The 235,331-nt window shown below is 42.8% G+C and overlaps 2 protein-coding genes across 11 annotated transcripts; one reads left to right on the top strand and one right to left on the bottom strand.

Moving 5' to 3' along the window:
• Positions 1-10,833: 10,833 nt before the first annotated feature.
• LOC141107693 (cytochrome P450 2C8-like) lies at positions 10,834-116,135 on the bottom strand. 6 transcript variants are annotated; one of them, XM_073598598.1, is made up of 13 exons: positions 114,928-116,135; positions 99,683-99,810; positions 99,484-99,600; positions 98,911-99,039; positions 72,776-72,982; positions 70,189-70,351; positions 64,583-64,732; positions 64,175-64,335; positions 33,893-34,069; positions 30,857-30,998; positions 21,151-21,338; positions 15,709-15,850; positions 10,834-15,630 (listed from the first exon to the last, which is right to left on the bottom strand). In XM_073598598.1, exons 5-13 carry the CDS (start codon positions 72,944-72,946, stop codon positions 15,449-15,451), a joined length of 1,476 nt encoding a protein of 491 aa, XP_073454699.1. In that variant the 5' UTR covers positions 72,947-72,982; positions 98,911-99,039; positions 99,484-99,600; positions 99,683-99,810; positions 114,928-116,135; the 3' UTR covers positions 10,834-15,448. The 6 variants fall into 6 exon arrangements, with proteins under 6 accessions (XP_073454699.1, XP_073454698.1, XP_073454700.1 ...); XM_073598597.1 differs by lacking the exon at positions 98,911-99,039; XM_073598599.1 differs by lacking the exon at positions 98,911-99,039 and having other exon boundaries at positions 114,933-116,135.
• Positions 90,891-228,576, top strand: LOC141107694 (cytochrome P450 2C18-like). 5 transcript variants are annotated; one of them, XM_073598604.1, is made up of 10 exons: positions 90,891-91,132; positions 146,007-146,204; positions 155,946-156,108; positions 193,539-193,688; positions 193,959-194,119; positions 201,673-201,849; positions 203,819-203,960; positions 219,855-220,042; positions 226,444-226,585; positions 226,677-228,572. In XM_073598604.1, the coding sequence occupies exons 2-10, from the start codon at positions 146,034-146,036 to the stop codon at positions 226,856-226,858; spliced, it is 1,476 nt and encodes a 491-aa protein (XP_073454705.1). In that variant the 5' UTR covers positions 90,891-91,132; positions 146,007-146,033; the 3' UTR covers positions 226,859-228,572. The 5 variants fall into 5 exon arrangements, with proteins under 5 accessions (XP_073454705.1, XP_073454706.1, XP_073454707.1 ...); XM_073598605.1 differs by lacking the exon at positions 90,891-91,132 and adding an exon at positions 116,132-116,290 and having other exon boundaries at positions 226,677-228,573; XM_073598606.1 differs by lacking the exon at positions 90,891-91,132 and adding an exon at positions 120,054-120,126 and having other exon boundaries at positions 201,673-201,853; positions 203,871-203,960; positions 226,677-228,573.
• The last annotated feature ends 6,755 nt before the right edge of the window (positions 228,577-235,331 follow it).

Below are 235,331 nucleotides of genomic sequence, written 5' to 3'. Positions count from 1 at the left end.
CTACGCCGAAAAACCAGCGTGGGGGTCCCCCCAAATCCATACCAGACCCTTATCCGAGCACGCAGCTCGGCCGGTCAGGAAAGGGGGCAGGGACGAGCGAGTGCCCCCTTCCTGAACCGTACCAGGCCGCATGCCCTCAACATGGGGGTTGGGTGCTTTGGGGGAGGGGGGCCCCCAGATCCCGACCCCCACCCTATGTGAATGAGTATGGGGTACATCCTACCCCTACCCATTCACCTAGGGAAAAAAGTGTCAATAAAAAAACACAGTACACAGGTTTTTAAAGTAATTTATTAGGCAGCTCCAGGGGTCTTCTTCCGACCCTGGGGGTCTTCTTCTGACTTCGGGGGTCTCTCCGGCGTCTTCTCCCGGTGTCCGGTTCTTCTGCTGGGCTCCTCCGCTATCTTTTGCTCTTTTGCCGCTCTTTTGCTAGTGGTGGCCCGGACTTCTGGATCGTCTTCTCCCCTCTTCTCTTCCAGAGATGTTGACCCCATGCTCTCTCCAGCTGGAATGTTCTCTGAGTGCTCCACTATGACTTATATAGACGGTGACCCAGCCCCCTATGACATCACAGTCCCGGGGCATGCTGGGACTGTGAGGTCACAAAGGTGGCGTGGTCATGTCATCCTATGACCACTCCCCACTCATAGCGGAGCAATCAGACAGCATTACAGCCAGAGAGAGCCTCGTGTCAACAAAGACATCTCTGAAGACTGGGCTCCTCCGCTAGCAAAAGAGCGGCAAAAGAGCAGAAGATAGCGGAGGAGCACGGCAGAAGGAAGAAGGCACTGGAGAAGAACCAGAGAGCGCAGAGACAACACTGGAGAGAGGGAGAAGAGGCCTGAGAGACCCCTGAAGTCGGCAGGAATCGGAATTCGGGAGCATCCAGATCCCGGCCCCCCACCCAATGTAAATGAGTATGGGATACATGGTACACCTACCCATTCACCTAGGGAAAAAAGTGTCAATAAACAAAAACACACTACACAGGTTTTAAAAGTAATTTATTAGGCAGCTCCAGGGGTCTTCTTCTGACTTCGGGGGTCTCACAGGCGTCTTCTCCTCTCTCCGATGTCATCTCCGTGCTCTCTGGTTCTTCTCCGGAGCCTTCTTCCTTCTGCCGGGCTCTTCCGCTATCTTCTGCTCTTTTGCTAGCGGAGGAGCCCGGTCTTTTCAGACATCTTCATCCCTCTTCTCTTCCAGAGATGTTGACATGACGCTCTCTCTGGCTGTAATGCCGTCTGTGCACTCTGCTATGACTTATATAGGTGGTGACCCCGCCCCCCTATGACATCACAGTCCCGGGGCATGGTGGGACTGTGAGGTCATAAGGGGCGTGGTCATGTCATCCTATAAGTTGGAAGAAGACCCCCGAAGTCGGCAGAAGACCCCTGGAGCTGTCTAATAAATTACTTTTAAAACCTGTGTAGTGTTTTTTTTATTGACACTTTTTTTCCCTAGGTGAATGGGTAGGGGTACGATGTACCCCATACTCATTCACATAGGGTGGGGGTCGGGATCTGGGGGCCCCATTATTAAAGGGGGCTCCCGGATTCCGATAAGCCCCCCGCCCGCAGACCCCGACATCCAACGGCCAGGGGTTGTCGGGAAGAGGCCCTTGTCCTCATCAACATGGGGACAAGGTGCTTTGGGATGGGGAGGCCGCAGGGCGCCCCTCCCCCAAAGCACCCACCCCCCATGTTGAGGGCATGTGGCCTTGTACGGCTCAGGAGGGGGGGCGCTCAATCGTCCCCACCCCCTTTCCTGACCAGCCGGGCTGCGTGCTCGGATAAGGGTCTGGTATGGATCTGAGGGGGACCCCCACGCCGTTTTTTCAGTGTAGGGGTTCCCCTTAAAATCCATACCAGACCTAAGGGCCTGGTATGCCCCCAGAGGGGAATTCCCTCTCGCGCTGGCCGCAATAGGAAAATGTGTTTTTCCTATTGCAGCCAGCACGAGATGTACAGTACCCAGTCACCGAGAATAAGCACAATGGGTTCGCGCTGGAAACATTCTCGTGGCCGCGTACTGTAGTTTGTACAAAATTCCGATGCTTTTGTGTACACACGATCGGACTTTGCTCCATCGGACTTGTGTTGCCTGAAAGTTTGTGCGTTTGCACAGCCAACAAAAGTCCGCTTGAAACAGAAAAAGTTTGTCCGATGGAGCGTACACACAGTCGGATGTTGCTCCACAACAGCTAATTTGCATGTTTGTTGTCAAAAAGTCCAATCATGTGTACAGGTCTTAAGAGTTCGTTTTTTTAAAATAACAAACATATCATACTTACCTCGACTGTGGAGCTCGTTTTGCACAGAGTGGCCCCGAACCTCATCTTCCGGGGTCCCCCGGCAGCTCTCGCGGCTCCTCCCCGCATCAGATAACCCCCTAGGAGAAGCACTCTCCCGGGGGGTTACCTTGTGGGCGCGCTCCTGAGTTCATCATTTGGCGTCCGTAGCCGTCGAATGTATGACTCGGCACCCGCATCATTGGATTTGATTGACAGCAGCGGGAGCCAAGGGCTGCACTGCTATCAATCTATCCAATCAAGAGCCGAGAACCCCGGGCAGAGGGACAGCGCATCCCTTACTTACAGGGCTCAGGTAAGTAAAACGGGGGGGCTAGGGGGCTGGTCACTGCCAGATGTTTTTTCACCTTTATGTATAGGATGCATAAAGGTTAAAAAACATGAGGGTTTAAAACCCTTTTAAAGCAGAAGTCTGGGCACAAATGAGCTCCTAGCTGGGCAACTCTACTTAAAGGGGAATAAACCTGAAATGTAAAGAAATTAAATGTGAGCAGTCAGCTCTTTATTGCCGAAGAAACTTCTATACCTTTCCTGCAATAAGAAACATTTACCTGCCTGTGTCTTCTTTTGAATGGACACTGAGCTGCACATGCGCTGGATCACGTCACCTCCCCAACCAGCCAATCAACAGATTGTAAACCTGTACCATAAAGTAGCCCAGGGAGGAGATGACGGTAAATGAAAGAAAAAAAAGGAAATGGTGGCACACCACGGGCAAAGTCAAGGTTTTGGAAGTCCTTTTTTGTCACCAAGCCAGACATAAACACAAGAAAGGTTGACACATTTCACACGAATCACTCGTGCTTACTCACAACAAGAAGATGATAGCAGCCAGATGTAAACGTCACTTTAATGAATGTGGAGGTGAGTATTTTGCAGAGTTTAGTTGTATAAATGGAAAATGGTAGGATGAATGAAAGGTCCACCTTCTCCAGACATGGAGTCATTGCGGGAAGCAATAGTACAGCTTATTGAATGGAGCAGGTGGAGGAAAGGGCAGGCATAGTCTACACTTTGGATGAGTGCTTGTGACTCTAGTGGCCTATTTGTGTTTCCTAAAAATCCTAAATAGGACCTGTCTCTTCCTACCTGGGTGGTATGTGCCCCACAATTGTGCCCCACATTTGGGTTTGATACATCAAGTCTTATTACCTCTACTGTCCTTTTCTTTGGTGATGTTGCCCCTCATGACTCTTGCCATCCACTTGTGACACAACTGTTAGTCTCTGCTCAGTCTCTCTTTGTACATTGTCATTTATTTCTAATGGTTCACACAGCTTTGACCTCTGGTCATTTCTGACTGCCTCCTCTGACATTAGACCCTAATGAACACTTTTAAACTTTGTTTTGTATTTTCCTTGGATACAAACTTGGGAATATCCTGCAAGGTCCTGATGGTCCTGTGGGTTCACCAATGAAAAGCCAAAGAAGAAGGGTGTCCGCCTAATGACCTTGATATCCCTCCCTTTCACTACATCCAATGATGCATGAACCCAACAACAAGAGTGCCAACTTACTATAGGAAGTCTTATTAGCTCTACTAAATATGAGCTTATAAATAGCATGTAAACAGCAAGTGGGGCCGTTTGCCCCTTCTCATACCATTTGCTGTATCTCCATACCTCCTATGTTGAAAAAAGCCTGAAAACAAAGCTCAGTATCTTAAGTTGGAATTTGCATACTAATGAATGAGTCAGAACTTATCAGATACTTTCAATCAGACAGAGCCAGCTTAACAGAGTTTCTGTTGTGCACCCTTTTTAAACCAACCTCTGTGAATCCTTTGTCATGTATTTGTTTTATTTTCTATTTGTTAACCACTTGACGACCGCCTCACGCCGATGTACGTCGGCAAGGTGGCACGGACAGGCAAAATCACATACATGTACGTGATTTGCCTTCCGCGGGTGGGGGGTCCGATCGGACCCCCCCCCGGTGCCCGAGGCGGTCGTCTTTTGTTCCCCGGCGATCGGAGGTGAGGGGGAGGCAATCCGTTCGTGGCCCCCCCCTCGCGATCGCCGCCGGCCAATGGGAACATTCCTTTGCTGCTGTATGCTAAACAGCAGCAAAGGAAATGATGTCATCTCTCCTCGGCTCGGTAGTTTCCGTTCCAGCGCCGAGGAGAGAAGACATCACTGTGAGTGAAAACACACTACACAACACAGTAGAACATGCCAGGCACACAAAACACCCCCCAGCAGTTTAGGGTTCCCAAAAACACAGTGTTAGCGGGATCAGCCCAGATACCTGCTAGCACCTGCGTTTTGCCCCTCCGCCCAGCCCACCCAAATGCAGTATCGATCGATCACTGTCACTTACAAAACACTAAACGCATAACTGCAGCGTTCGCAGAGTCAGGCCTGATCCCTGCGATCGCTAACAGTTTTTTTGGTAGCATTTTGGTGAACTGGCAAGCAAGCACCAGCCCCAGGCAGCGTCAGGTTAGCGCCAGTAGTGCTAACACCCACGCACGCACCGTACACCTCCCTTAGTGGTATAGTATCTGATCGGATCAATATCTGATCCGATCAGATCTATACTAGCGTCCCTAGCAGTTTAGGGTTCCCAAAAACGCAGTGTTAGCGGGATCAGCCCAGGTACCTGCTAGCACCTGCGTTTTGCCCCTCCGCCCGGCCCAGCCCAGCCCACCCAAGTGCAGTATCGATCGATCACTGACACTTACAAAACACTAACACATAACTGCAGCGTTCGCAGAGTCAGGCCTGATCCCTGCGATCGCTAACAGTTTTTTTGGTAGCTTTTTATTGAACTGGCAAGTGCCAGCGGCCTAGTACACCCCGGTCATAGTCAACACAGTAACACTTGGTGACGTGGCGAGTCCCATAAGTGCAGTTCAAGCTGGTGAGGTGGCAAGCACAATTAGTATCCCGCTGCCACCAAAAAGACAAACACAGGCCCGTCGTGCCCATAATGCCCTTCCTGCTGCATTCGCCAATCCTAATTGGGAACCCACCACTTCTGCAGCGCCCGTACTTCCCCCATTCACATCCCCAACCAAATGCAGTCAGCTGCATGAGAGGCATTTTCTTTATGTCCTCCCGAGTACCCCTACCCAACGAACCCCCCCAAAAAAGATGTTGTGTCTGCAGCAAGCGCGGATATAGGCGTGACACCCGCTATTATTGTCCCTCCTGTCCTGACAATCCTGGTCTTTGCATTGGTGAATGTTTTGAACGCTACCATGCACTAGTTGAGTATTAGCGTAGGGTACAGCATTGCACAGACTAGGACACACTTTCACAGGGTCTCCCAAGATACCATCGCATTTTGAGAGACCGGAACCTGGAACCGGTTACCGTTATAAAAGTTAGTTACAAAAAAAGTGTAAAAAAAAAAAAAATATATAAAATAAAAAAAATAGTCGTCGTTTCATTGTTCTCTCTCTCTCTCTATTGTTCTGCTCTTTTTTACTGTATTCTATTCTGCAATGTTTTATTGTTATTATGTTTTATCATGTTTGCTTTTCAGGTATGCAATTTTTTATACTTTACCGTTTACTGTGCTTTATTGTTAACCATTTTTTTGTCTTCAGGTACGGCATTCACGACTTTGAATGGTTATACCAGAATGATGCCTGCAGGTTTAGGTATCATCTTGGTATCACTCTTTTCAGCCAGCGGTCGGCTTTCATGTAAAAGCAATCCTAGCGGCTAATTAGCCTCTTGACTGCTTTTACAAGCCATGGGAGGGAATGCTCCCCCCCCCCCCCCACCGTCTTCCATGTTTTTCTCTGGCTCTCCTGTCTCAACAGGGAACCTGAGAATGCAGCCGGTGATTCAGCCAGCTGACCACAGAGCTGATCAGAGACCAGAGTGGCTCCAAACATCTCTATGGCCTAAGAAACGGGAAGCTACGAGCATTTTATGACTTAGATTTCGCCGGATGTAAATAGCACCATTGGGAAATTGGGGAAGCATTTTATCACACTGATCTTGGTGTCGTCAGATGCTTTGAGGGCAGAGGAGAGATCTAGGGTCTAATAGACCCCAATTTTTTCAAAAAAGGAGTACCTGTCACTACCTATTGCTATCATAGGGGATATTTACATTCCCCAAGATAACAATAAAAATGATAAAAAAAAAAATGAAAGAAACAGTTTAAAAATAAGATAAAAAAGCAAAAAAATAAGAAAAAAAAAAAAAAAGCTTCCTTGTCGCCCCCTGCTCTCGCGCTAAGGCGAACGCAAGCGGCGGTCTGTCGTCAAACGTAAACAGCAATTGCACCATGCATGTGAGGTATCACCGCGAAGGTCAGATCGAGGGCAGTAATTTTTGCAGTAGACCTCCTTTGTAAATCTAAAGTGGTAACCTGTAAAGGCTTTTAAAGGCTTTTAAAAATGTATTTATTTTGTTGCCACTGCACGTTTGTGCGCAATTTTAAAGCATGTCATGTTTGGTATCCATGTACTTGGCCTAAGATCATCTTTTTTATTTCATCAAACATTTGGGCAATATAGTGTGTTTTAGTGCATTAAAATTTAAAAAAGTGTGTTTTTTCCCCAAAAAATGCGTTTGAAAAATCACTGCGCAAATACTGTGTGAAAAAAAAAAAAAATGAAACACCCACCATTTTAATCTGTAGGGCATTTGCTTTAAAAAATATATATAATGTTTGGGGGTTCAAAGTAATTTTTTTGCAAAAAAAATAACTTTTTCATGTAAACAATAAGTGTCAGAAAGTCTTCAAGTGGTTAGAAGAGTGGGTGATGTGTGACATAAGCTTCTAAATGTTGTGCATAAAATGCCAGGACAGTTCAAAACCCCCCCAAATGACCCCATTTTGGAAAGTAGACACCCCAAGCTATTTGCTGAGAGGCATGTCGAGTCCATGGAATATTTTATCTTGCGACACAAGTTTTTTTTTTGCACAAAGTTGTCACTAAATGATATATTGCTCAAACATGCCATGGGAATATGTGAAATTACACCCCAAAATACATTCTGCTGCTTCTCCTGAGTACGGGGTTACCACATGTGTGAGACTTTTTGGGAGCCTAGCCGCGTACGGGACCCCGAAAACCAAGCACCGCCTTCAGGCTTTCTAAGGGCGTGAATTTTTGATTTCACTCTTCACTGCCTATCACAGTTTCGGAGGCCATGGAAAGCCCAGGTGGCACAAACCCCCCCCAAATGACCCCATTTTGGAAAGTAGACACCCCAAGCTATTTGCTGAGAGGTATAGTGAGTATTTTGCAGACCTCAGTTTTTGTCACAAAGTTTTGAAAATTGAAAAAAGAAAAAAAAACATTTTTTTTTCTTGTCTTTCCTCATTTTCAAAAACAAATGAGAGCTGCAAAATAGGCAGTGAAGAGTGAAATCAAAAAAATTTACACCCTTAGAAATCCTGAAGGCGGTGCTTGGTTTTCGGGGCCCCGTACGCGGCTAGGCTCCCGAAAAGTCCCACACATGTGGTATCCCCATACTCAGGAGAAGCAGCTGAATGTATTTTGGGGTGCAATTCCACATAGGCCCATGGCCTGTGTGAGCAATATATCATTTAGTGACAACTTTTTGTAAATATTTTTTTTTTTTTGTCATTATTCAATCACTTGGGACAAAAAAAATAAATATTCAATGGGTTCAACATGCCTCTCAGCAATTTCCTTGGGGTATCTACTTTCCAAAATGGGGTCATTTGGGGGGGTTTTGTACTGCCCTGCCATTTTAGCACCTCAAGAATTGACATAGGCAGTCATAAACTAAAAGCTGTGTAAATTACAGAAAATGTACCCTAGTTTGTAGACGCTATAACTTTTGCGCAAACCAATAAATATACGCTTATTGACATTTTTTTTACCAAAGACATGTGGCCGAATACATTTTGGCCTAAATGTATGACTAAAATTTAGTTTATTGGATTTTTTTTTATAACAAAAATTAGAAAATATCATTTTTTTTCAAAATTTTCGGTCTTTTTCCGTTTATAGCGCAAAAAATAAAAACCGCAGAGGTGATCAAATACCATCAAAAGAAAGCTCTATTTGTGGGAAGAAAAGGACGCAAATTTCGTTTGGGTACAGCATTGCATGACCGCACAATTAGCAGTTAAAGCGACGCAGTGCCAAATTGGAAAAAGACCTCTGGTCCTTAGGCAGCATAATGGTCCGGGGCTCAAGTGGTTAAACAAAGTATGTGTATGTGATTAGATAGATAGATAGATAGATAGATAGATAGATAGATAGATAGATAGATAGATAGATAGATAGATGGAACAAACCCCAATTTCAAAAAAGTTGGGACACATTGTAAAATCGTCATAAAAACAGAATGCAATGATTTGCAAAATGCCATAAAACCTTTTCATTTTATTACAAATAGAAAACATATCAAATATTTAAACTGAGCAAATGTACAATTTTAAGTAAAAAAAAAATAAGGTCATTTTAAAATTGATGGCAGCAACACGTCTCAGGACAGGACCGGACAACAAAAGTCTGGCAAAATAAATGGTAATAACAAGGAAGAGCTGGAAGAATATTTTGCAACTAATTGGCAACAGGTCAGTAACATGATTGCGTAAAAAAAAGCAAAAAAAAAAAGCATTGAAGACAGTCAGAGTGTCTCAGAACTAAAGATGGGCAGAGATTCACAATCTGCTAAAAATTGTCAAACAATTTTAAAACAATGTTTCTCAGTATAAAATTGCAGAGACTTTAAATATGTCATCATCATCTACAGTAGATATTATGAAAAGATTCTGAGAATCTGGAGAAATCTCTGTGTGCAAGGGACAAGGCCAATACATAATATTGGATGCCCCCCCGATCTTCAGGCACTCAGATGGCACTGCATTAAAAACAGGCATGATTCTGTGATGGACATTGCTGCATGGGCTCAGGAATACTTCCGAACATCACTGTCTGAACACAGTTTGCAGTGCCATCCAAAAAAACAAGGTAAAGCTCTATTATGCAAAGAAAAAGCCATATCTGAACATTATCTAGAAATACCACCATCTTCTTTCTGCCAAAGCTCATTCAAAATGATCTGGTGCGAAGTGGAAAACGGTTCTGTGGTAATAAGAATCAAAATTTGACATCTTTTTGGCAATTATGGGTGTTGCCTCCTCTGAGCTAAAGAGGAGAGGGACCTTCTGGCTTCTTATCAGTGCTCAGTTCAAAAGCCTGCATCTCTGATGGTGGGGGGGCATTAGTTCGTAAGGAATGAGTGGCTTGCACATTTGGAAAGGCACCATCAATGCTGAAAGATATATCCAGGTTTTAGAACAGCATATGCTTCCATCCAGACGACGTCTTTTTAAGTGAAGGCCTTGCATATTTCCACACATCTATGACAACAGCATGGCTTTGTAGTAAAAGACCTTTCACCAGTTGAAAATATTTGGTGCATCTTGAAACGAACAATATGACAAAGAAGACTCTGAACTGTTGAGCAGTTAGATCCTATATCAGGAAAGAATGGGGCAACATTCCTCTCCTAAAACTCCAGCAACTGGTCTCTTCAGTTCCCAGACACTTGCAGAGTGTTGTTAAAAGAAGAGAGGATGCTACAGTACATCGTAGTAAACATGGTCCTGTTTCAACTTATTTGATACGAGTTGCTGTCATCATTTCCAAAAAATGTTTACCCTTAAAATGGTACATTTTCTCAGTTTAAACATTTGATATATTTTCTATTGTGAATAGAAATCACAAATCATTGCAATCTGGTTTTATGCAGATTTTACACAACATCCTAACTTTTTTGGAATTGGGGTTGTGGATAAATAAAATGCCAATACTAGTGTAAATTTGTTTAGGGACTAAAAAAGGGTCATTACCCGAAACTGATGCTACACAATTATTCTGTATGCAATGAATTTAAATAAAAGTGCTGCAACCCTTCAGACATTCTTCTTATTTGTGTCGATCTTTGAATAAATGCTCACAGATGTGTACTGAAGGACCTAAGCTTTTATTCTGTCCACTTCTATTAATGTCGTATATGTTTTCACCTAAGATTCACTCATTTTGTAATGGCAAAAAAAGGAAAGTTGTATGAATCTTGAGTGAAAAACATTGATAAAACACCCCATAGACAGGTAAAAAAAACATTAATTTAGAAACCTATAATTCTAAAAAATCATATTATAAAAATGGCCCAAACCACCCACAAAGACTGAAGGGTGGTATTTAAGAGGTGACCTCCACCTTGACTTTATTCTATTGCCCACAAGAACAATAAGGACGTCAAGCAGTAGGAGAAATACAACAGACCTGACAGGCTTCTTACAAAACAATGGATGTGTTTTTGATGCAAAATTGCTAATAACATATGTTATGTTAACAAATGTACAGTAACAATATTTAGGGCATACTGTGAAGCCATAATTGTATGTGTGATAGAATTTGTCTTATGGAAAATGTAATACCTTGCTTATAGCTTTGTATGGGTTTTAGAATGTTGTGTTTTAGAGATCAAAATATTAACTTTTTTTAAGATGAATAAAAATTGACGAAAGATGTTATTATACAGTATCTCACAAAAGTGAGTACAAACCTCACATTTTTGTAAATATTTTTATTATAGGGTTGAGCCGAACACCAGAACATGCAAACAGACAAAAAATTTGTGCGAACACCGTTAAAGTCATGAAAAACCCCGCCCCCTCTGACATCACATGACCCCGCCCTTGCCTATATAACAGCTGTCACAGCCAAGAGACAGCAGTCGTCGGCATGCCTCCCATCGAGGTGGAGCTTATTCTTAATACATATTTTTCGGGTTTGTCGGGCGCCGTGATTGAAGATGGATGGACAATTTATTTTTTTTTAAATAAAGGAATTGTCAAAAACTGTCTCCTGTCGTTTTTACTTTTTTTTACACTTTTTTGGTTAATGGGTAGGGGTCCAATGTACCCCATACCCATTCACATAGGGGGGGCATGTTAAAGTGGGCTTCCAGATTCCAATAAGCCCCCCTTGCCCACAGACCCCCACAACCACCGGGCATGGGTTGTGGGAATGAGGCTGTTGTCCTTATCAACATGGGGACAAGGTGCTTTGGGGGAACCCCAAAGCACCCTTCTCATGTTGAGGGCAAGTGGCCTGGTATGGTTCAGGAGGGGGGTGGTCGCTCACCCCCCCCCCTTTCTGGCTTGCCATGGCTGCTTGCTCGGATAAGGGTCTGGTATGGATTTTGGGGGAGCCCAAGCCATTTTTTTTATTTTGGCACGGAGTTCCCTTAAAATCCATACCAGACCTGAAGGGCCTGGTATGGATTTTTGGGGGGACCCCCACAGCATTTCTTTTAATTTTGGCACGGGTTACCCTTAACCACTTCAATACACTGTGCCTAATCTAGCTCAATCTACCTCCGTCCACTGTCACACACTATACACGGCCACAATCTAAACAGCCTTATAAAGTGTGGGGCATGGACTTAGTCCCCCTGAGCCATGATTGGCCAAAGGCACACTGCCTTTGGCCAATTATGGCTCTTGCAGCAGTGCGCACTGTGATTGACCAAAGCATGCAGGTCAGGTGCATGCTTTGGCCAATCATCAGACATCAATGCACTGCAATCTCGCAGTGCATTATGGGGTGTTCTGCGGCGCTCAAATTTGCTGCGAACACCCCATAATATTCGCTGTTTGGCGAACATCAAGCTCATCCCTATTTTATTATATTTTTTCATGTGACAACACTGAAGAAATTACACTTTGCTACAATGTAAAGTAGTGAGTGTACAGCTTGTATAACAGTGTAAATTTGCTGTCCCCTCAAAATAACTCAACACACAGCCATTAATGTCTAAACCGCTGGCAACAAAAGTGAGTACACCCCTAAGTGAAAATTTCCAAATTGGGCCCAATTAGCCATTTCCCCTCCCTGGTGTCATGTGACTCGTTAGTGTTACAAGGTCTCAGGTGTGATTGGGGAGCAGGTGTGTTAAATGTGGTAGTATCTCACTCTCTCATACTGGTCACTGGAAGTTCAACATGGCGCCTCATGGCAAAGAACTCTCTGAAGATCTGAAAAAAATAATTTTTGCTCTACATAAAGATGGCCTAGGCTATAAGAAGATTGCCAATACCCTGAAACTGAGATGCAGCATGGTGGCCTAGACCATACAGCGGTTTAACAGGACAGATTTCACTCAGAACAGAAGTTGGGTGCACGTGCTCAGCGTCATATCCAGAGGTTGTCTTTGGGAAATAGACTTATAATTGCTGCAGAGGTTGAAGGGGTGGGGGGGGGTCAACCTTTCAGTGCTCAGACCATACGCCGCACATTGCATCAAATTGGTCTGCATGGCTGTCATCCCAGAAGGAAGGCTCTTCTAAAGATGATACACAAGAAAGTCTGCAAACAGTTTGCTGAAGACAAGCAGACTAAGGACATGGATTACTGGAACCAAGTCCTGTGGTCTGATGAGACCAAGATAAACTTATTTGGTTTAGATGGTGTCAAGCGTGTGTGGTGGCAGCCAGGTGAGGAGTACAAAGACAAGTGTGTCTTTACTACAGTCAAGCATGGTGGTGGAAGTGTCATGGTCTGGGGCTGCATTAGTGCTGCCGCCACTGGGGAGCTACAGTTCACTGAGGGAACCATGAATGCCAACATGTACTGTGACATATTGAATCAGAGCACGATTCCCTTCCCTCAAAGACTGGGCTGCAGGGCAGTATTCCAATACGATGACGACCCCAAACACACCTCCAAGATGACCACTGCCTTGCTAAAGAAGCTGAGGGTAAAAGTGATGAGTTGGCCAAGCATATCTCTAGACCTAAACCCTTTTGAGCATCCTCAAATGGAAGGTGGAGGAGCGCAAGGTCTCTAACATCCACCAGCTCTTTGATTTCATGGAGAAGTGGAAGAGGACTCCAGTGGCAACCTTTCTAGGTCTGGTGAACTCCATGCTCAAGAGGGTTAAGGCAGTGCTGGAAAATAATGGTGGCCACACAAAATATTGACACTTTTGGACCAATTTGGATATCATCACTCAGGGGTGTACTCACATTTGTTGCCAGCGGTTTAGACATTAATGGCTGTTTGTTGAGTTATTTTGAGGGGACAGCAAATTTACATGGTTTTACAAGCTGTACACTCACTACATTGTAGCAAAGTGTCATTTCTTCAGTGTTGTCACATGAAAAGATATAGTAAAATATTTACAAAAATGTGAGGGGTGTACTCACTTTTGTGAGATGCTGTATATTCTTTTGGTGTCATAAATGTATATGATCACACCAAAGTTTCATCAGCATTTTTGCACTATTTTCAGATGTTTTTATTGAATTATGCATGAGTGTTGATTGGCTCTGCTTAAAAATTCTAGTGTAGCGGAAGCTATGCATCTTTATTACATTGCCAAGCTGGCCAGGATTCTTAATGAACAGAGACATAGCTTGTCAACTTTGCATGAAGGACATCCCCACTCCCTTTTTCTTCACACAGACTTGTTCACAGGCAAGACAGCCCACTCTGCCTTTTCACCTAGTTCTCCAAAGGCAGAGTCGAGTGGGCCAATCAAGGGTGGACTGGAGGAGATGCAAAGAACATGGGAGATGGAGTTCCCAGCACAGACTGTTTGATTGAAATAAACCTGCAGAGAACTACACATCCCAAGAAACACTGCTATATGGGAGAAGTTTTACTGCAAAGGCTTTCTGGTAGAAGGGAAGCACTACCACGAGGCAGGGAAGTGTCTGGACGTGTGGACAGGAGACTGAGTTTAGACCTGGGGGATTGCGTCTGCCACAGCCAGAGAGTCAACATCTGGGAACAAAAAGAGGACTCTGAGGGCATCCCCAGACATCCCGATCAGTGTGCAATGTCCCTGTAAAGAGGTGTCAATCGGCCACTTGCAAGGACCGATACCACAGGATTTTCACCTGCAGCCCTCAGACACAGGAGTTGGTGAGTGGGCCTTCGCCCAATCCTTCATAAGCCAGAACTCTGATTTATATTTGTTGCCCTGCCTCCCTTAGTTACATAGAACCGTGATGCTGTTACACTCTGCCTTGCAGTGAAAACACTTGTCTACTACCCCATAGGATTACAAAAACGGTTTGCTTGTCAAGCCCTTTGGATGTACTGTGTTCACCTCATTACAGGAGATCAACAAGTGCACCACCGCAAAGTAACTCAAGATCTTAAGGGCCCTATCTGAGTTCAGGACACTAGTCAATTTTAGGTGGATCCACATTGGGGGTTGATTCAGTGCACTGGATCAGGTATTGAAGTTAAGTAGGCCTGCTGGGACTGTGATGCTGGGGTGAGGAAGGCAAAGGAAGGCTGAGGACTGACAGACAAAACTAAGGTCATTCTTTTACCCTCCTTCTGCCTGGACTCATATAGCCCAATTTGTTTGGGGTTGTCAGATGTTCTTTTGAAGTTAACAGTACATTTCTTAACCTGCTATTTTTATGTGTTTACCTCTGCTCTTGGGGCCATTTCACTTAAAGGAGTCCTATAAGAGCAGACGAAGTTGACCTTGTTGATTTTTTTCCTTTAACTTTTGTCTTGTTATACCTCATTATACCTGCTTACTGCTTTATATTACTGTGACTGTTTGTTTTGTTCTCTTGAAAGCAAGCACACAGTAAAAGTTACATTCTAATTTCATCATAACCTGTGGTATTTACACTACACTACTGCCAGGTGTGCCAGTGGGGTTGAGTCTGTTCTTGGGGTTGGAGGCGGCAGAGTAAAGAACCAACAATATTCAAGAGGCTCCTGCAGTGGTAGCTCTACATAAAACTATTAAGTGTTGTGTTTCGTAGGTTATAAAAATGACAATGGTTCTTAATCCTTCCCTAGATTATTCAATGCAAAATAAAACTTTTAAACTTGGTGTTATATTATAAAAAAAAAAATGTAGAAACATTTTAAATGATCTACTTTAAATTTCAAGCTGGTGACATTTATAATTCCAGGCTGCTAAAATTTAGATTGAATGATAGGTTTCCATGTAGTAAGAACAGAGGGTCCTTCCTTCCACAGTCCATGTGTAACTGGAAACAGAATATTCACCCAGTGCACTTAGCCAACTAGTCCGGGCTCTGAATGTTTAAGTTGCAGTTAGAAGTTTGACTGACATTGTTGTGGAATAAAAGTCTCACGAATAATGAACTTCTCAGTCTTGGACATCGCCAATCAGACAGAGGACAAGATTATCTGGGGACCAAACAAATATCAAAAGGCCGATGAATGGTACTGTTGCTTTTGGGCAGAGGAGAGATGTCAATAGCTGAAGGATCCTCATCAGATTTCAGATTAAAGTTTTGCAGGACAGCAGTAATAAATAGGAAGAGCTCCATTCTTGCCATTCCTTCTCCAAGGCAGATCCTCTTCCCTGTTGGCAACAGAAACACAAGGCAATGACAATGCTGACTGTAAGCCTCATTCAAGAAAGATTTACTCTTCCATTTACCTGTAGAAAATGGTATGAATGCTTCATTCTTCCGGAATCCGCCTTTTTCATCTAGAAAATTATTTGGGTTGAATTTGTGCGGGTTCTGAAAGTGTTTTGGATCCTTCAGGACAGAGGTCAGAAGTGGAAAAATGGTGGTGCCCTTCAAGGAGATAAAAAATTATTAAAGCAATATATATAAAAGATTGTTCAACAGACTTAAGTAGAACTGTGGCCCCTCATTAAAAACAAAAAAAGAAACAAAAGCTCCCCGGGATTACAAAATAAATACACCTTTGCAGCCCCTCTCTACACACTCATTGCAAGAAATAATTGCTTGTTAAAGCCCAAGTCTAGAAAAATATGACTCCCTTCTTCCTGCCAATTCCAAACCCGCCAAGCTTTTTACTGAGCTTACTTGATGAAGCAAGATATACTTACCTAAAACCCCCTCCAGCCGAAGCACGGAAGGGAGAAGGACCGGTTGCAAAGTGCAAGCAATGCCTACTGACGTGAGGAATAAGGTAAGTAGTGTAGTTTTCAGCAGTTAACTTTTTGCAGTGTAGGGAGTGTTCACCTTTAACTATAAGTGCATGTACACTTACCGTTTTCTCTGTAAACAAATCCCACAAATACCCGCCAAGCCTGCCAGTGAAGACCAACTAATGCAGCTTCCTGGGTTGGGGTGGCAATGCTACTGCACTGCTCTTGATTTGAGAGTAGCATTGCCACTTCCGTGTAGTCCTGCTTGCACTACAGTGGGATGAAAAATGTTTGAGGGGGTATGGAGTGGCTATCAGCATTGCAACTGCTGATTCACCAGCATGTAGCTTATCAATCACACCAGTCACACCTGGTCCTGTCCACTGCTCCTGTCTGTATAACATCTAGGTCCCACCATACACACTACAATTTGATCATGTAATCTCTGTACAATCACATTTAGATTTACCAATACTATGTGGGGCAAACCTTATCTAACCAACTAATTGTATCCAATCGGGCAGGACCTTGTATTACATCTCTAATGTAGAAAATGATGCATTTAAAAGGGGTTGTAAACCCTCATGGTTTTTCACCTTAATGCATTTTATGCATTAAGGTGAAAAAAAAACACCTGTGATGCTGCAGCCCCCATTTTACTTACCTGACCCCGATCCTTCGCTGGCCAGGAACAAGCAGACCAGCTCTAGCTGGTGTCTCCTGTTCTGATTGGATAGATTGATAGCAGCGCAGCCATTGGCTCCCACTGCCGTCAATCAAATCCAATAACGCAATGCCAGGGGTGGGGCCGAATCCTGCATTTTGTGAATGGACACAGATGCAGGACTTGGCAATGCGCCCAGCATGGGTGTCCACCGTAGGAGAGAGCTTCTCCAATGTGGACACTCAATGCGGGGAGGAGCCAGGAGCGCCGCTGAGGGACCCCAGAAGAGGAGGAGGACCGGGGCCACTCTGTGCAAAATGAACTGCACAGTGGAGGTAAGTATGGCATGTTTGTTATTAAAAAAAAAAAAAAAAAAAAAACAAAGCTTTAAAATCCCTTTAAGTACAGGAAATGTGCATTTGTATCATGTAAAAAATGTCAGTTATCTTGAAATACAAAAAGTATAGACAAATATAAAATGTTTTTTTGCCAGACAGAAAACAACCACAACATGCCACATGTTAAGGACATTTATTTTTACAAATTATCTCTCTATAAATTTATCTGAGCTGATCAAACATTCAACTCAACCTGGCCTGTTTGTTCAGTTTTCTTGGTATGTCTGTGAGTAATGGAATAACTACTTAAAGTTGAGCTCCAGACGGATATTAAAGATACATATTAATGTACTTGAATCAGAAAAGGGCTGGCGACTCGGAAGCTCTTGAATAAAAGTCCTTTATTGGGTTACATGGGTACACGGGTACAGGCTACGCTGACGCGTTTTGGCTAAGAAGCCTTCATCAAAGCATACATATTAGCTCTGTATTCATTAACCCATTTTTAAATATATTTTTTTAACGTAAGAAATGTAACAACCTCTTGCAGTCAACTGTACAGCGGTATATTAAATATAATCCTAGAATTGTCCCCCTATGGGTAAGGAATATACAATTAAAGCTACCCTTTAAAAAAGTGAACAAGTCAACGGGGGTTATTTACTAAAGGAAAATCCACTTTGCACTGCAAGTGCACTTGGAAGTAAAGTGGCTGTAGATCTGAGGGGGACATGCAGGGAAAATAAAAAACTGCATTTTAGCTTGCACATGATTGGATGATAAAATCAGCAGAGCTTCCACTCATTTCAGATCTACCCTTTAGATTTAGAGCGACTGCACTTCCAAGTGCACTTTCAGTGCAAAGTGGATTTGCCTTTTGTAAAATAACCCCCAAAGTGTTATAAAAAATAAAAAGTAGGCGCTCGGTATATAAAAGTGAATATACAGTATATGTCATGAACATAAATGCATAGAAACATAAAACACTACAAGAAAAAAAAATGGAATATTGAACATATAGCAAGCTAAAAGTCTGTTTGTGATAGTGTACCCAACACCAAAATGCTTTTAAATGAAGCTTCTAGTTCTTCCACCAAAATGGCAACTCACCACTGGAGTTTGACCACTTTTTAGGGTAGCTCAAATTGCTCATTTGGAATACCAAGTTGATTCCTACTGCCAACACCAGTCCGCTTCAATGGCCCTTCGGGATGAAGCTAGGACATTAAAAATGACCCCACAAGAGACGAGAGTAGAAGTCTCATAGTGTAGTATTTTTAATAGGATTTAAAAGCCAATGACAAAAAAAGTGGTGAATTGCACTCACATGTTAAAGTGCCTGTCACTGGGTGTAAACAGCGTGTGCGGATCTGGCTATTCCTATGGCGATGGTGTGCATTTTGCCTCTCGCTCATGGGGGTAAAGCCTGGTGTGGGGTGACAAACAGGACCCGGAAGTGACGGATCCTCCACGTCGACGTACGTTTCGCCGTGATTGGCGTCTTCAGGAAGTGACGTCATGCCGCTTCCAGCTTGCTTATATATGTATGGGATGGTTGCTATTGGTGGGACTCCTCAAAAATGGAGGAGGAGAGAACAAATCTATGGCACAAATTTTTCCTCTAGGTATGCCAATCCACACACTCTGTCGACACCATTGTATATTAGACAACCATTTGAAATTTACACAAGTACTGTATATAAAAAAAAAAAAAAACACACATAAATTCCATAATTAATAAAACCCGTCACATAAAAAATGTGAATTAACTTATTTGACATGCCACAGAGGGAAATTTCTCTGATCAGCACCATCTTGTGGAGGCTAATCATATGGCAATGAAAAAGTCCTAATGTGAATGAAAAATAATTTATTATAAAAAATATTTATATTAAAAAAAAAATAGATATTTATAGAAAACCAATACAAGTGGTGAAAATACCACCGTAGCTGAATAGATAAAAGGGAAAAAACGAATAGTAAAAATGAGATATTCCCCATATGTAGTGAAGCCAATCACACAGAAGAAAATCTATAAAAATCAATAATCAGTTATGAAACATTTCAAATCAATATCTATGTTGAGTCCCATTGGTTGAAGTGATTGGAGTCTGTATATTGTTTTAATTGTAGTCATATTTTAGTCATCTGAATTGTTTTAGTTGTATTTTAGCTGACTAAAATCTCCAGTACATTTTAGTCAACTAAAATATAATGGGTTTAGTTAAATTGTAATGCATTATTCAAGGATTTCTCTAGAATTTCCAAACTCATATACTTCTGGAGTAAAAATTGAATAATATGTTATTTATGGTATTAAGGTTTGAACATGCACTACAGACCCAGATTTAGCCATTGTGATATATAACCAGTGCTAATTTTAATTTCAAATTTTGATTTAGTTTTAGTCATAGTCTTTTACTAAAATGCTATTTACTAATTAGTTTTAGGCATATTTTAGTCATCTGAATTTTTTAAGTTTTTGTCGTATTTTAGTCCAGTGGTTCTCACCCTCAGTCTTCAAGTACCCCCAACGGGCCATGTTTTCAGGTTTTACTTTACTTTGCACAGCTGCTGTAAATCAATATCAATGACATGGTATTGATGAGAGCTATTTTAGCTAAGGGAAGTTCCCAAAACATGGCCCATTGGGGGTACTTGAGCACTGAGGTTGAGTACCGCTGCTTTAGCTGACTAAAATCTCCAGTATGTTTTAATCAACTAAAATAATTTTAATTGTTAAATTAAATGGGTCCAGTTAAATTGTAATGCGTTATTAAAGCATTACTCTAGAATTTACAAACTCATTCTATACTCCTGGAGTTAAAAATCTAATAATATCTATGAATGTTATTATTTATGGTATTAGATTTGAACATGCACTACAGACACAGATTTAGCCACTGCGATATATAACCAGTGCTGATTTTGCCATCAAATTTCGAGTTAGTTTTAGTCATAGTCTTTTACTAAAATGCCATTTTATTTTTAGTCATTTTATAGTCATCTGTATTGCTATAGTTGTAGTTGTATTTTAGTCGACTAAAATAGTGTTCATTTTATAGACGAAAATATTTTAGTTGACAAAATTAACACTACAGTCTACATTTACTGTCCAGTCACAAGATAGGGGTGGAGTGGGGGCCTGTAAGTGTTATTAAGCTGCAGCAGAGAAAACAATGGACTCCTCCTCTGCCCCACAGGGCTGTGCCACGTGGCAGTACTGTGTAATGCTGTGTACACCCAATCAGGATTTTGGTTGGATAAAGATATGATGGCTTTTCCGACGGGATTCCGCTCAAGCTTGCCTTGCATACACACGGTCACACAAAAGTTCTCTGAACTTTCGACCGCCAAGAACGCGGTGACGTACAACACTATGACGAGCCGAGAAAATGAAGTTCAATGCTTCCGAGCATGCCTCGAATTGTTTCCGAGCATGCGTAGTAATTTTGCGCGTCGGAATTGCTACAGACTATCGCATTTTCGGATAGGAACTTTTTCCGACCGAAAAAATTGAGAACATGCTCTCAATCTTTTGCTGGCTGGAATTCGGACAGCAAAAGTCCGATGGAGCATACACACGGTCGCATTTTCCGACCAAAAGCTCTCTTCGGTCTTTTGCTGGCCGAATTTCCGATCGTGTGTACGTGGCATTATTCTCAGAACTGGCAGGACAGAAATAAAAATCCTTTGACGGGTAAAACAATTCCCTTATATGTATTTCACCTGTGTATTTAGTGGTTTGCCTGGAGTTCAGCTTTACGTGTTTACAAGCCATCACAATACAGATACCAGATCTTTGGTTATCACAAAACCCACATCCTACATCAGGGGTCTTCAAACTATGGCCCTCCAGTTGTTAAGGAACTACAATTCCCATGAACAGCTGGAGGGCCATAGTTTGAAGATCCCTGTCCTACATGGTTACACACAGTGCGGCTTGAAGCATAAAGATATAAAAGAAAAAAAAGTAACCTTGGGGATGGTGTAGCCTCGGAACACGATAGTCTCAGCAGTTGCATGTGGTACACTCATGGGCAAGACATCTGTAATCCTTTGTGTTTCATGGATCACGGCATCTGTATATGGCATCTTGCTTCGATCCTCCACGTAGGGACAGCGGTTCTGACCAATCACATGGTCAATTTCTTCCTGCACTTTAGCTGAGCAGAGAAGGTTCACCGTTTATTCAAAGCTTTTTTTTTAAAGAAACTTGCTGGCTAAGTTCCTAGCCAATAACACGCAGCAATGGGCTGGTTTTAAATGTTTTTCTGGTGAATTAAAGATACATGTATTCTACATAATAGGCAAATACCTCTCAACTGTTTTGAAGAGAAAGTATAACTTCTTAATAGTTCACTAAGGGACACAGAATCAGAAGGAAATCAGAGACACTGGGTTACACTGCCACCTTCAGGATAATTGGACACTGGGCACAAAAAAAAAAAAAAAAAAAAATAGCTGAGCCAACAGTATAACCCCTCTTACTCCCACCATGCTTCAGTTTTATGACAGTACCCTAGGAGGTGGGATGTCTTTTTGTCTCAGAGATAAGCAGCTACCATTGCTCTCTTGGCAGCTTTTCGGATTAGCTGCACCTTGGCTTTGCCTCCCCCCAGCATGTTTTTTAAAGGAATTGGACATTTTTATTCTTTTACTTTGTCAGGGCTGGGCTCAGCCCTTCCTTCTCAGAGCTGCCCACTCAGCTGTCGGCTAATTGCCAGCTCCTATCTCTCCACAGTTACTCAGCTGTTGATGATATCCTGCTCGTCAGTCCTGCCTACTTAAGCTGTCCAGTCCAGAGGTTCTCTGCCTTCGCCTTGGTCAAACATCACAGAAACTATCTCCTGCGATCCTGTTCAAGACTTGCTTTGCTGACATCCCTTCTGGCTCCAGATCCTGCTTGCTGATCCCTGACTTATGACTTGGCTGACTATCCGTTCCGGTTACTGAACTTTGGCTATGTTTTGACTAAGTTTGTTTTTTTTACTTGTATTATTAAACAAGTGTGATTTAACTGTACTTCTGTCTCAGCCTGATTTCATGGTTTCTGACACACTTTAAGCAAATAAAAATATCCCTGCTCCTGGATTATTAATTTTTTTTCGTATTGTTATGTGTTCCCCATGCAAATTTTTGACCCTACCTTGGTAATTTTAACAGTAAATTGACAGATGTGGCTGTAAGCTTGCAGGAGCAGGGCTGCTCTAACCCTCTTGTTATGAATTGTACTGTTGGTGTAGTGTCTCCCTACATTGTAAAGTACTGCGCAAACTGTTGGCGCTATATAAATCCTGTATAATAATAATGTGGCTTTCATTGATTTCAGTGGGGTTCGGCATCCAATCTTCCTTGAATCTTGGCAGAACCTATTCAAACCAAATCCAGGGCCTGTTTGGCTCATCTCCAATAAGGATAACTAATTTGCTGTGGAAATTATTGTAGTGTTACTAATAGGAGCCTTGCTATAACTTGTAGTAAAGAGCTGTTATTTTGCTTACTTGCAAGGGTCTAGAGTAGATGTTATTAAAGCTCTTGTTTATTAACCACTTGCCTACTAAGCACTTTTAGCCCCTTCCTGCCCAGGCCAATTTTTAGATTTCAGCATTGTCACACTTTGGACGACAATTGCGCGTTCATGCAACACTATAACCAAATTACATTTTTATCATTTTTTCACACAAATAGAGCTTTCTTTTGGTGGTATTTAATCACCACTGGGTTTTTTTATTCTTTGCTAAACAAACAAAAAAAGACAGAACATTTTGAAGAAAAAAAACAGTTTTCATAATTTGTTATAAAATTTTGCAAACAGGTAATTTTTCTCCTTCACCAATGTGCGCTGATGAGGCTGCACTGATGGGCACTCATGAGGTGGCACTGATGGGAACTGATAAGGAGGCACTGATGAGGCTGCACTGATAGGTACTGATAGGTGGCACTGATGAGCACTGATAGGCAGCACTAGTAGGCAGCACTGATAGGTGGCACTAATGAGGTGGCACTAATTGGCAGCACTGGTGGGCACTGATTGGCAGCACTGGTGGTCAGCTGTCATTGGACACAGCTGGTCAGCTGTCATTGGACACAGCTGATCATGTGGTAAAGAGCCACTGTGATTGACCCCTTACCCCGATATGTGATCAGCTGAGTATGAAGGACTCAGTGATCACAGAGCACGCTGCCCGCACGCCGCGGGGGGCACACGGGCAGCGCAATCACGGGAGGACGTCTATGTATGCCCTCCTGGAAAAGTAAGCCCGCGCTATAGCCGGAGGACGGAAATCAGCTAAAGCCAGTTTACCCAGAGGCTTCTGGGTAAACGCCGATGTCACTTCCTGCCCCAGCCCGCACCAAATCAAGGCTTGAACTGCGCACCGATCTCGGGACACGGAAACGATGCTAGCTTGCCCCAAAACTAACTGCTGGAAAGACTCAGTGCTTGTCTAAAGGCACTTTACTTGTGAGTGTAAGTTTATATACCTATTTTTATTGTCTTAAATACATTTTAAACATGTTGCGCAATGATGGTTGTCTGCTTTCCATGGGATATCGAGATTAATGTGGAAGTATAAGGAGTAACCATTGGTAACCAATTTGGGAATCTTCAAAAATAGAGTGGAGTGGTTAACCCAGCATAAACCAAAGGCACATTTTTTATTTGTTTCTGGTGAGTGCCCATTTCAGAAGGTGGTGGTGTCTCACGAATTTGGTGAAAAGTTTATTCCAGTCACGGATGTGAATTTCTGCACCTTGGATTTGGATGTTCCATTTATACAGAGGATCAAGAGGACTTTATCTATTGAATACACGATTATTATTATTATCATCACTTTTTACTTTTTTTTTTTTGCTATCACTACGCAGGATTGTGAAAATGTAGTTTTATGCAGCAATTTTTGATGTATCATATATAATATTTGTTCATGTGCTTTGTGGTAAGATACATATTTAATAGGTTTGTGATCAGCGCAGTCACACTTTTCACTGTAAACATTTTATACCCCACAATTTTGATGGGGGATTTATAACTGCAGCAGATCTGATTTTGGATTTAAAGACACAGTCACAATATATATATATATCTATATATTTATTTTTTTTTGCGCCGGTGACACATTTTTCAGGTAAAACGTTTTATCTATAGTTATAGTGAAATTTGATATAAACTGTGAATCAAAAATATCTTTGGATTCTTTATTGTTTTAGCTAACTTTCTGCAGTTGTTCCATGCACTTGCCTTTCCCACAGTAATTCCGTGCTTTGGAGAATATGCTACATTGGATTAGAGGCCCTGTGTAGGGTAGCTGCATTACAGACGCAGCTGAGGAACACTGGGCTCCATTCACTAAAGCAAATTACATGTGTTATTTATCTGACACATTTTTCCTAAATAACGCATACAATGCTGAAAATGTAAATTCACTATCCCTTTATGCAGTATTTACCTCAAAATGCAAAAATGCTCGATAAATACTACATAAAACAGCATTAAAGTCAATTCACTAAAGAAAATAAATAAATACATACAGGTGGTAAATAGGAAATGGTCCAGGCATGCAATAGTTAAAGAATGTATTTTATTTCAGATGGTTGTCAAGTAAATGGCACTCATTGGCATTCTTAACAACCAGTAAATACCGTATTTATCGGCATATAACACGCACTTTTTTCCCCTTAAAATCAGGGGAAAATCGTGGGTGCATATTATAGGCCGATCCCCGCCAATTTTGGTTGATCGGAGCGATCGCCGCCGACATACACAGCTGTGTGTAAATTCAAATATGGCGCCGAGACTGCAGGGACTCGTCGGAGCCGAGATACACATACACGAGTGTCCTAGGCTTTTCTCGGCGCTGCTCACAGTCACGCCCAGTCCCGCCATTGGACCTGTGTTATGTCCATCATAGGGCGGGACTGGGCGTGACTGAGCGGCGCCGAGAAAAGCCGAGGACACTCGTGTATGTGTATCTCGGCTCCGACGAGTCCCTGCAGTCTCTGCGCCATATTTGAATTTACACATGGCTGTGTATGTCAGCGGTGATCACGGCGATCACACAAGGCTGCACTGGGGGCAAAGCTGCACTGACAAGGCTGCACTGGGGCAAGGCTGCACTGACAAGGCTGCACTGACAAGGCTACACTGGAGCTAAGCTGCACTGACAAGGCTGCACTGGAGCTAAGCTGCACTGACAAGGCTGCACTGGAGCTAAGCTGCACTGACAAGGCTGCACTGGAGCTAAGCTGCACTGACAAGGCTGCACTGGAGCTAAGCTGCACTGACAAGGCTGCACTGGAGCTAAGCTGCACTGACAAGGCTGCACTGGAGCTAAGCTGCACTGATAAGGCTGCACTGGAGCTAAGCTGCACTGATAAGGCTGCACTGGAGCTAAGCTGCACTGACAAGGCTGCACTGGGGCAAAGCTGCACTGACAAGGCTGCACTGGGGCAAAGCTGCACTGACAAGGCTGCACTGGGGCAAAGCTGCACTGACAAGGCTGCACTGGGGCAAAGCTGCACTGACAAGGCTGCAATGGACACTGGGGCAAGGCTGCACTGACACTGACAAGGCTGCAGATGGACACGATAAGGCTGCATTGATGGGCATTTTAATGTAAGTTTTTCTTCCTTAAACTTTACTCCTAAAAGTTTTTTTCCTTAAAATTCCCTCCTAAACTTGGGGTGCGTGTTATACGACAGCGCATGTTATACGCCGATAAATACGGTAGTTGATATTTACTGCTTGTTAAGGATACCCGGTGGCCTCCCGCTCTTATCAACCATGTTCTTTACTAGTCATTAAGGATGCCGGCTACCGGCGGCATTAAAATATCGCTAGCTTTCACTAATAAAATACCACATGACTTCATAAAAAAGCTCATGCATTATTTTAGTAGCGTTTTTTAGTGAATTGCAAAAAAAATTGTAAAAACTACTAAGAGGTATTTAACCGCAGTTCTTAAAGTGGTAGATACTGCTTTGTGAATTGAGCCCATTGTTACAGCACTCTTAGGGCTCATGTCAATGGGAATTGTTTTCTTGCACTTGTAATCTACACCAAATGCAGGTCATCAAAATCGTATTTAATATAATTAGCAGTATACAGTACATGGCAGTTTAGAGGCTGCAAATAACCTGCTTTGTGTTGCACTGTGTTTCTTTGGTGCAACATGTCCTATGAAGGTGTATTTGAACTGCAGGTAAAACAGGTCTAAGAGTTGAACTGCAGGTCTGTTTTACATTTATCAGCATGCATTTGTTTTTGAGTTGAAAGATTGACCATCAACATCAACCCTTATTGATGCAAATGCAAAGGGAGATAGTTTCTAGATTTTTTTAAACTGAAGTACATCCGTCTTAATCATGCGTAGCACCCTCCAAGTGTAGGATGGTAGGTAAAATTAGTTTTTGGCTCCTTCTGTAATAAAGGGAGCAGTGGATGTTTGGCCTAGTCTGTTCAGGGTTTCATAGGCTGGGAGTTTGACTCCCAGCCTGCCTCTAGAAGAAGCTTCCAGAGCTTAGGGAGGGAGATTCAAAACAACCAGCCTGAATATTTATCAGGTTCCAGCCAATCCTTGGAGAGGAATGTCCAGAAGGGGGCTGGAATGGTGACAAATAATCTGAAGCACTGAAGAGTTAGACCCCTTTCACACTGGGGCGGTTTGCAGGCGTTATTGCGCTAAAAATAGCGCCTGCAAACCGCCCCTAAACAGCCTCCGCTGTTTGTTCATTGTGAAAGCCTGAGGGCTTTCACGCTGAAGCGGTGCGCTGGCAGGAGAAGAAAAAATCTCCTGTCAGCTGCTTCTTTGGAGCGGTGAAGGAGGGGTGTATTCACCGCTCCTGCCCATTGAAATCAATAGGACAGCGTGGCTATACCGCGGTAATACCGCGGCTACAGCCGCGCTATACGAGGGGTTTTAACCCTTTTTCGGCCGCCAGCGGGGGGTTAAAACCGCACCGCTAGCGGACGAATACTGCGGTAAAACAGCGCTAAATATATCGCTGTTTTACCGCCGACGCCCCCTACCGCCCCAGTGTGAAAGGGGCCTTAGGTTCCTTCTTCCCAGGAAGGTTACATAGTCTGGGGGCTGCGGCCCTTAGGCAGCTCATGGACTGTGTAGCTGTTCTAGAGGCATTAGTAGTGTCAGGGCTGAGGACTTGGATGGACATTGCTAGAAGCTGATTGCAGAACCTCACCACAAGGGATCTGGTCTGGAGAGGGACTGTCTCACTCACTGGACCATGTCTGGAGGAAGCTGGAAAGTGTCAGCTGTCCTTTAGAGTTGTCAGTAATGACCCTAAACTGATCCCTGTGATTGTGCAGTGTTCTGGAGATTGCACTGGGTACTGGCAGTTGTTCATCGGCACAAAATAACTAGGTGCCAAAGAAACGTATTTAATGGTTTTTAGCTGTGAGGCCTTAAGCCTGGTAAATACTATGAGTTTTTTTCATTCAACCCAGCGGGTTAAAAGGAAAAGAAAATGTCAACTCCGGTCGGAGCCACTGTACTAACAATGCAAAGTTAGTATAGCAATCTCCCCTTCTGAGCTGTTGTGTTCTGACAGGGGGACTGCCCCCCGCCAGAACACTTTGATCGGGAGTTGGGTGACTGCTGGTTTTCCAGCATGCTCGTCTAACAGAAGTCGGCATACACACAGGCCGAATGTTGGACGTTTTTGTTTTTGAACCGGCCTATGTCTCCGGACCTTTGGCCAGTGTGTATCAGGCTTTAGACTGCACAGAGCTTTGCTTCATGGTCCTGAGCTGTGAGCCATTAGATCATCCAACACTCATAAATACTGTCCTCTAATCACTAAGTGCTAAGGGGTTTTGGGGTATCCCATGCCCTAACCCCTCTCCTAGTAAAGGTATTCAAGCAATCATTTTCAAAAAAAGTCATCCCCTAGACTGTTTAATTGAAGCTGGAGTGTATGGATTGGGTGACTTGCAGGCTCTCTACTATTAGGCAACTGTTACCATTGGCCCCTACAGGGGTAGTGCTACACATGTAAGTGTTGAACCCAAGTTATAGTGGATGTAAACCCGATTCATGAAATTTGACCTGGGTACATATACAGTGGGGACAGAAAATATTCAGACCCCCTTAAATTTTTCACTCTTTGTTATATTGCAGCCATTTGCTAAAATCATTTAAGTTCATTTTTTCCCTCATTAATGTACACACAGCACCCCATATTGACAGAAAAACACAGAATTGTTGACATTTTTGCAGATTTATTAAAAGAGAAAAACTGAAATATCACATAGGCCTAAGTATTCAAACCCTTTGCTCAGTATTTAGTAGAAGCACCCTTTTGATCTAATACAGTCATGAGTCTTTTTGGGAAAGATGCAACAAGTTTTTCACACCTGGATTTGGGGATCCTCTGCCATTCCTCATTGCAGATCCTCTCCAGCTCTGTCAGGTTGGATGGTAAACATTGGTGGACAGCCATTTTTAGGTCTCTCCAGAGACGCTTAATTGGGTTTTAGCCAGGGCTCTGGCTGGGCCATTCAAGAACAGTCACAGAGTTGTTGTGAAGCCACTCCTTCATTATTTTAGCTGTGTGCTTAGGGTCATTGTCTTCTTGGAAGGTAAACCTTCGGCCCAGTCTGAGGTCCTGAGCACTCTGGAGAAGGTTTTCGTCCAGGATATCTATGTACTTGGCCGCATTCATCTTTCCCTTGATTGCAACCAGTTGTCCTGTCCCTGCAGCTGAAAAACACCCCCACAGCATGATGCTGCCACCATGCTTCACTGTTGGGACTGTATTGGACAGGTGATGAGCAGTGCCTGGTTTTCTCCACACATGCCGCTTAGAATTAAGGCCAAAAATTTCTATCTTGGTCTCATCAGACCAGAGAACCTTATTTCTCACCATCTAGGAGTCCTTCAGGTGTTTATTTAGCAAACTCCATGTGGGCTTTCATGTGTCTTGCACTGAAGAGAGGCTTCCGTCGAGCCACTCTGCCATAAAGCCCCGACTGGTGGAGGGCTGCAGTGATGGTTGACTTTCTACAACCTTCTTCCATGTCCGGACTGCATCTCTGGAGCTCAGCCACAGTGATCTTTGGGTTCTTCTTTACCTCTCTCACCAAGGCTCTTCTCCCCCGAAAGCTCAATTTGGCCGGACAGCCAGCTCTAGGAAGGGTTCTGGTCGTCCCAAACGTCTTCCATTTATGGATTATGGAGACTACTGTGCTCTTAGGAACCTTAAGTGCAGCAGAATTTTTTTTGTAACCTTGGCCAGATCTGTGCCTTGCCTCAATTCTGTCTCTGAGCTCTTCGGGCAGTTACTTGACCTCATGATTCTCATTTGCGCTGACATGCACTGTGAGCTGTAAGGTCTTATATAGACAGGTGTGTGGCTTTCCTAATCAAGTCCAATCAGTATAATCAAACACAGCTGGACTCAAATGAAGTTGTAGAACCATCTCAAGGATGATCAGAAGAAACGGACAGCACCTGCGTTAAATATATGAGTGTCACAGCAACGGGTCTGAATACTTAGGACCATGTGATATTTCAGTTTTTCTTTTTTAATAAATCTGCAAAAATGTCAACAATTCTGTGTTTTTCTGTCAATATGGGGTGCTGTGTGTACATTAATGAGGAAAAAAATGAACTTAAATGATTTTAGCAAATGGCTGCAATTTAACAAAGAGTGAAACAATTAAGGGGTCTGAATACTTTCTGTCCCCACTGTATCTATAGTGTTTTTTGTTATATCTCTCCAAAGCACTGAGTCCCATGGCTTTCTCCTGCTCCATAGCTCTGTTATCAGCCTGATAACTTCTGACAAGTTCTCTGACACAAAAATAAAATCAGTCTGAAATTTGTGTCCTGGGAGGTTTCTATAAATAGATTAGCACGGAGCTGCTCGATTCACAGAACAGCTCTGAGAGTCTCTGCCTATGTGGAGTTGAGGGTTCACAGGGAGATCCTTGTCTAAATAGCAGGATGATCGGCAGTATTCCCCCAAAAAAAGGAATTAAAGAATCTAAGAGCGATCCATTTAAGGAATGAGGTTCCGGGTACACTCTTAGATTCTTTACTTCCTTTTTTGGGGGGGAATACTGCCGATCATCCTGCTATTTAGACACTGATCTCCCTGTGAATGACGGATCGTCCCGGGTATCGGATGATTGTCTCCAGCAGATGACAGCTAGCCGAGCAGTGTGCCATTGGTTCATTTACGCTCCATTTGACCCCCTGTAATTAAGGGGTCCACCTGGTCTGGTAAGCGCATCCTCATTTACTTACTACATCTGTTGACAAGTGATTGACCTGTGTGCACCCAGAAGAATTTTATTACAGTTTTGATCTTATGGACTTTTGAGTATACATAAATATCAGCCTTGATTATATGGACTTTTATTATTTATTTATGAGTTTTTATTTTTGCGCTGCACTTATTTGTTTTATGATTATTATTGAGGCTGGTGTTATCCTTTAGTGTTCAGCTTGCATATGTTAATAGGTACAGTTTGCGCTGATTGTCTTTTATTTTTTATTGTCTAAATCCACAATATTGCCCATTTTGTCAAATGCACCAAAACCTTAAAAAACATCTCATAATTTCCATTACAGCAATTAGACAAGATCTATTCTTTCACGACTAAAAATAAAAAAAATAAAGGATATTTTAAAGAAAAAAAAAAGTCTTTGGGCACACTTACCTAAAACGTCTGGGTACTTTAGCAAAATCCTTAAGCTCATTCTTATTGTCGTACTTGTTGTTTCTGTCCCGGCTAAGAAAAGATTTATCACGGTGACAAACAAGTTTTGAAAGTGGAACTCAGTGTTAGGGTTATCCTTCTCCTAAGAGCACAAAACAAATTGTGTAAAGTGTGTGAACTAACTTTCTTTGCAATGGCAACAAATCTACATGTCTACCTTGGATTAGTTGGACATTAGCAAATTTGGGAAACACCAGGTCTTAGTCACAATGACTGAGCTGTCAAAGACAGCTCTCAGTCTCTACTAATGATTGGGAACTGACAGGACCATCTCTTGATCATGTGACCACTGAGACAGCCAATCACAGTGGTGACGTGATCGGCCAGTTCTTCCTGCCCCCACCCCCCCACCCCCAGCACAAAGACCTTGTTAAAAGGAATCCAGGGGCTGCGCGGTAAGGGGTTAATAAGCAGCAAAATTTCTTCATATTTACAAAACAGATCCAAAAGACAGCAATAAAAACCTGAGCGAAGTTCCAACTTTCTCCCATCCTATCAAAAAAAAATAAAAAATCACTACGTCTTTCACTGCAAAAAAAGAGATACAGAAGTTCCTTTTTAAAGTGAAACTGCTGCCCCTTTTGGCTACTATGGGGAAACTGACATAGACCTACTTCTTGTTGTTGAAAATCTTATTTACAATACTCTGGATTCAAACATTGATGTACACCTCAAAAGATTACTGCCGATTAGTAACTAAACAGATTAGCAGAATTAACTTAAAATTGTTCATGTTGGTAATGTGTATGATACCCTAACAATCAACTTCTTTATCTGCTACCTCTTAGTCTGTTATAGATGCCATTGAACATGTTTTGTCATCTTTTTGAAAAGTGCAAAAAAAACTCCCAAAAAAAACAAAACCTGTTATTAATGTCAGAAATTCAGAGCTGTCCTTTGCACACTTACTCTGTTATGTCAAGTAGCCTAATTAGCCCTCCCAGTTCTTATCTTGAACTACAGAATAATAAGTGTTGTAGTTTAGGCAAAAGCAATTTAGCAAAAGACAACTGGTTGGGCTGACACCACTCTGTTCACAGTTAGGCTCCATGCACACTGGACATTAAAATAACATTATAAAAACGCCAGTAGCTTTGCAGTGAGTCTTTCAAAGTTTTTTAACATTTTTGCAAAAGCGTTTATTAGTAGACACGTGCATTCGTTTTCGTCCGAATGCATTTTCGTCGAATTTCAGGTTTTACGTTAATGTTTTAACAAACGATAACGAAAGTGCAGATTACGAAAACCGAAGATCCGACATAAACAAACAAATGCTTTATTTTCGTTTTTGTTGTGACAACAGTTCGATATAAATAGGAGATTCGACATGACGCTGACAATAACAATCTGTGTCCATCAAACCTGTGGTCGAATGTGCCTGAACTTAACTCTATTAGTCCAAGATTATTCTACATAGAGAGAAAAGATCACTGCTGGAATTGGGTGGGGGAAGTAAAATAAAAATAATGATGATGATGAATGTTATTGGCCGATTGTAATCATACAGGAGGGGCAGTAAAATAGCTAGAACTAAGTACACACGTACAGCCATCTTACTTTCACTTACAATTTGCTAGCAGAGAGAGACACACCCACTGAATCATTTCAGAAGACAGTCAATCTTAGCTGGTCCGTTTGTCAGAGAACCTGAATTATTTAGCAATTAAGCATATACACAGCAACAGAACAATAGTGAAGCAAGCTACAGTTCAACTTAACTTTTTCATAATAATCTGCTGCTATTGTGTTAGTGTTGTGTGGGGGGGGGGGATTTATTATTATAGATTGTATATTATAATGCCATATCAATATCTGACTCAACGTCAGATGCCGCGCCCGCCATTGCACTTAGAGATTGAGAAAAGAATGTGAAAGTTGGCTGACTGTTGGGGTAGAGTAGACCATTCAACATGAACGACGAAGATTCGACAAAGCAACAAAAACATACAAACATCGAATCTTTGGCTTATGGTGTCTGTCGAAAGTTCTAAGAAGCTTCAACAGAGCAGCTAAACTGTACGACGCTGCAATTGTACATTTCCGCCCAGTGGCTATAGAAAAATTCTAATGTTGGTTGACTAGTAAAATAATTCATAAATATAATTATTACTAGTCATACAACATTAGAATTCTACGACAGCTCGCTTGTAGGCGGAAAATTCGATCGGAAATGTACACGCACAGTTTAGCTGCTCCGTCGAATCTTCTTTGAACATTCGACAGACACCATAAGCCTTCAATGACAGTTTCGACCTTAATTCATTTGGATCTTCGGACTAATGCAATTTAACGAAAAACGAAATACATAAAAATGAATTTCGGAAGTAACTAAATAAATTTATTTTTCGGACGAAAACGAAATTCTGAAACGAAATATTTCAGTGTGCACATGTCTATTTATTAGCGTTTTTCCACGTTAGCGGTTTTTAGCATTTATTTTTTATTTTTTTTTCAATGGATCAAAAACTTAAAAAAAAAAAAAAAAAATGGTGAGTCACGTTTTTGAGAGTTTATTGACTTTCATCAGCGTTTAACGTTTTTAAGCGGTTTTTGTGGTCAGAAAAACAGCTCCTCAGTGCGATTTTAGGGCGTTCAGACAACAGCCCATAGACTCCACTGCTGATAAACATCCAAAAACGTCCATGTATGCATGGACACATAGGATAACAGAGGGGAGTTTATGGGCTGTTAAAAAGAACATCCAAACTCCCAAAAATGTCCGTTTATGAGCTTCAGTGTGCATGGAGCCTTATGCTGTGTGTTGTCAGCCCACAACAAGCTGAGCGCATTTCAACAGATATTTTTCTGCTTTTGTATACTCTTTAAAGGGAAACAATATAGAGGGATATACATGTATTGCAGAAATGTACTGCCTTTTTGTGTTTTTGCTCCGACATATGCTTTATGGCCTAAATGTACTCTATGAAGTGGCAAGCCCTCTACAAACCCAAAAATTGTGACTAAACTCTTACTTGCCTCTTCCATTTTTATAAGGAAGCAATCTATGAAGTCCCGAGGACAGTTTTGGTCTAGTGTGTTCAAATGCTCTTTCACTTTTTCCATCACAAACTCATTCAGAGTGAAGAAATTCCGAATCACTTGATGATGTGGTCCCGGCACACGAAGCATAATTTTTGGAAAAGAATTGAGCAGCTATTTTTGGAAATAAAAATAAAAAGTATATCATACGAATGCAACAACTGTAATATTTGTATTGAAGAAACAGTAGCTGATTCATCCTTGTAACGCCCCTGCCCTAGGCTGGCTAAATTTTGTTTTTGGCTCTGTTGTACTCAGCTGAGCAGCAATAAACTTTTCAGGTCTGGTCAGGACCAAGCCTACAGTAAGCCTGGTGTTTGATTGCTCCTCAATGCCTCTGGAAGAATCTTCCAGAAAAAAAGTAGGAGGGTTAGCCATGAATATTTATCTGACTTCAGCCAATCCCTGGGAGGGAGGCCCAGAAGGTGTGGCTGGGGAGAAGATAGATATTTGGAAGGGTCTTATCAGAGCTCTCTCTCCTGGGGCCTCTCCCCTTGGGGGGCAGCTTGTGTTGCAGAAGAGCTGTTGCTGTTAGACCTCAGCATGTGCTTGGCTGAGGGCCTGGAGGAACCAAGACTTAAAGAAATTTGTGAATTTGAGAAATTGAGAAAACTACCAGTGTAAATTTTGACGTCAAATTTTGATTTAGTTCAGTCAGACTTTTGCCTAAAATTGCATTTTAGTTTTAGCAATATTTTAGTTATCTGAATTGTTTCAGTTTTAGTCGTATTTTAGTCGACTAAAATCACTAGTACATTTTAGTCAACTAAAATCGAATGGGTTTAGTTAAATCGTAATGCGTAATTGAAGCATTTCTCTAGAACTGCCAAACTGGAGTAAAAGTCTGATAAAATATTATTTATGTTATTAAGGTTTGAACATGCACTACAGACACAAATTTATCCATTGTGATATACAATGTCTTAATAAGAAAAAAAAAAAGTTTAACAAACAAACAAAAATATTTTGACAAACAAAAGTATGACTTTAAAATATCAACAAATTATAAACTCTGTTGGCTGTAATGCCATTGCACATATTACCTGAATATATTACTAACATTAACTATTAAGAAAAAAACATAAAAGCCTTTTTCTTAATTGTTTCTTTCAGCAGCATGGCCAATGCCCCCTACTTATTCTTATATGGTAGTGCAATGTTAATTGTGATGTCAAATTTCAATTTAGTTTTTGTCATAGTCTTTTGACTAAAATGCCTTGTTAGTTTAGTCATCTGAATTGTTTTAGTTTTGTTCATATTTTAGTTATTTTAGACTAAAATAGTGTTAATTTCATAGGCAAAAATATTTTTCATAGACAAAATTAACACTGAATACAACCTTAGAAAGCTGGTCTGGAAAAGGCCCCTTTTCACTGAAGAGTGTTGCAGGGGAACTGGTTGGTGAGCTATTTCTGGACATTGTGAGTAGGACCTTTTGCCTAGAGCTCCAGGTGTGCTTGCGCTTTGAGGTTTAGATGCCAGAGGTTGCTACAAGGACTGTGACTGGTTTTACAGAGTCTCAGACTAGCTGGCTGTCCCTTCTACCTCCAGCATTATTTAATGTTGCTACTGAAGGATTTTTCTTGAACATCTGTCCTGTGTGTTTTGGAGTATCTTGCACCCTTATCCCTCTACCAACCTGTGTTCAAGTACTGCAATAAATCTTCAAAAAGACACCCCTAGATTGAGCCTGAATGTTGTTTCTATGCTTTGGAATTGGTACCTGGGCCTGGCATGCTCTGCTGAGTTAAGAAATACCTGGGTTATTTCCAGCGCCCCCTCCAGGGGTTAGCTCACCATCCTTAGAATTCTAATTGCTTACTAATAGCTGCTAAAATTTAATATATATGTGATCTTTAAATAGATTTTTTTAATGTTAAGATAATGTGAAGATAAACATAAACATAAATCAGAGCAATCTGGTTTCTGTTTATCTTCCCTGAGTCGTAAGATATCACTGATCCCCCTGATGAAGATTGTGATTGTTCTATATCGAAATGCTGCAGTAAGGCCATACCAGTGCTTTAAAAATGGGTTCCCCAAGTGTAAATAGGACAGAATTTAGTGCATTTTTTTTTTCTAATTATTTAAATTTTCATATTGTAAATATACAAACAACCCCTCTTTTGATGGGGTAAAACAATCCCCCAAATATACACATTGTACACAAGCATATAAATCCCAGAGTGAACCCCACTCCAACCCGCCTATTCCCCCCCCCCCCCCCTCCTGCAGACTGGTCTCATTCCATGACACCAATGGAAAAAGGGAATATTTCTTCATATATTAGTTCAAAATGGCTTCCGCAAAGCTCTCTGATCTTTTAAAGGCTTCCCATCTAGCCCATCTGCCCCCTCTATCTTCTTGATCCCCCTCTTCGGAACCCCAAGCCTTGAGATTTTCCATAGTGTATATTTCATTGATTCTTGAAATCCAATCCCTGATCCCAGGCCCTTCCACTTCCTGCCATTTTTTTGTAATTACACTATTTGCGGAGTTTAGAAGCACTGGGATCAGCGAGTTTTTGTACCTTCTAAGGCGTCCCTCCGCCCCATGGAACAAACAGACCCATGGGTCCAACTGGATGGCCCTACCCATTATCACTTCAGTCAACTTGATCACCTCCTGCCAGAAGATACTGATTTTTGGGCAGTCCCACCACAAATGCGCCATTGCTCCCGGGGCCTCGCAACCTCTCCAGCATTTCGGCGATCTATCAGTATTAAATTTGCTTATTTTAGTGGGAGTCATATACCACCTGGTCAGGCATTTATAGTTGGTCTCAATCGTTTTCATATCTATTGCTGTGCTATATGTTGCCCCCCAAAATGCTCCCCACCCATCTTTTCTCACATCTAACCCCTAAATCTTCTTCCCATTTTTTAATAAAGGGTGGTACTATTTTCCCCCCATTATTAGTATTTTATATACTGCTGAGATATTCCTCTTCACTGTATCCCTACAGAATAGTTTCTCAAATGGTCTATAGTCTACTTCTTCCCTTAAAGAACCTGGTACTTTTGAGAAAGTGTTCGAGCTGACCATACCGCCACCCATTTACCTTCAATAAATTCCTCTTTGTTACTAAATCATGATATGTGCAAATTTTCCCCCTATTAATAATGTCTTTTAAATTGTGCTTCACTATTCAATATCCTCCCACTTCCTCCATCCCCGGGGGAAAATGTGTTCTCCTTTAAATAAATTAAGGGGGAATTATACTCCCACTTCCTAGTGCGGTGAATATGGTCCCATGTTTTCAACGTGAAATGTGTTAGAACGTGTGTATCTACTCCTAAATTCCTGTGTTGCGGAGGGTTCCAGATTATGTGATTTAATCTTACATTACTTAAACTCATTTCTAAGTTAACCCATCTTTTATTAACGCTTCCCTTTGCCCAATCTAGTGCCCGTGCTAATACAATAGCTTTGTGGTAAATTCTAAAATCCGGAAAGCCCAACCCTCCCAGTGCTTTTTCCCTACTCAACACCGTGTTCGCTATCCTAGATTTTTTATTCTTCCAGACATATCTACTTATTAAACCTATTAATGTTCTGAAAAAGTATTGGGGTAGTGGGATCGGGAGCATTTGTATTTTTTTTAGAGCACTTTAGGGGCTAGCACCATTTTGACTATGTTGACTCGTCCTATCCAAGAGACCGGGCGATTTGAAATTCTTTTTATTTCTGCTCGGATTTCATCTAGGAAGGGTATGAAGTACGTGAGGTATGAACTGAAAAATCTTCCCAATGGACCCCGCCAGACTAACTCCAAGATACTAGATTTTATCCCTCCAAGGGAAACGGAAGACCTCTCTGAGTCTAACCACTTCCTGCTTGTTGATGTTAATTTTTAGAGCTTCAGATTTCTCAATGTTAATTTTGTAATTTGACATCTCGCTGAATTTCTTCATTGTGGCTAATAGATTGGGGATCGTGGTTCTAGGTTTGGTGATGTAAAAAAGAACATCATCGGCAAAGGCAGCCAATTTATGTTCCTCCTTTCCTATTAAACATCCACTAATATCCAGATTTTTTTGGATAGTAGCCAATAAAGGCTCCAAGGTTAGGACAAATAGGAGTGGAGACAGCGGGCATCCTTGTCTGGTCCCGTTTTTCATAGTGAATGGCGCAGAGGGTACGTTGTTAACTTTCACAAATGCCGTTGGTTGATTATATAATATTTTAATCCATTTTAGCATTGTGGGCCTATACCCAATACTGCCAGCGTTTTGAACATGAATCCCCAGTCTACTCTGTCGAATGCCTTCTCAGCATCTATCGACAGAAGTAGACCTGGGGATCCCTTTGATCTTATGGCCTCTATAATGAGAAGAGACCGCACCCCGTTATCTCGGCCCTCTCTCCCTGGGATAAATCCCACCTGGTTCGGATGGACCAGGTTGGACATTAATCCCTTGAGCCTGAGCGCCAATACCTTCGCATATAATTTAGTATCAGCATTTAAAAGCGCGATTGGCCTAAAGCTTGAGCACAGGGTGCAGTCTTTCCCCTCTTTAGGAATCAGCGTCACTGAAGCTGTTAACGCCTCTCTACACATTTCACCCTGTTTCCCAAGGCCGTTCCAGACCTTACAGAGCCTCGGAAGCAGTGAATCTTTACATTTTTTGTAAAAGCTGGAATTGAAACTGTCCGGTCCCGGGCTCTTGCCCGGAGGGGACGATCTCAGAGCCAAGTCTACTTCTTCTACCGTTATCAGTCTTTCTAGCTCCTTTGTGTCATCTACTGACAATTTGGGAAGGCCTGCCTCCTCTAAAAAGTTTCTTGCCTTCTCCTCCATCTCTTGCCCATACTGTTCCCTCTGGCCTACCGAATAGAGGGTTCTGAAGTATTGTCTGAATTCTTCGTCTATCTCCTTAGAAGTGTACCTCAAATCTCCATTTTTATCTTTTCAATAAAGTTTTCTTCTTTTTTTTTTCCTCACAATTGCTGCCAAGTGTTTCCCAACCTTATTTCCCCTCTGGTATCTTTCTTTTAGGAACTTATTCCTGACCTTATATGCTTCCTTTTCCAATAAATCCCTTAACTCCTCTCTTTTAATTATTAGTTGATGTAATAGGGGCCTATTATTACCTGAAGAGGCTTTATGAGATTGTTCAAGTTGGTGAATAATTGCAATCAAGCTTTCTTTTTGGTTCTCCCTCGCTTTTCCCACACTCCTATAGATAGGAGTACTACCCTTATATAGGCTTTAAAGGCCTCCCATATTACCACTCCCGGGGTCTCTTCGTTATCGTTATTTAGAAAAAACGCGTCTATTTCCTGATGGATTTTCTCCACTATCCTATCCTCCTCAAGAAGTTTTTCATTTAACCACCAAGAATACGGCACCCGCTGGAGCCCCTTTAACATTACCTTCATCAAGACGGGTGCATGATCTGACAGAGTCATAATCTCTATCTTCGACTCTTTAATAGAGCCCAATAAGCTATGGTCAACCAACATGTAGTCCAGCCTTGAATAGGTCCAATGCGCTGCCGAGAAAAAAAGAATAATCCATCTCCTTTGGGTGATGCACCCTCCAAACGTCCATCAGTTGACAATCATGCAACTTTTTCCCGAGGCTCAGCAAGGACTTTTTACTTGCCTCTCTAGTTCTAGACGACCTATCCAAGGCTGGATCAAGACAGATTAAAATCACCTGCCAGAATCACTTCCCCCTCCCTGAATTCCATCAGCCTACTCAGGGTCTGGGAGAGATAATTTATCAGATCTCTATTCGGGCAGTATACGTTGGTCAATGTATATGTCTTTACCCCCAATTTTACCTTTAAAAATAAAAACCGCCCCTCCGGGTCCACCCTCCTTTCTAGTAATGTAAATTTCATCAGATTTCAGAATCCGATACTCACTCCCTTCGCCCGCTTGATGGGTGAATCGCTATAAAGCCAACTTGGGTTGAGTTTAATGCCCTCCTCTAACACCAAATGCGTCTCATGCAAGAAGACTATATCTGCCCCAAAAGACTGCAACTCCTTTAACACTTTCCGCCTTTTCCCAGGGGAGTTTAGCCCTTTAACATTGTAAGACAGCAGGTTAATTTCCGTCATCCCTTCCTTTTAATCTTACTCTTATGTCCAGCCTCTTCGCCTCCCCTTCACCCATTATTTGAAAGAGAGAGGAACAGGAACATAATACAAAATCTGCGGGAAGACCCATCCACCCCCCCTCCTCCCCCTGTCCCCCCTCTCCCACCCCCCATCCACCCCCTCTCCCTCCCATGTCAATACCTGACTACGGGGACGCCGCATCCCTAATTTCACCATCTCCGCCTACGCCCCCACGTGCCATGGGGTGAGACTCTCACAGCGGGCCATGGTGTTCCAACTCCCACCCCCGAATTGGGGGCGGGAGGAGGAGGGTTGAACAGAAAACTATCATATCCCATCTCCCCCCTCTTCTCCCCACCCCCCCTCCGCCACCCCCCCCACGACCCCCCCTCTTTTGCCCCTACATAATTTTCCATTAAGAAAGCACTCTGCCTGGCAAAATAGGTACTGCAATATTTAGATCTCTACAGAAGTCTTGTAAGTCATCAATCTGGCTCAGTCTGACATTTCTCCCCTCTTGTCACTTTCAATGCAAATGGGTACCCCCAGCTATACTTTAAGTTGGCCCCCCTCAACACATCCAACAGGGGTCTCAGTTGGCATCTCCTTGAAAGCATTTTGGGTGATAGATCCAGATATATTTGGATTTCTCCGTTGTTGTACTTTACAGGTTGTGCCCCTCATAATTTACTCAAAATCTTTGCCTTGTCCTCATATTGATGGAACCTTACAATGACATCTCTGGGTGTTTCCTCCCAAACACATGGGGGTTTTCTTATCCTGTGGACTTGATCCAATTTAAGTTCATCCTCCACATTTCTCCCCAATAGAGGGTTAAAAAGTTCTCTCATCATAAGGGACAAGTCCTCCCCTCTCTGTTCTGGGATAGCCCTTATGTCAGGTCACCTGTATCCAGGTGACAGATGCACCCCGTTGGGATCAGGAGTGCACCGCAAAGTAGTGGACCCTACAGCCAACTGCTGTGGATTGAACCCTGGGAGGTTCAGGAAGCAGGTCTACTGGATCACTGACACAGATCCCACTGGGAGCTAAAGCATAGATTCCCCAGGGCGCGGAGTCTAAGAGCCAGCAGGTGTTCACCAGAGCCTTTAATGGTAAGGATGGACTGAGCTGCAGTCTGGCTCCAGGTCGCGGCCCCCAGGGTCTCACAGCTCACGCTAGACTACAGAAGAAGAGGAAGGAGGCAGCAGGCTGGAACAACAAGGAAAGTAAGGGACAAGCCAAGGTCGGGGCCACAAGCAGACAAGGACAACAGAGTACACGCTAAGGTTCAGGGTCACAGGCAAACAGGGATGGTCGGGAACACGCCAAAGGTCAGGGTCACGAGCAGACAGGAATAGTTAAGAACAGGCCAAAGTCGGTAACAGGAATCAGACGTAGGAAACACAGCAAGTACACACAGAGGCTAACACACAATGGTTGATCAGCACTGCTGGCTTGCAGTGCAAAGGTTAATATAGGGTTCCCTGATAGGGCCTGGGGTGGGGCCATGCTTAGAGGAGAGGTTACAAAAGCAGTCAGGTGAGGGTCAGCTGGTCTCTAGAGATGAACACATGGAGACAGGTATGCTGATCGACAAACTCTATTTCATAACCATGACACCTTATCCTCAGGTTATGCCTTCTATTTTGATTTTCCTGTTCCTCTAATTTATAGAGCATCTCCCGCTGGTCTGACTAATTCTTTAGGTTGATTTTTTAAAGCTATAATCTCTGCCGCGTGTTGTTCAGATAACTCTTCCGCTACTTCCACTCGTCTCAAGATATGTCCCATATCTGTCCTTACATTGTGGATCTCTTCCTTTATAACGGTCTCTAGTTTAGTAAACATATCTTGCATCTCGTTTTTTGTTAGGGGTGCATCCGCGTCTACATCTAAGCTTTGATCACAGTCTGCGCCTAGGGTCATCTCTCCTCTGGGGGTTCCCCCTAGGGCTCCTTTGTGTTTAGAGAGATCTTTCATGTTTTGCTGCCTATCTTCCACAACTGGGCTTTTAAGTTGTGCTTCTTTTAAAAATTTTTGGATGGAGCTTGAATTAAGGCTGTCTCTAGGCTTTTTCGGTTCGTTTGTTTTATATGACCAACCTTTCATGATCTTCGCCCCTCCCCCACAAGAACCGTTGTCTTGCTTGCTTGTACAGTCCCCTGTAAATTTATACGTTCTTCTATGCACTTCTCCAGGCTATAAAGAACCTCCTTATCGCCCAGGGTGAAATAATTAACCAGTCCTGCTATGCCAACAAGTGTTCAATGAAACTACATTTAAGCATCCAATCGCAGAGTGTGGGATTGTATTTCAACAGCAGCAGGTCTTACCTCGATCCTCCAGACTCCAGATACACCCCGATCCTCTCCTCCTCGGCGGGGGGGCGGTGTAAGCCTTATCAATAGACAGCAATTTCAGGGGAGTTTGACAGTCTCTCTCCTTTCCCTTTTATACTGGCTCCATCAGGAAGCCTGGGGCTGCCTTGTCTCCTCTCTTCGATGACCATAGAGGGCAGGGGGGGGGGGGGGGCGGCAGCAGACAGGGTCAGGGAGCCGGGAATAGATGCCGATATAGAGGCGGGCTGAGCGCACCTTCCGAACAGACCGGGAACCAGGAGCTAACGCTGTGCTTCACTTCTATGGTCTCCGTGACACCGTCACCCAGTTCGGCTTCCTGGCTTTCCGCGTGGCTCCTTGCCGCTACTCCCGCTGTGTCTCAGCGGCGCTTTCAAAAGGACCGGCGTGCGCTCTCACCTCTCGCCGTCCCTGCCGCCCTCGTCTTCCGCTCCTCCACGCTCCTCCACCACCACCCCACCATCAGGCCCCTCCCCCAGGACCGGCACGTCACATCTCCTCACACCTCCCTTGCATGGAGTCTCAACATCTCAGAAATTAGTGCATTTAGTAAAAAGTATGAATCAAATCACACTTACTCTTCTTGTATCCAACTACAGATAAAACAAAAGAGGCAGAAAAAAAAAGTATGTGTTTTTTTTTTATTGTAGAAGGAATATTGATAGGTTACTTGGTTTCCTCCCAGTATTAGCCAGAGCACATGTACAGAATTTAACCTTAGCCCAGTGAAACTATGTTCATTAAACTGATCCAATCACGACCAGTGAAAATGCTGAGCTTCCCTGTTGGCCAGTGAGGCATAATAATGCACTATGTGGACCAATAGGAAAGCTTGTGGCAATTTGTGAAGCCAAGCTTAATTTTCAAGAAAACTAATAAATGCATACAGTATACCTTATCAGTTGTCTGTATCTCTGAATCTAATGTTTTTGTTTTCAAAAGATTTTATTAAAGAAACAAAAAAAATTCGCATACATTGAATGAGGATATTCAATACTTTCAGGGTACAATATATGTCATGAGAAAATAGGGTACAAAGTGGTCTATCACGTTAAGAACTATTTAGTAAACTCAATATTCTCTTGGACTATAGAAATTAACACAAAGAAGAAGTTATACCCTAAGAGTTGGGTGTGTAATACTTATAAAACTAAGAAGAAAGAAGGAGAAGAAAAAAAAAAAAAAAAAAAAAGGGGGGGGGGGGAAATCATACCAGAAACAATAATTTGGTCAGGAGTGCTCAATCCTGAAGCCTTAATAAGAACCATGGATTCCATTTGGCATTGTATGCAGGGGTAGAATCATGTAGTGTGTGAAATATTTGCTCGGATATCATCATACAATCAATACGTGCCATAATTTGCGCGAATGGAACAGTAGCGGACTTCCAGTGAAGAGCTGTGCACCAGATCGTAGCCATACATATTGAGTGAATTAACCTAAGGAGAGGTTTTGGAATTTCAGGAATATCTTGGAAAAAGATGCAGTGGAGGTGAGTGAGACTAATGGGGTGACCCACCAGTCTATCCACCAGCTTAAAGACCTCTCTCCAAGTAGGTTGAAGTTTTTCACAATCCCAGAAAATGTGCATATATGAACCCAAAAGTGCACATCCCCGGAAACATCTAGGGGATGTTTGTGGGTATATTCTGTGAATGCGGGATGGGGTATAATACCATCTCGTCGTTAGCTTTATAGCCGTCTCCCTAACGGCTAGGGATTTGGTACATTTGCGTATATTTAACCAACCTCTCTCCCAGTCCAAAGCGTCCCGGTCAAGGTTTAGTTCTTGGTCCCATTGAGACCTATATTTCAGGGACGGGACATCTACGGCTGCCACTAAGAGTTTATAGATCAGTGAGATGAGACCCCGCTGACGGGGGGTCTCACGGCATAGATCCTCATACAAAGACGTGGCAGCCCCCAAGGGGGTAGGGTAGTGTTGTTGAAAAAAGTGACGTATTTGAAGGAAGCGAAAAAATTCCCTGTCTGGAATATTAAATCTGGTTTTTAATGACGAGAATGTGGTGAATTTGGAGTTAACCTGGAAATCGCCCAGAGTAATTAAGTTGTGTTGTGTCCATTCTTGGAATGATTCAGGGTGATAGTAAGCTGAAGGGAATCTAGGGTCACCGAGAAAGGAGGCACCCTGAGGGGACTGGGTAGAAAGACTGAACCTATGTTTGTAAGAGTTCCAAAGTTTTAGCCCCAGAGACACTACCAAATTCTTGGAGGAAATATCTGGCAGGGAGGGGAAAGAGGTCCACATTATCCCAGGGAGAAATAGGGGAAAAATAGAGTCTTGTTCAAATTTGACCCACGGGACCTTAGAGTTGCGAATATTCCATTGGGCTTGCTGAGCATATCTGCTGGCCAGGTAATAAAGCCAAATTCGAGGGACCCCCAATCCCCCGCTTCTAGCAGAACAATAGAGGGTGTCTCTAGCAAATCTGGAGGGTTTGTCCTGCCAAATAAATTTATTAAGTTGTGCCTGAAGGTTCAGCAGATATGATTTGGAAACTCTAATTGGGAGGGATCTAAAGAGATAGAGTAACCTGGGGAGGATCACCATCCTGAGGGCTGTAATTCTACCCATAAAGGAGATGTGAAGTTGGGACCACATTTTCAGAGTCTTTTTCAGTTTGGAAATCATAGGTGGATAGTTAAATTCAAAAAGTTTGCTGAACTCTCCTGTCAAACAAATGCCCAGATAGGATAGGTGGGTATCTGCCCACGTAAAATGAAAGGTGTCTTTAAGGTGATGGAGTTCCGTTGGAGAAAATCCCACCGGAAGAGCTACCGATTTTGTGACATTGATCTTAAGACCAGAGACTCCAGCAAAATCTGATAGGGTCTGAAGGAGATTAGGGAGGGAGATAAGGGGGTTGGTCAGGAACATGAGGACATCATCTGCGTACATACAGAATTTGTATGTAGAGGCACCTTTTGAATACCCTGAAATATTTTGATTGGTGAGTATGGCAATGGCTAGGGGTTCCAGGGCAAGGGCAAAAACCAGGGGGGAAAGTGGACACCCCTGCCTAGTGCCCCGGCCAACTGAAAAAAATTCAGAGTAACAGCCCGGAATCTTAATACGAGTTTTGGGATTGATATAAAGGGCATGAAACCCGTGCAAAAATTCATTGCAGAAGCCCATACGCTGCAGAAGGATGGAAAGGTAGTTCCAGGAGACGCTATCAAACGCCTTATGTATGTCAAGGCTGAGCATGAAGAGTCTCCTGGAGGTCTGGTTTGCATCTTGAATTATGTTGGAAGCTAGTCTGATGTTATCAGTTATAAATCTATGGGGTATAAATCCTGATTGAAAGGGGGAGATAAGGGAGGAAATGATAGAAGCCAACCTATCCGCTAGAATTCTGCTAAAAATCTTTAAGTCATTATTCATGACCGAAATTGGTCTATAGTTTTGGGGAAGTAAATGATTTTTGTTAGGTTTGGGGATCAAGGACATGTTTGCCAATAACATCTCATCTGGGAAACTACCCCCTTGTAGGACCCAGTTAAATAACTGTACTAAGCTGGGGGTTAGAAGTGTGGCGAATTTTTTATAATATATGGCCGAAAAGCCATCGGGGCCGGGAGCAGAGCCCACCTTAAGGGATTTAATTACTCTAAGCACTTCTGAAGTAGTAATGGGGGCGTTAAGTTTCTCTGTTTGTGAAGGGGAAAGGGAAGGTATGGGGACATTTTGAAACCAAGTTTCTTCGGTATTAGTGGGAGGGGTTTGAACTGGTGCTAAGAGGGAGGAATAGAAGCGTTCAAAAATGTGAAGTACTTCCTTAGGATGAGAGGTGGAATGACCCGCTATAGAGGTTAATTTGTATACATGTGTGGGGCGGGAGGCTTGGTTAAGTTTCCTAGCGAAAAGAGTTGTAGTGGAATTGTTATGCAGCAGAAATTTGGCTTTGGACCATCTAAAGTCTTTCTCAGTCTTGGAGGATAGGAGAGAGTTTAATTCTAGACTCTTTTGATCTATAGTTTTCCTGGTGGATTCCAAGCCTAACAAAGCGGTGTTTTTATATAAACGATCCAATTCTGTCGTGAGGTCAAGGATTTTTTGTCTATGCATCTTATTATGGGAAGAGGCAATGCTGATAAGTTTTCCCCTTATAACTGCCTTATGGGCAGACCATACTATAGCAGGTGGGGTTTCTGGGAGATCATTGATGGAAAAGTACTCCTCAATGGACTTGGCTGTCTCGGATTCAGCCACTAAATCCGAGAGCAAAGCTTCATTCAATCTCCAAGTGTGTGGGGTGGGAGCGAGGCCTATAAATTGTGTAGTGAAAGAGGTGACATGATGATCTGACCAGACACAAGGATGGATTGTGGCAGACGATGAGTTGGCTAAAATGATAGGGGTAGTATAAATATAGTCCAACCTAGCATAACTATTATGTGGATGCGAGTAGAAGGTGTATTCTTTTAGTCCCATGTTATGCGTTCTCCAGGTATCTATCAACTGGTGGTCAGCTAGACCTTGTGAAAGAGACCTCGGGAAGGCTTTAGATGAGATCGTGGAGGAGGATCTATCCAGTGTTGGGTTAGCAACTAAGTTGAAGTCACCTCCTATTATCATATGAGGCGAGTTTAAAGAAATCAACTTGTCAAAGAAGGATTTGAAAAAGGATGCAGGGGCGTCATTAGGGGCGTAAACACTTGCTATAGTTATTTCCTTGTTGTGGATCAACCCTTTAATAATAACGAACCTGCTATCCTTGTCTTTATGACATTGCTTTACCTCCATAGGTAAGGAGGCATGTAATAATATGGCGGCACCCCTGCTTTTGGTTGAGTGAAGTGAATAAAATGCTTGGGGAAAATTCCTGTGAAGGAATTTTGGGTGTGAGGTATGTGAGAAATGAGTCTCCTGAATTAGGAGAATCTTAGCGCCAAGATGATTGTATTGATCAAAAGCTTTGCGTCTCTTGATCGGGGAGTTGAATCCCTTCACATTATGGGAAATACATGTGATAACCATGATTTATCATAGTCGAACTATCACAGCTGAGAGAGTTTATTGTAAAGTTTACACAGAGGGTAAGCTGAGCTTGTAAGTTACGGAATAGGAAGACAAGCAGGGGTACCACCATTACAATATTAAATAAAATGCAACCATAGCATATACAGATGTGAATCTTAAATACATAAGGATCTTCAGCAATATTTACAGAGAGTCTGAGCATTAGGTATTGATTTGACTGACCAAAAAAACGAAAAAGGAAAAATTCTAGAAAAAAATAGAAAATCAGAAAGGAAAAAAGGCCTAGATTCAGGCAACTAGAAAAGGACATAAAGTCAAACATTCAAAACTGGATCAGTGAAGGTTCTGTAAAAAAAAAACCTTTTTCACCTGATCAAAAAAAAAAAAAAAAAAACAAATAATTCACAAGCGAGACAACTAGGTCTCGAACCCAGCAAGGCTGCAGCTCACCTAAGTGGGGTTGCAGAGTGTGTAGTCAACGGGGCTTACAGTGCCCAAGGTACAAGGATGTATATATAAAAAAAAAAAAAAAAAAAAAAAAAGGGGGAAAAAAAAAAAAAAAAAAAAAGGGGGTTACTTTGCTGGGTGGGGAGAACATATCGCGGCACCGAGGGACGGCCACCATCCTAAGGAAAGGAGTAATTGTGGTGCTGAGCATCTCACGGGAACCACTAGCGTAGTTGTTCTGCGAGGCCCTCTCCGGCTTCATAACGAATCCTCCTTCTGTCTCTCCTAGGCGGAGGGGTTTGCCAGATGGGAGCCGGACGGGGTGTTGAAGGAAGGCGGCGTAACACAGCAGCATCCAGGAGGCCGAGCTTCACCAGGATTTCTTGGCCCTCACGGAGAGAGGAAGCGGCGAACGTGGTACCATTATGGGGGACCAGTAGTTTGAACGGGAATCCCCATCTGTAACGAATGCGTGCAGACTGTAGTGCTGTAGTGATCTCCTTCAGGCCTCTGCGTCTGTCTAGAGTTGCCGGGGAAATATCTGGGTAAATCTGAATAACGTGGTTATCCAGAGTGATGCGTTGATTGTTACGAGCAGCTCTCAGGATTTCTTCTTTGATGAGGAAGTCCTTCATACACAGGACTACATCCCTGGGAGGCTTGTCATCAGGTGGTTTAGGACGGAGAGCCCTATGGATACGATCGCATTTGAAGGCTGCAGATTCGTGGTCAGGGAGAAGTGACTTGAATAAACGGATCACCGTAGGGATTAGTTCTGTCTCAGATTCGGGGATGCCTCTGAGCCTCAAATTATTACGTCTATTTCTATTGTCGAGATCTTCGACTTGGGCTTGTATGGTATTGAGGGCCAGAGATAGAGATTCATGGTCGCGACTGAGGTCATTATAAGCCAGGGCTAGCTCGTCATGTTTGGTCTCGAGTAGCTCAGTGCGTGAGCCCAGGGCCGCTATCTCTTGGGACAGAGTATGGGAGGTTTTATGCAGCTCCGTTTGGAATTTGGATGCCAATCTTGTGTACATGGCTTCCAGACTACTGTCCAAGTCCGCCTTAGAAAGGGTGGAGTGGTACTCACTTGAACTGTGTTTGTGAGGAGAGAGGTCCGGCTGCGGTGGAGTGGATGGAGCCGGAGAGTTCCCTCTTCCCGCGGCGCCATCTTGGGCCATGCTGTAGCGGTCCCGCGTGCGGAGGAGATAGTGGGTTAAAGTATTCTGAGAGGAGCCCCGAGATTTCCCTCGCTTCGACGGCATGCACCAGGCATATGTGGCTTGAGGGGTGCAGAAAATAATGAAATTTGTGCTGTCTATGGCCCTCAGGAAGCCTATAGAGTCCCGGGTGTAGCGGAGCTACTGTATCAGGCGTCCATCTTCCTCTGCGCCGCGCATGCGCCCCCAATCTAATGTTTTTGAACAGCTTTACTTGTGTGTTATACTCTGGTTGAAATGTCAAAGCTTGAGACAGGTTTCATTTAGAAATGTAATAGGCTCTAAAGAAGGGGAAGGATATATTACAAACTAACAATGGCAATATCCCTACATATATTCAATACCCACATTCCCTGTATATTATGTATATAATGCAACATGTAGAGATCTATATGTTATCAATATTCCTAAATGAGCCTTATATGAAAATGCATGAATCTTGATTGAAAGTTGTGTGAATCTCCAGTAAAAATAAGATCTTAAACACTGCAAATGGAATACCATTCCATTGCATTAGATAGAAAGCAACAAGTAGAGTTCAGAAGTAGAACATCATAATTTTTTATTCACACCCATTCAATATTTATTCACAGTAAGGGCTCATAGAATAGGTTTATATACTCCCAAGTGAATGTTGCAACACACAGTCCCCAAAATATATTGCAGCATAAGTGCTGCTGACCATGTTGATCCACTGACAAGCAAAATATGAGATAGAAGTACAGTAAAACTTTGGATTGCGAGCGTAATTCTTTCCGGAAGCATGCTTGTAATCTAAAGCAGCACTTGTATATCCCTTTCATGCCCAAGCCTATTTCTGACATTTGTTGCTTACAAGTTAAAATCAGTATTTTTTCTAGAAAAATTACTTGGAACCCCCAAGCAATAAATATATATATATATATATATATATATATATATATATATATATATATATATATATATATATATATATATATATATATATATATATATATATATATATATATATATATATATATATATATATTTAGCAGAGAATCTACAGAATAAAATGGCGATCACTGCAATATTTTATGTCACACTGTATTTGTGATGTGGTCTTTCAAACGTAATTTTTGGGAAAAAAAAGACACTTTCATGACTTGAAAAAAAAAATAAACAGTAACGTTAGCCCAATTTTGTTATATAATGTGAAAGATGATGTTATGCCAAGTAAATAGATACCTAACATGTTATGCTTTGAAATTGCACACACTCGTAGAATGGCAACAAACTACGGTACCTAAAAATCTCCATAGGCGGTATTTTAAAAAAAAATTAACGGTTACCAGGTTAGAGTTACAGAGTAGGTCTAGTGATAGAATTATTTCCATAACTCACAATCGCGGTGATACCTCACATGTGTGATTTGAACACCGTTTACTTATGCGAGGGAGACTTACGCCTGCGTTTTCTCTGCGAGCAGGGGCGGGGCTCTTTAAACATTTTTTTTCTTATTTATTTTATTCATTTTTATTTTTTTACATTGTCACTTTAAAAAAAAAATGATCTATGTGGACAGCTTTACCCCGGATGTCTGCATACTTAGATGTGCCTGTTTTAATCATCAACCATGTGAGTTGCTAAATGTTGTACCTTAATTAAATGTAACCATATTGCTACACTTAGGAGGTGCCCCTCTTCTCTTTTTTACTCAGTTGTAATATGACGCTACTTGTATATCAAGACATCGCTTGTATATCAAGTCAAAATGTATTTAAAAATTTAGCTTGTCTTGCAAAACGCTCTCAAACCAAGATTTTACTGTATTATAATACTATCATTGTATTCAACACATTAAAGTATATGTTCCCAGATAAGTGTTGCAATACAAGACATCAAATGTATGTGAATATCCAAAATATATTATTTTATAATAAATTGGTTTGGAAACAAATACTGATCATGTTGTTCAAAAAATAATCTCTAAAGAGGGGACAAGAAAGGGGACACTCACAGGAGTACAGACAAATAGGCTGCACACCCCACAAGATGCATAAGAAAACACGAAAAAAAAAACCCTAACGGGGCTTTAATGCAGCCAATGATATCAAAATGAATGGGTAATCAAAAATAGCTTTATTGATACAAAAATTGTATAAAACGAATAAGTACTGACAATACATATGTTGTACTCCAGTTCATGTCCTGACTTTTAATGTCAGTACTTATTCGTTTTATACAATTTTTGTATCAATAAAGCTATTTTTGATTACCCATTCATTTTGATATCATTGGCTGCATTAAAGCCCCGTTAGGGTTTTTTTTCATGTTTTCTTAATCTCTAAAGGGGGGGGGGGGCGTGGTTACTGTCCAGCAAGATGGACGCCAGAGTCAGGAGATTTGCATGCCTACCTCCATATAACGGAGTCACCTGCTCACCCTGATCGAGACAGCCCATCTTCTCTGCCTCCTGACACCCCGCAGCATGCCTTGATGCAGATGGGAGTCTCCTCAGCTACAGAAACTGTTGGGTTGCTTCCCAACAGTGATCATAAGGCTACTCCAAGATGGCAGCAGTTCCAATCCAGCTCAGGCCGCTCCTGGACCTCTTTTGGTGGCTTCACAGCTCTCTCACACTGTAGCGGTGCCAGCAGCTGAGGAATCAGCTTCACTTCTCCCACCTTTCAATGCCCAGCAAAATCCAGACCCAGTAGAGAATCTGATGAGGAGGGAAGACAATGACACGCAAGCGGAGGAAAGCGGGGGAAAAAGTGGATCTCCAGCCCCATTTCATCTAGGCCCTAGTGTATCATTCCCCACTAGGTGGTCAACCAGTATCCGACACAATGTTAAAGGATATGCTCCTCTCCCTGAGGGCTTCCCTGCTGGCAGATGTACTAGCAAGCATTCACCAATCCAAAAGAAAACTGCAGGACCTAGATTAAGTAGCTCATGTGGAACAATCGATAAACGTTTTCACGGTTAATTATAAACACGCAGGTTGAGGCCCAAACTGCCCAAGCTGATTAAAATCGTATGGATGAAAGCGAAGTTGACTGACCTGGAAGATAGGGAGGGAGAAACCCTGAAAATTCACGGAATACCAGAATCAGTCCAACCCTCTCAATTGCCTCACTTTGTACACAATCTATTTTTAGCGGTCATACCGCCAAACACCTTCTCTCCTCTTATCCATGTGTAGCACCCTCTAGCTAGTGTGCTAGTGTAAATAGAATAGTTGTTAGCGTAGGCAAATTGGCTTGGCTGAGAGCCAGGCCTAGGTTGTGAATCTGGGTCAGGGATCAGTGACTCAGAGACTGGATGACTCATCCCGATCACTCCTATGGTGCCTCCCCCTGTTCTCTGGAACATTGGAGAGTGTTCTAGACATAGTGAGTGGAGGCTAGGGGGGGCTGTTATGCATATTATGAGGTCCTCGACCAATCCCCAGCAAAAAGTGTCTGGAAGGGGGTAGGCAACTCATAAATAGGCACGAGTCATGCCAGCAGGTGGAATATGGGGTTGGAGTGCTGAGGAGGCTGTCTGTGGCCCTTGAGGGTTCCCTCTAGTCTGGGGGGGGCAACTTTGGGCCTGGGGCTAGGGTGCTGGAGGGACCCTCTACAACACATGGAGAAATCCTTTCCAGGAGGCACGGGAGCAAGTGAGAGGACAACAGGAGCAAGTCAGTACGTCCAGGAGATCTCCTGAGAGTCAGCCAGGTGGGCTGGTGAGTGTCAGTCTGGAGGACTGTGGGAGAAGTTAGCCTGGAGGGCTAGTAAAATGGGTTGCTGCAGCCAGGAGGGCTGGCAGGGGCTGAAGAGGTGGTGCTGGGAGCAGTGGCCACAGAGAGGAAGTGCTGGGAAAGTGTGAGATGTGTTACCCAATCTGTTCTCCAAGTATAGGGGCTGCGAGTCCCTGCCTGTAATGGGCCTTTGCTACAAAAATACTACAGGATGGCCTAACTGGGTTCTGCAAGCAAGTGTGTGCTGAAGGAAGAAGAGCAGCTGTTAATAGACTGTATAGCAATAAGTATGAAACAATGTCGCGCTACTAATGATAAAACTTAAAAGTAGGTAAAAAATAGTAAAGCAGCTAGCATAAACAGTATAGTAAACTGCACAAACAAGTGAAAAGATAAAAAAATGCAGCGCTAGTGTGTAACAAAGTGCGAAAGTGAAGTATCGCCTCATGTGCAAATATAAAGCCGATAGTATCTTGTAGGTCAGATATCAACGTGAACAATATACAACAACAAAAGGACAAACAAATCAGGAAAGTTTGTCACAGGTAGGTGAAAATGTCCATGTAAGACAGCAAAAAAAAAAAAAAAAAAAAAAAAAAAAAAACTGCAACTAAAACTGTCTGTGATAAACCAAAAAAATAGGAGATTCTTCAGTAAAATGAAATAAAGTCCCATGTGTAGATGATGCCTGTAGATGATAGTAAATCAACCACTATATGTGACAGGAATAACCTCTTCATAAGATATTTCGTCTGACACGTTTCGGACGAAACAGTTGAAGGACTTTCGTCCGAAACATGTCGGGTTGCTGAGCCTTTGTGCTTTCTGACACCACGCGATACTGTTTTTTATCCTTTACTTTTTATGTGATCACTCCTTGTACCCACCCAACTAGGTGGATTGTACTGTTAAGCTTTTGCTGTTTTAATAAATTTTTATTTTTGGATTTACACACTATGTGGAGGCCCTTCTCTTCTTTCCTTTTTTATGGTTTGATGTGACACCATTTGGAGTTCGTACATCTTATCAAGTGTGACCATCGGATAGGAGTCCAAGTTCTTTAGCCAGGCTGTCCTAGCTACACCATTTGCTTACCACGGATTTTGACGGAAGTATTGAGGCGCATCTCCACACCAGCTCCTTCCATCAAATATCTGCCGGATTGTTGAATCCAAACACCTGATTGACCCACCGCCGTATGGTGAGTGTGTCCACTTCTCATGGTAAGCGTACCCATTCCTTCAATATTTCCATCTTGATGCGGCAAATATCTTATGAAGAGGTTATTCCTGTCACATATAGTGGTTGATTTACTATCATCTACAGGCATCATCTACACATGGGACTTTATTTCATTTTACTGAAGAATCTCCTATTTTTTTGGTTTATCACAGACAGTTTTAGTTGCAGTTTTTTTTTTTTTTTTTTTGCTGTCTTACATGGACATTTTCACCTACCTGTGACAAACTTTCCTGATTTGTTAGTCCTTTTGTTGTTGTATATTGTTCACGTTGATATCTGACCTACAAGTTACTATCAGCTTTATATTAGCACGTGAGGTGATACTTCACTTTCGCACTGTGTTACACACTAGCGCTGCATTTTTAATCTTTTCAATAGACTGTATAGGAAGAGTTGTCCCTGAAGTTTGTTGGTGAAGTCATATGGACATCAGATAAACTCCAATCCCTATCCAAGTTATATCCCTCAATAAAACAAAAAAACAAAGTCACAGACTGTTCTGACTCTGAGTGCCTGTGGAAGTTCTGTATGCCTGGCTGTGCAGGCTGGGGGATCCTAATCTACTTGCGGCTCCTTATGGGGTGCGCTACACATAGATGTGGAGAAGGCTTTAGACCAAGTCCATTGAGAGTATATTTATATGGAAATATACTACCCGCCATCCTGACTTTATTATTCTACTCCATCTGCCGGAGTCTACTCCTCCAGCCTTTTCTCCAAATCTTTTTTGATTTCTAATGGAACAAGGGAAGGCTGCCCCTTGTCTCCATCCATTTTTAATCTAATGATCAAACCACTGGCCGAGTTAATCAGATCACACCCCGATATCTCGGAATTTCAATTCTATAACCACTCCCACATCATCAATATCTTTTTACTGACAATGTCATCTTGACCCTTACCAACCCGATCGAATCCCTGATGATTGCACACGAAGTACTGAAGTCCTTTAGCAAAGTTTCGTACTACAAAGTTAACCATTCTACATCACACATACTAGACTTAGGTATCCCAAAATCTACTTGGGAATATCTCACTAAGCATTTACTATACTCCTGGGAAGACAATGGTATCCCATATTTAGGTATTATCCTAACTTCCTCCTCTTCAAACTTAGCATAGCCAACTAAAATCCCCTCACAAAACTATCTAGCGAACTCCAGAAATTTTCTTTTTGCAAACTCACTTGGATGGGCAGATTAGCCACATTCAATATGATGATTCTACCTCAAATTTTATATATATTTTAGGACTTTTCCAATACCTATTAAAACCTGAACATCTCGACTCCTCAACAAAAACTTAATTTGGCAAAACAAACGTGCAAGGTGCCCCTATAACCACCCAATTAAACACAGAAAGGCTGGAGGTAAAGGCTTCATGGATATTAAGGAATACTTTCACTCATCTGTTCTTACTCAACTAAAACACTGATTTCATCCCACCTCGGAAGTCCTTTGCCTGGATATAGACTCTACACTTGTACAACCAAATATTTCAAAATCACTTCTCATAGCTGATCTATGGTCTCTCCTGCCTCTTTCACATTTTCCTCCCACCATTACAGCAGCTTTACTGGCTTGGCGAGCATATACCCAAAGCTCAGTGTTTAATAAACATAATGACGACAATTTTAACCCCAATTTCCATGCTAGACATTCTCATTCCAAATTTAAAAATTAAGACCTGGCGTGAGGCAGGATTATGCTGGGAGGAGAGGCTTCTCAGTGATAGCAAGCCTAAATCATTCTCAGATTTGACACAGTCCTACACCATATCCAACTCTGGCTACTTCCAATATTTGTGTATCTCACACTTTTGAAAACAACAACTAAACCTTCATTATTCGTCCATCCTAAAGCTTGGCGGCTTTACACTGACCCTAAAGCCAAAGGCATTTTCTTATTTTACTCACTCTTTCAACATAAAGAGACCTTCCTTAAAACTCTACCTATGTAATGTTGGGAGGCAGATCTACAATCCACCCTCTCTGACACTCAATGGTTGAAGGCCATACAATACACACATATGTAACATCTCTCACTGCATTACCCACTCAGAGTTAAACCAAAAAAAAATCTCTATGTGATACAGATTAGCAAAATTATTCCTCAGTCAATCTTCATTGTGTCAGAAAGTAGGAATGGGTGAATGGTTCGGGCTGAACTTTTGCTGTTCGGATGCCCCCCGAACCGACCACAGCGCTGAACAGTGCATTGCAAGCCCTGATTGGCTGAAGCAGTGAAAGCTTCAGCCAATCAGGGCACAGAGCACTGTCATCATGACTTTATCCAATCATGGCTCATTCCCGCCCCATAGTATAAAAGTATTCTTTCAGTGGCAGCCATTTTCAGTGCGATTTTGGCATGGAAAGATAGAACAGGGCTCTGTTCAGTGCTATTAGTTAGTTAGTGTGCTATACTGTGCTATTTTGCTTCAATTGTCAGTGTAGAATATTAGTTCAGTGTCAGTCTAGGGATAGTGTGAGTGTAGTGAGGAGGACCATCATTCAGCTTTGTATAGTGTGCAGCTAGAGTAGGGACAGCTCAGATAGTTTCACTGTAATGTAGTGAAACCGTGTCATTCATACATACATTAGTGTAGAGTAGGGACAGCTCAGTGGTGAGGACGCATCTCTCCTGAGCTCCGACACCGACCCGATAATTAAGGCACTTATTCCACCACTAAATACTGCTATAAAGCCGGAGAGGATGCGCAAGAGGACTGATAAGTCCCTACTGAAGAAAAGCACCTCTGCGGGCTCCATTAAACGGTTCCTGGCGGCGGAACCAGATGAACTGATGGACATGGATGGCCTAGGCCGCTCGCCATGAGGCATGAGTTCCGGTGCGGGCTCCGCCTCTTGTCACAGGCCTGAGCCCAGACACCGCTCACCTGCCTCATCAGCCGACTCAGAGGGCAAGGGAAATACCTCCAGACACTCCGAGGTCACAGCTCTTGTGAGCGGACTCCCTACCAAAACAGTGCTGGCCTCCATGCTCCTGGGACTTGAACATGCGATTAGGAGGTATCTGCAGTGTGCGCAGATCTTTCTCAGGTACTAGACCGAGTGGAAAAGTCTGAACGCCTAGACAGACATGCTGCCGCCATTAGGAACTTGCAGGCATCCACTCGCTCTCTCACTATTGCACACAGGATAGCCTTCTATAAGATCGAAGATCAGGAAAATAGAAATCGGCGGAACAATATCCGCATCCGTGGCCTTCCAGAGGCGACCGGGGATGAAGATCTGCGCCCATCAGTACGTGGTATTTTTAACGGCCTGTTAGGCCAGGCAGCGGACTTTCCTCTAAAAATAGACAGAGTACACAGAGCCCTCCGACCCCGTAACCTATCATCAGATACCCCACAGGATGTGATCTGCAGGGTCCACTATTACGATGAAAAGGAGCCAATTATGAGGAAGTCCAGGGATGTCGCATCCCTAGATTTTGACGGTGCATCCTTATCTTTCTTTTCGGACTTGGCATGAGAGACACTGGAGCATCGCAGGGCTCTGCGACCCCTGACTGAGAAGCTGCGAGCTGCTTCCATCAACTACCGATGGGGCTTTCCAGCGGCCTTAATTGCACACAAGGATGGGAAAACAGCGGTTCTCCGGTTCCCAGAAGACTTGGAAAAATTCTGTATGGATGTTAACATCTTCCCACCGGAACTCCCTGGCTGACAAGACGCCATTCCGCCTCTTCCCAACACCTTCGAACCAAGATGGCAGAAGGTGGACCGCAAAAACCGCTCCCTAGCTTCCGACACATCCCTCCAGTTGTCGCTGCTGAAGGCCCATACCTTTCACTGTCTTCTACACCTCTGGTTTGGATTGCCTGACTCCTACTGACCGCAAGTATATGCCTTCCCTTACAATGGTTCCCAGCTTCGCTGCCAGTTTGGGTGCTAAGCAAGTTTTACTTTGAATGCCTCCCTGGGAGACTCTAATTGCTATCGGATGAACAGACTTGTCCTGAGTCTTCTGTTTTGAGTTTTGGACACCAGGTTTTTGGTTGTAAGTTTCTTAAAGTACACTGTTTAAGCTAAGTGCAATTCTATGTACCCACGTTCACATCGGGTTGGTGCCGGGTGGTCGTGATCTGATGCCCGTGACTCCTCGAGCCCCTTTTTAGGGGGCATCGGGTAGCCTGCGCCCTCATACCCCTGCCCTTCTGTGGGCAGGGGGTGTGTGGGTGTTGGTCTGCACGATTCTCCCCTATATGCACCGCAGACACATGCGTGCGCATGCTGACCATATGTCTATGCCCCTTAAGACCACAAATTGGAAACTTGGAAAATTGGAGACAATTTGGCCACCTACTTCAAAGAAAATATGCACCCGGACATCTCACCAGGTATACTATGGGAAGCGCATAAGGCTCACATTCTTGGTAAACTTATTGAGCTAGGGACTAGGAAAAAGAGAGAACGCAAACACCAACAAACTGAGCTGATTCGAGTCATAAGTGCTCTTGAGCAGCAGCACAAAGCTAGTCTGTCCCAGGCAGTACTTCACACTCTAACATTGAAGAGAGAGGAATTGAAAGCCCTCTTTCACGTAGAACAGAAGCGACACTTCCACATAGTAGCACAGCGATTCCACGAATGGGTAACAAACTGGGAAGACTTTTGGCACACGAAAACACCGGATATAGCTAAAGCATTTAGAGCGTTTTACCAACGTTTATACCGTGTCCAAAACAATAGGGTAGATCAAGACACCAGGACAACCCTTATTCGTGACTATTTAGCACAGGCCGACCTCCCCAGACTGCCACCTGATACCTTAGCTGCTCTGGAGCGAGAATTCACCATCTCAGAGTTTCGCATTGCATTAAAGGCTATGGCTAATGGCAAGGCACCTGGGCCAGATGGTCTTACAGTTGCATACTATAGATCTTTTGCAGATATCCTATTGCTTATCTTGCTTCCTATGCAAATGCGATCTCTTTGGGGGGGGAGCCTACGTCCAGAAACCCTCCATGCACACATTACTGTGATCCCCAAATCGCGAAAAGACCCTAGTATCTGTGGTAGTTATCACCCCATTTCTCGATTGAATATAGATGCCAAGTTGTACGCTAAGGTCATTGCGAATAGACTTCCCCCCTAATCCCACGTTGGGTTTCTAGGGACCAGACAGGATTTATCCCAGGAAGGGAAGCATGAGATAACTCTCTTCACACTTTATCTCTGATGGCCTATGTAGGAGGTTCCTCCCAGCCCACCCTTCTATTATCAACAGACGCAGAAAAAGCGTTTGATAGGGTAGACTGGGAGTACCTTATGGCAACACTATCCCATCTAGGAATTGGCCCCTCCCTTCTGTCCCACATATCAGTCTTATATAACCTCCCCACGGCCCAAATACGTATCAATAGTACCTTAAGTGACCCCTTTACACTCTTTAATGGTACCCGTCAAGGCTTCCCCCTCTCTCCCATTTTATTTGCCTTAGCATTGGAACCTTTCCTATCGACGGTTAGACATAATCCATGCATTCACGGGGTTACCATAGGGAACGTAGAACACAAATATGCCACATATGTGGATGACATTTTGTTTTATATACAGCAACCTGGGATCTTTTTACCTAACCTCATGTCAGCATTCTCAAAATTTAGCGCCATCTCCAACTTTAAGATTAATATGACCAAATCCGAAATTCTAAATATCTCAGTGTCAGACGAGACCGCAACTCAATTGAAACAATCTTTTCCTTTTAGTTGACAAAGAAATAAGATGAAATACCTAGGTATATACCTCACCCCCAATCCGGCTTTTCTATTTCGTACTAACTTTGTGCCTCTCCTCAATACAATTAGGACAGACCTGCAAAAATGGTCCCAAATGTCACACTCTTGGTTGGGGAGGATTAGCGTTGTGAAGATGAACATACTACCCAGGCTGCTGTTCTTGCTCCAAATGATACCGTATGGAATACCTGCTGGTTTCTTTACGTCGATCACATCACTGATAGGCAAATATGTATAGAACAGAAGGTGACCCAGACTGGCTAGGTCTCTTCTTGGCAGACCTAAAAGGCAAGGGGGCTTGGCCCTACCTAACATTAAGCAATATTTTTGGGCAATAGTATTGAATAGGATTTCGGATGGAAGTATCATAAAGACTCAAAATGATGGGTTAACCTGGAAATAGCACTCAGTGGCTCAGACCTTTTTACCCAAATATGGATCCCTAAGAAATATAGGACTCTATCCTTGACTTCTTCACCGCTCACGCACTCGACTTTGATGGTGTGGGACTCACTGTGTAAGACACAAAAATGGTCATACAACCCCCCTCTTATGCCACTGACCGACCATAACTATTTTCCCCCTGGAAACATGGATCCTAGAACTCATGCCTGGAATCTGGGAAATCCACCTCTACTTCACCAAGTTACCACTCAAACAGGCATTGTACCTATAGTCACATTACTTTCTAGCTCTACAGCTACACCCTTGGAACACTGGAGATAACGCCAATTGGCAGCGTTTGTTCACTCTCTCCCGAAACCTATCCATAATACTTCAGATTTAACATCTATAGAATCTGCCTTTTCGGAGGACCAACCAGTTGAGAGACCCATCTCCTATTTTTACCATGCTTTACAGGTGTTAACCACCACAAGTAACCCTACTTTCCTAGCCAATTGGGAGAAAGACCTTAATAAAGAGATATCAGAAGTCCAGAAGTCCACTATTCTTCTAATGGCTCACACCTCCTCCACGGCTTCCAAAACAGCGGAATTGAATTATAAAATTACTGACGAGATGGCACTACACCCCAGAGGTACTACACAAAATGTTCTCTGAAACATCACCTCTATGTTGGAGAGGGTGTGGCGAAGGAGCTACACATGCACATATTTGGTGGTATTGCCCACTAATTCGCCCATACTGGTTGACTATCTTGCATTGGGCGAAAGATTCAAGGAACTGAAATCCCCAATGACCCATGGGTTAAATTACTCCATTGCACAGGCTCACCAGTAGGAGCATATAAAAAAATCTATAACGCCTCACTTGCTTAACGCAGCAAAGGCACTTATTCCCCGCTATTGGAAGCAACCAACCATACCCTCCTTACGCCAATGGCTAACGGAAGTAGATCATACGTACTACATGGAAGATCTTACTTATTCCCTTAGGAATAAGTCTGACTTGGTGCAGAAAATATGGTCCTGCTGGTTTGCCTTCAAATATACATCCGTATATGTGGATATTATGTCACAAAATAAGTCATTGATATGATACATCTTGACTATACTAGACTACAGAGGCGGGTATCCCCCCCTTCCCCTCCTTTTCCCTTCCACACTTACCCTTGCTTCTTCCCCCCCTCTCTCTTTTATACTTTCTCTTCTTGTTTATCATTTTGTGGATTTTGCAAGTGTTTCATGTTTACGTGAGGACCCTTACTATGGTAATTTTGCCACCTGCCAGCCGACAACTCCAGTAGTCTGACAACCGGATTAACTGAAGATGAAACTGCACACTGCAACCGACCATGTGTAAAGTTTATTACACCATAGCTGGATAGTGGACATGTATAATAGTTACCTCTCCTCAAATGTCGGCTACTGTATGTTGTATTATGTTATTTTAAGGCCCAATTGCAGATATGCATGATCCCTCTTGTATGCTCTATATACTATAATTCTTTTAATAAACACTAAACAAAAAAAAAAAATAAGCACTGCTCGCTCCCTCCCAATAATGTCCGGGAGAACAACAAGGAAAGGCAGACGTTCCCTTGGCACTGTAAGGGGGCCAACAACAAATGTGTCCACAGGCAAAGGTGGACTTGGTCAGTCCTCAGGCAGGGCATCATTTCCTCTGTTTAGTGAGTTTGCCCGTGCTATCCAGCCACAGCATGCAGAGGAGGTGGTGGACTGGCTTACAAAACCTTCCTCATCCTCCTCATCCTCTGTCAGCCAAGCAGAGACAAATGTGCAGTCCTCTGCAGTTGCCAGAGTGGATAAACGTGCCTCCTTGTCCACCTCTATTCCTGCCATAGCCCTAACATCAGCCATTGAGGAGTCAGCTGAATTATTTTACCACAGCGTCAGCCACTTGCGCCTTGATGATGCCCAGCCATTACTGGATTCAGATGTTCTGAGGTTGAGGATGACAGGAACATGAGCCTAGAGAGAGGGAGGAACACTGGTAGACAAATTGGCATTCATGTTCCCCAAGCTGTAGCATATTGCCAAGTTGTCTCCAGTGGTAATGATGAAGATGGAGGAGATGGAGAGGATAATGATGATGATCATGATGATGTCACTGATGCGACTTGGGTGCCAGATGGAGCAGAGGAAGAAACTGAAGGTGAGGCGGCACAATCCCAAGGCGGCTGACATCAAGAAGGAGTAGAGAGCAGCCACCCTATTCCATCACATTCTGCAGCTGTTATCTCCCGGCCCACTCCCCAAAGCTTAGCTGTCTGGGCCTTTTTCAGCACATCTGCAGCAGATCGCACTGTTGCTATCTGCAAACTGTGTCTCGGGCAAATAAAATGTGGCAAAAAACAGCAACAATATGCATATCATTGCAATTTTCTTTGCCTTCATCAAGAGTACCTCTATAGGGTTACGGTGGGAAGGCGCCACTGACACCCAAAGATCAATTTTAACACACCCGTTACCTCTATACAAAGTCAAAGTGACACCAGAATGTATCCAAAAAAATCTCAAATCTTGTTCCCAGTGCACTAAATTGTGGCCTCATCATACACACTGGCTCCCCAGTTGTTGAGCAAAATAAAGGCAGCTTGCAGGGAAAATTATTTTTTTTTGGCTTTATAAATGCAATTATTACTGCAGCAGATTCTAGACATGGTACAGATCTGCCACATTACAGGTAGACTAAGGGGACCCCCAGGCACTATATTGGAAGGATTTTTTCATTTTTTAGGCTTTCATTTTAAAAATCAAAAAATCACTGCTTATTTAAAAATTATGTTTTTCACAAAATTTTGTTTTATTGATACATGTCCCCCACGGCAGGACCTGGACCCCTATAACCATTGTATGCCCAATTACTTGCATATAAGCCTTCAAAATGGGCACTTTTGATTTTTGAAGTTCATGTCCTATTGACTTTAATGGGGTTCGTTATTCGGGTCAGAACTTTTGCAGTGTTCGAAAGTTCTCCCCTATTGGAGAGGTTGCGGGCAAGTAGGCAACCTTCTTCATATTTTATGGCAATGCAAGACCCTTACTAGCTTTTGGCTACAAACGTTCCATTTATTCTATAACTTAGCAGGCATGCTAACTCCACCTGACCCTACCCTAGCACTGTTTAACTTAAGCATTGAATGCTCCCCCACCACCCAACGTGACAGAACTCATTGCCCTGATTAATCTTCACTATACTTATGAACGCTCGCTGGCCATAAGAGCTAATTATTTTCCCAAATTTGAAAGAGCATGGAAAATGTGGGTTGATTGGATAACAATCCAACCTTCACTGATAGCTGAACACGAATGTTGTCATTGGTTTATTGTAACTCTTCACTTACTCTTTTGTTTACTTATGTCAGACTTTTGTGTACTTAAAGCTTTATTTCCTGTAGCTTTTGCTGATATCACCTTGTACTACGAAACCTATTTGTCTCGACCTCTTTGACTATGTGACATATCATAGTCCATGGTCCGATTTTGTAATGTTCTTATCTGTTAAGGCTAAAAAAAATTAATTGTTGGGAAAAAAAAAAAAAAAAAAAAAAAAAAAAAAAAAAAAAAAAAAAAAAACCAAAACACACATACCCACATAGCAAAAAAAAAAAAAAAAGCTCTAAAGAAGGATATAGTCCCCAGAAATGTCCTGCAATGTGGGTAGATTATGTAATTTCTCAGTTAAGGAAGAAGGAAAAAGATGAAAGGAAAGAGGTGGAAGGCAAAAACTGGCCACAGGAAGATCTGAAGCTAAAACAGAAAAAATCTTCAATAACTGGTTAAAGACTCTACAGACATACAGTGGTGCTAAAGTCTAAAGGTTTTTTTACCTTAATGCAGAAAAATGTAGGTTGTCATTGCTAGCCTCATTTAAAAATGCTTGCTTTTCTGGCTATCCTTATTACAGCTATCCTTTAGGCAGACAAGAATCTAGTTAGTGAGTAGAATAGTTGTTATATCACAGAATAGTTGTTTTACCTGTCCAGCAATTGAGTTTCTTATTCTGAATGCATCTTTTAACATTGCAAGAAGACCAAGAAATTTCTTGTCCTCATAATCAAAACGTTGACCAAAGACAATGGAACAGATCACATTTGACACTGCCAAAGTCACCAGGTATGTAGGGTCAAAAGGTGAACCTAGAGGAAAATGAAGTAAAATTCCTTCCTTAAATCAAGTGAACCATTAATGAGGATGATTTGTTAAAAACTAGAGAAAAGAAATGAAGTTGTTGTACATAGTGACCAATAAGAGGAACAAGTTAAACCTGATTGGCCATATTTTAACAACCAGCTTGTCAATATTGCATGCTTGGCTCAAATCAGATCTTTCAGATAATCACTCTAAAGTCTGAAGCTAAACAGGTTTTATACATTTCAAACCTACCTGCTTTTCTTCTAAACTCCTCTATAAGACAACGAGACTCCTCCTGGATCCGTTCTTCAACACTTCTCTTCCCCATCCCAAAGTTCCTCATTGTAGCGAGGGAGAAGCGCCGGAGCTGTTTCCAGCGCTCCCCATTACTAAGCATCACCCCTGTTGACAAAAACTAGCATTTTTAAATAATTATTAAATTGAAGTATACCTGTACAATACTGTATGCAAAGCCAAAACTTTTTTTTTCCATTTTAGATAAAGTAGGTAATAGTTAAAACCTCTCATTACAGGGGTCATAGTACCTGTGTAGTGTGAGTACCTGAGTGTTGTCTGAGTAGTGTGTGGATCGTTAGTGTATTGTGTACTGTGTATTGCGAGTGCACGTAGGTCTGTGAGTGCACGTAGGTCTGCGAGTACTTGTGTATTGTCTTGTTGAGTACCTGTGTATTGTCTTGTTGAGTATTAGTGTCAGGAAGCTAGTTTTTAGGTAATTTGGACAGGGTATAATCCCCAATCCTCATTAAATTTAATAGGTACGATGCCCGACAGGTGTGGAGAGGCAACTCGTTGTACATCTTGCGGCATGTATGCGTTCCTTGATCATCCGATCGAAGGTGAATACTGCTGTGCAAAATGTAAGCGCATTGTTTCCCTGAAAGCCTAGTTTCTGAATCTGGGGAAGCAACTGTCAGCACTAAGAAGTCCCTCCATACTAAAGGAGAGCCAGGAACGTACATGGCAGGTGCCGGCAGGGGCCAGCACAAAGGCAGGTGGAGACAAAGAGGTGCAGGCACTAGCAAAGAGTAGATGGGTGACAGTCAGGAAGGGTAGAGGGGGAAGTGCCAGGGAGGCCGATCCAGGGCTGGAGCATCCCAATAAGTACACTCCATTGAGTGACATTGGGGAAACCAGTCAGGGACCAGCACTGCTGGAGCTGAGGGACTCCCCTAGCTGCTGGGGGAAGACCTCCTCCAGTGAGAGTGGGGGGGGGGGGCGAAGGGAAAGGAAAGACAGATTCTGGTGGTAGGGGACTCAATTCTTAGAAACACAGAGAGGGCAATCTGTCACAAAGACCTAAAGCACCAAACAGTATGTTGTCTACCGGGCGCTCGGGTTCAGCACATCACTGATCTGGTGGACAGATTACTGGGAGAGGCTGGGGGAGACCCAGCTGTCATGGTGCACATTGGCACCAATGACAATGTCAGAGGCAGATGGAGTGTCCTAAAGAACGATTTTAGGGACTTAGGAGCTAAATTGAGGAAAAGGACCTCCAAGGTAGTATTCTCAGGAATACTACCGGTACATCGAGCCACACCAGAAAGGCAGAGGGAGATTAGGGAAGTAAACAAGTGGCTGAAGAGCTGGTATAGTAAGGATGGGTTTGGGTTCCTGGAGGACTGGGCCGACTTCACAGCTGATAACTGGTACTATAGAAGGGACAGACTGCACCTAAATGAGGAGGGTGCAGATCAGCTGGGAATGAAGATGGCCAAAAAGTTAGAGGGGTTTTAAAAATAGGCGATGGGGGGGGGGGGGGGGGGGTCCAGAGGTAGAGATAGTCAAGTCGGAACATATTCCAGAGGGTAGTATTGGGGGCATTAGTGGTAGGTTGACCAAAACACATAAACTCAAGGTAAGTATAGTAGCAAGTCCTAGTTGCAATCTCGGATAATATGCGACCAGTCTAAACTACGTGGCATGTTCACCAATGCCAGGAGCCTGGCGGACATGATGGGAGAACTAGAGATAGATACTGTTGTACGAGGAGGATTTGGATTTTGTGGGAATCTCAGAGACCTGGTTCAACAGCTCTCATGATTGGAATTCAGGGAGTATACCCTTTATCGCAAGGATAGAGAGGGTAAAAAAGGGGGAGGGATATGTCTGTATATCAAGAATAATGTACAAGTGAATGTGAGAGATGACATCACTAAGGGAGCTAGGGAGGAGGTAGAATCCCTATGGCTAGAGCTCCAAAGAGATGAAGCTAAGGGGAAAATAATACTGGGAGCATGCTATAGGCCCCCTAACCTGAGGGAGGAAGGGGAGACAGATCTCCTATCACAATTTGGATTAGCAGCAAGGATGGGAAGTGTTATCATAATGGGGGATTTTAACTATCCAGACATAGACTGGGCAGAGGGAACCTCACATTCATCTAAGGCTCGCCAGTTCCTAAATGTCTTGCAGGACAATTTTATGGGTCAGATGGTAGACCCACCAACTAGAAATAAAGAGTTACTGGATCTACTGATTACCAACAATACAGACCTGATCACGGATGTGGAAATATGGGGCAATTTAGGTAACAGCAATCCAGGTCAATTGGCTTCAGTATAGATCACACAAATAGGAAACATAAGGGGAATACAAAGACACTGAATTTCAAAAGAGCCAACTTCCCTAAACTACGAACCTTGCTAGAAGGCATAAATTGGGATAAAATCTTAGGAACAAAGAACACGGAGGAGAGATGGGTTTGCTTTAGGAACATATTAAATAAGGGAATTAGCTAATGCATCCCATTGGGTAATAAATTTAAAAGAGCACACAAAAGTCCTGGATGGCTTAACTGCAATGTAAACATGCATATAAAAGCAAAGGAGAAGGCCTTCAAAAAATACAAGGTTGAGGGATCTTCATCAGCATTCAGATTTTATAAAGAATGCAACAAGAAATGTAAAAAAAGGGAGGACAGACCATATTGGCCCCATAAAGAATGGGGAAGGACATCTGGTTACAAAGGATGGGGAGATGGCGAAGGTATTGAATTTATTCTTCTCCTCAGTCTTCACGAGGGAATAGGGGGGCTTCAGTAACCAAAACTCCAGTGTTTATCCTCATGACACATCACAGGAAGCACCTTCATGGTTAACAGAGGACAGAATTAAAATTAGACTTGGGAAACTTAACATTAATAAATCACTGGGACCAGATGGCTTGCAGCCCAGGCTACTTAGGGAACTCAGTCAAGTAATTGCCAGACCATTGTTCCTAATTTTTACACAGTCTACTGACTGGAATGGTACCAGCTTATTGGAGAAAAGCCAATGTAGCACCAATATTTAAAAAGGGCCCAAAATACATCCCTGGAAATTACAGACCAGTTAGCCTAACATCAATAGTATGTAAACTCTTGGAGGGGATGATAGGAGACTATATACAAGATTTTAGTATTGAGAACGGTATCATTAGTAGTAACCAGCATGGATTTATGAAGAATCATTCTTGCCAAACCAATCTACTAACCTTCTATGAGGAGGTGAGTTGCCAGCTAGATAAAGGAAGGCCCGTAGACATGGTGTATCTGGATTTTGCAAAAGCATTTGACACAGTTCCCCATAAACCTTCACTGTACAAAATAAGGTCCGTTGGCATGAACCATAGGGTGAGTACATGGATTGAAAACTGGCTACAAGGGAGAGTTCAGAGGGTGGTGATAAATGGGGAGTACTTGGAATCGTCAGGGGTGGGTAGTGGGGTCCCCCAGGGTTCTGTGCTGGGACCAATCTTATTTAATTTGTTCATAAACGACCTAGAGGATGGGTTAAACAGTTCAATCTCTGTATTTGCGGATGATACTAAACTAAGCAGGGCAATAACTTCTCCGCAGAATGTGGAAACCTTGCAAAAAGATCTGAACAAATTAATGGGGTGGGCAACTACATGGCAAATGAGGTTTAATGTAGAAAAATGTAAAATAATGCATTTGGGTGGCAAAAATATGAATGCAATCTATACACTGGGGGGAGAACCTCTGGGGAATCTAGGATGGAAAAGGACCTGGGGGTCCTAGTAGATTATAGTCTCAGCAATGGCATACAATGCCAAGCTGTTGCTAACAAAGCAAACAGAATATTGGCATGCATTAAAAGGGGGATCAACTCCAGAGATAAAACAATTATTCCTCGCTCTACAAGACTCTGGTCCGGCTGCTTCTAGAGTAAGCTGTCCAGTTTTGGGCACCAGTCCTCAGGAAGGATGTACTGGAAATGGAGCGAGTACAAAGAAGGGCAACAAAGCTAATAAAGGGTCTGGAGGATATTAGTTATGAGGAAAGGTTGCGAGTACTGACATTATTCTCTCTGGAGAAGAGACGCTTGAGAGGGGATATGATTTCAATATACAAATACCATACTGGTGACCCCACAATAGGGATAAAACTTTTTTGGAGAAGGAAGCGCAAAAAGAGCGGCAAGGATGTGGAATTCCCTTCCACAGGTGGTGGTCTCAGCGGGGAGCATTGATAGTTTCAAGAAACTATTACATAAGCACCTGAACGACCGCAACATACAGGGATATACAATGTAATACTGACATATAATCACACACATAGATTGGACTTGATGGACTTTTTTCAACCTCACCTACTATGTAACTATCAATTTTGCTGCATTTGGCTGAATCTAGGCTGACAGTATATCGCTAAACACTGCAGAATTTATGGACAGCCTTCCCAGAAGAGTTGAAGCTGTTATAGCTGCAAAGGGTGGGCCAACTCAATATCGAACCCTACGAACGAAGACTGGGATGCCTTTAAAGTTTATGTGCATATAAAGGCAGGAGTCCCAATACTTTTGACAATATAGTGTATATTTTTTTCCAAAACTCTCTGCCTGTCCTCCAGCAGCAGCGGGGTATGGTCCTTACTGCTGCACTGAACAGTGCTGATGTAATAATGTTAGTGCAGTGGTGGGTCCATGACAATCTAAGCTCAGAGAAAGTGGGTTAAATGACTGGGGACATCTAGTAGTTAGCCCTCATGCACACAGGCTGTTAAAAAAACGTTATGAAAACGCCAGTATCTTTGCAGTGATTTTTTTTAACTTTTTTCAGCTTTTTTCAGCGTTTTTGCAATAGCGTTTTAGCGTTTTTCCGCGTTAGCGTTTTTGAGCGTTTTTTTTTTTTTTTTCAAATTTTTTTTTTTTTTTTCCCCCAATGGATCAAAAACGCTAAAAAACGTTGGTGAATGACGTTTTTGAGCGTTTGAGCGTTTTTCAGCGTTAGAGCGTTTTTACAGCTGAAAAACGTCTCTCAGAATCCACTGGTCCTGGGTTTTTTTTTTACAGCTTAAAAACGCCTATGCCACTTGCAGCTCAAAAACGCCTAGGTGGGCATGAAGCCATAGAATAACATAGACAGGCCTTTTTAAGCTGCAAAAAAAGCTCAAAAAAGCAGCTGTAAAAACGTCCGTGTGCATGAGGACTTAAAAGAAATGATTGCAGAAAACTTTTCTGGGTTAAAGCAAAGCTTTTTTTTTGTTTGTTTTTTTTTTTTTTTTAATTGTACTGTTACTAGTCCAACAAATTCATTTTTACTTGAAGTTCAGCTTTATGTTATTTCTGAAGGCATCCATGCATATCATGAGATATCAGAACTTTTTTGTGAGAAACAGAGACTGCCACTGCTTTCAGTGAATGGTAGTTGCCAGGCTATTATACTGATACTCTTGCTTCAATGCTTTCAGTTGCTCAATACCTGTTTCATGTCAGTGAATTACAAATTATTGAAGGGGGATCAGCATAACTGGCATTTTCAGAAGGGGGTTAGCTTTTAGTGGCTCCCATTGTTTTCTTAGGAAAGGTTTAAATATGATTAGAGATGTCACATACCATAGTCTTTAAACACAAGTTGTGCTCCCGGAACTTTTGCTCTGTCACCAAAAACATCTGCATTGTCCACTAGAGCCTCCTTCACAGCATCATATCCATGTAGGACCACTATTGTCCTGCTCCCCAAGTGGACAGTAAACACATCTCCATGGATCTTCGCAAGCTGTGGCCAAAACAAGAAAACACTCCTTCAGTGTAGAGTGGGTTACAAGGCATGGTGGGTGTATTGCAAGATGAACAGGTGGGTGCCAGACACTTTTTGAATGCAAAAGAGATTTGTCTCTTAAACAGAACTGGGGGAGAGACGGTTAGGGCCAGGACACCCTTAGATAGATGCAATGTTAATTAGCAGACTCCAAGACTTCTGTAGGCAAACAGCTATACAGATGAAGGCCTCCAGCCGGACACAACTTCTGTATAGGTAGGAATTGCTGTCTCCTATGGCAACAATCTTGTAGTTGTTAATAACGGTAATGGTATGCAACTATTTGCAACACGAACAGTTCTCCTTACCCCACACTCACTCACTGAGTCTTCACTTAATGAGCTCCCAGTCTCTCTCAGTAGACTTCAGATCCAACAGCCACTGGATCCCCTGAGCTCTTCCACTTTAGCACTCAGTATCTTCCTCAAGCATCACCCCAGCTTCCTTGCTGGGTCCCTTGCTTGGCACTCACAGATACTCCTCAAGTTTCACCCCCGCGGACACGTTAGGTTCCTAGCTTGGAACTCACTGATGCTCCACAAGTGTCACCTCTGCTGTCCCGCTGAGTCCCTGACTTGGCATTTGCTGAAGTCTTCCCACTACTTCACTGTCCCCGGCTGGCAAGAAATCTGCTCTGGTACTAGCATCAGCTTACTCACAGTTGTCTCCGGTAACAAGGCGGATAGCTCCTTAGTGGTGACCACTTCCCCTTTACCTCTGACCGCAACTGGTTCCTCGGCTGGCAGAACCGTTACTTCTGTTTGGACTACAAGCCCGCAGTCCTAACCCTACGCTGCTATCCTGCTTCTGGATAGGCCCTCAGACAGCCTAGCCAGATGTCCCCGGGATAGGCCTAAGGCTTATGGCCTAGCAGCCCGGGGCGACATGACACACGTCCACCCAGACAGCCGTCCAGGTGGCACAGAACCCCGATCACCTGACTCCACCCAAATAAATAGGCTCTCCCAGCAGGCTAAGGGACCCAAGAAAATCCCTACCCATTGGCTCAGACACCCCATTCATGATATGTCCTTGCTATGTCCTTGTCTTATCCAATGTCACCAGATACCAGGCCACCTTGTGACAGAAGAGAGAAGTGCAGCAATTCCAGAATTATTAGCACGTTACTGCTACACCATATTGTGAAAGGACTCTTAAATCATTGCAATGTTTTCATCAAAGTGTTACATTTTAGAAAACAAAGTTGTAAAATGTTTTCTTCCACAAAGATAGTTATTTAGCAGCAAATAACCCCAAAAACACACACTGACCAGCCATACCATTATGATGACCCACTTACTAATGAGAAGGTCCCCCTTTTGGTGCCAAAACAGCCTCTTTTGTTACCAAAACAACTCTGAATCATTGTGGCATGGCCACCACTAGACCTCTGAAGGTATGTTGTGGTATCTGGCATCAAGCCGTCAGTAGCAGATCCTTTAAGTCCTATAAGTTGTGAGATGGAACCTCTATCAAAGATCACTGGACACAGTTCCCTACTTTTAAGGACCATTCACATGTGGCTGTAGCAGAAACGCAGGCAGAAAACAGCTTTATTGCAAACGTGTGATGCGCTTGCGGTGCTATTATTTCCTAATGGCACCACAAATGTGGGTAGCAGCTGTGCGTTTTTCCATGTATGACAAAATGTGCTTGACTTATGTCCAAACTTTGGTTTATGAGCTTCTGTTAGCGCATTTTTTGGAGCAGAGGGAAGCCCATTCAAATGAATGATGCAACTAGAAAAAACACGCTAAAAAATAGTAACACTAGCATTGTTCAAGTGTGAACGGGGCCTTAAGGGAGCTAACCTAGCAAGGCCATACATAGTGCAGAGTTCACAGGTCAGCGGTACATAAGTCAGCAGTATGCAATGCAGAATTCAGACAGTGGTTGCTAACATATATAACTCATTGTAGATCCTGACATCTTCCCTGTGCCCAGCTGCCAATACCCCCTTTCATCTTCTCCTGCAGTAGAATGCGATTTTTTAAATTATCGTTTTGCCCTTCCCTTTAAGTAGCTCTTGTAGTAACTTACCTTCCAGATCTGGTGCTCTGCTTTCTCTGTAATCTGCCCATCACATCTACCCTGAAAGTCTGTATGGGACTTAGAAAATGGGTGGGATGGATGTGAGGGGAGGATCGCAGGGGCCGGGGTACATGTGTAGCCATGCAGCGTGGCTCTGCTGTAGGGAGAAATTCTGACAGCCTCTAATAGAGCAGCTGGCAGTTTTTTAAACAAAAGGCTTAACAAACACTTTAACTCATTGCACTTTTCAGAATTGCCTCCAATGTGAACACATGGAACAGCTGCATTTGGTCCCTCTTATCTCAGTGGTCATGTACCTTCTGCCCCCCATGGTTGCTCCCGCACACTCACCTTTTTGAAGGACTTGATCAGATCTTTCATGTTCAGCTGCAGTACATTTCCCAAAAAAGGAAGAGGGGTGGGCCCTGGAGGCAGGTGCCAATCATTTTTATTTCTATTCCTCATAAAGAATAAAATAAGACAGGTGACACAGAAAGCCAGGATCAGCGTGCTAGAATCCATGAAATGCAGTGATCTTGGAATTTGCTGCCAGTAACCCTGCAATGTAAAAAAACATAACAAACTATATTAACAATGGACCTTCAGCAGTCTGACTCAATCAGATGCAAGGTTCAGAGGGCAGAGATTAAACTGTTTATGTCTGGAAATCCACATTCTTCATGCAATGTTTTACAGAGCATGGTGATCTGGGACAAGAACAATTTGTACATGGTGACTGCAGGCCTGCTGAACTTATTATTTTCATAATTGTATTGAGGACTTTGGTTCAGTTAGCTTTTCAACAGAGCAAATCAGGGAGGGTTCTCAATGTTCTGCAACTATGCTGCTACTAGGATCCTTTCACACGGGGTTTCTGACTAGGTCCACCCATTGATTTTCAGGTGGAACTGATCAAAGCTCTATGCAGGTCTACAGGCAGGTAGATCCGCCTAAGCCCCCGTTCACATTGGCACGATTTGACAGGTCAAATTACATGTCAAATTGGAGCCTATTGCCGGCAATAGGAATGTCCCAATCGGTACGATGCCAACTTGGGGGACAATTTCAATAGACATCTGTGCAGGAAACCCGCACAGATGTCTTTCAAGTTGCCTCCGAATTTGGACTGAAATGCAGCTTTGAAATCGTGCAAGTTCAGATGAATTCACATGATTTCAAAGCCGTGTTCAGTGTGAACAAGGGCTACAGCTGAATCTGTCCAGGTCCGAAAATAAAAAGAGAAAAGGATTGCATCCATTTTTATTGTTCTGGTCCTAACCGTGACGGAATGGAGGTAGCCTGATGTAAACGGACAGCCCATAGATCTAACATGGGTCCTCCACAGTCCACTGTCAAAATGCAGACAAAAACTGAACAGGCATGGATGTCACGATGGTGACTTCCATCCCATTCTGCTCTGAGCTAGGTATCGCTGAGTAGGGAGCAAGCCCATGTGAAGGAAACCCCAAGGCCTGGTTAACACCTATGCATTTTTTAGTGCATTTTCAGTTTTGCAGAAACACAATATAGTCCATTTAACATGGTTTCCTATGGATGTAGTTCACATCTGTACATTTTTCTGGTTTTTGGTTCCATAGACTTCAATGGTTTAAAGATGTGTATTGAAAAAAGTAAAATGCACCTGCAATATGCAAACTGGAACCTGCACAAGTGTGAATAAGGCCTCAGACAGCATTGATCCTGATAACCATAGACCGCCTTTCTCAACCTTCTTACTCTGGAGGAACCAGTGAAATAATTTTCAGATCTTGGAGATCCCCCTACTAAAAATGATTAGGCTCCATGCACACTAGAGCTCATAAATGGCCGATTTTTGGAGTTTGGGCGTTTTTTTTTTTAACAGCCCATAAACTCCCCTCTATGTTATCCTATGTGTCCATGCACACATGGACGTTTTTGAACTTTTATCAGCAGTGGAGTTTATGGGCTGTTTTCTGAACGCCATGAAATCGCGTTCAGGAGTCGTTTTTCTGACCTCAAAAAAATGCCAAATGGTCAAGCGCTGATAAACTTCGATAAACGCTCAAAAACGTGGCTCACCAGCATTTTTTAACGTTTTTGATCCATTGAAAAAAAAATTAAAAAATAAATATTAATAAAAACGCTAAAAAACGCTAACGCTGAAAAACGCGAATGAACACTATTGCAAAAACATTAAAAAATGTTGAAAGACTCACTGCAAAGCTACTGGCGTTTTTATAACGTTATTTTAATGTCCAGTGTGTATGGAGCCTTATATCTACAGTGTAACTATATTACCCATTTCAGCTCCAGAAAATTTACCCCCCTTCATGACCAGACCATTGTTTTTTCCCCACAAATAGAGCTTTCTTTTGGTGGTAATTGGTCATCTCTGCGTTTTTTTTTTTTTTTTGCGCTATAAACCAAAAAAGACTGACAGTTTTGAAAAAAAAAACACAATATTTTTTACTTTCTGCTATAAAACATATCCAATAAAAAACATGTAAAAAAATCAAATATCTTCATCAGTTTAAGCCAATATGTATTCTGCTATATATTTTTGGTAAAAGAAAATCTCAGTAAGCGTATATTGATTGGTTTGCGCAAAAGTTATAGCGTCTACAAACTATGGGATATATTTATGGAATTTTTATTTATTTTACATTTTTTTTTACTAGTAATGGTGGTGATCAGCGACTTATAGCGGGACTGTGATATTGCGGCGGACAAATCAAACACTAACTGACACTTTTGACACTTTTTGGGACCAGTGACACAAATACATGACAGGGGTTAACATCAGGGGCGATCAAAAGGTTAACTGTGTTCCTATCCTGTGTTTATGTACAGTGGGGGAGGTGCTTTTACTAGGAGAAGGCATGGATCCATGTCACTGATTTGCAGGAACACAGGATCCATGCCTTCCTTACTGACAGAGCGACAATCTGACTTGTTTACATAGGCAGCCGTCCTCTGTAACAAATGATCAATGGGTGCCAGCAGACATTGGGCATTTGTGCCTGCTACCCGGAAGTACGGGATCACGTGTATATATACGTGATCCTGCGAACAGTGGCCACCCCGTAGCAGTAAAACTGCTATAGGGTGGTTGTAAAGTGGTTAATATATGGCAGGGATATGCAATTAGCGGACCTCCAGCTGTTGCAAAACTACAAGTCCCATCATGCCTCTGGGTGTCATGCTTGTTGCTGTCAGAGCCTTAATATGCCTCATGGGACTTGTAGTTCTGCAACAGCTGGAGGTCTGCTAATTGCATATCCCTGATATATTGACTCATGCATAGATGAGCTAAAAAATGCTGCTTTTACAAGCGTTTGAGCTTTTTTTTTTCTCTGCCTCTAAACTCCTCCATGGGAGTCTAGTGTCAATGCACACTATAGGCATTTACAGGAGTTTAGAGGCAGAAAAAGCCCCACCAAAGTAGCATTCAGAAGTGGAGCTTTTGAACATAAAAATGCTCAAAAGTGGCTAAATGTGCGTTAACCCTGAGCGCCTTTATATGCATTCACCTGTTAATACATTCTGGCCGGAATAAATTAACATTGTGGCCAATAGAATGCATTAATGCCAGGCATGTGAACGTGTGTTAACATGCTTGAACATGCATGCAAGAACACATTTTGCTGCTGCTGAACTCCTATGGCCCAGTTCACACTGGTGTGACATACGCTCTGGCTTTGGGAGCACATGTCGCATAACCTGTATAAATCAATGGTTCTCTATGAGAGCCATCTTAACTGGTCCGACCTTGAAAAAGTTTCCTGTACTACTTTGGTCCGACTTGGGCAAAATTTCAGCCCATTGATTTGAATGTAAGTCGCATCCAAATCGGATCATCATCTTAACTGATCCGACTTGGCATGCGACTTCTGTTCTGAGGATCTTGAAGGGGAACCCCACGCCACAATAAAAAAAAGACGTTGTGGGGTCCCCCGCAGGATCATACCAGACCCTTTGGTCTGGTATGGATTTTAAGGGGAACCCCCACACCAAACTTGAAAAAAAAAAAACGCGTGGGGTTCCCCCCAAAATCCATATCAGACCCTTATCCAAGCACGCGGCCCAACAGGTCAGGAAAGGATCTGATATGGCCTTGGGGGAGCCCCACGCCATTTTTTTTTTATTTTGGCATGGGGTTGCCCCCTCAAGATTCATACCAGACTCAAAGGGCGTGGTATAGTCAGATCAAAGTCAGATCCCGTTCATTGAAGTTGCATGCAAGCCAGATATGAAGTCGTAGGGCAAAGTCGGATCAGAAGTCGTCCAACTTCCATGTCAGGAGACATGTAAGAGAAAAGGTGTCATAAAGAATACAGTGTACATTCATTGAGTACCGTATATACTCGAGTATAAGTCGTTCCGAGTATAAGTTGTTCCGAGTATAAGTCGAGGCCTTAATTTACCACAAAAAAATGGGAAAAACTTATTGACCCGAGTATAAGACGAGGGTGAGAAATGCACAGCTACTGTAAGTGGAAAAGAGGGTCAACAATGCCCATTTGCAGCCTCACTGTGCCCATTTGCATGCCTCACTGTGCCCATTTGCAGCCATAGGTCCCCCGAACTTCAAACTCGGTAGTTAAGGGTTCCTAGGTGCCCCCTAGCTGCAGCCAAAATTTGGGGTCTCTGAACCCAAAGGGTCCCGAAATGACATTGCTGCAGATGGACACAGTTGACCGACTTTGGGGCCCCGTATCTCAGGGCCACTTAGTGCTAGGAACCCCAAATTTGGTGTGCAAACCCAGTGGAACTAGCACCATAAAATATCCAAAGCTGGGGTTCCTAGCACCAAGTGGTCCCGAGATACAGGGCACCAAAAATCGGTTCAGAAAATGTCAAGCACTTTTCTGCAGCAGAGAATGACATTTTCCGAACCGATTTTGGAGCCCCGTATCTCGGGGCCACTTGGTGCTAGGAACTACAGCTTTGGATATGTTGTGGACCCAGTTCCAGTTTGGGGTTCCTAGCACCAAGTGGCCCTGAGATACGGGGCCCCAAAGTCGGTTCAGAAAATGAAATCTTTAGCTGCAGAAAAGTGCTTGACTCGAGTATAATGCTGGCCATACACTATACGAAAAATCGTTCGTATAGACACTTCGTTCGTTTTTCGGCAAGTTAATGGGCACAAATCGATAATCGTTTGTGATGTTTTTGTGGGAAAAAAACGAACGGGAAGTTTGGAAAATTTCTGCCGAACGTACGATAAATTGCAAGGTTAATGTGTTTCCCGTCCGAACTGTCTGCACTAGGTATATGTAAAAAAACGAACAAAAAATTATTTATTCATGTCCACTGAACAATTTATCGGTCATTACATGATGGCACGATCGTTTGCGGTCACGGTCGAACGTTCGTTTTTCGAAAATGTGTTCGGCCGATTTTCTGTATAGTGTATGGCCAGCATTAGTCGAGGGGGGAACTTTCAGCACAAAAAAATGTGCTGAAAAACTCGACTTATACTCGAGTATATACGGTAATCAATGAATTGTAGAAAGTTTTAAATAAAAGAATAAATGTGGTACACCACCAGATGCTTTTTAACACCCCCTGCTCTAGACAACAAAAATATTTTAAGTAATACTCTTGAAATTAGATGAACAATGATTACAGAGACAGAGCAAAAATTGTGGTGTCCGCTAACATTAGTGGTTAGAAATGAGTAGATAGATACTTTATTGTCTTTGAAGTGCAAATTACAATGAAATATATATATTGGTGGTCAGTGGAAAATTCCCACCCTGCATTGGTGGTCATTATAGGTAAGAGTTCATAATGCTATTGCTCAAGGAAAACCTTGGGAGGAACCCTGGTTGAGAAAGTCTATCTAGTATATGCAAATGGTCAGCCACCACAGCTGTTTTTTTGCCAGAAAGAACATTGGGGTTGATTTACTAAAGGCAAATCCACTTTGCACTACAAGTGCACTTGGAAGTGCAGTCGTTGTAGATCTGAGGGGGACATGCAAGGGAAAAAAAAAAAAAAAAAACAGCATTTTTGCTTGCACATGATTGGATGATAAAATCAGCAGAGCTTCCCCTCATTTCAGATGTTCCCCTCAGATGTAAAGTGACTGCACTTGCAGTGCAAAGTGGATTTGCCTTTAGTAAATCAACCCCATTGTGTGCTATGGGTACATGATGTGGACAATGACCTGTCAGACTGTAGGCACTTGCACAGTGCAGCACCTAACAGTAAGGCTATTTTCACACTGGCGCCTCTCAAGCCACCGGCTTTCACACTGGGGCGATGCGCTTGCAGGACAAGAAAAAAAGTCCTGCAAGCAGCATCTTTGGGACGTTGCGGGAGAGGTGAATTCACCGCTCCTGCCATTGAAATCAATGGCCGGCGTTGCCAAAGCACCTGCAAAGCGCTTTGGCAGTGGCGCTTTGCAGGTGCTTTTAACCCTTTGAGAAGCGCCGCTAAAACTAGCAGCGCTTTACTGCCGACGCCCCGCCCCAGTGTGAAAGTGCCCTAACTGAGCAAGAGCTATAGCAAATGTTCCAAAGGATGACCATATTGAGACTTCCAACCTGTGTACAACAACCCTGTGCTGGGAGTGTTCTCATTAACACCCCTCTGAAATCAATGTGCTGTTAATCACATGATGGACATCAGGTGGAGTGAAGAGACTTTAAGATCAGTGTAGGCCTAGGCTTATTCACATAGTGGTGATGGAATCTAGTTCCCTGAAATGGGTTTCCTATTTGTGGTCTCCTACATTTGCTTTTGTTGGGTGGGGGGGAAGAAAGGTGCAGGAATCAGCATTATGTAATGTACACAATAGTGTAATGATTGTAGGGGTCAGGACTATGTCATGTACACAGTGAACACAGGTCAGCATTATGCAATGTGCAACATAACTTATCAAGTGCAGGGGTCAGAACAATGTAAAGTGTAAAATTGTCTATATGTTGCATGGTTTAAAGTTATGTAGTGGTTTCAGTAAACTGCCTCCTGGAGAGGTAACCTTCCTCACAGGGTTCTGCAAAGGCATTTTTCATGTGCTGCCACACATATTCCTTATGAAGTCAGCAAGCAAAAAATCTATGGAACTATACATGTTCCATCACACACTTCTCCAGCCAACCTGGCAGCTTTTGCAGACAGCAGGCTGTGGGCAGCACAGTGGCTAAGGGGTGAGCACTTCTGCCTAGCAGCATTGGAGTCATTGGTTCAGATCCCAACCACAGCACTACCTGCATGGAGTTTACATGGTTTCCCTGTGCCTGCATGGGTTTCCTCCCACACTCCAAAGACATGCTGGTTGGTCAATTGGCTCCTGTCTAACCCTAGGTTTACACCTCTGCGTGTTTGCGGGTTGCATTTGCGCGGGCACGGCAGCCTATTAATTCCAATGGGCTGCTGTGCCTGCGTTTCCGCAAAAAAAAGTGCATGCACCTTTTAAAAAATGCGGCCGCAGGGAAATGGTCAAAAAGGCCATGCAATTCCCCTGCGGTTCCTGCACCCACACACGCACTGCTATTGTACATGCGGGGGGTGCCAATGAGAATGAATGTCAGTCTCATGTGTTCCCGCAGAGCAGTGTGTTTTCTATATTACCAAAAGCATTGGGACCTTGCTTTGTGCACTGGTCCAAATCATTTGGTGGAGGGGGGATTATGGTGTGGGGTTGTTTTTCAGGGGTTGGGCTTGGCCTCTTAGTTCCAGTGAAGGGAACTCTTAAGGCGTCAGCATACCAAGACATTTTGGACAATTTCATGCTCCCAACTTTGTGGGAACAGTTTGGGGATGGTCCCTTCCTGTTCCAACATGACTGCGCACCAGTGCACAAAGCAAGGTCCATATAGACATGGATGAGCGAGTTTGGGGTGGAGGAACTTGATTGTCCTGCACAGTCCTGACCTTAACCCAATAGAACACCTTTGGGATGAATTAGAGTGGAGACTGTGAGCCAGGCCTTCTCATCCAACATCAGTGCCTGACCTCACAAATGCGCTTTTGGAAGGATGGTCAAACATTCCCATAGACACATTCCTAAACCATGTTGACCGCCTTCCCAGAAGAGTTGAAGCTGTTACAGCTGCAAAGGGTGGGCCAACTCAATATTGAACCCTATGGACGTAAGCAGGGTACACACAATCAGATTAGTGGACAAATTTTCGTCTGTTTTTTGTATGCTGCTAGTCTCATATCGAAAGTGAAGAGGTTACTCACCATACGAAAATTCTCGTACAACAGAATTCAACGTCAGAAGTGACGTAATGTGTTGAATTATTTTGTATGTATTCTTCCTTTTCTGAGCATGCATAGTCTTGCTCTTACGATTTTTTTTTTTTCGGCCGAAAACTGTACTAATTAAATGAAAATCGGACGTTTACATCCGACAAAAATTTTAGAGCCTGTACAACCAGTTTTTGTCATCCAAAAATTTGTAATTGGCTGTCGAAAGCACCATGCTAATGATCAGAAAATCGGCAGATTGTTCATTGGACAAAATTTTACTTCCGATTTTCTGATCGTGTGTACAGGCCTTAAGACTGGGATGCCACCAAAGTTCATGTACGTGTAAAGGAAGGCGTCCCAATACATTTGGTAATATAGTGTATATGTGTGTGTGTGTAAAGCGCTGTGAAAATTGACGGCGCTATATAAGTAGCTGTAATAAATACAAATATGTGTGTGTGTTTACCAATGAATCCCTTGGTAAATACCATTTATGTAAACAAAGGAACCAAGAATTTTGCCTTTGGGCCGCAACCGTTTTTTTTTTTTTTTTTATAACCCGCTCCTTATTTTATGCCCATAATAAATTGCATTTAGTAGATACAAGAATGGGCATAAGGGGTTATTTACGAAAGGAAAATCCACTTTGCACTACAAGTGCAAACTACAAGTGCACTTGGAAGTGCAGTCGCTGTAGATCCGAGGGGTACATGCAAGGAAAATAAAAAACAGCATTTTAGCTTGCACATGATTGGATGATAAAATCAGCAGAGCTTCCCCTCATTTCAGATCTTCCCCTCAGATCTACAGCGACTGCACTTCCAAGTGCATTTTCAGTGCAATTTCAAGTGCACTTTGCCTTTCGTAAATAACCCCCATTGTGTCCTCCAAGGCACGTGCCATAGTGCACATTCTATCTCTCTAATGACCAAATGTATAATGTACTCCTACCCTTTGGCTTGCAGCGCATTAGTGGCCAGGAACACTGTAAACTTGATGTCACTAGGGTATTGCAGAAAATGCTAGCATTTGCCTCAGAGGAAGTTTTTAGAGCCATTTAAAGTAGTTCTAAAGGCATTCTCCGCATTAGGTTAAAAAAAAACCTTTGCCAAGCAGCTCCCCCAGCCCATTTTAAGGGTCTAAACACCTGAGTGATCTGTGGTGACAGCTGCAGCCACTCGTTTTTTTTTTAGCTTTTTTTTTTTACCATTCATTTGAATGGGTCTCTCTCTGCTCCAAAAACCCTCTAAAAGAAGTTCATCTACCAAATCTTGGCAAAGAGCCAGGAGCATTTGCCTTTGCGATTTTTGCCACGATTGTTCCTTGTCCTCCCTAATTGTCACATTTAGTGGGTGGTACCACTCATTGCTCTTTTTTTTATTATTAAAATAAGAAGCATGCCATACTTACCTGCTTTGGTGGTATTTGATCACCTTTGCGGTTTTTATTTTTTACTCTATAAACAAAAAGAGTGACAATTTTGAAAAAAAAAACTAAATATTTTTTACTTTCTGCTATAAAACACACCCAATAAAAAAAAAATGTAAAAAATCTAATTTCTTCATCAATTTAGGGCCAATATGTATTCTGTTGCATATTTTTGGTAAAAAAAAATCCCAATTAGCGTATATTGATTGGTTTGTGCAAAAGTTATAGCGTCTGCAAACTATGGGATATTTTTATGGCATTTTTTATTAATTTTTTTTACTAGTAATGGCGCCAATCAGCGATTTTTTTTTTTTTTTTTTTTTTACAGGACTGCGACATTGCGGTGGACAAATCAGTGACCTGACATTTTTGACACTTTTCTGGGAACCAGTGATACTAATACAGTGACCAGTACTAAAAATATGCACTGTCACTGTACTAATGACACTGGCAGGGAAGGGGTTTCCATCAGGGGTGATCAAAGGGTTAAATGTGTCCCTAGGGGATGCTTTCTAACTGTGTGGGGGATGGACTGATTGGAAGAACACAGAGATCCATGTTACTGCTTAGCAGGAACAAAAGATCACTGTGTTCTTCCATGTCAGAACAGCGATCTGCCTTGTTTACATAGGCAGATCTCCATTCTGCCTCTCTGGGGAACGATCGGCGGGTGTTGATTGGCTCCCCCTCTGGCCAATCAGCGTGTGTGCCCCCACTATCTACTGCATGAACTGAAGTACGTCATTTCGCGCAATAGAGCCGCCCTGCCGCAGTATATCTGCGGTGGGTGGTCTTTAAGTAGATAAATGTCAGAAATGTTTATTTGTAAATTCTAAGTTGTTTGTTTATTATTCTTGTGGGTTTCGCATTTGAGTATAGTTGTGTATGCTGTCATGCTTTGCATCAGGAAAGAAAAATTACCATCAGGTAAGTATACAATTTTCTGTTTTCCTGACACGAGCATGACAGCATACACGAATGGGATGTAACACGCCAACAGAACCTATAAGGGAGGGCCATATGAATCAACATATCACTCGATTTGTTTGGAACTGAAGTCAACTCCTGTTTCCAATGTTGCTTGATTGACTTTGCAATAGGCAAAAAATGGTTTGTAGTATATGAACCTGGTTGGTATCCTGTAAAATTCTGCACCTCTGAATTTTGCCCATGAGCACACCACCCATCTAATAAAGTGAGCTCTGCACTAGATTGATGAATTTATCTTCGTCCTATAAGCCCCTTAGGCTGCTCTGACCCGAGATAATGCCATTGTCCCACTGGACAGTGAAAAGTCTTTTTCTGATACTGCCAGGCCTGAAGAGGCCACTGTCTGACCTTCTAGAGAAGGGCCACTTCCATGTATTTCTTCCACATAGAGTCAATTACTCCAGCTTGTGGTGACGCAGATATTTCAGTTTGGACATGGCGGAAGGGTGATGTCTTGACCGAGAAGCAAGGATGCAGATCCTCGTCTGGTGCTGGAGAGGAAGAAACCAGAGCTATTTTGTTTGATTATGGTAGCAATGAGGTAGTTTACCGTTTGATGCTTGGATCTCTGAAATAATTCTCCCAGATGTGATATCATTTAGAAATACTGCTTTAGTGTCACTGAACCTATTGAGGTAGTCTTGTTCAGAATAATGGAGGAGTGAGACAACCTTCCCAACACTAGTTGCACTGCAAGTTCTAAGGGGAAAGAATAATCTGTACCGGCCTTTCGGTATTGGTTCCCCCAGATGTGCGGCGGTCACTGTATTTCAGGAATTGAGGACCTGACCAAGATTTGACTACTGTTCAATCCCTTATCTTATATTACTTGCAGACATCTTAATCTTTGCAGCCAGGAACAAAGAATTCTATCCTTAAATTCTGTGAGATTTCCCATGTTCTAGTATACCTGGAGTTTGCCGCAGGTTCCCCTGGTTTCCACAAGGTTTCAAATAATAGTTGTGAGACCCATCAATGATCCTTCCTAACTAGGTCTCCCAGTTGCTAGATCCAACGTAGCTGAATTTGGATACACTTGGCTCTACTGTGTAAGGTCTGAGATCTCAGGAAGAATAGAATAGGAGGATCTTGGGCCAAAGAGTGTACTTTGAGGACACCACTGCCTGTAAGGCCACCAGATCATTATAACCCTTATCCCAGCTGTATGACTAGGGATCCTGGTTAAACTAAATGGACTTGTGTCTTTTCTCAACCTGCCTAACTATGTAGTATGATCCTGATGAGGAGCTTGGAGACCAACGAGTCTGGTGGCTATATAGGCTAACCTACCGATCCAGCTGGATGTTAGTATTTCCACTGCTTTCACTTCTGGAAAGCTCCAGAACTGCCCTTCCTGACCATTGAGTTTACTGTCAAGTTGAGATTCATTGAACCGTATGTTGGTCTAAAGACTCACCCTTGACATCCAAGGCTTTGTATTTTACTGTATCTGACAGGAAGTTCTAGGAAGCCAGAACACAGAGCAGTGAGATGAGACAGGTTTTACTGTTGGCAAACCTGAATGGGAGATACCTCTTGCCATGATGATAGGAGATTACCTATTGCCGTCTGTTTGGAGCATAACTGAGGCCTCCTAGGCTGTGTTGCCCAAACGACTTCCCCACTTGGGAATCACTGTACCCCTGATGTTAGACGCTAAGCTAGGAGGTCGCTGAGGTGAATACTAAGAAAGTGAATAGACTTTGATGATTGGTATGCATGGAAGTTGATAGGATTAACTATCCTTCACCACTATTGTCGGGACTAGTTCCATATGTGCGGTAATCTTCCCTGGAATAGGAAGAAAATCTTTCATTACCTTAGAAGGCCAGTTTATGATGTTCTCAATCTTCAGTGTGTCCAACCGACTGCATGGATTATTGCAGACTACTTCTCGCACATTTGAGACCATGGGATACAAACAGATGGGATAGAGCTAGGACTTGCCTCTACATAAGACCCAATACTGTCACCCTCCGTGAGGGCAACTCTACAGTATTCTACTGAACGTCTAAAATGCCATTATTATAATGAGATTAGTTGGCCTTCCCTCTGAATCAGGGTTTGCCAGGACCTGGAGGATGTTGAGCCTCCCGCAGCTGTTGTTCGCATAAGGAACCTGCAGCCCTTGCTTCTGCAAGATGGCCACTCCTGGAAGCAACGTTCTGGAAAAATGTCTTGAGCATGTGGAAAGGTCAAAAAGTTGTTGAACGAACCCAAAGTGAAACTCTCAGAAGCCTGGGCGTACCGAAGTACAAAGTGCGTATGTACACATCATCTAGATCTAGAGAAACTGTAGCTGCTTTATCTGATGGTTTGAATGATTGTTCTCAATGACTCCCTATGACTTTTTTTTTTTTTTTTTTTTTGGATCTTGATCCTTCGTTCCATATCTTGCCTAAATCTGCTTTCCGACTAACAATGGACCAATGGTTCCTGTTGGACAAGATTTGGTAACATTTGCTTAAAGCCCTGATATCTCTAAGGAACCATAGTGGTAATTAGAGGAGTTGGAAGAGTGGAAAGAAATCTCTATTGATTTTCTTACTGCACAAAGTACAACTCGCCAGCACACCAGGAATCTTCCATTGTTGTCCCAAGGTTTTGTTGCAGACAGATCACATCACAAAGACAAGTACTGCACAGGCCCCACTGATCCTGACCTTCCTGCCCAAATTTGCATTAATTTCTGCAATATAACACCTACTGATCACATTTGAGTGTAAAGGAACTTTGCTGCTCCTCGAGAGGAGCACACTTGGGCTTAGGCTATTATGGATCTTCCAATCACTTCTCTAGCTCTTCTCAGGCCCTGTCACCACTTTTTGTTCTGGGCCTAGGTAACTAGCCTAAGAGATTAGTCCCTGATCATCACTGATTCAATCTTAAATCACATTCCATTTGACTTAGAAGAGGTATACGCAATCAGTGGGTTAAGCCATAGGGCTTGACTATCCTCACAGAATAGGAGGAGGAACAGCCTGCTGCCTCCATAGTGGTTGTACTGCCTTGCTGGTCACTCCAATTTCACTCATGGATCAAGCACCACAGAAGCGTATAACTGGCCAAGTTTGCCTTCAACTAGTCATCTGAGAGCTAAATAGCCTTGGCTACTGAAGTGAACCTCAACGCAGGCCACACCATATTCCCTAATGGTAGTATAAACCTTAATTTCCACATCCATATTGCTATTCCCATGCCTCTGTGAAGGCTATTGCATCATCCGCTGGCACTTCTGGTCTGATGAAGATTGCTTGGCCAACTGCCACTGCAGTAAAAGTTGGGCTTTACAGAGGGGATCTTGCATCCTCTATTAGCATGAAGACACATCTGGCCAATCTGATGAATGCTCATTGGCCTGCTGATTTTGAGGCAGGAGGTACCCTTTAAACAAACTCAGCTGTTTGATTAGCTTAGTACCTGAGCGTTAGCGACTAGAGATCCACCCAGTCAGTTTGCACTTAAGTGAACACATCTGCCTTTGTGTTTACTGCCACCTAATATGCAACTTGGCATAGTATATTGGCGGGCACGTCAGTCTTCACTGCCTATCACAGTTTCGGAGGCCATGGAATGCCCAGGTGGCACAAAACCCCCCCCAAATGACCCCATTTTGGAAAGTAGACACCCCAAGCTATTTGCTGAGAGGCATGGTGAGTATTTTGCAGCTCTCATTTGTTTTTGAAAATGAAGAAAGACAAGAAAAAACTTTTTTTTTTTCTTTTTTCAATTTTCAAAACTTTGTGACAAAAAGTGAGGTCTGAAAAATACTCACTATACCTCTCAGCAAATAGCTTTGGGTGTCTACTTTCCAAAATGGGGTCATTTGGGGGGGTTTTGTGCCACCTGGGCTTTCCATGGCCTCCGAAACTGTGATAGGCAGTGAAGAGTGAAATCAAAAATTCACGCCCTTAGAAAGCCTGAAGGCGGTGCTTGGTTTTCGGGGTTCCGTACGCGGCTAGGCTCCCAAAAAGTCTCACACATGTGGTATCCCCGTACTCAGGAGAAGCAGCAGAATGTATTTTGGGGTGTAATTTCACATATTCCCATGGCATGTTTGAGCAATATATCATTTAGTGACAACTTTGTGCAAAAAAAAAAAAAAAAAAATTGTCTCTTTCCCGCAACTTGTGTCACAATATAAAATATTCCATGGACTCGACATGACTCTCAGCAAATAGCTTGGGGTGTCTACTTTCCAAAATGGGGTCATTTGGGGGGGTTTTGAACTGTCCTGGCATTTTATGCACAACAAAACGACAACTATTTTTTTTTATTTTATATATTTTTTTTTTTTTTTACACTTTTTTTGTAACTAACTTTTATAACTGTAACCGGTTCCAGGTTCGGGTCTCTCAAAATGCGATGGCATCTTGGGAGACCCTGTGAAAGTGTGTCCTAGTCTGTGCAATGCTGTACCCTACGCTAATACTCAACTAGTGTATGGTAGCGTTCAAAACATTCACCAATGCAAAGACCAGGATTGTCAGGACAGGAGGGACAATAATAGCGGGTGTCATGCCTATATCCGCGCTTGCTGCAGACACGACATCTTTTTTGGGGGGGTTCGTTGGGTAGGGGTACTCGGGAGGACATAAAGAAAATGCCTCTCATGCAGCTGACTGCATTTGGTTGGGGATGTGAATGGGGGAAGTACGGGCGCTGCAGAAGTGGTGGGTTCCCAATTAGGATTGGCGAATGCAGCAGGAAGGGCATTATGGGCACAACGGCCTGTGTTTGTCTTCTTGGTGGCAGCGGGACACTACTTGTGCTTGCCACCTCACCAGCTTGAACTGCACTTATGGGACTCGCCATGTCACCAAGTGTTACTGCAGTGCTGGTTTGACTATGACCGGGGTGTACTAGGCCGCTGGTGCTTGCCAGTTCACCAAAACGCTACCAAAAAATCTGTTAGTGATCGCAGGGATCAGGCCTGACTCTGCGAAAGCTGCAGTTATGCGTTTAGTGTTTTCTAAGTGATAGTGATCGATCGATACTGCACTTGGGTGGGCTGGGCTGGGCCGGGCGGAGGGGCAAAACGCAGGTGATAGCAGGTATCTGGGCTGATCCCACTAACACTGCGTTTTTGGGAACCCTAAACTGCTGGGGACACTAGTATAGATCTGATCGGATCAGATATTGATCAGATCAGATACTATACCACTAAGGGAGGTGTACCGTGCATGGGTGTTAGCGGTACTGGCGCTAACCTTACGCTGCTTGGGGCTAGTGCTTGCCAGTTCACCAAAATGCTACCAAAAAAACTGTTAGCGATCGCAGGGATCAGGCCTGACTCTGCGAACGCTGCAGTTATGTGTTTAGTGTTTTGTAAGTGACAGTGATCGATCGATACTGCACTTGGGTGGGCTAGGCTTGGCCGGGCGGAGGGGCAAAACGCAGGTGCTAGCAGGTATCTGGGCTGATCCCGCTAACACTGCGTTTTTGGGAACCCTAAACTGCTGGGGACGCTAGTATAGATCTGATCGGATCAGATATTGATCCGTTCAGATACTATACCACTAAGGGAGGCGTATGCTGTGTGCGTGGGTGTTAGCGGTAGTGGCGCTAATCTGATGCTGCCTGGGGCGACGCATATCACCGCCGGGCGATCAGGGGGCTAAACCTTTATTCGGTAATAAACGGCGGGTGCCCTGACACTATAAAAAATAAACGAACTAACCAGCGTCTGTTATACGGTGATCGGTGGTGAAAGGGTTAACTAGGGGGCAATCAAGGGGTTAAAACATTTATTAGGTAGTATATGGGGGTCCCTGTCGCTATAAAACGCTGACGGCGAACCTAAATATTTACCTCCCTAACTAGCGTCACCAGTGACACTAATACAGCGATCAGAAAAATGATCGCTTAGTGACACTGGCGACAGGGGGTGATCAAGGGGTTAAAACTTTATTAGGGGGGGTTAGGGGGGTATCCTAGACCAAAAGGGGGCTAACCCTAACTGCCCTACCACAGTAACTGTCACAAACTGACACCATGCAGTAATCAGAAAAAAAAAAAAAAACTGCTTGGTGTCAGTTTGTGACGGGGGGGGGGGTGATTGGGGGATGATTGGGGGTGCACACACTGTGTGTGTAGTGTGTTTTTATTCACAGTGCAGTCTTCTCTCCTCGGCGCCGGAACGGAAAATACCGAGCCGAGGAGAGATTACATCATTTCCTTTGCTGCTGTTTAGCATACAGCAGCAAAGGAATGTTGTGATTGGCCGGCAGCGATCGCGAGGGGGGGGGGCCACGAACAGATGGCCTCCCCCTCACCTCCGATCGCCGGGGGACAAAAGAGGACCGCCTCGGGCACCGGGGGGGGGGGGTTCGATCGGACCCCCCACCCGCGGGAGGCAGATCACGTATATCTACGTGATTTTGCCTGCCCGTGCCATTCTGCCGACGTATATCGCATAGCAGCAACATAAATTCATAGCAGTGGCATCCGCACTGAAGCATCATAAGCAGCGCAATGATGGGTTAATAAACCTGGCAGAATCACCTACACTAGGCGACTGCCTTGTAAAGGTTAAAAACAGCAAATCCAAGCATTAGAGCATTGACACAGTGATCCCAAATCTGTAAAGCCAGGCATTTCTGAGTTAATAGGGAAGACTCAACTTTGCAGAAAACACCTGTATAACTAATGTTCATGCATTAGTAGTCCTACAGACAGACAAACAAAACCTGTGAAGCAAATGAAACAGACAGAACTATACTCAGCAGTTTAACCTTAACCTAATTTGGCAGCTTGTATATTAACAGCCTAATGATTCATACACACCAAGACAGCCCATTGAAAGCTTACCTGCTCTGTGCAGTACCCCTCCCTGACTGACTCTAAGGGGGGATGGGAGAGGCTCAATTCCTGAATGGGTGGCCATCAATCCACACCCAGGCAGCCGCCTGGGGATCCCGGCTGCTACTACAGCAGGCCAGCAGTTACCCCAACATCATCTTGCTGCTCCCTGCCAACTGAAAGCCCAGTCCAGCCACAGGAAGTCAATAAGGAGCCATCTTGGAAAGGGGGCAGCTCAGACAACAACATTCCAACATCTTTGCAAGGGTTACCAACATACCCAAAGCCAGACTAACAAAGAATGTGTGTGTGGGGCCACAACTCACCAGGGTGGAGAGACTGGATCAGTCTCAACCAACCACAAGGCAGAACGGTTTTACCTGCATCCATAGACCAGTATCCCAGCCCCCCAGTATCTGGACCTGGGGGGGGGGTCTCCCTTGTATGGAAGTTTTACAACCAAACAGAGGGGCTTCATCACAGGAAAGAGGCTGAACCTGTGTACGGCTGGCCAGATGAATCCAGCAAGGTGAGGGCAAAAATAAAAATCTTTTTTGATTCATAGCTATAACCACTTGATTTGTTGACCATAGGTGCTGCTTATATAGATTCATGAATATCCATGCTTTTCTGTGATGTTATTTCTTATGACCCGTACACACGATCTGAAAATCGGACAAAAAATACTGCTTTCCACACAATTGTACGATAATCGGATCGTTAGTACAGAGCTTTCGAGAGACGATCACGACAGTTCATCCGATATTATCCGATCAGACAAACACGAAAATCTTTCTTGTATGATACCAGATCGTACGATTTTAGTTTAATCAGAACAGTTGTCGTCCGAAAATACACTACACACGTGACATCACTTCCGATTTATTTTATTCTGTCATACGAGAATTTTTGATACTTTAGTAAACTCTTCAGGTTCGATATATACGACTAGCATGCAATAAAAAAAAAACAGTCATCCGATTTTCGGATCGTGTGTACGGGGCATTAGACAAAAGAAATCATAAGCCCCTTACCAGAAGGGATGGATTTCTTTATTGAAAAAGTCTCCTGAGCTGCATTCTGTGACGTCACCATGCAACAGCCAGCAGGACGAGGTCCGCGGCTGTGTTTGTTTGAGTATCTTCTATTGTTTTAATCTTAAAGTATAAGATAAACATTTCCATAACCAGGCAAAGTGAAAACTGGGAGCCTTCTTGCTGAAGCTGGAGGAGTGGAACATCGCAGTTGGTTTCAATTACAACGGCAGGTTTGACCACTATCATCTGGAATCCATCCCTTCAGGTAAGAGGCTTATGATTCCTTTTGTCTAAGAGATAACATCACAGAAAAGCATGGATATTCATGAATCTATATAAGGAGCACCTATGGACAACAAATGTATTTGTTTTCATGCTAATACGAATTTGGACACTTCACTTTTAAGCAAATTATTTAATATTGTTAGGATTGCGCACTTATTTGTTGTACATGTTTAAAAAAAAGTATTTGGAGGAGGATGAGAGCAATAGAAGGGACTTTTCTGAGTTAAGAATACATACAATTAATGTAGTTAAGAAGACAGCTTGAGTATGTAACTTTAAGCAGCATTGTAAACAGTGTACCAAGCCAAGCTTTTAGAAGTATCGTGGGCTGGTAACAGCAAAAACTTTTAAAGCAGAACAAATGCCTATTTTCCTGTGCAGCTTCTCTACAGGATCATGCAACGGTCAGCCATTGCTTTCACAACCTGATACTATTACTTTGTGAAAAATTAAAACTAAATACTACCCCAACATTGTTTCCTTAAAGTGATATTAAAGGTTCAGCTTTAAAAAAATAAAATAAAAAAATAACAAACATGTCTATACTTAGTTCAATAGCCCCTATACAGCCAACAATAACCAATAGTGGGTGTCAGCCTCAATTCGTGTACAACATAGTCCACAAAGGAAAGGAGAAATGGTGAGGAGCACCGGGGCTTTTTGACACCCAGATATTTTAAATAGTCATACACAGTAATGAAAGTATATATAGCGGTACCCCCCGTAGGGGTTGCTAAGTGATGTGGCCCACCTGTCACCCTGCCCAGCCCGGCATTCACCTCTCCAAGGCAATGAATAGTCCATAAGCTTTGTTTTTTGTATTTTATTGAGGGGATTGAACTTGAATGGGGTATAGAAAGTATATGGGATGCCCAGTGAAATAATCAGGACAACTTATATACACTTCGGTATATACACGCTTCTCTTCCTCCAGCACAACTCTTGCTGCAGACTATTACTCCTCAGCTCCTCCAGCACTTCACTTACTTGAGCTTCCAGGCACAGCTAGAACCGCATGGTTAGGCCTGACACTGGCTCTACGAAGCCTTACCAACTGCCTTTTGCAGGCACGGACCACGGGCCCCTTTAGTGTAGCAATAGAAAGTTCCTGGTGCTAGCTGCCCTAACTTCGGTTACTAAGCCCATTAACCCATCTTCAGGCCCTGCCAGGCCTCCTGGCTGCAGCTGCCCTTCTCCACTGCCCATGACACCATAGTCCACTTTGATGGCTCTGCACCCATCCCAGACTGCATGCTCCAAGTCCTCTGAGGCGTGCCTCCCCAGTCCTCCTGACTGTGCAGGTCACCCACCAGCCCTCCTGGCTGCGACTAGTTGTTCCTTTCCCTGGAGACTTACCTGGTAATGCTCTCTCCTGCTGTCCTCTCTTGCTCCTCCTGTGATTCCTGTCCAGGACACCTCCACGATTTCTTGAAAGGCCCTGTCTCCTTCCCAGATGGGCTGACCCTGGGTATTTAAGGAGGCCTGCCCCCTGCCAATCCAGGTTGGGGATTGGTCAGGGCTCCCTAAAACACCCCAGGCAGCTTCACCCCTCCGCCTCTCTTCCCAGAACCTTCTAGAAAGAAGGAGGTCTCAGTGATGCTGCATGTGAGTCACCAGCTGCTACCTGAGCCACTGCCAGCCCAGATCAGATCAAAACAAACAGGCCTGGCTGCCAGCCAGGCCAGCCTAAATTTGCCTACCCTGCAAAAAAAAAAATCCTACACTAGCACCTACCTAGAGGGTGCTACACTAAAACAAACATTTATTGAAAAAGCTAAAATGTCACCTCTATCGGAGTAGAGGGCATCACTGAGCATAAAAAATACAAATAACATTGATCATGTACAAAGTTATATAATACAGTAAATCCAAGTAGATATTGTATTATGTGTTTTGCCAAGTGGACTGAGCAGTGTGGTCTTCTTCAGGGTTTTGCCCTTGGATAGCAACAAGGGAGGATTCTATAGCTGAAAACTTGTACACTGCAAATTGATTGGTGATGCCGGAGATCATAAAGAGTGGAAATGGAGCATAGGAAGATCGCAAGATGGAAGAGAAATGCAAGATAAAGGAAAAACACTAGCATCCCATGTTTCCCAGACACAAGGGATAACAGCCAGAAAGTAAAAGCAGTATAGCTTTATGGGAACGTGGGGTGGTAATGTGACTCAGCACATGGTAGTAGAGGGTCACAAAAAATTATTTTATTTTGAAAATGTAAAAGACATCTGTGGGCCGCCCCCCTACTCCATGCACCCGGCCCTAATCTACATGCAGGACGCCAGACGCATGAATTACAATTTTTTTTCTTAGAAGCACATGTTTAGAGCCTGAAGTTCTAGTTGGCTTCAAAAAAGGGTGGGCTCTGGGCACATAGTTTGCCGCCCCCCCCAAAAAAAATATACCACCAGCTGCCACTGGTTCACACTATTGCGAATTGGATGCGGCTTTCTCCGCATTCAATTTGCGTGACAGGAGACTGACCAGCTCTCTATGGAGCTGGTTCACACATGTCCAGGGTGGCTGCCGAGCGCACTGGAAAAGGGTCCTGTGCATCTTTGGCTCTGTTCCAGGTCCGAATTCAGCCAAAAATTCTGATCCGAAACGGTGAGCGGGAATGCACCGGACCCCCTGCTGTGTCCTGCGGCCACACATTGTGTGAAGCCAGCCTTAACTGCATCCAATTAGCATAACATGTGAATGTGACCGGCTTTTAATGGAGCCGCCTCACACATGTGTGGGCCGGTTTTGAAAAGGGTCCTGTGCGTTTTTTTTTTGGGTCCGATTTAGGTGCAATTGCTCTGGAGAAACATGTTAAAGCAAGATGGGATATTTGTTTTGACTCTGGTCATGAAAGGGGTTAAGGAACAAAGGCTTCTATCTGAGGCATGCAGGAATTTTGCTTTATGACCATCAGCTTCTATATGGCGTATAGTGTTAAATTTGTAGCCCATCTACAACTTATCTGAGCTGCACCTAGGAAAACGATTCACAGGACAGAACTGACATCTGTACCGTATCTCTCATAAAAGGTAAGGACAGGCAGACATTCACCAAAATCAGATTTTTCTTTTCCACTGCACATACCTGGTATTTTCCTCTCAAATCTGCTCTTCCCGTCTGCTGGCTTTGACTGAAATAACTTGTTTTTCAGGATACCTCTCTGTGCGACTGGACCTCCCCCTTTGTATAAAGGTCTTCAGCCAGACAAGCAGCATACTTGTAATCTGCTCACTTTCCCTCCCCTAAGGCTTAATGTACACGGGACGTTTTTACAACCTCTCCTGAATGATTTAACTTGACAGATAAAAACCCACGTTTAAAACATGCGTTTTGGTGCAATACTGACATTGTATGCCTGCCGCTCAAGTCACCGGCATTAACATGGTTAATTATACAGTAAATGTAGTAGAGGTGCATGTGGTCACTGTGCAGAGCTGTTAAGTGGAGTTGAGTTGTTAGGAGGCAGACAAACAGAAGATTGCTGCACAGTTGGTGGTAGACACAATTGAAGAAGAATAAATCCCTTAGTATTTTTTGGTTTAACACATTGAGAACAATAAAATACACATATCCCAGTACACTACACTACTGTGCAAAAGATTTAGGCAGGTGAGAAAAAATGCTATACATTAAGAATGCTTTCAGAAAAAAAAAGTGTTACCGTAATAGTTTATAGTTGAACAAAATGGAAAGTAAATCAATGGAAGAGAAATTCAAATTAAATCAATATTTGGTGTGACCGCCCTTTGCCTTCAAAACAGCATCAATTCTTCTAGGTACACTTGCACACAGTTTTTGAAGGAACTTGGCAGGTAGGTTGTTCCAAACGCTTTGGAGAACTAATCACAGCTCTTCTGTGGATGTAGGTTGCCTTAAATCCTTCTGTCTTTACATGTAATGCCAGACAGACTCGATGATGTTGAGATCAGGGCTCAGGTGGGAGCCAAGATATCACTTCCAGGACTTCTTGTTCTTCTTTACACTGTATATAGTTCCTAATGACATTGGCTCTATGTTCGAGGTCGTTGTCCTGCTGTAGAATACATTTGGGGCCAATCACACGCCTCCCTGATGGTATGACATGATGGATAAGTATCTGCCTGTATTTCTCAGCATTGAGGGCACCATTGATCCTGACCAAATGTCCAACCCCATTTGCAGAAATGCAACCCCGAACTTGCAAGAAACCTCCGCCATGCTTCAATGTTACCTGCAGACACTCATTATTGTACTGCTCTCCAGCCCTTCGGAGAACAAACTGCCTCCTGCTACCACCAAATATTTCACATTTTGACTCATCAGTCCAGAGCACCAGCTGCCATTTTTCTGCGCACCAGTTCCTATGTTTTCATGCATTTCCTGCTTGTTTCCATGTCGAAGGTATGGCCTTTTGGCCGCAATACTTCCACGAAGGCCACTTCCAGCCAGACTGGCCCCACTGGTTTCCACCAGTTCTGTGCTGATGGCACTGCTGGACATCTTCCAATGTCAAAGGGGAATAAGTCTTTCATCTGCTGCATTGAGTTTCCTTGGATGAACCCTGCATCTACAGTCCTCAACATTGCCTGTTTCTTTGTACTTCTTCAAAAGAACTTGAACAGTACATCTTGAAACCCTAGTGTGCTTTAAAGTCATTGGCTGGGAGCATAGGTGTGTGCAGGGGGTGTGCCAGGTGTGCTTGGGCATGCCCTTACCACTCTGTGCAGTGTCCGACTCCCCCTAATCCCTGGGTGTCCCCCCCCCCTGCAGTGCTGCTGGCTTCCCTCCTCTTCTCTCCTCTCCCCTCAGCTGCTGCGCGGGATGTTTCAGGATGGAGAGCGGGGGAAAGAGTGTTTACTATGCTTCAGTTTGTGAATGAACAGGAAACCGCTCAGCACAGTTCACTTCCCATTCATTCCCTGTCCTGTGCAGCTGAGGCTGCAGAGAAAGGCGTATGTGTTTGAGCTTTGGGGTGCACACACTAATGCAATAGGCTGCGCACACCTATGCCTGGGAGAGACCTTGCTGATGCGAGTCCTTGTGTCTTGTTGCTGTGCTCAGTTTTGCCATGGTGTATGACCTGTGAGATGACACTGTCTCCACAAACTCACCTTAGTAGCAGAGTTTGACCTTTCCTCTCCTGGTTTTAAGTCTCCTACACAGATAATTCTGTTTACGTTAATGACTGTGTTTTAACATACATATGCAATTGATGATCATTAGCAACCTGCTTGGTATAATTGGTTAATCACACACCTGACTCTAATCCTACAAAATGCGATCGGATTGTTAGCCAACAAAACCGTGGAATTTTGTCTGAAGGGTGTTGGCTCAAACTTGTCTTGCATACACACGGCCACACAATTGTTGGCAACAATTACAAACGTAGTGACGTACTAGACGTATTATGTGGATTTTCAGCTCTTTAGCGCCACCTTTGGGCTCCTTCTGCTAATTTTGTGTTAGTAGAAGTTTGGTGAGTGTTGATTCGCGCTTTTCTTTTCGCGTTTTTCATTTAGCACTTTTCAGTTCGCACTTTTCATTTCGTGCTTTTAAGTTTGTTTCTGAACGGCCGTTCGTCAACCAGACATGTTGCGGAATCGGAGGAAATAAAGTGTTATTTATTATTGGCCTTGGAGTTATTGCTTTGACATTATTTTTTTGGCTGAATAATGATTTGATTTGGTATATTTTCTATATTTTTGGAAGCATAGAATGCACTTTTTGGTTAAGTTCTATTGGCAGATAGCGTGTCTAATTTTATTTGTTTTCTTTTTTTAATGCACAATAAAAAAAATTGTGTAGAATAATACTTCCATGTATTTTACTTCAAATGACAGTTTGGGAGTAGGCAGTTACATTTAAAAAAAAAAAAATCTAAAATTGACCAGGGACAATCAATTTCAAGATCTTTGATCTTAAAAACTACAAGATAATAGTGTTGTGGTAACTTGCCCAAATAAAAAAAAAAAACATAAAAATATTATTCTTGATATCACTAGAAAAAAAAAGCCTTTGAAACTTCGTTTGCAATAACTCCATCAGTATCACCAGCAAAGCAGCTTCATTATTATCCCATTTAAGAAAAAGAGAATGTGCGCTGCATTTGGAGATTTCATAATTTTCCACGTCACGAATGTTAATCTCTATTATGAGCACTAGTTTACAAGACTGACCACTTCTGCTTCCGAGCATGTGTGTTTGTACTTTGGACTTTTGTCCGACGGACTTGTGTACACACGCTCGGAAAATCCAACAACAGACATTTGTCCATGGAAAATTTGAGAACCTGCTAGCCAACATTTGTTGGCGGAAAGTCCGACAACAATTGTCCAATGGAGCGTACACACGGTCAGATTTTCCACCAACAGCCTGACATCCAACATCTCCCGTCGGAAAGTCTGATCGTGTGTATGGGGCTTAAGAATTAATGTGGGTTTGAAGAAGCCAAGTCGCAACAAACATTGATTTGATTTCAATTTTTTTTTACGCTCACTTTGCATTCTGTAAATTGATAAAAATAAACAATTAAAATATACATTTTTTTTAAGCATTCTTACTTTACAACATTTCCTTATATCTGCCTAAAACTTTTCACAATACTGTACATGTTAAAATTCCTACAACTTGCTGCTGGCTCTTCTCTGAACTTCCAGTCTTCAAAGGAAAGTGTTAACAGTGGACAGTGCAGTCTCCAATCAGTCTGTTCTCCAATTAGCCTCTAGAAGGAAGGAAGGAGGAGGGAGGAGCAGGTGCCTTGCCATCCTAAGCTAAGGTGACCAGATTTTTAAATTGAAATTTGGGGACATATATTTTTTTTTTTTTTTTATTGGGAAATGGTAAACTATTTTATAAGCATATTTTCCTCAAATTATATATGCAGTGTATATGGTATGTGTTTATGGAATGATTGTATGATATATATGTTATTTCTCACATTTCGTCCATGAGATAAAAAAAAAAAAAAAAAGATACTTCTCAGATTTTTTGGGGATATGACTACCAAATGTTAAGAAGATAAGATAGAGAAAAAACTTTTCAATGCATATTATGTTTCTCGAAAGGTTTAACCCCCAAAGTCTGTGTTCCGGCATTGATTTGCCAGCAGACCCCTCAGTAGTAGAATCCCTCCCTTCTCCCAGTGCAGACCCCTCAGTAGTAGAATCCCTCCTTTTTCCCAGTGCAGACCCCTCAGTAATAGAATAATTGTAGAAATCCACTCAAGTAGACTCAAGGGTTGCCAATATCCTGATATTAGAATCATATAAGGAAAGTATCCCCCAAAAATATACTATGGGACAGTAGACAGTAACACAATATAGGAAAAATAGAAATATATTTATTAGTATAAAAAGTGTGATGCATACATCACCATGACTAAAGTACATAAAAACAAAAGGCAGAACAGAATATGTATATACAGTTCCTTATGTACTTAGTCAGACGCATTTCAGGACCAGGAAAGAGTCCTTTCTTTAGGGGCATTCCATGTAGGGTATTTCTGCTATACAATAATCTACAATGAAACACAGTTGCAGATCAAAATCAGGATCAGGGATACAGGAATATAAAGGAGCATCATTGAAGCAAAGTCTGGAAGAGACAACATACCAGTCTAAGATGGAGTCTGCAATTCTAGGTACCACCTAATGTAGAGCCCAATGTGTATAGGTCTCAAAGGTTTCAGGAGGGTGTGGGATAATGTGAGACCCGGCAAGGTCATCGTGGGTTAAAAGTTAGGAGCAACAGGTAAGTTAGAATAAGTAGACCACTCACCCAAATCGTACACTTAGAAGGTATTGGTGATTTTGTTAGTAACGTTGGCGAAAACCAAGCTTTTCGTGAAAGGAAAGTGAAAGGAGCCACCCTGAAACAGGAAATCTGGGGCAGCGATCATGGCAGCATCTAAAAATGATTGTAAAGGATCACATTTTATTTTTAAATATAACAAACGCTCTTGAATCTTCAGGTGCAGTGATACTGCGGGATATGGTTGATTTTTGACCGATCCCATGTCATTTCGCATGCTTTGACAGTGCTCCACACACGTATCAATAATTTTTTCTTATTATACTGCTTGTGTTTGGGGCTTTAGTGTACTAAGTATATATTGAGTGGCATAAATTGGTGCTGAAGTCATATCAGAACTTCATCCCTGTATGTCCTCTCATCCCTGTATGTCCTTTTACAAAAAATGTTTGTTTATGTTTTATAATATTGTTTTCTGTTTGGTGATTAATGTTCGTGCATTTTTATGGTGATTGATTGTTTATTATTTGTAATATATGTAACCAAGGTCAAGGTCAGCTGTAAGCAGAATTCCAGTTTGGATTGTTTTTTTATACTTACCTTTACCAACTCCACTTTTCTCCCTGTGTATTACAGCTCCATTCTTTACATGTGGGGCTCCTTTGTGTACTCTCCTCTGGCAATAGCTTTGTCGGGACATCTGGCTGTGTGAAATTTCTATGGGAAACAGAAATTTCATCATCTCCATTTCTGTATAAAAAGCCTAGTGGCATGTGATTTGTAACTGAGCAAATCTTACCTCTTTCATCTTTATTAGAAGATCAGTCAATAAAATCTCTGGGACAGTTCTGGTCCAGGGTTTCTTCATGCTCCTTGACCTTCTCCATTACAAAAGAGAAGAGATCCTTTGATGCTTTTTGATGAGGTCTAGGCAGATGGCGGAAAAGTTATGGAAAAAACATTTAGTAGCTGCAATAAGAATAACCAGTTTTAAACTATCTGTATGTTATAGGACAAATTACAATATATTATTATTCATCCTGTTCGTAATTGAGATTTTCTTTGAATTGGGTTCTTTTTGGTAGTCTTTTAAATGCGCTTTATGTTCTTTTGGACAACTCAGAACCATTGGATTACAGCACAGTTAAAGCCTAACGGTTAAAGGTTTCCATTCATCTTGCATATACAGTAGTTATTTTGGGCTTGTTCATTCTCATTATTGTGTAAGACTCTACTCTCGGAGAGTGGGTGACTTTAAAGTTGGAGATGGAGGGCCATATATGAAGGAAGGGTGGACACATTACACACTTGCTGTGTCTTCTGAGACTAAACGATCTCTCACACTACCAGAAGCAGTGGCATCTAATGATCTGCAGACAATCTTATGCCCATTGGTACCACTGGTCATCCCAAGATAGCTTGTACTTCATGCTCCAAGAGTCCACTTAATTCTGACTCCTCAGTTTTATGTTTTAATGTAGACACTTTTGTATGGCTGCTGCATACCTTACTTATGATTAACCTCCATCCTGCAACCATCTCTCACTTTGCTTTGCACAGTACCGATTAGCTAGAACCACTGGAGATAAGGAGTGTCAGAGAAATAGCAAGAGCCGGACATGCCTGTATCGGCACTTTCCTGTGCGCCTGCGCGGTAGAATAGCGCTCCGATACAGCAGTACTGCGCACACGGCATCTTGGCCTTGGTGAGTACCCTGACAAGGAGCACACACCTCACCTAACGTAAATCTATAGCCAAAACTTTTTTCTTAGTTTTGGACAAATTGGGGATGATAGAACCCCAGGTTATCCTTAGTCAGAGCCTCTGTTGGAGAGCTTCCTTCACATCCTGTCATTAAAAAAGGATATCCCCAGAACAGAAAGTGAGGAGAAATCTCTCTAACAGCAACACAGACAGAAGTAATGATTTTATTATTATTTTTTTAAGTTAACGGGTAATGCTAGAACTCTTTCATTTTGTCATTTCTGTCTGTTTCCCCAGTGCAGATTTTCCCTCACTTCCTGGCTGGTAAAATGTTTTCCCTGAACAGAAAGTGAAGGGAACTCTCTAACAGAGCTCTGGATAGCAGGAAAACCAAACAGAGGTTCTAATGTTTTCCTATTCCATCCAAAACTACAAAAATTGTTTTGGGTGTAGATAAACCTTATTGCTAATTTTTTGCAGAAAACTTCTCAAATGGTTATTTATTTTTTACCACCAATAGTATTAATATTATTATTATTATTATTCACGATTTATATAGCGCCAACAGTTTACACAGCGCTTTACAATGTAGAGGGGGGACAGCACAATTACAATACAGTTCAATACAGAAGGGCCAGGGGGGCCCTGCTCATAGAGTTTACATTCTAAAGGGAGGGGGTGGTGGTACAAACTGCGGGGAATGATTTGATGGGGTTGTTAGGTGGGTGTGGCATAGGCTTCCCTGAATAAGTGAGTTTTCAGGGATCTCCTAAAGGTTGACAGGTTAGGGGCTGATCGGATATACCGGGGCAGGGAATTCCAGAGGATGGGAGAGGCTCTGGAGAAGTCCTGAAGACGAGCATGAGAGGAGGTAACAAGGGAGCTAGAGAGCAGGAGGTCCTGGGAGGAGCGGAGGGGACGATTTGGGCGATATCTGCAGATGAGGTTGGTGATGTAGCTGGGGGTGATGTTGTGGATGGCCTTTTATGTTGTGGTTAGCATTTTGAATTTTATACGGTGGGGTAGGGGAAGTCAGAGAGGGGCAGCAGTCATGGATCGGTTAGTGAGGTGTGTTAGTCTAGCAGCAGCATTCATAACAGACTGAAGGGGGGATAGCCTGCGTAAGGGTAGGCCATCAAGGAGAGAGTTGCAGTAGTCAAGGTGGGAAATAATCAAGGAGTGAATAAGTTGCTCTGTGGTGTCATTAGTCAGAAAGGGTCGAATTCTGGAGATGTTGCGGAGGTTAAGGCGGCAGGATTTAGCCAGTGATTGGATGTTGGGGGCTGAAGGAGAGGTCAGAGTCAAGGATTACACCCAGCACCCTGGCATGTGTGGAGGGACCAATGGTTGTGCTGTTGATTGTCGTGAATAATATCGTGAATAATAAGTAATAATAAGTTGTGCCTTTTTAAGGACAGGTTTCCCGCACAATAATTATCATTGAGTAATTTTTAACGAGGATATTTTTAAGATACAAAATCAATCTATATGACACAGTCTATGCATGTGAAACTTATTCACGGAGACGTGTGAGCATACGAAATAGCCATTTATTGGTTGACAAAAACAAATAATCATATGAAATTAAGATACCGATTGCGTTACATGAACGTCTTGAAAATCAATAAAACACTTGCAAAAATGGGCGTACCGTACCTTTGACATAATACTACCATGATAACTTCTCGGTAGAATCAATAACATTGTGAGCTTGACAATTAAACAGAACGTTTGTATTTCACACGTACAACCGTTACTATACTGCAGGTAAGTAAGTGGTTAAAATGGGAAATAAATTAGACATTTGTTTTGTCAATAAATGTGGCAACTATGCAAAAAGAAAACTATAATGAAAAATTTTAATCTTTAAAGAAAAATCTACAAGGCGGTTATTGATTCGGGAGAATGATTATCAATAGTATAATATTCAATACATCAATATTTGAGAGAACATATCAATATTTGAGAGAACAAACAAGATAAAATCAACATGACATAATTACCCATTCCAGGATGGCTACTGTTCCTATTGGCTGGTTACCAGAGTTAAGATGGCGGCCGTAGTTTCAAAATGGATACTCTTAAAGAGGATTTACTTCTTGTGACCTCCGAGTTCTAAGTATTAGGTGTTGAGGAATCTTCATGAATGTAAAGATATATATTCATGCATGGTGCATGAGTGTCAGTCTGGGAGTGTGTGTATCTCCCAGTATCCCCCTTCAGGATGGATCCCTGAGCTTCCTTCTGAGCTCTCCCCCTGAGCTCACTTCCTCTCCATCTTTCTCTCTTCCTCCTCCCCTCCTTTCTTGGCATCTTACTTGCCTCTCAATACCATTTCAGATAATAAGACCATAAAAATTATAATGGCTCTGCCCAAAAGGACGTGGCTTCTTTCTATTGGTTATAAACTTAATCATTTACCTTTCTCGTAAATTTAGTGAGTTCAAATAATACCACCTTCAACCACCAGGTGTTTCTCATGTGTTTTGAGTCTATCCTTTTAAGTTAATACGTTCTATTTTCATAATGTGTATAATGGTAAGGATAATATATACCTTTAAATATTCTGGTAATCGGTCTAATGTAAAATACACTAAGTATAAGTTTGATTAGTCACCATTACATAACTTGGTTATATATATGTATCTCTATAAATGTATGTCTAAAAAAACTGGTCTATCTATGAAATACACACGTTGTTGTATATATTAATCAGTACTGCCTAAAAATGATTATCTATATGGATACCTGCATAATTCTGGTATCTCCATTGAATATTCGTTTATCTAAGCATAGGCTACAGTTTTATATAGTTATAATCATAATTATATGTTTTTCCTAATACTAATTTGTTTCTTAAAACACTTCTACTTATAAAATCACACTTTCATATATATTTTCTTCATACCAAAGTTGTTGGGTCCGCAGATGCCAAAATTATAATATGTCTCTGTGACCTACAATGTCATAGATAGTTTGAAATGACTTATAATAACCTTATAGATACTTTTAAAATATTTTTGACTTGCACCAACTTCAAATCTTTCCCACTGGATGTTTAGAGATGACTTGTTTGTCTAAACAGTTTCTAAAAATTCACTCAATGGGTTTTGTTAGCCAAGGTGTTAGCTATTTAAACCTCACTTGAACACAATAGGTTTAGGCCAGGTTAGCAGTTAGTAGGTCATTAGGTCATGAACAAGGCGTTCGATGAGCTTGGAGGCAAATGAAAGCAGGGATATGGGTCTTAATTATTCAAACAGGTGGGGTCTAGTAAGGGTTTTTTAAGTATGGGGGTAAACAGTGTATGTTTTAGCAGGGAAGGAAAGGTGCCAGAGGAAAGGGAGAGTTTGAAGATGTGGGTTAGGGAGTTTAGGATAGAGTGAAGGTGGTTGCAGTAATTGTGAGGGGACAGGTGGTAAGGTGGGCCATGGAGAGGAGTTTATCAACTTCATCGGTGGTAACTGGGCAGAAGGAGGAGAGAATTGAGTGTGGTGCTGGACCTGATGTGTTGTAATTCATAAATAGTAATTTGTATCTAATAAAAGACAATTTGTGGTAATTATTTACCACCAATTGATGCTCTCCTGAAGAAGTGAATGTTGTTCATGAACCGCCTAGAAAGTTGCTTTGTAGGAAAGAGTTATTTACAATGTTAAACGTGCCATCAACATGTATAATATCATACATGGTGAAACCTATGCAATAAACCTCAGTGTGACAAATATTCCCAGGGGTATGATTTTTTTTATTGATGGTAAAAAATAAAATATTGAATTGAATTTTATTGGATTAAAAGCTGTGTACTGTTAAAGTTCCATGTGTTTATAACTAGATGTTGAGACTAGTAGGAATGTTGGTACAATGAGGGCAATAGCCAAAGTAATGAATGATACATAGACACCATTTATTTAATGGAGTAAACTTCTCAAACACAGAAAATCTCTTGCTCAGCATGCCAAGCACTCACTTTAATGCCAGTGGTGCTCCTTAACTTTTAGGCATCTTGTGCCATCCAGCAGATCTCTTTACAAGATTCTCTTTAAGAATTTTGAGATACATGAAACCCCATGGAAGGGAACATGGCCCCCACCCTGGGTTCACCGAGGACAGGGATAATCTGCCAAGTAGTTACATGGCTTGGCTGCAGTGGTGTATTTTGGTTTTGTGCTGCCCTAGGCAAGACTAAAATTGCCCCTCCCCATCTAAATGTGTCCCACACCTTTCTGTTTAAAATCCACCCCTTCCTCTTTAGGCTCCACCTCTTCCTGTTCGAGTTCTACCTCAGAAGTTGATCAGAGACTGCGGACATCATCAAAATCATCATCAATTAAATCAAGTGGCAAAAATAAGAATGCAATCTACTCACTGGGGGGGGGGGAGAACCTCTGGGGAATCAAGGATGGAAAAGGACCTGGGGGTCCTAGTAGATGACAGGCTCAGAAATGGCATGCAATGCCAAGCTGCTGCAAACAAAGCAAACAGAATATTGGCATTAAGAAGGGGATTAACTCCAGAGATAAAGCGATAATTCTCCCACTCTACAAGACTCTGGTCCGGCCTCACCTGGAATATGCTGTCCAGTTCTGGGGACAAGTCCTCAGGAAGGATGTACTGGAAATGGAGCAAGTACAAAGAAGGGCAACAAAGCTAATAAAAGGTCTGGAGGATATTAGTTATGAAGAAAGGTTACGAGCACTGAACTTATACCCTCTGGAGAAGAGACACTTGAGAGGGGATTTGATTTTAATTTACAAATACCATACTGGTGACCCCACAATAGGGATAAAACGTTTCCGTGAAAGGGAGTTTAATAAGACACGTGGCCACTCATTAAGATTAGAAGAAAAGAAGTTTAACCTTAGGAATTCTTTTCCACAGGCGGTGGTTTCAGCGGGGGGCATCGATAGTTTCAAAAGACTATTAGATAAGCACCCGAACGACCACAACATACAGGGATATACAATGTAATACTAACATATAATCATACACATAGGTCGGACTTGTGTCTTTTTTCAACCTCACCTACTATGTAACTATGAAATGTGTTCCAGGATGTGAGCAGATTGCATGCGGCCTATGCAGAAGTGGCCATCTCTGTTCTCGCAAGACAGAGTGAAGGAACAGGAAAAGGAAGTACATCATAATGTGGGAGGGGACACAGATAATAAACAGAAAAGGATGATGCTATAAGCAAAATAACCACAAGATGGCAGTATAATATCCAATTATATAAACATTAACATAATTATGCATAGCGTTACATTTTACACAACTAGTGTAACAGCACAATAGTACCAGAGGGTCTGTTTTCTGATCAGAGGACAACTTCCTCCAATCAAGAGAAAAAGTGCCAGATATTTGAAGGAGTATGCCATTTTAGGAAGGCAAATGGTGTAACCCTGTTCTCTGTATGCTCTGCATTTAGATGAAAAATTTCTAACTGTGACTTCTTTAACCATTTCAGCCCCGAAAGGATTTACCCACTTCCTGACCAGGCCATTTTTTGCGATACAGCACTGCGTCACTTTAACTGACAATTGCGGTCGAGGAACGCTGTACCCAAACAAAATTAATGCCTTTTTTTTCCTCAAAAATAGATCTTTCTTTTGGTGGTATTTAAGCACCTCTGCAGTTTTTATTTTTTGCGTTATAAACAAAAAAAGAGTGACAATTTTGCTAGAAAACATTTCCAAAAAAAAAAATGTATTAATCAGTTTAGGTCGATATGTATTCTGCTACATATTTTTGGTAAAAAAAAAAAAAAAATCGCAATAAGCGTATATTGATTGGTTTGCACAAAAGTTATCACGTCTACAAAATAGGGGATAGATTTATGGTATTTTTATCATTTTTTTTTTTTACAAGTAATGGCGGCGATCAGTGATTTTTAGCGGGACTGCGACATTGCGGCAGACAGATGGGACACCTAACTGACATTTTTGACACTTTTTTGGGAACCAGTGACATTATTACAGTAATCGGTGCTAAAAATATGCACTGTTATTATACTAATGACACTGGCAGGGAAGGGGTTTACATCAGGGGCGATCAGGGGGTTAAATGTGTTCCCTGCAGGTGTTTTCTAACTGTATGGGGGATGGGCTGCTTGGGGAAACACACAAATCTGTCTTCCTGCATAGCAGAAAGACAGGATCTGTGTGATCCCCCTGTCAGAACAGAGATTTGCCTTTTTTTACACAGGCATATTCCTGTTCTGTAACTGCGGGGAACGATCGCGGGTGGCTGGCGGACATCGAGTCTGCCGGACCCACTGATTGTCTCCCCTGCCCCCAAAAAAGCGAGATCCTGCGCCGAAGTACACCTACGGCGATTCGCGGGATCGAGCCATCTCGCCGCAGTATAATGATGGCAATCGTTTAATACTTTACCAACAAACAGTACAGTATGTGTACTGCGGTCGGTCGGCAAATGGTAAAAAAAAAAACGGGCTATTCAGTCTAAAATGCCCGGGCCTATTTTTTGTCCCAGTCCAGGCCTGGATATCAGTGTTTGAACTCTCTGCTACTCATAGACATGGATCATAAATAATCTACATATTTGGGAAAATCTTTTCTCATCTTTTTCAAATAACCAGATAAAAAAGGTAAGAAAGATCATTTCTAAAAATATAAAAGCAGTTATGGTACCTGCATAGTTAAAACGGTAATAAAAAGTGTCTGTAACTTTGTATGCTCACAACTATGCTATGCCCTATAGGAGCAGTATTGGTTCACTTAAAGTAAACTATATAAAAAATGATAAAAAAAAGTGCAAACTTCACATTTTTCAAATTCTTGAATAAATCCTGGTAGCGAAGCTTATTATTTCTCTAAACTCCCAAAAAATAGAAGCACACTCTGGAAGCCCCCTTTAACAACGGGGCCCCTAGATCCCGGTACCCCTACCCATTCACCTAAAAAATTGTCAAAAAGTAAAAGCCACAAAAGACAGTTTTTTTTAATTCCTTTATTAAAAAAAAGAAAAAGAAGTGTCCTGCGATGTCCATCCATCTTCAATCATGCAGCCAGACAGACACGAAAAATATATATATATATATATATATATATAAGATGGGAGGCGTCCCGCCAACTGCTGTCTCTTGGCTGTGACAGCTGTTATACAGGCAAGGGTGGGGCCACCCGGTGACGTAACCGAGTGACCCGGCCCCTTCTGACGTCATGTGCCATCAGAGGGGGGCAGGGTCATCCAGTTACGTCAGTGGGTGGCCCCACCCTTGCCTATATAACAGCTATCAATGCGAAAAGACAGCAGTCGGCAGGAGGCCTCCCATGGAGACGGAGCTTTTTTTAATTTTTCTATTTTTCCTGCCCATTTTAGTTTTTATTTTATTTTACGGGTCTGTCGGGTGGCGTGATTGAAGATAGATGGACATTGCAGGGAAATTTTTTTCTCTTTTTTAATAAAGTAATTATCAAAAACTGTCTTTTGTGGTTTGCACTTTTTGACACTTTTTTTTGGTGAATGGGTAGGGGTATGTACAATGTACCCCATACCCATTCACATGGGGGGGCGGGATCTGGGGCCCCCCTTGTTAAAGGGGACTTCCACATTACGATAAGCCCCCTGCCCGCAGACCCCCACAACCACCAGGCCAGGGTTGTGGGGAGGAGGCCCTTGTCCTCATCACCATGATATGGTTTTCAAAATATGCTGCTTGTGAGTAGTATTTTTGACAGAGACTGAGTAATAAAGGTGTTTTAGCAATATTACACTATTGGAGCTTTCTCTTTCCTTTTCCCACTAAGCCTGTCCATCAGAAGGAGGAGGAGGAGTGGATGACTTGGCTGAAGGACAATTTGTCGATCGTGAAAATGGGATGCACACTGGGTGTTATTATTTGTATTAATTTTGTAACCAGAGTGTGTTATAGCGCTATGTTACCTAATTTTTTATTTAAAACATAGTTACATAGTAGGTGAGGTTGAAAAAAGACACACGTCCATCAAGTCCAACCTATGTGTGTGATTATGTGTCAGTATTACATTACATATCCCTGTATGTTGCGGTCATTCAGGTGATTATCTAATAGTTTCTTGAAGCTATCAATGCTCCCCGCTGAGACCACCGCCTGTGGAAGGGAATTCCACATCCTTGCCGCTCTTACAGTAAAGAACCCTCTATGTAGTTTAAGGTTAAACCTCTTTTCTTCTAATTGTAATGAGTGGCCACGAGTCTTATTAAACTCTCTTCTGCGAAAAAGTTTTATCCCTATTGTGGGGTCACCAGTACAGTATTTGTAAATTGAAATCATATCCTCTCTCAAGTGTCTTTTCTCCAGAGAGAATAAGTTCAGCGCTCGCAACCTTTCCTCATAACTAAGATCCTCCAGACCCTTTATTAGCTTTGTTGCCCTTCTTTGTACTCGCTCCATTTCCAGTACATCCTTCCTGAGGACTGGTGCCCAGAACTGGACAGCATACTCCAGGTGCGGCCGGACCAGAGTCTTGTAGAGCGGGAGAATTATCTAACATTTTTAGTTTTTTTTTTTTTTTTTTTTACTATTTGTAATTTGACCTTAGGCAAAATATTTGCTGTCCTAGGCCCTACAATGAGAAGGATTCCCAACAAAAGGTTACTTTTCGATGCAAAGCCTTCTCATTGCATGCTCATTCATCAAAGGCCCTATTATGTACCATAGCAGTGGGTGGTATTTTGCACTGCAAACACCTGCCACATTGTGGTGGGCTGATCACCTGCCCAATGATCCCTGCCTAGTTCTGAAACCAGCATCTTCAGATCAATCAACATGGAACACCAGTACTGGGCCATTTTTCCAACTGACACAAATGTTGGGGGCCCTAGATAGTCTTCCTAATGACATCAACAATGGGGAATTCTTCCTCTCACTTATCACAGATGCTGGGGCATTTTTTACTCTCACTGACTAGAAGTAATTAGATATTTCTCTTCACACTTTTGACCAACACTAGAGTATTTTTTGCTCATCATACTGACCACCAACACTGTGGAATTCTAACTTCCTTTGACCACCACCACTGGTGCATTGCTTTCTCTCACTTAGCACCAATACCGAGGCATTTTTTCCTTCCAATAAAATCTAATGCTGGGGCAATAGTTCTTTGACTAAACATGGAGGTTGGGGTATTTTTTTTCTTCCAGTTGATCACTGGTGCTTTTTTTCTAACCCACTAACCAACAATTTTGGGGCATTCTTTCCTCCCACTAATCGCTGATGCTGGGGCATTATATCATCCTACTGATCACCGACCCTATGGCATTTGTTTCTCCAGGGACCAGCAATGTAAGTGGTAGTATGTAATTTACTCCTCTACTGCATTCTGGTCACTATGTTGTACAGTATGTTACTTATTCTGACCCCTGCACTGTATGTGCAAGGCTGTAAAATATATACTCCTGACCACAGACCTCTATAAATTAAGTTGTATATTACATACAAAACATACATTTTTGAAAACACCCAAATACACTTTTAGGGTAATGATAAATGCACCTGCCAAAGGTGAGCTCAGCCTATTGCATTAGGGCAGGGGTCGGAAACCTATGGCCCGCGAGCCAGATGTGACTCTTTTGATAGCTGCCTCTGGCTCTCGCCTCTCAATCCGTGGATCACGTGGTGTGCCGATCCGCGGATTGAGCCCCAGAGGAAAGGCCGCGGCTTTGGCCTAGCTCTGGAGCGGCGGCCATCTTGGTACACCCGGCGGCGGCCTAGGTGAGCGGCGTGCTGATGTCATCATCACCTGCCTCAACTGCTCGTGGATCTGCCTGCTTGTGTAGTGGTAACCAAGCAGACAATCATAGGGGAGATGTGGATATTACAGTGGGGGAGATGTGGATATTACAGTGGGGGAGATGTGGATATTACAGTGGGGGAGATGTGGATATTACAGTGGGAGAGATGTGGATATTACAGTGGGAGAGATGGTGGATATTACAGTGGGAGAGATGGTGGATATTACAGTGGGGGGGAGATGTGGATATTGCAGTGGGGGAGATGTGGATATTGCAGTGGGGGAGATGTGGATATTACAGTGGGGGGAGATGTGGATATTACAGTGGGGAGATGTCCTCACCACGTATCAACCAGACTACAAAGCCATCAGCAAAACCATGCAGCACCAGAAGTCGCATTAATGGTAAGAAGTACTTTATTCATCATTGGTTAGCAACAGCATAACAACGTTATTAAAAAGAATTCAGAGACTTATTATACTTTAAAAGTGTTGGTCTTACATAAAATGCACACATTTGCTTGTATTTAGTTTTAAACATATTGTATGGCTCTCACAGAATTACATTTTAAAATATGTGGCGTTCATGGCTCTCTCAGCCAAATAGGTTCCTGACCCCTGCATTAGGGTGTGCACCACAAAGCTCAAACACACATGATTTTCTCTGCAGACTCAGCTGTACTGGACAGTGAATGAATGGGGAGTGCTCTGTGCTGAGATGCTTCTTATTCACAAACTGAAGCATAAGAAACACAGTTTACTACGCTTGCAAATTAAAGCAACACAATTTACCATGCTTCAGTTATGAATGAATACGATGAGTGTGTTCACTGTGTTCATTTAGAAAAGTAATCTACATAAAAGAGAAGGGGGAACTAATGCGCAAAACCAGATAAACTAGAATAACAGTAATTAAAGGGTAAGAGAAGCCGCCAACATATAAAAGTGATCCCACACAGAAAAAAGTAAATAAATAAGAAGTATGTGGCACTAACTAAATTGACATAAAAATGAATAAATAAATACTAACACAATAACTTCCAGCTGCTATTAGATATATGCTGCAGCCGGTATGTGGGTGCATAAACATGACAACTCTTCACTACAACATAGAATATTCAAAATGGTGTAGGTAATTAAAGTGCAAATAGTTAAACTAATGTAAACAAAGATACAAAAAATTCTTATAAACATCAAATCTTCTCATAAAGTGCATATGGTGAAATAAAGTGCAAAGTCCAAAAAAATGCAATTAAACTCCAGTGCGGAGGGAGTAAACCTCCATATAATAGTTCATGCAAATAAAGCAACAAAGTGCAGGTGAAAAATAATAATTGATCGGTGTCAGCTTCCTCCAATCCTTAACACAATCCGTGGTGCGCCACACGTTTCCCCCAGCCTCTCACCTCTATTCGAGACCCCTACGAGTCAAATCAAGCCTTCAAAATGGGATAAACAGATCACAGCAATCGATCGACTTCCATTGACCGTCACAAAGCTGGCCGGTTTTTGGAAGGTGACTTCGGGCTTTAGCCCATGCGGTGGGGACATGCAATACAAAGGGAGGGCTTCATCGTGTAGTAATTTCAAAAAAGTTTATTTAAAACAAACAGCAGTAACTTACAGTTTAAAAATCGTGTTTCTAGATAACAACAGAGTACTTCCGGTCTCGGCCGCGACCGGAAGTGACGACACCTGGCTCCTCCCTGACGCGTTGCGTCACTGCTCACGTGACTTCATCAAAGGGTGATAGCAGCTTGAAGTTATTGTGTTACTATTTATTTATTAATTTTTATGTCACTGTACTTAGCGCCACATACTACTTATTTATTTACAGGTAATCTGCATATTTATTAGCCCCTTCCCCCCGTTCTCCATTCTGAAACATCCCCCACAGCAGCCAGGGGGAGAGGGGAAGAGGAAAGCCAGCAACACTGCTGGGGGAAAAGGTGCAACATGGAATGAATTCACACGTAGTGATTAGGGTGTGCCCAGGCACACCCCCTGTGCACACCTTTGGCACCTGCAATGCAGCAGAGAAGCACACTACAATGCAGATGGACTACATTGTGGTGCACTACACTGTAAAAAAGGGTCATGTGCCCTTTTACAAGTATTGGGGTGTGCTGGTAACCCATACAAAATTAATGGGTTACCTCAACGCAGGTCATTGTTAATGTGCAATGTAATGCACATTAACGCACCACAACATGCAAAAGTAGACTCAATGTACTGATTTACGTTAAGTAAAAATTGACTGGATGTTGTGTAGCAACTGTGACATAAGTGTGTGATGTAGTATCAACCAATCAACAATCTTGAATTATTTGAATAGTGAATAGTAAAATCTATTTGACTGATAAAAGCTACTGAAGTTTTCCAACTGTTCTTTGCCCAATAATAATAATATTAATAAAAAATACAATACAACAAAACAATTCTTATTGTAATTTGTATTACTACTACTATATCACTAATAATAATAATAATTATTATTGTAAAGATTTGTGAATATGCCCTATCAAGCATGGAAAAAAACATGTTACATTTTAATTTCTGGTTGTACTGCAATTGTTAATGAGAATAATAATAGTATATTATAAATGTAAAGTGGGACCTTTCACTAACTTTACACGTCTGCCTAAATACATCCCTGACTCACATATACAGCAACAGTACCCACTGTCAAAAAAGCTGTCCTTTAGCTCCGCTTTGCCTAAGTTTGAGATGATATCATCAGTCTGCTGCAGCAGAAGGAAACATTTCCTCGGTCTCCTCTCCTCTAGTGATTGGACTGCAACCTAATTTTATAGCAAACCACAAGATAAAAGGCTGCAGCAGCGGGGTAAGCTGTGTTCATGCACAATGATTTATACGATTGTGTCATCTCAGAGCCAGCACCTCAGTGCTGGAAGCAGATGATGACCCCAGATGATGCCTGAAAAAACATGTCTTTGTTCTTCTGGAGAGAAAAGTAAATCAAGGCATTGTCAAGGGGAGTAATATGATCTCTGTGAGAGGTAATAAAGTCCTGGAAGTGTAATGCCCCGTACACACGGTCGGATTTTCCGATGGAAAATGTCCGATCGGAGCGTGTTGTTGGAAATTCCGACCGTGTGTGGGCTCCATCGGACATTTTCCATCGGATTTTCTGACACACAAAGTTGGAGAGCAGGAGATAAAATTTTCCGACAACAAAATCCGTTGTCGGAAATTCCGATCGTGTGTACACAAATCCGATGGACAAAGTGCCACGCATGCTCAGAATAAATAAAGAGATGAAAGCTATTGGCCACTGCCCCGTTTATAGTCCCGACGTACGTGTTTTACATCACCGCGTTCAGAACGATCGGATTTTCCGACAACTTTGTGTGACCATGTGTATGCAAGACAAGTTTGAGCCAACATCCGTCGGAAAAAATCCTAGGATTTTGTTGTCGGAATGTCAGAACAAAGTCCGACCGTGTGTACGGGGCATTACACTTACACAATACTTCACATTCATGCACTTAAAGCATGTAAAGGCAAAATAAAAACAAACACAACTGTACAAAGTACAACTCTAAAATGCATGAACGTTTTCCCATATTTTATGCTTTTAAAAAGCCTGCAAGCACAGGAAAATGTCTGTGATCTCCCAGTCAGAAATGCACTAAGATCCTAATTACAGTGTAAGGGGGAACACTTTGAACCCTGATGTAAAGGGGAACTCTGCAGACCCTGATGTAAAGGGGAACTCTGATGTAAGAGGGTCTCTGGTCACCAAAACCCCCTTTACACAAGGGTCCACAGGGCTCCCCCTTACATCAGCGTTTGCAAGATCCCCCCTTACAGTGCAAGTGGGAACTCTGCAGACCCTGATGTAAAGGGGAACTCTGATGTAAGGGGGTCTCTTGTCACCAAAGCCCCCTTTACACAAGGGTCCACAGAGCTCCCCCTTACATCAGTGTTTGCAGGATCCCCCCTTACAGTGCAAGGGGGAACTCTGCAGACCCTGATGTAAAGGGGAACTCTGATGTAAGGGGGTCTCTGGTCACCAAAGCCCCCTTTACACAAGGGTCCACAGGACTCCCCCTTACATCGTTTGCAGGATCCCCCCTTACAATGCAAGGGGGAACTCTGCAGACCCTGATGTAAAGGGGAACTCTGATGTAAAGGGCAATGCTGCAGACCATGATGTAGGGGGAGAATGCTGCAGACTCTGGTGTAAATTAGAACTCTGATATAAGCTGGTCTCTGGTCACCAGAGCCCCCCTTACATCAGAGTCCGCAGGGCTTCCCTTTACATCAGAGTTCCCCTTCAAATGAGGGTCTGTAGAGTTCTCCCACTGCAAGGGGAAATCCTACAGACTTTGATGTAAAGGGGAGCTCTAAGGACACTGACTTAAGGGGGTACATTGGAAAAACTGATGTGGAGGGGGCCTCGGGTGACCACAAACCACCTTCTAGAAAAAATATACAATAAGGTGAGGGGGTTACTGATATAAGGTAGAACCTTTATATCAGTGTCCCCCCTTACTTTAGTGTAATCGCACCCCCTTACATTAGTGACCTCCCCCCCACAGAATTTGTGTGGCCTGACTGGAGGTTGAAGCTGTCACTGACCTGACCTCCTCCATTGCTCGCTCGGGTGCAGGGTGGCTCCTTTGGTTTGATCCTCATCACCACCCCTGTCCTCTTCTTCTCCAGAGAGTCCAACACAGCCGCTTCCATCTGACAACCACCAGGAGTGTGAAAAGCCCCCAAAGCCAATGCCGTATTAATTATGGAAATGGCAAAAGAAAGGGTTAAAGTGTCACTAAATTATATCCTTAATCTCTAAAACTAATCCATACATATCCAATGCTTAATGGCCCTGTAATCAATTTTTTTTTTCATGGAATCATTTCTTGCTGTGTTTTTTTGCCTCCTTGTAACATCCTCTGTGAGTTCCTGAACCTCTCCTTTTCCCCCCTCACTTCTGTTTGTTTAAAATGAGCAGCGCAGTGCCCTCTGCACACTACACATGCCATGGTCCATCTCAAGAGTGAGCAAAAGAAGACAGCTATGTTCCCACATATAGTCTGACCATGGAGAACAAATGTAGCCCCCCTCTAACAGAAAGTCAAAGACATGTGCAATTTGTTTCGTTCCAAATTCGTTTTTCGTCGAAATTTGACAAATTTGTCAATTTTTTTCAAAAACAAATTTTCTAAAAGAACGAAAATCAGAAAGAACGAAAATCTGAAAACAGGAACAAAAATCCCAAAATCAGAATGAACAAAAATCTGAAAATAAAAACGAAAATCTGAAAATAAGATCGAAAATCCGAACATTCGAAAATCCAAAAGAACGAAAAACATTTGGATAATTTTGTTTTTCATATTTTTCTATTTTATAGTTAAATTATTAACCATTATTATAGTTTTTTTAATTATTATTATTAATTATTAGCAATAATAATACAAATGATAGTAATAGTTATAAACTATTAAATTATAGGTATTGGAATTTCTTTTCAAACTTGTCTGTTAGTGAAGTTACGAATTATCGAAATAACGAATGTTGATCATAATAAATTATCCGATTAATAAAACAAATTTTTCGGCAGTGCACATGTCTACAAAGTCAGATCACAGCAGTAGCAAAAAACCCAAAAAGAAAAAAAAAGGAATTTGGAGATTTTGAAATTTGACGATGGAGAGAGAGCAATAGAAGGGACTTTTCTGCATTAAGAATACTTTCTTGGATTAAATATATATTTTATAAACCCGTGTTTAGTATCATTTTAACCCCCCTAATACAACTGACCGAGCTGTAGGCACACAATGGCAGTACTGTATTATAAGAGGGAGCCTTTTATACTGCATGCTTTGCTGAAGAGTGAAGACATTTACGCAACGGGGGAGGATCCGGTCATGTAATGACACAGAAAGGTTATTTTGGGTAAAGCGAGCAGCCGAGGTGAGGAGAGAGAGGAAGATACGAGGTATGTGCGCTCAAAATGTTTGCCTGTGGTTGACTTCTATGACGTGTACAGTGCCTTACAAAAGTATTCACCCCCCATTTTTCGTGTTTTATTGCCTCACAACCTGGAATTAACATGGCTTGTTTGAGGATTTGCATCATTTAATTCACAGAACATGCCCACAACTTTTAAAGATTTTTTTTTTATTATTGTAAAGCAAACAACAAATAGGACAAAATAACAGAAAAAGTCAATGTGCATAACTATTCACCCCCCTAAAGTCAACACTTTGTAGAGCCACCTGTTGTGCCATGTTCTTTCCATTTGGTTATGATAGATTTGATGGTGCTCCTAGGGATCATCAAAGATTTGGATATTTTTTATAACCTAACCCTGACTTCTCAACAACATTGTCCCTTACTTGTTTGGAGAGTTCCTTGGTCTTCATGGCAGTGTTTGGTTAGTGGTGCCTCTTGCTTAGGTGTTGTAGCCTCTGGGGCCTTTCAAAAAGGTGTGTATATGTAATGAAAATAATAATATAACTGCGCTAACCAGTGAAAAGAAAAAAAGAAAAAACGCTGCTACACAAAAATGTGACAAATATTCAAATAGGATAGTGTAAAAATGTAGCACTAAAACAAAATATAACCAAAAAACGTGCGTCGGTAAATATAGTTCAATAACTTGTGGGTAGTGACCCACTATAATGTGAATATAGACAACATAAGTGATAAAGTCCCACAGTGCAATAAATATGGAATCCAGTACAAGTGAAAAAATCTTCCGATGTATAATTCATCTGCATGGAAATCTTGAAGTGAAAAGAGGTTAAACACTCTTACCAGAGCAGGTGGATTCGGATGCCAGTGACACTGAATCAAACAGGCTTAGAGATCCAGATGGATGGCTCTCCTGGGAGAAGGTGGGAGTCCCGGATCTCAAAGGACATCTCCCCTTGGCTGGAACAGCTTCAGTAGTATCCACCAACCGGAGGGAACGATACATCAAATGGTAAGCATCCAAATCTCGTATCCAATCAAAAGAATATGAGGAAGAAAGAATGGAGTGCTCCAATGGTGCAGGTCAAAAGGGTAGGTTTATTGGAACAAACCAATATACAGATAGTAAAAACGTGTTCACATAGAATAAAATAAAGTGTAGGGAATAGTGAGCCTTGACCGACCCATTTCGTCCTAATTGGACTTCTACAGGGGCATCAAACTGTTCTCCCACACGGCATAAATATATAAATAATCTAAAAATTGTACAACCACCCAAAATCGATCAATGGAATCAGGGAGTGGCCTGGCTGGTGATAGGATGGAGAGCGATCAGCTGTTGTTTGGCATCACAAGTTTCAGCCTAAACGTCCAATGAGAAAGTGGCATAGAAAATTTGACCAATAGACTAATTTTTCATTGAATATATGTGGCAATGAGCCACATTCAGTGCGGCAAACACCGCATGGAAAAGCCTGTGAAAATGGAAGGCATATTCTGGTAGCTGACCTCTCCCACCAATCGGGGATCTCAAAATCCCGCACGTGCATGGCGTGATGACGCACCACGCACAGACGACAACAAAGAACACAAGAACGTCACTGATCATGTGACTTAGCGCCAGTGACGTAACCCCGCGGAATGTCATGGCACGTATAACGTACCATGAACATCCATCCTGAGGATACATGACCGCGTTGAAAGGTTCGGATTGGGTGACATTGGGTTTGTTTGTTTTCCATGTCACCCAATCTGAACCTTCAGCGCGGTCACGTATCCTCAGGATACTCCCCCAGAGGGTTCATCAGAGCGGGAGTATAGTATAGTATATATTTTTAGCACTGATCACTGTAATAATGTCACTGGATCCCAAAAAAGTGTCAAAAGTGTCACTTAAGCCGGATACACATGACCGGACTTTCCAGCAGAATAAACTCGGACAGTTTTTTCGACGGAGTTCCGATGGAGTTCCGCTGAAACGGACTTGCCTACACACGATCACACCAAAGTCCAATCGTTTAGAACGCGATGACGTACGGCGGGACTAGAAAAAGGAAGTTCAATAGCCAGTAGCCAATAGCTGCCCTTGAGTCGTTTTTGGTCCGTCGGAATAGCATACAGACGAACGGTTTTCCCAATAGGAATTGATTCCGTCGGAAAGATTTAAAACATGTTCTATTTCTAGGTCCGTCAGAATTTTCGAAGGTGAAAGTCCGATGAAGCCCGCACACAATCGGAATATCCGATGGAATGATTCTGTCGGACCTTTTCTGCTGGAAAGTCCGGTCGTGTGTACGCGGCATTAGGGGGTTATTTACAAAAGGCAAATCCACTTTGCACTACAAGTGCAAACTACAACTGCAAAGTGCACTTGAAATTGCACTGAAAGTGCACTTGGAAGTGCAGTCGCTGTAAATCTGAGTGGTCGATCTGAAATGAGGGGAAGCTCTGCTGATTTTATCATCCAATCATGTGCAAGCTAAAATGCTGTTTTTTATTTTACTTGCATGTCCCCCTCGGATCTACAGCGACTGCACTTCCAAGTGCACTTATAGTGCAATTTCAAGTGCACTTTGCACTTGTAGTGCAAAGTGGATTTGCCTTTCGTAAATAACCCCCACAGTGTCTGATTTGTCCGCCGCAATGTCGCAGTCCCGCTAAAAATCTGATTGCAGACATTACTAGTAAAAAAAATTAAAAAACAAAAATGCCATAAATCTATCCCATAGTTTGTAGACTCTATAACTTTTGCGTAAACCAATCAATATACGCTTATTAGGATTTTTTTTACCAAAAATATGTAGCAGAATACATATTGGCCTAAATTGATGAAGAAATTAGATTTTTTATATTTTTTTACTTTTTAATATTTTTTTTATTACATTTTTCATTTAACAAATAAAAGGGCAGATAAAATATAACAAAGCAGTAATTTGCAGTTCCATTCTACAGAAGAAAAGGATAAACATAATATAACAGAGCGGGATCTTGCAGTTACATTCAACAGTCTAGCGTGTTTTAAGGTACGTAGAACATGCTAGACTGTTGAATGTAACTGCAAGATCCCGCTCTGTTATATTCTGTTATCCTTTTCTTCTGTAGAATGGAACTGCAAATTACTGCAATGCGATTTAACACTTTATTATTAAATTATTAAATTATATAACAGAAAGTTAGGTAAAAGGTGTATCTGGTAGCTTTAACTTAATATCATTACTAGTGCCACATATTCCAGAGCAATACTTCCTCTAGGGGTGGAGGAGATCCATCAGCAGATTTATTAGTTGGACTCTTGGAGGAGGGTAGATTTCCCTTTGTAAAAATATCAGATATGGTCTAGATTGTAGAACGTGACCCATGCCATCCATTTTTGCTCAAATGCTTGCATGGAATGATTGAGACCCGTTATATGTTTTTCGCATACACATTGGCTGTTAACTCTGTATAACTTCAGAGACATTCAGACAGGAGTATGTCTGTTTCCATTTGCTTGCTATTGTCAATCTAGCTGTTATTAGTATGCATGAGACCATCAGTAAATATTGTTTGGGGAAGCGGTCTAGATGCATTTCAAGAAGGGATAGGGAGTGGCATGGTGTAGTGAGTATTCCGGTTATTTGTGAAATTAAGTTGAACACTGAGTTTCAAAAGCTTTTCAAGCCTTTGCATGCCTATAAGGTGTGGTACATATAGTCAACTTGCCCACACTGGTGCCAACATAAGGGGCATCCTGAGGCATGCTTTTAAGTTTGGTATGTGTCATGTACTATCTATAAAGAATCTTTATAGTGTTTTCCCAGTGTATTGTACAGTAGGAAGAGCTTAGGGTTGTGGAAAGTGTCCTGCTCCAGTCTGTCAGTGAGTATTCCATCTGTAGTTCTTTTTCCCATTTAATAAGCTGTGGAGGTTTTATTTTGGAGTGTTGATAGTTTAAATATTTGTAAAACCAAGTAATGCCTTTCATAGAAGGCTTTATATTATTATAGATTGACCAAATGGTGTAATTGACATTGGTGTATGATGAGGAAGGATGGTCTTTTTGGAAATGTTTTATTTGCACTGCTCTATATAAGGTGTTAGTGCCCTTTGATGTTAGCATCTCTTCTAGAGTTAGAAGTCCTGATTGGGACCCTGAACTGATTGAAAGCGAAGGTATTAAATGTTCATATGTCTTTAAGGGTATAGCAATAGCCCTAGGGGAATCGTTGTGAGGTCTCTTCTATAGTATAGAGGTCTAGGCCTCTAGGGATGCCTTGATTGTTGTTGCCTATGTATATTTTTGATGTGTTGCAGCTACAATTAAAAAGGAGGGTAGGTCTCTATTTAGTAAGATGAATTTCTCGATACTGACCCAGCATTTAGAAGGTGTGGGTTTCGAACCAGGCTTTAAGTTGCTCTTATATGGTACCATACCCAGCTACAACAAAGCAAAAGTCCACAGTAGTCCTGATGCAGCAGACCCTCACATTGACCTTTGAGCAGAATCATGCAGTATGGGGAACACACTACAGTATAACATACAGTACACGTCAGAGTCTCTTCATGCTTGTAACTTCATTGACCACATCCCTAAACTTGGGGCTCTAAGCATGTGTGGGGCTCTAAGCGTCAAGTGGTCTTTGGCTTGAAAGTGTTAATGCCCACACAAAGTAAGAAACATAAGTTATAGTCGCCAACAGTCCCGATTTTCCCAGGACATTCCCAGAAATTAGACCCATGTCCTGGTCTGGGAATGTCCTGGTGAAAATCCTGAAAATACACCAATGTCCCAGACAGTGGGACAGAAATCGGGGCATGGCGGATGCAGCAGCACCTGGAGAGGCAGCCTGGCTGATCACTGGAGCCGGCTGCAGCATATACTATGCGGTGGGGTCAGGAACCATGTCTTGGTATGCAGCTCGACTGGGGAGGTGAACTTTATAGTGCTTCCGGTTTCAACACTCCTCTGAAAGTTTACAAAGTGCTTGGGGGAGGGGGAGGGAGAACAGGAGTCCCCTGGCTGTATGCGTGTTATATCTGAAGGAAGAGCAGATTTCCTGCTGTGAGGCTGAGCCACACCAAGACCTAGGAGAACACCCCCATGGAGAAGTCTTTGTGTGACAAGCCAGGTGGGTCTTGCTCTGATCACATTGCACTGGTGAGACCGCTCTGATCACATTGCACTGGGGAGACTGCTTTGATGAGACTGCTCTGATGACATTGCATTGACGAGACTGCTCTGATTGTAAAGGAGGGCTCTGATGGTAAAGGGGGACTTTAAAAGTAAAGACTCTATTTAACCACAACCCAATATTTAGCATAATTTAAGCCACGCCCATCTTTGCCACAGCGTGCATAGACTTTTAGACACCGACCATGCCCACAAAAAGGATGGCATGCCTCTAATTAACATACCGCTCCCCCTACACTGGCTTTCTGCAAAAAAAGTGTCCCTAAAAACGTTTGGGGAGTGTTGGCAACTATGATAAGTGTACAACTGAAATTGCTTGAAGATTTCCAGTGACTCCATTTGTACCTCCCAACATGTGTAAGCAACCCCTTATGGTGAAACCAGCAAAGACACTGATGTAAAGTATTATAGTATAATAGAGGTTCTGGCAGGGATGGACACCCAATTCCATGGCCTTAATTTTGGTAGTTGCTGGACAAGTCCTAATCCACCCACTTGGACTTTCAATCACAGCTTTACATTCTGCTCCTCCAGTGCTCACTGGAGCACCTGGTTGGAGGGGGGGGGAGCAGCTGGCTCCGGCTCTCAGTCTCGTGCTTAGGGGTAGAGCCAGCTGTCAAACAGGCAGCTGGGTGAATCCCGAGAATACTGTTGGGATCCTTACAGAGCCTGTAGCGGCTCTTCCTCATCAACTGATAGCAGGCAATGGCCCACTGTCAGTTGACTCTGGGTTACGGGAGTGCAAAGGTAGGTGCACTCCTGTGACAAAGAAGAGAAGTATGGCCAAAAAATCTTTGGTCATACTTCTCTTTTAGAGCATATCTAAATATGTTGCTTGTAGCTCATAGATAACTGAGAAAGTTGAGGACATTGAGAGTTCAGTTCAAAGGAAGTTATAGGGACATTGGATTTCTAGAAGGATTAACAGGCATATTTGTGTACTTGCAGAAAGCGCACTTAGCATTAAAAAAGACTAATGCAGCCACCACATCTAAGGACTGGTAAACTGCAATAAATTACATTTTTGTTTTCAGGTTTAGATATGCTTTAAGCAACTGGATAGATTTGAACACCTTATCTGACTGCTATTGTTTCCCCTGAAAGAAGCTTGTGCCAGGATAGTCTTTCGAGAATGTGTACTGCTCCATAGCTAAACTGGAATGTTTTTAAACATGTCCCAGTTTGGAAACCATTTGTTTTATCTGTTTACTGATCAAATGCCACTGCTTGAAATTATATGTAGCACAGCTGAGCAACATATCTAGCTTTATAAAGCGACAGCAAGCAATTGGGTTAAAGTTAACCTATCAGGGGGTTAAAAAAAAAAAAAACTCCATCTGCAGTACCCTGTGAGGAAAATGACTTCTCTGGTCTCCCAGCACCAATCCTATCCCACACTTTGGAATGTGTGAAATAGCATGGTTACTCAAACAGACCCCCAACATCACTACTGTATTCTGCAATGACTAGGGATCAGCAGTAGGAACCAGAGGAGCCAGTAGGGAGAACTGCTATTCCAGACTCCAGGAGAGTTAAATAGTGTAGGTAAAGGTGAGTATATCATGGGTTAAGGGCTGATCCATCCCAAAATATTATTCAAAACATGCATCTCCCACGGGACTTTGTTGAAACCAAAAAATATTATTACAAATACTTTTTAAAAGAAGAAAGGTTTATTAATACAAAACGATAACATTTTATCTATACATAAAATACTCAAGTGTCATACACCATATATAGGCAGATAGTTGTTTGCCACCGATTTTTCCGACACATTTCAATTGTGGACTATCTTCTTTAGGGGATATCAGGTGGAGCTCAGCCCTTTCTTCTCTGAGCAGGCCGCTTAGCTGTCGGCTAATTGCCAGCTCCTATCTCTCCACAGTGACTCACCTGTTGATGATATCCTGCTTGTCAGTCCTACCTACTTAAGCCGTCCAGCCAAGATGATCTCTGCCTTCACCTTGGTCAACATCACAGAGATCATCTCCTGTGTTCCTGTTAAAGACTTGCTTGGCTGACATTCCTTCTGGATCCTGCTTGCTGTTCCACTATGCTGTTACCTGGCTTCTTGACTTTCTGGCTTGCCTGACTATCCGTTCCGGTTACCGAATTTTGGCTATGTTTTGACTACGTTTGTTCTATTTACTTTAAGAAGTGTGATTTAACTGTACTTCTGTCTTGGTATGATTCATGGTTTCTGACAGTAGGCAAAGGCCATGAATTCAGAAGATGCAGTCAATCCACTTGTTGGTAATATTTTTACCAGATTGGATGAGCAGGATCACCGCATGGATCAGTTTTCCATGGCGTTACAAACGCTTCTGAGTCGCACAGCTCACCTGTAATCTCCCACTGTGGCTGCTCCGGTACAACCTGTATTGCAGGCCTTCCCTGCTGCTGCTCCAGTCTCTGTGCAGGCACCTGCCTCGAGTATTACCTCTTTAAGAAGTATGTCTGGTTCCGCTCCACTTCCCCATCGATTTGGGGGCGATCCAGTCCAATGCAGAGGGTTTCTCAATCAGGTTGAGATATACCTTGAGATGCTGCCCCAGGCGTTTCCCACGGACAGAAGCCACTATGGGAGATGCAAAAACCTGTTGTCTTGAGTTACCCTGAGTTTGTGGCTTCTTTTAAAAGGGTATTTGATGTTCCCGCACACTCAGCTTCTGCTGCCAAGAGCCTCATGTCCATCAAACAGAGTACGAGAACTGTTGCCGATTACGTCATTGAATTCCATACTCTGGCAGCAGAGGTTGCTTGGAACAATGAGGCCCTCGTGGCTGCTTTTTCTTGGATACTATCAAGGATGAGATAGCAGCCCGAGATATACCCACTGAGCTGGAGAAGTTGATCACGTTTGCCATCCTCAGAGAAAGACTCTCTTTTAAGGAGTGCTTGCAGAAGCCTCCTGTACATTATAAATATCTTTATTAAAAAAGAAAAAAAAATGTCCATCCATCTTCAATCACGCCACCCGACAGACACAAAAAATGTTAAATAAGACGAGAGGCCTCCTGATGACTGCGGTCTTTTTACTTTGACAGCTGTTATATAGGCAAGGGCAGGGCCACCCAGTGATGTAACTGAGTGACCCCACCCCCTTCATGTGACATCCAAAGGTGGCGCAGACCCCCCATGCCCGAAAGCACCCACCTCCCCATGTTGAGGGCATGTGGCCTGGTAGGGTTCAGGAGGGGGGGGCGCTAATGTACCCTTGAGCTGTAAACCTAATCATTTTTAGCAGGGGTTTATCGAGTTCTGAAAATGATTTCATGGGTTCCTTCAAAGTTAAAAGGTTGAGAAAGGCTGTACTAGGTTATCAGGACTAATGCAGACTTAAGCCGCCCATACATGAATTACAATTCGACCGGTTCAGCAGGGCCCAAGATTCAGCAGAGATTCCATAGATCCATATATGGGCAGGCTGATTGTACCCAAGTCGATACATTTATTGACTTGGGTACAACCAGCCTGGTTGATTTTACATGCAATTACTACCGGTGGCTATCCCCCTATTACTACCCACTATCATTAATTAACGTGTTCTGCTGGTCCCCCCCCCCCACCTTGCTGGCAGAACACAATAGTGCTGCAGGAGACATATTACCCTACAACACTGTGTTGATGGGGAAATCAAGTGATTTTCTTTCCTTCCACCTGTGGAGTGGAAGAAAAGCGGTTCCTAAGGGGTAGTGCTACACCAGTAAGATTGCCACTTCATTCAGGCACCACACTGCTTCCAGCTGGGATATGCTTATAGGGGTTGTAAACCCACATGGTTTTTCACCTTAAAAGAAAAGTATGGGTTTTGGGTTTTCCCATATTCAAACTTACCTCGGTGGATTGAGCATCAGACTGATGCAGCTGTCCCCTGGCATCTCTGCACTGAGAACAGAGTCACCGAACACTGCCAATGGCTCGGTTCTCTACCCTCCCCTCTCCTGCTCTGACCCTCCACGCTCTTTGGAGCGCTGAGCTGTGGAGGGGCAGGGAGCAGCCATCTCAGCAGCTGGCTGAGACTGCCATCAATCAAGGCAGCTGGCAGATCCAGACGCGTTGCCTCGACTGATGGCAGTGACGCCAGTGGAGAGTGAACTTCAGACCACGTTCCGCTGAAAACGGGTCACAGGAGTGCAAAGCAAATTGCACTCCTGTGACCCAGAGGAGAAGCCCAGCCTAAAAAGCTCAGGCTGGACTTCTCCTTTTTGATGCATTCTATGCATTAAGGTGAAAAACTTTTTGTGCTGCAACAGCCCCTCAGACCCCCTCCCCCTTTTTCTTATCTGAACCCAATCGTTCCAGCAATGGGGACAAGCACAGCAGCTCCAGCCACTGTCTTGGGTCCTCATTGGATGGATTGATAGCAGCAGGATCCATTAGCTCCCACTGCTGTCAATCAAATCCAGTGACCCGGGGGGTGGGGCGGAATCCTACTGTCTGTGTCAATGGGTGCCCCCATGGAAAGCGGCTCTCCGCAGGGGCACTTGAGAAGAGGAGGAGCCAGGAGCGCCGGCGGGGGACCCTAGAAAATCACTTTAATCTCTATTGCACAGGGGTAATGAGACAATACCACTCGGCCGGCCAATACCAGTGTTCATCAATTAGCTGCTTTAGGGTTCTTTTCACAATGCACTCTCTGCTCATGCAGCCTCCTAAATTGGAACAGGACAGATGTCACTTTTTTGTCCTGTCTGCATTTTGACAATTCCTAGTAAAAAGCAAACCTAACAGAGGCAATTAAGGCTTAATGCACATGGAACGTTTTTACAACCTCTCCTGAATGATTTAACTTGACAGATAAAAACCCACGTTTAAAACATCCGTTTTGCCGCGTTTACATGCCGCGTTTAAGTTTAGAAGCGTTTGAAAATAATTATTATTATTTTTTTTTTTTTTTCCAAAACAGCCAAAAATGAAAAATGCCTGTAAACAAAACGAGGCTAAACTCTGGTACCGCGTTTAGCTGCATTTAGCATCTGAAACATCGGAAACTTCGAAAACTTTTTTGCCTTCAAAGAAAAGCCTCTAAAGGCAACTGCCTAAAAACGACATTAAATGAACCTGTGTACATGTACACATAAGTTAACATTGGAAGAGTTTAGGGGCAGCTGAAAAAAGCAGCCAACTGCCTCTGAACATTCGTTTACCAGCAGCAGTGTACATGAGGCCTTAGGTATGCATTGGTTTTACTAGGAATTGCCATAGATTTTTCTTATATAGCGTTTGTTGATACATAGGTATAAATGTTTTAATAGACTTACCTCTGGCACAGGTCATGTTTTTTACTCATTATCACTTTTGGCCTTAGATGGCATGTAGTCAGAACAGTAAACAAAGAGGACCCTTACCCTGCCAGGCTGGTTTGCAATACCATTCAGTTTGACATAATGTTCCAGTTTAATGATTACACTCTTGTGTTTGCGTTTTCCTCCTAGCCTGCCTTGTTTTATTTGTGTATGATTCCAAATCTATATTTAATATATAGATATATATCTTGCCACTCTCTCCCTCCTGATGAAGTGGTTTAATACCCACAAAATGGATTGAGAAACGTAAGCTCTTCCCTTTAGATACCCTAATTTTTGTTGTAAAGTGTGTGTATATACTTTTTGGCTCCAAGGAGTTTGAGCTTTAGACGGAATTAGTGAAATAGGTCAAGCTAGACAGAAAAGCTTTTTTTATATTATCATTGTTTTTATGATGTTTCTAAATAAAACAAATATGTTATTCATATAAAGTTGTGTAGTAGATCCTTGAGCACCATATAAAGTCCAATTTGTTTGGTTTAGAAGCATAGAAAAGTGACGACAAAAAAAGACCAAGTGGTCCATCGAGTCTGCCCTTTTTTTTTTTTTTTTAAGTTACAGTTTTTGTAAATTTATTTATATTTATATTTTTGTTTTTTACTTTTTTTTTTGTCTCTGATGTCACTGGGTGACCTTGGCTACTTGTTTACCTGTCATTCAGTGAGTGTCCCGTTGCTTAATGACAGGTAAACATTAAGGCAGGGTCACCCGGTGACATCACCAGTTGACTCCACCCCATGTTTACCTGTCATTCGGTAAGTTTCCTGTCTAGAGATGTAACATTTCTGGAAATTTAGAAACCATAGGAAAATGGAAATTTTGGAAAAACGAAAAAAAAGATTAGTGTGGAGTAGTTTTACAAACTGAAATTGTTTTGTTACACTGGGAAGGTGAAATGCAGTGTTTAAATACTTCAGCCCCGGAGGATTTGGCAGCTCAATGACCAGAGCACTTTTTACAATTTGGCAGTGCACTGCTTTAACTGGTAATTGCGCGGTCATGCAATGATGTACCCAAACAAAATTTGTGTCCTTTTTTTTCCACAAATAGTGCTTTATTTTGTTGGTATTTGATTGCCTCTGCGATTTTTATTTTTTGCGATATAAACGGAAAAAGACCGAAAATATTGAAAAAAAATTATATTTTCTACTTTCTGTTATAAAAAAAAAATATTGAACTCAATTTTAGTCATACATTTAGGCCAAAATGTATTCAGCCACATGTCTTTCGTAAAAAAAAATGTCAATAAGCATATATTTATTGGCACAAAAGTTATAGCGTCTATAAACTAGGGTACATTTTCTGGAATTTACGCAGCTTTTAGTTTGTAACTGCCTATCTCATTTCTTGAGGTGCTAAAATGGCAGGGCAGTACAAACCCCCCCAAATGACTCCATTTTGGAAAGTAGACACCCAAAGGAAATTGCTGAGAGGCATATTGAGCCCATTGAATATTTAATTTTTCTTGTCACGAGTGATTGAAAAAATTACACAAAGTTGTCACTAAATGATGTATTTCTCACACATGGCATGGTTATATGTGGAATTACACCCCAAAATACATTCTGCTGCTTCTCCTGAGTACGGGGATACCTCATGTGTAAGACTTTTTTGGAGCCTAGTCGCGTACAGGACCCCGAAAACCAAGCACCGCCTTCAGGATTTCTAAGGGTGTAAATTTTTGATTTCACTCCTCACTACCTATCACAGTTTCGAAGGCCATAAAATGCCAAGATAGCACAACCCCCCCCCCCCAAATGACCCCCTTTTGGAAAGTAGATACCCCAAGCTATTTGCTGATAGGCATGTTAAGTCCATGGAATATTTTATATTTTGCCACAAGTTGCGGGAAAATTACAATTTTTTTTTTCTTTGCACAAAGTTGTCACTTAATGATCTATTGCTCAAACATACCATGAGCATATGTGAAATTATACCCCAAAATACATTCCACTGCTTCTCCTGAATATGGGGATACCACATGTGTGAGACTTTTTGGGAGCCTAGCCGTGTACAGGACCCCGAAAACCAATCACCGCCTTCATTTCTAATAGGGCGTACACACGGTCGGACTTTGTTCGGACATTCCACCAACAAAATCCTAGGATTTTTTCCGACGGATGTTGGCTCAAACTTGTTTTGTCTACACACGGTCGCACAAAGTTGTCGGAATTTCCGATCGCCAACCACACGGTCACGTACACCACGTACGACGAGACTAGAAAAGGCCGGTTCAGAACCAAGTGCGGCACCCTTTGGGCTCCTTTTGCTAATCTCGTGTTAGTAAAAGTTTGGTGAGAGACGATTCGCGCTTTTTCAGACTCGTGGCTTTCAGATCGTTTTCTGCCGTTCAGTTTGTGCTTGTGGGTTTGTATCTGCTCTTCAGTGCGTGCAAGCAAGTTCCGCGTGACTTTAGGTAGTCATTGTATTCTTGTTCGTTCGTTACTGTTTTTCAGGTCGCTCTTCACAGGCCTTGCTGTTCTTCAGTGCGTTCTGTTACTTCGTTCTGAGCAGCCGACCGTTTTCTAGCCATGTTTCGTATGCGTACTCCTCGTAGAGTTCATGCTGTACGGGGGCTTGGTGTTGGGGTCCTGACCTTGACACAAGTCCAGTCCATGAACAGGGTGGGGAGGAGTTCATGGACCAAGAATTGGTTGCTTCAGCGTGACCAGTTCTCTCATATGCCTTTGCTCCGTGAGATCCGTGAGAATAATCCTGATGATTTCAGGAACTTTCTCAGGATGACGGACCCCGTGTTTCACCGTCTGTTGGCTTCGCTGACCCCCTATATCAGCAGGCAGGATACCTGCATGAGGCAAGCCATCACTCAGGAGCAGAGGTTGGTCGCTACCCTGCGGTATTTGGCCACAGGGAGAAGTCTGCAGGACTTGAAGTTCTCGACAGGCATCTCCCCCCAGGCTCTGGGGATCATCATCCCAGAGACCTGTTCTGCCATCATCCAGGTCCTGCAGAAGGAGTATATGAAGGTAAGATTTTTATCCTTTTATATCACATTTTATTGTATTTAATGTTTGCTAATATATTGTATTTCTTTCCTCATTCCCTAATTACCATGATTGTAATATGCTGTGAATGTCCCCTTTGTCCTCATGCATGCTGGATTTTTATGTAATTATTATTATATGTCCTTCATACATATTTGCCCTTCACTAACCTCCCCAGCATGGTGTCTCCTGCCCTATATTCACCTCATGTAGTCACTTAACAATGTATTTTATCAGCTCCATAGTAGTGCTTTACCCCAAACACCCCCTAAAATGTTTGGAAATGTTATTTTAGCTTTAAATTCAGGCAGAGTGGCAGAGGTTTTTTTTTGTGGTGTCCCCAAATAATTTTTAGTAACCCTCCCTCCCCCAACTGCTAAGTCAGCTGATCCCAATTCTCTATCCTCAATCATCTATCTGCTGACTTTGCCAAACCCATACACACTATACCCATCTCTTTACTGGTCAGATTTATTGATGAATTCCCCAAAGCAATGTAGTGCAAGAGCCTGCCTGTATACTTTCCAATGGTACTGTTTAAAGTTTTTGTATCCTATTATTATCTTGATAGGTAATAGCAGAATGTCCAAATGTCCTCAAATGTGTACAGTGTGTATTTATATCTTTGTATTATGACACTTCTTACCTGTCCAGTGGTCTGCCAATAGTGTAACTAAGGAGGGTCTGTTCAAAGTAATACCCATTATTTAGGCATTCATCTCTCAATGAAGTGAAGAGGGTTACCTGTCCAAGATTTACACACACCCCCTATAATGTTAGAAATAGCCCATGAGAGGGGGGGGGGGGATATGATAGGTGTACCTTATACTTTGGTGTTGTTAAATTCCCCTTAATAAATGCTATCTGGAGGTTGCCCCATAATGTTTGTGTCTAATCTGCTTGCCATGTTTCTGAGTAAAAATAGTAATGTTTATTGTTTTTTCCTCAACAGTTTCCTTCCACGCCACAGGAATGGCAGACTGTGGCCTCCCACTTTGCCCAGCGGTGGGACTTTCCTAACTGCGGAGGGGCAATTGATGGGAAACACGTCCACATCGTCCCACCACCCAACTTGGGGTCGTACTATTATAATTACAAGGGGTTTAATAGTATAGTGATGTTGGCGGTGGTGTCGGCTAATTACGACTTCTTGTATGTGGACGTGGGGAAGAATGGCCGGATGTCCGATGGTGGAGTCATCGCCCAGACGGAGTTCTACAGGCATCTCCAGAATGGCAGCTTGGACTTGCCAGCTCCAGAGGACAATGTGGAAGGACTCCCATTTGTGTTCGTTGCTGATGAAGCGTTTGCGCTGGGGGACCACCTGATGCGGCCATTCCCGATGAGGACCCTCACCCCGGAACAGAGGGTTTTTAATTACTGGCTGGCCAGAGCCCGAAGAGTGGAGAACGCATTTGGAATCCTGGCCAGCCGGTTCCGACTATTTCTGACACCCATCCATATGGCGGAGTATAAACTGAACCATATTATACTGGCGTGCTGTGTTCTCCATAACTTTTTAAGGAAACATTCGGCCAACTATGCTGGCTCAGTTGGGCCTGAGGCCGGAATCCTACATCAAACCACACTGACGGCGCTTGAAAGTGGCCGTCCTGGCTTGCCCTCCCTGAGTGCCCGTGATGTCCGGTTACGCTACCTGGAGTTCTTTGCGGGTAGGGGGGCTATCAATATGCCAGACAATATGTGAAGCCTTTTTATAATAAACAAAAAAAGAAATTCTTTGTGGACATTTACTGCTTGTGTTTGTTTTAGCTGACCCTGACAGAAATGTGTTGAGTCCAGAAAATGTCGTGATTGTGTAACCTTATTATACAAAGCACTGTTGGCTGTTTTTTCCTAAATGCAAAAACACATTTCACTACAAGTGCACTTGCAACTGCACGAAACCTGCACTTGTAGTGCAAAGAGGATTTGCCCTTAGGAAATAACCCACATTTTCTCAGAAAAGAACAATTACATCACCCCAAAAGTGTTGTATTGTAGTGTTGACACAATAATCCACACATTCTTGAGTAAGCAACTTTTTTATACCTGCACAATCACATGTGCATTTACCAAAGGTTTTTAAAACAAACCAACATGTTTGTTGTATAACAATTTTTGCAGTAGCATTATCAAAAATAGAAATGTCCATTTCAGATAAAACAGGCCTGGTTAAAACCAACAAGAAAGCCAAAAAACTTGAACTTACAAAGTTCACATTAGGTAAAACCTGAAGGCTATATCAGACATCAGTATTTAGGAACTGGGTTTGATATAGCGTTCAGATGGGGGGAAATCACCCCTGGAAAAGCCAAATTTGGAAGATGCACACCAATTTACGAATGTCAACATGTGCTATCTGCCATCAGGGGGGATCAAGGGACGTGTTTTGGGGGAGCAAGCCCTTCCTCAACGCGACTTTATAATTGAGGAAGGGGTTGCACCCCCAAAACGTGTCCATTGATCTCCCGTAATGGCAGATAGCACATGTTGGCACACTGTGTGCATCCTCCAAATTTGGCTTTTCAAAACATTGCAAAAAAATGTAAAAGATTGGACCACAATCCAAAAAGTGATTTTGTGGGGTTTTAAATTCGCCCCAAAACATCAATGATGTTATTATTTTTTTTAATAACATCATTGATTTTTTGCTGGATGTTTTGCAGTTCGGCATTACACCCCATGATCTCCCCTATCAGGATCTGGGCACTTTCTGATGTGAAACGTTCTCTATCCCTCACATCACGATCACCTAAAAAGAGAGAGAGAAAAAAAAAACAGGTCTCAAAAATCTGCCACCATCCATCTCTTTTACCTGAGCCTGTGGTCGCAGACACTCACCTGTTGTGGTGCCAATCTCCACCACATCTTCTTCTTCCTCCTGCTCTTCTTGGGTTTGGGGTATTTCACCTTCTTCCAGAGGTGGGGGGTCTCTGGTCTCCTCGGATGAGGGGTGTCCTCTGAGTCTTTTCTCCCCTATGTAAAACAAAAATGGTATAATTAGCACACAGATATTTGATGGCAGAACTAGAAATAGGAAACATTGCTTGGAAGTGGGGTACAATTGTCTATTTTGGCAGAGTTCCAAGATGTATTTTTTTTATTGGCCTTTGTCAAGCTGCAATACTTTACTTGTTTAGTACAAGGTTCACAGATGGAGACCCCCCTATAGTATACACTGGAGCACCTGTGTGGCCCCCTAATAAAAATGGTGTTCTGGGGTCCCACACTAGTGCTCCAGTGTCCAGATGTGAAAACAGCTGCTCAGTGTCCTCTCCTTACACACAATCTAGTTTGCATTTCATTCTAGTAACAAACCCATCTACACAAACAAATATTTGGCATCCAAGTAGGCCACAAAAAAATGTGGGAAAATGCATATGGCCTAAACAATGGTGTTTTAGAGGCCGAAAGAAAAATGTTTGATACGAACGAATAATGGGCCCATGAACATTAAAGTTGCCCTTTTAAACGTTACAATTAATAAAAGCATATGTAGCAGCACGAACGCAATAAAGACAGAAAGAATAGGAACACAGTACAACTACTTACTTTTTTGCAGCACTCTCCGGATCTTTCGGTACTGCTCTGGCTCTCTTAACTTCAGGTCCGACCACCGCTTCCTGAGCTGATCTTTCGATCTTCGTACCCCGAAATTCCTGTGAAGGCTTTTGATCACTTTCGCCATGATCTTGGCCTTTCGGATATTGGGGTTGGGGTAAGGCCCATACTTCCCGTCATAGTCGGACTTCCTCATGATGTCGACCATCTCCAACATCTCCCCAAAGGACATATTTGTGGCCTTAAAACGTCTCCTTCTGGATCGGGACGTGTCCGGATCCGGGCTTTCCTCCTCCTCCTCCTCCTCCTCCTCGTTGCTATAATTAGCACACACCTGCTCTAACTCCGCCATCATGCTCTTCACCCACTGCGCCAAACGAAAAGGGGCGGGGAATAGACTAGAAAGAACGTCGGGGCGGGCGGAGTTACACGCTTGCGCAGTGTGTATAAAGCGTAACACGCGTGCGTATTACGTACGATCTGTGAGCGGAGGAAGGAGCATTGGACGCGCCGATCGTAAGAACGAAGGTAAGAGACAAACTTGTGCCTATACTGCTTCTACATTGAGGCCTATATTGTAACAAGATTAGGAGAGTTTTGTCTGACATTAGGCTTTGTCTTGTGTTGTGTCTTGCAGTGAACATGGATATCTTAATGAAAGACAATGACTTCATGTCAGTATTCATAGATATCTTAAGGGAGCTGTCCTGTCTGTGGGAGATTAAACACCCCCATTTCAAGAACCAAGCAAAGAGGAAGGCAGCACTGGAGCAATTGTGTGAAATTGTGAAGCAGGTGAAGCACGGCAGACATCACCTATTTAAAGATCTTCATTGGTGGCCTGAGGAGCACATATCTAAGGGAGCGCAAGAAAGTCCTGGATTCACAGAGATCCGGAGCAGCAGATGACATCTATGTCCCCAGGATGTTGTACTACGACAGGCTGCATTTTCTGGCAGGCCAGACTGAACCCAGGCCATCCCTCTCCAGTCTTCCTTCCACGCTTCCTTCCCCCCCGGCTGAGGCTTCTGACGCCCAACCTGGGCCTTCCAGGCCACATGTGGAGGAGCCCAGATTGAGCCAGGTATAGCATTCCTCTAAATATTGCTGGTTGTCCAATCAATGATGTTAACTAGATGTTAGTTGGGAGTACTAATTTAGGATTGTGATTGATGAAGCAACAACTAAAACCATGTCCCTTTTTCATACACAGGGAAGTCTCAGCCAGGAGGTGGCCGGGCCGAGCCGGCTGGCTGATCTGCAGGTCCCTCCACCCCCCCTGAAAAGAGAAAGTGGCAGTAGGAGGAGTGCCCTAGAGGAGGCTACCGGAGGACTCTTTTGGAGGGCTACAGAGGTCCTGGGAGCACGACACATCGTGGAGGAGGACATTGCTGCCACCGTTGCCTATAAAATGCAGAGGATGGAGGAGGGCCAACAAGTCTTGTGTGAGGCGCTCATATTGGAGGCTCTTAACAAAGGTATGAGGGGCCAAATGACAGCTCAGACACACCTTTGCGATGGTCCTCCTCCTTCTCCTGCAGGTCCTCCTCCTCCTCCTTCTCCTCCAGGTCCTCACAGTCCTCCTCCAGGTCCTACTCCTCCTCCTGCCACATCTCCAACTGCACAGCCACAGCCACAGCCACAGTGAGGACCCTGGATCCAGTCTGGTCGGCCAAAAAATGCAGCCTCTTGTGGTACCACAGCCTGGGGACACACATGTCATCTGCTGCTATCTGGATCTCTGCGAATTCTGGACCAGACTGCCCTCCTTTACATATGGACTCCTCAGGCCACCAATTTTGATGTTGAAGAATTGATGTCTGCCGTGGGGGTCCCAGGCTTCGCTAATTTCTCTTGTTGATCCAGTGTTGCCTTCCTCTTTGTTTGGTTCTGAGCCCTTAATAAAGGATTTTTGTTTTGAATTATACTCTCCTATGTGTTTTACTTCAAAAATGACAGTTTGTTTGTGAGGATTCAGGTACATTGCAAATATACAATGTGAAATGAACAAGGGACACCAACAACAAACAATCTCCTGGAGATTAAATAATAAAAGATATCAATGGTGTTGGGGTAACTTGACACACAAAACACACACAAAAATATTCTGGAGTAAAAATAAAAATAACATTGAACAAAGATCAGCCTTGGAAAAAATCCAAACATTAAATAAAAAAAAAGGCTTAAAATCCCCCAGAAAATAAAATAAAACAAAAAACATTCTGTCAGATGTGACAACTAATAACAATATATTCAGGGAATCCCAATAAAAAAACAAAAATAAAACTTTGTGGAAGTGTGTGTGAATATGAGCAGCAAAACTACTTAATTCTTGTCACATTATAAAGAAGAAGAGAGTGCGCTGTATTAAACCATTTTTAACATTGCAGCGTGACGAAAGTGCTGTATCCATTGCGAACGCTAAGTTTACCAGAACGAGCTGTTCCGTCTTGGAATTTCTTCTGAGCATGCGTGGCACTTTGTGCGTCGGAACAGGCCACACACGGTCGGAATTGACGCAATCGGATTTTGTTGTCGGAAAATGTTATCTCCTGCTGTCCAACTTTGTGTGTCGGAAAATCCGATGGAAAATGTCCGATGGAGCCCACACACGGTCGGAATTTCCGACAACACGCTCCGATCGGATATTTTCCATCGGAAAATCCGACCGTGTGTACAGGGCATAAGGGCGTAAAATGGTGATTTCACTTTCTCACTACCTATCACAGTTTCGGTGGCCATGAAATGTCAAGATAGCACAAAACCCCCCCAAATGACCCCATTTTGGAAAGAAGACACCCCAAGCTAATTGCTGAGAGGCATGTTGAGTCCATGGAATATTTTATATTTTGCCACAAGTTGCAGGAAAATTACTTTTTTTTTTTTTTTTTACACAACGTTGTCACTGAATGATATATTGTTCAAACATGGCATGGTTATATGTGGAATTACACCCCAAAATACATTTTGCTGCTTCTCCTGAGTACGGGGATACCACATGTGTGGAACCTTTTGGCAGTCTAACCGCGTACGGGGCCCTGAAAACCAATCACCGCCTTCAGGCTTTCTAAGGGCGTACATTTTTGATTTCACTCCTCACTGCCTATCACAGTTTCGGAGGCCATGAAATGCCCAGATAGCACAACCCCCCCCCCCCCCCCCAAATGACCCCATTTTGGAAAGTAGACACCCCAAGCTATCTGCTGAGAGGCATGTTGAGAATTTTGCAGATCTTGCTTTTTGTCACAAAATATATATATTTTTCTTTACTTTCTTCATTTTCAAAAATAAATGAGATCTGCAAAATACTCACCATGCCTCTTAGCAAATACCTTGGGGTGTCTACTTTCCAAAATGGGGTCATTTGGGGGGGGGGGGTTGTGCTTTCTGGACATTTCAGGGCCTCCGTAACTGTGATAGGTAGTGAGGAGTAAAATCACAATTTTATGCCTTTAGAAAGCCTGAAGCAAACGCTGTTGCTGTCAAGATAAATAAAGCCGTGCTGCAGCTGAATGGCGTACCTGTTAACAATAAAACAAAGTAACATTAGAGTATAATGTACAATAAAACAAACATTGCAGTATAACATACAATACCTGCAAAGTAAATATAATAAAACATAGTAAAAATAAAACAGAGAGAGAACAATAGAAATAGAACAATAGTGAGTGAACAGTAGAGCGGACAGTAGAGAGCGAACATAGGAGAGAGAACAATAGAGAGAGAGAGAAGAAAAATACAACCACAGCTATTTTTGGATTTTTTATTTTATTTCTTTTTTTTGTGTTTTTGTGTGTTTTTTTTTTCACTTTTATAAAAACTGTAAAGAAAACTATAAACTGAACGTTGCAGATTAGGGCCTCTCAAAATGTGATGGCCATCACATCTTTCGAGAACCTGTGTACATGTGCCTAGGACTGTGTGGTGCTGTACCCTACACTAATACTCAACTAGTGTGTGGTAGCGTTTGAAACAGTCACCGATGCAGAGACCAGGTTGGTCAGGATAGGAGGGACAATAAAAGCGGGTGTCACTTTGGGTAAGGGTACCAGGGAGAACATAAGGAAAATGCCTCTAATGCACCTGGCTCACTGCATTTGCATTGGAAAGGTGGGCCAAAGCACCATCTGGAAACAGAAGGGCTGTGATGATCTCTTCCTGGAATTTAAGGAAGGATCCAGTCTGTCCTGAAGCTTTGTATAGCACAAAAGCGTTCAGTAGAGTCAATTGAAATAAATATACAGACACTTTTTTGTACCAGCGTCTGGCCTTACAGGCAGTTAGGTACGGCACCAACAACTGGTCATTTAGGTCCACCCCTCCCATATTAAGGTTGTATTTGTGGACACAGAGGGGTTTCTCCAAAACACCAGTCACGTAGGAATTTGGACTGTCGTATCTGCGTGAAGCGAGGACAGAACGAAAACATTCTGTGAATCCCTCCGATTCTACAAGCAGTTGGGGGAAGCCCCAGCGATTAGATCACACAGTGCCACATGCGCCAATTCCATAATCAAAAAGGTGACTAAAAAGTGGCACGCTCGTGTAATAATTGTCCATATACAAGTGGTACCCGTTTCCGAATAAGGGTGACACCAAGTCCCACACAATCTTACCAGTGCTCCCTATGTAGTCCGGGCAGTTTTCCAGCTTTATGGACATTGCCCAATGGACTTTATTTAAATCATTTATGTGCTGGTTTATCAGCTGCATCCTCACCCAGAGTGCGCTCAATCTACCTCACTCCGGCTTTACGTGACTATCTTTTCCCTCATAAACCATAAAACTATATGTATAGCCTGTTGCCCTGTCACAGAGCTTATACATCTTGACCCCATATCTGGCACGCTTGCTGGGAAGATACTGTTTGATAGACAAGCGGCCAGAAAACGTAATCAGGGACTCATCAACGCAGACAACTTGATCGGGAGTAAACAAGGCTGCAAACTGTTGGTTGAAGTGGTTTACGAGGGGCTAAATTTTGTAGAGCCGATCAAATCCAGGGTCACCCCGAGGATGACAGAGTTCATTGTTGCTGAAGTGCATGAACCGCAGGATCTGATCGTATCGTGTCCTGGTCATGGAGGCAGAGAACACGGGCATATGGTGAATTGGGTCAGTGGACCAATATGACCGCAACTCACTCTTTTTAGTTATGCCCATGAGGAGGGATAGGCCCAGGAAGGTCTTAAATTCGGAAATAGTAATTGGTTCCCAATCTCTGGCAAGGGTCAGCTGGGGATTAGCAGCGATGAATTGACCAGCATACAAATTGCTTTGGTTCACAATAGATCTATAGAGATCTTTGGTGAAAAACAGCAAATAAAAATCAAGTGACGTGAAATCAACTGTTTCCACCTGAATTCCGGGTTGGCCAGTGAATGGGGGAAGTACGGGTGCTGCAGAAGTGGTGGGCTCCCAATTAGGATTAGCGAATGCAGCAGGAAGGGCACTATGGGCTCGATGTGCCTGTGTCGAGAGCGGAGAAGTTGCAAGAAGACCCCCAAAGTCAGAAGAAGACCCCGAAGTCAGAAGAAGACCCCCGGAGCTGTCTAATAAATTACTTTTAAAACCTGTGTATTGTGTATTATGTTTTTTTATTGACACTTTTTTCCCTAGGTGAATGGGTAGGGGGGTATCATGTACCCCATACTCACTCACATAGGGTGGGGGGCCGGGATCTGGGGGCCCCCTTATTAAAGGGGGCTCCTGGATTCCGATAAGCCCTCTGCCCGCAGACCCCGACAACCAACGGCCAGGGTTGTTGGGAAGAGGCCCTTGTCCTCATCAACATGGGGACAAGGTGCTTTGGGGTGGGGGGCCCCCCCTCCCCCAAAGCACCCACCCCCCCATGTTGAGGGCATGTGGCCTGGTACGGTCCAAGAGGGGGGGTGCTCACTCGTCCCCACCCCCTTTCCTGACCGGCCGGGCTGCGTGCTCGGATAAGGGTCTGGTATGGATTTTGGGGGGACCCCATGCCAATTTTTCGGCGTAGGGGGGTTCCCCTTACAATCCATACCAGACCTAAGGGCCTGGTATGCCCCTGGGGGGGATCCCACGCCGGGTTTTTTTTTGGCGCGGCATTCCCCCTCATGAGTCATACCAGACAGCTGTCAGCACTGCCTGTCGCTCATCGCGAAAGGAAAAAAAAGTTTTCCTTTCCCGATGAGCGAGCCAGCGCGACATGCACAGTACCCTGTCACCGAGAACCAGTGCGATGGGATCGCACTGGAAACACAATCTCGCGGTCAGGTACTGTACAGTCCATTACTGTCCCCCTGTCCATCCCACTGTCCCCATGTTCATCCCACTGTCCATCCCACGGTCCTCCTGTCCATGCCACTGTCCCCCTGTCCATCCCACGGTTCCCCTGTCCATCTCACGGTCCCCCTGTCCATCTCACGGTCCTCCTGTCCATGCCATTGTCCCCCTGTCCATCCCATGGTTCCCCTGTCCATCCCACGGTCCCACTGTCCATCTCACGGTCCCCCTGTCCATCCCACTGTCCCCCTGTCCATCCCACAGTCCCCCTGTCCATCCCACTGTCCCCCTGTCCATCCCACGGTCCCCCTGTCTATCCCACTGTCCTACTGTCCCCCTGTCCATCCCACTGTCCCCCTGTCCATCCCACTGTCCCCCTGTCCATCCCATGGTCCCCCTGTCCATCCCATGGTCCCCCTGTCCATCCCACTGTCCCACTGTCCATCCCACGGTCCCCCTGTCCATCCCACGGTTCCCCTGTCCATCCCACAGTCCCCCTCTCCTTCCCACTGTCCCCCTGTCCATCCCACTGTCCCCCTGTCCATCCCACTGTCCTTCTGTTCATCCCACTGTCCCCCTGTCCATCCCACGGTCCCCCTGTCCATCCCACTGCCCCCCTGTCCATCCCACTGCCCCCCTGTCCATGCCACTGTCTTCCTGTCCATCCCGCTGGCACTGCTGGGGCCGCGAGCCGAGCCGCCAGCCAAACTTCCAGGTTTGTACACTACTCACTCACTAATACTATTCTATGAGAACATGCATGCTTGCAATGAATCATATATTGCTTTTAACAATGTTCCTTCTAGAATCTGATACTGTATGTTCTTAACAATAAAATTTCCTTTTTTTTTTCTTTTTTTTTTCACATATGTATTTCTGTGTGGCGGAAAGTCTGGCTATCTATTCCAAATAGGGTGACCACCTTGGTATTAGACCCCTCTCACACTGTGGCGCCCCGGGCGTCAGCGGTAAAGCGGCACTATTTTTAGCTAGCGGCGCAGTTTTAACCCCCCGCTAGCGGCCGAAAAGGGGTTAAATCCACCCACAAAACGCCGCCACAGGGGCATTTTGCCGGCGGTATAGCAGCGCTGCCCCGTTGATTTTTTTGGGGGGCGTGGGTGTAGGGGGGTGTCCCTGAATGGCAGTTTGGAAATGTGGTCACCCTATATACTACTAAGGGAGGTGTATGGTGCGTGTGTGGGTCTTAGCGCTACTGGCACTAATCTGAAGCTGTCTGGGGCGACGTAGACCCTATCTGACGCTAAAACCTAACTTTGATCACCCGCTGGGTGATCAGGGGGTTAAACCTTTATTTAGGTAAAATACAGCGGGTGCCCTGATCCTATAAAAAATAAACTAGCTAACCTGCGTCACTCGTGACACTTATACAGTGATCACTGATGACAGGGGGTGATCAAGGGGTTAAACCTTTATTAGGGGGGGTTAGGGGACCTAAGACTAATTACCCTAATGCTGATTTTTGTCACTAATGACACCAGGACAGTGATCAAAAAAAAAATCTGAATGCTGCACTGGGTGACACAGTGACAGGGGGTGAAGGGGTTAACCGATCACCAGGTCCAGGCCAGATTTCATTGGTCTGGGCCTGGAGATTGATCGTTTCTGTATTGAATCCGATCATCGCGGCCAGCAGGGGGGCGCGCGCACGCATAGCTACGACGCTTCACGCAGCCAGGCCAACTTACCGCAGTATAACTGCGGCCAGGGGCGGAACTACCACCATAGCGACCCATGCGGGCGCTATGGGGCCCGCAGCCGAGTGGGGCCCGGTGAGGATGAGAGCACCGCCGCCACAGTCTCCCAGCCAGGGGAAGAGAGAGGAGAGGAAGAGGCAAGCTGTCCGTATCAGCAGAGAGCTGAATTGCCCGATGTAATAGCTTTCATTAGAACTTCCAGTGTTTCCGGGGCTCACGTCACATAGCTCCACCTCTTGGCCCGGCATCTTTGATAGACAGAACGCCAATCCAATGCGGGACGTGTGAAGTCATCAAAGGTGTCAGGCCAAGAGGTGGGGCTATGTGACGATGAGCCCTGGGAAGACGAGAAATTCAAATGAAAGCTATTACAGCGGGCAATCCCGCTCTCTGCTGATCCGGGTGGCTTGCCTCTTCCTCTGCACAGGTGAGGCTGTATGGAGCACAGGCAGACCAGGCTGTATTGGGCACAGGCAACGATGTATTCGGCACAGGTCATGATGCATTGGGCACAGGTCACGCTGTATGGGGCACAGGTCACGCTGTATGGGGCACAGGTCACTCTGCATTGGGCACAGGTCACGCTGTATGGGGCACAGGTCATGCTGCATGGGGCACAGGTCATGCTGCATTGGGCACAGGTCACGCTGTATGGGGCACAGGTCACGCTGCAATGGGCACAGGTCAAGCTGCATTGGGCACAGGTCACGCTGTATGGGGCACAGGTCACGCTGTATGGGGCACAGGTCACGCTATATGGGGCAAAGGTCACATTTCATTGGGCACAGGTCACGCTGTATGGGGCACAGGCCACGCTGCATTGGGCACAGGTCACACTGTATGGGGCACAGGTCAGGCTGTATGGGGTACAGGTCATGCTTCATTGGGCACAGGTCATGTTGCATTGGGCACAGGTCACGCTGCATTGGGCACAGGTCACACTGCATTGTGCACAGGTCACGCTATATGTGGCACAGGTCACGCTGCATTGACACTAGGGCAGCTGTAGGGGGGGCTGTTTGCAGGGGTGCCCCATAAAACATTTTGCTATGGGGTCCTGCTATTTCTAGTTACGCCCCTGACTGCGGCGGCTGGTCCGGAACCGGTTAAAAATTGTATTATGCTTGAAATAAAAGTACAGCTTTTCCAGTAAATAAACTAAGCTTTCTTTTTAAAATTAGATTTTTTATTACAAATGGAATAACAAGGATTGTATATGTTAATAGCATTTGAAGTATTCATGAGAACAGGTCTTTTCAGGCCACAAGCTCGCTGTTCGTTTTTATCTTGTTTTTTACCTGTTTAATTATGTGAGTACTTTTAAACCTGCAAACTCAAATAAATACCGTATGTGTGATTACATACTTCATGATTTGGGTCCTCCCTTTCCTTTTTACTCTATGTTCGGGGACCTGGGAGGCTGTCCAATGTCACTGAGGCATATAGAGATAACCTATCATTATATATGAAGACTATACATCAGGCTACCAAGGCATATTAGGATATCTAGTCCATTGACGCTTCCCCTGGCCACTACCACACAAGAGGGACATCAGATGCGAGCCATTGGAGGATTTACTGACCACCACCATTTGTTACAACACGCTGTTACCTTACACGGTAAGGTAAGGTAGCCACTGCACACCTGAGGTGTTTATACACTGAAGAGGATTCACATCACCTATGCACTGAAATACTGTATTTCCATTGACTGTCACTTGGAGCACAGCACCACACCTTATTTTTATTTTATTTTTTAAATCCATTTTTTCTATACATGTGCACTGTTGGACTCTACCTCATATTTTGTCAGCATTAGCACCTTTTTATTTTATGCAATTTGACGGTTATGCGATTATGTAGCAATTTTATGCATCTCTATGCAATTTTGCACATGCGATGTCACTTTATATGCATTTTTTTGCAACTTGAAGGTATATGATTATTTAGCAACTTTATGCATTTTATGCAATTTTGCACATGCAATGTCACTTTATATAGCACTTTAACTAATTTAGCACTTTATTTATGATACTAATTTTTTCACTAGAGCGCGACACCATATATTGATTTTCATTTACTTATTGTTGGTAGGGTTTGACCATTTCAGTGTCTGTTGCAGCTAGTGTTCCGTTGTTTATTGTTGTCCTGGTAGCGCAGAGATATTCTTTCCTATTTATCTCCTCACATTCCCACCAGATGTGTAAGTACTTACCTACAGCCAAACCACATCGTCAACAAGTGGACAGGAAATGGACGGAAATATCTTATGTAGTGTCAATGGGTCTTTGCACCATCGGGTGAGGATCTTGAATTTTTTTTCCTGAGAGTAGCATGAGATGGAAGACTTGTGTGTAAAGTGGAAGGAGGTCTGCCAATCTGCCCTCAAGAACTCTTTTTTCCCAGTTCCACTGACCACACCCTGGTATACCGTGGCAAATCGTTGTGTGTTAATGCATGAATTAGTTGGTAGAGGGTAGAGAGTAAATGTCTGGGCAATTGATGGAGGGAGCACAGCTGTTCAAATTCAGTATGAGCGATGAATTCGGGCACTCACAAAAATTTAAAGGCTTTCTGCCAATGTGCATTTTCAGTTACTGATGATGCTGATCCAGAAGCAAGAAGCAAGAGCATAATCAATGTTCTCCTGATATTCAGGTGTCCTTTTATCTAACACTGCCTTACCTGAAGATGCTTCTGCTGAAGAGACACTTTGTTATGATCCAGAAGCAGCAGAAAGAGTGTTTCTGGAATGAGAACTCTGGAGGGAAAAGCTACTTGCTCTTTTATAATGGTCCTCATCATTTCATTTCATAAAGTATTCTTTAGTGTCTTTAGGGCACCTTTGGCATGCCAAGATGTGTTTTGTCATCCTTGTAGCATTTGGAAAAGAATGTTTCTTCTCACAATGTCTGCAAATTACAGCTTTGCTCTCAGCAAAAATTGCACTGTGGAAATATGTCCAAACTCTAAATGTTGGTCCCACCATTTTACCAAGAGAAGGAAAAGTAAACACAATTTACTGATCGGACTATAGGTTAACATTATACTGTGATGGTGGAGAACATAAATAGAAATCATTTAAAGGTTAAAAAGATTAACTAATTTGTCGCACAAATTCACCCTCTTACTTGTCAATTATGGTCTGAGAGGACAGAAACTATTAACTATTGTATCCCAACAATCACCCAACTATAGGAGGTACAAGATGGAGTCCATAAGCAAAATAAACTGAAACATTTCCCCTGCAGCGCCCCCTAGTGACAGACATGCATATTTCTCTTGTTTGAGAACTACATTGAGAAGTACAGTGTTATTTAAATTGTATTCCAGGATTTGCTTGTCTTCAGCTGAGAGAACTTGCAATAATTTAGGACTTTACATAAAGTATGATAAATCTTTCATTAAGGCTGGGTTCACACTATTGCGAATTGGATGTGGGTTTCCCCGCATCCAATTCACATGTCAGGAGATCAGGGGATTCTTTCACGATTTTTAATTTTTTTTCCACGCCTCCCCATCTCTAGCCTGTCACTCACTGAGACGTCACCAGAAGACCCCGGCCCATATTTACCTGTCATTTGGCAAGTGTCTTTCGATGGGGCACGTCATACTCAGCTGGCTTTTTTTCATGTGGATCGGCATTCATTGTGATTGGCATTGGATCTACTTTAGGGGACTTTAGATTTTAGTTTTTATTTTTAATAAAGGACTTGTCAAAAACTCAGTTTTTTTTTTTTATATTGACATTTTTTTGGTGACTGAGTAGGAGTATTTCATTCATGGGAGGGGGGGGGGGGGGCAGGGATCCAGGGGCCAGGGTTATGGGGAAGAGGCCCTTGTCCTCATAAACATGGGGACAGGGTGTTTTAAGGGAGGGACTTTAGATTTTTTATTTTTAATAAAGGACTTGTCAAAAACTCTGGGTTTTTATTTTATTTTGACATATTTTTTGGTGACTGAGTAGGGGTACTAAGTACCCCATTCATTGGGGGGGGGCAGGGATCCCGGGGCCAGGGTTGTGGGGAAGAGGCCCTTGTCCTCATAAACATGGGGACAAGGTGCTTTATCAGAGGGGGAACCAGGCATGTGGCCTGGTGTGGTTCAAAAGGGGGGGCCCTCACTCACCCCCCCTTACCTGGCCTGCTGGGCTGCATGCTTGGATAAGAGTCTAGTTTGAATTTTGGGCTTAAAATTAATATCAGACCTAAGGGGCTGGTATGGACTATTGGGGACCCCACACATTTTTATGGCTTGGGGTCCCCGAAGGGTCTGGCATGGATTGGACCAGACCCCCACATTGTTTTTATTTTTTTATTTTCTAATGCTGGCTCTTTTGTTTACATTCTGCTGTCAGCGGGCTACCCCGCTGACAGCAGATGAGTCATAGTTGTTAAGGATGTGGTGGCCGCTCCCTCCTTAACAACAAGCTATTCAGAAATCAATTTGAATCATTCGTTACTTCGGACGCTTCAAAGATCCAAGTAAAACAAATTAATTTTGTTGTTTCATTATAATGAATTTCAGATTCATTGAAATTTGTTACTATTGTTGTTTGGAGATTCGTATACGTTTCAATTCTTTACGAAATGAACCACATATGTCTAGATGAAATGAAATGGAAGAACTTTCTGTTGCATGTAAACAGTATTGGGTGAGGCTCATTGTTAATACAGTTTTTGTGTGTGTTTTTATGTTTTTTTTTATGTTGCAGAGCAATTGGTAGCAAATTTCAAGGCCAATGGATTCTAGCACGCTGATCCTGGCTCTCTGTGTCGCCTGTTTCATATTCTTCATGTTGAGAAACAGAAATAAAAAGTATGAGAACCTGCCTCCAGGGCCTTCTCCTCTTCCTTTATTGGGAAATGTACTGCAGCTGAATATGAAAGATCTGCCTAAGTCGTTCATAAAGGTGAGAGGGAGCAGCTACAGGGGGTGCAGTAGGCACATGACCACTGAGATAAGGGGTACCAAATGAAGCAGCTCCTCATGTGTTCTTACTTTAGGATTGGTTCTTGAAAGTGTAACACATTAAGTATTTTCATGACTTTGTGTCTTATGATCAAAAACAGAGCCAGTACAGGTGGGAATAAGATACGTAAAGCTGAAGTTTAGATATGGACATATTTGCATAGTTACATTGATCCAGCTTGGACCAAGGTAAACATGTATGTGTCTTACCTGAAAGATCCAAGAGGAAGATGAAAATTATTGAAGTAGGCGACTACAGTGATAGTGAGTAATTGTGTAGAATAGGGTATGGTGTACCGCCAAAGAGCAATTGTGGTATAACCAGAGTATCATCCCGTAAGTATATAGCAATTATTGAACACCTCTGATATGGGAATTTAACTTATACTTCTTGTTACCACAAATAATAAAGACACCAATATATAAAACAATCACATTTTTTATACAAATTTACTAAAAATGACCATAAATGCTCCACACATATTAATAAATAAGATAATTAAAAAAAGAGCAAAATACATATATGTCCTTGAAATAGGTCAACACACATGGTGGGTTTTTCCTGCTTCTTCAGGACCGACAAGGAGATTATAACATATAATAGGCTGTGCAGAATAGTAAATAAATATTGAGCCATGGGGATCAGAAAAGACCTGCGTAACAAGGTAATGGAATTTTATAAAGATGGCCTTGGCTTGGTATCAAGAATCCCTGAATTTTCAACTTCTTAATAAGTGATTGAACAGTACTGACTGGCATATTCAAGGCTCTGGATATCTTTTTATATCCTTTTCCATCTTTATAAAGTTACATTACCTTAGCAGGTTAGCAGGTTTTTTGACAGTTCTTTTTTGCTCCCCATGGCTCAGGTTCTAGCCTGCTCAGTGCATCCACATGAGAGAAAACAAACCCATTGACTACTTATACGCAGACACCGATTGCAATTTAAAAAGTCACAGATGTGGGAAATTAACCTTTGACCATTTAAACCCCCTTCCTAACCAGACCAATTTTCAGATTTCAGCGCTCTCACATTTTGAATGACAATTACTCAGTCAACAGCACTGTACCCATATGAAATTCTTGTCCTTTTTTTCACACAGAGCTTTCTTTTGGTGGTGTTTAATCACCGCTGGATGTTTTATTTTTTGCGCTATAAATGAAAAGAAGACCGAAAATCTTGTAAAAAAAATTGCATTTTTCTTCATTTCTGTTATAAAATTTGGCAAATTAGTCATTTTTCTTCATAAATTTTGGCCAAAATGTATACTGTTACATATCTTTGGTAAAAATAACCCAAATGTGTGTATATTATTTGGTCTTCGTGAATTGTTATAGAGTCTACAATCTATGGTGCCAATCACTGAAAATTAATAAACAGTAAATCAACCGTGCTATATATGGTAATTAGTGATAAACTTGCTGCTGCTGTTCATGACATACAGTAAGTCAAAAATGTGAAAGAAAATGGGAATACCGCAGCGTAAACAAGCTTAATTGGGTAATACTAAAATGCTAGTGCTAATATAGACAAAATGTGCAAAAAAACACAATAAATTTGTGAAATTTCATAAACAAGCATGTAGCCAGTGAAAATCAAAATGTGAAAAAATGCATATATAAAACTCCAATTACGAAATTGCTTTACCAAGTGCTAGGCTTGAACGAAATGTGCCAAAAAAAAATACCAAAAAAATGAGATTGATAAACAAGCGTGTAAACAGAGAAAGTTCAAATAAATGTGCAAAACAACATATATACAGTGTATAAAAACATATATACAAGTTTTGTGCCCTAAATGTGTAAGAAAACAAGTGAAAAATCATAAACCAGCATGTAGCCAAGTTCAAATAAATGTGCACAAATGCATATATAAGGTTATATAAGGTTCCAAATGCAAAATTTCTTTCCAAAGTGCTGTGGTGCTGACAATTCATAAAGTGCTGAAATTATTGATATCCACACAGGTGACAACATGCTCCAACCCCCCCCCCCCCCTTTGTGATTAGACTCACCAGATCCAATGGACCCCACATAAAGCCCTGTGGGAGGGGCGAAATTCATCAGTTACAGACTACAACACCGCAGTGACATCACGTCCTATGTTGAAATGCAGATACGGTTGTGGGAGAACCTGCTGCTTCCTGGAACTAGCAGACTGTCTTTTGATGCTACATCCTTGTTTTTTACTATGGAACTTTGTAAGCTTGATTTCTACTGAACAAACAAGATGATCTATACTATGTGGGCTCTTTCTTCTTAAGTCCAAATTTGAAACATTACCAGAAGGATGGTATCCTGAAGTTGGGGTCTCATCACCCTGCTCACCAGACTAAGCCTGTTTGACCCACAATGCAGTATTGCTTGAGGGGTCCATTGGATCTGGTCAGTCTAACCACAAAGGGAGGGTTTGGAGCATGTTGTCACCTGTGTGAGAAAAAATATATAAAAAAATTGCGCTTCAAAGTGTCTAAAATTATAATAAAAAAGCAGCGATGTCTAAATGTGACACAAACACATAAATGAACAAAAGAGAAAATTGAATGACTCGCGCTATATGGATGTGTGTGTGGCCAAATTCGTCACACAAAGAGCACTAAATACAATATCAGTGAATATATAAACCATCTGTGTAGTGATATATCACAATCAGTGCAAACAGATCACAAAAATGATCAATAAAACATAAATCATCAGTGCAATAATATATCGCAATCAGTGCAAACAATTAAAAAAATAAAGTCCAAACAGAATACACTGAAAAAAACCCATGTGAAAGAATAAAAAATAGTCCATAAAAGGAACTCAAGACAGGGTGAGTTGGCAATCACAGGTCTTGCAACCGCATGGAACCTCAAATGTGTAGAACCACCACCAAAAGTAAGAGCCTGGCCGCTTACCAGAACCCCATGACCCCCTGTTACAGAGGGTCTAAAAGGGCTTTTGAGATCCTAGTAGTCCGGACTTCCCAGGGACGGAGATGGAGCAGAGATGGGAGTGGAAGCTGGAAAAGGGCGTCAGGTGCTGGAGTGGGAATGGATGGATCCACAAGAAGGGGGCTCAACCCTCAGCATAGTGGTGTCATCATAGGAGAGAAAAAAGGGAGGGCTCCCATAGTGTAAAATCAAATGGTAATTTATTGTAGAAAAAAACAAAAACACTCACATGTAGGTAAGACAATCAACATCATCAATCGGAAAAACGAACTGTGGCACCGGCCGGATGACCACAGATAGCTCGTCCTGTTGAGAATACAGCGACAGTGGGAGGTGGCGCGATGATACCTCCCACTGGACTTTATTTTTTTAATTGTTTGCACTGATTGCGATATATTATTGCACTGATAATTTATGTTTTATTGATCATTTTTGTGATCTGTTTGCACTGATTGTGATATATCACTACACAGATTGTTTATATATTCACTGATATTGTATTTAGTGCTCTTTGTGTGACGAATTTGGCCACACACACATCCATATAGTGCGAGTCATTCAATTTTCTCTTTTGTCACCTGTGTGGATATCAATCATTTCAGCACTTTATGAATTTTCAGCACAGCAGCACTTGGGAAAGAAATTTTGCATTTGGAACTTTATATATGCATTTTTGCACATTTATTTGAACTTTCACTGGCTAGATGCTGGTTTATGAATTTTCACTTGTTTTCTTACACATTTAACCACTAGCTGACCAGCCGCCGTCATTATACTGTGGCAAGTCGGCTCTCCTGCACAAATCACTGTAGCTGTACATCAGCTTGCGCAGGCACGATAGCGGGCGCGTCCCTGCGCGTCGGGTGGACTCAATGTTAGCTGGGGACCCGCGATCGCCTTATACAGAGGCAGAACAGGGAACTGCCTTTGTAAACAAGGCTATTCCCCGTTCTGACAGGGGACTACTGTTCCCAGTGATTAGTAACAGTGATCTCTGTCATGTCCCTGGTAGCCCATCCCCCCTAAAGTTATAACACGCTGAGGGAACACATTTAACCCCATTGATTGCCTCCTAGTGTTAACCCCTTCCCTGTCAGTGAAATTTACACAGTAATCAGTGGCTATTTATAGCACTGATCGCTGTATAAATGTCAATGGTCCCAAAAAATAGTAAAAATGCCATAAATCTATCCCCAATTTTGTAGACACTATAAATTTTACGCAAACCAATTAATATACGCCTATTGCGATTTTTTTTTTACCAAAAATATGTAGAAGACTATATATCGGCCTAAATAGATGAATACATTTGTTTTTTTATATATATTTTTTTGGATATGTATTATAGCAAAATGTAAAAAAAAAGTTTGTTTTTTTTCAAAATTGTCGCTATTTCTTTGTTTATAGCGCAAAGAATAAAAAACGCAGAGGTGGTCAAATACCACCAAAAGAAAGCTCTTTCTGGGCAAAAAAGCAACCCTGATGATATGATGCCATCTACTGTCCCCTGTCTGTCAGTATCATCTTCATCATGCCCCTCATTATTTCCCTGTTCCTGGCAGGCCACCACCCTACCTCCGATTCCTGTTATCAAACTTTTTATCATCATCCCCCGTTACCCCCTATCATCATCATCTCCCTTTACCCCCTGTCATCATCATCCCCCTGTACCCCCTCCATATGCACCCCCCTGTCATCATCATCCCCCTCTACCCCATGCCACATGCATCCCCCAGTCATAATCATCTCCCTGTACCCCCTGTCATATGTACCCCCTGCCATCATCATCCCCCTGTACCCTGTCATCATCATCCCCCTGTACCCCCTCCATATGCACCCCCCTGTCATCATCATCCCCCTCTACCCCATGCCACATGCATCCCCCAGTCATAATCATCTCCCTGTACCCCCTGTCATATGTACCCCCTGCCATCATCATCCCCCTGTACCCCGTCATCATCATCCCCCTGTACCCCTGCCATATGCAACCCCCTGTATTCCCTGCCATATGCATCCTCCTGTACCCCCTGTCATCATCATCCCCCCATACCCCCTGTCATATGCATTCCCCTGTACCCCCTGCCATATGCATCCCCCTGTCATATGCATCCCCATGTACCCCCAGTCATATGCACCCCCTGTGTCCCCTGCCATATGCATCCCCCCGTACCCCCTTCTATATGCACCCACCTGTCATCATCATCCCCCTGTACCCCCTGTCATCATAATCCCCCTGTACCCCCTGCCATATACACCCCCCTGTACCCCCTGTCATATGCACCCTCTGTCATAATCATCCCCTTGTACCCCCTGTCATCATCATCCTCCTGTACCCCCTGCCATCATCATCCCCCTGTACCCCCTGTCATCATCATCCCCCTGTACCCCCTGCCATATGCACCCCCTGTCATCTTCCCCCTGTACCTCCTGTCATATGCATTCCCCTGTACCCCCTGCCATATGCATCCCCCAGTCATCATCATCCCCCTGTACCCCCTGCCATATGCATCTCCCTGTATCCCCTGCCATATGCACCCCCCTGTACCCCCTGTCATATGCATTCCACTGTACCCCCTGCCATATGCATCCCCCAGTCATCATCATCCCCCTGTACCCCCAGTCATCATCCCCCTGTACCCCCTGCCATATGCATCCCCCTGTACCCCCTGTCATCATCACCCCCCTGTACCCCCAGTCATATGCATCCCCCTGTGTCCCCTGCCATATGCATCCCCCTGTACCCCCTGTCATATGCATCCCCCTGTGTCCCCTGCCATATGCATCCCCCTATACCCCCAGTCATCATCATCCCCCTGTACCCCCTAGCCATATGCATCCTCCTGTACTCCCTGCCACATGCATCCCCCTGTACCCCCTGTCATATGCATCCCCCTGTACCCCCTGCCATCATCACCCCCCCTGTACCCCCTGCCATATGCACCCCCAGTCATCATCCCCCTGTACCCCCTGCCATATGCATCCCCCAGTCATTATCTCCCTGTATCCCCTGTCATCATTATCCCCCTGTACCCTCTGTACCCCCTGCCATATCCATCCCCCAGTCATCATCATCCCCCTGTACCCCCTGCCATATGCACCCCCCTGTCATCATCATCCCCCTGTACCCCCTGTCATCATCCCCCTGTACCCCCTGCCATATGCACCCCCTGTCATCATCATCCCCCTGTACCCCCTGCCATATGCACCCCCCGTCATCATCCCCCTGTACCCCCCGCCATATGCACCCCCTGTCATTATCATCCCCCTGTACCCCCTGCCATATGCACCCCCCTGTCATCATCTCCCTGTACCCCCAGTCATCATCATCCCCCTGTACCCCCAGTCATCATCCCCCCTGTACCTCACTGCCAGCTTCCTACCACCCCACCCCCTTAAATTTACTGGTGCACATCACATATGATGGACAAGGCGATTCCCCGATTCCTTCTGTGACACCTTACCCGGGAATACCGCTCTCAGTGGTAAAAAGGTATATCAGGACTCAACGATCTATGATGCATGCTTATATTATTTTGATACAATGTAAGTGTACATCTATATGGGATCACTTTGTTTTTTAAATAAAAGTATTTTAATTTACTGGATTATGCTATGGGCACTTCCATTTCTTCGCTCGTTATGAGCTTAATTTACATGGAAGTATGCAGAGTGCGCTGACAGCTATCCAAATATCCATTCACAGATCCAATCCTATTTGAGTGAACTAAGTCCGTCGATATTAAACTAGTGAAAGGCATACTGTTAACCCATCACCTTCTGTAAGTGAATTACCTATAGGGGATTCCCATGAAAGCAATGCGGTGAAGGATTTATCTGGAATTTTGATCAGCAGAGAGTTGGTGTTCAACATTCTTTATAAACGGATCAGTTACCACCCCAAACCCTGCTGTACACAATTAAGACACAAGTGGAACTTTTCATTTTTATTTATATTTTATTTCACATATGAACTTCTTAAGCGCTGCTAATGTTTAAAAGACTTTGGTTTTTTAACATATATTTAATATATTTTTAATATCAATGCCAAAATTTCACATTTTCTACTAGGGGATGCAAACTTTTGAGCACAACTGTATGATAAAGGGAAAAAAATCAGATATCAGCCATCAAAACATTGAACCATTTGACCTCAACAGAGATTTTACAATAGCGCCCTTATATATAGTGGTGGCAGAGAAACAGATATGCATTTAACATTGACACTGTGATGATTTTTGAAGTTTCTGGATAAAATACACCCCTGAACATATTCTTTTATAGGGGTAAGATACTTTTAAGTGATACTTATGTATCCACAATGCTATATCTGCATAAATGCATGTATTTCACATGCATTTATGTTGATACATCCCTGCATATGGTAAAACAATGGCGTATTATTATGGATAATAAACATGTGTTAATGTTTTACTTTCTTTATTAGAGATCATTCTACTATTATGAACAACCCATGATATGTTATAATTATACTTGTCGGTCTGAAGAAGCAGGAAAAACCTGCAGACCATTTATTTACTTTATTTTTTTTTTTTAGTAAATTTGCAATAAAATGTGATTGTTTTATATATTGGTTATTTATGATTTGTGGTAACCAATAGTATAACTTAAAGTCTCATATCAGAAATGTTCAATAGTTGCTATATACTTACAGTGATAGCCGCTAGCTACCGGGTCCCGTGCCAAGCAGCCTCCCTGCTGCCTAATGAAAAAAGGAGTTGCAGAGTTTTGTTTTGCTATCAGCCAAGCCTGGGTGTGTTTAGATCTGGGTTGGGAGTGACTTGAGTGAGCTAGTGACTCACAGGCAGCATCACCCAGACATTCTACTTCTTTCCAGAGCCTTCTAGAATATTCTGGAAAGGAAGGAGGAGAGGAGAGGTGGAGCTTTTTGTGGTGTTCTGGGGAGCCTTGACCAATCTCCAACTGCAGGCCTCCTCAAATACCCAGGGTCATCCCAGCTGGGGGGTATTTGGTGATCGGGTGGAAGATGGAGATGGAGTGTTAGGCTGTCGGGGCCTTTGGGGGAGCTCCCCAGTTTGGGGGTGGCCTTGGGCCTGGGCTCGGGTGCAGACGGGACCCTCTTACAACCCACGGAGGTATCCTAATCAGGAGGCACAGGAGGAAGAAGAGAGGACAGCGGGAGAACACTGCCGGGCAAGTCTCCAGGAGTTCCACAGAGGCAATCAAGAGGGCTGGTGAGTGACACACAGTCTGGAAGATTAGAGGATTGGGATGAGCAGTCTGGGATATGTGCAGAGCCATTCACAAGGATTGTGGTGGCACGGGCAGTGGAGAGGGGCAGCTGCAGCCCAGATGACTGGCAGTACCTGAAGAGGTGGTGCTGGGAGCAGTAGCCATGTGGACAGCTAGCACTGGGACTTCCTAAATTTTTCTACACTAAAGAAGCCCACGGTCCCTGCCTGCAAAGCGCATCTGCTTTAGGCCTGGCTGAGCCAGTGTCAGGCCTCAGTGCTAGCTGGTCCGGGAAGGGCAAGCAAGTGATGTGCTGGAGGAAGAGAGGATATTGTCTATACCGTGAGTGTATATAGTTCAGCCCCAACATTGACTTTCAATCATCTGGGCATCTCATGATTTCCCTATCCCTATCCAAGTAATTTTCCTCAATAAAAATACAAAAAAACAAGTACAAGGACTGTTTCATATCTCTGGATGCTTAAAATTGTGTGCCTGGCTGGGCAGGGTGACAGACAGACATCAACACTCAGCAGTCCTTACGAGGGTACCGCTACAGGAGGTTACTTGCTCAGTACAGGTGTCATTCAGAGAACACTTTGCATTTTCTCAATTAATTCAAAGCATCCTCTGATTGGACAAAACAGAGATTATGACATTACAGACCCTCCTCTCCGCCTCATTCAATCAGAGATCACTTTATATCCATTGAGAAAATGCAAAACCTTCTCTGAATGGTGCGCATGTCAAGTGCATCCCAAGTTCACAGGTGTACTGCTATTTTTCTTTATGGATTCTTGATGAAAAAAATTAATGGGAATTTGCTGCATATTTACTACTCACCCTTCTGACAGATGATGCGTCAAGTCTTTTCTCTTGCCCGATATCCACCACTTCTAGACCTGATGGACACATGGGGGTTGATTTCCTAAAACTGGAGAATGCAAAATCTGGTGTAGCTGCTCTGCATAGAAACCAATCAGCTTCCAGGTTATTTGTCAAAGTTTAATTAAACAAGCTGATTGGCTACCATGCATCAGATTTTAGACTCTCCAGTTTTTGGAACTTAACCTCATGGTCTCCTCGCTGCACATTGTGGTTCCTTTCATCAGCCACTATGTCACTACTGTGTCTGGTAGTGGCCAGCAGAAGGAAACACAACTTCTACAATGAGACTAGGTATCTGCTACATCTAAATATGTCATATACCAATGATGCCAGTTTGACTCCACAACCCTCCGTGAGGGAGGAAGCCAAATTTCAAATTCTTCCCAGAGATACCTTTTCGTGTCTTAGACAGGAATTTCCCTCACTTTGGAAGATTTCCTCTGACTTCTTCTTGTGAAGTTAAGGGCAACATCTTTAATGATACAAAGACAGCAAATAAATAACCTGGAAGGATTTAAACCCTTCCTTACTTTATCCAAAATAATAAAAAACAATTAGCTATACAAAGACTTCTTTACATATTGAAGATAACAGGTGTGAAGTTCAGAGTAGGTAAAGCAATAACAAATAGTGTTTTCTTGTTTTAGCTTGCGAAGATCCATGGAGATGTGTTTACTGTCCACTTGGGAAGAAATGCAGTGGTGGTTCTTCATGGATATGATGCTGTTAAGGAGGCTCTAGTAGACAACTCAGATATTTTCGGTGACAGAGCAAAACTTCCTGCAGGACAACTTGTATTTAAAGACTATGGTATGTAATACCTCTAATCAAATGTAAACCCTTCCTAAAAGAGCTATGGGAGCTACCAAAGCTGACCTCCTTCTGAAAATGCTAGCTGGCTGTTTTGCTGATCTAGTGCAATACTTTGCAATTCATTGACCTGAAACAAGTATTGAGCAACTTACAGTTTTGAAGCATGAGCATCAGCAGTGGCAACCTCCATGCTTCTCTCACAAACATTTTTAATACTGCGCTTAAATTCAGAAATGGTCGGCACAATAATTTACTTTAGCTACTGGTAAATAATTAAGTGCAAGAAGACAATTCCCCAAAAAGAGTCTCCAAAGCGGGAAGGGGGAGCAGGGAAAAAATGGACTATCTCAGTACCCTGAATAGATTAGACATCAGATAAAACATAAGAATTTTATTGATACATAGTTAAAATATAATGGGGTATCTAGATACAAAAATTGCAACTATAAACATTTTTTTACATATCGATTACATTACACTAGAACTCAAATACACTCCATGATGGAAAATAGGAGTTTTGAATTTCCTCAGTGCATGATCATCCTCTACATGTTTTGCGGCAATAGACCGCTACTTCAGGAGGAACACAACATAAAATCTATAGATAAGGTGATAAAATTTACATGTTAAGCACCAGTCTTTAATGCTTGTAAACAAACAGAAAAAGTGTTGTTAGAGTAAGTCTGATATCCTCCTGTCCAATGCCAAACCTTTTTCTGGGGTTGTGCCAGTAGAGATCGCAGTCCCATTCACTACCAAAGGAAATCCATCTTTTGTTAGTTGAGGGCATAGGTCAGCAGCACTCTGCCCTGTTGCAAGCTCTTCTGCAGGGTTGCTGTCAGTGGAGACTGTGGTCCCATCCACAGACACCACCTCCAGCTTCAGTTGTGAGGTGCCGATTGCATTCTGTTCCAGGAGCTCCTGCAGAGTTGATTGTTGCAGGCAGAGGTCAATAGTGCCATACTGTGAAGTATACTCATACTCTAGCTGACTCACAGGGTTGTTACTCCTCAGCAGAAAAGTCTATTGAATCCCCAGTCTTTGGAACTAGTGTCTGGGGATAGAGGTTCACCATATCCTGTCCATGGAACCCAGAAGATGTTATCAGTGCTGGGCAGAGGCTAGCAGAGCTCTGCTCTGTTGTCAGCACTTCAGCTTTGGGGACAGCAATCTCCGGAGTTTCCGCTGCCGATTCTGGGGCATGCTGCTGAACGTGTTCTAGCAGTTCCCTGTATGCCCTTTCCAGGTGTTGTTCTTTCCTTAGCAAGTATTCCAGATCAGGTTTAAGCTCTGAGACCCCTGCAAGACCAAACACAGCCTCTCTGTATTCTCAAAAGTCCTCAAGCGTAGGTTCCCCTTCATCGCCAAACACAAAACCATCTGTAAGGCTCTCTCACAACAATCCAGAGCTGCCAAAGTCATATCCCTCCAGAGAGCATTCTGTTGTCTCCCCTAAATATTCCTACTCTGCGTGCCATTGCAGAGCCCATTATCAATTGTCCAGCTCTATCTCCTGCTGGACCAGCCTGTCCAACTCAGTCACCCATTGCTCCTGGGGCTGCTCTCCCAAGAATTTCATCCGCAACTCCCATTGGTCACTGGCCTGTTCCCCTGGGATTGGATAGCACTTGCCCTTGTACATACCAGCAACCTGGAGAGCTCCAGTTCAGAGCTCCACCTGAATCTGCTGCCTGCGCTCCAGGTATTGATTTGCAGAAACAGTCCTGGGGTATACTGAAAGGGTGATCCGCAGGACCCCCTCGAATGCTGATGCCAGATCCATATATCCGCTGGGGCGACCGAAGTCTGCTATCACGATCTTGGATCCCGGTGGTGGTTTGGACATGTTAACAGCAAGGAAGCACTTATTCCACCGCTGCCACTAATGTGATGAACCCCGTACTCCTGAGAAGTATGTCTGCCCGTATTAGCTTCCCTTGCCCGGTACCAGCATGATCCAAGATCCCTCACAGCACCCAGTCACTAGCCGTAACTCAGTGTAGGTGAATAACAGCATAAGACTTTATTTGAAGCACAGACACAAGGATTTACTGTAACTCTGGAGAGAATTCCCCTCTCCTTGTTGGCATAGAGACACAGGGTGGGATAAACTTTACATCCAATCACATCATGCACAGGTACATTTGAACTTATTAACACATCTATAAACAAAAATTGGGCATGCGGCCAACTTTGTTAGTGGTACAGAAACCTTTACCCTTTCAACAACTATTTAAAACAGTAACTGGGTGTGCAGACCACTTCATGACCACATGGAGAGACCTGCTTACAGTTAAAATGTCCAATATCAGTGTTCTAATCATAGTGTAGACAACCTGGCTGGTTCAGGGATAAAATGAAATGCTGAGTCCAATTGGGTTGTAGTGAATCTGGTTAGATCAGACCAGACTGGGCTTCTCAGGTCACCCTGTGCCCCTAATAGACACAGGGTAACTTAGACATAAGAGGGGCCAGGGGAGCTGAACCAGGAGTTTCCTGACCCCCTCTAAGATAAGCTGGGTTCCATGGCCCCCTGTCCAAAGTGACTCCCGTCAGAGGGAAGTGAAAACTTTTCAATCGCCTACCAGTGAAAGCCCAAAAGAGGTCAAGGCTGTCCTGTGGTGGACATGGGGTACTGGATAGGTGGTAAGTTTACTAGGGCTGACTAGCCACTAGAAGAGAAAGTTTATTATACAAAGGTTTATATTAGTATATATATACGCCTGTCGGCGTGGTGTCTGATGCCAAGTTGGGGACTATATCTAGCAGGCATTGCCTGCTGCATGATGCGGTGGATGGTCGCCTAGGGGGGAAATCTGTGGAAGCTGAATTACAGGTAGAGCAGGGGAGTTATATTTAGTGGTGGACCTGCCTGTATGTGGAGGTTGTTCCTCCATGTCTGGCCATTACAAATTGTTTGCTGGAGTGGTTTCAGTGGTTACTGCCATTGCTATTTAATTTAATTTTTTAATAGGGGTTATTTTTTCCTCCTAGGTCATGGTTGATTCTTCTATCCACATACCAATAAGCTCTACATTCTAAACTTAACAGGAACTTTTTGTTCTCTGGCTCACCTTTCCGCTGCCTATGTTTTGGAGCTGTCCGTATGTGTGTGGGGGTATTTTTTTGCCTCTTCTCCCCCCCCCCCCCCCGTTACAGACATTAAACCTTTGGCCTAACAGGTTAGTTATTGAGACTACACGTTTACCTTTTTTACATATTAACCTCCCTGACGGTATTCCAGAGTGTGGCTCGGGGTGGAGTTTCAGTACCAAAAGCGGTAACCCTGAGCCACACTTGGGATCGCATCGGAGGATCCAGGTACAGTTACTTACCTTGTTCCCAGCATCCTGCGATGTCTACCTGCAGTGTGCGGCGGCTGTGTCTCGGCTCCATGTATCACAGTGCCGAGCTCCGTTCCCTGCAAGCGCTGCGCCAAATTCAAAAAGTGAAACACACACAATACATACAGTACACTGTAATCTTACAGATTACATTACTGTATCAAATAATTTCACATCCCTTTTGTCACTAGTGGTTTGTCCAGTGCCCTACATGCAGTTTTATATTATAAATACTGTTCTTTCTGCCTGGAAACTGGAGATTGTCTATAGCAACCAAAACCGTCTCTTTACATCAAAAACAGTTTTAGACCAGCTAGAAAACAGCAATAATAAATTAGAATCACTTGCAGAATTGAGCGATAGTGATTTGTGGGGAAATTCATCATCAAACACTGAAAGTAATGACAGTGACAATTCTGCAACTGAGCAAATTTCAGTGTTTTTGATTTGATTACATTATTGAATAATTTTTAATATTATTATATTATTATTTGTTATAATTATTTATAGTTATTTGTTATATTATAATTTATAATTTTGTGTTTCAAACTTTATCATACCCGGGATGTCTACTAGACTCTTGTTTGGACAGATTTAAGTGTGTTGTTCCTAAGAATTACAAGCCTACAATATAAAACACTAAATTTCCATGCAAAATAATTGTACCACTTTGAGCATCAAAAATCTGAAATAATCATACCGCCAGGGAGGTTAAGCCATGTATGGATTTGTACTAATATAAACTCTTGTATAATAAACTTTCTCTTCTAGTGGCGAATCAGCCCTAGTAAACTTACCACCTATCCAGTCCCCCATATTCACCACAGGCAAGTATTGGGGATACTGCTGCTGTGTGTTATCACCTGTATATACTGTTCCATTGTCTGTGCGCAATACAATTTGCATTTTGCCAAACTTATTGCTTACTTGAGCCAAATACTGGTCAAGTTTCTATGGCATTTCACTTAATCACTCTAAAAGTGAGAAAATACCTCTTCTTTTTTGGAGTCAATTTTTCCATTGGACTGCAAAAATCTGAATGAATTAAATACAGAGGTTTCTTAGCTCTGCTGTTACTCTGCTCTGGATAGGTTTTTCTTGTCATTTTTTTTTTTTTTTTTATTATTAAAACATTTTATTGGGTTTTCACAGATTACAAATCACAATACAGTGGTAGACCAATACAGCAGGGAGTAGTCTACAGTCCACATATAGATTCATATGAAGAATAAACTAAACAGAATCAAGTAAAGGATAAATTCAGACAGAATTTCAGAGGCCTACAATATTAATGTGTTGATGAGTACATTCCATGTTAAAAAGTAAAAGAGAAACAACAAGAACATATCCTCTGTTTTACATGGAACTGTCTGATCGAATGCAGTGAGCGGATCCTGAGTGGGGTTAAGTGTGATATAAGGTATTCGTAATGTGTATGAGCTTGACCGACGGTAGTAGAGTTACCCAGAACCCTGGGCACCCCAATAGGGTGCTAACTGTGCCCAGAGTGGGTATATTAATTTGCCTATAAGTAGGGCATGTCGGTAATGTGCCTCATGTAAGGTGGTAGTCTTCACAATGTTAAAAAAAAGGTGATGGAGAAAAAGGGAGTAGTCAATTGGCAGGGCTTTATATAAGACATGAAAGAGGGGATGGGAGGACAGGAAGACGGAGGGATAGGACAATATGTATATTTAATGGTTCGTGTGGGGATGAGCTAACCGGCCAGTGTCGGCTCCAGTGGTATTGGATTGGAGGATGGTCTGCGTGTGTGTCAGGTGCGTTTGTTTAAAATGGGTCCAACATGTCCATGTATCTTTATATTTGGATGGAGAATCGGAGGTTTGATGTATGAGATTTTCTATGTCAGCTATCCTGTCCACTCTCTGGATCCACTCTGGGATCGAGGGAGGGGACGTGCTTCTCCAGTGCACGGGGATGCATAGGTTTGCTGCGTTAATGAGATGGAGAGTAAGTGACTTCTTGTATATACGTTGGGGAATCGAGGTATGGTGGAGTAAGTATTGTGCCGGAGTATAGTCTGGGGTGTAAGTGGTGATTTGAGTGATTAAACTGTGGTTAGGGTTGTATGCAGGTCATTTTCCCATTGTTTTACCAGTGTATCTGTTTCAATGTGTTGATGTGAGGAGAAAAGTGCGTGAATGGTCGAAATGAGGTGTCTTTGAGGTTCAGTGTTGGAGCATAAAAGTTCGAAGGGTGTGAGTTCCCTGTGTATGTTGTCTTTGTGTCGGAGATTCTGTAAATAATGACGGATCTGCAGATACTTGTAGAAGGGGATGTGATATTCTGGAAATTTGTTTGTCAGAGCTGGGTGCGATAGTATAGTTCCTTGATGGAAAAGTTGCCGGGCTAGGAGCCTTGATCTGTAAGGATCTCTGGCTGGGAGGAGTAAGGAGAAACCCGGCGAAAATTCCGGGTTGTCTTCAATAGGTGTTAGTGGTCCCGATATGGGTTGGATCTTAAGGGTTTTGCACGATTTTGTAAAGTTTAATAGGGTGGAATTGATTAGGGGATTCAGAGTGGTTGTTTTCGGGATCATTTTTGGGTTGATCCAAGGGAGGAGTTTTAACGGGATTTCGGTAAAGGCATTTTCTATATTTACCCACTCTTTTTCTAGACGTGCCAGTCTACAATTCTGACTAGATGGCAGACCTGGTAATAAGTTTGTATGTCTGGGACCTGCAATCCTCCCTGTAGTTTGGGAGTTGTCAGTCTGTGCCAGTTCAATCGAGGCTGTTTGGATAGCCAAATGAATTTTCTACAAATTCTTTTGTACTTGGCAAAGAAGGAGTGTGGGAGCAGTATAGGGATGGTTTGAAGAAGATAAAGTAGCCTAGGTAGAACGTTCATTTTCAAAATAGCTATTCTTCCAAACCATGAAAATGGTCCAGCTTGCCATTTTTGAAGATAATTTTCGATGGTTTGTAGGATTGGTAAAAAGTTTAGCTTGAACAGTTCTGAGAGTTTGGTGGGGATGTTAATGCCAAGGTACTTTATGGCTTGTGTTTCCCATCCAAAAGGAAAATTATGTTTGCATTGCGTGACTGTTTCTTGGGAAAGTGATACATTAAGTGCCTTGGATTTGGAGAAGTTGATTTGTAAATTCGATAAGAATTTAAAAAGAGCAAAGTCTTGTAGCAGGTTCGGGATGGTAGTGGTCGGTTCTGTGAGGAATAGTAGGACATCGTCCGCGTAAGCGGCTACTTTGTATTGTGTTTGGTTAATTTGAATGCCTTTGATGTCTGAGTTTTCCCTAAGTCTGCGTAACATGGGTTCCATTGTTAGTATGAAGATCAAGGGGGATAAGGGGCATCCCTGTCTGGTACCGTTGGACACAGAGAAGCCGCTCGACAGTCCACCGTTCACTCGGACTTTGGCTGTGGGGGAAGAGTAGAGAATTAAAATCATGTTGACAAGTCTCGGCGGGAGGCCTATGGTTTGTAGGGTGGTTTCCATGAAGTCCCATGCCAACCTGTCAAACGCCTTCTCCGCATCCAAGGATAGGAAGAAGCCTTTAGTATTAGTGGAGGTCAGCCAATGGTGTATGTTTAGGGCTTTGGTAGTATTGTCTTTAGCTTCCCTACCGGGGACAAAACCAACTTGGTCTGTGGAGATTAAAGATGGGATCATGGGTAGGAGGCGATTGGCTATTGCTTTGGCGTACAGTTTAACGTCTACATTAAGTAGAGAGATAGGGCGGTAATTAGAGACCAATTTGTCATCCTTCCCCTGTTTGGGGATTAGGGTGATATGGGCTTCCAATATATCTTTGGAGGCCGTAGTGGCAGGGGATAGATTATTAAAGGCTTGGACAAGGTGAGGTAATAGTAGATCAGGAAAGGATTTGTAGTAACCGACCGTCAGCCCATCCGGTCCGGGGCTTTTGCCCGGTTTCATCTGTTTTAGTGCTAAGGTGATCTCTTCTGTCGTTAAGGGGACGTCTAAGGACATTGAGTCTTCGGTCCGGATGGGTGAGGGTGCGTATTGGGAAAGGAAGTTGTGTATTGCCTCTTTCCTGTCGGTCAGGGTGGAAGATGATTGGGGGGCACGTATATTGTATAGGTTTGTGTAATAGTTCACAAATTGCTCCGCTATGTCTTCAGATTTTACCAGAGTTTTACCCAAGGGGTCTACAATGGAGTGTATAGTGTGGGACGCCTTTTTTGCCTGTATTGCTCTAGCCAACATCTTCCCGGATTTATTGCCAAATTCGTAAAAGCATTTTTGTGAGAGCATATATTTCTGTTTGACGTTTTTGTGCAATTCTTCTAAGAGTTCGGTACGTAGTTGAGTCAGTTCAGTTAGTGCTTCTAGGGCTAGAGATGCCTTATGTTTCCGTTCTAGAACAGAAATGCGTGTAGTTAGTTCCTCAATTCTTGCTTTTCGAAGTCTGTTTCTACGTGAGGCCTGTGATAAGAATGTGCCTCTTATAACACATTTGTGTGCGGCCCACACTATGTCTGGAGCAGAGTCGTCCTGACAGTTGTCCGAGAAATAGTTACGTAGGTGTTCGGAAACCTTTTGTGAGATTTCGGTGTCCGTGAGTAGGGAGTTGTCCAAACGCCATATGTGGACGCGGGTAGTTTTGTTAGGAATGTGTAGGGTCATGGAAACCGGGTTATGATCTGCAAGTATCATCGGGTCAATTGAGGACTTGTGAAGTATTGAAAGTTCGTTTTGGGAGATGAAGAAGTAATCTATTCTGGAATATTTGGAGTGTGGCGGGGAGAAGAAGGTGAAGTCTTTACATGTGGGATGGAGTGTGCGCCAGGCATCGTGTAGTAGCAATTCCCTGAATTGTGTTTTTATTGCGCGTAAAGCCCTATAAGTAGAGGAAGATGTACCATTGGATGTATCCACGGAGGGATCAAGCGGGACATTAAAGTCGCCGCCTATTATAAGGCTGCCAGTGCTAAAAGTCGTGAGGAGCTGTAGTGCATTGCGGAAGAACGGTACTTGTCGTGAGTTTGGAGAGTACAGGTTGGCAATGGTGAAGGTCTTGTTATGTATAGAACCCTTGAGGAAGAGGAATCTCCCCGCAGGGTCTCGGTGTACATCAGTAACTATAAAAGGGCACTTTTTTTTTACATCACAAAATAGTTTATTCAAAAGTTGACAAGACAATACAAATCAAGTTAACTGTGATCACAGCAAAGATCCACATAAAGCCATGTTTGGTCCTCGCTAGTTTGCAAAATTATCGATAGTGAACAATTTCTTTTATAATGTGAAAAGACAGCAGTAAAGTTAAGTGCAACCTTGGATATATAATATGACATTGTTATAACTCTCATGTCTTATACACTTAACTTTGTCATGACCAGTTATCCTCAGTAATAAAGTTAAGGATATAATCATCTGACTTGCATGTCGGAGTCAGGAAAGACAATATGTGTCACGAGAGATGGGAAAAGAAAAAAGAAAAGAAAAATAAAAAAAGATGGAAAAAAAGGAAAAGGTAAACAGAATAAAGAGATTTATGACCATTACCTCGTCAAGTAGATGTCAAGCGGATAATCAATCAATCAATCAGTCGCGTTGCCCAGCTGATTGCATCCAAGTGGAGCTTGTTGATGTAAATACCTGCTATCCTGTCTCAGACAGGGCCAGATGTCTGGACATCTTTAATGTCACTGAAAGCCTTGGAGTATTTGAAAACGATCCAGGGACGCCAGGTCTCAAGAAAGCCTTCTACCTGTTCATTGGATTGGGCAAGCGTATCTTCCATTTCATGGAAATCTGCTACTCTGCGTAACCATTCAGAGACTGTTGGAACTCGTGTAGATTTCCAGTAAATTGGGATTAATGATTTGGCAGCGTTTAATAGGTGTCTTGTGAGAGAACGCTTGTATTTTTTTAGAGGCCAGTTGGAGATGTGCAATAGGCAGCTCGCTGCATCGAGAGGCAGAGTTGTCTCCGTAATCAGTTTAATTAGGTCAAGAACTTCATTCCAGTAGTTAGCGATTAAAGGGCATTGCCACCAGATATGCAACAACGAACCCTTATCTTTCATGCAGCGCCAGCAGCGGTCTGGCACTTGTGGAAACCAACTGTTTAGTCTCATTGGTGTCAGATACCACCGTGTCATCAATTTGTACGCAGTTTCTTGGACCTTAGTGCTTATGGAGCACTTATGTGCTAAAATACAAGCGTTCTTCCATTGTGTAGAAGTTATGTTTAACTGTAGGGTGTCAGACCATCCCTTCCTAAGTCTGTCATCTGTTGGTCCCTTTGCTTCCTGTAGCCAGGCATACGCCATAGACGTTGTTCTGTTAACCGGTTCCCCCTTACAGCATACCGACTCAAACTCCGTCAGGGGTCTAGAGAAGTCTCCCCCCTTGTGGTTTTCCTTGAGATAGCTTCTAGCCTGTAGGTACACCCAAAAGGGCAGCTCTGCTACATTGTCGACCCTTTTTAGGGCCTGGTACTCCTTGACTTTGCCCTGGTGATAACATTCGCCCGCTAATAAAGGTCTATCAGTGGTAGGAGACTGAAGGTGGGGGTTATCAAGCCCTGGGATAAAACCCGGATTGTCTTTCATTGGTGTTAAAGGGCCTAACGCTGAGGTGATCACTTTACCTCTGGGTAAATCATGCATCAATTTAAGAGTGGTACCTGTTATGGGGTGGTGCTTTAGTTTGTCAGGGTAATTGGACCAATGTACCCAAGGGGCGAAAGAGAGTGGCGTGGAAAAGAGGGCCATCTCCAACCCCACCCAGTCCTTGCTATCCCGATGACAATGCCAATCAATGATCCTGGCGGCGTGTGATGCTATATAGTAATCTCTCAGGTTGGGGACTCCAAGCCCCCCCATTTCTTTTGCTTTCATTAATGTTTCGAACTTGATTCTAGGTTTTTTGTGAGCCCAGATAAATCTCACGAACAGGGTTCTTAAGGTCTTAAACAGGCTTGGTGGTAGCTTGATCGGTAATGTGCGTATTACATAGAGGAGCTTGGGCAGAACGGTCATTTTAATGATGGCCGCCCTGCCAAACCACGAAAAGGTTCCCGTGTGCCAGTTGTGTAGGTCTCTGTCAATACTTTTCAATAGCGGAGGGAAATTTTGGTCATATAATGACGCGATCTGTGGCGTTAAATTAACCCCTAAATATTTCAGTTTTTTGGGATCCCATTTGAAGGGGGAGTTGGTCATTGCAGAAGAAAGCGAGTGGGCATTAAGCGAAATGTTCAGGGCCTCTGATTTGGAATAGTTTATTTTTAAGTTAGAAACGTAACCATAAAGTCCAAATTCCTGCATGAGATTGGGGAGAGTGATATGTGGCCCCGAGACAAAAAACAACAGGTCATCCGCATATGCGGCGATCTTGAACTCCCTATCCCCTACCAGCCAGCCCTTTACCGAGGGATTTAAATTGGTTTTTCTGATAAATGGTTCCAAGGACAGTATAAACAAGATAGGGGATAATGGGCACCCCTGTCTTGTACCGTTGGCAATGTGAACTCTCTCGGAAAGTGTGCCATTGATTTTTAATCTAGCCGTAGGCTTTTGATAAAGTGCTGAAATCCAAGCCAACATCTTCGTGCCCAAACCCACGTGTTTGCAGGTGGCCAGCATATAGTCCCAAGCCACTCGATCGAAGGCCTTCTCCGCATCCGTGGACAGGAGAAGGCCCTCTGTATCGCTTGTTCTAATTTTGTTTATTAGCAACAAAGATTTAATAACATTATCCTTAGCCTCCCGACCGGGCATAAAACCTGCCTGCTCGGGGCCAATTAGTTTATTGAGGATGGGTTTCAGTCTGTTGGCAAGTATTTTTGCAAAAATTTTCACGTCTATGTTCAGCAAAGAAATAGGACGGTAGCTGGCACATTCATGAGGGTCTTTACCTTCTTTTGGGATGACCGTAATGAATGCCGAGAGTAATTCAGGTGGTGTCTCTTTGGAGTCAGACATGGAGTTCAAGGCCGCCGCCAGGGGAGCCGTCAGGAGATCTGTGAATGTTTTATAGTAAATTGCCGTGTACCCGTCCGGGCCCGGACTTTTGCCCTGTTTCAGATCTTTAATGGCGAGATTGATCTCAAATGTGTCAATTGGGCATTCTAATGTATCAGCCTCTGCGTCTTCCGCTTTTTACTAGGTACTCTCTGATGATCTGTGTTCTGTCACCTGTCATTCCTGGCAGTTTATGTTGTAGTGGTATATTGTACAGGTTTGTGTAGTATTCGTGAAAATTTTTTGCAATATCTTCTGTGGAGACAGCTAAAGAGCCGTTTGCACGTCTGATACCCGAAATGTTAGTGTTGTGTGTGTGCGTTCGTAAAGCCCTTGCTAATGTCTTCCCAGGTTTGTTACCTCCCTCGTAGTAAATCTTCTTCTTGAAGAACAAGAAGTGTTTTGCCTTATTGTCAAGGAGGTTCTGCAGGGATTTCCTAGTGTCCAATAGTTCCGAGGCCGTGGAGACCGACAGGGACTGTTTGTGTAAAGTTTCAAGGTAGTGGATGCGATTTATCAAACGTGTAGTCTCTTTTGCTCTCTGTTTCTTCTGCCTCGAGCCCATCGAGATCAATTCCCCCCTAATTGTACACTTGTGGGCCTCCCAAAGTGTTATTGGGTCCATCCCTGGCGTAGTATTTCGGTCAAAAAAGTCTCTCAAGGAGTCCTTCAGGTCTTGTACGTGCGTAGGATCTGTGAGTATGGAGGAGTTAAGTCTCCAAATCTGGGATTTTGGTGTCCTTTTAGTCAGGTCTAGGGTTAGGGCAATAGGGGCGTGATCGGATATGGATTGTGTGCCTATGTATGCCTCTGTGAGAGTGTGGAGGTCATTTTGTGTAATAAAAAGGTAGTCTAGTCGAGCATACTTCTCATGGGGCGTTGAATAAAACGTGAAGTCTCTACCGGTCGGGTTCAGGAATCTCCAGGAGTCTATCAGCTTAAGGGAGTGAAGATGGTTTTTGATGTTCTTCAGTGTCCTGTATCTAATACTAGTCGACCCATTAGAGGTGTCTGTCAAGGGATTCAAGGGTATGTTGAAATCCCCTCCCATGATCAGACATCCCGAAGTGAAATCCTGCAATTTATTCACCATTTGAGTGCAGAAGGCTAAGTGGGCTTTATTTGGGAAATAGACATTCGCTATGGTGATGGGCAGTTCTCCGTATGTCCCTTTCAGGAAAATGTACCTTCCCTCCGGGTCTGTCAGTTGTTCCGACAAAACAAAGGGAGCACTCCTGTTGACTAAAATTGTAACCCCCTTTGTCTTTGCCTGATCGTTAGTGGCATGAAATGCCCTAGTGAAGGTTGAGTCAGTGAGCCTGGGGATATGTCCGGTTTTAAAGTGTGTCTCCTGCAGTAATATAAAATGTGGCTTACCTTTTTTGATTTCTCTGAGTAACGTGCTACGTTTTTCGGGTATATTCAACCCTTGAACGTTATGTGATATCACCGTAGGCTTACGTCCCAGGAATGAGTAGGCCATGGTACTGACTCAGACGTTGTGTCGAGAACTAGGCTCTAGAGAAATGAACTTACACGGAATCAGTGGATTCGGGAGGCGGGCAACGCGACTGATCAAGGTCTACAAGAAAAAGGAATGGGCGTTAGAAAGAATAGAGAGAGAAGGAAAAGAAAAAAAGGAGAAAAAAGAACAATGAACAACAATTAAGATTCGGTTACCTCTAGATAGGGCCCTATCTAGAGAAATAGTGTGTCTGGTGGTCTACTGATAGCACCAGATCACTTTGTGGGGCAAAGGGAGGCGGCCGCCTGGTCAGTTGGTCAAATTGATAATGTATCCTGTGTCTGTAAAAGTGCACAGAAAAACTATTTGAAAACTGAAGGTATAACCGGCTAACCGTGTCTCCATGTAGCACACAGCCCTATATATAAACTGCAAGAATATAAAAAAAACGAATTTGGTGAATTCACCCTGACTAACAGAGCATCTAAGCTCCCTAAAATATGCGGGGCAGACAAACTGTTAAAAAATCTCAAACAATAACTGCATAATACTTTCTCAACACCCCTCATGGTCATCACCTTCAAAGTGTCGTGACCATCTATGACTTTTATTCCACCCATACCTTTATGACTACCGGATAAAATTATTATGCAGTAGTAAGGTAGCATTTTGTCATTTAACATTTGCCAACAACTTCCGGGGTGCTCTGGCTCTCTTTGTGTTAACAGTAACTTATCAGAAGATAGTTTAAGAGGCGAGCCCGGGCTGACAAAACACAAATCAAAAACTGAAAAAGGGATTATAATAGTGAGCTAATAGTGAACTGGTGCGTGGAATTAAGTCATTGTGACCAATGAGGGGGGAGTTCATCCAGATCTTTAGTCTTCTGCCTGATCACGATCTACTCTCAATCTCGCATTTGGGGTGCCCTGTTTAGAGCCTCCAGATCTCCCTTGCTTCATCTTCTTAGAGAGTCTCTTCTCAGGTGTGGAAAATGGCGACCTTGGTGGGCTTCTGTCATGTGGTGGCAATGCGAAGTCCGCGTACCAATCTGGAAGATCCACTGGGTCAATGCATAGTCCTGCACAGAAATCAGGAAGGTCTGCTGGGGTGCGGAGCACATGTTGGTGACCATTTGCCGAAACAATGAGCGCAAAAGGGAAGCGCCAAGTGTATCTGAGATCCCTTTCCCTGAGCTTATCCAAAAGCGGTCGCAGGGCTCTGCGGTTTTTTAATGTGATTTGTGATAAGTCATGGAATAGCATTATGGTTTCACCATTAAAGATGATCCTATCATTCCTTCTGGCTCTGCGCATTATATCTTCCTTCAGTTGAAAGTTCTGTAAGCAACATATGATGTCACGTGGTGGGGCCGTATCGGGACCTTTAGGCCGGAGAGCTCTGTGAGCCCTGACAAACTCTATTTCTGTCTCTTCCTGCCTGTCGAGGAGGCTGTTAAAGACCCTCTGGAGGGCCGGAGTTATCTGGTCTGCCTCCACTGATTCGGGGATCCCCCTCACCCTGATATTGTTCCTCCTGCCCCTATTGTCGAGGTCTTCCACGTGTCTGTTCAGGTCAATAAAGTGCTGAGCATGTGAGACAGTGACCTGATCCAATCTGTGTATGGCCTTGTCTCTCTGTCTCCCTGCGTGTTCTGAGGCCGCCAGCTTTTCAGTGAGCACTACTAAGTTAGTTTTCAGGTCCGTAATAGCTGCTGAAAACGTGGATTTAATGTCCGCCGAGAACACAGACATGTCTGCATATGTCAGGGGTTTGTTCACTCTGGATTTGCCCCTACCTGTGTCCTCTGTAGATTCAGAGTCTCCACTGAAATCCTCCTCGTGGAGCTCGTTCTGTTGCGTCGGCGCCATCTTGGGACCGGCCTTGCTGCTGCTGGCCGCCTGCGATTGTATCAGGAAATCGGCGATGTTCCTGGCAGCGGATGGTAGTTTTCCACGGCGGGATCGTGTCTGCGGGGTGGTGTGGAGCTTTCTGCCCGGCATTGAGTGCTCTGCTGCAGGGTGTCAGGCTGTAAGGCTGTGTGACCTACGGAGCTCTGCTAGTGTGCTTCCATCCGTGCCGCGCGCCAAGCCACGCCCCCAAAAGGGCACTTTTTTAAAATAAGGATGCAGACTCCTTTAGATTTGGCTTCATTATTGCTCACGTGGTAAACAGTGGGAAAGTGTTTGTTCCGTAGCTTGGGGATGGCATCAGATCTAAAGTGTGTTTCTTGTATGAGCGCGATGTGGGTGTTGGATTTTTGTAAGTGGGTGAGAAGAAGAGACCGTTTTTCAGGTGTATTTAGGCCCCGTATATTCATAGAGCGCAATGTGAGTGGAGAGTAAGGAGGGGTCAGCACTGTGGTGGGTTCACTGGGGTCCATGACCTCCGTCGGGGTAAGGGGGGGTATAGTCGTAGGGACAGAGTGTTGGGGAGGCGCGTTATTCAAAGTAGCAGCAGAAGCTTAAGTCGTGTTGAACGCAACACAGGGGAGAGACCGATGGGGCGGCAGAAGTGTCAACACAATCTGCCGTCTCTTTATTCGACTATATTCGGTCTGGTACAGAGCACTGAGGATTCCCAATCCGATGAGTCCGGATTGTTGAACCTCACTGCGACTGTGTGGGGGTTGGCAGAGAACTGGCACAAGTGAGTTATCGGGGTAGTTAGGTATGGAGTCAGTTGTAGCCTGCCATCCTATGACCTTAGTTAATTGAGTGTAGTGGTGTGTGATATAGGTTAGTTGCTCGGTGTAGAGAATGCTGGTCTAGTAGATTGGTACGGTGAGATCGAGGCAGGGGTTTGCAAGAGATAGGCGTCTGCATGTATGTATTGCCACCTAACAAGTAATTATAAGGACCATGGCCGCTAAAATGGGAGTTACACCGATGTAAGTACAGGGGATTTAAATTCTGTTTTCAAGTTCGGCATCCTATATAGATAGTCATATATTACAGGGCCGTCCTCTATGATCCCAAGGGAATGCAGGTGTAGAGTCAGAGTGTGTAGCTATAAAGGAGTACCTGCCAGGGTGCATAGTGAGGTAGGGGTCTATCAGATCCGGCTCATTGTATTCGTTGTCACATATCTAGTAGTGATGTAGGCTTTATATTAAAACTACCTAAACATTGTAGTAAATACTGAGGTATTAACTTACTCAAAAACAAAATACAAAGCAACGGAATTCTAAAACAGCAACATTACAGGTAAATGTAAAACACAAAGAGAGTGGCGTACAGGAGGCGCATGGATCAGCGTTATAGTGTTCTGCAGAGTATTCGGTGGAATCACAGAGGGGGGGCAATGGGATGTATAGTGAAGTACCTGCGTGGTGCGGGAAATCAAGTCCTACATACGTCCCCGAGGTGCATGTAGACTCGGATTTCGGGCGAAGCCAGGTGCGTTAGTAGACGGTGGTATAGGGAAGGGGTCTATTACCCACCTGGAGTGATTGTTGGTGGTAGAGATCAAAGCGCGATGTTGCATGACTGTGCTCTTGAGATGAGGTATGTGTTCTGGGTCCTGCGCAGGAGGGCGTGTAGTATGCATGCGCATAATTCCACTATCGAGCCTCTGGATGATGTCGAGCTGTGGGGATGTAGGTCGTGGCTCGTCAATTCGAGATAGCAGGAGTCCGGAGTTGAGAGGTGGTCGCAGACTTGCGGGAGTCCCGTGATAAGCCAGGTTAAGGCGCCGATGTTGTCCGGTGGGTAGTAGATCCTGTTCCGTGAAGAGGACGAGCTGTCATCTGTCCTCTGTGTCCGTCGCGTCGGTGATGATGAGAGTGTGAGGTGCCGGAAGCTGGTGTGTTGCTAGGGAGGTCACTCACGGTTTCTGGGTGGCCAGCGCTGTGCATTCTGGTAGTTGTAGTATGTATGGTTCGTTTCAGGCCTCTGTGGTTAGAATGGGGAGGCTATGTGGCATCATCTTAGGAGCACGGAGGTTGGGATTCCGCCTGCAGATACCTGACATGGATCCCTTGTGAAGGCAATGAGTCTGGTACGCGGTGGTAGTAAAATATAAAAGAAAGTATAAACCGGAGAGTCTAAATATAACTGCAATAAAAATGACGTTGAGAAGAGCTGTGTCTGGGTCAGTAACTGCCGTGGTCTACCAGGCATAGGGACAGGTACTGGGGCCCAGATGTCCACAACCGACTGAGGTGGGTATCAGCGTCCCCTCCTGGCTCTCCTGTAGGTGGGAGAGTGTGGGCTTTGATTGCGTCGGTTAGTACAGTGTGTACCATGAGGCGGGGTGGTAGAGGGGGATCTTCTTCTCCGTTGGTCTGTGTTGGAGGCCTCCATAGGTTCTTCAGGCGGGTGATCTCTGCGGATTGCGGAGCGTCGAAAATCTGCATACCAGTTGGGCACATCTGCTCTCGGTATGTGTAGAGTATCACAGAAGATGGGGAGATCTTCAGGCACTTTAAGGTATGCTGTTCGGCCGTGTGAGGTGGCAGCCAGGCAGAAAGGAAATTTCCATTTTCTTGTCATTTTCCCTTTAATACAGCTGGTGCATTTCATTGTTTGATTACATGGACTCGTTTTTATTCCACTTGAATAGTCATTATTATGTCAGGGCTTCTGTGCCCACATCATCTGAGCCATGTGTGAATGCAGTTTGAATGTTTCTCCTCCTTGGCAGTATTAATCACCTCATTGCAGTTCAGCTGATACAGTTCATCTGTAATTTTAGCCTTTGCAAGTAAGATATCCCTTTTGTGATGATACAACTGTCATCTTGGAAGGTTATTACATGGCCTTTTTCCGTGAGCTTCTTCACTGACAAAAGATTAGTTTCAAGAGCAGCAACATAAAGGACATTTTTCTGATGACACTCTCAGAAATAGGACAGTAAAGAAAATTATCTCCTATTCCTTCTGATTCCATTATTTACCCCTTAGCTGTGGTGATTTTTTTTCTGTTTTACTCTGGTGAAGGTGAATAAAGAAATGTCTGTAATTTGTCATATGACTCATAGCTCCTGAATCAACACACCATCCCTGCAAAGATGAGGTGTGATTTTGAATTGAAAAACCTATTCATTATCTGTAGAAAAATTTGTTTCTTCCTTCACACTTTTGCAGTTTAGCTTGCTCTTGCATTCTAGCTTTCCAGATTCTGCAATCTGCTTTTGAATAAACTTGTTTCTTTCACACAAAACATTCACATGTTTTTTGCTTTATGTTTCTGTTTTTATTACTATTTTTCGTCTTTAAAGCAGACTCTGCTACGGAAGCACCATCCCTATTAATGCTTTCTGTTTTACACTTATATTCTGCCACAAGTTTGCCCTTAACATATTCCAATGTCAGTTCATCATCTAGACATGCATCAAGTGCTGTGACAAGCTTTTCATAACTTTCTGGTAAATCACTGAGTAATAGTGCTGCAACATGAAAATCTTGTATTTCTTCTCCTATACCTCTCAAGCGATCAACCATTTCCAAGCCAAGGTGTGTTTTATGTAACCCTGCATATCCTGGCCTTTCATCAGCTTGGTATGGTATAGCTTTCTAATCAAATACAGTTTATTGTTGAGATTAGCTCTTGTATACACCTTTTGTAATCCTTCCCACATTTCTTAAGCAGTTTCACACTTACATATACAGTGACTTGAAAAAGTATTCATACCCTTTGGAATTTTCCACATTTTGTCATGTTACAACCAAAAACATAAATGTATTTTATTGGGATTTTATGTGATAGACCAACAAAAGGGGCACATAATTGTGAAAAGGAAGGAAACTTATAAATGTTTTTCAAATGGTTTTACAAATAAATATGTGAAAAGTGTGGCATGCATTTGTATTCAGCCCCCCTGAGTCAATACTTTGTAGAACCATCTTTCGATGCAATTACAGCTGGAATCTTTTTGGCGATATCTCTACCAGATTTGCACATCTAAAGAGTGACATTTTTGCCCATTTTTCTTTGCAAAAATAGCTCAAGCTCTGTCAGATTGAATGGAGAGCATCTATGAACAGCAATTTTCAAGCCTTGCCACAGATTCTCAATTGTATTTAGGTCTGGACTTTGACTGGGCCATTCTAACACATGAATACGCTTTGATCTAAACCATTCCATTGTAGTCTTTTGTAGACTCTAACATGTTGTTTTCTTCTAAGATTGGCCTGTATTTGGCTCCATCCATCTTCCCATCAACTCTGACCAGCTTCCCTGTCCCTGCTGAAGAAAAGCATCCCCACAACATGATGCTGCCACCACCATGTTTCACGGTGGGGATGGTGTTGTCAGGCTGATGTGCAGTGTTAGTTTTCTGCCATGCATAGTGTCAGAAGTCTAGTTGGTGCTGAGAGGGCTCCCCTTGTGGCTGAGTGCAGCGCAAACCTGAAGGTGGAACAGGGAATGCAATGCTCAAAGAAGCAGGGTTTGCCGGTGGCTGTGGCCTGATGACTTGATCACCGTGGAGCAGCTGAAGCAAGCTAGATACACTGTGTGGCAGGCATGCTAGAAAGGAGCCAGACATAGCAGATAGCTGAGAAATCCGGTAGGAGAATCAGAGGCCAGGCCAGGGGTCATACAGAGTAAGATCAGTCCTTAAGCAACTTCAGGATTCAGGTAGGGTCATTGGAACAAGCCAAGGTCATTCACGGTAAGACAGACAGAAGCAGAGTTGGTGAACCAAGCCGGGATCAAACAGTGGAACAGGCAGAAGTAGGTCAGAATATAAGCCAGGGGTCAAGCCAGGAGATCAGGATAAGCGGGTAGAGGAAGCCGGGTCGTTCAATGGGAAGTCCAAGATCAGCAGGAACACGGGGGAGCTGACGATAATCCAGCAACTCAGGGATCTCAGCAGTGGGTTTTTTATAGGCAGTGGGCGTCAGCATCTATCACAACCTGCGCATTCCCATAAACGCCTTTGCGCATCTGCTTACAGCCGTTAGCGATGTTGCTCATCTGCATAAGCCCGTTAGCTCCATCACGCATCTGCGTATGCCAATGTGCCTAGAGGTTTGTCTGGTGAACCCATGATGAGCATTGGTGCCATTGCCAGTCCTATGGCCATTTTCCTGACAGTGCCCATTTTTCATGATATCTATTGCGAAATAGCTCTAAAAGCCTAGGAGCATGTATATTGTTTGCAGGTTCCCATGACTTTTCCTCTGCAGGATACCCCTTCCATTTAATAGGGAAGCCATGATGAGCATTGGCAACTTTGCCAGTCCTATGGCCATTTCCCTGACACATAGCGCTTTGCTTTTGGCCAAAAAGTTTAATTTTGGTCTCATCTGACCAGAGCACCTTCTTCCACATATTTGCTGTGTTCCCCAAATGGCTTCTCACAAACTGCAAATGGGACTTCTTATGGCTTTCTTTCAACAATGGCTTTATTCTTGCCACTCTTCCATAAAGGCCAGATTTGTGGAGTGCACAACTAATAGTTGTCCTGTGGATAGGTTCTCCCACCTGAGCTGTGGATCTTTGCAGCTCCTTCAGAGTTACCCTGGGCCTCTTGGCTGCTTCTCTGATTAATGCTCTCCTTGTCCAGCCTGTCAGTTTAGATAGGCAGCAATGTCTTGGCAGGTTTGCAGTTATGCCATACTCTTTCCATTTTCAGATGATGCATTGAACAGTGCTCCATGAGATGTTCAAAGATTGGGATATTTTTTTTTTAACCTAACCCTGCTTTAAACTTCTCCACAACGTTATCCCTGTCCTATCTGGTGTGTTCCTCTGCCATCATGATGCTGTTTGTTCACTAAGGTTCCCCAACAAACCACTGAGGGCTTCACAGAACAGCTGTATTTATACTGAGATTAAATTACACACAGGTGGACTCTTTTTACTAATTAGGTGACTTCTGAAGGCAATTGGTTCCACTAGATTTTAGTTAGGGGTATCAGGGTAAAGGAGGCTGAATACAAATGCACGCCACACTTTCCACATTTTTTTTTAATTCTTTTTATTGAAAAAGGTATAAAACAGTGACAATAAACAATGTACTCAACAAGAGCACATAGAACAGTAAGGTACATTTACAGTGCATAAATATTTTGCATAAGTACAATTATACAGCATTCCTCTTCAAACCAATCCTGATATACATGTATAATGACAAAGAAGTACAAAATTATTATTTCCAGTTACTTAATACCCCAATGATATTCTCATGCATTGGTTACAGTGAGATTGAAAGAACACCATGCATCCCACACCTTGTTATATTTAGTTGGGCAACCTCTGTGTTCAAAAATAAGTTTCTCATAAGGCAGTACCTGATTTACTAACCAAAGCTATGTACGTATAGATGGAGGGGTGGGCTGAATCCATTTAAGTGCCACAGCTTTACGAACCATTAATGGTGTTTACACTAACATGGTCCTAGTATGCCTCGGCCACAACTCTTCATCCAGGACCCCCAACAAACACACCAATGGGGTGCATGGAACAGGGATTGACAAAACTGCAGTCAATATCTCCGTCACCTGCTGCCAGTACCTCACTATGACTGGGCAAAGCCACATAACATGTGCGAAGTCCGCACGTGGGCAGGTGCACCTAGTGCAGGTAGAGGTAGGTATACGATGCATGGCGTGGAATCAAACTGGGGTCAGATATGACTGATGTAACATATAAAGATGGATCAATTATTAACAGCCGGGGACACAGATAAATGGGAGGAGCACGCTTCCTCCCAGTCCTCGTCAGATAAATCAGGGTTAAATTGTTGCCATTTAGTGTGGACCTCCAGCAGAGCCCCGCCAGTCTTAGCAGATAACAAATTGATATACAGATAGACAGAGTTGATATAAGTCCCTTTAGGGTCCTGAGACCTCAGCACCCCTATCATTGGGTAATCAGAAAAGTCGGTGTCATGGGTACCAAATTGAGCTTGAAGATACCTGTAAAAGGTGGTTCAGGGCAGTTCATACTTCCTCCGCAAGCCATCAAAAGAAGCCAAAACATTGTCCTCATAGATGTCATCCAGAGTAACCATCCCCCTTCGTTCCCAAAAATAGTAGTCTGTAAATTGCTTTAAATGGGGGGACATCGGTTTATGCAAAAGAGTCACATTAGTGCCCTTAAAATTTGTGATTCTCTTGGCTTCCCTCCACTCCTTGTGGGCTAAAGTCAATATTGTTATGTGCCTTTCCCCCAGTGCGGTCAAAGGTGTCTCCAGCGCCACCAGCAAGTGGTTGATTTTAAGTACATAAGCAGGATATGACTCAACCACCGCCGGTGTAGCCGGTATCAACCAGTCAGTTAAGTGGCGCAGCTGCCCAGCCAAATAATAGTAATATAGATTCGGCAATGCCATGCCGGCATCCACCTTGGGACGCTGTAGAATAGAACATTTGGGTTTCCGCCTATTATTAGCCCAAATAAAGGAAATGAGTAACATGTCCAGATTTTTTAAAAAATGCTTTAGGCACCGAGATAGGCATATGAGATGTCACATACACACACTAGTTTTAATCATTAGAAGTAATGGGTCTAAATTGAAAAGCATCTGAGGGAGATGATGTAATAATGATTCCCAAGTATTTAAATGAGGACACTACTTTAAGAGGGCATAGTGTATCTCTACAGGAAGTGTCCTGTGACGAAAAAGGGCCTCAGTGCTGATTTCTGCCAATTAATTTTGAGTCCGGAATAGGTTCCAAATTTATCAATTATGTGCATTGCTGTCCCTAGTGAAGTAGCGGTATCCTGCAAATATAAGATAAGATCATCTGCATATAATCCTATGGTGTCTACTCTATCACCCATAGTGATACCCTTCAAGAGAGGAGACTGCCAAAATCTGCCACTTCTCCTTGTGCTTACAGTTGTCTGTATGAGGAGTTTGGTTCAGCCATGAATATGCTAGAGAAGTGGCGTTTGTCACTTAAGACCTCTTGAAACATACTATAAGTTTTCTAGGTGCGTCATAGGGAGGCAGTATTTTGATTTATGTTTGCTATTTACCAAGAAGTCCTTCAGTTGTATGTAGAACCATAGGCCAGGGAATGATTCGTCCCACTCTGATTGTAGAGTTTCAAATGATTTAACCTTCGAGTCAACCATACAGTGAGTGTTTTTTTGTTCTAGAAGGACCCAGTCCTTATTATTCCCATGGCAATGCCAATCTATTATTCTGGTGATGTGAGAGGCTTGGTGATATGTTTTTGAAGTCTGGTAGACCTATACCTCCTCTGTTTTTAGGTTTTGTTAATAATTTAAAATTTATTCTAGGTTTTTTTTGCCCCGCCCATAGGAAGGGCCTCTGTATTTTAAGGAGTTTACTGAAAAAAAAATATCTGACAGTCTAATGGGGAGTGCATTGAATAGATATAGTAACCTGGGAAGGACCATCATCTTCAGAATCGAGGCTCTGCCAAACCATGAGAATGATTTTGATGTCCATCTACTAAGATCTTTTCTAATGTTGGATAGGAGAGGTTTGTAGTTGGCAAAATAGAGTGAGTCTAGATTGTTAGTTAGGTTTATCCCTAGGTATTTGAGTGTTGATTGTTCCCATATGGGAATAGTTATCTTTCATTAATTTCAATTGGTCTAAGGGGAGATTGAGATTGAGAGCTTCAGATTTCGATTTGTTGATTTTAAAATCAGAGATAAATTCAAAAATTTCAAATAATTTTTTAAGGTTGGGAACAGAGGTGTGGGGTTGTGTAAGAAAGAACAGGAGGTCATCCGCATAAGCGGCAGTTTTGTATTCTCTCTTCCCTACTGTGAATTCCTCAATGTCTTTGTTCAAGTTAATCGATCTTATTAATGGTTCTAAGGAAATAATAAAGAGAATTGGGGAGAGAGGACAACCTTGGCGTGTGCCATGATGTATTTCTATGGGATCAGATAGGATGTTATTGATTTTGATTTTAGCCTGAGGACTTCAATAGAATGCTGAGATCCAGGAGAGCATGTTTACATTTAGTCCTATATGTGAACAGATGGACAGCATGTAATCCCAGGTGACTCTATCAAAGGCCTTTTCGGCGTCAGTAGATAATGAAAGTCCTTTTGTTTTAGAGTTCTGGGCAAAGTGGATGAGGTTCAGTGCTTTTGTAATATTATCTCTGGCCTCTCGTCCTGGCATAAACCCTACTTGTTCTGGTCCTATGATTTTAGAGCCCTTGCACACTGGGGCGGTTTGCAGGCGCTATTGCGCTAATAATAGCGCCTGCAAACCGCCCCGAAAGTGCCGCAGCTGTGTATCCAGTGTGCAAGCCCCGAGGGCTTGCACACTGGAGCGATGCGCTGGCAGGACGGTAAAAAAAGTCCTGCCAGCAGCATCTTCGGAGCGGTGAAGGAGCGGTGTGTATACCGCTCCTGCCCATTGAAATCAATGGGACGGCGCGGCTATACCGCCGGCAAAGCGCCTCTGGAGAGGCGCTTTGCGGTGGTATTTAACCCTTTCTCGGCCGCTAGCGGGGGGTAAAACCGCCCCGCTAGCGGCCGCATACCGACGGTAAAACGCCGCTAATAATAGCGGCGTTTTACCGCCGACGCCGCCCCCTGCCCCAGTGTGCAAGGGCTCTTAGTTAAAAGGGGTTTTAATCTGTTGGCTAAAATTTTTGCTAGTAGCTTTAAATCAACGTTCAAGAGTGAGATGGGCCTGTAGTTTGCACATTCTGTATGATCTTTATCGGGTTTGGGCACTACTGCTATATGAGCCATAAGAAAGGAATTTGAGTTGTGTTTATTTGTTGCTAAGTAGTTGAAAGCAGATAAGAGAGGTTTAGTAAGTAGGTGAGTATAGGTTTTGTAGTACTGAGAAGTGAAGCCGTCAGGACCTGGGCTTTTCCCTGATTTCAGATTTTTGATGGCCTCTAGCATTTCAGTCATATTTATGGGTTCTTCCAATTTTTTTGAATCTGCCTGTGTAAGAGATGGGATTTTGCTATTTCTTATGAATTCTTGGATCGCAGCTTGTTTCGAGAGTGTTAGGGGGGAAGGTTTGTGTTGTTCTGGTAGGTTATATAATTTAAAATAGAATGTATGAAATAGCTTGGCTATGTCTGAGGATTTATGTTTGGGGATTCCTTCCTTGTCTTTCCTGGAGTGTATATGACCTGCTAGTGTTGCCTCTCTGAGGGCTTTGACCAGTTTCCCACTTTTATCTCCTTGTTCATAGAAAATACTCTTTTTGAAAAAGAGGGCTTTTTTAATTTTTAAATCTAAGATTACCTTCAGGGAGTTTCTGCATTTTGTTAATTCTTCTAGTTTGATCGAGAGGGATTGTTTATGCTGCAGTTCTAGTTTAGCAATTTGGTGGGATAGTCTGTGTATTTCTTCTTCTCTCTCCTTTTTTTTCCTTGCTCGCCATTTTATAAGCTCCCCTCTTACGACACTCTTATATGTTTCCCAGTTGTTTAATGGGTTTGTGTCAGTGTCGATGTTGTTTTTAAAGTAGTTGTTGATAGTACTACGGATTTCGCCTTTTATATTTTGGTCAGTAAGGAGTGAAGCATTAAGTCAAGTCTCCAGTTGAAGGTGTATTGTTTGGGTGGGTTAAATGTCAGTGTGATGCCTGTAGGGGCATGATCAAAGAGAGAGAGGATGCCTATCTCAGCTGCGGACAGGTTAGTTAAGTCTCTTTGGGATACAAAAATCGATTCAAAGGTCGATTCGTGAATAATGTTTGTGTGGTGGGGAGAAAAAGGAAAAATCTTTCTCTGTTAGGTGTGTGGATCTCCATGTGTCTACAAATGATAGAGACTGTAAGAGTGTTTTTATTCGTTTGAGGGTTTTGTAGGCTACAGAGGTCTGTCCTGTGGAGGTGTCTTTAAGTGGAGAGAGTGGGATGTTGAAATCCCCTCCTAGAATGGTACATCCTTCTGCAAACCATTTAAGCTCTTCAATAATTTTGCGACAAAACGGAACGTGTGCAGTGTTGACATTAGCTAAAGTAACAGGGGAGCCTTCCCATGTACCTTTTAGGAAGATATAGCGACCTTCAGTGTCTGTGAGTTGTTGCTTTAATTCAAAAGGAGAGTCTTCATTAATTAAAATGGATACACCTTTTGTTTTGGCCTGAGGATTGGTGGCATGATATGCCGTCGTGAAGATGTTATCTGTGAGTCTAGGGAATTGTTTGCTTTTGAAGTATGTTTCTTGGAGGAATACAATTGATGGTCTGACCTTTTTTAGTTCTTTCAATAATTTTGACCTTTTTTTGGGTATGTTTAGGCTGTTTATGTTATGTGAGATAACAGTTGGTGATTTTCCTAAGAATGCGTAAGCCATGTTTCAACTGTTTTATAGTTGGGTAAAGATACGTTAAGTCTTATAACGTTGTCAGAGGTTATGGGGTTAGGGACGGTGTAGGGGGGAAAGGGGGATTGGGATAATAGATAATTGAGGGGAAGGGGGGATAGGATGGGAAGGAGAAGACAAAGGGTTTAGGGTTTGTGGGGTGGAGTATTAGCTCTGAGGTCCACCTAACAGGTGGAGAGCTGTTTTGCTTGCGTCTGTCTAGCAAGGTTACTCTGTGGTATAAGCAAGGAAGCTGAGATTTCTGCAGTCTGTAAATGTGCTTTTACTTTACAAAGATGCTGTACATACAAAACTATTAAAATATTAGGAATACAATACCAGACTGACAGATATCTATAACAAGCAAAATGCCTAGCAAACTGAACAGCCTATGGTCTATAATAGTACAAATACACTTAAAGGTTACTTATCTTCTGTTACTGTATGTTCGTGATCTCCATTGGCAACGATTTTTTGGGAGCATCAGGCACTGTTCTTCTATCATGGGTGGCTTCTGATGTTACAGCATGATGGTGTGTGTGTGTGTGTGTGTCCCTAGCTTATGCCTGAATCCCCCTTTTATGTGCCAGGCTGTTTACTATAGTTACCAAACAACAGAAAACATATCTGTTTACTGTAGCTGTGTAGACAGTGGACTGTTGAAAACTGTATGTACGTACCCATTGTCTAATCAAGCCAACACCTGACAGTAATCTAACAGTCATTCTTTCAGTTTGAGAGCTGAAAAAACCTCAAACAAGTAAATCTCTTACTTGTGTACTGTAGCTATAGAGACAATAGCCTGTTCACATTGAAATACAACAATGGTATCTAACCCCATTGTATGAAACCGCATTTGTTTGACAAATCTACTCAAGCCAAAAAACTGACAATATCTCTATGACCAACCACTATTGTAATGTTATGTCCCATGTATCTTATGTCTGATTAATAAAAAAAAATCATATTGTAACAAACGCAACACAAGAGCTAGTTAGTGTCTAGTTTTCTGGCACTAAGTAGTACTCAGGGGGGGAAGTGGGAGGCACGTTAGTGGTGTGCAAACATAACAATAATTGTTAGTTATTAAAAATAACTTGTATTTAGTGTAGGGTACTCCTCGTGTGGGACCGAAAGGCCTGGGGGTCATGTATGAAGTTTGTGAGATAGTTCTCTGGGACCATTGAAATGAAAATCTGGTATAGTGATATGCAAAAACTGAACCATCACTTTTGAACAATACCTAACATAATGTATTTGTCTACAGTATATACCATGAGAACTCATCCAATAAGCTGTGGCTAATATAAAAAGTGCATCTGAATAAGAAGGGAGAAGCTTAAATATATAAACATTTGAGGCATATAGCCTAACATTGAAAAGGCTTTGAGTTTAGTGTTAAAGCGTCTGTGAGATTCCATAGTGTGTTAGATCTGCCCCTGGTAAAAATTGGGTACGGGTGTCCAATATTTTAGCATTTAGAGCTTTTATGTATACATTTGCATCCTGTAAAGGTATTGTATGGGCCTATTGCATCATTTTATAACACTATAACATGGGTTAGGATCTATTTCGCAACACTTAATATCAAGGTCCTTTAAAAGAATATACGGTGTAAGCACTCCATCTAGTGGAGAAAAATGTAATGTGATCGTTCCTCTATATGCTGTTTGATCTAGTAAAGTGAGATATTCTTTTTTTCTTGCATGTCCAAAAAAAAAATTATCTGTTATCAATGTGTAGTTTCTTTAGATTACTCACTACTGAGCTGGACAGTAGTGGAAATTGTTTTGGAAAGTAGTGGAACGTTTTAGAGCTTCAGAGTCCTGGCAACGCGGAAAGGAGAAAAGGTTCCAAAAACAGTTCTATAGGTGCATATAAGAAAAGCCAGTCTCTTTGGTTAAAGAAAAAGAAAAAGTTAGCGTACAGAACATATATATTATCATGCAGGATACATGAGGATTCATGCTCTTTTGTATAGGCACTGTCTTTGTTATTGTTATGTAGTTTTGAACAGAGAATGTTAACTTTTTAGAGGAGACATTAAACCCAAAAATACAAACAATAAGACTTTGCTCCCTACAAAACCCTTAGCTAAGAGATTAAAGTAGTTAATGTCATTTTGGTTTTATACCAATGGTTGGAGGATTGGATGTGTATGTCATGTTAGGGAATATGTAAAGCAATCTTCACCTGATGGTATAATAAAATTGCAATCAGGATATGATATTAAAGTTGATTTGGTGTTGTTATTTTGGAGTGATAGGGCCATCTAGTGGAGAAAGGCTTAAATTGCACCTTTTCTCTTCCTTCTTTCTTAGTGCATAGACCAAAGCTGCCTATAGGAGTTTAAAAGGGCTTGTTGTTGCTGTGTGAGCCGTAGACATCTGATGATAAACGTGGAGTGATTTGAATGAAACTGAAATCAGTTGAAAAGGGATAACCAACAAAAGAAAAGAAAAGAAAGAGAAAAATAAAAGGAGAAAGAAAAAAGTTCTTCCACTTCTCCTTTCTTCCTAATCCGTTGAAGAGGTGGGAAATTCAGTAGTGTCTAGCATCTTTAAATCTTGGACTCTTGCTGGTTTTGGAGGAGCCCGGAGAACTATAGTTGCTCCTGTTGGGGTTTTTGCGTTGTTTCCCCAGGTAGAAGGGAGATTGAGCAGGAGATGAGCCTGGAGCAAACTGTGGATTGATGATTGTAGGGGGCAGACGGAATTCTGCGTACCAGTCTGGGAGGTCCACTGGGGCAATCTGGAGGGATTCACAGAAATTTAGTAGATCATCTGGTGCTCTGAGCATATGCTGTTTTCCCATAAATGTAGCTTGTAAGGCAAAGGGGAACTTCCAGCGGTAATTTATCCCTTTTTCTTTGAGCACTTCTAGCAGGGGTTTCAGAGCTCTCCTATTTTTTAAAGTGATAGGGGAGAGGTCTTGGAAGAGTTGAATTGTGGTATCTTCAAAGGTGATCTGTTCCTGGGACCTCGCTTTTTGGAGAATGCTCTCCTTCAAGCCAAAGTTCGGGAGACAGCAAATGATGTCTCTAGGGGGAATGCCATCTGGTGCTCTGGGTCTGAGGGCTCTGTGAGCTCTGTCATATTCAATGGGAGATTGTTCAGGTCTGTCAATGAGGTTGTTAAAAATGGTGGACAAGGCAAGTCTGATGTGATCAGTGGACACAGATTCAGGAATTCCTCTGACTCTGATGTTGTGCCTTCTTCCACGCATGTTCACTGACAGCCATTTGTTCTGTTAGTCTCAGCAGCTCAGTTTTAATGTCAGTGATGGCTGCAGAAAAGGATCTTTTTATAGCTGCTGCTATGTCAGTCATAGTGGCATATGTTAAAGGCAGGTCTTTGTTGTTATTACCTGCTGCAGAGTCCTCCGACAACGGCAGAGAGACTTCATCATCCTCCATGTCTTCTTCCCTGTTTAGTCTGGGCGGCGGCGCCATCTTAAAGCTTTCCCCTCCGCTGCTATATCTGTATTTGTGGAGTTTAGCAGTTGAAATCCTCCTTTTGGGAGACATCAGCGATCTCAGGAAGTGATTATGTGTCCCACGCCTGATTTGTGTGGACATAATCACCCTTTCAGTGGTCCGTTTTAGATCCCAGGCCTCACAGGTGTCCGGAGCTCTAGCACAGTGCAGCCATCCACGCTGCGCGCCAAGCCACGCCCCCTCAAAATATTTCTGCTGGGCATAAAATTATTTCCTTTTTGCATTAGTAGTAATGTGATCTACATACAGGAGAGACATAAACTCCCAATGTATACTGTTAGAGGAGGTTGGGGATTCTAATTAAGTCGCTTCAGTTGCTTGATGCTTTTTTGCTAAATCTTCCTCATCTGGTCGGGAAGAACGTTTAATAAATGATAAGGTGGACTTAAGAGCCCCTTTCAAGTATGCCTTCAAGGTGTCCCAAAATATTAAACCTCACTCAGTACCATGACTCTCCAAAAAAAATGTTAGTTGGTAAGAAATTTATCATTACCTAAGGCCAAATCAATTCTCGAGAGACGGCCCCTGCTAGAGATGGACCATAAATCACTCCAGCCAAATTCAGTGACTAAGGTGCCAAAAGCAGATAAAGTCTGGGGCTGTGAGGCCAGGTCACCATGTCTGTCCATGACTGGGTCCAAGAGCAGATTAGTCTCCAGGAATGGCCCAACCACTGCATCCAGTGCTTCTTAAGATATTCTATATGGTCAGGAATTAAATGCGTTTCCTGAAGACATATCAAGTGGGCATTGGATTTAAGTATTGTGGTGAACACTTGGAAACGTTTGTGTGGGGTGCCTGGGCCCCTCACATTCCAGGGCAAGAAGTTACATAGATTAGCCATCAAACAATCGGTAAAGCATTGTCAACATATCAGGCAATACATCTCAGGTAGAATGCAATGAGATAGACTGCAAAACAGTGTAATCATATAAGTACCATTGAACAGACTGGCAGATGACCCAACATTCTCGGCCAAGAGCCAAACCATATATAACAGATGTAACCAGTGACATTTGACTGATGATATAGGGAAAAAGTTTCAACGGGGCATTGCTCACACAATGCAACCGCATATGTGAGGGCAATACGTGGTTGCAGCCTTCCCCGAAAGCTCCCTCATGAGAGTATATTCTACATTGCTAGCATTAAGATCAGTAAACAGTTCCAGACTAGACAGTGTTAGATGTGTACAGGACCCATAATGCAATGTGTATAATACTACCAGAATTCTCAATCAGTAACCTCAGAAGTCAGAAATCAGAGGACTTGCCTCTTGATGAAAAATTCCAGGTTTGTCCACAAGATGGCCGCAACGGGCAAGGTTGGACAATAAGAAGTCTGTAACTCAGAAAACATAAGGACAAAAACGCAATGAAGAAAAAACAAAACTTTTGTTAAATGTAAATGGTAGTCTATGCTATTCATCAAAACGATGCTCCAAACAGTGGGGGAATAACATTTGCTGTTAATACAGCAAAGGCACTTACTTAAAAGCAAAAAAAATAAAAGGTTTTGCATAGAATAGGATCATTATCAAGCACTTAGCACAGAAAGGATGCAGAATAAAGACAGGCAAGGTAGAAGGATTTTTCCTCCAGCAATGATTCCACCTTAAGATAATCGTGGCGGATTACTTTTTGCATTCAACCACTCTTGGGCTTCTTCCGGAGTATTGAAGAAGAGGCCACGACTACCATCAATCACCCGCAGCCGAGCAGGGAAAGACAGAGTAGATGATCCCATTCTCTCTCATCTTCTATTTAACATCTGTGAATGTGGCTCTCTGCTTTTGTAATTCAACCGAGAAATCGGTAAAGATCAAGATCTGCACATTTTTAAAAAGAATCTTGCCTTTCTGTCGGGCCTTGCAGAGAACAAGATCACGATCCTTACAGTTGAGCATTCTGGCAAGCAGGGGTCTGAGAGGTGATCCAGGGATAGGGGGTTTTGCTGAGACTCTGCAAGCCCTCTCAACAGCAAAAACAACAGAGAAATTAGCTTCAGGGAAAGTGGATTTGAGCCATGCCTCCACAAAGTCCCCAGGGTTTTGTCCCTCTGCCTTTTCAGGGAGCCCCACAATCCTGAGGTTAATGCGCCTGAGGCGATTCTCCAGGTTATCTGCCTTTTGAAACCAGAAAGAGATTTGTTTCTCAGGAGATACCACCCAGCCAGGGAAAGAGGAGAAATCATCTTCTATAGTGGAGATTCTCCTCTGTTTCTGCCACCCTCTCCCTAACACGCTGCATGTCATGCCTCATAAGGCCTATATCAACCTGTATCTCCTCCATTTTGCCTGTTAAGGAGGTGTTGCTGGCAGTAATTGCCTCAAGGAGCTGGGCATTCACTTGCTCACCCGACTTCTCCGCCGCTGCTGTGCCGAATTTCAGGGTACTCCCAGCAGCTGTCTCACCGCTCTGTGTGAGAAGAGGGCCGTAGGCACCATCTTGCTTCTCCATGCAGGGAAATTCTTTAAGCCAATCTGCCAGGGTAGACGAGTGAGCCTTGCTCATGGCGTGTGCCTCTGTGCCTGTGTGATGTCTGGCCACCTTAGGAGAGCAGTTAGGGTAGCGAGAGCTGCTGTTTAGATGCAGCATTAGAGCGGATTTTATGGGGGGCTGGCAGACCTCTCCTCAGACACGTCCGGCCATGTCACTTTTCACATATTTATTTGTAAAACAATTTGAAAACCATTTATCATTTTCCTTCCACTTTACAATTATATGACACTTTGTGTTGTCTATCACATAAAATCCCAATAAAATACATCTACGTTTTTGGTTGTAACATGACTAAATTTGAAAAATTTCAAGGGGTGTGAATACTTTTTTCAAGGCACTGTATATATGATTTGATCATTTTCTATGCTAAGGGAGATTGTGCTCTAGGCTTTCTGATCTTTCTGTATCCACTCATCTGAAGGGTGTTCTGGCCTGACTTCATTTATACATTTCCACATACCTTCTCTTATTAGCAACATTTTCTTCTTGAATTTCCAAGACTGACACGACACAGGAAGCACCTCCATGGTTAACAGAGGACAGAATTAAAATTAGACTTGAGAAACTTAACATTAATAAATCACCGGGACCAGATGGCTTGCATCCGAGGGTACTTAGGGAGCTCAGTCAAGTGATTGCCAGACCGTTGTTCCTAATTTTTACAGACAGTCTACTGACTGGAATGGTACCAGCTGGAGAAAAGCCAATGTAGCACCAATATTTAAAAAGGGCCCAAAATACATCCCTGGGAATTACAGACCAGTTAGCCTAACATCAATAGTATGTAAACTCTTGGAGGGGATGATAAGGAACTATATACAAGATTTTAGTAATAAGAACGGTATCATTAGCAGTAATCAGCATGGATTCATGAAGAATCGTTCTTGCCAAACCAATCTACTAACCTTCTATGAGGAGGTGAGTTGCCATCTAGATAAAGGAAGGCCCGTAGAAGTGGTGTATCTGGATTTTGCAAAAGCATTTGACACAGTTTCCCATAAATGTTTACTGTACAAAATAAGGTCCGTTGGCATGGACCATAGGGTGAGTACATGGATTGAAAACTGGCTACAAGGCGAGTTCAGAGTGTGGTGATAAATGGGGAGTACTCGGAATGGTCAGGGGTGGGTAGTGAGGTTCCCCAGGGTTCTGTGCTGGGACCAATCCTATTTAATTTGTTCATAAACGACCTGGAGGATGGGATAAACAGTTCAATCTCTGTATTTGCAGACGATACTAAGCAGGGCAATAGCTTCTCCTCAGGATGTGGAAACCTTGCAAAAAGATCTGAACAAATTAATGGGGTGGGCAACTACATGGCAAATGAGGTTCAATGTAGAAAAATGTAAAATAATGCATTTGGGTGGCAAAAATATGAATGCAATCTATACACTGGGGGGAGAACCTCTGGGGGAATCTAGGATGGAAAAGGACCTGGGGGTCCTAGTAGATGATAGGCTCAGCAATGGCATGCAATGCCAAGCTGCTGCTAACAAAGCAAACAGAATATTGGCATGCATTAAAAAGGGAATCAACTCCAGAGATAAAATAATAATTCTCCCACTCTACAAGACTCTGGTCCGGCCGCACCTGGAGTATGCTGTCCAGTTCTGGGCACCAGTCCTCAGGAAGGATGTACTGGAAATGGAGCAGGTACAAAGAAGGGCAACAAAGCTAATAAAGGGTCTGGAGGATCTTAGTTATTAGGAAAGGTTGCGAGCACTGAACTTATTCTCTCTGGAGAAGAGACGCTTGAGAGGGGATATGATTTCGATATACAAATACCGTACTAGTGACCCTACAATAGAAATAAAACTTTTTCGCAGAAGAGAGTTTAACAAGACTCGCAGCCACTCATTAAAATTAGAAGAAAAGAGGTTTAACCTTGAAATACGTAGAGGGTTCTTTACTGTAAGAGCGGCAAGGATGTGGAATTCCCTTCCGCAGGCGGTGGTCTCAGCGGGGAGCATAGATAGCTTCAAGAAACTATTAGATAAGCACCTGAATGACCGCAACATACAGGGATACATAATGTAATACTGACACATAATCACACACATAGGTTGGACTTGATGGACTTGTGTCTTTTTTCAACCTCGCCTACTATGTAACTATGTAACTATGATAGCTCTGGTTTGTCAGATTTGCAGCTGTGTTACTGGCCATTTTATTTTATATTCTGTTGCATTCTTATTTCTGTTGCTGTATCTTGCATTATTTGCTGTAGCTGGCTATGACTGGACTATGACTGGGTTCTCAGCTTTTCTCTGGGCTATGGCTGGGCCCATAACCTGTTAGAAATTCTGTATATAGCCTTACAGAACAGACAGTACACAGTCCACATGGGCTTTAATGCTTCAGACAGAAATAGGAAACTTTATCAACAGAGGAAAGATAAAGAGTTTAACCATAGATGCAGCTGCACACTTAATAACACTGCCATCTACTTACTGGCTGGTGTAGTTGTTGCATAAAATACAAATGAACATTTTATTTCAACACTTGTTATATCCTGGTACAAAATACAATGAATTCTGTTCTCCCGGCTGAGAAACAATTCTTAAGCAACCTCTAGATTATGCAATTTCCTTCCTTCCACCAATTGAGGATTATTATGTCAAATACCGATATTTTTCATATTAAAACACATTTTCCTTTTCCCTGGGAATACTTAGCCTTGTCTTATTTGGGCATTAAACTTACCACTTCTTATGATTCCCTTTATAATGCTAATTTTCCATCTATTATACGCAGGGCTTTTTTTCACAGAGAATAGGTCCTGGAACTCCCACCTTCTGAGTTACTTCTTGTCTCTGCCCCCTACCCACTTCAGAGCAACATCTCTTGGTTCCATCCCCTACCCACCTCCCAGCACCGTCTCATTCAGAGAATACAAAGCCAAGTATGATTATGTCATGCTATGCTAAAGTAATTTGTATAAAAAATTGTAACGATAACAAGAAAAGCAGTACAATAGATCCCCTGCAGCCAGCAGCAATATACCCCCCCCAGTAACATAGGACCCCTGCAACAAAATATCACCCTGGCAGCAAGACCAGATCTCCCAGCGGCCAGCATCAATAGACTCCCCAACAGCCAGAAACAATCGACCCCTCCATTAGCAGCAGATCCCTTCCAGCAGCAGTTGACCCCCCAGCAGCCAGCACCAGTAGACCCTCCTGGACACCCCAGCACCCCTTGCCATTAGATACATTCAGTGCTGGAGGTGCCAGAACTGCGTTCCCCCACGTTCCCACTGAAAAAAAAGCCCTGATTAAACGTCACATAAAATATCTTCTTAAGAAAAGGAAAAACTATCAAATTTCATGGTTAGGACGCATAGCATCTATCAACATTTTTTTTTACCAAAATTACTTTATTTATTTAGAGTACTTCCTATTAATATTCCTTCCCATATTCTAAGATCAATTCAAAATGTAGTATTTTCCTTTATATGGCAAAATTGTAAACCCTGAATAAAAACAGAAACTTTTCCAAACAAAAAAAATGGAGGATTAGCTATCTGTTCCTAATATTTCCGCTTATTATTCAGCTGCTCAAATATCTCATCTTATGAGTTACCATAACTGTTCAGACCCTCCCCTCTGGATTTCTTTGGAAGCCTCCCAAATAGACTCTATATCCATTGAAACTATTCTATGGATTCTTAAAAAAATTAGAAAACATATTGATAACCCCATCATCAATCATTTCATGTTAATTTAGAATTAATGCAAATATAGAAGTCATTTAATGTCCTCTTATGCTCCCCTATTACCAATCGTACGTAACCTGATGTTTTTACCAGGATTCCATAAACCCCTCCAATTCAAATGGTGGGCTTCGAAAAAAAATGTATAAAATCTACGATCTAATAACTCCCTCTGGAGTATTAAATCTTTCGTCTATGAAACAAACTCACAAATTACCTCATCAAGAACTTCCCAGATACTTTCTAATAAAACTATTTATATATCATATTATAAGATCTTCGCATAATCTAAAAACTTTCACTCTCTTTGAACATCTTTGTAAACATGATCCTACTGCTAAGGATCATATCCTCATAGGATCATAGGATTTGCAGATTTATACTTGATAAATCAAAACCACATTCATATAAGACAAAATGGGAAATTTATCTTGAAAAAACTATAACAGAAGAAGGATGGAAACAAATCTGGTATACTATTTCCCACTGTTCTATTAATACTGCCACAATAGAATCCAATTACAAATTACTCATGAAATGGTATTTGGTTCCCAAACGTTTGGCCAAGTTTAAACCAACTATCTCAAATAAATTTTTTAGAGGTTGTTTAGATATTGGAAACTTTTTACATATATGGTGGGAATGTCCTAAATTAAAACAATTTTGGTCTGATATACACAGTATTTAATGATTTTTATCTTTTTGGGAATTTTTTTCCCCCAAAAACCCTCTAGAAGCCATATTAAATCTCAAACCAAAAAATGTTACCAATACCCAATTCCGTCTTTTGACATTTTTATTCACTGCTGCTAAACAAACCTTCGCAAAAGAATGGTGGTCTTCTAATCCAAATTACGCTTCGGTCAGGAACAAAATGAATTGGTTTCTGTTCAATGAAAAACTTGCTGCTATTGTTTGTGATGATATAGACAAATTTGAGAAAACATGGTCCCCATGGATTACATCTTACTTACCACAAAAATGTGATAGATCCCTTAAAAACTCTTGTACATTAATAATTTACCCTTATTCCTTACTTAACTATTAATGTATTTATATGTATTTTAATATACACATTTTTTTATCTCCGGACCCTTGGTGTGGGCCCAGGAACTCACTAATCCATTCTGCATATCAGCTAACTTATTTTTGCACTGTTTATTGGTTAGTTTTCATGATATAACAAATGTTCTTTTAATTTTTTTTTTATTATTTTTTTTATTATTTCACAAAAATCTAATATTTCTGATCTATGTTACAGGGGGTATATACAGTATGTATATGCCATCAGAGATATCCAGTCACTTACTGCTGTGCCTTTGAATTAGAAAGTGAACAGAAATACCTTCAATGGGACAAATCAATGGGAGTTATTTACGAAAGGCAAATCCACTTTGCACTACAAGTGCACTTGGAAGTGCAGTCGCTGTAGATTTGAGGGGAAGATCTGAAATGAGAGGAAGCTCTGCTGATTTTATCATCCAATCATGTGCAAGCTAAAATGCTGTTCTTTATTTTCCTTGCATGTCCCCCTCAGTGCATTTCCAAGTGCACAGTGGATTTGCCTTTAGTAAATAACCCCCACTGTTTATTTTATTTATTTAGTTCTTACCTACTCCACCCGAGATACAAAAAAAAAAACTATTTGGCTTTACATACAGGTATACAATAATTATTAAAAAATTGTTTTAAAAAAAAATGTTTTTGTCAACAGGGGTGATGCTTAGTAATGGGGAGCGCTGGAGACAGCTGCGACGCTTCTCTCTTACTACACTTAGGAACTTCGGGATGGGGAAGAGAAGTGTTGAAGAACGGATCCAGGAGGAGTCTCGTTGCCTTATAGAGGAGTTTAGAAAAAAAGCAGGTGGGTTTGAAATGCTCCGCTGAATATTCTGTGAACTGTTTGGCTTCAGGCTTTAGAGCATTTATCAAAATGAAAAGGTTTTGAGCCAATCGTACAGTAATACTGACATGCTGGCTTTTTGGAGATGGCCATTCAAGTGTCATCTTTATTATTATTGGTCACTATGGACAGCACAACATCTCCACGTTTGCGTTCATTTCTTTTCACTAGTTTTAATGAATCAGTTGCATAATTGTTTACTTGATTCACAGAAGGCATTTTTTTTTCTAGGTTCACCCTTCGACCCTACATACTTGGTGACCTTGGCAGTATCAAATGTGATCTGTTCCATTATCTTTGGTCAACGTTTTGATTATGAGGACAAGAACTTTCTTGGTCTTTTTGCAATGTTGAAAAATGCATTCAGAATAAGAAACTCGTTTGTTGGTCAGGTAAAACAACGATTCTGTGCTCACTTGCTAAATTCCTTTTTTCCTAAAGGGGAGCTGTAATGAGGGTAGCCAGAAGAGGCCAAGGATTTTTGAAGGAGGCCAGCAATGGCAGCTTACATATTCTCTAATAAAGGCTATTTCTTTAATTGAAAATCATTTATTTATACTTCATACCTCTTCTATAGTCAGAAAAATGAGTATTTTCTAAAGGTCAGCAATGGCAGCCTAAATTTATTTCTGAAATAGGCAATCCTATTTATTGACTTCGTTTCCTCCCCCCTTCCATTCTTCCCTTTTCCCTCTCCCTTCTTTCTTAGTGTTTTCCTAAAGCAAAACTTTACACTCCCATAAATGTTTACTATTTTTAATCCTTATGCTGCTAGTATTAGTAAATCAATAGAATCAATGTGTATTATATTCTTGGTTTCCAGGAATAGACAAATAATGTCATACATCCCAGGAATCTTCAGGAGGGGAGGAGGGGTCCGATGCCACATCTGACCCCAATGCCTCTAACACTGAGAACCGAGCAATCAAACACTGCTGATTGCTAAGTTCCACAGCTCCTTGAGCAGAGAGCTGGGGAGTGGCTGGCTCAGCCTCTTAGCGGCTCGCTGAAAGGCTGAGCCGGGTGCTGGTCCATGCTTTTGGGTGGATTCTGACTTCAATATCGCGATCTTGCCTGAGCCTGGACCGGCTCTGTGACGTTGGCTGTACTTCTCCTTTAGCGTGATTTCTCAGCAAAATAAAGCATGGAGACATGGATGGATAGATGGGTGAATTTGCTTTGAATATTAAAATATATTTTTTTTTTATAACAATAATTTTTCTTGAAAAATAGGAAAGATATGAAAAACATATTCTCAATGTGTACAGATTTGTTGTATGAACTGAAGAGAACATTAATGCAATGAAACAAAACTGACATGCTTCAATTTCTACAGCAGTATTAATACAAAATACACACACATTTTGATATAGAGGTTTTATAGGACCCCCTATAAGGGGAAAGAGCCTGACACCCCAGATGGGCTCAAACTGTGACCAGGCCCTGCCCTATATCAAACAGGGACCTTAAGGAAAGCCTTCCTTAAGGGAGATAAGCCACTATCATTAAAAGAAACAACAGTATTTGAACAGTTTAACATTACATTCTGTGGGAGTGTTAATCCTTCTCCTATTGCCAGAGAGTATGTTGACATTCCAATGTTACTTTCAATTATATGTGTGGTGAGGCCTTAGAGTAGTTCCTTCATGTGTCCCATTTTTTATGGTAAATATGTGCCTTATGGTCTTTGTAGGCAATCACCTTCTCAAAGTGGCATTGCGTATTTACCCTAGCAATTACTGATTCTACTGTGGGTGCAATTGTGGATTTCCACTCCTTCACTATGGCTATGCAGGCTGCAAACAGGATATGTAGGACTACAGCCTGAATGGCTGGAGGGAACATTTCTGAACCTAGGCTGAGTAGTACCAGCACAGGAGAAAGGAAGAAGTGTGTACCGGACACCTCCGATTTAAGTTGGGAAATCTTTTTCCAGAAATGGTTAAGGTTATGGCAGCTCCAAAGAGTGTGTAATAAGTTGCCCCTGTGCTGGCATTTCCTCATAGTTCTGAAGCGTTTGGGTAAAATGTATGCAATCTCATGGGGGTCATATACCATCTGTGGATGACCTTCTGGGTGTTGTTCCAGTGGTCAATACATGAAAATGCTCTCTTATTGGCCGCAATGGCACATTGCCATTGTTTCAATGTAAATGTTTGATTCAAATCTGTCTCCCATGTTACCATGGGTGCAATCTTATTGAGTAGTGGATAATAGTTACAGGACTTAAAGAAGAGTGAGATGCCCCTAACGTGTACAATGCTGTTATTCATGATGACGTCTCAAATTTTGACTTCTTTTTTGCTAAGGGGATTGGTGTGATAATGTGTGATCTGGTGTAGTCTATACACTGCTATAGCACCTTCCTGCACACCTCTAGTTTCAGTAAGAAAGTTTATACCTCTAGTAGACCAGTGTTTTACAGATAAATCAGGTATCAGATATTCATAAGCCTTTAATGGCACATCTATGGTGCGAGAATACTCATCAGGATGGCTAGATCTAATTAATGCTGACCAGGCTCCTATTCCTTGAATGGTAGTGTAGTCCGGGGTAATCGGATTATGATGCATACAGTTTCTCACAAAAGTGTAGTACACCCCTCACATTTTTGTAAATATTTTACTATATCTTTTCATGTGACAACACTGAAGAAATGACACTTTGCTACACTGTAAAGTAGTCAGTGTACAGCTTGTATAACAGTGTAAATTTGCTGTCCCCTCAAAATAACTCAACACACAGCCATTAATGTCTAAACCGCTGGCAACAAAAGTGAGTACACCCCTAGTTAGATCGAATAGACTCCACTAAGGGTTCAATGGCCAAGGAGAAAATGAGTGGGGAGAGGGGGCACCCTGCCAGGTTCCATTTGTTAAGCTGAACTCTTTGGAGAGCATCCTTGAAGTTTATACCCTGTACGAGGGTTTTGTATAAAGGGACATTATTGCAGGTTTAATGAAGCCCGAGAGGCCAAATTTTGTTAAGGTCTGTGCTAAATAGCCCCAATGGACCCTGTCGAAAGCTTTTCAGCATCTAAAGCTAAAAATACACAGGGTTCACGTTTTAGTTCCACATAACGAAGGTCAACCATTCTCCTCTTGCCATCAGGGGCTTGGCGGCCTTTTATGAATCCGACTTGATCCATACCTAACAATAAGGAGGTAACATCAAGTCAGAATTTCATAGGAAAATAGGTAGAAAATTTTGGGGAATGAATGGGTCTTTCCCTGGTTTTGGGAGCATTACGATAACAGCTTGCAGCATCTCGGGGGGGGGGGGGAGTAGCTAGATGTTGCTGCTTTATTAAAGACATCTCTAAGATAGGGTACTAAGATCTCCAAGAAGCATTTATAGCACTCAGCGGAAAAAATATCCATCCCGGGAGAATTATGCATAGGTAGGGATTTAATTACCTCTGTAATTTCATTTATCTCTATCAGCCTGTTTAGTTTCTGGAGGGTCTCCAAGTCGACTGAGGGAAGATTGAGGCGAGAGAGAAAGTTTGTTATTTCCAAATCTGTCAGTTAGTGGGTCTCAGGGTCATTACTAAGATTGTACAGGGAAGCGTAAAACTCGCCAAATGCAATGGCTTTGTCTTGTGGGTTATGATAAACAGTATTCTGCTTATAGTGTTTAAGGGAGGTAAGTTTATGTTGCCGTTGATGCTATTTAAATTGGTTGGTGAGGAGTTTACCTGCCTTATTACCCTGAGAATAATGGGAACATTTCAGATGTTTACGGAACCTGTCATAATCTGAAATTAGGATTTGCTGAGTTCCTCGCTACAAGCGTGAAGCCATGTGAGGGGCACGATAAACCAAGGTGAACCAATTTGTGTTGGGACTCCAAGTCTGCAATTTAAGTAATTTGGCTATGGTTTATGCTCTCTTTTTCTTCTCTCTAGCCACTAGTATAAATATGCCTCTAACATATGCCTTGTGAGCACACCACAGCATTGAGGGCTATCCTGTGTACTGTTGAAGAAAAAAAAATCTTTATTTTTCCCTCTATCTCCTTTTTTGTGCTGGGGATTAGAGAGAAGAAAAGTATTGTTTCGCCAAAGGGAGACAGATGGTCTTGATCATGAAGCTACCACCTCTAGGGTTACAGGGGTGTGGTCAGACCATGCAATGTTATAAATAGTGGCCTTATTAAGTTGTAGGAAATCTTTATCAGTAAGGAAAAAATCTATTCTAGAATAGCTATTGCGCACAGGTGAAAAAAATGTAAAATCTTTTTCTGTGGTATGGAGGCAACGCCACAGATCGTAGAGATCCCCCTTAATACAGAGAGGTCCCAGATCCTGCCATTTCCTTATAGCACCAGAAGATGTATCTCTTGCTGTGTCAATAACCATATTGAAATCACTGCACAGCATAATGTTGCTTTTGTGTAGCCAATTTAAGCACCTTGTGGAGGAATTTTGTAGGCTTTTTGTTGGGTATATAAACATTTACTAATGTAAGAACTACATTTTTGAACTCAGCGACAATGATAATAAACCGACCTTGTTAGTGCAAAGATAAAGTAGTTTAAAGGCAATTGAATCCTTAACTGCTATTGATACACCTTTCCTTTTAGAGGAGCCATTAGCCGAAAAAATAAACGGAAACCTAGCATGGGTAACCACCAAGTAAGTGGTTAGAATACAAGAAAACCCTGTAATAAGGCATCAGGGGAATACTTGTGGTCTGCCGTATTCTGGGAAATATCTCAAATAGATCCAGAAGTTAAATCCCGTCTTAAGGCTCTTTGAATAATAAAGGTTGAGTGTCACCAATAAAGAACTGTGGGTAAAGGGAACAGGTGTCAGTCCTGCGACTGTTGATGGTGTGAAGAGCTCCTTGAGTTGCGGTGCGGGTCAGATCTTTGCTCACCGATCTCATGTAGGAGACCCCATCTGCGAAGCAGGTCCAACCCTTTTTCCAGGGAGGACACTGTAAAGCATTCACCATTCCAATCGATTAAAAGTTTAGCCAGAAAACCCCATCTATAGGTGATCTTATGGTTAAGCACAATCTTAGTAGTAGGGATGAGGTTATTGCATGCTGACATGGTGGCCTGGGATAAGTCAGTTTTTGGTAGCGCCGGGCGTTGCTGAGAGAAGCGCATCAGCTGGTCTTTAACCTGAAAAGAATGAATCCTTGCTATCACGTCCATTGGTATTCTTTCTGGTAGGTGGGCCGGCTTAGGTAGTCGGTGTGCTCTTTCAATTAGAACATCACTAGGAGAAAAAGAGGGTATGAGCTCTAATATAATCTTTTGCAGGTATGGAGCATAGATCAGGAGGTTTAATGGATTCCGGGATTCCTCTAAATGTAATAATATTTCCCCTAGACCTGTCTTACAGGTCCGCAACTTTAAGCTTTAGGGATTAAAGCTCCTCCTCCAGCTCTAACTAAGAATCAACAGGTTTATTGTGTGCCTAAGTAAAGTCCCCCATCTTGTTCTCGATATAGTCCATCCTGTCACCAATGGCCTCTAACTCTTTACGGGTGGAGTGCATAAATGACGCCATGTCATGTTGCAAGGCCCCTCTGTCAATTACAGGTTGCTCAGTTATGGGAAAAGCAGTAAGGTGTGCCTCATGTGCAGCTGACTGCCCCATTTTCTCCCCTTCATGTACAGAGACCTCTCTATGCTCCCCTGCCACCTGCAGATGCCTCTTTTGTTTTAGAGGGCTGCTGATGGGTGTTGTAATGCCATCCATACCTGCTTCTAAGGCTGTGGTGTGAGAGCTGTCCCTCTCCCCTCTTCTCTGAGCCGCCGCTGCCTCCACTTGCTCTGCATCTGCTTGTCCAGCGCCATCTTGTCCTCCTCTGTCTGAGGCCAGGATGAAGAAATCTGTTAATTTTCGTTGACCCTCCCGGTCTTTACGTTTGCCCAACATGGTGGCTCGGTTCCCAGCTTGAATGCCTCCCACCAGAGCCAAAATAAATTTGCTGTTGAGAAGTTGCTTTGAGCCACTGGATATGACCCGGAATGCGGAGCTCGCCTCTCACACAACCATCCGCTCCAGCTGCCGGCTCGGTCCCATTACAAATGAATTTAAAAGCGTTTTTGTTTTGTGGTGCTCAGATGCAGTTCTCAGCAGGAGTTCTGCTTTAGAAGATCAGTAATAGCAGCCTAAATGGTTGATGACACGCTTCCTTTTAACTTTTCATACTTCCCTTGCCATTCCCATTTCACATGTTTCATTTTCCTATATTGATTTCTGTGACATCTTTACCAAGCGCTTCTGACACCTTGCCAGCTCGCACATCCTGTGACTGTGCCATTGATCCTATGCCGGTGTCTCCCCCTCCTCAAGGAAGAAGCTACCCACTTCTGATGCCTGAGACACAGACCATTTCAGAATATAGGTACTGATATATATATATATATATATATATATATATATATATATATATATAAATATATATTATATATATTGGAAAATGTACAACAAAAAGAGTTCATTCGGAAATCCACCTCACCGGCTGGAACCTTTTTATCTTCATTTAAAAGGAAGATGGAATCCTAAGACTACCAGGGTCTAAACACCATCAGACCCCTTCTCTATATGTGTGTGTGTAGTGTATTTAATGTCATTCTTGTCTAGTTATATGACCTCCACAAAAAATTGCAATGGCTACAGGAAAATAAGCTCTACACTAAAGTTGAAAAACTGCATATTTGAGAAACAGGAAGTGCCATTAATTGGGGACATTGTCTCCAAGGACTAACTCCATATGGACCCAAGGAACGTGACAGCCATTGTAAATTGGCCATGTCCTGCCAGCCTAAAGGAAACTCAATCATTCCTTGAGCTCACAAACTGTTATTGGTAATCCCTGCCCTGACCCATAAAGGTGCTGATCTCAAGAAGCCTTTGGAACTCCTAACCAATCAAGATTCACATTGGTCAGATGCTACTAAACCCTTCCTACATTCTCAGTCTCTGTTGCACTCTCAGTCTGCACTGCATTCACACTCTGAACCTCCATAGCTTTAGCCTCCACTATACTCACAGTCTCAGCCTGTACCGCACCTGTACTCTGTCACATCTGTAGTCTGAACCTTCACAACCTCAGTCTCTATTGCACCCACAGTCTCATCCTACACTGCAACTGCAGTTTCCGTTGCATCCAGTCTGAAATTGCTTTTAAACCTCTACTTTTCTTCTTCTGCACCCGCAGCTTCTGCTGCACCCAGTCGGAACCTTTGCTTCACCGTACCCTTGTTTGCCTAGGAGCCTCCAGCCTCTGCTACACCATCAGCCTGAATCTCTGCTCCCAGCTACTCTGTGCTGATGCTTCTCTCCCACTCCAGTTCCTCATAACCTGACACACACCCTCTTCAGCGACTGCAAGTATCTATTAATCTGGGTTTAGTCTTGAGCCAAACCCAAGCTCACATGAGTGGGTCCCTGGTGGAATAGCAGCTACCTCTTGGATTCCGGTTGTAGTGGGAGCAGCCACTCTGATAAGATGGGTCTGTGTCTCTATCTGTGATGGTTTGTCTCTCTCATGCATCTAGCCTTGTCACCTGGCACCTACCCATCTCTGCAACTGCCAGTATCCATTAATTGACCTGGGGGGTAGCCTGCCAATATTCATGTAAGGAAGTCCCTGACAAAATACCAGCTGCCTCTTAAATTCAACTTGCAGAGGAAGCAGCTTCTCAATGGAGTAGGGCCCATGTCTCGACTCATGACACATAAGCACTGATATTTATAAGATTGTGTGATCTCTGTGCCAACATCTCAGTCTAGGACGTGGATGATGACCCTGTTTAAAATGCCAGAACAAAGACAATGTCATATTTCTAGAAAGGTAAGCAGATCGCATCATTGTCGGGAGGGGTAGTAGATATTAGTATTAGAAGTTACTGTTTCTTAAATGTAAATATTGCAGTTGTTGAGTTTATCTGATATACTTTTTATTTTCCTTTGCAAAAATAGCTGCTGAATTCTTTTCCAAAAATTATGCATCAGTTGCCAGGGCCACATCATAAAGTGATTCAGAATTTCTTCACTCTGAATGAATTTGTGATGGATAAAGTTAAAGAGCATCAGAAGACACTGGACCAAAACTGTCCCAGGGATTACATAGATTGCTTCCTTATAAAAATGGAGCAGGCAAGTAAGAGTTCAGTCACAATACTTTGAGTTTGTAAAGGACCTGTCCATTTCTAGAGTACATGTAGGGAATCAAGCATATATCGGGGTAAAAAATAAATAAAAAATTATATATATATATCTCACAAAAGTGAGTACACCCCTCACATTTTTGTAAATATTTTATTATATCTTTTCATCTGACAACACTGAAGAAATTACACTTTGCTACAATGTAAATTACTGAGTGTACAGCTTGTATAACAGTGGACATTTGCTGTCCCTCAAAATAACTCAACACACAGCCATTAATGTCTAAACCACTGGCAACAAAAGTGAGTACACCCCTAAGTGAAAATGTCCAAATTGGGCCCAAATGTCAATATTTTTTATGGCTACCATTATTTTCCAGCACTGCCTTAACCCTCTTGGGAATGGAGTTCACCATAGCTTCACATGTTGCCACTGGAATCCTCTTCCACTCCTCCATGGTGACATTAGAGACTTTGCGCTCCTCCACCTTCTGTTTAGGATGCCCCACAGATTGTCAATAGGGTTTAGGTCTGGAGACATGCTTGGTCAGTCCATCACCTTTACCCTCAGCTTCTTTAGCAAGGCAGAGGTCGTCTTAATATCCAAATCTTTGATGATCCCTAGGAGCACCATCAAATCTATCATAACCAAATGGAAAGAACATGGCACAACAGCAAACCTGCCAAGAGACAGCCGCACACCAAAACTCATGGACCGGGCAAGGAGGGCATTAATCAGAGAGGCAACACAGAGACCTAAGGTAACCCTGGAGGAGTTGCAGAGTTCCACAGCAGAGACTGGAGTATCTGCACATAGGATGACAATAAGCCGTACGCTCCATAGAGTTGGGCTTTATGGCAGAGTGGCCAGAAGAAAGCCATTACTTTCAGCAAAAAAACAAAATGGCACATTTTGAGTTTGCGAAAAGGCATGTGGGAGACTCCCAAAATGTATGGAGGAAGGTGCTCTGGTCTGATGAGACTGAAATTTAACTTTTTGGCCATCAAAGAAAACGCTATGTCTGGCGCAAACCCTAAACATCACATCACCCAAAGAACACCATCCCCACAGTAAAACATGGTGGTGGCAGCATCATGCTGTGGGGATGTTTTCAGCAGTCGGGATTGGGAAATTGGTCAGAGTTGAGGGAAAGATGGATGATGCTAAATACAGGGATATTCTTGAGCAAAACCTGTACCACTCTGTGTGTGATTTGAGGCTAGGATGGAGGTTCACCTTCCAGCAGTACAATGACCCCACACTGCTAAAGCAACACTTGAGTGGTTTAAGGGGAAACATGTAAATGTGTTGGAATGGCCTAGTCAAAGCCCAGACCTCAATCCAATAGAAAATCTGTGGTCAGACTTAAAGATTACTTTCACAAGCGCATACCATCCAACTTGAAGGAGCTGGAGCAGTTTTGCAAGGAGGAATGGGCAAAAATCCCAGTGGTAAGATGTGGCAAGCTCATAGAGACTTATCCAAAGCAACTTGGAGTTGTGATAGCTGCAAAAGGTGGCTCTACAAAGTATTGACTTTAGGGGGGGTGAATAGTTATGCACATTGACTTTTTCATTTGTCCTATTTGTTGTTTGCTTCACAATAAAAAAAAAATCTTCAAACTCGTGGGCATGTTCTGTAAATTAAATGATGTAAATCCTCAAACAATCTATGTTAATTCCAGGTTGTGAGGCAATAAAACACGAAAAATGCCAAGGGGGGTGAATACTTTTCCAAGGCACTGTATATACAGTATCTCACAAAAGTGAGTACTTCCCTCCCATTTTTGTGAATCTTTAATTGTATCTCAAAATGGTTCTTTAACTAGGACCCAGTGCTTCTCAAACTGGCTAAAGTCACACCAACCTAAGGCAGAAATTTAGTTTTTTTGCCATTGTACAGAAAGTTAAGAGTATAACTATATCTAGTTTTTAAATCATTTATTTTGTGCTCTTAGGAGAAGGATAACCCTAACACTGAGTTTGTCTTTCAAAACCTATCTGTCACAGTGATAAATATTTTCTTAGCTGGGACAGAAACAACAAGTACGACAATAAGACACGGCTTACGGATTTTGCTAAAGTACCCAGACATTTTAGGTAAGTGTGACCAAAGACTTTTTTTCTCTTGAAAAATCCTGTTTCTAATTTAATGGAAATTATGGTACTTTTTAATTTTTTGGTACATTTGACAAAATAGGCTACATCATAATGGGTTTATGTTAGTTCAGTTATAAGTATAAACCCAAAATTAAATAACCAGGTTTCAGTCAGTTAACTGGGATTCCACACTTACAGTGCTTCTGAAAAGTATTCACAGCGCTTCACTTTTTCCACATTTTGTTATGTTACAGCCTTATTCCAAAATGGATTAAATTCATTATTTTCCTCAAAATTCTACAAAGAATACCCCATAATAACAACATGAAAGAAGTTTGTTTGAAATCTTTGCAAATGTATTAAAAAAAAATCACATGTACATCATTATTTACAGACTTTGCAATGACACTTAAAATGTAGCTCAGGCGCATCCTGTTTCCACTGATCATCCTTGAGATGTTTCTGCAACTTGATCGGAGTCCACCTGTGGTAAATTCAGTTGATTGGACATGATTTGGAAAGGCACACACCTGTCTATATAAGGTCTCACAGTTAACAGTGCATGTCAGAGCATAAACCAAGACATTAAGTCTAAGGAATTGTCTGTAGACCTCCGAGACAGGATTGTATCGAGGCACAGATCTGGGGAAGAGTACAGAAAAATGTTTGCAGCATTGAAGGTCCCAATGAGCACAGTGACTTCCATCAGCCATAAATGGAAGAAGTTTGGAACCACCAGGACTCTTCCTAGAGTGGGCCAGCCAGCCAAACCGAGCAAACAGGGGAGAAGGGCCTTAGTCAGGAAGGTGACCAAGAACCCGATGGTCACTCTGACACATTTCCCTGTGGAGGGAGGAGAACTTTCCAGGAGAGCAACCATCTCTGCAGCACTGCAGCTATCAGGCCTGTATGGTAGAGTGGCCAGAAGGAAGCCACTCCCCAATAAAAGGCACATGACAGCCCACCTGAAGGAAATAGAATTTTCTGCCCTGATGAAACAAAGATTGAACTAGACAATAGTGGGATGATTGGGATTATAGCGGTACCTATATCAAAGAAATATACAAAGTTTATATAAAAAAATATATATATTTTTTTTAACACAAACACAAAAAATAAAGGGTTCCAATAAGACATAGGATAAAAACTAATGGCAAAGCATAATACAATTAGTATTGTTGATCACTGGAATCCATGTACTGTATAGGAAGTGATCAGTGCTTGATATCTTATCCCAACATGTTTCACCAACATTGGCCTCTTCAGGGGATTTCCACAGACCACCAGTTTTTATATAGCTCAAGGAGAGACCAAGAGAAGTCACCGGGTGGGTCCACAAAAAGTTGGAGGGGAGGCTCTGTGCGATCACAGGGGATAAATAGGGACCAGGAAAGCTCAGCCATAGACAGGGTTTAATGTAGGGGCATCAGCATGCAGCTACAATCTCATAGTGTCAGAAACCATGAATCAGAGTGAGACAGAAGTACAGTTAACTTGTCACACTTGTTTAATAATAACAAAAAAAGGTAAACCGAGTAAACGTAGTCAAAACATAGCCAGAGTTCAGGAACGGATAGTCAGACAAGCCAAAACGTCAGGGAGCCAGAGAAAAGCATAGTAGAATAGCAAGCAGGATCTGAAGCCAGAAGGAATGTCAGCCAAGCAAGTCTTTAACAGGAACACAGGAGAGCGTCTCTAGAGATGTGTGCTTAAGTAGTCAGGAATGACGAGCAGGATATCATCAACAGGTGAGTCACTGTGGAGAGATAGGCGCTGGCAATTAGCCGACAGGTGAGCGGCCAGCTCAGAGAAGGAAGGGCTGAGCCCAGCCCTGACAGTACCCCCTCCTTAATGACCCCTCCCCCTCAGAGGACCACCAGGGTGGAGGGGAAAACATCTATGGAAATCACGGAGGAGGACAAGGACATGTACGTCTGAGGATGAGACCCAAGAGCATTCCTCCAGACTGTACCCTTTCCAATGCACCAGGTACTGTATGCGCCCATGGAACCTACGAGAATCAACAATGGACTGTACTTCATACTCCTCATGGTTCTCAACCTGTACAGGGTGAGGATGAGGCACCGAGGTGGTAAAGCGGTTCCAGACCAAAGGTTTTAATAAGGAAAAATTAAATACATTTGAGATACGCATATTAGAAGGAAGGTCTAACGCGTAAGCCACTGAGTTAATCCTGTGAAGAATACGTTGCGAGATGACAGCCAGACCCTGTCCCCAACCTGGTAGGAAGGCGCAGGCAGGCGTCTGCAGTCAGCATGGAGTCTGTACCTATCATTAGCATGTTGCAAAGCCTCCTGGACTTGTGCCTAAGTGGAACAAAGACCACAGAGATGCTCCTCTAATGCAGGAATATTCTGCGGAACAAATGAGTCAGGCAACATGGAAGGTTCTAAACCATAGTTCATCATAAATGGGGACAATTGGGAAGCAGAATTCAAGGCACTATTGTGAGCGAACTCTGACCAGTTGTTATGATGGTCAGAAATATGGCAACGTAGGAATTGCTCCAAGGACTGGTTGGCTCATTCTGTGGCCCCATTAGACTGCGGGTGATACGCAGAAGAGAAAGCAAGCTGAATTACCAACTGTGTACAAAAGGCTCGCCAGAACCGGGACACAAACTGACTACCACTGCCCGAGACAATCACTTTGGGTAGCCTATGTAAGCAAAAGATCTCCCAAGCAAAAATGGAAGCCATTTCCTTAGAAGTGGGCAACTTCTTAAGTGGAATACAATGAGACATTTTCAAGGTCAACCACCATAAGGATAACTGTGTTGCCCTGGGAGTTGGGTAATGCCATAATGAAATCCATAGATAGGTGGGTCCAGGGCCTCTCTCCATTGGGTATGGGTTGTAGGAGGCCCACTGGAAGGTGTCGTGGAGTCTTATTTTGAGCAGACATGGAACAGGCAGCTACTAAGGCGGTTACATCAGCACATAGACTAGGCTACCAGAATTGTTGGGGAATCATCCAAAAGAGTTGATTCTTCTCAGGGTGGCCAGCAGCCTTGGAAGAATAGTAAGTCTGGAGCACGGCATTACGGAGACTCTCTGGGACAAAGCATCGGTTACAAGGTTTCTTAGGAGGCGCATGGACCTGAGCGGCAAGAATTTTGTCACCCAAAGGAGAAGTGAGACTGGTGCGAACCGTAACCAGAATTTGATCAGGAGGAATCACAAGAACCGGAACCTGAACCGACTCCATCTTGGAAATGGAGGAAAATTGTTGTGACAAAGCTTCAGCCCCTTACATTTGTAGTACCGGATAAGAATGAGACAATATCATTGAAACTAGACAAGAAAAGAGCCCATCACGCCCTTCTGGGAGAGAGCCATTTACAAAAGAACCTTGGATTCTTATGGTCAGTAAGAATGAGAACCGGCACAGTGGTACCTTCGAGGAGATGTCTCCATTCTTTCAGGGCTAAAATGATCGCTAACAGCTCATTGTCACCAATCTCATAATTGCACTCCGCAAGTGACAATTTCTTGGAAAAGTAGCCACAAGGATGCATAGCGCTCTCAGAGGTAGGACGTTGAGACAGAAGGGCGCCAACTACAGTCTCAGAAGCATCAATCTCAAGGATAAAAGGTAACGTAGGATCAGGATGTGCCAACACAGGAGCAGAAACAAAAGCAGCCTTGAGACTCTCAAAGGCCTTAATGGACTTCGGAGACCAACTCTGTGAGTTACCGTCCTTTCTGGTCATATCAGTCAGCGACTTGACCAGAGACGACAAGTTATGAATAAACTTCCGATAATGGTTGGCAAAGCCAAGAAAACGCTGCAGAGGACGTAAACCCATGGGTCAGGGCCACTGTAGGATTGCTGAAAGTTTCTCTGGGTTCATCGAAAAACCAGCAGTGGAAATTACTTAACCCAGGAATTTAACCTATTCACGATGGAATTCACACTTCTCCTTTTACAATAGAGATTGTTCTTTATTAGTTTCTGAAGGACACAAAAGACATCTGTGTGGTGGCTCTCCAGGGACTTGGAAAATATGAGGATATCGTCGAGATAAACCACCACACACAACTGCAACAAATCTTGGAGGACATCGTTAATAAATTCCTGGAAAACTGCTGGGGCGTTACAAAAGCCAAAAGGCATTACGAGGTATTCATAATGGCCTGTTCTGGTATTAAACCTCCTCCCTCCTTAATCCTCATGAGATTATATGCCCCTCTCAAATCAAGCTTTGTGAAATCCATTGCTCCCTTGAATAACTCCGTAATTGTCAGGAAAGGGTCCATCCGCTGGTAAGATATATCATTTGGCATGCAGTACTGGGGTCCACCAGCAGGTGTCTCCTGGCAGTGTTGAACTGTCAGGAGAATATTTCCCTGCTGGTGTCATTTCATCTTTTGGCCGCAGTACTGATGTCCACCAGCGGATGGATCCTGGCAGTATGGAGCAGACAACACTTCCTGCGCTCAGGTGTGACTTGAAGCCAATTAGAGTCAGCCCTATTAATACCCGGCAAGCCCTCACATGCTCGCCTTGGTATCCTTCTCCCTGTGCCTTGACCTTGCTGCCTGTATTCCGATTGTGAACCTGTTCTGTCCCGCTCTGCTCTGCTCTGATCCGATCCCTATCCCAGGCCCATCCTGTTCTTGTCCCTCCTGATTCCCCTGGATCCCTACCCTGCAGCTTTACCATCCTTCCTCTCCCCTTCCTGCTGGTTTCCCGTCCTTACCCATCTGCTGACTTCCCTGTGTATGACCTTGGTCTGGCTTGTTTACGATTACGGTATCTCCATTTACTTGTATATATTGTTGTTTGTAGTGGGTTTGTTGTGTTGGTTTTGCACTGTTTATATTCCTTTTATTTATCACTTGTTTAATAAACACCATTATTTCACTTACATGTGTTTCTGGTCTCCTCTGTGCAGTCCACACAGTCTGGTCAATTAGATTTCCCTGACAGTAATCAACAGAATTGGATAGGCATTCTTAATCATGAAACGATTGAGACCTCTATAATCAATACAAGGTCTCAGTTCACCGCTCTTCTTCTTCACAAAGAAGAAACCAGCACAGCATGAGATGAGGATTTGCGGATGAAACCTTGAGAAAGTGAGTCTGAAACATACTCCTCCATGACCTTATCCTCCAAGACCGACAAAGGGTAAACGTAGCCACGAGGGGGTATGGCACCAAGTTGAAGGTCAATTGTGCAATCATATGACCGATGTGGAGGCAAACTACCGGCTTGACCTTTGCCAAAGACATCGCTAAAATCGCGGTACTCCTCCAGCAGGGAGGAGAGTGAAGAGGTGCACAGGACCTTGGCTACCTTCTGGAAGCATGTCTTACAGCATTGTGGCGACCAGGAGAGAACCTCAGCATGGAGCCAATCAAAAGAGGGGTTGTGCCTCTGTAATCAAGGATAACCTATATCCAGTGGAAACTTAGATGAGGAAATAACTTGGAATTGGATTATCTCATTGTGAAGAGCCCCTACGGCCATGGACAACGGAACAGTCTCATGAGTCACATGGGCAGGCTGTAGAGGTCACCCATCAAGAGCCTCAATGGCAAGTGGAGTGTCATGCAGCTGCATCGAGTGCTTCGATACAAAGGCAGCATCAATGAACAGGCCTGCAGCTCCAGAGTTAATTAGAGCCTGTATCTCAACAGACGACTCAGCCCAAGAAAGGGTAACTGAAACCAGGGGCTTATCCTTCAGGATAACGAAATAACGCCACCTAAGGTCTGTCCGTGACAGGACCCTAAGGTTCGGGCGATCCCTGGACGGGTAGGACAAGACTTCAAAAAGTGACCTGCCTGGCACAATCTCTCCCTCCTCCTAAGGGTTCTCTCATCCGCAGATAGACGCATGAAGCCCAAGTGCATGGGTTCATCTTCACTGACCGACTCGGTACCAGGAGGCATGGGAGGTGAGGGAGGCAAGGGTGGGACTGCAAAGCTCAGAGACAAATGTACAGGAGGTTTCCGCAAGCACTCCTTAAAAGAGTCTTTCTCTGAGTCTGGAGTCAATGAGGATGGCAAACGTGATTAACTTCTCCAACTCAGTGGGTATATCTCGGGCTGCTATCTTATCCTTGATGGTATCTGAGAGACCATGAGAAAAAGCAGCCACGAGGGGCTCATTGTTCCACGCAACCTCTGCTGCCAGAGTACGGCATTCAATGGCGTAATCGGCAACAGTTCTCTTACTCTGATGGACATGAGGCACTTGGCAGCAGAAGTGGAGCATGCGGGAACATCAAATACCGTTTTAAAAGAAGTTACAAACTCAGGGTAACTCAAGACAACAGGTTTTTGCATCTCCCGTAGAGGGTTTGCCAGGCCAAGGCTCTCTCAGAAAGCAAAGATATCACGAAAATTACTTTGCTTATATCCATGGGAAACACCTAGGGCAGCATGTCAAAGTATATCTCAACCTGGTTGAGAAACCCTCTGCATTGGACTGGATCGCCCCCAAATTGTTGGAGAAACAGAGCGGAACCAAACATACCTCTTATAGAGGTAATACTCAAGGCGGGTGCCTGCACAGAGACTGGAGTAGCAGCAGGGACGGCCTGCGTGCAACACAGCCACAGTGGGAGATTCCAGGTGAGCCGTGCGACTCAGGAGCGTTTGTAACGCCATGGCATACTGATCCATGCGGTGATCCTGCTCATCCAATCTGGAAAAAATATTACCAACAAATGGATTGACTGCATCTTCTGAATTCATGGCCTTCGCCTACTGTCAGAAACCATTAATCAGACTGAGACAGAAGTACAGTTAAATCACACTTGTTTAATAATAATAAAAAAAGGTAAATAGAGTAAACATAGTCAAAACATAGCCAAAGTTCAGGAACCAGAACGGAAAGTCAGACAAGCCAAAACGTCAGAGAACAGCGTAGTATAACAGCAAGCAGGATCTGGAGCCAGAAGAAATGTCAGCCAAGCAAGTCTTTAACACAGGAAAGCATCTCTAGAGATGTGACCAAGGCGAAGGCAGAGATCATCTGCACTGGACGGCTTAAGAAGGCAGGACTGATGAGCAGGATATCATCAACAGGTGAGTCACTGTGGAGAGATAACTGGCAATTAGCTGATTGCTGAGCGGCCAGCTCAGAGAAGGAAGGGCTGAGCCCAGCCCTGACACATAGTAAGTGATATAAACACATATGGGCCACTTTCAGAAAAGTGCACAAGGGTATACACACAACGACTCTTCAGCCCCAGGTGTGCCTCCGAGCTTAAACCACCAGTCCACCAGGAGAGGCAACTTCAAATCATCAGTCAAAGGTTAGTCAGTTTAGCATGCATATAGCCAAACTCGTTTCTTGCCAACACAGAATCACAGTGGTCACCCCTGCACTTTCTGAAAGTAGGCCATATGTGTTTATATCACTTACTATGAGATTGCAGCTGCATGCTGACGCCCCTGCATTAAACACTGTCTATGGTTGAGCTTTCCTGGTCCCTATGTATCCTCTGTGATCGCACAGAGCCTCCCCTCCAACTTTTTGTGGACCCACCTGGTGACTTCTCTTGATGTCTTCTTGAGCTATATGAAAACTGGTGGTCTGTGGAAATCCCCTGAAGAAGCCAATGTTGGCAAAACATCAAGCACTGATTACTTCCTATACATGGATACCAGTGATCAACAGTACTATTTGTATTACGCTTTGACATTAGTTTTTATTCTATGTTTTATTGAACCCTTTATTTTTTGTTTTTGTGTAAAAAAAAATATATATTTTTATATAAACTTTGCATATTTCTTTGATAAAAGCACTGCTATAATCCCAATCATTCCACTATTTTCTATTCCAATCTTCCAGGGATGAGGTGCTGGATACCATAGTGTCACACAATCTACCTTTTAAAAGATTGAACTCTTTGGCCTGAATGGCAAGCGTCATGTCTGGAGGAAACCAGGCACCGCTCATCACCTGGCCAGTACCATCCCTACAGTGAAGTGGCAGCAGCATCACGCTGTGGGGATGTTTTCCAGTGGCAGGAACTGGAAGACTAGTCAGGATCGAGGGAAGATGAATGCAGCAATGTACAGAGACATCCTTGAAAAAAACTCGCTTCAGAGCTCTCTGGACCTTAGACTGGGGCGACGGTTCATCTTCCAACAGGACAACGACCCTAAGCACACAGCCAAAATAACAAAGGAGTGGCTACGAAACAGCTCTGTGAATGTATTTGAGTGGCCAGCCAGAGCCCAGACTTGAACCCAATTGAACATCTTTGGAGAGATCTGAAAATGGCTGTGAACCGACGCTCCCCATCCAACCTGATGGAGCTTGAGAGGTGCTGCAAAGAAGAATTGGAGAAAATGGCAAAAAATAGGTGTGCCAAGCTTGTAGCATCATACACAAAAAGACTTGAGGCTGTAAATGGTGCCAAAGGCGCTTCAACAAAGTATTTTGTAAAGGCTGTGAATACTTATGTACATGTGATTTTTTTTGTTTTTTTTTTTTTAATTTGTAATAAATTTGAAAAGATTTCAAACAAACTTCTTTCACATTGTCATTATGGGGTATTGTTTGTAGAACTTTGAGGAAAATAATGAATTTAATCCATTTAGGAATAAGGCTGTAACATAACAAAATGTGGAAAAAGTAATGCGCTCTGAATACTTTCCGGATGCGCTGTATATAAATAAGACAACTGTTTTAAAAAACCTAGAAACAAACTCTTTTGGCCTTAGCATCAATAAGGGTTCACGTTGAAGGGCGTTCTTTCGGTTTGAAAACAAATGCATGTGGTTAAATGTAAAACAGAAGAAAAGACTGCGTTTGACCTGCTTTGCCTTCATCATAACACAAAACAAGTCAAATTCAGCCTCTGAACTGCGATGTGTACGGCTAATTATAATCAATAACATTTTGATGACTTATATTACTTGTATTTGATGCACATTCCAAACACATGTCAAATGCAGGAAAACAATGCCCATTGACAGGGGCCCTAAGTATACTATAACAGTGTCCTTAGCTGCATTTATTACACAGACTGTAATACAATACAGCATTCTCTCCAATACACAGATTTACTGTGGAGAAGCTGCAGAAAGGGAATAGACGCTAATGAATCTGAAGCTATTTTAGTTTCTTAAAACACTGGTATACAAAATAAATCTACTAATATAAAACATGACAGTTCTTCCCCCTTTAATAAACTAGAGTTTCCATACCTTCTACCTTTGCATACTTCCAATATATCCCTATAGTTTACAACACTAAAACTTCACAGTAAGCCAAATTCTTCACTACAGATTGCAGTCAGCCTCTTGTTTGGGTTATAATTTTTCCTTTATTACTAGTGGTAGGGTATCCTCAATTATCTACAATTTAGGTTATAATATTCATTTGTTCCGGGGTCTTGTGAAGGTCATCAATAGGGATTTGCTTCTGGTCATTTGTTCACAGTTCAGTGAATAAGTGAAAAAACTGGTCACATTTTGCCAGTTCACCCGCTCAAACCTTCAGCTGATGTTTGTTTTTAAATAAACATCAGCCAGAAATCTGTCATTTTGTAGCGGTCGCAATACCATCATAAAAATACAGTCCCTCCATGGCTTCTGCTTGTAAACAACCTGGCCAACAGAGGTCTTGGGTGATGTCAATGATTAGACATGGTCATGACCAGATTTGGTCAATCACTTCACTTAGCATGCCCAGACGGCTTGTTAGCCTACAGCAGCCTGAAGGAATCTACTATTTACGATGGTAGTAGCGAGGTCAAAAACATCAGTCAGCATTAATCATTATAAATAAACGTCATTGTGATTGACATTAGGTTTACATCAGAAGACATTGGGGCTTATTTATTAAAACCGGAGAAAGCAACATGTGGTGCAGCTGTGCCTCTAACTTCAGCTTGTTCAATTAAGCTTTGACAAAAAAAAACGGAAGTTGATTGGTTTCTACACATAGTTACATCAGATTGTGTACTCTCCAGTTTTAGTAAATCAACCCCATTGTTTTTTCCATTATTTTTTCTCAAATATGGGACTTTCTCATGGTGTAGGTGTATTTATTTACTATTGACACTTTTTGTGAATGAGTAGCAGTAATACCCCATACAAGTAGCTGTGTACCCCATACTCATTCACCGAGCGGGAGTTGGATATCGGAGGCCTCTAATTCTAAAGGAGATTTCCAGATTCCAATATTCCCACAGAGACCTCCACAAATGCTCTAGGGTACAAGATGTGGGAATGCTATGTGGTCATCCTAAAAAATAAAACGTATCCAGGCATGCAGCCTAGATGGACAGAAAAGGGGTGCAGTGAGCGTGCACCAGTACCTATTAAACAATTCTTTCATTCCCTCAAGAAAGTCTCCTCCTCTTGCACACAATGATTCAGATTGTGTAACATAAATGAAAATAAACAAAAATATAATACTAAAGTTGTCTAATTACTTAGTAGGCTGTAAAGAGGGTCCCAGCTTAAGAGCGAATGACCACATCACCTATTTTACATTGAGTGGAACTTGTTTAAATCTTTTGAAAATATTTTTTTTTAACATACCATAAAATTCCTTTCTTTGATTTTTTTTTAAGGGACACAGGGTCTCAAGGAATTCTGAGACACTGGGTTATGGTGCCAACTTCAGAGGCGTTGGACACTGGCAGGAAAAAAATTGTTGAACAGGTGTTATGACCCCTCCCACTCCCACTGTTATTCAGTTTTATAATAAAAGCAGTAGTAGAAGTGACCCTAAGACAAAGGGGTGGGACCTGTGCTTCATAATGAATGCCAACAAAAGGAGTGAGTCAAAGATTCAGTTTTCTTAATTATTCATTAAGGGGCACAGGATCACAAGGAATACTGAGAAACTGGTATATCACAAAGTAAGGCAACGGAGGGGTGGGCAACACAGCAGACATATCGCTAACATGCCCACAAAGCACATAGTAAAACTGGGGACTACTTGTGGCTCAAAGAGCTCCTGAAGTACCTTTCCTGAAGTTTGCATCAGCAGGGGCCTAAATTTCAATCTGGATAAACTGAGAGAACGTGTGAGTAGAAGACCAGCCTTTCGAATCTGGGAAACAGATGCCTGATGCTGAAATGCTCAAGAGGCATCTGTTGAACTAGTAGAATGTGCCTTAACAGGTAAATGTTGAACCTTATCATTGAGTCGACAGGCTTGAATGGCGAGATGTTAACCTTCCTAGAAATGGTGGAGCAAGAGCCAGGTTGACCCCTAATGAGGGCCCTCAACAATAACAAAGAGGGAATCAGTCACAAAAACTATGTGGCTGAGAGATTAACTCAAACAGCTCATACTACAGAAAAACAATAGAGGAAAAGCGCATATGGATATACTGTAGCAGGAAAGAAAGTAATGAAATTACAATGTTCTGGTTAAGATGGAAGGAAGGCACCACATTAGAGAGAAAAGAGGCCCTAGACATTAAGATAACCTTGTCTCTGTAAAACACAAAAAAAAGAAGGTTCCTACACTTTCCAAGTGTAATGATAGACCTTGCAAAATGTGAATTTTAGCTTTCAGGAGTATTTGAATAACAGCTTCATGTAAACCATAACCCCTAGGACCTGGGCTTCAACAGCCATGTTGTTATATCCAGTGATCGTGAAGCAGGGTGATAAAATGGTTCTTGGGACAAGAGATCTGGAAAGTCTGGGACAGCCTTCAAGAGAGTCTGTCCAGGAGTCTGATGAAGTCAGAATGCCACATCCACTTGGTGTTATGAGCATCACTGGAATGCCCTTCCTCTCGAATGAGGAGCATTAGAGGAGGAAAAGCATAGATCAGTTTGAATTAATACCACAGAGTGATTAAATCATTCACTGGTGTAACCAGTGAAACCCTGGACTTGCAGGCAAATTTGCCATTTCCTGTTGAACCCAAGAGCCTAGAGGTCCATATCTCATATTCCACACCTGCAAAATAGTATCTGAAATACCTGTGGGTGAAAAAACTATTCACCCATTTCCAGATGTTGTTAATTTAGGAAGCCCATGTGCCAATTAATTTTTCTATGGCTGAACTGTGCATGGCAAACAGTGCTAGAATCTGAAGTTCAATCCAAGTCAGAATCCGATCTGCTTCTCTTTGAGAATTCTAGTTCCTCCTTGGTGATTGCTGTATGCCACTATTGGTGTTGTCCAATTAGAAGCTGGTGGGTTGACTGTACAGTCGAGATACTAAGCATTGAAGGAACAACTAAATCACTTGAGGTAGCTGACTGGGAGACATGCATCCAATGGCGACCAAGTCCCTTGTGCCATAATGGTGTCCAGGACTCCCCCCAACCTGTCAGGCTAGCATTCATAGAAAGGTTCCTCCAGGCCAGTGGGAGGAAGAATTTTCCTGAATCCAAGGCAGGGTTTATGAGCTACTAATTCAGGGGTAGTCTGATCTTGAGTGTCAGGCACATCTGATTGTACAGATATTGCAGATTTTTGTCCACATTGCAAGGATATTGAGCAACAGTGTGGAGTGAAATTGGGTGAAGGAGACTGCCCTGAAGGAGGCCATCATTAAACCCAGAACTCTCATGCAAAAGCAGAAAGTAGGATGATTCCTGCACTACAGCGTCTGATCCTGGGAATGGAGAATAAGGAGTTTCTCCTGAAGGAGAACCCCGTACTAAGCAGTATCTAGAAGGAGATATTCCAAGCAATGGGTTGGTTCCAGTGCTGATTTCTGAAGCTTTAGGACCAATTAAACCTTTGGAGAGTCTGAACAGTTCAATGGACATTAGCTGTTAAAGTCTGTGCTGATTATTCTTACAGTAAAAAGATGTCCAGGAAGCCCAGAACAGAAATACCCTGTGAGTGTAGTAAGACTAGAACAAGCCAGCACCTTGGTGAAAACTTGAGGTGCTGTGGGCAACCCAAAAGAAAGGGCAATAAACTGGTAGTGTTGCATGCCCACAGCAAACACAAGAAGGGTCAATGTGCAAATAAAGATAGTGACATGAAGACAGGCATTCTTGATGTCACCCAAGGCCAGAAATCCTTACGGAAGGAGGGAAGCAAAGATTGATCAGGTATTGTAAATTCCAAATTGAACGTTTTAACATAAAGGAAAGAATTGAGTGAATGCCACCTTTTGCTTTGAAAATGCTGAACAGATTGGAATAGAAACCCTGAAACATTTCTTGCTCCAGAATGGAAGCTATGACTCTTTGGGTAAGGCGTTATGCCAGGGCAACATAAAGTCTGTTAATCATTGCAGGCAGTGGCGGCTGGTGCTGTATATTTTTTTTTGGGGGGGGCGGCAAACAAGATATCCCAGTCGGTCGGCCCCACACTACTTATACCACCATCACCCACCTCCCAGTCGGTCGGCCCAACACTTACCCCATCTGGGTCCTCCTCGCCGGCTTCACCCTGTGTCTCGGGCTTCATGGCAGCTTCCTCCTTGGTGGCTTCCCTCCTTCGCTCTGTTCGGTGGCCAATACAGTTGCTTCTCCTCCTCGGGTCTCAGAACTAGCTTCCTGTTTGGCCGGAAGGGGAATCAGGAAGACAATAGCGAATATTAATTTGCTATTGCCACACAACTGGGTGGCCTCAGGGTACTCCTGAGGAACATACAGAGGATCCCAGGGAAAGCAGCACTGGACAAGACTACTGCAGATCAGGATCCTGCTAAGTTCCATACCTGTACATCTAGACGAGGCTCTGAGGAAGAGGGTTACCTCGAAACGCGTTAGCCGATGTGTCTAAAAGTATAGTGGATCTTCCCACACGGACATGAGCGGATGTTTTTTATGTTTTAACCATGGCACAAGTACTGGTTTGTGAGTACATTCACCTTCTTTTTACCTGATAAAAACATGTATCAAGGATAATGCACTAGGCCTAGGCGCCTTGTTTTCTCTTATGCTTTAAAATATTTGCCTGGTAGAGACCTTGTTGATGCAGTAAAACTACCATGTGTCTTGTTGCTGTGCTCAGTCTTGCCATGGTATATGATCTGTCACATGAAATTGTCTTCCATAACCTTACCTTAGTAGCAGTTTGGCTGTTTTTCATCCAGTCTTAAACCTCCTACACAGCTGTTTCTGCTTCAGTTAATGAATGATTCAGCCACCTTATGAAATTGATGATAATTAACACCTGCTTGGTATAACTGTTAATTATACACGTTACTCTAAGGCCGGGTTCACACTGGTGCGACAAACGCTCCGACATTGGGAGCTCAATGTTTCCCTATGGGAGCCGTCTTAATTGGTCTGACACATGTTGGCCCGACTTTGAAAATGCTCCCTGCACTACTTTGGTCCGACTTTGATCCCACTTCAGCCCATTGAATATCATTGAAGTTGGATCAAAGCTGGAACGCCGTCTTGCCTGATCCGACTTTGGCATGCAACTTGTGCTCTGATGATCTTGAGGGGGAATTCCACGCAGAATTTTAAATGAAAAACCGGCATGGGTTCCCCCTCCAAGAGCATACCAGGCCCTTGGGTCTGGTATGGATTTTAAGGGGAACCCCCTACGCCGAAAAATGGCGTGGGGGTCCCCCAAAATCCATACCAGACCCTTATCTGAGCACGCAGCCCTGCTGGTCAGGAAAGGGGGTGGGGACGAGTGAGCGCCCCCCCTCCTGAACCGTACCAGGTTGCATGCCCTCAACATGGGGGGTGGGTGCTTTGGGGCAGGGGGGGCACCCTGCGACCCCCCCAACCCAAAGCACCTTGTCCCCATGTTGATGAGGACAAGGGCCTCTTCCCGACAACCCTGGCCGTTGTTTGTCGGGGTCTGCGGGCGGGGGGCTTATCGGAATCCGGGAGCCCCCTTTAATAAGGGGACCCTCAGATCCCGGCCCCCCACCCTATGTGAATGAGTATGGGGTACATCATACCCCTACCCAGTCACCTGGGGGAAAAAAGTATCAATAAAAAAAACACATTGGACAGGTTTTTAAAGTAATTTATTAGGCAGCTCCGGGGGTCTCTTCCAACTTCTCCGCTCTCTCCGGCCTCTTCTCCTGCTCTCTGGTATCTTCTTCCAGGCTCCTCCGCTATCTTCTGCTCTTTTGCCCGCTCTGTTGCTAGCGGTGGCCCGGTCTTCTCTGTCGTCTTCTTCCCTCATCTCTTCTTCCGATGTTGACACGATGCTCTCTCCCTCTGTAATGCTGTATGCGCGGTCCGCAACGACTTAGATAGGCATGGGGTGTGGGCACCGGGTGATGTCACCCTGTAACCCCGCCCCTTATGACGTCAGCGCCCCATCATGCCCCGGTACAATGTACTCCATACTTATTCACATAGGGTGGGGAGGACAGCCAGTCTTGTCGGGAAAAGGCCCTTGTCCTCATCAACATGGGCACCCCCCTGCCCCAAAGCACCCACCCCCCCATGTTGAGGGCATGCGGCCTGGTATGGTTCAGGAGGGGGGGGCGCTCGCTCGTCCCCACCCCCTTTCCTGACCGGCCAGGCTGCGTGCTCGGATAAGGGTCTGGTAATGACTTTGGGGGGGACCCCCTTGCCGTTTTTTCGGCGTAGGGGGTTCCCCTTAAAATCCATACCAGACCGAAGGGCCTGGTATGCTCTTAGAGGGGGAACCCATGTCGGTTTTTTATTTAAAATTTGGCGTGGGTTCCCCCTTAAGATTCATACCAGACAGTGCCTGGTAAAGTCGGAACCCTGTTCATTGAAGTCGAATGCGTTTCTGACTTCAAGTCGCAGGTCAAATTCGGATCCAAAGTAGGACGAGTGTCGTGTCGCACCAGTGTGTACCCGGCCTAATCCTAGAAAATCCCTGACTTTGTGCAAGTCTACAAAGTGTGCAAGTGTAAGAAATGATGCTGGTTTGAAGTCAAAGGTAGTCACACCTATTGCTGCATGTTTTTGGTGAGCAAAAAGTTTTAAAAAAAGCTTTCAATAAACAATGAATCCTTTTTACTCAGCTAAAGTGCAAGAAGAAATTGACCATGTGATTGGCCACAACCGCTGTCCATACGTGGAGGATCGAAGCAAGATGCCATATACAGATGCTGTGATCCATGAAACACAAAGGATTACAGATGTCTTGCCCATGAGTGTACCACATGCAACTGCTAAGACTATCGTGTTCCGAGGTTACACCATCCCCAAGGTTAAAAAAAGTTATATCTTTGTATTTCAAGCTGCACTGTGTGTAACCTTGTGGGGTTTGAATTTTATGATAGTCAAAGATCTGGGATCTGCACTGTGGTAGCTTGCAAACATAATAATAATGAATATTATATATTGCACTTACATGTAATACGATTATGCAAGTACATCTGTCAAGTCTCCTGTAGATGGCAGCATACCAGGTGGTCAGTGGTGTTACAGCAGACCTTTCTAGGTAGATGTGATGTCAGATACCATGATCCAGGAAGTATACCAGGGAGCACACCAGGAAGAACCTGCAGATGAACCAGCAGTATGTAAAAACCATGATGGGGTTCACTGGGGCATGATGACATTCGTTTTTGTCTGAATGCATTTTCGTCTGAATTTTAGGTATTTTCGTTATCGTTTTAATAAACGATAACGAAAATGCAGAATCCGAAAAATGAAAGATCCGACATAAACAAATGCTTTATTTTCGTTTTCATTGCTACAACAGTTCGATTTAGATAGGAGATTTGACATGATGATGACAATAACAATCTGTGTCCATCAAACCTGTGGTCGAATGTACCTAAGCTTAACTCTATTAGTCCAAGATTATTCTACATAGAGAGAAAAGATTCGACATAGAGGGAAAAGATTTGACGTAGGGGAGAAAAGATTCGACGTAGGGGAGAAAAGATAAATAAAAATAATGATGATGATGAATGTTATTGGCTGATTGTAACCAAAGAGAAGGAGCAGTAAAATAGCTAGAACTAAGTACACACATACTTTGGCTTATGGTGTCTGTTGAAAGCTCTAAGAAGATTCGACGGAGCAGGTAAACTATACAGCGTCGTACAGTTTAGCTGTTCCGTCGAATCTTCTTAGAACATTCGACAGACACCATAAGTCTTCAATGACAGATTCGACCTTAATTTGGATTTTCGGATGATTGCAATTTTTATTGAAAAACGAAATAAATAAAAACGAATTTCAGGAGTAATGAAATAAATTTATTTTTCAGACGAAAACGAAATTCCGAAACAAAATATTTCAGTGTGCACATGTCTAGTGTGTAATTGTATCTCAGTATAAATACAGCTGTTCTGTGAAGCCCTCAGCACTTTGTTAGAAGACCACACCAGACAGGTCAGGGATAAAGTTGTAGAGAAGTTTAAAGGAGGGTTAGGTTATAAAAAAATATCCAAGCTTTGAACATCTCACGAAGCACTGTTCATTCCATCATGTGAAAATGGAAAGATTATGGCACAACTGCAAACCTACCAAGACATGGCCGTCCACCATATTCATGTGTTAGAATGGCCCAGGCAAAATCCAGACCTAAAACCAATTGAGAATCTGTGGTAAGATTTGAAAATTGCTGTTCACAGATGCTCCCCATCCAATCTGACAGAGCTTGAGCAATTTTGCAAAGAAGAATGGGCAAAAATGTCACTCTCTAGATGTGCAAAGCTGGTAGGAACATCCCCAAAAAAGACTTGGAGCTGTAATTGCAGCGAAAGTTGGTTCTACAAATTATTGACATGGGGATGAAAACAAATGCATGCTTTCAAATATTTATTTGTTAAAAAAAATTTGAAAAACATTTATCATTTTCCTTCCACTTCACAATTATGTGCCACTTTTTGTTGGTCTATCACATAAAATCCCAATAAAATACATTTACGTTTTTGGTTGTAACATGAAAAAATGTGGAAATTTACACCATCCAAAATAACCTCTAGATTACCCTTTTCTCAACTTCTTTCCAAATACAATCTGGTAGATTCGTGGAGAGAAAGTAACTCAATGAAAAAGAAATTCACTTATTTCTCGCACCCTCATCAAACCTTCACCAGAATAGATCATATTTTTCTAACAATAGGAATGATACCAGAAATTATTGCATCAGATATAATTCCGATTCCGTGGTCTGACCATAATGCAGTATACACTACTATAGCCTCAGCCATACCAAAAGCGCATGACCCAACATGGTACTTACCGGACATAATGCTCAAACACCCACTACATCAGATGGCCATTGAACAAGCTTTAAAGGAATACATATCAATTAATAATACAACAGACATCTCCCCAATAACACTGTGGGAAGCTCATAAGCCTGTCTTGCGTGGTACAATACAAAGACAAATGGCACTATTTAAACGGGAACGCAAAAATCTAGCAAAAAAACTAGAACTCAATTTTAATGCAGCCTACATATCATTTCAAGATAATCCATCTCAGAGTACAAAATCTCATCTGGAAAAATCTAGATTGGAATACGATCTATTTCTCACTGAGTCAGTTGATAAATCCTTCAAACGCTCCAAACACAATTTCTACATGAATACAAACAAACCAGGTACATATTTGGCTCGGGCATTAAATTCAACTAACAAATCTTTCAAACCAATACGTTTGAAATTATCAAAAAATGTTTACACTTGTAATCCAGTTAAAATAGTCCATAAATTTCACTCACATCTCGCAACTTTATACAAGACAAACAATGAATTTAATCCTACAGAGGCTGAATCCTTCTTCTCAAAAATAACCTTACCTGAGTTATCTCAGAATCAAAAAAGCAGTTTGGATGAGCCTATAATTATAGATGAAGTTGCTAACGCCATAAAAGACCTAAAACTTAACAAAAGACCAGGCCCAGACGGCTACTCGGCTTTATACTATAAAACATTCTCAGAAATACTCTCTCCCATTCTCACTGAAACTTATAACAAACTTCTAGATGGACATTCTTTTCGGCAAGAAACACTAAAACTTAGCAAAAATAATAGCAAAACGCCTCAATAGCATTATAGGAAAATTAATACATAGAGATCAAGTAGGCTTCATGCCAAATAGACAGGCAGGCGATAATATACGCAGGGCAGTGTTATTGGCACATATTGCTAAAAAACGGAAAATCCCTTTATGTTTTCTATCTCTCGATATTAAGAGGGCATTTGACACAGTATCCTGGCAATATATGCAATATTCATTACAAAAATGGGGTTTTGGACCCCACTTTTTAACATGGATCAAAGCATTATATAATAAACCCAAAGCCTATATAAAATATGCTGGATACAAATCTGAAGCCTTTAATATCGAAAGAGGTACCCGACAGGGTTGCCCATTATCTCCCTTATTATTTGCCCTTATACTCGAACCCATGGCCCAATACATCAGAACAAACCAAACTATAACTGGCATTGAAGTAGGAGGTATTACACACAAATTATGTATATTTGCAGACGATATATTACTTTTTCTATCATCACCACAGGTCTCTGGTCCTAACTTAATACCAGCTCTTGATGTATTTGCAGCCCTATCCGGCCTTATGATTAATCCTAAGAAATGCCTAGTGCTTAATATTTCACTCACAAACATGGAATTGATCCCGGTTAGGGCTGCACTCCCATTCACATGGGCAGAAAAATCAATCCCATATCTTGGAATTCATTTAACAGCATCTCATTCTGACTTATTCTCAACCAATTATCCTCCTGTATTAAGACAGATCACAAATCTAATAAAACAATGGTCGCAACTTCCTTTATCCTGGATAGGGAAGATTAATGCAATCAAAATGACTATTCTACCCAAATTGCTTTATCTATTCAGAGTCCTCCCTATTCCAATTCCTTCCTATTTTTTGAGAATAGTACAAAAAAGAGCAACTTCGTTTATATGGGGCTCTTCTAAACCACGTATACCTATACACACACTACATCTTCCCAAAAATAAAGGAGGCCTGGGATACCCTAATTTTACTAACTACTACAGAGCAGCACATTTGGCCAGTCTGTCCAAATACCATGCAAAACAGAAAATCCCATTATGGGTACTTATAGAGGCTTCAGAAAATGACCCTCTATTAATATCAAATTTATTATGGCTTGATCCTAAAGAGCGCTTTAAAATTCATAATCCCATAACTAAACACTTCTTATCTCTCTGGGATAAACTAAAAACCAAATATTAGTTACAATCTCCACACAATCCTCTCCTTTCTTTTATCAGAAATCCGGCCTTTTATCCAGCATGGATCTACCCAAATTCTTTTAAAGCTTGGACAACATCAGGCATTCAGACACTAAATGACTTCATAGCATCTAAATCATTCGTTTCATTCCCATCGCTTAGAGAAAAATATGATCTACCAAACTCTGAGATATTTAGATATCTCCAAATCAAAAATTTCTATACACCATTCCTAAAGGGGGATACACCATTATCCCAATTATCCATTTTTGAATCAATCTGTACAAAAGATCCATTTGCTAAAGGTACAATTTCATCACTTTATAATCAATTATATGGAGTAGCAAATCTTAATAGACCCTCTTACGTTCAGAGGTGGGAGGAGGACCTGGGACGAACTTTAGAAGACACGGACTGGTCTAACATATGGCTCACATCTAAGTCATCTTCACCCAACATCTTAGCACTGGAGACAAATTATAAAGTCCTAACTCGCTGGTACCTTGTACCCGCTAGAGTGGCAAAATATTCACCTAATACCTCAGCTCTTTGTTTTCGAGGATGCCCAGAAATAGGCACATATTTACACATATGGTGGACGTGCCCAGTAATCCAAACCTTCTGGAAGGAAGTCTTCGTGATTGCATCTAAAATATTTAAAAAAATAATACAACCAGATCCATATTTAACTTTACTTAATCTAAAACCGGAATGGTTAACACTCTCTCAATTCAAACTTATGATCCAACTAATAACGGCTGCAAAACAAACAGTGGCCAAGGCATGGAAATCTCCTACATTGGTACTAGCAGAAACAATTCACAGAATGAATAATACAATGTCCCATGCTAAGATGGTAGCCATCGATCAAAATCAAATTCCAAAATTTGAAAAACTTTGGCATCCTTGGATAAAACAACAGTTCCTGTCAAACTTCAATGACTCTGTCCTGTTGCCATGGTAACAGATTAAATGACTTACAGAGACACCCATTCTAAGGCTTCAAAGAGAACTAAAAAGAATAATAACCTGACGAGCGGGACAACCTTGTGGACCATACCTCTACCTTTCAACCCTTTTTCTTCTTTCTCTTTCCTTTTCTCCACCTTACGATTAAAGCTCATTATCAGAATTTATTTGACCTATATACACTCTACTTGTAAACAATATGTATAGTAGGTATAAATCATTTAAATACCTACAAAAGTAACTAAGGAAATGATATATATCTTTATTTAGGTTTACGTGAACCCAATGTTTAATATTTGAAATTTCATGATATTTACCTATATAAACCCTACTGTAAAACAATGAGCTTACTTTATAGATCCTTGTATACTTACTTTATGTATCTTTATAACATTGTATACTCAATAAACTTCTTTTGACAAGGAAAAAATGTGGAAAATTTCAAGTGGTATGAATATTTTTTCAAGGCACTGTATTTCTTTTTAAATACTGGTGTTCAGCTAAAATACATACCGTATATACTCGAGTATAAGTCGTTCCGAGTATAAGTCGAGGCCCTAATTTACCACAAAAAAATGGGAAAAACTTAGTGACCCGAGTATAAGACGAGAGTGAGAAATGCACAGCTACTGTAAGTGAAAAAGAGGGTCAACAATGCCCATTTGCAGCCTCACTGTGCCCATTTGCATGCCTCACTGTGCCCATTTGCAGCCATAGGTCCCCCGAACTTCAAACTTGGTAGTTAAGGGTTCCTAGATGCCCCCTAGCTGCAGTCAAAATTTGGGGTCTCTGAACCCAAATGGCCCCGAAATGACATTGCTGCAGATGGACACAGTTGACCGATTGTGAGGCCCCGTATCTCGGGGCCACTTAGTGCTAGGAACCCCAAATTTGGTGTGCAAACTCAGTGGAACTAGCACCATAACATATCCAAAGCTGGGGTTTCTAGCACCAAGTGTCCCCGAGATACAGGGCCCCAAAAATCGGTTCAGAAAATGTCAAGCACTTTTCTGCAGCAGAGAATGACATTTTCCAAACCGATTTTGGGGCTCCGTATCTCAGGGCCACTTAGTGCTAGGAACCCCAGCTTTTGATATGTTGTGGTCCACTGGGTTTGCACACCAAATTTGGGGTTCCTAGCACAAAGTGGCCCTGAGATACGGGGCCCCAAATTCAGTTCGGAAAATGAAATTTTTTGCTGCAGAAAAGTGCTTGACTCGAGTATAAGTCGAGGGGGGCACTTTCAGCACAAAAAAATGTGCTGAAAAACTGACTTATACTCGAGTATATACGGTATTTTCTTTTATTTTTATGGGAGGTCTTAGTTTTATTTAAGTCACCTGAAAACTTTTATATTTTTTTTTATTATATTATTATTTATTATTATTAATAGTATAATTATTATTATTATTATTATCTAGAATATTTTCGTAATCTTTTATCTTCTTGAAGGGCACCACCATTTTTCCACTTCTGACTTCTGTCCTGAAGGATCCAAAACACTTTCAGAACCCTCACAAATTCAACCCAAATAATTTCCTAGATGAGAAGGGTGGATTTCGGAAGAAGGAGGCTTTCATACCATTTTCTACAGGTAAACAGTAGGAGTGGATAAATAGGTGTTAGGGATCTTGTTTCTCATATCAGTCAATATCATGATTGCCTTGTGTTTCCTCTGCCCACAGGGAAGAGAATGTGCCTTGGAGAAGGAATGGCAAGAATGGAACTCTTCCTATTTATTACCACTATCCTGCAAAACTTTCACCTAAAATCTGATGAGGATCCCTCAGATATTGACATCTCTCCTCTGCCAGACAGTAACAGCACTATTCATCGGCCTTATGATATATGTTTGGTCCCCAGATAATCTCATCTTTTGTTTGATTGGTGATGTCCAAGACAAGTCCATGCAGATCAAACTTCTTACTGCAACCTAAACATTCAGAGGCCGGGCGTATTCAGACAAGTGCACTGGGCGAATAATAGGGATGAGCCCGATGTTCGAGTCGAACGTATGTTCGACTCGAACATCGGGTGTTCGCCCGTTTGTCGAATTTAGAACATTATGGGGCGTTTGTGGGAAATTTGAGCGCCCGCGGAGCGCCCCATAATGAACGGTGAGACCGTCAGTGCACAGTGCATTGACAGCTGCTGATTGGCCAAAGCATGCACCTTACCTGCATGCTTTGGCCAATCACAGCGCGCTCTACTGTGAGAGCCATGATTGGCTAAAGGCAGGGTGCCTTTGGCCAATCATGGCTCAGGGGGCTGAGTCCACGCCCCACACTATGTTAGGCTGCTTACATAGCAGCCTTACATAGTTTTATGAATAAGAGCAGCAAAATTACATTTGTAAAGGATAAAATGTCATTTAAAACTGCTCACGGCTGTAATGTATTGTCGGATCCCAGCAATATAGATAAAAATCATTGAAAAAAACGGCCTCCTGAACCGTACTTGGCCACGTGCCTTCAACATGGGGAGAGTGTTTTGGGGTCCCCCCCAAAACACCTTGTCCCCATGTTGATGGGGACAAGGGCCTCTTCCCCACAACCCTTGCCCGGTGGTTGTGGGAGTCTGCAGGCGGGGGGCTTATCGGAATCTAGAAGCATTCTGCAGCAGCATTCATTAACCCAAATATTTTGTATTTATACAAAATATATCCTTGCACCTAACTCCTGACGAATGGTAAAGAGCCATGAAACGTGAGTTTTTTTAGAGTGCTCTGACAAGGTAGGCCCAATATCTACCCAATTTATTGGCCCATATATAATATATATTATCTATGTACCGAGATTTTATTCAGTATTATGTTATGTATGTGTATTTTTATATATGGCAGCTCTTTTGCATATGGTTTATTACTAACTACAAACGCATTGTGTATCCCCATATTATGGAATATTCAAATGTACCTGTATTTACACGTATACTCTATGCAATATCTGTCTGCAGTGACATCCCTCATTTAAAGTCTTTTTTTAAAATATTTTTTATATGTATATAAGGGATGGAGTTTTGTCATTGCAGTAGTGGCCAGGTCACATTTCTTTTTTGGCAACTAAAGTAGATCATCCAACATGTTTCTAACTCTTTTCTTAGAATATAACACGTCTTTTTTTGCTTTAGGAAGAGCAGGGAAGGGTTAGTACCCTGGTCCATTTATCATTGTCAACCAAGTACCACACTTTGCTTACCTGTTATTTTTAAGTGGTACCATTTAACACTCCTATACTGTATAATTCAATATAAACATAACTTTATTGTACACAATTTAAAACAGCCAAGCTCACCAGACATATCCTTAAAAATCTACCCAATAACATTTCCCAGCTTATATCGCTACATCTGTATATTATTATCTCCACTGCAATCAACTGCAGATTTTGCAATTTTATATTATTACATATTGTGGCGGAATATGTAATAAGAAAAGACTCAACAGGTTTCATTGACCTTTCATTAATTTCTTCAGGAGTCTTGTAGAGTTCACTAAAATCAGTTTTTGTCTCAGTTTCACAGAGAAATGCCACGAGACCCACAGAGTAGTTTGTTCATTGGATACAGCAGATCACAGAGCTGGGTACAGGGCCAGTGGAATTGGTACTGTACCATGTACTTGCTGAGACCAAGCATGGAAATCACACATGTAACCAAGAGCTGCATATTTCCAGCCAGCACTGTTTCCTCTCATGAGTCTTGTAGAGTTGATCACTAAAATCTGTTTTTGGTCTCAGTTTCACAGAGAAATGCCAGGAGACCCACAGAGTGGGGTCAGGGGATCTTAGCAGTAGTTTGTTCATTGGATACAGCAGATCACAGAGCTGGGTACAGGGCCAGTGGAATTGGTACTGTACCATGTGATTGCTGTGACCAAGCACGGAAATCACACATGTAAACAAGAGCTGCATATTTCCAGCCAGCACTTTCCACGTTTCCTCTCACTATGATTGATTTTGGGAGGAAACAGTGTTTTCATAGTAATCTGCAATTGTTTTTTTTTTTCACATGTTGGAGAAAATAAGTATACTGTCAACAAAGCAGCCAAACAGTGTCTCTAATTACTAGACACCCCAGTAGAGTTTACCATATAAGTGAACCCAACCAGTGTCCTCGATCACTAGCCACCCCAGTACAGTGTTAGTATAGCAGTGCAGCCGGCCAGTATCCCTGATCACTACCACACCAGTATTGTGTCACCTTACCAATGCAGCCAGTCAGTGTTCCTGGTCACCACCATACCAGTACAAGAAGCCACAGTGTCCCTGATCACCTCCACACCAGACCAGTGCAGACAGAAATGGTGTTTCTGATTGCCACCACACCAGGGTCAATATCAACTTACCAGTGTAAGACAGCAACAGTGTTCCTGATCACCATCACACAAGTCCCAGTGTCATTAGTCCAGTGTAAATTAAAATCAGTGTGTCAGAACCATGAATCAGACGGAGACAGAAAATGCAGTAAAAATCACTCCTTTTAATATAATGGTAAAAATAGTACAAATCAGTAAATTTAGTCAAAACATAGCCATGGTATGGTAGCCAAAGCGGATAGTCAGAATAAGCCAGTGAATCAGGAAGCCAGAGATCAGCATAGTCGGAGGCAGCAGACAGGATCACGAGCCAGAAGGGACGTCAGCCAGGCAAGTCTTCAACAGAAAATAAAAGTCCACATGCAGCACTGCTCAGTCTTTTCAAGAAGGGAAAGATGAAAAGGAACCCTTCACCAGCTTCAGTGTGTATTGAAAAGCACACCACACCCAGTGTATATCCAATCTGCTTACCAGAAAGTAATATTAGATGGACATGTGTTAATCAATACCAAAGGATCACAGGTTCGCTCTGCAAACACTGATAGTGGATATATGATGTTCCAGTAATGGAATTCAACTTGCTTCAGGCACAGCTCACATGAAGCCACCAAGATCATGAACACCAATTGCGTAGTGAATGTGGTCATCCGATCAATAGGTCAGCAACACCCAATTAAAGAATAAGGCAGCAAATAGTGAAGCCCATCAAGTATAAAATAGCTATATCTTGTAGTGAACTTACAGGTAAATACAGGATAACGAACATCAGGGTGTATAACAGCCACAGCTCTCAGAATGCTTGCATCTTCCCACCTAGTCTTCAACAGGAACACAGCAGAGAGTCTCTAGATATGTTTGACCAAGGCGAAGGCACGGGAGGAATGAATGAGGCAGTTTAAATAGCCAGAAAGGGCTGGCTGTAGGCTGGACTGACAAGCTGGAAACGATCACCAGGTGAGCCACTGTTGAACTATGAGTACTGGCAATTTGCTGAGCAACCTGAGCACTGAGAAGGGAGGGCTGAGAGCCCAGTCCTCACACAGTGTTCCTGATTGCTGCCACAACAGTCCCAATATCCCAGACCAATGCAGGCAGCAACATGTTCCTGGTTGCCGCAAAACCAGTCCCAGTGTAGGCCAGCAACAGTGTTCCTAATTGTGGCAACATCAGTCCCAGTGACACCAGACCAGTGCAACCAGCAACAGCTTTGCAGATTGTCACCACATCCGTACAGAGTCACCAGACAAGTGTAAGCCATCAACAGTGCCCCTGACTGCTGCCACACCTGTCCCAGTGTGACCAGATTAGTGTAAGCCAGCAACAAACAATGTTCCTAATTGCTGCCACACCAGTCCCAGTTTCACCAGACCAATGTAAGCCAGGATGGGTTGGGTGTTTCCCCTGTTCTGTTTCTCCAGGGACTCCAAACATGTGATAGGTGGTAAAGAAATTAATATAATGTAATGTAATTTATGCCCCTTGATAGCATAAGGGTACTCCTTGGATTTTGGACGCCTCAATGCAGCTAGACTGCAAAAAGGTCTCACACATACCCATACCCATACTCAGGAGGAATAGAAGAGAGTATTTTGGTAATTCTAAGTATGTATAAAAAATATATACATTTTTATTTTCTGTCTTAGTTTTCCAAAAACCTGTGGCAAAAAATATGATCTTCAAAAGACTCACCATACCTCTAATTAAATACATTGGAGGGTTTAATTTGCAAAATGTGGTCCTTTTGTGGGTGTTTCTCCTGTCCTTGCACTGCAAGGCTCCGGGCCTCAAGAAATGTGATAGATAATGAGAAAATCAGATGCATTGATTATGCCTCTTGAAAGCTTGAAGGTGCTCATCAGGTTTTGGGCCCATCTATGCATCTAGACAGGAAAAATGTCTCATACATGTAGTGGCCCACACTCAAGATGAGTAGCAGAATGTGTTTTTGGGTGTAATTGTTAGTATGCCTATGCAGTATGCGAGAAGCATCTTTTTGTACTCTGAGCCTGCTTTTGGATTATTTTAGGAAAAGGAAGAAGCTACAGAAAATAGACCTGGGGTGTGCCGTGGTCACGTGGACAGTATGCCTAAAAGGGGGCATACCCAAGTATCATTAAAAAGGAAAGTAAAAGCAAGAAGGGGAATGGGTGGGTGGGATACGTGAGCCACCGTGGTCAGGGAAGGAGGAACGGAGGGGAGGCTTTATGCAGCCTGACTCCTCCCACAAACACAGGCTGACCTGCGTTCAGCCTTACATTTGTACTCAGAGTCTCCTTATGGATTGTTTTAGGAAAAGGAAGAAGCTACAGAAAATAGACCGGTGGGGTGCCATGGTCATGTGGTCAGTATGCCTAAAAGGGGGCAAAAATAAAGACAGTAGGATGAAGCTATCAAAAAAAGTATTACAAACTGAAATGTAACATTCAATCAGTCAAAACAACAAACGCCTGTGGCATCTCAACCAGTGGATCTGGGATATATGTAGAGAAGCAGTATGACTTCCATCTACCTAACTTTTTTATCACATGAACCGGGTCCCCTTGGCAGGAGGCTGCAGAAGCTGCCCCAATTCTGAACAAATGGCCCGAATACGCCTTGGGGTCCAAACCCAAACTGGCCAGAAGGGTGCTGCAATGATGCACAAAATGAGCTGCAGAGAGGGGAGCACTAGGGAAAGGCAATAATGGACTGTCCCTGGGCCTGTCCGCTGTTGCCCTTACAAACTGGTCTAAGACCAAAACCGGGCACCATGCATTGTTGGTCTTAAAGAACCTAATGACTTTGCCGACTCCCAGCTGCTGCATCTTGCAAGTATGCAAACGCAACTGAAAGTAGTCGGGGAACCTGACTAACTGATTGGCCAACAGAATATGGGATCCTAGCCCAGAAGAGGTAAACTCCCCAGGCCTCAAGAAACTATAAAATGCCAGATACATAGCTGCCTTAAGCACTAAGCTAGGCAGCAACCCAAAGGGAGGCCTGGCAAGTGAATCCGACATGCCTCGGAATATCTGCCCCGTGATGGGCAGCCTGCTAGCTACAGCAGGATTACTCTTCTGAATCCCTTTGAGGATAGCTTTAATGGGGTGTGCTGAAAAAATGCATGACCTGCTGGGATCCCGTAGGGACAAAAAGTGCTGAAAACCTGCTAAATATGTCCTAATCGTGCCATGGGCCAGCTTAATCTGAGAGTGGCAAAAGGCAGTGAACGCTAGTAAATATTGAACGCTGTAACCATCAACCTCAGGATACCGTGCTTGGAAGGTCTGGAAAACATTCCAGGCCTTCCCTGGTAGTGGGGGGAGTCCTGAATTGGGGCACCAGTAAGCGGTGTGAGTGGAAGATTGACAAGTAGAATGAAGTGTGGTCTCCCCAAAAATCTCGACCAGCACTTATCTGAGCATGCAGCCAAGTTAGCTAAGAAAGGGAGACTTCCTAAACCATTCCATAACAGGCCACATGTCCTCAACATGGGGGGTACTGTGCCTTGTCCTTCATCAGCATGGTACAAGGTGCTTTGTCCTAGGATCCCTTCTGGGATCCTGGGACAAAGCACACCCACATATTGAGGGCACCCACATATTGAGGGCATGTGAGCTGGTATGGTTTAGGAGGGGGTGCTCAATTTTTTCCGTGTAAATGTCGGTGTTCTTGTAGCTGGTTGTATACATCGTGCAGATGATCCTCTTCACCGGCAGGATCAGGGCACCCCCAGGCATGGTGTTTAAAGGAATTCTGAATTTTTAATGTTGTCCTTTAGCATTACTAAAAGAGCTCTGCTCACTGAACTGTATTTTTCATGATCTATTTGGTACATGCCCCCCCCCCTGGCAGTGCCGAGCCCCGCCATGTCCTTAGTCTGACAATCTCTTACCAATTAGCCTTGGTAAGTTGATTTTGAAGATTCTCCTCCCATTGACTTCAGTGGGGTTCCCATTAAAGATCACAATTTGTGGATTTTTCAAGGTGTTTGGTGAACCTGCCCTTCAAATGGAACCCAAGCAGATCCTCCATCACTATTGTCCTCATGTAGTTATTATCCTATCACAATGATTTCTTCTTTTTCTTTCTATCTCACAGCTCCTGTGGAGCAAAAACGGGAAAGACGCCCCACACACTGATTCTGTACCAGTGATATATGGATAGGAGAAGAGTCCAAGTACATTGGGGGGGGCGGGGTTAGAGACACGGAGAATAAATCTGGTGTATCTCCATTACAAATCCATCTAACCCAAAAACATATCATGGTCACCATGTGTCAATGACTGCAGGTCCTTCTCTGATCAATGTCTGAATGGTGAAGGATCTCCACTCCATATTGTAATAATACAGACCCGGGGGGCAAATGTCCCTCTGTCCCCAGTCCAGTCCTCTCCTGGTCAGTAAGTGCCCCCTTATGTTGGAGGGCAGTGATGAAACGTCCCCCTATCATTAGTGACCAGTGGTGATTGATCTATCTATCTACAGTATCTCACAAAAGTGAGTACACACCTCACATTTTTGTAAATATTTTCTTCTATCTTTTCATGTGACAACACTGAAGAAATGACACTTTGCTACAATGTAAAGTAATGAGTGTACAGCTTGTATAACAGTGTAAATTTGCTGTCCCCTCAAATAACTCAACACACAGCCATTAATGTCTAAACCGTTGGCAACAAGTCAGTACACCCCTAAGTGAAAATGTCCAAATTGGGCCCGAAGTGTTATCATTTTGCGTGGCCACCATTATTTTCCAGCACTGCCTTAACCCACTTGGGCATGGAGGTCACCAGAGCTTCACAGGTTGCCACTGGAGTCCTCTTCCACTCCTCCATGATGACATCACAGAGCTGGTGGATGTTAGAGGCGTTGCCCTCCTCCACCTTCTGTTTGAGGATGCCCCATGCTCAATAGGGTTTAGGTCTGGAGACATGCTTGGCCAATACACCCTTACCCTCAGCTTCTTTAGCAAGGCAGTGGTGGTCTTGGAGGTGTGTTTGGGGTCGTTATCATGTTGGAATACTGCCCTGCAGCCCAGTCTCTGAAGGGAGGGGATCATGCACTGCTTCAGTATGTCACAGTACATGTTGGCATTCATGGTTCTCTCAATAAACTGTAGCTCCTCAGTGCCGGCAGCACTCATGCAACCACAGACCATGACGCTCCCACCACCATGCTTGACTGTAGACAAGACACACTTGTCTTTGTACTCCTCACCTGGCTGCCGCCACACACGCTTGGCATCATCTGAACCAAATAAGTTTATCTTGGTCTCATCAGACCACAGGACACGGTTCCAGTAAATCATGTCCTTAGTCTACTTGTCTTCAGCAAACTGTTTGCGGGCTCTCTTGTGCATCATCTTTAGAAGAGGCTTCCTTCTGGGACGACAGCCATGTAGACCAATTTGATGCAGTGTGCGGCGTATGGTCTGAGCACTGACAGGCTGACCCCCCACTCCTTCAACCTCTGCAGCAATGCTGGCAGCACTCATATGTCTATTTCCCAAAGACAACCTCTGCATATGATGCTGAGCATGTGCACTCAACTTCTTTGGTGGACCATGGTGAGGCCTGTTCTGAGTGGAACCTGTCCTGTTATACCGCTGTATGGTCTTGGCCATCATGCTGCAGCTCAGTTTCAGGGTCTTGGCAATCTTCTTATAGCCTAGGCCATCTTTATGTAGAGCAACAATTCTTTTTTTTAGATTCTCAGAGAGTTCTTTGCCATGAGGTGCCATGTCGAACTTCCAGTAACCAGTATGAGAGAGTGAGAGCGATAACACCAAATTTAACACACCTGCTCCCCATTCACACCTGAGACCTTGTAACACTAACAAGTCACATGACACCGGGGAGGGAAAATGGTTAATTGGGCCCAATTTGGACATTTTCACTTAGGGGTGTACTCACTTTTGTTGCCAACGGTTTAGACATTAATGGCTGTGTATTGAGTTATTTTGAGGGGACAGCAAATTTACACTGTTATACAAGCTGTACACTCACTACTTTACATTGTAGCAAAGTGTAATTTCTTCAGTGTT

This window comes from Aquarana catesbeiana, linkage group LG09 (genome assembly GCF_042186555.1).
Source record: "Aquarana catesbeiana isolate 2022-GZ linkage group LG09, ASM4218655v1, whole genome shotgun sequence".
NCBI classification, from domain to species: domain Eukaryota; kingdom Metazoa; phylum Chordata; class Amphibia; order Anura; family Ranidae; genus Aquarana; species Aquarana catesbeiana.
Note: the sequence above shows the minus strand (reverse complement) of the source record. Positions and strands in the feature narration are given on the sequence as shown.

Bases quoted from the DNA above. Each gene is read 5' to 3' on its own strand.
- LOC141107693 (XM_073598598.1), bottom strand. From the start codon at position 72,946: ATGGATTCTAGCACGCTGATCCTGGCTTTCTGTGTCACCTGTCTTATT. The intron at 64,336-64,582 runs GTAGGTTTGAAA...ATTTTCCTCTAG, and splicing joins GGAGTTTAGAAGAAAAGCAG to GTTCACCTTTTGACCCTACA. The intron at 34,070-64,174 runs GTAAAACAACTA...TTCCAAAAATAG, and splicing joins GAAACTCAATTGCTGGACAG to CTGCTCAATTCTTTTCCAAA.
- LOC141107694 (XM_073598605.1), top strand. From the start codon at position 146,034: ATGGATTCTAGCACGCTGATCCTGGCTCTCTGTGTCGCCTGTTTCATA. The intron at 156,109-193,538 runs GTATGTAATACC...TTTTGTCAACAG, and splicing joins ACTTGTATTTAAAGACTATG to GGGTGATGCTTAGTAATGGG. The intron at 194,120-201,672 runs GTAAAACAACGA...TTGCAAAAATAG, and splicing joins GAAACTCGTTTGTTGGTCAG to CTGCTGAATTCTTTTCCAAA.